The following is a 288,358-nucleotide window of genomic DNA, read 5'->3' on the forward strand; positions in this document are numbered from 1 at the left end:
TGCAGGCAAATATCTTCTGGGAAAACCTCCGACCCAACAGGCAGCTGGGGAACATGGTGGAAATGTTTAAAACAGCTTCACCCGTCCCCAGAGAAGCCCCCGGGGGGAGGACCTATGTGATAAACACGAAGAGAAACCGAGCCTGTTATGTGCAGAGGATCAGGGGATGAAATGTTTGGTCTGCCAGGAGTCCAAGGAGCATAAAACACACTCAGCAAGTGATGTAGAGAAGGCTGCAGAGGAGCACAAGGTATCTCTGTGGGCATTCAGGGATTGCAAAGTCAAATTATGAGAAACCAGCAGGGGAGGTCAGGGGGGGGGGGGGGGGAGGGGTAGGGGCTTGGGGGGGGGGGGGAGGGTGCGCGTTTTTTTTTCTATAAACACAAGTGAAGAGCACAAGGTGTGTCTGTAAGTATAACGGTCACTAGGACACTTGGTGAGCCACATCAAGGGGCAGCCGGAGAGCACCAGCTGTGTGTGCAGACACTCTGAGGTCACCCCGTGTGTCCCATTGAAGAGTCTGCAGCAGAGCACAGGGAATGTTTGTGCATTTCGATGGGTCACTCGGCACCCTTTGTGTTCATATAGCAGGCCTGCTGGCGGGCGTTATGTATGTGTGTCGATGTTTACTTCTCATAATTCACCCTGTGGTCCAGAAGAGAATCCTGTAAAAAGTATACTCCAAGGATTCAGTGTGGCAGTGCAGTGTGTAGTACATGAGCTCAAACGTTCGTCGGTGTCAGAGGACTTGATGCAACAATTCAGGGTGTGGCGCACGGGCTGCCGTGGTCATCGGACACATTTTAGGAGGTGCGGCAATCCAGGTGTGGCGCACACACAGTCATATGGTCTGGCAATCAGCTGAACGGATGCAGTATTTCAAAGTGTGAGACACAAGCTCACGTGGTCTATGGTGCACAGCAGAAGAGCGGCAGACGAAGAGGTGCAGACATTTGGGGTGTAGCACACAGGCTTTACATTGTCCTCAGACACCGCAGAAGATGTAGCACACTGGCTCATGTGGTCATCGAGCAATACCAATGAGGTGCAGCAACACAGGTGGCACACGCAGTCATGGCTTCGGTACACAGCAGAAGAGGTGCAGTATATAATGTGCACAAGTTCACTTGGTCCTTGGTGACCGCAGCAGATGTGTAGCTAGGCAGGGTGTAGCCCAGAAGCTCAGATGCATCAGAAGTGTTGCAGGCGAAGAGATGCGGCAATGCACTGTCTAGCACACAGGTTCAAATGGGCATCGGTGCATATGACCCATCAGCAATGCAGGGTTCATCAGACACAAAAGGAAGTGCAGGGTCCAGGCGCGGCAGACTTGGATCCTCTTAATTGGGCACAGAGGTAAGTTCTCCTGTAGTACTTTCTGCATGAAGTACTCTGACTTTGGGGACCTTCACCAAATGAATAAACGTCAGGCTGGGCACTGATTAGACTCCTCGCCTTGGAAAGCTCAGGGTCTGGCCTTCTTACCTCCAGTTGCTGTACACTCAACTTGGGCTCTGGGAGATCAGCAAAAGTCCTCCTCGCAAGCAGTGTATCTCCGGTGGCCTTCAGTGGCAGGATTGAGTTCATCCTTCAGTCCTTGGGGTTTAGCACTTACCCGTTAAGATACAGCGAAGATTCTTGTCTCTGGCCTTTGACTTTCTCTTCAACGGTGTGCAGAACTCCTTAGAGTTAAAAGAGAAGCACTATATATGTGCAGGAGACAATTCATATTTGGACCCAGATGTTTGGAGGGAAACAGTGGACTTTATAGTGAACCACAAATGATCTCTCCTTCCATCAGGATAGATATTCACACCAAAATGTTGTACTTTCTAAAACATTCTAAGGAGAGGGGGTAAATAGAGGAGCAGTGAATGAATGCCATGTGCAAAAAGAAGGAAGTCATTAGTCACTGACTACAAGTAAGAATCTGAAACACTCTACAAAACAAGGGTATCCTACTCTTCCTGTTCTCAGTCTGACTGCTGATTTCCTGCCCTAGACCCTGCTTGGGTTTAGTGCTTGCTCTCCTGATTTGGCTTTTTGTGGACTCTGCATGTTTCCATGCGTGGCGTATGGTTGACTGCTTCAGCATGCGTAACACAGGGCTGGGTACAGGGCTTATTCCACGGGTCAACCTTGTGCCCAAACCCTTGTTTCTGGTCCAGGGAGGACCTGGCTTGGCATTTCGGACTGGACTGTTCCCATGAGGCACAGGTCTACACTGGGGTGGCATAGTGAGCAAAAGAATGATGTATTTAACCCAGATCTCTTGACCGGGGGTGAATGTTTCGATTGGTTCCTCACTCCGTCCATCATTTGTGTGTCTTTTGCAAACCCTGCGTGTGACCAGTCCCCCTTCCCCACTGTGCACAGTGGTCTTCCATGTGCCTCATGAGGTTGGAGACAGGGCCTGGCCACTTCACACGGCCATCGACCAACCATTCATATTATGGGGCTGGCTGCAGGGACTGGCAGATTCCTTCCCCCCCCCCCTCCCATTACCTCTACTAGTAATTCAGCCATTAACTCCTTTATCCTTAATAGGCCTCAACCATTACCTCCTTTACCGCTACCTCCTCCATAACCTTAACAAATGCGTGAACTCCCTTTATTGCTGCCGCCTCTAAACTCTAAACACTGCCTACCTCTCTTTCTTTACCTTTCCCTAAACCTTAAATCCTAACCCCCCCCCCCCCCCCCCTTTACCGCTATTCACTCCTGACCATATGTGGGTTAGCTCCTGCTTTCTTGTGTTTTTCTGTTCTCTGTGGTAGACCCTATATAGATCTGGCTCCTGCTCTCTTGTGTATTTCTGTTCTCTGTGGCAGACCCTGTATAGATTTGCATCCTGCTCTCTTGTTGTCTGTTTTCTGTGGCAGACCCTGTATAGATCTGGCCCCCACTCTCACTGTCTGTTTTCTGTGTCAGACCCTGTATAGATCTGACTCCTGCTCTCATGTCTGTTTTCTGTGGCAGACCCTGTATAGATCTGGCTCCTGCTCTCTTGTCTGTTCTCAGTGGCAGACCCTGTATAGATTTGCCTCCTGCTCTCTTGTCTGTTCTCTGTGGCAGACACTGTATAGATCTGGACTACACTCTCTCACTGTCTGTTTTCTGTGGCAGACCCTGTATAGATCTGGCTCCTGCTCTCTTGCTGTCCGTTCTCTGTGGCAGACGCTGTATAGATCTGGCTCCTGCTCTCTCGCTGCCTGTTCTCTGTGGCAGACCCTGTATAGATCTGGCCCCAGCTCTCTCACTGTCTGTTCTCTGTGGCAGCCCCTGTATATATCTTGCTTTGGCTCTCTTGCTGTCTGTTCTCTGTGGCAGACTCTGAATAGATCTGGCTGCTGCTCTCTCGCTGTCTGTTCTCTGTGGCAGACCCTGTATAGATCTGGCTCCTGCTCTCTTGTCTTTTCTCTGTGAAGAGACCCTGTATAGTTCTGACTTTGGATCTCTTGTATGTTCTCTGTGGCAGACCCTGTATAGTTCTGGCACCAGCTCTCTAGTTGTCTGTTCTCTGTCACAAATGTTATATGGGGTCAGTGCTTGAGCTCTCACTTAGGCTGGCAGGTCTGTCACAGACCCATTTAGGAGGCTGGCTCCTGCTCTCTCGCCGTGTCTCTGTTCTCTTTCACAGACCATGTGTGAGTCTGCCTTCTGTTTTCTCGCTGCGTCTCTACTCTGTTACAGACCATGTAAAAGGTGGTCTACTGCTTTCTTGCCTTGACAGTCTGTTCCTCATCACTGGCCAGGTATAAGGCTATCTCCTCCTCTCACAGTGTATGTGTGTGCCATGTCTGTCTGTTCTCTGTCGCAGAATACGTATGAGGATGTTAACTGCTCTCCTGCCGTGTCTGTCTGTTCTCAGTCACAGACCATGTAAGAGGCTGGCTCCTGCTCTCTCTTTGTGCCTGTCTGCCTCTGTCACAGACCATGTATGCAACTGGCTTCTGCTCTCTCACCTTGTATGTTCTGTCACTGAACATGTACGAGGCTGGCTCCTGCTCTCTCACCGTGTCTGTCTGCTCTGTCTCAAACATGTATGCCCTCTTACAGTATCTGTACTTTCCCCGTGTCTGTCTGTTATGTCACAAACTGACTCCTGCTCTCTCACCATGTCTGTGTATTCTCCGTCACAAACCATGTGTAACGATTACTCTTGCTCTCTTCCTGTGTCTGTCTGTCCTCTGTCGCAGACCGTGTATGAGGCTGGCTACTACTCTTTTGTTTTCTGTTCTCTGCCACAGATCATGTATGAGGTTGGATCCTTGCCAGGGAGGTCTGAAAAATCATGGGGAAAAAGCAAGATGTGCTGAAGGAGTAATCCGGACGCTATTTTACTGTTGTAGGTACCCCCAAACTTGAGACCAGTATGGGGCAATTCTGGGGCGTTCTTGCCATGGAGGAGGAGGGCTTTGTCATCTACTTGGAGTGTGGTTGGCTCAGTGCTGCAGTCTGGCCTGAAGACAGTGTTTGTCCTGTGGAAGTTTACTCTAGCTTAAGTGCTTCTATAACTGTTCCCTTCAAAGATTTCCTCTACAAATGGAAGGTAATAATAGGGCGGAAGTTGGTGAGGTCTACTGGATCCCGGGAGGGTTTCTTTAGCAAGGGAAAGATTTGATCTGCCCTAAGAGTGTTTGCGAGCTTTCCTTGAGTGAGGAAATGAGTGTGGAGGAAGGGGGTAGGAGTTCTCCTTTGATTCTTTGAGCAGATGATGGATGATGGATGAAGGAAAGAAGGTTGATTAGAAATATTGGATAATATGCGGTAATCGATTGAAGCCATTCTATTTGGTGGGGAGAAAATGGATGATGGTTGGAAGTGAGGAGGCGTGGAAGTGATAACAATGATTTTGTCAGATGGTGTTGACTGATGCAGGGACTGTGGGTTCTGGGAGAGGATTGGTTGAATGTCTGACAGGCTTGAGGAGAGCTTTGCTTCTCTTGGTTCCCTCACTGATGGTGGCTTTGTAATAAATTATTTTGCTGCTATGAGGAAGCCTCTGCAGGTAGAGTTAATGTTTTCATTCAGATGAGGTCATCCAGTAGTTTAAACTTCTCCTTTCTTAGTTATCCCCCCCTTATTCTGTTGAGGGTCTGCCTGCCAGCCGTGAGTGAGTAAAGCGGGTGGTGGGTCGGGTACTGTTCTGGGTCATATAGCTCAGGGTAGGCTGAGTTTTCTGATGTCCTTCCAGGCCAGTTGTGCACTCTTGACTGAGTTCATTTCAGTACGCCCCCGTCGAGGTGCACTCCTAATCAGAACACTCAAGGGTATTGATGTGCTGTGTCTCGCTCAATTGCTAAGTGGTCCATATATGGCAGCGGTGCATCCAGTGGTGTGTTGTGCCCGTGCACAGTACAGCTCAAAGTCTGGTGCTGCTAATCCCCCTCGTCATACGGCAATTTGAGTGTTTGTCAGTTTATTCTGGGCTGACCTCACGCCCAGGCTAGGAATATAGATACTTTCACTAGGTGCTTAGAAAATGTCACTTGGACCAGATTTATTTTTAAAGTTGTGCCACAACTAAATGTTATGGGTTTTTGCATAAAATGCTAATGTCTTTATCAAGTAGAAGTATCTGCCAGTGATGAAGCTAGTTTACCTGGAGCAGGAATTCTGGCCTAGTCCTTTCAGATATGAAAAGGTCCAAATAAGTGACACCCTTCTGTGTCCTTGTTTGTGATACTTTGAACTGGTGCTTTGAATCGTGATATGTGTGACTGGTACTTACAATGTGGATATGTTTGGGTTCTCACATTAATATGACTGGTACATTCAGTCAGGGCACCGGTGTTGGGTACTGTAGTGCCTCTTTTCTGTAAGTAAGACTGCACTCTACAGATCTACACTTATTTCTTGCACTCATCTCTGCAGGTAAAGCTTCAAGAGTGGCTGCGTCTTCTGAAGAAAGAGGAGGAATATATTCTGGAGTCTAAAGGAAAAGGAACATTATAAAACCATGAGGGTGAGTGGCTGCAGTCAGTGCTGTGTCTCTGTTTTTCTGTATTTGTTTTTGCCATATACTAGTGTGTACCTGTTAGAAATGGGGGTCTCTAGTTGGCAAGGGCTTGCACCTTTGTTCAAATAGGGACCCTTCTTCCTAGTCAGGATAAGGGAGTTATACTCCTAAAATAAACTCTGCTCACCCCCTTGGTAGTTTGGCTCGAGCAGTCAGGCTTATCTTAGAGGCAGTGTGTAAAGCATTTGCACATAACCAACAGTAATACAGTGTAAGCACAACAAAAGGACACCACAACTGTTTAGAAAAATATCCAATTTTTTATATACTTAAGACAAGACCAAAAATGATAAAAATCACAATATAGTACTTAAAAATCTTCAGTTATCGAAATAACCTTGAAAAACAGTTCCTTGATGTCGATCACGGCATCGTGAGCAAATAAATTCAAGTAGTTCTGGCTGACCGCAGCGTCGCAGGCCAGCTACGGTGTCAGGAAGACCCGCAAACAGTACCTTTTAGAAATGCAGGGCGTCGGCGACCTCTGTTTGAGCTTCCGAAAGCATGGTGTCCGCAGGCGTCTGTGCGGTAGTCGTCCGGGCCCTCTAAGTCACATGCGTTGCAGGTCGAACTCCTCCTTGTTGAAGTCAGGAGTGCTGTTGTCTGGTGCTGCGTTGTGAAATGCGGTGTGCGGTGCCCTCAGGTCGCGGTGCGAGCAGGGACTCTGTGGCGGCATCAGATGGCGTCATCAGTGAGACCAGCGGTGCGAAGTGAATGCGGTGCTAGCAAGTGACGGTGCAAGCAGCGTCGTTGTTGTTGCTGAAGTACTGTCGTCGGCTAACGAACGAGTCGATGGCACAGGCGTTGGTCGGCCAAGGATGCAGTGCAGGATGTGGGTGGTGCATTGTGTAACTTTACGAGTGGTGGACTCAAACCACGGAGCAAGAAGTGGCGTTGATTCCGGCATGGACCCGGCGTTGTCTCTGATACCAAGGAGTTGTGGTGAAGCGAGGCAGTGCAGGGTGTGGTGCCCACAGGTCGCGGTGCGAGCCACGGCTCGGTGGCGGCGTCAGCAGGTGGCGTTGGTGAGACCAGGGACGCGTTGCCCTCTGCGGTGCCGTCAGGACACTGAGTTGGCAGCGGCGTTGTAGACGTCGTGTTGTTGCTTCGGTTCTGTTGCAGCACAAAACACACAGTCCCCAGTGCTGAGGGAAGAAGAACTTGAAGTCTTTGCTGCTCCTAAGACTTATTGAACGGGGGCAAGCTCTACCTCAAGCCCTTGGAGAAAGTCACAAATGTAGATTGCACAAAGTTCAGTCCGGTCCTTTCACTGCCCGAGACAGAAGCAGCCACTGCAGGCAAACACAACAAAGCACACAGCAAAGTGGTAGTTCTTCCTCACCGCTTCTCCAGCTCTTCTTCTTGGCAGTCTTCTTGATCCAAAAGAGTACTAATGTTCTGGGGTTTGGGCCCCAATAGTTATACCACCAAATCTTTTGTTCTCTGAAGGCAGAGATGTCTGTACCTAGTCTAAACCAGTTCTGGGTGCATTCTGCCAGTGCACAACTTCTTCCTTTGTCAGTGTTGACCAGGGTCATCAGACGCACCATAGGAGGTGGGCCAGCATTGTGGAAGGCAGACGCAGCCCTATTCAGGTCCAGGTGCTACTCCTCCCACCAATACCAATGAAGATAGGCCTATTCAGCCTAGTGCTGACTCGCTCTGCCTCCTGGAGCCATCCAAGCCCCTGTCACTCACAAACCAGACATGCAATACACAACTTAGCAGAGGCAGGCTGGATGGTTAGGCAAGAAAATGCCTACTTTCTAAAAGTGGTATTTTCAAACACAGAATTTAAAAACCACCTTCACTAAAAGATGTATTTTACCATTCTGAGTTCAGCCATACTAAACTCGAATTTCTACCTAGTTTCCTGGGTCAGTTAGGATTATAAGATGTTATAATCAAACTGCCCATTCTGGCCTAAGGGAACAGGTAGCCTTGCAATATTGAAAAACGAAATTGGCTGTAATTCACTATCGGGACATGCCACACACACCTGGGCATGTCCTACCTTTCACATACAATGCATCCTGCACACACAGGAACCTTAGGCCTACCTTAGGGGTGACTAACATATAGAAAATGGAAGGTTTAAGGACTGGCAAGTGGGCGCACTTGCCAAGTCGACATGGCAGTCCCAGACTGCACACAGGCTCTGCAATGGCCGGCCAGAGTTACACTTTTACGGGCTGTTTGTGTGGGTGGTACAATCCAGTACTGCAGCCCACCAACAGCATTTGATTTATCGGCCTTGCCACGCGCAGTGCACTTTACTAGGGACTGACACATAAATCAAATAGGCCAATCATGGTAACACCAATCCATAACACATTTTACTACAGGAGCACTTGCACTTTACCACTGATCAGCAGTGAGAAAAGTGCGCAGAAACACTATGCCAGCCAAAACAGAGTCAAAACCGGGAGGTCAGAAAGCCAAAACTCTGGGGAAACACACCAAAAGATGCCAAGTCTAACAGTACCTCTTAAAGTTTGAGACACCCTACAGACTGAGCTGTGGTGCACACTTGGTACCTAGAGTCACTGCTGTTGGACTTTGGGGCTGAAATCAGCCAAGGGCGTGTTATACAATAAAACTAAAAAGGACACTGTTCTCCGTAAGGTAATACTTACATAGTATGTATTAGTGTATGTATTCACATGTGTGGCATTATCTGGCAGTTAGTGCATACCTGTGTGTGTGCATGTGTCATTGTGGGTTTGTGTGTGTGGGCATGTTCACACTTATTTGTAACAGTATGTGCTCATGTATGGATGATTCTGGAGTTATCAATGGGTGTGCGTGCATGCCTGCATCTCTACGGTAGTGTATTTTCGTAGGCATGCTTTTGTGTGTGTCTTTGTATGTATGTATTTTGAGCCACATAATCTGCCAATAAATGTGCATGTTAGTGTGCATGTGTGTTTGAGGGATGTGCATGCTTTAGTCTGAATTTATTGGCTTTGAGTTTGTGCTTCCGCATGTAAATGTCTCTGTGTTGGCATATCACAAGGTCTTATGGTATTTGTGAGTGTGCAAATGCATGTGTGCATCTAAATAAGTGTGACTTTGTAAGCATGCATGGGTCTGGATATATATATATATATGTGAGATTATATAATTATACTTCTGTGTGCGCGTATGCATGGGTGCCGCTCACATTCAGCTCTTGCAGTGCACTGGAGGATTGCACTTAGCACTTGTCGCCCCTAGCCACTCAAATAATGTCCCTCACTTTATCCCACTCACTAAGGGCTTGTAATGGGCGGTCTAAAGGTGATATCCCACCCCAGCATACCTTTAACAGACCAGGGCACGAATCACGGATTGACTACCTCCTGGTCCGGACTAAGGACTGGAATAAAGTAAGGGATTTCACTATACTTAGAAGGACTGACCGTGACCACAACGCACTGTCACTGAGGTTCGCTGTACAGGGTATGCCAACGTCAAACACAGACAAAAACCCGGTGCTCCCGGAGGGTCTTGTTGCATCTAGCAGCAGACGCAGGATTAGATGGGCTACACTAGTGCAGAATCCAATAAACACTCAGAGGCTATACGAGGTAGTGGTCCCTGCCCTAGAAAAAGTAAGGGATTTTTTCCTTCAGTCACCAACTCCCGATAATTTTAGAGTGCTGGGGGATATCCATTCTGAGCTTTGCACTAATCTGGCAGAAGTAATGAACCCGGTGGTCGGGAGGAAAAATGGAAAGAAAGAGAGCCACATGGTTCAATGCTTCTTGTAGAAGTGCAAAGGCTGCCCTCCTAGAGTCCCTAAAAAATCGGGATACCCCTAGTAAGATCAGGTGCAAGAGGATGGCCTACAAGCTTACCACCCGTAATGCCAAAATAGAATGGGACCAGCACAATTTGTCGGAAATGACGGCTGCCTTGGCATTTCATGATGCCCGCGAATTCTGGCAGATCGTCAAGCATGGTTCAGCTGAACCTATAGCCGCAGTAGATGCTATTGGATCGTCTATTGAAATGGATGTCGGATCACGATATTCTGAGTCCATTCCAGGCGGGATTTAGAAAGATCTCCACCATAGACCAGGTCTTTCGGCTTGCCCTCATATACTGGAAAACGGTACAGCTGGAGGGTGGCAGCCTCTACACTGTATTCGTGGACCTGAGGGCGGCCTTCGACTTGGTCCCCCGCAGAAAACTCTGGGAGGTGCTGACCAAACTGGGGGTCACCGGGGGTTTGCTGGAGATGATTATTCGTCTCCATACCGCCAACTTTGCCCAGGTGAGGTGTGGCAAGGAGGGGGCGTTGTCAAACCGATTCCCCGTTGACAGGGGGGTTAGGCAGGGTTGTGTGCTTGCGCCAACCCTGTTTTGCCTCTATGTCAACGGGGTAATCGCCCACCTCGGTGGGGTTGGTAACTCGGACGCCCCAAAGTTGGCAGGCAGCAGGGTACCGGCGATAATGTTCGCCGACGACACCCTGCTGCTCTCAAAATCCCCAATGGGGATACAGCGCGTCCTAAATGGCTTTGTGGAATTTTGTGGGGAACATGGCCTAGAAGTTAACACCTTAAAGACCAAATTTATGGTCTTTAATGCCCCACAAAGGCTACGAACCGCCCCCACCATCGGCCAGACCAGACTAGAAAGGGTGCGTACTTTTGAGTATCTTGGGCTCCTGTTAAATGAGAATATGACCTGGTGCACACACCAACAGAAAGCACTACTTAAACTGGCCCAGTACTCGGGAGGGGTTTTGAGGCTCATGGGAAACAATAGGTCATCTATCAAACCTGTCGGCCCACCACTCCAGATTTACAAGGCACAGGCAAGGGGGGCCGCCATGTATGGTTGTGAGCTTTGGGGGCATGTATCTTCTCCAGAATTGATGAAAGAGGAGAATAAGTTCATAAGGCAGGTGGTACGACTTCCGCCTAGCACGCCTCTTGTACCACTGAGGTTAGATCTAGGGCTGCGACCTCTAAGCGAAGAACTGGCACTGCGTCCCCTCGTTTACTGGCGTAGGTTGTGGGCAGTTCCAGAACTGAGCAGTTATAGGCAGGGTCTGCAGGAAGTTCTAGCCATGCCCAATGCTGGGAAAATTAAGTGGCGTAAATTCATTAGAATTGAGTTGGAGGGACTGGGCCTATCGACACTCTGATCTGATCCTCTATCTGCATGCCCACTAATTTCCAAAAAGAGACTGGCAAAGGCATACCATGACAGTAAATTAGCGGCACTCTGTCGACAGGAAACTCTGGGCACACATACGGAGTCTTTTTTTACTTATTAAGGACAGCTACAGATTTGAACCAGCCTTGGACAAAATATATCCTCCACTTCTCAGGAAGTTATATTTACAATGGAGGCACAGGACTCTTCCTATCAGAGCTCTAACTAGCAAGTGGAGTAAATCACCAACTAGCCTATGCCTGGCTTGCGGAGTGGACAATGAAACAGAACTCCACATAGTCTTCTTTTGTCCAGCTTACCACGCCTCCCGTAAGAAATGGATCATCCCCATATGTAGGAGCCTGGGGTTCGCGGAGTGCCTGGCCGCGTTTAGAGTTCTTAAATCAGATCTCACTGATCACATTGTCTTTGCTGTCGCTAAATACTTAGGAGCAATGTGGTACTTGAGAAGCCAATACCTTAAGGCTGCTTTTTCAAATACAGTGGTTCTGTTTTTGGCCTGATGAGGCCCGGGAGGACAAGAGTGGGTAGCGAGTATTCAATAAACGCTAAGGAGCAAAAGCTGTAGGTATAGGTAGAAACAGTTATTTATTTGATCTTTTCTTTTTTTGAATATACATAAATACTTGTACTTATACTGTATTTTCAGGTGCTCAGGTGAATAGTATGGTGCAGGACGTGACAAAAGTGAACGAAGTGAACGGACTGTCACACAACAACAAACAAGGTTAAAAAACAATTATATACAATAGAGAGAGTAAAAATCCTTGGGTATGTCGACGGCGTTTCGATCTATGCAACTTTAGATCATCATCAGGACTGATGAGCTTCCTGAAACTGTAAAAGTTGGTATTTAAGTTACACATTTTTATACCTACATATTTATTTATTTATTTATTTGGGCTTGCAGTCATTGTGCTCCCCGAGAGTGGTGATATAACATGCACATGTTTGTGTTCCATCACATGTGCATTGAATTCAATTATCAAGGTGAAGGTACATAATTTCCTCACCTTAGAGTGCAACATATATGTGTAGCCAAGAAAATTGGCAAGTCTATGTTTAGGAGCTTATTTGCCTATTTGCATGCATGCAAAAAATCATTATAATCATTTAATGAATGGATTTTTTATTATTATTACCTTGCCAAGGCATTTTCAGACAAGGATGATATTTGTATACTTTAGTTGAAGGTTGCTTACTGGAGAGAATCTAGTAATGGTATAAACTGTAATTAGTTTCACAGAAAATTGGCTGTTCGTTACTGAAAATGCAAGTTTAAAATCTAGGTTATACTTGGAGGTGAATAAGTAAATGGGCAGCGTCAGTTATTAATGCTTCTTGTTAGAAGCGAATTGGTAATTTTTTTAAAAAAAGGGGGTTCATTATTGCAGAATGAAGGAACTTACACAGTAGTTAAAGAAAATCTTCTCTCAATTAGGTAATCCAAGTAGCGCTCTGTCACTTTAATTTAGACGAGGGTCCTACATGGACTGTTTTCCAAAAAACAAGATAGTTAATGGTTAAAGCCTGCATTTCTCTGCTGGTGCACAATTAACCTTAACATTGGGTAGCGTGATGGGGCAGGGGTGAACTTACTTAAATGTTGTAGCAGGGCGAGGGAAATTGTTTGTTCCTTATCCTCGCTATGGAAAGTTCAATTCCCAGCGCCTAAAAAACTATAAGGGCAAGTAATCGGTAAAATCGAAAGAGTTGTACTATTAAACAATGTTAATTAATGGGGAGCTCTAAGGCAACATCGTTACAGAGCGTACACTTACGTTCGATTTCGGCGTTATTTGAAGCAGGTAGGGGGTCTGCTAAAGCGCGTTCGTCGCTATGCATTTAATGAGTTTTGGCGCCTGAAACTATAAAATAACATATTTACTACTTCGTTAAGGAATATATTACAATCTGCGATTAGGAGACCCTCGTTCAGTCAGGGGTACTTACATTAGTTCTGGCGCGGTTGCGGGGCAGGTTGGGGGTCCGAGTCTCTCACCAGCCGTTACTCACAGTGTAGTAAGAGCTGGAACCGCCATTAGTAGTGTGTTTTTGCCTGCGCGCGCATCCACGGTGACGTGGCTGGTACGGCGCATGCGCAGGAGGTTCAGGCTAGTTTCTCGCTTCCGAGGATTAGTATTTGGAACTGGCACATGCGCTTGAGGTTTCTGGCAGTGCAACCAGCAAGTTATTGCGCAATTGGGGTATTATTAGCGATTTCTGATGGAATTAATCTATGTGTTGAGTTGGATTAGGCTATGGAATTGGCGGGGCTCTGAGCGGTTAGGTTGGTACCCGTTTTTGGCAAATTAGTTGGAAAAATAAATAATAAAACGGAGAAGCATATGACAATTCTGCCAAGATAAATCAAGAATTAGAAGGAGAATTAAGTGACATTTTTGGAATATTATAAACATATATACACATCACATTATAATTAGTGTAACATTTTTTCAGAAAAACATACTGTTATCTTCCTATAATCCTATTGTGGAAAAAATATTAGAAGAGCAATAACGTGCTGCTTAAGTCAGGACACATTATTTAGTATGGATTCATTCAAAAAAAGGAAAACACTTTTGGATGTGGTTCAGATGCACATATTCCATTCGTCAAGTGAGTTGAGTCCATTCTCGATGGTTTTGCAATAGAAAATCCATTTACACTCCAGTCGATTTAGAATTGTCTGGTGATTGCCACCTCTGGTGCTGGGCACTACTTTGTCTATGATTTGCCATTTCAGGTCATTTTCAGTGTGACCAAGTTCGATGAAGTGTTCAACCAAGGGTGCCGTTGTCACTTTACATCGGATCCTGCTTCTGTGTTGGGATATCCTTGTTTTTATCTGTTGAGTCGTCTGTCCAATGTAGAGCAATTCGCATGGGCACTCAATACAATAGATTAAATTTTTTCACAAACTGTAATTCAAAAAATGTTAAGTGTGTTTACAACTCCCATACTCTAATATTTTCGTGTTGGTGGTGAATTCGCATGCCATGCACTTATTACATTTGAAATGCCCTAACACACGTGGCATATTCAGTCGTGTTTCAATTGTATTCTGGCTGGTTGGGAGGCTAGCAGCTCTCACAAGATGGTCCTTTAAGTTACGGCCTCTCTTGAAAGAAAATAAGGGGAGCCCAGTGTTTAGTTCAAGAGGGTCTAGGACATTCCAATGTTTTTTTATCATTTTGGTTAGTTTATTACTAGCTGTATTAAAAGTGGTAACACAGGTGATCTTGGATAGAGTTTTTTTGGGGCGGGGTTCCAACAAGTATTCTCTATGTGTGTACCAGGCCCTTTTCATGGCCCTTCTCACCAGTTTTCTTGGATACCCTCTAGCAGTTAGTTTTTTGCATAGAACTTCTGCTTCGGTGAAGAAATCATTTTTGTACTTGCAATTTCTTCTAATTCTCAGAAATTGACCGTAGGGTAATCCATCCCTCAGGGCCCTGGGGTGTGCACTTTGGTATTGTAGGAGAGTGTTACGTTCCGTTGGTTTTCGGAACAGTGTGGTGTATAGTTTGTTCTCTTCGCATTTGATGGTCACGTCTAGGTAGTCAATTTGGTGTCTATTGTATGAGTAGGTAAATCTCAAGTCTGTTTGATTGGAGTTCAACCAAGTACAGAAATTGTTAAGTGATTCCTCATCCCCACTCCAGATCATCAGGACATCATCGATGTACCTGTGCCATGTTTTTATTTGGTTGCGGAAGGGATTTGTTGTGTTGAGGATGACGTTCGTCTCCATGTCGTCCACAAAAAGAATCGCGAAGTTGGGGGCAAAAATAGCCCCCATGGAAGTTCCCTTACATTGTCTATAGTAAGTATCTTTGAATAAGAAATAGTTCTTGGTTAGGGCTATTTCCAGAAGGTTTATTATGAATTCTGTGGGGACTTGATGTGGTGCCGGGCGGTTGTTTAGATGTTTCTTTATTACATTAATTCCTTTGTCCTGCGGGATGTTGGTGTAGAGTGATTCGATGTCTAATGTCACCAGGATTTCACTGACTGGATTAAACGGGTGTGACTCGATTAGATTGATGAGGTGTGTGGTATCTTTTACATAGGTGGCAGTGTCTTGAACCAATTCACGGATGAAGAAATCTATGTATTTTCCTAGAGGTTCTACAACCGATCCGCAGCCTGAGAGTATAGGTCTTCCAGGAGGTCGTTCGATGTCCTTGTGGATTTTTGGCAATGTGTAAAGAACTGGAGTACGTGCGTTTTTTTTTTTCAGAAATAGGAATTCATTCTTACTTAAAAAACCTAATTAAAGTGCTTCTTGTGTAACTGAGAGAATTGTTTCGCTTATATTCTTTATGGGATTGCCTCTCAGTTGCTCATAATGGTCTTTGTTATTGATCTGGCGTAAGATTTCATTTTCATAAGAAATGCGGTCTTGGATAGCTATCCCGCCACCCTTGTCGCATGGTTTTATGACAATGTTTGCATTTTGTTTTAGTGCTAGAAGGCTGTTTTTCTCATCTTTACTGATGTTGTAGGGTGTGAATCTATACTCCTCTCTTAATTTGCCCAGATCACGTAGCACTAGGTGTTCAAAAGTGAGCACCTCTGGTGGCATAGTTCCACTGGAAGGATTGAATGTGGAAGGGGGACGTAGGCCTGTGGTATCAGTCTTATTTGGTCCCTCACGGTTTTTGAAGAAAGTCTGTAGGCGCACTTTCCTAAAAAATTGCATCATCTCAGCTTGGATGTTAAACCAGTTTGGTTTCTCAGCAATGACAAATGATAGACCTCTACTAAGAAGTGCTATATCTGTTGAATTTAGTTGGTGTTGGGAAAGATTGAATATTGGTATTGTCTCCTGGTCATTGTTAGTTGTAGGTTCAGGGTCTATTATTGGTAGCCCCATTGGTAGTATCTGTTCCTGGTCTGTCGTTCTCCTGGGGGGAAGTTGTATCTGGGCCTGGACCGTGTCTTCCCTCTCCCTCTCCCCCGTGGAGGGTCTGTGTTCCTCGGTTGACCTCTCCCTAAAAAATGGGGATTGTTCCCAGTGGAAGTGCTAGGGCCTTCTGATCCCTCTGAGCCCTCTGATTCTGCTGAGGATTCTGAAAAAGTAACGGGTGCTCTGTTTCTGAACCGACCCCACAATCCCGTTGGGGCTCTCTGTTGGTCAGGGGGACCTGCAGTGAAATAGTCCTCTCTAAGGTATGGGTAAGTTTTTTCTTTATTGTATTGGTTAATGTCTTTTGAGACTTTTGTAGTTTTTTTGTGGTGTTCAAAACTCTCGAAGTCCTTTATGGTGCGGTCTATTTTCTCTAGTGCTGACTTTGCATCAGCTAGGCTGTCTAAGTCTCGGATTGCTTGTTCTAGAGCTGCGATCTCTTCTAGTTCTTTTTTGCTGTGCTCGAGTGCGGTGTCTATGCCCAACACCATCCAGTGGCGTGAGCACGTTGTACCAATGTGAGAGAAGCCTAGTTTGAATTTGGGGTCTTGGATAAAGATCGCTGGTACGTTGCGCACCTGGAGGCCTATTGGGATGACCTCTGCTCTCAGATAATCTGTTAGCATGCGTGCATGAAGTTCCGTTCGTATATGTTTTTTCTTAAGATGTTCTAGTTGGGCAAGTTTATCACTCGCTGTGTCTGTGGTGGCCCCAGGATTGGTTACAGGACCTTTAAACAGAGATGGACCAGCAAGTTAGTCGCAATGTATTCCTCGGTGTAGGTAATGGCTGTATTTGTAGACATTATTTGGAGGAATGCACCGAGTTTCTAGGTGTTTATGAAAGAAAAAAACCACTCAATGAGTGATACCCTTGCAGTGTAGCCACTGCGCATGGAATGTTTTTTATAAACAAGGGAACCCCACTTATTAGAACCTGGGGTGGAATGATGCTTTTTCAAATACAGTGGTTCTGTTTTTGGCCTGATGAGGTCCGGGAGGACAAGAGTGGGTAGCGAGTATTCAATAAACGCTAAGGAGCAAAAGCTGTAGGTATAGGTAGAAACAGTTATTTATTTGATCTTTTCTTTTTTTGAATATACATAAATACTTGTACTTATACTGTATTTTCAGGTGCTCAGGTGAATAGTATGGTGCAGGACGTGACAAAAGTGAACGAAGTGAACGGACTTTCACAACAACAAACAAGGTTAAAAAACAATTATATACAATAGAGAGAGTAAAAATCCTTGGGAATGTCGACGGCGTTTCGATCTATGCAACTTTAGATCATCATCAGGACTGATGAGCTTCCTGAAACTGTAAAAGTTGGTATTTTAGTTACACATTTTTATATTTATTTATTTATTTATTTAGGCTTGCAGTCAATTTTCTTGGCTACACATATATGTTGCACTCTAAGGTGAAGAAATTATGTACCTTCACCTTGATAATTGAATTCAATGCACATGTGATGGAACACAAACATGTGCATGTTATATCACCACTCTCGGGGAGCACAATGACTGCAAGCCCAAATAAATAAATAAATAAATATGTAGGTATAAAAATGTGTAACTAAAATACCAACTTTTACAGTTTCAGGAAGCTCATCAGTCCTGATGATGATCTAAAGTTGCATAGATCGAAACGCCGTCGACATACCCAAGGATTTTTACTCTCTCTATTGTATATAATTGTTTTTTAACCTTGTTTGTTGTTGTGTGACAGTCCGTTCACTTCGTTCACTTTTGTCACGTCCTGCACCATACTATTCACCTGAGCACCTGAAAATACAGTATAAGTACAAGTATTTATGTATATTCAAAAAAAGAAAAGATCAAATAAATAACTGTTTCTACCTATACCTACAGCTTTTGCTCCTTAGCGTTTATTGAATACTCGCTACCCACTCTTGTCCTCCCGGACCTCATCAGGCCAAAAACAGAACCACTGTATTTGAAAAAGCATCATTCCACCCCAGGTTCTAATAAGTGGGGTTCCCTTGTTTATAAAAAAACAATACCTTAAGGCTGGTCACTGATTATTGATAGACTGTAGAACAAAACCAGAAACTTTGTACACAGGAAATTTTATGTACCCCGATGGATTGTGATGTTTTATTATTCTACTGTTTTAATATTTTTTTTAAAGGAATAATGTATATCTTTTATGGTGATATAATTACCGAAATAAAGATTGATGATGATGATGCATGGGTTTCTGGAGAGTGTGCGTTTATGGGTTTGTGTATTCATTGTCTGGAGATTATTCTGTGAGTTTGTAGACACATCTATACATGTGTGTGACTGGACAATCATGTGTGCATCTGTATGAGTGGGTGCCTCCTAGTTTGTGTATGCATAGAGTGAAGAGATCTATCTGTGAGTGTGTGCATCTCTGTGCACATGCATGTGCGCATCTGTATGAATGTGTACCTCAGTGGGGTTCATATGTATGGTTCAATATTTATCTATCCATTCATTGGTCTGAGCACACCTGGTGTAAGGCCCTTCCTAAACCAAAGGGTTAACATTTTAATCATTTTAAGAAGGTGCACAGAGCACTCAACAAAATGCACACAGCTATAGACCTCTAGGGTTTTTTCCAAAAGGCAAATAAAAAAAAATGTTTAATACAATGAGACATACATTTATTCATATGATTTTATCTTGATATGCGATTTTCTTTCCAGGATCTTCTGATAAGAAAGAACAAACAACATTGACACAATTCTTCAAGCTCAAAAGAGCCTGAACATACATACACAATGTTACATAACATTGCTTCGTACAATGCCAACATTTCAGCTGCACTTGTAAATGGATTCCCAATGCATTTCGGGTTGTTAACTCTTCATCAGGGGAACTGAAAAAAATAACATATATATGTTTACACAATCTAACCATTGACAGACCAGGAACCGTGTGTTCATTGCACATGCTTATAAATGCCAATTCCAAACATATTTATTAAACGAGGATGTAATTAGTGTGTTCTCCACCGACATTAAAACATGGATGATATCCCCATGTTCATAGAGAGGTATTGAAGAATTAGCCAGATGCAACTATGTGAGATAATGTGTTCACCTATTGTCACGAGTGTCTCATATGCAACCCAATAACAAACAAGCATTTACAATGCAATGGTCTCGGCATCATTAAAGGTAGAGCTATTGGCATTGCTCATGACATTTCTTTTTTTTTCTTTAAAATCATAAATAAATGGCGTTGTCATTTACATTGCCAATACACAGCACTCTGCACTCAACAGCACACAGCACTCTGCACTCAAAAGCACACAGCACTCTGCACTCAAAAGCACACAGCACTCTGCACTCAAAAGCACACAGCACTCTGCACTCACTACTCGGCACTCACTACTCGGCACTGCACTCACTACTCGGCACTGCACTCACTACTCGGCACTGCACTCACTACTCGGCACTGCACTCACTACTCGGCACTGCACTCACTACTCGGCACTGCACTCACTACTCTGCACTGCACTCGCTACTCGGCACTCACTACTCGGCACACTACTCTGCACTGCACTCAGTACTCTGCACACTGCACTCACTACTCTGCACTCACTACTCTGCACTCTGCACTCACTACTCTGTACTCTGCACTCTGCACTCACTACTCTGCACTCTGCACTCACTACTCTGCACTGCACTCACTACTCTGCACTCTGCACTCACTACTCTGCACTCTGCACTCACTACTCTGCACTCTGCACTCACTACTCTGCACTCTGCACTCACTACTCTGCACTCACTACTCTGCACTCACTACTCTGCACACTGCACTCACTACTCTGCACACTGCACTCACTACTCTGCACACTGCACTCACTACTCTGCACACTGCACTCACTACTCACACACAGATCCACAGTCAAATGAGCCACCCAAGTTTTTAGCAGAATTTAACACTGTGAGCACGAGCAACACTACTATAACATCTGGCAAGCGAATAACATACCAGCCTAAACGTTTTATTTTTCATGATCAAGCACAAAAGACGTGATCGCATCTGCAGTAAGTTTTTTTAGGTTTAAAGCCAAAAAAATCCTTACTCGTGAACCTTGAACTGTTTACTCACAATTAAAGTAATGGTTCTGTGCAAATACTCTTTAAAATAGTACATATGTAATTGTGCCATTGACAATCATTCTTGTACTGTGACATTTTTTAGACACTGTTCACAGGATGTTCCAGAGAAATGGGAACACGCTAAAAGATAAAACAAAAAAACAGAACTGAAATATGCTGGACCAATTTGTCAGATGTACATTTACATTTATCACCATGTTTTAAATGAAAGTAGGACAGGGGTAATGGGATACAAAAGGAATTTTCAGCCAATGTGAGCAGCAAGTAACGAATAGCACAACGAAGGTAAACGCAGCAGACAGAATAATTGTACTGGGCAACGATCCAGAGAGACCTCTGTGGGTTGAACATGCCTTGACCCCACTGAGTTCCCCATTATATATTTGCCATGTTTGACGACAGAGAGGAAGGGAGGTTTTCCACTCAGAACCACAGAAATGTAGACTTCCCCTTTTAAACCATCGTAATGTCAGGGACAGTAATAGAACCACTGGAGTTCATTTCACAGTGAAAGTTAATCACCTAAGCAGAGACAGGATATCAAGGCTTAATATGGATACTATAAGCACAGTTTACAGCAGTTTAATGCTTATTCGTTCTGGAAATTGTAAGTTAATAACATAGGAGATCATTGAAGCTAAACCAATAGGACACACCCCTGGGGTTCCATGATGTCTACTCAGTCGGCAGGCAACTATTTAAGAATTTTAATATCAGATCAATTAAGGACTTGTACATAAAGGAAAACTGAAAGTTATAAAACGCTCTGTAAATGTAGAGGAATTGGAAATGGTGATAGCAAGTATTGTTTTGTCTTTTACAAATAAAAAAATACTTTGAAAAAGCTCCGTCCTTTTCGTTAACGATTTGTATATTTTTTGTTGGTGAATTAAATATAATATTTCAGAATGTGTACATTTGTTTAATGTACTTTTGTTCTCTATTTTTTGGTATTGTTTTGCAATTTGCATCATAGAATTTGCTTGGGGAGGATCCCTGGATTCCAGTAGTGATTTACTGGGGGTCCACAGAAGGCCAAGAAGCGCTGGGATAGGCTGTTTTCTTTTTGTGAAAAATCATTCTTACAATTGAATATTGCTATAATTTGTCTTTAGAATTGGATATGCAGTATTTACTTGGATATTTCCTAAACAGAGTTGTGGGACTGTGAGGTTAATCCAAAGTTCTATTAAACAGTTCTATTGCACTCAGGAGACCTTGCAGAATGTGTGTGTTGGGTGTGTTATCAAGAGCCAGGGACACAGACGTGCTGAAGTTCTTTGCACTCGCAGTGTCAGTAGTGTTCAAAATTGCAGGTTTTATGAGTGTAAAACACCCAAACGCATTGTAACAAAGAGATCATGTTAGTAGCAATTTAGTATAACTCATAATGTCTTCATTGCAAGTGGAAAGAGGGGGAATAGGTGACTGCTGAGACCCATTAACTTTAGTCAAATGTAAATATATAAAACAGTAGCAGGCCATGTAGCAATGAGTAAATATCTAAATCTGAAATCGCAGAATTCTCACTGAAGAGAGATACTGCAGTAACAGTACCAGCTAATAGCAGCACAATGGAACAGTACCATATTGACAGATCTCCAAGATACAGGACTATGAAGAGGGAGATCATTGTCAGTTATCTGGAAACGTACACATTTGCAAGAGTATCAACAGTAAAAAAAAATGAAAGAAACTAAAAGAAAAAAATTATAGGAAAAACCATGACAAGTCAAAAATAATCAAAAGAAGGAACATTCTGAAACAATGCAGAAACAAATAAAGTAGAGAAGCAGAAGAAACAACAAAGAAAATTAGAGAAGCGTAGTAAACCTCAGCAAAAGAAGAAAGACACTAAGCAGTATGTTAAGTTGAGAAGGCAATGAGAAGCAGACAGGCGTGCCAATCTCTGACACTTGAACAGTAACCCCAAACCTTAACGATCACATGCACCACCATACACTCTAAAGAAACATACAAACCCTGCCCTCATGACGTTTTAACTAATAGACTGGACCCCATCACCTCAATCTACAAAAGAGCCGCGGGTCGGAACCACTCCGTGCACAGCGGTGCACATCGCTGCAGGAAGACGCCACGGGCCATGTTGGACCTACAAAAAAGATAAGAAACATAATATTAGGCAAAATAAACAAAATGGCTTACTTTTACACGGAAACAACAGCAACATACATACCCGTCTGAACAGCTTCGTCCACAGTGGTGCACATCGCTGCAGGGAAACGCCACGGGCCTTGTTGGACCTACAAAAAAGATAAGAAACATAAGATTATTAAAATTGAAAAGATAGCTCACCTCAATCTGCAAAAGAGCCGCGGGTCGGAACCACTCCGTGCACAGCGGTGCACATCGCTGCAGGAAGACGCCACGGGCCATGTTGGACCTACAAAAAAGATAAGAAACATAAGATTATTAAAATTGAAAAGATAGCTCACCTCAATCTGCAAAAGAGCCGCGGGTCGGAACCACTCCGTGCACAGCGGTGCACATCGCTGCAGGAAGACGCCACGGGCCATGTTGGACCTACAAAAAAGATAAGAAACATAAGATTATTAAAATTGAAAAGATAGCTCACCTCAATCTGCAAAACAGCCGCGGGTCGGAACCACTCCGTGCACAGCGGTGCACATCGCTGCAGGAAGACGCCACGGGCCATGTTGGACCTACAAAAAAGATAAGAAACATAAGATTATTAAAATTGAAAAGATAGCTCACTTCAATCTGCAAAACAGCCGCGGGTCGGAACCACTCCGTGCACAGCGGTGCACATCGCTGCAGGAAGACACCACGGGCCATGTTGGACCTACAAAAAAGATAAGAAACATAAGATTAGCCTAAAAAAACAAAATGGCTTACTTTTACACGGAAAAAAAAGCAACATACATACCCGTCTGAAGCGCTCCGTGCACAGCGGTGCACATCGCTGCAGGAAGACGCCACGGGCCATGTTGGACCTACAAAAAAGATAAGAAACATAAGATTATTAACATTGAAAAGATAGCTCACCTCAATCTGCAAAAGAGCCGCGGGTCGGAACCACTCCGTGCACAGCGGTGCACATCGCTGCAGGAAGACACCACGGGCCATGTTGGACCTACAAAAAAGATAAGAAACATAAGATTAGCCTAAAGAAACAAAATGGCTTACTTTTACACGGAAAAAAAAGCAACATACATACCCGTCTGAAGCGCTCCGTGCACAGCGGTGCACATCGCTGCAGGAAGACGCCACGGGCCATGTTGGACCTACAAAAAAGATAAGAAACATAACATTATTAAAATTGAAAAGATAGCTCACCTCAATCTGCAAAAGAGCCGCGGGTCGGAACCACTCCGTGCACAGCGGTGCACATCGCTGCAGGAAGACGCCACGGGCCATGTTGGACCTACAAAAAAGATAAGAAACATAAGATTAGCCTAAAGAAACAAAATGGCTTACTTTTACACGGAAAAACAGCAACATACATACCCGTCTGAAGCGCTCCGTGCACAGCGGTGCACATCGCTGCAGGAAGACACCACGGGCCATGTTGGACCTACAAAAAAGATAAGAAACATAAGATTAGCCTAAAAAAACAAAATGGCTTACTTTTACACGGAAAAAAAAGCAACATACATACCCGTCTGAAGCGCTCCGTGCACAGCGGTGCACATCGCTGCAGGAAGACGCCACGGGCCATGTTGGACCTACAAAAAAGATAAGAAACATAACATTATTAAAATTGAAAAGATAGCTCACCTCAATCTGCAAAAGAGCCGCGGGTCGGAAGCACTCCGTACACAGCGGTGCACATAGCTGCAGGAAGACGCCACGGGCCATGTTGGACCTACAAAAAAGATAAGAAACATAAGATTAGCCTAAAAAAACAAAATGGCTTACTTTTACACGGAAAAAACAGCAACATACATACCCGTCTGAAGCGCTCCGTGCACAGCGGTGCACATCGCTGCAGGAAGACGCCACGGGCCATGTTGGACCTACAAAAAACATAAGAAACAGAAGATTAGCCTAAAAAAACAAAATGGCTTACTTTTACACGGAAAAAAAAGCAACATACATAGCCGTCTGAAGCGCTCCGTGCACAGCGGTGCACATCGCTGCAGGAAGACGCCACGGACCATGTTGGACCTACAAAAAACATAAGAAACATAAGATTAGCCTAAAAAAACAAAATGGCTTACTTTTACACGGAAAAAAAAGCAACATACATACCCGTCTGAAGCGCTCCGTGCACAGCGGTGCACATCGCTGCAGGAAGACGCCACGGGCCATGTTGGACCTACAAAAAAGATAAGAAACATAACATTATTAAAATTGAAAAGATAGCTCACCTCAATCTGCAAAAGAGCCGCGGGTCGGAACCACTCCGTGCACAGCGGTGCACATCGCTGCAGGAAGACGCCACGGGCCATGTTGGACCTACAAAAAAGATAAGAAACATAAGATTAGCCTAAAGAAACAAAATGGCTTACTTTTACACGGAAAAAAAAGCAACATACATACCCGTCTGAAGCGCTCCGTGCACAGCGGTGCACATCGCTGCAGGAAGACGCCACGGGCCATGTTGGACCTACAAATGAGATAAAAAACATAAGATTAGCCTAAAAAAACAAAATGGCTTACTTTTACACGGAAAAACAGCAACATACATACCCGTCTGAAGCGCTCCGTGCACAGCGGTGCACATCGCTGCAGGAAGACACCACGGGCCATGTTGGACCTACAAAAAAGATAAGAAACATAAGATTAGCCTAAAAAAACAAAATGGCTTACTTTTACACGGAAAAAAAAGCAACATACATACCCGTCTGAAGCGCTCCGTGCACAGCGGTGCACATCGCTGCAGGAAGACGCCACGGGCCATGTTGGACCTACAAAAAAGATAAGAAACATAACATTATTAAAATTGAAAAGATAGCTCACCTCAATCTGCAAAAGAGCCGCGGGTCGGAAGCACTCCGTACACAGCGGTGCACATAGCTGCAGGAAGACGCCACGGGCCATGTTGGACCTACAAAAAAGATAAGAAACATAAGATTAGCCTAAAAAAACAAAATGGCTTACTTTTACACGGAAAAAACAGCAACATACATACCCGTCTGAAGCGCTCCGTGCACAGCGGTGCACATCGCTGCAGGAAGACGCCACGGGCCATGTTGGACCTACAAAAAAGATAAAAAACATAAGATTAGCCTAAAAAAACAAAATGGCTTACTTTTACACGGAAAAAACAGCAACATACATACCCGTCTGAAGCGCTCCGTACACAGCGGTGCACATCGCTGCAGGAAGACGCCACGGGCCATGTTGGACCTACAAAAGAGATAAGAAACATAAGATTAGCCTAAAAAAACAAAATGGCTTACTTTTACACGGAAACAACAGCAACATACATACCCGTCTGAAGCGCTCCGTCCACAGCGGTGCACATCGCTGCAGGAAGACGCCACGGGCCATGTTGGACCTACAAAAGAGATAAGAAACATAAGATTAGCCTAAAAAAACAAAATGGCTTACTTTTACACGGAAACAACAGCAACATACATACCCGTCTGAAGCGCTCCGTCCACAGCGGTGCACATCGCTGCAGGAAGACGCCACGGGCCATGTTGGACCTACAAATGAAATAAAAAACATAAGATTAGCCTAAAAAAACAAAATGGGATAAAAAACAAAAGACTCACCCGTTCAAAGAGATTTGTAACAGCGACTTCTCGCATAGACGATCAAGGGAAAATGGCATTTAGGATCCTTCGGCAAATTTCGGACTTGGGGGCGTGTTTTGATGTTCTGAGTGACAGGCAACGTCACTGTCTAAAGAACATCAAAAATTACGCCCCCAAATCCGAAAAGGACGGAGCTTGTTTGGAGTGACGCATCTCTCCTCCAATGGCTGGCCTCCGTTTAGGAAGCCAGCCAATGAAGGAGAGAGGGGGCACGGAGGCGGGACATTCACCGCTACTCAGACTCATTAAATCTCCGGCCTAAGACTGCGCAAGCGCAGCCTTTTAGGCCTTCGACCTAAAAAAGTGACAAAAGGAACAAGCATTTGCAATGCAATAGGTCTCGCATTTGTCAGAGTTTGGGCTAATGGCGTTGTAAATTATGTTTTTTACCTGTGTGTTTTGTTTTGGAGTTTAGTGGATGCATGTGGTATGTACTAGAGCAGAATTATGCAGGTTGTTTTCAAATTGTTAGTTGTATATTTGTGTGTTGTCTAGTGTATTTGTATAGTGGAATTTTATGCCATGGTGAATAGATAGTGGTGAGAGATGCAGAGAATAGAGAGAAAGGAAGAATGAGAGGGATAGGTAGATTGTGTAGGGAGCAGTTATTGAACTTGAGACAGAGGACCAGAAATATGTATGAGAAAGATAGAAAGAAGGTGAGAGCAGGCCTAGAGCCTAGGTTGGAGGGACAGAAAGTATGAAAAGTTGTGGTATAGAAACTTTGCTTGAAAACCTGAGTCAACCACTTGAGAGAGGCAGAAGTAGTGTGTGAGAGAGCAAGAGGGTTGTGTGAGAGAGTACAAGAGATAGAGGGACAAGTGGAGGGGGCACCGGGGGTGAGGCAAGAGGTGGCCTAGCACACAGCGTGAGGAGGTATGGGGAGGTAGCATGTGTTAGTTGGCAGTATAGAGAGGAGACCGTTTGTGTGAGAGGGATGAGAGAGGGCAGTGGTATTGCGAGATGAGAGTGGGGAGTGGGAGTGTGAGAGAAAGATGAGGGGAAGTGGGTATGTGGGGAAGAGATGACAGTCCATATTGGACTAACCGATGCAAAGCAGTAACAAAAACTGCGTATTGATCAGGAGCAATACACATTTTACACTGACGGAGTACGAACACCCTGATCCCTCTACAAGTGAAACACTTCGAGGGAAGGGGTGCCGCTTACTCAGGAAAAGCACCCCCTTTAAAAACTCAGAGGCACTAATTTAGACTTTTGAAGGCCTGGTGTGGTGGGGCTGCTCGTGTTTCCTGCACTAGAACAGGCTATGGATGCAAAACTCGGCCGCCGCTGTGGGCATGAAGAAGCCAAAAGCACACCCAAAAACTCCTCTGCCGGGACAATTAAAGACAGGACAATTGTTGTATTTCTATCTAGGACCCTAATTCGATATTCCCGATTCATGCCCTTGTGCGGTTATAATCAGTAATATCCTTACAAAGGCATAAGAATCATATCCATATTCAGTAATAGCCCATGCAGTCCAAAGCACAGCACGGCTACTCCCATCGACTCCTAGAAAGCACAACGCGTTCTTTAAACAAACCAAGCCTCCAGCAGCCCGGGAAATTCCCCCCCCCCCCCTGCTTTTGTTTTGATTTGAACAAGAACTCCTGGAGTCCAGCAAGAACTGTTAGTTCTTAGTGACGTCTTATGTCCAACCTTCCGTCAAACTCTGCACCTCTCGGGTATAAAATACCAACAGTTGCCTTAAGCAAACACGCGGTTTGTAGCAGAGCGGCTATCTACTTGCCCGAGAGCCCAGCTGATGCGAGAGCCCACGGAAGCCGCCCCTCCCCTTTGACGCGCTGGAGAAGCTACTTTTTCTCACGCCGAGAAAATCCAGCTCCGGTGTTCCCGAGTCACCCTTGCGGGTTGCTGAAGAAAGAGATACCAGACCTCCCACATTCTATTACTAAGGTACGGAGCTGACTAAACCCTTAAAGAGAATTCTTGATTCAGATCCTTGGCAAAAACAATCTTAACCAACTTAACTTAAACTGCTACTTACTCACTCCTTCCCCAAGTATTAGGCTTAGGTCAGGTACATCGGGGTAGGTGTAGTTAGAAGCACCAGTTGAGTACGAAAGTCAATGGTTTTATGTATGTATATATATTTTATCAATTTTAAAGTATCATATGGCTAAGAAACCATATCTATGCTTTTACAGTATTTCATAATACTACTTTTACTGTATGCACTTTACTTCATAATAAGTATTGCAATTGTTGCAATTCATTTCTCTTGCATGAGAAAGAAGACTGCTCAATAAAATAACACCTTTAATTGAAAACGCCAGTCTCTCTATTTATCTGCACTCTGGTGAAACTAAGTATGCACGATTGACTGAGTGAAATAGCTGCCTATTGTTTTCACATGACTCTAGAGATACGCTCTATTCTGAGGGAGCAAAGTTGTCATTTTTATACGGTTGTCAGAAGCTAATCCTTCTTGTCTAATCCGGAGAGTTAACTCTTTCCTGAACATTCGAGAAAGTTTCTAGTGACCTCTGAGCTAGCTGGCAAAACTAATTAAGTTTAATATAGTCAGTAGAGACCTAGTCTACCTCAGTCCTACGTCTACACTCAGTGGCGGTCCGTCCATTATGGGCGTTGGGGCGTTGCCCCCCCCCCTCAGCCCGTCTTTGAAGTGAATCAGTCACTTCAAAAACGCCGAGGGCTCGGAGAAGAATAACTCAACTGTCTGATCATCTGCATGACGCCAGACCGCCCTGAAGGGGGTGGGCGATCTGCCGTCATTTGTCTGACGTCACCAGGCCAGGGGGCATGCAGCACCAAGTGCGCATGAGTGGGGACGGAGGGCGAATTTTCGCACCGTGTCCTCTCATGCGCCCTTGTGTTTTTGCTTGGTTGCGCATGCCCATTAGGAGCCCTTCGGCCTCCTAATGGGCGTGCTGCGGGCAAGAAGGCCTGTGCCCACCTGGCGCCAGGATTGGCCAAGAGGGGCTGTGAGCCTGGGACGTGACGTGAGGGGAGCAGAGCAGAGCCCAGAGGTGGCGCGGACCGGAACCGGCAGCAAGGTAAGGTAAGAATGTGTGTGTGTTTTTCTTTTATTTTCAAGTGTTTTGTGCGAGCGTGCGTGCGTGTATGCATGAATGTTTGGTGGAGAGTGTTGTCTTGAATGGATATGTTTGTGTGTATTCGTGTGTGAAATTGATTACATTTCTTATTCTTTGAGTTTTGTCTGCTGTGTATGTGTGAGTGTGTGTGATTATGCGTCCCACTGCCAGCACCCACGGAAGAGGGCGCGAGGTCGGGTAAACTGTGTAAAAAAAACAAGCCTGTAGCTTCACACCTCGCACACTAAGGTGTCCGTAGGTTGAGAGGGGAGGCGGGAGGTGGGAGAGAGGGGGATTAGTTTAAAAAACGAAACTAAACTGTCTCTCTTCTGCTGTGATTTCCCTTGGCCAATGCATCCCGATTTTGGCCAGATTTGGACGGTTGATTTATGACTATGTGTATTTCAATGTTGGGGGTGGGGTATCTTTGGATTAAAAGTCGTACCCCTTACAGTAGATCGGTTGAGTTGTGACTTGGGGAGGGTGTTTGGAATCTCTGGAACTAGTGTCCCACCAAGTTTGAAGATGATTGAAGTACTGGAAATACCTAAAATAGCATTTTTCGAGAAGGTCCGGTTTGCAATGTTATCATATGGAGGTGTTGGGGTGTTTCGGAAAGTTAATAGTTTGGATTTTTGCCCATAAACATGTAGTTTTGGGTGATGGAGCTAATACGTGGGGTTGTGTAGTATATTTGTGAGACATTTTGGTGTGATTGGAAACTTGAAGTGTTAAAAATGGAAACGTTAGTGGAGGTGGGGGGGTCCCTTATGTTATCCAATGGAAGATGGGTTGTGTTTAGGGTTGCGTAGCTCATATTTTTGCCTATAAAACATGTAGTTTCTGCTATTGTGATTGTTAGCTGGGGCGATTGTGTGTGTGTGAGAAATTTGACAGTAATTGGTGTTGGGGAAGGGGTCGCCGAGGAGGGTGTGGGTTTCCCTTTTTAGGTCTCGCCTGTCGATGCGCATGCGCATCGAGCAAGGCGAGAGTATTGGCACTTATCCGCTCTTTATCCACACTGCAAGGAATCGTGGCGATTCCTTGCAGTGCACGAGAAATTTAAGCTCAATGCGCATGCGCATTGAGCTTAAATGCGCGTGCACATGCCCCCAGCCGCCTGCCTTGCCTACTCTCTCTCACAGCCTCCCCCAGCTCCGCCCCCTCACTACTTGATTGCACGGCCGCTAGGCCGTGCCTCCCCTACTCTCCTCCCCCCTCCTCCTCTCCTCCCCTGCCTGCCTGCCGCTAGGCCGTGCCTCCCCTACTCTCCTCCCCCCTCCTCCTCCTACTCTCCTCCCCTGCCTGCCTGCCGTGTCGCACCTCTCCCCTCTCCGCCCCCTCCCCTGCCCGCCCCCTCCCCTGCCCGCCGTGTTACGGTGAAAGGCTTGTTTTTTGTTTGTATAATTTAACCCGCTCCGCCCCCTCCCCTTCCCTCCGTGTCGCATTTCTCCTCCCCCCTCCCCTCTCTTCCGTCCGTCCGTCTTGTTTTCTTTCTCTCCTGCCTCTTGTTATCATTTTTCAACCATGCGGCTTAGTGGGCATCACACTGGGGCGCAGTTGTGGCACGACTTGCGGTGCACGCCAGTGCATCAGTTTATTTCGTTACCGCCTCCCGGTTTTTTAGGTTTACATGAATTACTTTGTTTCTAGAGGCGTTTCCATATCATCAATACGTCATCTAACAGGCGTGTTTACTAGGCGTTTTCATTTACTATTTGGTCCTCACTATCGCCTGTTAAAGGGATATCCCCCCTAGGGGCGGCGTTCTAGCTACCTCAGCATTGCTTTAACCATAACGATTGGCCCTTATAGAAAGAGACAGATGGCGGCACATTGGGTCATTTCGTATTGCCAACGGCTGCGGGACGCCATCACTCATCCTTTATGCGGCTCCCGGAGGTTGTCATACATAGAACGGAATATCTTTTTCTCCGGTAAGGAAGCGTTTCTCGCCCGTTAGTAAACCCCATTCTGTTTTAATTAATTATATACCGAATAACAATCTACAACCTATTTGGGTTTGTTTTATTCACCTTTATTTTTAGAAACGCAAACCTGGCGTGGTGATACATCCTCCCACTCCTCCATTACGACGGCAAGCTCCTATGACTCTTTATTGATCTAGACGATAACAGTAACAGTTTTCATATTTGTTTTCGGTAACATTAGATTATCAGCTTTAACGCAACGTGTCGCTTAATTCGGTTCTAGCCGAGTCGTCGGGGGTAGTAAACGCAATACCAATGAAACCATACACAGCAAAACAAGAACGTTTTTGTCTTGTGCTTATCTGTCCTGCGTCTAAAGTATTTTGTTTCCTTAAAGGCAATAGGGATGGAACGTTCGGCGCCTGGAATGCTTGGATTGGCGCTATTTTGGCTCGTCAGTTCCCATGAGAAAATGGCTGAGCCAGAGCTAGACATCGGGCCCGAGCCAGCCGCGAGACCTGCTTTTCTTGCCCACCTTTACTTCCAAGCACGACAAGCCCTGCTAGATAAGTTGCTCTGAAAGTGAACCTGGTGTCGATGGGTACAGAGAGGTGAAGTGCATTCTTATGCAACGATTTCCATTGCATGACCTGTTTTGTAATAGCCGTTCGTCAGAGTGCATGAGTCATTCAAATATTCGTTCTTAGGAATATAGGCCTAATGGCTATCTATTTCCAGTGCCAGGTGTTGTCATGATCATAAAGCCACGGTTTTTTATTTAATACACATGTTTACATGGCCATTCGTGCTACTCCATGACAGCATTGCCACCGCATAATTAACAATACGAAGGACCCTCATTAACGTGGCAGGAGGTAGCTTGGGTACTAATATGATGCTATTTGGCTGCTGGATGGGGGTTGCTTAGTGGGAGTTGAGGGGCATTGTTTTATCCATTTGCAAAACTCGTGCTTTAGGCCATATTTGTGTGCTGCACCCGAGTAACCCTTTCTGAGTTAATGTGCTGAGCATGATGTATAGCTAAGCTGTGCTGTTCTATTTTACGTAGGCCACTACCTTACATTATTGCTCCAATAAAAATATTTTTTTTTAACGTGGCAAGAGGTTTATATTTAGTTAAAGATACAAAGGAAAACATTATAAAATTCCTTCTTTACCGATTTTTCTCTAGAAGCAAAGAAGAAAAGAAGTAACAAATAATCCAATATGGATGTCAAAGGGCAAAATCATACATTAATAGTTTAGAGAACAGCAGATTTAGAGTATTTGGAATACATTATCTTCACTCTGTGTATTTTATAGACTGTAAACATTCCTCAAAGTTAGTGTGAGAAGCTGGCTTGGTATATTGTATTGTATTGTATTGTAATTCTTCACTCACCCTCAACCCCTCACCCTCACTCACCCTCAACGCCTCACCCTCAATCACCCTCAACCCCTCACCCACCTTCACTCACCCTCACCCTCACTCACCCTCACCCTCACTCACCCTCACCCACCCTCAACCCCTCATCCTCACTCACCCTCAACCCCTCACCCTCACTCACCCTCAACCCCTCACCCTCACTCACCCCCACTCACCCTCAACCCCTCACCCTCAACCCCCACTCACCCTCACTCACCCTCAACCCCTCACCCACCCTCAACCCCTCACCCTCAATCCCTCACCCTCACTCACCCACACTCACCCTCACTCACACTCACCCACCCTCACTCACCCTCACCCACCTTCACCCTCAACCCCTCACCCTCACTCACCCCCCCTCACCCTCAACCCCTCACCCTCAACCCCTCACCCTCCCTCACCCTCACTCACCCTCAACCCCTCACCCTCACTCACCCTCAACCCCTCACCCTCACTCACCCTCAACCCCTCACCCTCAACCCCTCACCCTCAACCCCTCACCCTCAATCCCTCACCCACACTCACCCACACTCACCCCCACTCACCCTCACTCACACTCACCCACCCTCACTCACCCTCACTCACCCTCACTCACCCTCACTCACCCACCCTCACTCACCCTCACCCTCACCCTCACTCACCCTCACCCTCAACCCCTCACCCTCACTCACCCTCACTCACCCTCACCCTCACTCACCCTCAACCCCTCACCCTCACTCACCCTCAACCCCTCACCCACCCTCAACCCCTCACCCTCACTCACCCTCAACCCCTCACCCTCAACCCCTCACTCACCCTCACTCACCCTCAACCCCTCACTCACCCTCACCCTCAACCCCTCAGCCTCACCCTCACTCACCCTCACTCACCCTCAACCCCTCACCCTCACTCACCCTCAACCTCATGCTAAAGATTTAAAAAAAAAACCATAAACAATTCTAAAAGCACTAACTCTAATGCTGCGAGACCTATTGCATTTCTAATGCTTGTTATCTAAAGGAACCATTTTGGGGTGTGTTCGGGGTGTCCTAGTTTGTGCTTTTGCCTATAAACAGGTAGTTTTGGTTGATGCAGCTAACAGTGCGGTTTGATTGCAATTAGTAACGATACCAACATGTTCAGTTGTGTTAGTCACAAGGTGGAGTTTTTCTGATTACTTTAAGAGACACCCATCTGTAGAAGATGGAGCATTTCAGGCAGGCCTTTGTCACTGAACACTTGAAATGTTGTTCTTATGGGGGCTGTAAAACCACGGAAGGCATGATGCATGTTCTAACGGCGTCATTGTGCAGGTTAGACGCAGCACTTTGTTTAGCCACTCATTGGTGTTAACATTGTCGAGGTGAAAGTGGACATTTGAAAATTAGTCGAGAGGGGTTTCTGTGACCTCAAATTTGCTTGAAAATGCTCCAATTGTCCACTCTTTTTTCAAAATTTTCCCCCGGTAGGTTGTTTGGGGTCGCTTGCCACAGTGCAGTACGAAAATTATTTTACGCCCTACCACTTTCAAATGTCACCAGCCGCCACTGTCTACACTGCTGTTTATATTATTCCAATGCTCAGAGCCTATTGGGAATATAGGAACTACACTACATGGCGCCCAACGTTTGGTAAGGCGATAATCTAACACAAGACACTAGAGTAACTCAGGCGTGCTTTTTCACACACAACCCTTTTTCCGTAAAAACTCCAAAAGACGTCTGGAGTGAGTGAAAGTTTAATATCTGCCAGAACTCAGTAGGAAGAGATTCCTATGTATTAGTTTTTGGTTTAGTCAACGTTGAAGGATACAGTGTTAAAAAATATTGTGCACCTAATCTTTGTTTCTTTGAAACTTGATCTGCAACAAAGAGCTTTCTCTCAGTAAAAATGTCAAAGTGACGAAGAAAGGGAGCAAGCTAGAATAGCAGCTTTACTCATAGAGGATGACACAACCATCCAAGAAAATGACCAGAGTGTTCTACTCATTCCGGTCAACGTAAGGAGAACTATAACTCCTAAACTTATAAAAAATGGACTGACCTCACGTGGTGGTACAGTCATAATTGTGGTAGAAGCCCATGAATATCGGCAGACAGAGGTATTCTATTCATGGATACACTTTCCAGCAGCAAACGCTATAACAAAAGAATTCCACTATTACAAAATAGAGGAACCTCCGGATATATACACTCCTTTGGAGGACGTTGAAATCCCACTAAATTACCAAGAGCACCTGCTCTGGTTTAATGGCGCCCTAAAACATAATAATCACATCACCAGGCACGGTTCACTAGGTAGACCGGGAGCAACGGGGCCGGTTCTAGCCAGTTACGCATCACACCCAGACATCGAAACAATGTCAAGGGAAGAACTCCTAGTTAAACTAAAAGAATTAACAAAAGCATATAGAGAATTAGTTCAATTAGCAGCATCTGTGGCGATCCGCCAGAAATTGAAGGAGACCGATATAGCAGAACAACCATCTGAACTTGCCATAATCATAGAAAAATCCTATGAAGAACTAGGAAGAGATAGTTTGGGTGGAAAACCGGTAAAACCCCAAGTAACTGAAAATCCTGTAAACAAAATAATCTGAATACTCCAAAAAGGAGCTGGGAGGGTAATAAACAGTCCACTCCCAGGGAAAAACGATTCCAGTCCAGAGGAAGGTCTTCAACGGAGAGAAAAATCTCCAGACTGAGGAAACCAGTCTCCCCAAAGGGAGCCCTCTGAAAAAAGATACAACCTTAGAGAAAGGGATAAATTGAGAACCTGATATATATCAAGATATTGACAGACGTCCCTCTCGATCCCTCTCACTCAATCTTTCTCGATCTTCCTCACAGAAATCGGAAAGGAGAGGACGATCAGAACACAGAGAAGAGCACGTCAAGTCCAAAGACAAGGAACCTGCTCATCAAAGTAATAAATCACAATATCCCAGAAAGAAGGTAGCAAGTATTAAGATTAAACATGCCGAGAATTCTGAGGACACAGCTGAAAAATGGAGAGTGGGCCCAGACAATGCTAGACCGCGCAGCAGAAGTGACCATAGCTCGCAAGATCCTGATGAATCATCTGGAGACAGTGGACATAAATGAATACATTCAGGTGGAAACTGCAGATACCAGGGTTAGCAAACCCCATAAAATATACGAAATAACATTACGTATAGAGGGGGACAAGGCGAGGAAACTAAGGGGTCTCTTTTGGGATAACCTTTCGAAAGGATATGACATCCTGTTAGCTGAAAGACTGGCTACCAGAGTTTGTCAGGGAGTGCCCTCATGGCGAAGAAATAATTATGCCTGCCTTCTCTAATCATATACCAATTCATAAAAAATATACACTTGCAAGAAAATGGGCAGTAGCCCAAGCTCCTGCTTTTTATAAAAACCATGTAGGATGGGATGAGGATTCACATCACCACAAAATCCAGTTAAAAAATCAACCCACTGCACAAAGGCAGTACCCAGTTAAACAAGAAGCTAAAAAGCAGGTCAAGGAGATTTTAGATCAACTTGAATATCAAGGGGTGATTGAAACATGCACCTCACAAATGAACAATCCTTTGTTTCCTGTCTCCAAGCCATATGATTCATATTGTCTAGTTCTGGACTACAGACACCTTAACTCCTGTTGTTAAACATTTGCAGTACAAAACTCACACAGTGCAGCACTAATGAATAACATTGTGCGCAAAAAATTTAAAACAACATTAGATATCTCTAATGGATTCTTTTGTCAAAACATTGCACCTGAAAGCAGGTATTTGACAGCTTTCTCAATAATGGGGTCACAAAACACCTCTGTCGACTCCCACAGGGATTCAAGGATAGCCCAGGATTATTCTCAGCAAGGGTAACAGAGTTACTACAAATATACGACGATGAGGCATTATCCTATGTCGATGACATCTATCTCACTGATGATGACCTGGAGAATCACTTAAAAAGAGTGAACACCATAATACTTGGGTTCGCTTCAGAGGGTTACAAATTCAACTTTAAAAAGTTACGAATTGCCCATCTAACTGTCCTATTCTTAGGATATGAATTATCAAGTGAAGGCGCAAGAGCCTAGCAGACAATTTCTTAGAGAAATGTGCTGTACTCCAAACACCAAAAACGCTGAAGAATTTACAATCAATACTAGGCTTCCTGAATTTCGGAAGAACACACATACTAAATTATGCAGAGAGAGTTAGACCTCTCTATGAATTAATAAGACCTGATTTCAAACCAATAAATTGGACTCAACAACACAGAAATTTTAAGATCACTACAAACAGACATGTTAGCTAAAACAAAATTACAAACACGTGAAAACACACGTAATCTTGTAATCCGAGTAATCCCAGGAAGATGCGGATTCACATACCTAACCTCTAATGAGGAAGAAACAGTACCTATAGCCTACAAATCACATTTGTACACTAAAGCTGAAATGAAATCCAGTTCTACAGAAAAAATTCTGATAGCGGTTCAAACTGCTGTAGCAAAAAAAAGAGCCCAAGCCCAAGGCAGAAGGATAACTGTTTTTACAGCAGAATCAGCCCTTGAGGCATTAACAAGCACACGCAATTCAAATTCTGTGGCATTCGATCCGGAATGGATACAATGGGAAAATTCTCTTGCTGCAGAAGACGTGAAATACTATTTCGACCCGAAACTGAAGAAACTGGATCTAGAATATGAACAAGAATGTCCTCTGCCAATCGAAATTCTGCCTCTCGAACAGTACACATGTGTAACCTACATGGACAGATTTGCACAACACTACGATGTAGTGGAGAAATCCTAAAATGCAGCGTGCGCGATTGTTAAAGGTCGCTGGCGCTCTGGTAAATTCAAACCGATTACCAAAACTGAATCACTCAAACTGTTCAGCTCAGCGAGCTGAAATAAGATCTTTAAAGATGGCGCTTGAAAATGCAGATTGTGAATTCCTGACACTGATAGTGTGCGATTCGCATTTCTGCGTCAAGTCTTACAACAGTGACATGCAGACATGGAGTAAAAACGGTTACAAAAATGACACAGGTGCCACAATAAAGCATAAAACGCTTTGGGAACAAGTAGTTCTTTTAAAGAAAGAACTACAGAAGACTCGCGTGATACATGCACTGAGTCATCAACGTGATGGCGTTCACGTTGCAGGGAATTCATTGGCTAACACAGCCTCAGCGGAAGCGGTTCAACCGGCTTCCGTAGCCACTGAAAAGCGTTCAGAAAAACACATAGATGGGAAACCATGCTGGTAGTAAAAGCCTCATTAAAAGGCAATTATGCAGCATTACCTCTCAACTATCCACTCAGTAATACATAATTGATGCAAACTCTGTTCCGTTTGCTCAAATCCCTGGAGTGGGGGATAGAGTAATCCCAAACACGAACCGGAGGGCTTTCTTGATGGAAAGCGCACACATGGGACTGGGTCCGAGGCACCAACAGATCTTGAAATCTTTAATAGAATTACAATCAGAGTACTGGTGGCCGGGAATGAACGCGCAAATTTACAAATTTGCAATGGATTGTCCAGACTGCAACAGAGATCGCAGCTGTGAACCGGACCAGACTATTGCCCGGACATCTTTGTTAGAAAGCTTCAGGCTACCTCTAATACAGAAATCCAACCAGAGAAACGCGTCCCAATAATTAAGACAAATTAACTTAAAAATGTAGACCAGCAGCACCCTGCTGACGCCAGAACTGTTATAAAAAGATTTGCGAGTCTTTATCGGCATATGCGCAATTGGCATGCTACATTCTGATCAGGGTCCTGGGTTTAGCTCTCGAGCTTGCAAAGAGGCCATGAACAGCATGGGCATTGCATTGCGGTACTCTTCTCCCTTCCATCCTAAGGGAAATGCGGTAGTGGAAAGAAAAAACCGGGACATAAAGCAATCTATAACGGCGAGGGTATTAGGTTCGGGTGATGGGTGGGTCAAACATTTAACAAGTGTCCAACGTAGTCTTAATAATCTGCCAAGAAATTCTCTAAAAGGTCTCACTCAATACGAACTGTTGTTCGGTACTAGAATGCTAATTCAGGATCTTGACTGTCACACTTCAGTGGTAGAAGAGAAATACTTTGATATCAAAGACCGTTTGGCTGTTTTACAGGATTTAAATGAAAACAGAAAAAGCCTGAGTAACATAAAATTGAAACAACAGCCGACCACCACTGAAGAAAAACCACCTGTCCCAGCAAGACCTGTCTGGATTCCAAAGATTGGGGATCTGGTCAGAGAGAAGATCACGGTGAAGAAGGAATTTGGGCCTTCTTACAGAAAAGCTGTACCTGTCTTAGCCATCAGCGGAACGAGATCAGTTGTACTACCGCCCCTTGCTGGTAAAAAGGAGAACCGAGTTGTATCCATCGACCGCATTGTATCATCATCTGCTATTGTTATAATAGAGCAGGACTTACTAATGTTACAACATGGTCAGTCTCAATTACATTCTATTGTACAGCTTGGTTGGACGTTGCAAAATCTGCGTTCAGGCTACGTACCATGGCGTTTAATCAACACAACGTCATTATTCGGTATCTTTAACCTTACTGATAAACAAATTAGTTTGGCACAAAAAGGAGCAGATTATACGATTCTGAACATTGAAAAACTTGAGAGATTACCATTGACAATGTCAGAGAGACCTGTCATTGAATGGATAATACACGGAACAATTTCAATTCCGATACAACTTTCCAGTTTAAATTCTGCCAAGAGTGTATACCTGCAGGCCAGTATGAAAAGTTGGTTAAAAAATACATCAAATCAACATGGGATTTACCCTATACACACAGATGTTATAGTGAAGGGAAAAATGATGTATTCCTTAGTGGTAACAAATGTAAAAAAATCACTAAGCGGTACACTTCTGTGTCAAGGTATTAATTTGCATGGAGCCTGCGAAGGGTCTTAAAATAACCTTTCATGTCACCTGCATGGCACGCCTGCAAAACAGAGCCATTTTTCAAACAACTTAGTAACAGGAGTTACATTTGAATAAGTGACAATGAAAAGGTTTTAAAGGAGAAACCCTTATATGAAAAGGGAAGGGTTAAGTACTGTAAAACAAATATAAGGAATCCCTTTTCATGTATTTAAGATAAAGAGACTGCAGTCTCTTGGGGATCCGTATCAGAGAAAAAGTGGTGACACACTCAGTTGTATCTAGATCGACAAATTTACAATTTCAACAGGATAGATCAGTATCTAGCATTTTGAAACATGATTTCAGCTTCGCGCAATAGAATGTTCGGACAACGGGATTTATCAAAAATTTTTCTCAAATTTAGTGTGTATTTCTATACAAATCATTTAAAAATGCACATTTATTCTTAAACATTTCATAATTAAAAACAATGTTACAATTATACAAGCCAATCCACAGACAAGACTCTAGCAACGATGGAAGAAACGATCCTAGCAATACGATACCGAGACCGTATCACTAAGGTCCTTAGATTGGTTCGGCTAAGATATCGAAGTACAACCTGGTTTCTTTCATTCAGACCAATCTGGCAGGATTGCGTCTTACCTGTGCTTCGATGTCTGCTACGCGGAGAAGAATGCGTGTTGGACGTCTGTCTTACACTACCATCAGCAGTACCAAAGGATTTCGATACTTGGCTAGGTCCGGTAACGACTCATGCATCGTGTTGTCCCCAGCGGCTACCTATTCTGATGACGGCATTCGTTGATACTTCACCACTACGAGTAGGTGGTGGTGAGGTACGAGAGGAATGCAGAACTAAACAGGTACAACCTTCTGTGAGCATTGCTGATCCAAACATTGATGATGGCAATCACGCTCCAAACTGCACAGTCGCAGCATTTTCGAACTTGGTCGAACTTTCACCTGATGTTGTAGACCATATTTTTGCGAGTCTGTCTGATATGATGTTCTCTCCAGTCAACGAGAATAATTCTTAAAAAACAATGATCACACAGTGTTCCCTGAACTCTGAATTCGGCCTTCAGTTTTGATAAACAAAGCTACTGAAAAAATGTTGAACTATTTTTTTTTTTTTTCCCCTGAAAGCAAAATTATTTTTTCCATTTCCAAAATATTAACTTTTTTTTTTGGCACATAGTTCTCTGCTTAAAGTAGAACTATTCTTAGAGAACAGAGCTTCTATTTTTAGGATACTAGAGACCATATTTTACCTCCGCCTCTAGCACATATATAGCATTTTGTATAAATATGTGATGGAATGGTCTCAACCTTCTTTTCTGTATTCAGAGCCATTTCATGTGTAATTTTCGCAAATCATTCAGCTAATATATATATGCATTTTAATGAATGATGACACTGCTTGAAAAGCGTACAGTACCAATACTCATTTTCGTGTTTTTACCATATTTTCAAATGCGAAATATGTATTTTGGGGTGCGTTGGAAAACACACATGCATTGTTACATGTTTATTATTGCTTAGTTTTTTAGTAATGATGGACATTAATCCGTGGAGTGGGTGTTGTATTTCTATCTAGGACCCTAATTCGATATTCCTGATTCATGCCCTTGGGCGGTTATAATCAATAATATCCTTACAAAGGCATAAGAATCATATCCATATTCAGTAATAGCCCATGCAGTCCACAGCACGGCTACTCCCATCGACTCCTAGAAAGCACAACGCGTTCTTTAAACAAACCAAGCCTCCAGCAGCCTGGGAAATTCCCCCCGCTTTTGTTTTGAACAAGAACTCCTGGAGTCCAGCAAGAACTGTTAATTCTTAGTGACGTCTTATGTCCAACCTTACGTCAAACCCGGCACCTCTCAAGATATAAAATACCAACAGTTGCCTTAAGCAAGCACACAGTGGTTTAGAGCAGAGCGGCTATCTACTTGCCTGAGAGCCCAGCTGATGCGAGAGCCCACGGAAGCCGCCCCTCCTCTTTGACGCGATGGAGAAGCTACTTTTTCTCACACAGATAAAATCGAGCTCCGGTGTTCCCGAGTCACCCTTGCGGGTTGCTGGGAGATAAGAGTCCTGAAGAAAGAGATACCATACCTCTCACATTCTATTACTAAGGTACGGAGCTGACTAAACCCTTAAAGAGAATTCTTGATTCAGATCCTTGGCAAAAACAATCTTAACCAACTTAACTTAAACTGCTACTTACTCCTTCCCAAGTATTAGGCTTAGGTCCGGTACATCGGGGTAGGCGTAGTTAGAAGCACCAGTTGAGTAGGTTAGTCAATGGTTTTATGTATGTATATATATTGTATCTATTTTAAAGTATCATCTGGCTAAGAAACAGTATCATTTGGCTAAGAAACCATATCTATGCTTTTACAGTATTATTTCATAATACTACTTTTACTGTACGCACTTTACTGCATAATAAGTATTGCAATAGTGGTAATTCATTTCTCTTGCATGAGAAAGAAGACTGCTCAATAAAATAACACCTTTTATTGAAAACGCCCGTCTCTCTATTTCTCTGCACTCTGGTGAAAATAAGTAGGCACGATTGACTGAGTGAAATAGCTGCCTATTGTTTTCACACGACTCTAGAGATACACTCTATTCTGAGGGAGCAAAGTTGTCATGTTTGTACGGTTGTCAGAAGCTAAGCCCTTATTGTCTAATCCGGAGAGTTAACTCTTTCCTGAACATTTGAGAGTTTCTAGTGACCTCTGAGCTAGCTGGCGAAACTAATTAAGTCTAATATAGTCAGTAGAGACCTAGTCGACCTCAGTCCTACGTCTACACTGCTGTTTATAATATTCCAATGCGCAGAGCCTATTGGTAATCTAGGAACTACACTACACAATCAGACCAAAAGTCATACAAAACCAGCAAGGCTGTGTGCGTATTTCACCCCCTATAAACCAACAGACAAGTAAACACAGCATGGAGTAGAAAAGTAACAAAATGCGAACCACAAAAAAGGTGCAAAACACAGACACTACAGGAACATGGAGGCTGCACGGATTTCACAGCACAAACAACATAGAAAAAAGCATTTACAATGCAATAGGTCTCGCAATGACATTGTTTTGAGCAATTGGCATTGTAAATGTTGTTGTTTTTTTTTTTTTTTTCCATTAGTGAAGCATTAACTAAATGGTGTAATGCAAAATGGCAGTAACTATAGTCATGTGCCATTGTCAGATCAGAGACATATAACGTAATGCCTTCTGGTGCAGGGTATGCCACTACAATGGTATGCTCTCATTTGTAATAATAGTTATTTGATATGCTTCCTGTTCGTCAGTTGGTAAAATAGCTCTGTGGGTTAACACGCTGACTGCAAAGATCTGCGAGTTCACGGGCAGGTCACCAATATTAATCCATCTGTGCTGTCTCTGCATTTTGTCTTACTGCTTAGTTTGAAAAGGTGAAGATTTGGGACAGCCACAGCAGCTTTCTTTTACAGCGCTAAGAATGACCAAACAACAGGATCAAGCGCTGCACAAGATGACAAATACCGGCATTTTAACTCAATAAAACACAAACCTTCATGACATTTGACCTTAGAGGCATTTATGAGTTTAGGCCCTAAGCGTAAAGCATTAACAGTGAACCAAGCTGCACACAATGAAAAGAATAGGGTTAAAAGGCTGAAAGTGTGACATCAAACCTGTTGTCATCCGCACCGTGTGCTCAGCTGTCACACTCGCTCCTAATGGTGGTAATGATGAAATTCGTGCCGCAGCGCTGTCATATGTAAAGTCCCACCTCTGGGTTGCAGTCAAGCTTCTCATTGAGGGGTGCATTGTTGTCCACGGCTGCTCCCTGGCTACCAAGCCTCAGAGCTCCGCGCCCCAGTGCTGCTCCCCAGGTATCCCCTGATGGACTTGGAGGCAAAGGAAGAGGCAGATGAGACCACATGGCAGGGGTGTCAGTCTAGAGATGGGGTGAACAGAAAGGAGAGATGGCTTCGGGGAGGGGGGAGGCAGAGAATGAAACAAGGAGAGAGTCAGAACGAGGAGCGAGGAGTGAAAAGGCGAGAGACACAAGGAGGGGAAAGATAGAACGAAAAGCAGGAGGGGGGTTAATGGATGGAAGAAATGGCAAGAAGGCAGTGATGAGACGGACGGAGAGAGGCCCTAGCAGGGGAGAGAGGCTGCAGAGTGAACCAGAGTAGAGAGGCACCCGGGATGGTGGGAGGGTGAAAGGATGCAGACATGGAAGGCAAGGCGAGAAAGACTGAGGGTGGGGCCCGAGGGAGGGTTCTAGAACAGTTAAAGAGAGGGGGCTGGGAGGGGTCCAGTCCATCAGTAACTAATGTTAGAATTGGGGGTCTCTGGTTGGCGCAGGTATGTACTTGCGACAAGCAGGGACCCTCTCTTCTAAGTCAGGGCGGAAGATTACCCTCTAAAAATAACCCCTGCTTACCCTCTAGGTAGTGTGGCGCAAGCAGTCAAGGCTAATCTCCAGAGTACATAGGGTTAAACATTTGCAGTATCATACACAATAACCATCAACCCACCACACAATGACACCAGACTGTATTCTTGTAAAAATATATCTTTTATATAGATTCAAAGCAGGCTTGTAAATCTGGTCTTTGTACAGTTCAAAATGGTTCCAGTTACTTGTTCAGGTTGTACATATACTCTTCAAGTAGTGCCTTGTAAATACAGTCTTTCAGATTGCAAGAAGCGGTTCCAGTTACTCTCTAAATATGTCACAGGTTTCAAAGCAATTGTAGTTCTTATTCAAATTTAAAAATAGTTATTAATTCTTGCACCAATGTCACTGGGTGTAAACTGACCTTCCAAAGCTTAACTTTAGACCCCCAATGGTCCAGGCACCGTGTGCTGCATGTGGACCCCTTTTGCTCCCTTTGGTACGCTTCACAGAGCTTTAGATCGTCTCGTACGGGAAATACAGCGCGGCCCCGCTAAACCTCACGCATCTCGCGGGAGAAGCGTACAGCGCTGAGGAAGGGGGGGCGAGGCGTACTGGGCGCTGGAGCTGTGCGAGTCGTACCAAAGCCGGGAGACAGGATGGGGACGTCTCGCAGGTACGGCCGCACAGCGGAGGGGCCTCAGGGGGCTCAAGGAAGTGCACGCCTCACGGACTTCGGGTCCTGAGCGCCGCACACTTTGCACACAGTTACAGTACCTTCTTGTGGGGGGATTCGAAGGCCACAGCAGCGGGGGTCAGTTCTGGTCACGTCGCGGTGCTCCTTGGGGCCAAGGCGGGCTACGGCTCGTCAGGCGTAGGTGCAAGCTCTTCAAGGACGTTGCGGTGTGGGGCAAACTGACGTACCCGCAGTGTACGCTTCGACCCTGGAGGGGGAGCGGCTGCAGGTGGGGATGATGGGGGTACGATTCACTTCACAAGACGTACCAGCCAGGCGCGGCCCCACAGCGAGGGGCTGGTCTTCACTATGTAGCTGGCGCACGATCAGGCCACAGTCACGGTGCCCAGGGGACACAGAGGCACAAATTGGTAGAGAGCACGGCGAGGAAGCACGACGCTCTCAGCTCTCCTTCACTCTGCGCAGCAGGGACAGACAGCCCACGCCAGCAGCAGCTTCCTTCAGGGGGGGGGTAGCGCCCACTGTTCCTGGGGCGCAGTTCAGGGGGCAAGTTCCACAGCAAGCCCTTGGAGATCTTTGTAGAAGTTTGGCACAAGTTGAAAATGAAGCAAAGTCTTTCAGTCTTTCTCTCCTGCTCTCCTTCAGCAGCAAGGCACCCACCGCAGGCCAGTCTCTTGGGGTCAGTCAGTACTTCTCCATGCAGCTTCCAGAGTCCTCCTCTTCAGGCAGAGCTTCTTCTTTGCGCAAACAGGATCTAATTTACAAGGAGCAGGGCTCCTACTTTTATACAGAGTTTTCTTTGTTCTCCCAGGCCAGGGGGTCTTTGCATAACTCCTTTCAGTCTCTGAGCACTATGTTGGTGTGTTTTGGCTTCTTCTTTCAGTGTGAGGGGCAGGCACACCAGCATTGTGTGGACAGGGGCAGCCAGGAGTACCTTGATGAGTGCTTCGCCCTTCCTGGGCCAGGTGCCGGCTGAGTCATCAGTCGCTCCCCAGGGGGCGGAGCCAGCATTGTGGTGGCAGAGTACCGCCCTATTAAGAGTCCAGGGGCACTCCTACCTCCCACTAAGGTGTAATCCTTGCATTCACCACCTGTCATCCCCCAGCCCTGTCACTCACACATCCCAGACAGTCAGATACACATCCAAGCAGAGGCGGGCTGAAATGGTTAGGTAAGCAAATGCTAACTTTCTAAAAGTAGCATTGGCAAACACAGGATATTAAAATAAACTTTACTGAAAGAAGTATTTTATTATTCTGAGTTCAGGCATACTAAACATTATTTTCTACCATGTTCCCTGAGCCTGCTGGGATTATAGAGTGTAATAATTCCAGCAGCCCATCTGGCCTAAAGGGAACAGGTAGCCTTACAATAGTGAAAAACGAATTTGGCAGTAATTCACTATTAGGACATGCCACACTCATCAGAGCACTTCCTACCTTACACTTACAATGCACCCTGCCCCTAGGCCTACCATAGGGTTGACTAATATGAAGTTAAAGGAAGGTTTAGGGGCTGGCAAGTGTGTGCACTTGCCCAGCCAACATGACAGTACCAGACTGCACGCAGGTTCTGCAATGGCAGACCCTAGACACATTTTAAAAGGCTGCTTCTGTGGGTGGCGCAACCAGCGCTGGAGACCCACTAGCAGTATTGGCATTTACAAGCCCTGGCACTCCTGGTGCACTTTACTGGGGACTGACAGTAAATCCAATGACCCAATCAGGAATATCAATCATAGTTACACTTTACATAGGGAGCACTTGCACTGCTGCACGGATTGGCCGTGGCGCAGTGCCCTGAGCAGCGGACACCAGCAAAAACATCTGAGGCACATCAGCAAAAAGTGGAAGGGAAACTCACGCCAAGGTGCCAGGTCTAACACGTGTCCCCTCCGGCTGAAATGTGGGGAGAACTACCCTTCCCCAGGGAGTTCCTCATCACTAAGGCGGAAAAACCTGGACAGACCGTCAGCATTGGCGTGATCTAACGCAGGGCGATGTTCCACCGTGAAGTCCATACCCTGTAGGGAGATGGACCACCTCAACAGCTTTGGGTTCTCACCCCTCATTTGCATCAACCATCTGAGGGGCTTGTGGTCTGTCTGAACCCGGAAGTGAGACCCAAACAAGTAGGGTCTTAGCTTCTTCAGCGCCCAGAGCACAGCAAAAGCTTCTCGCTCTATTGCACTCCACCTTCTTTCCCGGGGAAGTAACCTCCTATTGATGAAGGCTACAGGGTGGTCCCAGCCCTCCTCAGTCATCTGTGAGAGAAAAGCCCCTACACCATGCTCTGAAGCGTCTGTTTGCACTAGAAATTCCTTGGAAAAATCAGGAGCCAAGAGCACGGGCGCCGTGCACATGGCAGTTTTCAGGGTGTCAAAAGCCTTCTGACGGGTGTCAGTCCAAATCACATTCCTGGGCTGCTTCTTAGAAGTCAGCTCTGTCAAGGGGGTCACAATAGTGCCATAACCCTTGACAAACTTCCTGTAATATCCAGTGAGCCCCAGGAAGGCTCACTGCAGTCTGGGTCTTGGGGGGGGTTCCCAAGCCAGGATGGCCTCAATTTTGGGTTGCAAGGGTGCCACCTTGCAACTCCCCACTTGGTGTCCCAAGTACACCACTGATCCCTGCCCAATCTGGCACTTGCTTGCCTTGATTGTGAGGCGTGCCTTGCGCAGGGCCGTCAACACTTCCCAGAGGTGTCGCAGGTGTTCTGGTCAGGTGCCACTGAACACTGCGATGTCATCCAGGTAGGCGGCACTGAACTCATCCAGCCCAGCCAACACCTGGTTGACCAACCTCTGAAAGGTGGCAGGGGCATTCTTCATTCCAAATGGCATAACCCGGAACTGGAAATGCCCATCTGGTGTAGAGAATGCTGACCTCTCCTTTGCCCCATCAGTCAAGGCGATCTGCCAGTACCCGGACGTTAAATCAAAAGTGCTGAGGAACCGGGCAGCCCCTAGCCGATCAATGAGCTCATCAGCTCTGGGGATAGGGTGCGCGTCAGTCTTGGTGACTGAATTGAGTCCTCCGTAGTCCACACATAACCGGAGTTCAGGTGTGGCTCCCGGCGCAGCAGCCTTTGGGACCAAGACCACGGGGCTGGACCAAGGACTTCTGGAGGGCTCAACCACCCTAAGAGCAAGCATCTTGGAGACCTCCTCCTTGATGCAGGCCCTGACCCTGTCAGTTACCCTGTAGGCCTTATGCCTCACAGGTAAGCTGTCTCCTGTGTCCACATCATGGACGCACCAATCTGTGACACCAGGAACCAGGGAGAACAGATCTGGAAACGGCCCCAGCAATTGGCGGCAGTCTTCCTGTTGCTCAGGCGTCAGGGTGGGTGAGAGGTTAACTCCATCCACTGACCCATCTTTCTCAGAGGCTACCAAGAGGTCAGGAAGAGGCTCAGACTCCTCCTCCATTCCATCATCAGTTGCCAACAACATGCCCACTACGGACCTCTTCAAGTGGGGCTTAAGGCGGTTAACATGTAGGACCCTCAAAGGGTTCCTGGGAGACTGCATGTCTACCAAGTAGGTGACCGGACTTTTGCACTCCACAACCTCAAATGGACCTGTCCACTTAACCTGAAGTGCACAAGGCTCCACTGGGGCCAAGACCCACACCTTTTGTCCAGGCTGAAGCTCTACCAGAGTGGCATTCTGGTCGTACCACTGCTTCATCTCTTCCTGGCTGGATTCTAGGCTTGCCTCAGCAAGTTTCCTGAATCACCTGGTCTGGTTTCTGTAGGCCAGCATGTAACTGTATACATTCTGGGGAGGTTTCCTGGGAGATTGCTCCCAGCCTTCCTTTACCAAACTCAGAGGTCCTCTCACTGGGTGACCGTACAGCAGTTCAAAGGGGCTGAACCCTAGGGACTTCTGTGGCACCTCACGGTATGCAAAGAGAAGGCATGGCAGGAGGACGTCCCACTTACGCCTCATTGGACCTTCCAGGCCCATGATCATGCCTTTCAGGGTTCGGTTGAATCTCTCAACCAACCCATTTTCTTGGGGGTGGTAAGGGGTGGTGAACTTGTATGTTACACCACACTCTTGCCAAAGGGATTTCATATACTTGGATATGAAATTGGTGCCCCTGTCGCTCACCACCTCTAGAGGGAATCCCACTCGTGAGAAAATTCCCATCAGGGCCTGTCCCACCACGGGGGCCGTCACTGTCCTCAGAGGGATGGCTTCAGGGTACCGGGTGGCATGGTCCACCAAGACCAGGATGAACCTGTTGCCCATGGCTGTCTTGGGGTCCAGAGGCCCAACAATGTCAATACCCACTCACTGGAATGGCGTACTGACCACGGGGAAAGGTTGCAGAGGAGCCTTGTGCTTCCCTCCGCTCTTACCACTTGCCTGGCAAGTCTGACAAGATCTACAGTGAGCATCTGAGCTCCTGTGCATTTGGGGCCAATAAAAGTGGGTGACAAGCCTGTCATAGGTCTTGTCCATCCCCAAATGTCCTGCTAATGGCACATCATGAGCCAGCCCCAGTAGGAAGGCTCTGAACTTCTGGGGTACCACCAGCACACGGGCTGACCCAGGTTCAGCAGCCTTAGGCTCTGAATACAGGAGGTCATTCTCCCAGTACACATAATGTGTCTTGGCCTGAACACCATTGGCCTGGTCTGCAGCCTGCTGCCGCATACCCACGAGAGAAGGGCATTCTTTCTGCTCCCTGCAGAATTCCTCCCTGGAGGGGACCTTCTTGCTGCCAATGGGTCAGCTCAGGCAGGTCCCCCAGTTCAGCAATCTGTTCCCCTGTAGGCTCCAGGGCATCCCCCTCAAGGGCTGCTTCCTCCTGGACCGTGGGAACTTCAGGGGCCGGTTTCCGGCGCCCCCGTCGCCTTCTCCCTAAGGCCGGTTCCTGGGCCTCTCCTTCAGGCCCCAGGATGTCTTGAGCACCCCTACTGGCTGCCATTGAACGGGTGGTCACGCACGCCCAGTCAGGCAGACCCACCATCCTCAGGTGAGTCGTCTTCTCCACCTTTCCCCAAGGGGTGTATGCTGTCCAAAGACGGGTGCGTGAGAGAACCCACGAGTAAATTGAGACTCACCTGAGACCAGAGCCGACTCCCGTGCCTGCCCGCTTCCCCCTGCCGGGTCCTCCCTGTCGTGACGCTAACTACACCAGCGACGCAGGTAGAAGGAACTCGCCTTCCCAGGGGGCACTGCAACCGCTCATAGGAGCGCGTCACCAGCCAGCGCCAGGCGGCGCTACAAAGCGGGGGTCTGACCGCAACGCGGGACGCGAGCGGGACGCCCGGGGCGAAGCCCGGGCAAAAGGCGGGCCCTCTTAGGCCTGAAGAGACTGGGCTGGGCCCGAAGTCCTGGTCTAATTGTTGAGTAAGTAGTGATTCACCTACTATCATAGCCCCTCCACTGTTATCACTGCATGATGGCCACTGCTGCTGCTAGCCCTGCTATTGTTGGTTTGGACAAAAATGGGGCCATGTTAAATCGAACTCTGGATGACTATTTCCCTAAAGTAGCTTCTGAGGGTAGTAAAGAACTATTACTAGCAGAGCGGCGGGCAGATCGTCGCCGTTCAATTGAACGTATCAAAAACAGGACGCTGTCTGAGCCCATTATTTCTGTCACCTTGGACAATGATCTGAATACCATATTGTCAGATAATATATCACCGACCGCTAGTGTGCCCCTACTACTTAAGGAATGTTTAGCTCCTGCCATTTCCCCTACGCAAACCCAGCCAGAAACACAAATCGTGATACACAATCTCCCCAGCACACCTAATCCTCTCAAAACTATGATTTCGCCTACAATTAGGCCGGGGAAGGTAGTAAGAGGCAAAAACCTGAGGCCATTGCCACACAAAATACATGGGCCCCCACCTTCCAAAAGGAGACGGAAAAAAATGGACTTAAACAAGCCTAGATTAAGCCACACTGAATTTGGGAAGAAGTCTAACTCTGCTACTAACACGACTATGGGAGAACTTGTTAGCAAACAAACATTAGGAACTGACCTAATCCCCCCCAACACCTGTGATACCATCCTCCCCAACAGCTATAGAGTCTGATATTATTCACATTCACATGGAAGAAGGACCGCAACCAGCTTCCCCTAAGACTCTTTTGGACAATATAGAACTGATTGTGCGAAGTTACACGCTGGCCATAGCTGAAAGACTCAAGGGAGTGGAACTAAGGCTGGGGAAAATAGAGGTGGATCTGACAGCTTTTGGGAATTCTGTCAGGTCATTAGGGCCTCTGAAAGCATTACAACCTCACAAAGCTCTAATTCCGATACATACCCCCTCAACAGATGTAGTGGCAGTAACATCCTCCACTTCCACTACTGACAACAATCAGAAAGCAGTTATCCCAGTTGCTTCTAATCACTTGCCAACAGATGCATCATCTGTTAGTAAACCTCCCAATAAACCTAAACCAAAACAGTCAAAAACATCTATGGGTAGATCAATTACAACATCTAACTGTAACATTGATATTCCAGTTAACACCCAAGCAAGGGAATTAAGTATCCCCCTGAACCGACCCCTAAGACCGGAAGAGAATGAGAGGGGGGCAGGGTAGGAGACCACCTACGGAACTCCCGCCGGAAGCTCTACCATATGTGGTGATACCCACTGGGGTTCCTGAACTGTCAAGTGGTAAACGGGAAGGCTACTTTCAACTAAAAAACAAGATAATGCACTGGTTGTCACTGTATAGACCCAAAGCTAGTCATGTAAATGGAGAAATAGTCCATGTCCGTTGCTTGTCATGGTTGGGAAGAAGAACAAAGGATATAGGGGGTGATATTGTTGTTGTAAACTTTAGGGACAAAAAAGCTGTTCACTACATCCTGAATTGGCCTTATGGCAATGAAAACAATTGTATTGTACCGCGCCCTTTGACCTATTTTTACCCAAGATCTACAGTATTTCCCCCCCCAATATTTAACCAACTATATCCCCTTCACCAATCATTTTTCTAATATGGAGACTGCCAGGAATCCCGCCTACATGCATCAATTAGCTCCAACTCCTGCGATGCATGGGTGGAATATTATACCGACTAGTCATAACTCAGGAGAAAATGGAAACATGGCCCACTTGATACCATTTACTCCCTTAGAGTTATCAAACAGGTTTGAGGTATTCAGTGGCATGGAGGAGTGTGATTGAAGTTTAAAGAGTAGAGAGGATGTTAGGGGAGTTGAAAATGTCTCATGCACTGTGGGGTATAACGAAGAAAAAGGGACTAGTTGTCTAAAGTTAGGCTTACGTACTTCAAAAAGATTTTATTGTTCAACAGTGTTCTTTCTAGGAAAACGGTACCGAGAGTAATCGGTTGCCGTTTCGTCAAAATGGGTACTCTCGGTACCGTTTTCCTACTAACACAAAACATCCCGAATAGGACCGGGACGGAATTATCACCGGTCTCCCGATAACGCGCCTTGATCATTCAGATCAGCCCTGAAGATTCACAGCCACATGCTGTGATGAAACACGTGTAGGCTAGAGTGATAAGCACAGTGATTCTGAAGAAAGAACACTGTTGAACAATAAAATCTTTTTGAAATACTTATGCGTGTTTGATCTATCCCTTCGCTTCAACTATTTGATCGTTTGAAGATTGAAATTTAATTTGATACACTAAGTGTGCTCTGGATTCTTGTCCAATTACATTAGAGAGAGGTCCCGGTACCTCTTCTCTTACAGAGGTTAAGGTTTTCCTCTGCCAAGAAGCACCTAATTCTATACCACGACATTCTAATACTAACCGTGACAAGCTGAGCGCCATTTTTCTGAACACTGAAAAACCTGTTCTCTGACTCCATAAAAAGGCTTACGTACTGTTGTAATATGTGATGAAGCAAATAGCAGTTTGCATGTTGTATCACCTGCAGTGTCTCTTGGGACAAATGAGGGATCTCCTTTGCTCTCACTCGCTTTAAGTCGAAAAAGTAGAGCTGATGTTAGGGGGGATGAAAATGTCTCATGTACTGTGGGGTATAATGAAGAAAAAGGAACTAGTTGTCCAAAGATGGGCTTACGTACTGTTGTAATAGTTGATGAAGTTAATAGTAGTTTGTCCGTTGTCTCACCGGTAGTGTCTCTTGGGTCAAATGAGGGAACCCCCTCGTTTTCACTTGTTTCATGGAATATTGCAGGGGTGCGTGCGAAACCATGTTATCCTGACTGGAACAAATATATGAACACTTTTGATATCTGTGTGTTACAGGAAACATGGGCCACAGTACAGTTGCACAGGGTTGGCTACAAATCCTATCATATGGAGGCTGTGCCTTCATTAAGAGGTCGTGCATCTGGAGGTCTACTAATATGGATCAGTGTTTCCATTAAAATAGGTATAAAAATGCTTAACACTGATTCTCCAGACATTCTTGGTCTGGAAATAACCACAGCAGACAACAGGGTGATCTACCTCTTTAATGTGTATAACAGTCCCCACTCTTCCCACAAGGAATCACCATGTATAGGGAAGTTAGAGTCATTCATGGATACATTAAAAACAGATGCAAGTGTTATCCTATGTGGGGATCTGAATTGTAATTTTGAACCGATTACAGACATAGCCCAATTGTTTGAAGATGAGGACACTGCCAATGGAATTCCTGCCCTGAATGAAAATAGAATGGTCGTTGGCACTGCACTGGCTCTTCAGATCACAAGGTTATCTTCTCATGGCCTGAGAGCATGTAACGGGCGTATGCCATCTGACAGCCCGAAAGCCCCCACTTTTAAGAGGCGTGACTACGAAAGTAAACTAGATTTTGTCATTGTCTCTTTTCACCTGTGGCCTTTTACAGTAGACTTAAAGGTCAAAGAAAGATATGAAAGTGACCATTGCCCTTTAGAAACTAGTTTCCTCCAAAGTATGTTAAAGGGGCTGGGAGCTACGGAGGGAGGCCATAGCCTAGCATCCTTATCTACAATAGACAATATTATCCTTAGTAACAATCGCAGGGCGGTTAAATGGGCCTACATATTGGAAAGAGAGGATCTACTGGCCAACATTTACTGCACCTTTGCAGATACCTTTGACTCATATTGTCCTTACAGCTGCGACTCTAAAGAATTTATTAAATTGCATAAGTCCCTTTTCAGTAAACTATTAGAACTTCTTACAAAAAAACCTAAAAAAGGGGCAGGTACGACTAATGCCAAATCTATAGGTAAACCTTGGTATAACAAGGAATGTCGTCTTGCCAAAACTGCACTGATTGAGGCTGTCAAAGGGAAAGGTCCAACAGAAATTAGAGATACAAGGAAGGCTTACAATAAAATAATATTAAGAGCGAAATCCTCTTGGGATGAGGAAATATGGCTCGGCATGTTAATAGCCGCCAAAAACAAGGACCAGAAACAATTTTGGGAACTTGCAGCTAAGGAGAATAAACGTGAGAGAGGCTCCAGGGAGGTCTATCTAGACGAGGATACCTGGGTCAAGCACTTTACATCGCTGTACGCAGCCAAAACTTCAATTGATGTTGCAACAGACGCATCCATTGTCACAATACCAGCTAACACCCACCCGGTAGTCTTTGACATACAAGAAACAGACAGCAATTGCCATGATAAAGAAAGGGAAGGCGCCTGGGCTTGATAAAATTCCGGGCGATCTTTATCTGTATAACGTTGATGTCTGGGCACCCTATTTGAACCATTTATTTAACATAGTGGCGGCTAGCGGCCATATTCCGGACACATGGAATGGCGCAGAAATCATTACTATTTTTAAAAAAGGGGACCGTGGCGATCCAGCCAATTATCGCCCCATTAGCCTTTTAGACATAACACAGAAGATATATGCCAGGCATATTTTAAATCGAATAAATTCATGGTTGGAGGATGAGTCAGTTTTATCTAAATATCAGGCGGGATTTAGGAATAAAACGGGAACCATTGACCAGGTATTTAGGCTATGCTGCTTGTATTGGAAACACGTTATTATCCGTAAAGGTCACTTGTATGTGACCTTCGTAGACCTACGAGCAGCATTCGACCTAATTCCTCGTGATTTACTCTGGAAAACTCTGAATAGGCAAGGACTGCCAGGCGAATTGCTAAAACTTGTGATGGGCTTGCATCAGGAGAATTACGCTAAGGTTAGGTGGGGCCCAAACAGGGAACTTACAGACCCAATCCCCATAAAAAGGGGAGTACGCCAGGGATGCGTACTGGCCCCCACACTTTTCTCCCTTTACGTAAATGATATAGCAGCCTATATGGAAAATTGCGACAATGATTCGCCCCGATTGGGGGGGGGGGGGGGCGTGTTGCGTCCCTCCTCTTCGCGGATGACACAATTTTAATTTCGCAAACGCCACGTAGCCTACAGACCCTACTAGATAGGTTCCAACAGTATTGCATTTTAAAAGGATTAGAAATCAATATAAAAAAAACTAAATACATGGCACTAAACCCGCATAAAACTTTTAAAAGGAATTTAATGTTAAACGGTCAAAAACTAGATTACGAGCACAGTTTTACATACCTGGGGGTCCTGCTCGACTCGTTAATAGGATGGGGCCCACAACTAGAGAAATCAAAATTGCTGTTTAAACAAAACTGTTTTCCAATATTACAGAGATACAATAAAAGTGTGAATAAGGCAGTCACCCCAGCATTAGAGCTCTTTAGATACAAGGTTCAATCTGCCGCACTGTATGGGGCGGAAATCTGGGGGCCAGTATGCAAGAAAACCTTTGAAATACTGGAGAATAAATTTATCAGGGGGCTTTTAAAAGTTCCCATTAATACCCCTTTGATACCCTTATTCCTTGATTTAAACATCAAACATACAGATCATCATGCAATACTGAGACCAGTACTGTTGTGGGTCAGGTTATGGACAACCTTTGAACTATCCGACTATAAAAATGGCTTGAAAGAAGTCCTTGAGCTTGATAGTGACAGTAAAATTTTCTGGTTCAATCATGTAAAAATTTGGTTAATTAGGCTCGGATTAACACACTTTTGGAATGTGCCAGAATCTCTAAATTCAGCCTCCAAGAAAATAGTCAAACTGTCTTTTTGGTCATATGTGAGCCACGATTCTGTGTATATAAGAACACACGGTCCTCTTACAGAAAAATTCCTTATGGTAAAAAATGAGGCATCCTTTGAACAATTTTTGATGAAATCCAGCCACCATTGGCCAAATCTTTGTATATAAAATTCAGATATGGAACGCTGAGGACAAAGGTAACTGAGAAAAGATGGGGGAAGACAGATAAAGACTATTGCACCTTGTGCACCAACAACCAAAGGGAGGATATTTTTCATATATTATTTTTCTGCCCTAGCTAAGGTAAGGCAAGGAAAAGATGGATAGTCCCCTTGTGCCGTAATATTGGCTCTACCTCCCATAGGGAAGCTGGCAGGATCCTAAGTACGGACACCAGCCAAGTAATTGTGTTCGGAATCAGCAAATTTTTATTTGCCGTATATTTTATTAGACAGAAATTAATTATTTCATTTTAATTAGGAAAAAACTGCTTATCCTGGATTTGTTCAAATCATGAATCATGTTAGCTAGTTGTACCATTTTAAGTTCCTGGCTGTTATAAACTAATTTAATGTTTTTTAACTTATTTTTTTAAACATTTTAAATATTTATTCAACTTCTGTGAAATTCAAATTATAATGTTGTGTGTCCAAATATGATGAAATGTAGATTTTATAATAGGGTGCCCAATTATAATGAATTGTAAGTTCGATTATTGTAGTGAATTTTATCATGTTATGTTATATTTTATTGTTATCTTTTATGTTGCAATGCAACGAAATAAAGATTGAACTTGAGTCTTCCAAGTCATTCCCTAGCAAACAGTCTCAGGCATGGCTTTCCTCACACAGACCTGCAGAGTACCATAGACCCCCCCCCCCCCCCCCCCACTCGAAGGGAACTTGAGCCATCGGACACTGACTCTCTGAATTATCAGCATTGATAACCCTACAGTAGGCATGGGGTACAACCTGCTCTTGAGACACCAGGTGCTGCCTCACTGCAGTCACGCTGGATCCTGTATCTCTAAGAGCCTCAGCTTTCTTTCCATTGATGGTCACCACCTGCCCATATTTCTTAGTGTTAGAGGGCAGGTAGTTCTCAGGGACCATCTCACTGTCTCCTAGCGAGACTAGGGTCAACTGAACAGGATCTCCACCCCCAGGGACTACTACTTCTTCCCCCAAATTAACACTAGTTACTTGCCGGGGTGGAGCACCAGTAAGCCCATACCTGTCATTAAGGCCTCTTTCATGCGGGGATAGGACTTCTGTTCTTCAGTGGGCAAATCTAGCAGGGTGACCCGCCCTTCGCTAAGGAACCTCCCCCAGAACCCGGCTCCCCAATCCTTGTCAGGGACCCGGTGGTAGGACATGGCTACTTCATAAGCTCTAAACCACTGTCCTATGTCCTCCCCCCCCTAAAGAACTCCTTAACCACATCTTTGGGTATGTACACCCTGGACTCTACCTGCACCGGCGTTGTGCTGCCACCAGAGGGAGGATGCTCCAAACTTTTTTCCTTCAGACTCATCTACCTCAGTCTTATCTCATGATCCACTTGGATTTTTCGCTCTTCCAGAGCCATTCTTTTGCTCTCAAGCTCCAGTTGGCCCTTCAATTTTAACTCTGCCAGCTTCATTTCATGATCCCTGGTTGCCTGTCTGTCTGCCAGCTCCTCTGGTGACAGGCCTCTGCCAAAGCTATGGATGCTGTCTGCTCTGTCAGGTACCACAATATCCTCAGGGGTATTCTGATTCCCAGGTGAATTACTTGATTCCATCCAGGCTTTCAGTGCCTTGTAGAACTCTGGTTTGTTCCTGCATCCCGCATGTGGAACCTTGAATTTCCTGCAAAAGAACTTCAGTTCTTTTTTCAAGTAGTCATCCAACTTTGACTCATCCCATTCTATTTCCAACACTTCAGAGGTTTCAGATTCCGCCCTCTCCACGCTGTTTGAGCCAGGCATGATTTCAACACTAGGGATCTTCTTCTTTAGCAAAGCAAAAAGAAACTCTGTGGTTTAGTTACTGGACTGTAATCACTGTGCAATGGTCAACAATCACTGCATGGACACTGCAAATGTAAATTTGTGATCCTCACCGCTGCGTCCAATGTTAGAATTGGGGGTCTCTGGTTGGCCAGGTATGTACTTGCGACAAGCAGGGACCCTCTCCTCTAAGTCAGGGCGAAGGATTACCCTCTAAAAATAACCCCTGCTTACCCTCTAGGTAGTGTGGCGCAAGCAGTCAAGGCTAATCTCCAGAGTACATAGGGTTAAACATTTGCAGTATCACACACAATAACCATCAACCCACCACACAATGACACCAGACTGTATTCTTGTAAAAATATATCTCTTTTATATAGATTCAAAGCAGGCTTGTAAATATGGTCTTTGTACAGTTCAAAATGGTTCCAGTTACTTGTTCAGGTTGTACATATACTCTTCAAGTAGTGCCTTGTAAATACAGTATTTCAAATTGCAAGAAGCGGTTCCAGTTACTCTCTAAATATGTTGCAGGTTTCAAAGCAATTGTAGTTCTTATTCAAATTTAAAAAGTTCTTAATTCTTGGACCAATGTCACTGGGTGTAAACTGACCTTCCCCAGCTTAACTTTAGACCCCCAATGGTCCAGGCACCGTGTGCTGCGTGTGGACCCCTTTTCCTCCCTTTGGTACGCTTCACAGAGCTTTAGATCGTCTCGTAAGGGAAATCCAGCGCTGCCCCGCTAAACCTCACGCATCTCGCGTGAGAAGCGTACGGCGCTGAGGAAGGGGGGGGGGGCGAGGCGTACTGGGCGCTGGAGCTGTGCGAGTCATACCGAAGCCGGGAGACAGGATGGGGACGTCTCGCAGGTACGGCCGCACAACGGAGGGGCCTCAGGGGGCTCAAGGAAGTGCGCGCCTCACGGACCTTCTTGTGGGGGGGATTCAAAGGCCACAGCAGCGGGGGTCAGTTCTGGTCACGTCGCGGTGCTCCTTGGGGCCAAGGCGGGCTACGGCTCGTCAGGCGTAGGTGCAGGCTCTTCAAGGACTGTGCGGTGTGGGGCGAACTGACGTACCCGCAGCGTACGCTTCGACCCTGGAGGGGGAGCGGCTGCAGGTGGGGATGATGGGGGTATGATTCACTTCACAAGACGTACCAGCCAGACGCGGCCCCGCAGCGAAGGGCTGGTCTTCACTTTGTAGCTGGCGCACGATCAGGCCACAGTCACTGTGCCCAGGGGACACAGAGGCACAAATTGGTAGAGAGCACGGTGAGGAAGCACAACGCTCTCAGCTCTCCTTCACTCGGCGCTGCAGGGACAGACAGCCCACGCCAGCAGCAGCTTCCTTCAGGGGGGGTAGCGCCCACTGTTCCTGGGGCGCAGTTCAGGGGGCAAGTTCCACAGCAAGCCCTTGGAGATCTTTGTAGAAGTTTGGCACAAGTTGAAAATGAAGCAAAGTCTTTCAGTCTTTCTCTCCTGCTCTCCTTCAGCAGCAAGGCACCCACTGCAGGCCAGTCTCTTGGGGTCAGAGTCAGTACTTCTCCATGCAGCTTCCAGGGTCCTCCTCTTGAGGCAGAGCTTCTTCTTTGCGCAAACAGGATCTAATTTACAAGGAGCAGGGCTCCTACTTTTATACAGAGTTTTCTTTGTTCTCCCAGGCCAGGGGGGCCTTTGCATAACTCCTTTCAGTCTCTGAGCACTATGTTGGTGTGTTCTGGCTTCTTCTTTCAGTGTGAGGGGCAGGCACACCAGCATTGTGTGGACAGGGGCAGCCAGGAGTACCTTGATGACAGTGCTTCCCCCTTCCTGGGCCAGGTGCCGGCTGAGTCATCAGTCGCTCCCCAGGGGGCTGAGCCAGCATTGTGGTGGCAGAGCACCGCCCTATTAAGAGTCCAGGGGCACTCCTACCTCCCACTAAGGTGTAATCCTTGCATTCACCACCTGTCATCCCCCAGCCCTGTCACTCACACATCCCAGACAGTCAGATACACATCCAAGCAGAGGCGGGCTGAAATGGTTAGGCAAGCAAATGCTAACTTTCTAAAAGTAGCATTTGCAAACACAGGATATTAAAATAAACTTTACTAAAAGAAGTATTTTATTATTCTGAGTTCAGGCATACTAAACATTATTTTCTACCATGTTCCCTGAGCCTGCTGGGATTATAGAGTGTAATAATTCCAGCAGCCCATCTGGCCTAAAGGGAACAGGTAGCCTTACAATAGTGAAAAACGAAATTGGTAGTAATTCACTATTAGGACATGCCACACTCATCAGAGCATGTCCTACCTTACACTTACAATGCACCCTGCCCTTGGGCCTACCATAGGGGTGACTAATATGAAGTTAAGGGAAGGTTTAGGGGCTGGCAAGTGTGTGCACTTGCCCAGCCAACATGACAGTACCAGACTGCACGCAGGTTCTGCAATGGCAGACCCTAGACACATTTTAAGAGGCTGCTTCTGTGGGTGGCGCAACCAGCGCTGGAGGCCCACTAGCAGTATTGGCATTTACAAGCCCTGGCACTCCTGGTGCACTTTACTGGGGACTGACCGTAAATCCAATGACCCAATCAGGAATATCAATCATAGTTACACTTTACATAGGGAGCACTTGCACTGCGGCACGGATTGGCCGTGGCGCAGTGCCCTGAGCAGCGGACACCAGCAAAAACATCTGAGGCACATCAGCAAAAAGTGGAAGGGAAACTCACGCCAAGGTGCCAGGTCTAACACACAAGGAGGGGAAAGATAGAACGAAAAGCAGGAGGGGGGGTTAATGGAGGGAAGAAATGGCAAGAAGAAGGCAGTGATGAGACGGATGGAGAGAGGCCCTAACAGGGGAGAGAGGCTGCCGAGTGAACCAGAGTAGAGAGGCACCCGGGATGGTGGGAGGGTGAAATGATGCAGACATGGAAGGCAAGGCGAGAAAGACTGAAGGTGGGGCCCGAGGGAGGGTTTTAGAACAGTTAAAGAGAGGGGGCTGGGAGGGGTCCAGTCCATCAGTAACTTTAAAAGTTGGTAGGTAGTCGTAGTTTCAAAGATGTTTTGTCAAATCTGTAGTCCCCATTCCCCTCTTTTCACCGGCGCTAACCCTAACTATATGTGGTAAAAGTGGCCAGTACACCCACTAAACGTGTCTCTGCGAAATCCCTCTCACCTTTTAATCCACTGCTTGTCAGTCAGTCATAGCTTTTATTATCAGTTAAAAACCATTAAAAGACGAAATACAAGTTCATGAATTTAGTTTAAAAAAAAAAGTTAAGAACTGTTTAAAAACTTTACATCGATAATAATCATAAAATGTACCATTGAAAAAGAGGGAGGCAATATGGAGACACACCCATATCATAAAAACAAGCATAAAAAGGGTGACTAAGGCCCCAAATAGAGCTCCAAAAGGAAAGTGTCACCACCATGATCAGTAGGTGGGCCCTTAACTAGTGATGGGTGTTTTTAATCTTCCTTTTAAGGTTGTACACCTAATGTACCACATAGATAGGAGGAACCTTGATGTTGCAAACGCAGCCAGGGCCGAGGTTTCAGCTCTTAAAATCCTCAGCACTTCCCTGTAGTCTCTAAGACCCATGGACCTACAGTACTGGACTAGCCACTTGGCCCTCGCCCCTTGGTACGAGGGGCAAAAGAGCAAAACGTGCTGATCTGTCTCCTCTGCGCCCCTGTACCCGGGGCAGGTGCTCACTGAATGTAAGTTCCCGGTCCACTTGTGCGTTAGGGCCCTAAGGGGCAATGAGCCATGCCGGAATTGAATGTACAGTTTCTTAGCCAATGGAAGCTGCATAACATCCAAAAATTCCTCAAATCTGGGGAGTGTTTTGAAATCAAGGAAGTGCACCGTCAACCTACCCATGGAAGAATTGGTGAGAACATTAGCAAGGCGATATTGGTTAAGGGCCATACTCGGGGATTTTTTGGAGATCTGGGGGCAGGCTACTTCAGGGGACGTCCACAGACCCCCCCCCCCCATTCCAAGTGCTATAGTAAGATGTTTAATGTGGCTCAACCATGGGATCTTTCCCGCACCACTGCTTGCCAGGAGATCCCGCAGAAAAATTAAACAGGGGGTGGTGATGGACAGAGTTTCTGAATTAAGCAGATTACTCTCACCCAGTCAAGAGATCAGGGTTTGATCCAACACCGTGTTTTAGCTCACTGCACCATCCCAGCTCAGAACCTGGCTATATGCAAATTAGTCTGTCCCTGGCCCAGTGCATCATGGGAACAGGGCAGACCAAACTACCAAGCCAATTCTTATACTGGGAAGGAAACAAGCTTCCGGGGACCGGTTTCTGGCATTTCAGCCGTCTTCGGCCCGGCTTGCTTGAATCCTGATGGTGCAATGAGCAAGGGACTCACGTCTGAGTATACGCTTCCACGCTTATGGTGGACAAAATAATTAAACAGGGGGTGGTGATGGACAGAGTTTCTGAATTAAGCAGAATACTCTCACCCAGTCAAGAGATCAGGGCTTGATCCAACACCGTTTTTTAGCTCACTGCACCATCCCAGCTCAGAACCTGGCTATATGCAAATTAGTCTGTCCCTGGCCCAGTGCATCATGGGAACAGGGCAGACCAAACTACCAAGCCAATTCTTTCACTGGGAAGGAAACAAGCTTCCGGGGACCGGTTTCTGGCATTTCAGCCGTCTTTGGCCCGGCTTGCTTGAATCCTGATGGTGCAATGAGCAAGGGACTCACGTCTGAGAGATCCCGCAGGTCCTCTCTGAAGCTCTCTTGCTCCACAGTGGCCCAAAGGTGTCTCCAGTAGAGAAGTGGGCGATTCGAGACAATTTCCTGTATGGGAACCAGGCCTAGATCAAACCTTAAGGGAGTTAGGGGGGGTGCTCCTAGGGAGTCGCAAAATGCGTCTAATGAAGCTGTTCTCCGTGAGGGAAAGCGAAGAAGTGCTAGCATGCCCCCAGAGATCAGCTCCATAGATCGTGCCCCCTCGCGCCTGCACTCTATATATTTCGACCGGCGGGCCCACCAATTTCTGGCACGTTCCATTGAAAACTTTTAGAATGCCACCCTAGGATTGAGTCGGTTTCAAAATGGCCCTAGCAACGTGTGAGGTCCAGTCCATTTTATCATTAAGGGTTCCCCCCAAATAGTCAAATGTGGACACTCGGTCCAAGGGCAGTCCATCCATGTGGAGGAGAGGACAGTTTTTTTCTTTTTGGCGTTATGCACCATGAATTTGGTTTTGGAGACGTTAATCTCCAGATCCCTCAACCTGCAAACGTCACAGAATGCCTCCAATGTTCACTGGACACCCCCGAATGATTTAGACAATACGAGGGTGTCATCTGCGAACATTAGGGCTGGTATTTTCCGCCCAGCTAGGGTGGCTTGGGTGGGGGAGTCCAAATCCCTAGCCCCAGCTAGATGTACGATCAACCCGTTAAGATACAGGGAAAAAAGCGTGGGGGCTAGAACGCACCCCTGTCTTAAACCCTTGTCAACAGGGAACGGGGCCGACAACTCCCCCTCCTTTTCCATACCCTGGCAAAATTGCCCTCGTGCATGCGCCTTAAAAGGTCGCACAAATATATCGGGGCACCCATATCCAGAAGAAGGGCCACAAAGATCAGGTACAAGCTTCCCGCCCCTAACACAACAGTCCTCCAGTATAGAAGTTGGAGCCTGAACAGTTGATCGATCGTAGATACCCCTGCCCGAAATCCAGCCTGGAGGGAGGTTAGGATGTGGTGGTCATCCATCCAATTCTGCAACCTGGACAGTAGGACTCGAGCGAAGAGCTTTTGTAATACGTCGATCAAACTGATGGGCCGGTAATTTGCAGGATCCAGGGGGGAGGCCTTCTTATAAATGGGAATAATTTCCGCACTCAACCATGTGGGGGGAATATCCAGGCCCTACATAATGGCATTAAACAGGACACAGATGTAAGGCGCCCATACCCTTTGTTCAGACCGGTAAAGGTCACCAGGGATTCTGTCCAGGCCTGGAGCCTTCCCTGCGGCCAAGCTTTTAAGTGCTTCATAAACTTCCAGCAATGTACAAGGTTGAGTAACGTGGGCCGTACCCCTTGAGGGCACAATGACCGATGGACTAGGAGGTTCCTCTACTGGGACCGCATGATCTATTGCGTATAGGGGCTTAAAATGGGCAAGCCATGTGTCCTCACAAAGATTGGGAAGAATGGCTGGCATCTCTGCCGCCAATTTCCACCCCCCGGACCAAATTCCAAAAGGACCTATAGTCCCGGGCAGCAAGTGCCCTTCTAAACTTATCCCATCTGTCCGCCTCCCATTCACACTTTGTCTCTGTAACTAAATTTTTATATTTTTGTCTTGCCTTCCTAATCCGTCTGGGTGACCCAGTTTTTACCTCTTTTACCAGGGTAGTTTTCGCTGCCCTGCAGTTTTTATTAAACCAATGGTGATCGTGCTTCTAGTCCCCTACACTGCCCGGCTTGGTAGTATAGAAGTAGACTGCCAGTGCAGTGAAAAGCTCATTGTGAGTGCACTGGAGGGCCTGAAGGTTTGGTGGATCTAGGATGGACCCAGCCATGTCGCTGGCCAGTGATAGGGCCCCGGCTACATGATTGTAGGTTTCCGCTAGCGTGTCCGGGTCCAATGCCACCTTTGCCCAACGAATTTGTCTGCCTCCGGCTGTTTGTAGGTAGTTCTCATTTAGTAGGGGTTCCGTTACGGCCTGTGTATTGTGTGCCCCTAGGTGGGTGACCAATTCTAACTTTAACAGGTTGTGGTCACTCTCGACCCGTGGTATTACCTTAAATGGTTTTACTTTTGCCCAGAATTCCACATTAACCAAAATATAGTATATTGTGATGCATCTATCTGGTCTATTAAAAGTGTGGGCACCCAGTATGTCTGGTGACAGACTGCCATTGCACGCCCTCAGGGAATTAGATACAACCAGATTATTGATTGCAAGAACCAGTGGCGATAACCGCTTGACTGGATACATATGGCATTCAGAGATTGACCATGTCTCGTCCTCCTCTGCGGTAACCGAGGGGATCCCACAGAGTGGCTCAAAGTGACAATTCAGGTCAGCACCTATCACCATATTGTAGGAGGGAGGGAAGGATGACAGCAATACCTCCAGGGCCTCTAAGGTATCTAATCCTAGCTTGAGTGGAATCGGGCGTAGGTAAATATTGATCATGGCCAGAACCGAGGCATCCTTAAAAGTAAGAAGAATACAGAGGATGTCTGGGCTCTTTGTGTCAACTACCTTGAATGAGCACCCTAGATGTACCTCCACCCAAATGCACAGTCCCCCAGATGGTCTTCCCCTGGGTTCCTGCACTGCCGGTGTATGGTTGGTCGCAAATCCCACCCTAAAAGGGGCAGCTTGGAGCCAGGTTTCCTGGAATAGGCATAGGTCATAGTCCTCTATCAAGTCGCCCCACTCCGGGATCGACAGTTTTTCCCCCAGCCCTGCAACATTCCATGACCCAATCAAAGAGTAACTATAGGATCCCTGCACAGCGGGGGATTCTTCGTGTATATATTGGGGTGGAAAAGGGCCACCTTGACATGCAACCTGCTCCCGACTCCCCCCGAACACAGTTTGTGTTGAGGGAGATAGAGGGGATAGGGTACCTGGAACCGTGGTGCTCTGGTTTAGATCCTCTGGCACTGTCTCACCACTAGAACCTCCCATGGTCGACCTCTCTTCAGGATAACTGACCTTAGTGTTAACGTCCCATGCGGTGTTAGTCAGTCGATATAGCTCAGGGCCCTATATCTATTACCCACTGGAAGATTATACTCCAGGTCATGCCCACCAAAGGGAGGAAGGGGCTGCACCCTATCCTGTGGATAAAAGTACCCCAAGTGGTGTGTGAGAATTTTACTCGTGTTTTCCACCCCGCCATTACCTAGAATATGTTTAACCACCTCTGTGTCCCTGAAGTTGATTATCACACAGTCAAATCAAATCAAAAACAACTTTATTTCATAATTGTTGAAATACCATAAAAGTTCATAAAATACATTTTATAAATTTTTCTCAGTTAAAAAGTCAGTTAAAAAAATGTTTCTTTAAAAAAAAATATAGTTAATACTATACAGTAAAAAAAAAGACTATTCGTACAAAAATCACAGTTCATAGAGTTATGACCATAAGATAGTTTTTACAATAACATCATCTGACCACTGTTATACAAACAGGAAGACATATCTTTGTCATAGATTTAAACGATGACGAATACAGAATTTAAGGAAGCGCGCCATCGCCTTTGCTATTGTTTTGTCTTCAAGATACTGAAGCGCCAGATAAGCTGGACGGCATTGGCGGAAGCCCCAGTTTTTCAGTATAGGCAGTAACCAGCGCTTCCGTGGTACTGTATAGAATTTACAGGAAAGAATTGTATGTATGGTCGACTGCATTGAGATAGTATCACAAGGGCATGGAATTGATTTTGATGACCATTCATTTTGAGACGGAAAGGAGATCATTAAGTGAAACATATTAAGTCTAAAACGTGTCGGCAACAATTTTTCCAATTGAGTTTGTCTGTACATTAGGTAAGGTTCAATGGAAAACACTGTCTGAGCTAATAGGCCCTGTTGAACTGAGGGTTTTTCTATCTCTCTTAGTAGTCGTACTTGGCCCAGATGTAACATACAAGCTTTTATTAAGTCCGCCTTAGAGATCTCGGTTATTGTTGATGGGTCTGTAAAAAAATGTTCGTACCCTAGATCTATTAAAAAAGCTTTGACATATGCTAACCATTTTATCCTTTTCATGGTGATCAAGTGTCTGAATGTCTTGAATAATTGATCTTGTTAGATGGCATTGTTCAGTTACCCAAATTCGACGCCACAGCATTACTGGTTGGGTTTTTATGGTGTCCGATATATAGTCTATGCCCAATTCCAGATGACAGGCATATGTGGAAGAGCTCTTCGGTACTCAGAGTAAATATTTTACGACAATTTTTCTATTTTTTGCAGTTCATCCACGTTCACAGGACCCCATATACCAGCCCCGTACGTGGCAGCGCTAACTCATTTTGTATTATATATTTTTAATAGTTCTGATGGTGGTCTCTGACCCAGTCTTTGAGCAAACGATTTTAATGATGTGGTTGCTCTAAGTAAGGCCAGTTTCCTTGCATTAATCGCTGCCTTCCACTTAAGTTTGTCATCAATTACAATCCCCAAATATGGGTATGTTACAGTTCTGTCCAGTACCTCTCCTTTAACAAACAGGCTTCTAGTCTTTGTGTTTTTTTTCCCCGCATGCATAGTAAAGGTTTTTTTTACATTCAGGGTCAGGTTTAGACTTGACATGAAGGCACAGTATCTATCTAATGCTCGCTGCAGCTCAACATGGGTTCTAGCAAGGATGACCGCGTCGTCTGCATATAACCAGGCAGGTATCTGCCGACGACCAATTGAAGGGAGATCTTTACTTCCTTCTAGCATAGCGGCCTCTAGACCATTTGAATACAGGGGGAATAAAAAGGGGGCCAGCATGCACCGCTGTCTGACCCCCCCCCCCCCTTTCCACCCTGAAACTTTCTGTAAGTTGTCCTTTGGTCCCGAATCTTACTCTTCCTGTTGTGCCAGTGTATAATTCCCGGAGGAAATCGACAACTGGGGGGTCGACACCCATTGTTATAATGATTTTCCACAGCTTCGAGTGTACTACACAATCGAACGCTGCGGATAAATCGACGTACACCATATGCAGCGTAGTCCCCTTGGCCTCCACATATTTACCTGCCAATAATGACCGGTTTAGTACTTGATCTACTGTACCTAGCCCCTCTTGGAACCCGTATTGTATTGCTGAGATGATGTTCTGTCTTGTTGTCCACTCCTGGAGTCGGTCGAGAAGAATCCTGCCTGTCATCTTCCCGAGCGAATCCGGGAGCGAAATAGGTCTATAACAAGATGGGCTATTTCGGTCCCCTTTTTTGAATATAGGGACCAGTATCGAGGTTTAACCAGGATTCAATTAGACCCTCTTCTATGCTGGCGTTTAAAACATTTGTCAGTAACGGGGACCAAAGATCTGCTTCATGTTTAAAAATGTCCACTGGAACCCCGTCTGGGCCTGGGGCTTTCCCTGTTTGAGGATTTTAGTGCTTTCTGTACCTCGCCATGTGAGAAATGGAGTGTTATTGGGTAGGTAACGTGGGTCAGGGGATCTTCATGGTCCATAACCCGTACATTACTATCACTGAAAACTTTAGAAAAGTGGTTCACCCATTCATGGTCGCTAATCGCGACATCAATGGATGGTAGGTCCTCACTGTCTGTTAAAAAGGGAGATCTAACTATTTGCCAGAAAGTTGCGCTTTCTTTTAGTTCTGAGCTTCTACTAAGACGTCAACTTTTAGCTCTTGTTTTCTAGTTTTTAAAGCTGAAGCGTATTCTTTTCTCAATCTGATAACCTCCCCTCTATCTCTCTTTCCCCTACTTAGGGCTTCCTTTAATTTCGAGTATGCTTTTGTGCAAGCCAAACTAAACCAGCCTTTTTTCGGCTGACTGTTTTGTTTGTGTGATCTAGTGATTGCTTTCTTTATATTTTGAGAGGTGGTATGAAAGCTAGCCAGAACTTCTCTAGATTTTATCCTGGAGTCGAGGCAGTTTATTATGTCTGTCCGACTTTGCCTGACTATTTTTGTAGTTACAGCTTCTTTATCAATATTTCCCCATTTTAATGTATATCCGTTCAAGGATCCTAGTTCAAGCTCTTGTTGGTCTAAGATACTCATTATGTCAGGTTTTTTCAGAGATTTTGGATCACGTAAGGCGATAGTTATTGGGAAATGATCGCTCAATGGATTTTTAGTTACTTCGAAGAATTCGATATTTGGGCCTTTGCATGATGAGATCAAGACATAATTTATCAAACTCATTAGACCCCTGCCATTAAATGTTGAGCAAAAGGCTACTGGGGAAGTCTTCAACTCATTGGCGAAACCCAATTCTAGTTCTGTCAAAATCTCGTTCATTTTTTCACCCTCAATTGAATGTAAAAAGTGTGTTATACTATTACCGTCATCCTCTTTAATTCCACATTGTCAGTATTGTTGTTTCTGCATAGATGGAGGTTGAAGTCACCACCCCATACTATTGTACAGGACTTCTTAAAGTACTGTGCTTGGAGATCTTGGAGGACTAGGGAAATCTCTGAGAGGAGGTTGGTCAAGTCGTCCATATTCAAATTGTTGTAGAAATTTACTATTACATATATCTTTTGTTTAGTCCTCTTTACGACTATTAACTGATAATTCTCTTTCAATTTTAGGGGGAGAATATCCTCACTATGTAAAGTATTTGCAATATAGGTGACTAAACCACCACTACTCCTTCCAGAAGATGATTTTTTAACTGCCGAAAAAAAGGTTTTATACCCTTTTATATGTATTGGATCAATAGCCCAGGTTTCCTTGAGGCAAATGATGTTACTTGAATTAACCTGGTTCAGGAAATTAGGGTCTGTCTGTTTAACAAACAACCCGGCTATGTTCCAAAACGTAAAATGTACTTGGGAAGTAGGTAAGTTAATACTGAGAGGGATTGCTATACTTGTTAAGTTATCCACTGACCTAAGATTAGGAGGGGCTTTTGGTAAATTAGTCAGATCACCCGGCGGACTTTGCTAGAAAGTAGTAAGAGTGTGTTTATCAAAGGTAGGTGGCGTATTTTCCTCTTCTGTGCCTGGGGTTTTACATGTTGGGGAGTCCCCCAAAGTCAATGTGTGCACATTTACCCATTCGGACCGATCAAAATTCAGTCAGTCATTAAAGTCCAAGCCGGACAGTGCACTAAATCTATTAAAGGTCGGGATACTGTAAGAATTGCGTGGTGCTGCGGCAACTTGTTGCCATCGAGCATCTCTGTGCTCATAATGTGACCTTGTGTACAGGTAAGGGTGAGTTGTCGGATATGAGTGAATTTGGCCTTGATGCCATTGTGCCGGGCCTTTCGGATAAGTGAATTTGGAGGTCTGGTGCAAAAAAGGGGAGTCGCTTTCGAATATTGGATATTGATCGAAAAAAGGAGTAGTCGGATTGAAATGGGTATGTGTTATATCCTGTTCATCTCTTTCCCTGCTGCTCAGCCTGTGTGTGTGTGATGTCATTGGAATGTTCCTGTGTGCATGGTTTGAATGTGTGGTCAGTTTGATTGAGTGGGCTGAGCAGCTGGATGCTGCTCCCGGTGGGGCCTTCTCCCTTACTCCTTCTTACCTTCCTTTTACCTATTTTAACCAATAAATACCAACTTAAGAATACCTACGACTACTGGATCTTCTTACCCTACAAATTACAATTTCAACTTTGCAACAATGGCGACGAGGATGGGATGAACTACGTGTGCAGAAATTAAATTTGAAACATGGAACTACAGTCAGGAAAAGTAAAGATTTTGAAAGAAGACAAGCAACGCTTGTGATGCCCCACCGGTGTCATGTCACATCTGACAGCCTACAGGAAACATCTATAAAGAGGTATGTTTCAAGCGTTGGACTTTGTGTAGCTTATTTGAATTTTATAATTACAGACTTATTTACAAGAGCGTCAAAATTTCAAGTTAGGACTGCTGTCAGAGTAAAACAGTGGAAAAATGATATATCTTTCGTGCTGCGATGTTCAGAGCCCAAGTTAAAATGACTATTTATATTTCAAGGGCAAAGATCAAAAAAAACAATATTAAATTAAAACTTGGGAACCTTTCAGCAATTTTTGTGAGGCGGCAAAGATTGCATATCGGGGGTTAACATCGAGCCCCGGTGTACTGATTACTTGCTTAGTGAAAATTTTGACCCTGACTGTATTTTGCTCACCTTGTTTCCAACGGTCGTTTTCATCGGCTGGGGAGCTGTTTCTTTGCCGTCTGGATGCTAAATGATGACGCAACAGAATGCTACCACAGTATTGGTGATTCTGTGGAACGCGCCGTCATCTATGAACGTGCATCGGCGTCATGAAGGGTCAAGTTCACGCAGGGTTTGTGTGCACGTGCGTGCATCATTGGAAAGGCTGTCATGGCAAGTTCGAAGAGCATCGAGGTTGCGAGGGACTGACTGCCTGAGTTCTTTTGTTGTGCTCCGGTCTCCACAATAACATCTGGCGCATTTTCGGGCTGTTCTTCATGAGAAAGGTACTGTTGTTGAACACTTTGACTGAGATTGATTTCGGAACTGTTTCTAACCGGAGTTGCTTTCTTCCTACATTGCGTACTGCATACATCGATTCTGTTCAAAATGCGCCATCTAGTGTCTATTTTTCATTATGGCACGAATACAGGAAAATATTATCCACTCGAGTTAGACACTTTGGATTCGATTTTGTGAATGTCATTTACCTGCCTTACTAAAGAAGTGGAGCTGTTCAACATGACAACGGTGACTACTTTTATTATTTTAGTTTCTTATTTTCCATCAGTCGCTATTTATATATAAATTGATGTACATGTTTTGTTCTAAGTGATTTATAGAACTGTTATGTACTGAAGTTGAGGTATTGGTTTATATCTGTTCTGAGTGATTTACTTATTTACTTATACCACATGGAATTGTTATGTGCTGAAATTGATGAATTATTTTATTTATACTGTTTTCTTTAAAGGTTGATTTTAAGGGTCAGGTTTACTATGCTGAGTTCTGACAAAGTTTGAATTTATTGATGTTAATGAACCACATTTGTGCTCAATTAATTTGAGGTGTTCATTAAGTGTTGAGATTTATTATTCTGATTTTTGATGAACCACTTATTTAACAGTGCTCTATTTTAGATAGAGGAGTTCACGTTGTACTGCAAAGAGTCTACATTTATTGCTTGAACTTTGAGGAGTTCACATTTTACTGCGAAGAGTCTACAGTCTACATTTTTTCTTGAACTTTGAGGAGTTCAATGCCAGTGTGTATTTTTTTTGATTTGTAGTTTACATATTCTGCGGAGCCACATACGTGCTCATGGTTTGAGGCGCTCCATTTGTTTATCAAATTATATGAGGATGAGTCCTCAGTTCTGTTTATTCTTGTTTTATTTTTTCTGAACCACGCAAGTGCTCTATTTAGTTAGAGGTGTTCAGTTTTACAGAGAGTCGTTAGGTAGCCATGTACCCCATGCATTAGGTGTTATGCGCTTTGTTCTTTATACTTTATTTAAGTGGTTTTGGACAGCGTGGTAACTCCTACGTCCTAAATTTGTTATTCTATTAGGACGCTATTTTGTTTAGTTTGATTCCCTAGTATTGCTTTTCGTGACAGTCTGGCCAACTGGCATGATTGGTAATATTTTGGTTTTTTCTTTGAGATGGGGGATGGTTGTATGTGATTTCTCTCTCCGTTTGGTGCGAGAAGATATTATTCCTGGTTTTGTGCGAAAAGATATTTTTCCTCTCTATGTATCTGTCATGATGATATATTGTTATTTCATGATATTATTTACAGTTATTCATTTTATATGTTGACTGCTTATTTCATGATAATTATCTACAGTTATTTATTTTCTATGTTGACTGTTTTTTTGAAATCCTGATTTTGTCATCATCAGGACATACTGTGTTTAATTTCACCCTCTCTCTTTTCTTTTCTTTGTTTTAAAAGAGGGAGATGTGTTATATCCTGTTCATCTCTTTCCCTGCTGCTCAGCCTGTGTGTGTGTGATGTCATTGGAATGTTCCTGTGTGCATGGTTTGAATGTGTGGTCAGTTTGATTGAGTGGGCTGAGCAGCTGGATGCTGCTCCCGGTGGGGCCTTCTCCCTTACTCCTTCTTACCTTCCTTTTACCTATTTTAACCAATAAATACCAACTTAAGAATACCTACGACTACTGGATCTTCTTACCCTACAAATTACAATTTCAACTTTGCAACAGTATTGATCAAGTGTCTGTAAAAATAGCCCAAAGAGAGAAGGGTGGTATTGAATTCCCAGGTAGAGGGGGGGGGGGGCCCTAGCCAGAGTCTTTTCGGCCCATTGTGGGTTTTTGAAGTTGACAGTTATACAATCCCCCTCGAACCTTTTCTTCAGAGGACCTATCCATCCTACTCTCTGGGTATGATTAATTTCTCCTGAACATTCCATTGGGAAATTGCAGTTCGCTATTAACCAATGTATGGTCTTATTTCTCAATGAGGAGGAGGTTTCATCTTGGACATACCCAAGTTTCGGGACATTAACCAAGACCAACACGTATGCCCCACACTCAGGTGGCAGATTAATGCGTGGAGGTATCTGCCTTGAGTTGTAAGGTGGATCGTGAGGCATCCGGGGCCTTTGGAAGGTTGGCATCATGTCACTGGTTTGGTTAGGTGTAATTTTTCCACTTTGGGGTATTGTGTGCGTCTTCCCTGTCTGCGTATTTGTGATGTGGGTGTTTGTGTCAGTTTTAGGAATGGAACTGCTATTTGGTAGAGGTTTGTTTGTGGGAATATCTTTGGTTAGAGAGATAGCAGGTTTTAATTTTGTCACAGTATCTGATACAGAGATAGCCTTCGGTTTAGAGGATATGGGTTTACTGATATTTGTCTTCAAACCGGTGTTAGTTTTTGGAGCGACAGTAGAAGCTTTTTTGTAATGGGCTATTAGTTCTTCTAGCTGTTTTTCAATGCAGGCAAGCCTGGATTCGATTGGCGACCTAAAGATGCTTAAAAGGTCGCCGAATCTTTCAACTAGTTGGTCGTTTGTTGTGCTTGCATCAGGCTTGTGCACATGCGCTCGGGAAATCCCCTGGGTGTTTACGCTTACTGGCTCTATTGATGGACCTATAGAGTTAGCATTCAAGTGTTTGTTTGTGTCTTTTTTTTGTTGTACTTTTGTGACATTACGTTTTCTAACAGGGGGGATAGATTGAACAGTTTGTTTTGTTTGCTTTCGATTTGCACCCTGTTGCCTGTCCCTTGGATGTATCAGGGTCTTCCACTACTAATTCTGGTGTGGAGTCTATATTTAAATCTGGAGTCCTTTCTAGTTCACTGCTTAAATCACGATCAGAGTCAATTAGAGGGTTTGTTGCCGAAAGATTAACCTCATTAGGTAGGGTATGAAGGTCAGCTCGAATTTGGCGGTCAAAGCCTGTGTGTACGTTTTTGGAGCTAATTGGGGTTCTTGCTGATATAATGCTCCCAAGGGACGAACGTTTGGCAATTTCTAGATCTTGCAAGACCCTGCGCTCAAGGAGCGAAATGCTAAGTTCAATAGCGTCATTGGTCCTAGTTATAAAATTGTCTATTGGTCCAATCACAGCTGCCCCGCCAGCGGCTGTCTTGCTTCGACTACCTCTGGTAGACATAATGGGAATAATGATATTGTCTTAGTTAAATCAAATGTGACAAAGACCCAGTGGCCACCGGCCGGTCTAATGCCCAGCCAATAACCTTGTAATGCAAAGAACAATAGGCTGGTAACTTAGATAATAATCACATACCCTGTTTGGAATAGGGAGACTCGACCTCAGAGGGCCCGCCCTCTGCCCGGGCTTCGCCCGCGCTCTCCCACGCACGATTTGCGGGGCGAGAGGCGTTTCTCAAGCACCTCCGGGCGCTACAATAGCGTCACTCGTGCGCCGTGGCGGCCAGGGCACGGACCACAATCCCCAGGTGCCCCGGCCTCCGCAATTTTAGTGGATGCTCCCACTGAGCGCCCGGCGCTCCTCGTTTTTCAAGCGCCTCCGGGCGCTGCAATAGCGTCACTCGTGCGCCGTGGCCACCGGGGCACCTGGGGATTGTGGTCCCTGCCCTGGCCGCGGCGCTTCCAACAGGAGAGAGCCGTTCCCCTCACGGCGATACCAGGAAAGCACAGGACTCGTGTGCAACAACAGCCGTTCCCCTCACGGCAAGAAGAAAGTAGTTTGTGGCGTCCTCTGCCCGCAATTTTAGTGGATGCTCCCCACACAGTCACCTTCTATATCCTTGCGTCTAGTGCCCAACCAGCTAACTCTGTGTGCAAAGAGGATCTCCCCCTGCCCTGATCCCGCTAAGGGTCTATGCCTATTTTAACCAAAATATGATTTTATTTTTTAGCTCTGGGTAGGATTCGGTGGCACATGTTTCCAGGGGTGGGACTCCCGTAAGCACCACCACGTAGGGCATGGCCTCAGGTGGTAGGTGGGGTCGGGGAGCACGTTTGATTGAACTCTCTGCCTGTCGTGTCTGGGTGGCAGTGGGCCTGGGTTTACCATCAGCACGTTGCCGGTTCACGGGTGCTACCAGGGGTAAAGTCGGGGCACTGGTTGATGGAGCAGTTGCTTTAAATGCCTCAGGGGAATGTGGGGCACTTACCGGTTTAGTCAATACAGTAATGGGTTGCTGCACAACTACCTGGGCCATGACATGTGGTGGATTGGTTGTTTGTAAGCCACGCTCCAAACCCGTGCCCGAAGAAGCACCCAAAGTGGAAACTGGGCCTTCTCCCCTAACATGGTTCCCCTGCGTGCTAACTGGCTGGGGCTTCCCTGAGCATTTGTTAGTGATAAGGGAGAGAATTCTATCTAGTCTTGATGCTAACGCTTTTAGCTTGGAGCTAATGACTTGTTCTATATGGGCCTGAAGATCAGTCATCAGGTGTGTGACCCAAAGAGGTGGTGCAGAAGAAGGGCGGGAAGGAGCTGACTCAGGCTGCACACCAATAGGAGAATATATTTTATTTTTTGCACATTTTCTCATAGGTTTTTATTTTTTCCTTTTGGGACTAGGCTTGGGGTCATTTATTTCTATTGGATTTAGGGCCAGTGGAGAGGGTGGGGTGGAGACCATTGCCTCAGGTGCAATCTGAGCGCAAGGTAACTCAAAGAAAGAGGGCATTTGAAATGCTGTTGACTCAAACGGATTTGCAATTGTCAAGGAGGCATCACCTTCTAACTGAGGGAGGGTTATTGCAGGGGTTGAGGACAAATGCCTTTCCGTGTCTTCAATGGCCATTGCTACTGCTCCTATCGTTTTTTGAAGCATTAAATCAATTGCTGTGAGGGTCGGGAGTGGTTGGGTCTTAGCAGCTTGTAACCTAGTTCTAGGCGGAATGAGGGAGGGCTTATTGGTTTTCCCCATGCTCATAGTGCCCAGGGGCCGGATGTCTCAGTCACCTCTAGGCCCTAAGATAAGAAAGTGTACGGCACCATTACCTTAATAAGACCCCCTTTCTTCACAGAGCCTTCACAAGGGTTTAAAACTAAAGCTTGACTACTTGAAACAAAGCCCAGTGTATACACAAAACCAGTAATAAAACTAGACTTTAAGCTTAGAACTTTACATATGCAGATACCAACAATTAACGAAATAACCATCTGGTCATAGTCTCAAGTCATACAGTTTTAGGATGACCAGTCAGGGAGGTGGCCCAGCCCAGCCTCGTCCAGCCAGACGGCCCACCCTTTGCCCGGGCTTCGACCGCGCGCGTCCCGCACTGCGGGGGGAGGGCAGCGCTATGTAGTGCGGTGGACATGCCTCCCCCTCACTCGCAGCAGCTGGTGGTACGCCGTGGCTCCTGGAACACGTAGTCTCTGACCCACTGCTGTTGCAGACTTGTTGGCGTTCTGGTCAAAGAGGCGCTTGCAGGAGGCTTGATGACAGCTGAGGTGGTCCAAGCAAAGAAGAAACCCCCGGAACTCCGGTCCCTCCAGGGAGGAAGCAGCAGGCACGGAGAAACCGCAGGTAGGCGTGACACGCGCTGTGGGGGGAGAGGCAGCGCTATGTAGCGCGGTGGACACGCCTCCCCCTCACTCGCAGCAGCTGGTGGTGCGCTGGGGCTCCTGGAACACGTAGTCTCTGGCCCACTGCTCTTGCAGGCTCGTTGGCGCTCTGGTCAAAGAGGCGCTTGCAGGAGGCTTGATGACAGCTGAGGTGGTCCAAGCAAAGAAGAAACCCCCAGAACTCCGGTCCCTCCAGGCAGCGGTAGAAGTGGGCGGGGACGGAAGGGCACGGCGTGCCCCTACTTCTGAAAATAATTTCAGTCCGTTCCCCTACTTCTTTCTTTAAATAAAGCATCCCGGGACGGCAAGAATAGTCCTACTTAAAACGAGAACTTTTTTTTCAGCTTCCAGGGGCTGCTTGCACTTCTCTGTTGACCTCCAGAGGCTGCAGCAGCCCCTCCCTGAGCTCGCACACACTGAGGGCAGGCCCATTGTCATTCCGATTGAGGCTGATTATCCCCTTTGGAATGACAATGCGCCCGCCCGCTGCCTGCCGTTAGTATATGCCAGTGAGATCTGCATGGGGTGTCTCTGTATCTGGGTGCAGGCCATGGCTCGGTTTGCAACAAATATACCGCCAGATAAGAGCTCTGTTAATTGAGGTCAGAGTTCCCAATCTGTCAAACTCCAAGGCTCTTATTCTCTTTAAATAATTAATGATTATAAGCACATTATTTTTTCTGGCAAGACCATGTGGGCTGTTGCATATTTTCTCTAGTTTTTCATTTAAACTATTAGAAATTTTAACGTAAGATTAATTGCATCCCAGGAACCAAGTGGCAACCTTGGGTCACACATATTTTTCATGTTATCCGAAACAAATAAAAGCACCCCTTCTTTCTTCAATGTATTAACCATATTTAAAAAAACAATGGGTCTCCAGGTGCACTCTATTCCATTTGTATTTTTAACTAGACCTAAAAACAGTAGTGTCTCGTAAAACCTCCTTAGTCATTAACAGAGGATCAATGGATGTTTAATAGTCGATTTTCAGTGATTTCACACGTTAACTCTTTATAGCGATAAAATATTAGAGTTGTTAAAATGTAAAACAATATAAAAACACTGATGTTAGCAGGATTTACGCCATTTCCCATGGATGTGCCCATAAAATGATTACTACAAAAACTTCACATGACTAAGACATAAGAATACGGGAAGTATAAGGATTAATCAAGAAATTAAAGTCCTGGCAAGAAACAATGAGTTGTATTTTACTGAGTGATTTATGCCATCTGTTTGCATTTTTCTAACTGCTTTAATGTATAGGGGCATGCTTATCACCTAATTTCATGACTTCGGCAGAATCACTACAAATTGATGCTGTACAAAGATCCAGTACCTCTGTCTTAATCCGCTGTCAGAAACACAAGTTTTGTTTCTGGGTGATTCATGAATATGTTGCATTTCCCTGCACTCACTGCTTCTTAAACTACTGTTGGTCCTCCCATATGTGACAGAACACACATTGACACTAAGCATAAAGAAGATCTCTTGGATATTGTAAAAGAAGTATGAACTACTTCATGCATCCTCATGTCCTGCGATGTTATGCAATCTTTTCTTTTCCTTTGTCTATGTAAAGCGCTCTGATACCCACGGGTCTAGCTAGCGATATATAAAACTTTATAAATAAATAAATGAATAAATAAAATGTACACTCAACTGTGATTGGAACCAAAACAAGGGCTGTTTTCCAGTGCCTCTGTAAGCAGGCAGAGATTGCGAGCGAAAAGGGGAATAAATCAACTCATAGCCAAGAACAAATATTGGGAATTTCTGCTGTGTGTATATGTGCTGTGGTGTGTATGCTGCTGCTGTGTGTGCTTGGTGTGTCTGTGTGTGTGTGCTGTGTGCCTTTGTATTTGTGTGTGTGTTTTTATTTTGTGTAACGTGATTGCGTGTGTTGTGTTTATATGTGTGCACATTCTTGTTTTTATTGCGGGTGTATTTGCGTTGTTTATGTTGTGCTTTGTGTGTGAGTGTGGATTGTGTGCATTTGTGTGTGTGAGTGGCACATTATACAGCGGTACAAAATGATGTGGGGCTCCTTCTGCCCCCACCTTCCTCTTCACCAGCATCAAGCTATGAGTAATGAACATCAACCAACTTTTGCTCCTTCTGCTCCCAGGGCTCCACTGCTGCCTTCCCTTTTGTGTGGTACAAAAGGGGGTGGTGATGGACGGAGCATCTGAACCAATCAAACACTCACACCCAGTCAACAGATCTGGGTTTAATCCATCACCGTTCTTTAGCCCACTCTGCCACCCCAGTTCAGACATGGCCATATGCAAATCAGTCTGACCTTGTGCCTCATGGGAACAGTCCAGCCCGAACTGCCAAGCCATGCCTTCCCTGGACCGGATTCAAGCTTCATAGGACCGGTTTCTGGCATTCCAGCCGTCTTCACCCAGGCTTGCTTGAATCCAGTGGCAAAGTGAGCATGGGACTCACGTCTGAGCATACCCTGCCAACTTATGGCGAACAAAGGGCAGGAGAGGTGACCGGGCAGGAGAGGTGACCGGGCAGGAGAGGTGACCGGGCAGGAGAGGTGACCGGGCAGGAGAGGTGACCGGGCAGGAGAGGTGACCGGGCAGGAGAGGTGACCGGGCAGGAGAGGTGACCGGGCAGGAGAGGTGACCGGGCAGGAGAGGTGACCGGGCAGGAGAGGTGACCGGGCAGGAGAGGTGACCGGGCAGGAGAGGTGACCGGGCAGGAGAGGTGACTGGGCAGGAGAGGTGACTGGGCAGGAGCGGTGACTGGGCAGGAGCGGTGACTGGGCAGGAGCGGTGACTGGGCAGGAGCGGTGACTGGGCAGGAGCGGTGACTGGGCAGGAGCGGTGACTGGGCAGGAGCGGTGACTGGGCAGGAGCGGTGACTGGGCAGGAGCGGTGACTGGGCAGGAGCGGTGACTGGGCAGGAGCGGTGAACGGGCAGGAGCGGTGACTGGGCAGGAGCGGTGAACGGGCAGGAGCGGTGAACGGGCAGGAGCGGTGAACGGGCAGGAGCGGTGAACGGGCAGGAGCGGTGAACGGGCAGGAGCGGTGAACGGGCAGGAGCAGTGAACGGGCAGGAGCAGTGAACGGGCAGGAGCAGTGAACGGGCAGGAGCAGTGAACGGGCAGGAGCAGTGAACGGGCAGGAGCAGTGAACGGGCAGGAGCAGTGAACGGGCAGGAGCAGTGAACGGGCAGGAGCAGTGAACGGGCAGGAGCAGTGAACGGGCAGGAGCAGTGACGGGGCAGGAACGGGCAGGAGCAGTGAACGGGCAGGAGCAGTGAACGGGCAGGAGCAGTGAACGGGCAGGAGCAGTGAACGGGCAGGAGCAGTGAACGGGCAGGAGCAGTGAACGGGCAGGAGCAGTGAACGGGCAGGAGCAGTGACGGGGCAGGAGCAGTGACGGGGCAGGAGCAGTGACGGGGCAGGAGCAGTGACGGGGCAGGAGCAGTGACGGGGCAGGAGCAGTGACGGGGCAGGAGCAGTGACGGGGCAGGAGCAGTGACGGGGCAGGAGCAGTGACGGGGCAGGAGCAGTGACGGGGCAGGAGCAGTGACGGGGCAGGAGCAGTGACGGGGCAGGAGCAGTGACGGGGCAGGAGCAGTGACGGGGCAGGAGCAGTGACGGGGCAGGAGCAGTGACGGGGCAGGAGCAGTGACGGGGCAGGAGCAGTGACGGGGCAGGAGCAGTGACGGGGCAGGAGCAGTGACGGGGCAGGAGCAGTGACGGGGCAGGAGCAGTGACGGGGCAGGAGCAGTGACGGGGCAGGAGCAGTGACGGGGCAGGAGCAGTGACGGGGCAGGAGCAGTGACGGGGCAGGAGCAGTGACGGGGCAGGAGCAGTGACGGGGCAGGAGCAGTGACGGGGCAGGAGCAGTGACGGGGCAGGAGCGGTGATAGGGTAGGAGAAGTGACTTGTACTTATGTACCTTGCCTATTTATTTATATACTATTGCATGACATCTACTGATGTGTCTGCAAAGCATACCAGTTGCCCCAAATTTTTGTCCTGAATTTTGACCCCTTGTCCTGAACTCTTACACTCACCATCCTGAATTTGCACCCATGCCAGTTGGCCACCCTAGTCTGGAGTGCCCACAACCTCCTCCCCCTTCCCTTCTATCTACAGGCACACAAACTAGTTTATTTTAACAAACTGACTACACTGAACTGAGTACCTGTGTGCCCTAAACTGGAAACACATTGAATAACACAAGAGACTTGGGATTAGACAGTGCCGCCAAATCTGGGACTATTAGAAAGGTCATGAAGAGGCAGAACGCTCGGCTCCTATTCTAAATAGCTGGGTGATCCTCTGCCTTGACAAGGCACCGTCTGGGTCACGCTGCTTCCAATCCACTTATGTCAAGCGTGTCTCTGAACCAACAAGAGGAGAGCTTAGCCTCCGGCACAACACAGGAACCTCTGCCTCAGCAAGGGTTCGGCTGGGAGTTTCCCCGGCCTGGACCCAAACCCATCTCTGCACAATACAACTTCTCTTCAACTCAAAGTCATAGGACTGCAGATGCCATGAATGCATTCTGCCTTTACTTCTGTTCTGTTTGGCATGGCCCTAAAAAAAATTCAAAATTGGCTAGAAGTTAAAAAAACATTATATTGCTTGTTAGAAAGATTATGTTAAAGGTGCAAACTTTAAACATCTGCAAAAAGATTATGCATAGTTAAGCACAGGCAGGAATTGTACAGGAAGTTCAAAAGGGTAAGTGGTCCTGTGTGAGGGTCCTTATGAATAACATTAATGTGCTTACCTCAGAGGTCTACCCAGATACCTTCTTTTGTGTACCAAACATGCTCATGTGTGTCATTCAGGCAGGAACCCAATTCAAAGGATATTCAGGAAGAATCTGTATCTTACACTAACAGTGATCCATCACGTTTATATCTAATAAGTATACATATCTGCAGTATTGCATTGAAAAAGGTAACTATGCCGGACTGGCCGTTCCAGGCATCAGGCGTTTCCCAGGGCTACTGGAAGGGTAGGGGCCAGTTTAGTTTGGGGGGGCCGGTTTTGTACAAGTGCAGGAGTTTTAAAAACACAGCAAAGTTCTTTGTATATTCAGCAGGTTTTGGTCAACAATACAAGTGCCAAGATAACTTAGGTGATCAATGTACCTGCTGGAGAGAGATGGGAGCGTGTTTTGTCTAGTGGCTGTTTTACTCATCTAAGGTAGAGCAGAGGGGTAATATGCCTGCTGCAAAGAATGTGTACCATGCATATCAAAGAGCAATATGTTATGTGCATAGTTCAGTGGGTACTGCTTTGTGTTCACTTCTCGAATGAAAGGACACTTGAATACCTATGACCTGGCAGTTTGGGCTGGACTGGTCCCATTGGGTGCAGGATCAAGACTGATTTGCATATGGCTGGGTCCAAACTGGAATGGCATGGTGAGAAAAAAACAATGGATTTAGGTCCAGATCTCTGTACTGGGGTGAATGTAGGACATTGTTCTACATTCTCTCCATCTTGTTGTTTTTGCTTTTGTCACCCCGAGTGGGACGGGTATGTCCAGACGTGGGTCCTGTGCTCTCCATGCTGGAATCAAGCTATGCTGGCTGATGAGGCCTGAAAGCCCGAAACCAGTCCTAGGATGCTTGATTCCAGTCCAGGGAGGACCTGGCCTGGCAGTTCGGGCTGGACTGTTCCCATTGGGCGTTGGATCAAGACTGATTTGCATATGGCTGGGTCCAAACTGGAATGGCATGGTGAGCAAAGAAACAATGGATTTAGGCCCAGATCTCTGTACTGGGGTGAATGTATGCCATTGTTCTGCATTCTGTCCATCAGTTGTTCTTTTTGCTTTTGTCACCCCGAGTGGGACGGGTATGCCCAGATGTGGGTCTCGTGCTCCCCATGCCAATGGAATCAAGGTATCCAGGCTAATGAGGGCTGAAAGCCCGAAACCGGTCCTAAGATGGTTGTTTCCAGTACAGGGAGGACCTGGCCTGGCATTTTGGGCTGGACTGTTCCCATTGGGCGCAGGATCAAGACTGATTTGCATATGTTGCACGCTTTACATAAACCTGCATTCTCTATGAGTGTTTGCTTTTTCCTGAATTAAACCTAAAATAAACATGTTTATCCATTGTTTGAATTAAATAACGTTATAAGCTGTAACTGGTCAGTGAAATGCTAAACGTACAAAAAATTGGAATGTTTTGCTATTTCTAGCCACACCCCTGACTCCGCCCACTGATCCAATCTTCGGTTATTCCCGCCCCCTGATTCTCCACCCACAGTTCCCCTACATTTTTTTCCCCACTTCGACCACTGCCTCCAGGGAGGAAGCAGCAGGCACGAAGAAACCGCAGGTAGGAGTGACACGTGCTGCGGGGGGAGAGGCAGCGCTATGTAGCGCGGTGGACACGCCTCCCCCTCACTCGCAGCAGCTGGTGGTGCGCCGGGGCTCCTGGAACACGTAGTCTCTGGCCCACTGCTCTTGCAGGCTCGTTGGCGGTCTGGTCAAAGAGGCGCTTGCAGGAGGCTTGATGACAGCTGAGGTGGTCCAAGGAAAAAAGAAACCCCCCCGGAACTCTGTTTTTCGATTACAAAATGCGCTCTCACTGCTACGCAGTGCAACGCAGGGCGCGAGCCGTAAAAACCGTCACCTTCAACACTGTGTGCTGCACAAATAAACCTAGTTACTAAATCTTGCACGCACTGGAAGAATTGATAAAGACGATCGTACAGAGTACTGGATTCAGGATATGTGCTAGCACATTAGAAAAGTACGAACTTACTATTAAAACCAAGAATACCACAACTACAATATTCAACTCTCCAAACCCAATGGGTTACTGACAGAAGCGTTAAAGTGTTTAAACAACTACCACAATGACACACAGTTGAATATCATAAGTCAATGTGCTTTATGCACAGGGCTATGTGGAAAGAAGCGCCAGCAATGATCTGCTCGCTGGCTACTCCATATCTTCCCCATAGGTCACTGCGCTCCAGCACAGCCTTTCTGGCCACTGAGAACAAAGTCAAACGTGCCAGATGGGGAGGACGTTCCTTTTCCTGGAATGCGGCTAAGGCATGGAACTCTCTGCCTGTGTCCCTGCGCGGTGAGCCTAATCTCCTAAAATTCCGGAAGGAATTAAAAACCCTTCTTTTCATGTAAATCTCACTACCTTCACTTGCCCCCCCAGTTACACTCAGCGCTACGAGGCCTCCGGGTTGTCTGCGCTTAATAAAATCCATTTAATAATAATTTAATAATAAGAAACTGATTCTCTCCAAAATTACATATCATGTTAACATAACATTTCATTCCTTTCATTGAGTCCCTTTTGTAGTACTGTCTGTAATTGTTTGATCCTAAAGTTTTCCCTCTGAGCTAACAATTTGTGTATGTCTGTTTTGGTGTGGTGTGAGTCTTTCTAAGATGGTAAAACTAAGTTGTGGTATGGTGTGTTTCATGTCTACCCAGTGCGCTGCTAAACATGGGTTTCTGTTCATCGTGCTTATCGTGCTTTTATGTTCAGTTATCCTGATTTCGGATTTTTCCTGATGTTCTCCCCACGTATATTAAGCCACACGGGCATTTGATGCATAACTGTCTCGGAATTGCAATCCGAAGAATATTTTAGCTTCATCTTTTTACCGGTGTGTGAATGGGTCTATGTATTCCCTTCAATGACATTGCTGCATTGACTGCAATTTTCTCATGCCTGAATAGGTATTATCAGTTGATGCCAATGTTTTCTTTAAACCTACGCATTTTAATTAGTTTCAAATTAGATGCTCTTTAATCTTGAAATTTTTCGAAACATGATCCTTCCCTTCTTCCGGAGATATGCATTTGTAATTCTGGAAACGTAGCACAACACCGCTTTAGCCTCTGTTCTCAGACAGTATCTGCTCCGCTCAACCCCCATTGCAAGGTTTTTCTGCAACAGTCTCCTAAATCGGCCACAGTTCGATGTCTCATATACTATGCCTGCATTAAACTGATGTTACAAAGATGGGGCACATCTGAATACAACCCCAGGAGAACTAGGACCCATGGCCCTGACTCGGACTGGAAGGAAGGGCTGTCCTGTAACCCATCAGCAACAGTGCACTTTTATCACTGCTCAGACACCATGGTTGTGATATATTTAATTGTTCTTCTTTATTTATTCAATTTATGTATTCAGTGTTTTCTATAGCGCGAACAAGACCCAAAAATTGGGTGTCAGCCCTTGACCTAACCACTCCTTTCATAATAAGCAGATATTCAATTCTTTAACAAGTGTATAAACTTATTCAATAATATTGGCAAATGCTAACCCTTACCCAACATATTGAAGAATAAAAGAAATCACTAGGATTAAGTAAAACATAGAATAATTATCGAAATACGACCACTCCTGATATCCTTGCTGTCTACAATGGTTATATTATTGCTACTCTAAACAAATATACATCGATCGAGGTACTTGTCTATAAACAACTTCCCTGTAGACGGTCAAGGGACTAATTGTCTTCAGCCTAGCTGAGTATAGCTATTATAGCTCCATCAAAGAGGGGTAAGTTGGTTTATGCAATGACCAGTTTCTTTAATCTGCCATTAACATGACGTAATCCAATTTACAGTAGTCTACTTGAACAGCTGACTGTAGTGGATCGATGGGTTGTCTGCCGAACTCAGAATAGTCTTAGTGTAGCCTGATGGTTGTTATGGGAGAGATGTACCCATCAGAAAGGACTTCGCCTCCTTTTTGAATCATGGACCATACGTGATTCTTCTAATATTCGGTGGGAGCGAATCCCAAATCCTTGGTGCAGCTCCCGTGAACGCTCTATCGTATTTCCTTCTGTATTTATCCATATTTATTTTTGGGCCATCTTGTTGGTATTTATCCATATATATATTTTGTGTTTCAAGAATAAATATAGCTGTAAAATGGTATATTTCTGTGTTTATATAACTCTTTGATGTGCACTCAAACATAGATGCCTGTCAGCTACATATTAGCATCATTCTACAAATATATGTTAACATATGCTTGTATTTAAGGAAATCGAATCCTTTATTTTAACCCTCCATGCCGTCTGCCTACTTAGCTGTTGCTTAGAATTCATGAAAGACAGCATGGAGAGTTTCTCACAAGACACACCATTTTCAGTATTTTTCCGCTTTTAAAAATAAATGCAGACAGGAAACCCATTGTTTTCTGTCTGTTTTTTCTGTAAAAACGGAAAGCTGGAAGCCTTTCGTATGATCTCTTCTTGCGGAAGAATGCTGTTTTCAGTCAAAAATCTTTAGATCCCCTGGCAGTTCTACTGCCTCCCAGCAACGTGATTTTCTGGGTCAGGTAATGCGGAGTTTTGTGGTGTATTGCCTTGGGGGTCGTACAATGAATCTTAAATTCTATTCTTGCCTCATACGGTATGCAATTTTATCAAATTTTTTTGATCCAGTTATAAGTCTGGCTGCTGTATTGAGATTTGCTTTTAGGGGAGCTGTAGAGATCTTATGGAGCCCTGAAAGGGTCGCACATCTGTACTCCATTCTTGATATGACCAGTGCCTGGACTGCCAATTTGAGATAATCTGATTCCATGAACGGATGCAATATTTTGAGGTAACTAGATGGAAACCAGCGTTTTTTGCCATTGTGTTGATCTGTGTTTGCATTTTTAGTTCTTTATCCAGAGTGATTCCAAGAGTTTTGGTTGAGTTTACTTGAATCGGGGCAGCCGTTTAGTGCAGTGATCCTCTTGGTCCATTCATTAATCCTGGCTGCACTTTTAGGAGGGGAGAGTAAGCAGAGCATCATCTACTATATGTAGGATTGCTGTTTCCGTGCTGTGATCTGATCTGAACCCTGATTGGTAGTCATTTAGTAGCTTAAATTCAGTAATATGTTGATTTTAGTTGTTGTTGAGCACATTTTTCTATTGCTTTGGCTAGTAAGGGGATGGTTGTTACTGGCCTAAAGTTGTTTGGATCCAAAGGGTTCTCTGTAGGTTTTTTAAGAGAGGGATGATCTGTCCAGTTTTTAGACTATTGGGAATGATCCTTGGGCTAGTGATTCATTAATTATCTTAGTCCAATAGGGGACGACCATGTGGTTGAATGAGGGCCAGCATTTAGCAGGAAGAGGGTCATTGTAGTGGTTATTGGGTTTCAAGTTTAGTAATGTTTTTTTAATGTCATGTTGGTCATCCTGTGTGTCAGTGATAACGTTTAAAGGTGTCATTTCCATAAACGTCATAGTATTTGAAAAACTCTCTTGCAATTTTCGTGAAGTGATTTTACTAATGCACACTTCATTATTTAGTGGTTGTTACCTCACTTGTCGCTATACCTCCTGATAGTATTGACAGCTGAGTGCCCGTTCATTGATATAAAACACTGTGCACCAGATCAGAGCTCTGCACTCCAATCTTGTAAGGTGAGGTTGTTTGCCTCTGATATCCAGGGGTCTGTCCTACTGTGGCTCTGCAAAGTGGGCCAACGACATCCCTTTCTACGCTTGACTCTCAGGATAGCGAGATTGAGTAGTCAAATGCTTTTCATGAAGACAGAGGGCGGGGCATTCCCTCAGAACTCAGCAGCCAACCAACACAATAATGTTGTGTCTAGCTCATTACTTAATTTTAGTTAAGAGGAAAGATCTTTGAGTTCACAGAAAATTAAAATATCAAAAACTAAGTCACAATGACATGGTTACATTGTACAATCTCCAGAAAGACAACACTTTCTCTGGTGCCCTCTTCCCTCTCTTGGAGTTTTAATGTCTACGGTCCACGTGATGTCATACGGGAGTAAGCCTTATTCGAGGACAAAGGTGCACTTTCTCTAGATCAACATACCGGCTCATGTGCAGAACATTTCAATCTTTTGCCTCCGAGTTATCACAGACAAATTGCTCGGATTGCAGATTTCTCTCTGCCTCTTTGGTGGAGTTATGGCTTTGATGGCATTGGCGGGCATGCTCGGCGGACCCGTTCCTTTAGCAGCGGCTTCAGTTAAGTGAAGCTGTGGTGGCAGCCTCACTCGGGTCCAGGATTGCTGGCAATAATCAGTTCAGCAGTCCTGCACCGCTACACTAGTCTGTGACAGTTGTGGCCCCCAGGCCAGTTGCAGACGAGTGCTTGTTCATAGCAGTTACCACCTCAGGGCAGGGTCTTCAGTCAATGGCTGTCGCTTACAGTTGCAGCCTGCCAGGCTAGATCAATGCTTTCACATCAAATGTTGATGACTGTCCTTTTTGGGTCAGTTCTGACGTCAGGCAGCAGCAAGCACATATAAGGGCGCCAGACAACACAATGTTGATTTTCCTTTAAATGGTTTGGCACAGGTCCCAATGCAAACTGCAGCGGGAGACTGGAAGACCCCACACAACCCAGATGCCTCCTGGCTGTTCTCCAAATGGCAGTCTGCTTTCTCTGGGTGTTTCTCATGCTGGAAATATGCTGCATGGGAATCACCCTGGAGAGGTTGTACTGCTGCAGTGCCTGGCTCTCTTTCCCTCTCTCACCGGGCTGGCCTCTAGGTGCGAGGCGCTTCAGCTGTATTCTCAAGAAGAGCAGACTTCAGGTGATGTCCCCTCACATCTGATGCAGACTCCATCCATGGGCACACAGCAGTCCTATGAGTACTATTTATAGCATCCCTTGGTCAAGACGAACTTGGAGTTTAAATAAAAGTGTGTGGGGGGTTGAGTCCTACTTTCATTATACTCATTTTACAGGGAGGGGATGCAGATCCGCTCTCCAAGGCTTAGGAACTGGTTTGGTTTAATTATCTTGACATTTTCTGGATGTCTCTCAGACGCAGCCTTTGCACAAGGTGATGACACTCGCAGGAGGCCGCAATGGTGCTGCCTTTAGCAGGAGTGTCCCAAAGAGGGGCACAAGGAAGTGGGAGATCCCTGTACCTGGCTGTCATCAGCAGTCCTGAAGCAGTGATGAGGGACAGACAAAAGGACAGAACATGCCCAGAATCCTCCTCTACTCCAAACAGAAACTGCTGTCATCTGTCAATTCTACCACCTACTAAAGGGCAGTGCTTAGAAAGGACTCATTAGCAGCCCTCTGCTAAGGACTGAACAGAATTTCTAAGGGTACCTGTATATTAGTGACACAGCATAGGAATATAACCTGTCCCCTGTATAGTAGTGACATATTACAGGAGCACAACCCTCCTCCTGTATACTAGTGACACAGCACAGGAGCACCCCTCTACCTGTATACTAAAGACACAGCACAGGAGCATAACCCTCACCCTGTATACTAGTGACACGGCGCAAGAGTGCACCCCTCTACCTGTATTTTTGTAACGCGGCACAGGATCACAACCCTCTACCTGTATACTTGTGACATACCACAGGAGCAAATCCCTCCAGCTTTATACTAGTGATGTATATAGGTTATAGGTGCACAACGATGTACCTGTTTGCTAGTGACACAGTACAGAAGCACAACCTTCTACCTGTATACTAGTGATGCAGCACAGGAGCACAACTCTTTACCTGTATACTAGTGACACTGCACAGGAGCACAACCCTTTACCTGTATACTAGTGAAACAGCACAGGGGCACAACCCTCTACCAGGAGTGGAGACGTAACAAACTCCACAGTATTTCTGAGTCCAGTTCTTCATGGTGACAACAGAGAGACATACCTCTCTCAACCGCTGAAACCCTCCTATTCCTGCTGCAGTGAAATGTATTTCACCTGAAAACTCACACCCTCCTGTCCTAGGATAGGATGAGATGTCTGACCAACCTCCTCGCCCATCATCTATAGGAATTTGTGATCGACCTGCAGACACTGATGCAGTAACTGATATATATGATAATTCTCAATTGCACAGCAGAACAATTGATGTCCGGTCTATATTTTAAATGTGGAATTACCCACCTAATCATTCTGAATGAGGGATATAATAGGTTAATGTCACAATGTATTCTGCACACCCAGTGTTGGCAACATGGGGTTATTCCCCAGCCCCTCAAATCTCCGGTCTTCCATCCCTGAAACTTCCTGGCTCCACCTTTTACATGCTCATGTTAGTCACACTCGCTCACACTTGACTTCAGCCAGTCTCTCCCCTCAGTCTGTCTCTGGGTCTTTGACTGTCTCTGCCTGCGGTGAGTTCTCTCTCTTGTGTGTTCTCCATGGAGGGAACTTTCTTGCTGCTTTACAAATTCTGACCTCTCTATGGTTTGTGAGGGGTCTGTGGGGAGAGGGCAGGAGTGTGAGGACGGACGGCAGATGGTAGAAGGAAGATACTTAGTCTGCCGTTCGCAAATGAGGAAAAGCACTTTAGTGTTTGAAAGAACCTCAGCCCCACCCCCACGATTCTCACCCAAAGGATGGCAGCGCTAGTAGGAAGCTCCATAATATCTAACCAGCATTTCTTTGCTCCTGACAGGACAAGCTAAGAACTGAGAAGTGGCAAATTAAATCTGAGTTTGAAATACTGCGGCAACTCCTGAAAGAAAAAGAGCAAACCCTGCACAGGAGACTGCAGGAGATGGAGAAGAAAATCACCATGGTAGAGAATGCAAATATCACCAAACTGTCCAATGAAATCACCTCTCTCAATGACCTAATGACAGAGATAGAAAAGAAGTGTGAAGAGCCACCGTGGGAACTTGTGAAGGTGAGACAGTTTGATATATACAAGGATAAGAAGAAATATTCATAATTTGCATGCAGCATTAAATATGTGCGGGTCAATGCACAGTGACCCCATGCACTCTGACTGGTTGTTTACACTGCCCCCTTTTGTGCTGTGATCCCAAAGCAATATATAAACACTGCAAAATAGTGACTTTGTACAGTGTCACATAAATGTCTATAACCTATTTTTACATTCGCCTTCCATGTTTTATGGGTTACATCACACTTATACACAGCGGCAAATTCCCCCCACCCCCTTCCCCCCGTCCCCCTTTCCATTTAAACTAATATTACAGTTTCATTTTAGCAGGTGTATGCCTTCAGGTTTTTAATGCCTCATTTTCTTTCTGTAATACATGGAATTCATAACCAATGTTTGTTTCATTTCTGTTATTGGTTTTAAAGTCATTTGGATAAGCAGGCTTTATTTCAGCTTTTCCATCATCAGAAACTTTCAGTTACCTCCCTCACTTTTGTATTGTATATTTCTTATTTAAGCCTGCGTGTTTGCATACAATTGCTGTGATGTCTGTCTACAGGTGTACGTTTTAGGTCGAGCCTCGCAGTGCGCATTCGCTGCACTGCGAGGCATGGTGTAGTCAGTACATGGGCTTCAAGCTGGCCCATCGCTTGTCATTGGTTCTGGTTGCCTTTTCAAATTCCTTACTTTTGCATGGTAAATCGTGCCCATCTCTGTCTCTTTTTGGTATGTCGTTCCCTTCCAGAGTGACTGGCCCTGTTACAGGGCTCATTTCGTTTCGGTCCATTTCAGTTTGTCACGCACTGTTTTTCCCCAATTGCCTGCCTCGTGTTCTAGAAATGTTGCAAACACAAGAAGCTGACCAGTGTTGCTGCTTTCTCCTCCCACCCACCTTTTCTCTGTGTGTTCTCCCCTTCGCACCTTAACTTTCTCTTATGATCTACAGATTCTGGGTCACTGAAGATTGAGTGGAGCACTCACAAAGTTAGAATGTTAGAAATTGGACTTTACTTGCTAGCTCCCTTTCACCTATTCTTTCGTTTTTAGCATTGTATTTCGCTTGTTCAGGGCTCTGTTGCTCCGTTTTTGGAAAAGGGGCTGTAAATCTTGTTCTTTATCTGGTCACAAATGTGGCAGCTGTGTCACTGTTCCAAGTGTTAATTCCCCTTCCTTTCTTAGTCCTCTATGCAGTGCTGCAGCTGTGTCTCTGTTCCCGGTGGTAATTCCTCATTCTTAGTCCTCTTGGCAGTGCTGCAGCCGCTTTTCTGGTTACAGTGGTAATTCCTCATTCTGCCTCCTTTATTCAGTGCTGCAGCTGCTTGTCTAGTCCTAGTGGTAGTTCCTCATTCTCAGTCCTCTAACCAGTGCTGCAGCTGCGTCTCCTTTTCCCTGTGAGAATTCCACTAGGTAATGTTGCAGCTACCTCTGTTCCCAGTGGTAATTCCTCATTCTTAGTCCTCTGGACTGTGCTGCAGCTGCTTCTCTGGTCCTGGCGGTAAGTCCTAATTCTAAGTCCTCTAGGCAGTGCTGAAGATCCTTCTTTGGTCCTGAGAGTAGTTCCTCCATTCTAAGTCATCTAGACAGCGCTGCAGCTGGGTCTCTGTTCCCTGTGGTAGTTCCCCAATAAATGTAAATGTGGGATACTTGTAAAGCGCACTGTTATTCTACCCGAGTGTCCTGGCGCTATAGACCACTGGGGAACCCGTCCTGGATTTCCCTGTGAGACGGTCCCTTACTGGGTATCTTCAGGGTGAAACCAGGCATCCCCGGCGTCTGTGGGGGGCCATTGTGGAGATGAGGTAAGCTTAATGCCCAGAGTTGCAGAATGTGTTCCCTGGTTAGAGTAGGCACTGAGGCGAGAATTATCGAGTCCGTTGACCCTGGTCCAAGACCCTGCCGCGTCGGGAATTGAACCCTGGTCCCGGGCCGTTCTCTGCTTACAGGTCTGCCGCCTCTAACCAGTGAGCCACACCACTCCACACCAGTGAGCCACACCACTCCACTAGGCAGATCTGCAGCTGCAGCTGCGTCTCTGTTCCTAGTGGTAATTCCTCATTCTTAGTCCTCTAGCCAGTGCTGCTTCTCTGGTCCCAGAGGTAGTTCCTCTTTCTTATTACTCTCACGTACAGTGGTGGGAGCGCTTTAGGAAAGCGCCAGTTACATTACACAAGGTCAGGTTAACATTTTTGTTTTTAGGTGCGCAGACATTACGTGATGTCGACGCCATCCTTGTTTAATCATTGTTTCCTCTCTACCCAAAAAATAGGAGCATTTTGTTGTTGGTGCTACATCTAGTGCTTGAATACTCAGGTAGCTGGGACAGATGGCTTGCTGGAAAATGGATGATGCGAGAAATGTTTCCAATGGGAAACTCTGGAGAAGGGTGCTTGGTGAATAAAGACCTGGGGAAGGAGAGATGTGACGTCTCTGCCATTGGAAAGTAGTTCACTGCTTTTTTAGGTCTCGCCTATGCAGCACGCATGCGCTACATAGGAGACCTTTAGCCGTCGTACATCTTTTTCGAAGCACATACTTTTGCTTGTGGCGGCATTCAGCCTGCGGGAGTGCGCAGCAGTGCCCCACAAGCACGAGTATGTGCTTTGAAAAAGAGCAGACTGTGCGCACACGCACCACTCCCGGGGCCAGCAAACGCATGCGCGCGCCTCTCTCCTCGCCCAATCACTCGCTCCGCCCTCTCTGTCTCCTTTTGCCTTTATGTGTGGTTTTTTTCTTATTAAATGTTCCTATGCCGCTCCCTCTTGTCCTTAATGGCTGTTATCATCAGAATATACCTTGCCGTCCGTCAAGAAGTAGGTGTTCGCTGTTAACCGGGAGCTCCATGGTTGCTTCTGAGAGATTTGTACCAAGGGCCTGCTTTGGACTGATAACTTAAGTGGTACACTTCGTAAAATGAGCAGAAAAGCAAACTTAGTATTCTCTGAGCTTTACTTGTGTATTTCTGAAAGTCCGTTGTCTTATTCCTGTCTTCTGCATTGTAGTCTTCTGTTCGCCATCGAAAACTGGAAATTGATATGTAAGAACGACTGTGTACGTTTCCAGATCGTTGGTGTCTGCCCAGCGCCATGTGTGGACAGGTAGTTTCCGGCTCTTCTTGTCACAAGGTGCTTCTCGGATCAACTGATTCATCTTTACATTTTTCTGCTGCACTGTGTCGGTGTGGTGCATGTGGTTCAGGCGCAGGCACTATACATCAAGTTCACTTTACTGTCAAGCTAACTAAAACCATCCAATTCTAAACAAAGTGAAAAACTCTTTACTAATCTCACACAGCCAAACATCAGCATTACAACCTCCACTATCAAACAAGCATTGGCATAGCCAATTGGTCTCGCCTTTGGCTAAACACTTGTAAGGTCGCAAAGGCGAGACCTATTGGCTATGCCAATGCTTGTTTCATATGCTGTTCAAAACTCTAGTGATGCTGTCGCACACAGAATGTTATAGTGCTGTTGACTTGCATCAAGGCACTTGTCTTTTTATTTGTGTGTTAAGAAGCCTTCGAATCTGACCATAAATATTTCTTGAGGCAAACCTGTATTCCTGAATCAGACTGTATGTCCCAGTGTGTAGTAATTGTATATCTCTTCAATCCCTGCCAGCACAGCACCCATGATAAAGTGCTGCATGGCTAAACATTTATAAGGTCCCAAAGGCGAGACCTATTGGCCTTGCCAATGTTTGTTTATATATGTGTATTCTTTTGTTGGGGAGGTTGCAACACACCAAGCAATTCTAGTGACCTTGATACAAGGAGGCCAAGGAGCAAAATGTGATAAAACAAGATAAAAAAAAAAATATATATATATATATATTTTTTTTTTTCCAAAACCTTTATTGCACTTTGCATAGTACACAGCGGAGTGCCTACAACCCTGCGGGCCGGCCGCCATTGTAAGATCGTTATTCACAGTGTAGTCCAGCGAAACGGTCAGCAAAGCAATAGTTACATTAATTGTCCAATAAAACATGCTGAAAAATAAAAGTGCAGTTTGAGCAAATATTATAAGCAGAAGATGTGGTTTTGATGGTATTTTTTTTTTTTCTTGAAAAACAACAAACTCTTAACGGCAAACTGTTCGGAATGACATTACGGTCTGGTACGAAGCAATGCAGTTCAAGTTGCAAGTGTCTCTTGGAAGAAATTTAGTCCAACCTCATTTCCTAGTACGTGAATGTACCTACCCGCATTGCACGTCCCCACACCCCCTGACCCACAGTGCTAAACTCTAAGGGAAGGCCTCGTGTGGATGCTGTGGCCTCCATCCCACCCATCCACCCCGCCTAGCTTCAACCCTCTTCGCCCTCATCGTCGGAGTCTTCCTGATCGTCTTCTGACAAGGGTTCACAAATATCCCCTCTATATTCATTCCATTTTAACCAAATCTTGTTCCATTTCCCTGGGCAGGCTCGGTGGGAATACACTGCTCTCTCGGTCAACATTACTCTATCCATGTTCAGGCACCATTGGGACTTGGTCGGTAGGTCTGCCGCCCCCCAGCGCTGTGCTATGTCACGTTTCGCCACCATTAACCCCGCCGTGACCCAGAGTTGTTCATACCTGGACAAGTCAGTAGGTTCCCATATATTTAGTAAGCACCTCCTCGGGTCAGGCAGTAGGGATTGGTCTAATGCTTGTGAGAGTGTGCGGAGTATTTGCCTCCAGTACTCCTGGATTTTGGGGCAGTCCCATACGGTGTGGAAAAATGTGCCTTCCTCTCCGCACCCACGCAGACAGTAAGGATGGGGTGCCCTATGTATGCGGTGTAGCATGGTCCTCGTATAATAAACCCTGTGTAGGATCTTAAATTGCACTAGCCGCATGCGCGCCGAGATGCCCACTTCCTTAGGGGACCCAATTGCCTCATTCCATTCATGTTCATCCATGTCGCTAACGTCCCCCTCCCATTTCTCTTTCAGGTGGAGTGTAGGATCTGGGGTATTGTTGAGCAATTTACGGTAAGTGAGGGACGTCGCCCTTTCTAACATGTAATCAGTGAGGAGGCGATCTTCCAGAGGTGAAGACTCGGGCAGTGGTGTGTCGGGTGGCAGGGCTGTAAGCAATGCGTGTCGGATTTGAATGTACCTGTAAAGTTCCGTCACCGAGATCATATAGTTCTTTTAGCCGGGCAAAAGGGATCACCGCATTCCTCTCCCACAGATCACCCACCGTGGTAATTCCTATCGTATCCCAGTGTGCGAACCCCTTAGTGCCCCTTAGATTGCCCAACGCTCGAGAGTCCCACAGCGGAGTCATCTTGGTGACCTTCCCTTTCCAGCCCAGAGCTGCCGTTGCCGAGTGCCATGACTTAACTGTTAGTTTAGTGGGGCCCACTAGTGCCCGCACTTTGCGGTGATCGTACAACGGACCCAACAGACTATTTGTGCCCAATTGCGCCCTGTCCGACTGGAATGCCGGCTCGGTATGCGGTGCGTGGATCCACTGATTAATTGGCTTAAGGTGTGCAGCCCAGTAGTACAATTTCAGGTTTGGTAGCGCAATACCCCCGCTATACCAGTCTCTGTGCAGCTTGGATTGCGCCACGCGTGCCGGGAGGTTGCCCCATAGAAGGTTGGAAACCAGAGCCGCTACTTTCTGGAAAAACTTAGGGGGCACAGGATAGGGTGAGTTTTCGAGGACTTACAAAAAGCGTGGTAACGCCATCATCTTGTAGAGTGCCGCCCTGCCTAGGAGCGTCAACGGCAGGCCTGACCAGAATCCAACATCACGTTTGAGCCTGTCTAAGTGTGGTTTCAGATTCTTATCTATGAATTCTGCCGGGTTCTTAGTGATATGTATGCCTAGGTATTTAATGTTCTGTCGAGGTTCGGGGCCGGACCCTGCAAAATATACAACTCCGATTTGGTCCAGTTCAGCGTATAGCCGGAGATACTGCCGTACGTGTCGCAAATGTGCAACAAAGCCGGTATACCTCCTTCGGGGTCAGTTAGATAAAGCAACATATCATCTGCGTATAAGGACAGACGATCTTCCCAACCCCCGGTCCATGTTATACCCTTGAGGAGGGGTGAGGTTCGTATGAGGGTCGCAAGAGGTTCCAGAGAGATGGCAAACAGTAGGGGTGACAGAAGGCATCCCTGCCGCGTGCCCCTTCCCAACGGGAATGTGTGCGAAATATGGCCATTAGCCACCACGTGAGCCACTGGGTCCGTATACAACAGTTTGACCCATGCAATAAAGCGAGGACCGAACCCCATATGTATCAGCGTTTCGAAAAGGTACTCCCACTCCACCAGGTCAAATGCCATTTTGGCGTCAAGTGCTAAAATTACCGCTGGTGATTTAATGGTGTCCGTTCTAGCCAGCACACCGTGCAGTCGCCGCAGGTTCAACGCTGTGTTCCTGTGCGGCATAAATCCGGATTGATCCGGATGTATAATCGATGACAGATGGGGCAGGATCCTTTGCGCTAGGAGTATAGCCAGAATTTTCACTTCAGCGTTTAGTAAGGAAATAGGCCGATAAGAGGAACATTCCTCCGGCGGTTTACCTGGCTTGGGGATAGTTACGATAGTTGCCACTCGCTGGTCCAGCGGAAGGGAACCCCTCTCTAAACAGTCCCTGAACATCCCCAACAAATGTACGCTGAGGGTCTCCGGCATCGCCTGGTACCATTCTATGGGTATTCCATTCGGCCCCATTGCCTTGCCTGGGTTCAGAGCCTTAATGGCCAGTTGGATTTCATCAGCAGTGATGTCTGCCTTTAACTCACTTGACGCCTCTGGCGATAATGTTCGGACCTCAATCGGAGCTAAGAGTGCCCTGGCACTTTCAGGTGTGATCGTCCGTTCCGGGGTATACACTTGTTCAAAATGGGCCGCAAGTAGCTCTGTGATACGCCTAGGATCAGAATGTGGCACCCCACGTTCATCTTTCAGACGTTGGATCCCCCTGGAGTTGCCCTCTCGTCTATCAAGCCACGTTAGCATTTTCCCTGCTTTGTCCCCCACTTCATAAATTCTATTTTGAGTGTTGGCTATGTGTCCTTTAACTACCAAGCACAGGTGATCGTTATACAGCTGCTGTTGGAGAGTGAGTGCGTGTAGGGTGGAGGGAGAGGGGTGCAGCTCGTGAGCCATGGTTCGTTCCCGCAATGCCACCTCCAGATCGGCCAGCTCCTGGGACTGCTGCCTCTTATGCCCGGTTATGGTGTTAATGGCTTGCCCCCGCAGGACCGTTTTATAGGCTTCCCAAAGTGTTGCTGGGGAGCGTACTGAGTGTACATTTTCAAGAAAGTATTGTTTCGTGGCATGTTTGAGAGCTTTGCGAACCTGTGGAACTTTAAAGTAGGATGCATGAATGGGGTAAATGCGTTTGCGTGCTCTCGTCTGTAGGGAAAGTGTCAGTGTGAGTGGTGAGTGGTCTGAAATACCTCGAGGGTGAATCACCAGGGTATCTACGTGACGGAGGCCATCCCCCAGTGACAAGAAGTAATCAATGCGGGATAGGCTGCCATGCACCGCGGAGAGAAAGGTGTATTGTTTTACGCCCGGGTGCAAGTGCCTCCAGACGTCAGTCAGGCCCATGGCTACTGCAAATCGCCGTAAGTACGTGTTTCCCCCCGTCGGGGCCGGTGTGGGGTGTTTATCTAGTTGCGTGTCCATGACTGCATTGAAATCCCCCCCTAGAATGATCTCACCCTCCGGGAGAGTTAGAAGAAATTCCCCTAGTCTTGGGAGGTGGACCAAATGTAATGCCGGCGGAATATATACTGACACTAAGTTAAAGAGTTTCCCCTCCCACTGTCCTTGCACGGCCGCAAAGCAGCCCTGGTCATCAGTTTTAGACGATAGGGGCATGAATCGTGAGTTTTTCTGTACTAGAATGCCGGACCCCCTGGAGCCGGACGTGAATTCAGAGTGGGCCCACATTTTGTAACCTCCTCTAGCCAAGGCTTTTGTAGCCCCCCTACCAGGTGTGTTTCTTGCAGCAGGGCCACAGTAGGTCGCAGTCGCTTAATAGCAGCCAGTATCAACCCCCGCTTAACCTTGTCCCCCAAACCTCTTACATTCCATGACATCAAGTTCAGAGGTGGGCATTGTGCGTCGGGGGGTGTTTCCCCCCCCCCATCGGTACTGAATTGTTAGCCATTGGGGATTATGAGGCACATGTTGTATTGCCCAAGAGATGCAACCGGTCCAGCGGCTGCGTCTTCGCGCAGCGAGGAGCCCAGAGACTTCATGGGGGCATATTATCGCTGTCCGTCCCCACCAGTGTGCATTGATTCCCATCAGAATTGAAACCTCGTTCTCGACCATTTGCGTACATTTCAAAACAAACCCCCCTCCCTGCCCCCCTGCCTAACGGACTTCCAACTGCCCGCCTCCCCAACTGAGCAGAGTGCTTTACCCATCCCTCAACCAGAGTAATTGCGTGTAGGGGGGAGAGCGTCTCCCTGGGTTGGCGGCTTCCCTGTAGGCTTTCGGGGCTGCCATGCCAGAGTCTACGTGTAGCAGTTAAAACAACAAGTCAGTTCGGCGATCGGCAATTGTGTGTGAGTCCATAGCCGGAATTATTCATCCTCGCCTCCTCCTTCCAACCCATGGGAGGGCGAGCGTTCAAGATAAAAATATTTAACATAATAAGAGGCAAAATCCTTGTCACTTGTCTCGTAAGTTTGAAAACATTTCTGTTCGACAGCGCTTACTTTTCTCCTAGTGAAGGTGGCTACATATTGTTGCCTGCACCAATCCCTTGTTAGGGTGAACAGTGAGCTTAGTATTTGGAATAGGTAACTGTAAACTCACTGGTATTTTTTGTGGGCGACCGAGACAAGAAGAACGGTAACGCAGGCCCTCGTAAGCAGCAGGCTGGACTACGGCAACGCACTCTAAGCCGCAATCCCAGCCAAACACCTGCGTCGTCTCCAGCGCATTCAAAACTCCTCCGCCCGACTGATCGTCAACGTACCCCGCTGCTGCCACATCACCCCCCATCTGCGAGACCTCCACTGGCTCCCCGTCGAAAAGAGGATCACCTTCAAACTCCTCACCCACGCACACAAAGCACTCCACAACGCCGGACCAGCCTACCTGAACAGCAGACTCCGCTTCCACACACCCTCCGGCCAGCTCCGCTCCGCCAGCCCCGCTCCGCCAGCCTCACCCTCGCCACCGTCTCCCGCATCCAGCGTGCTACCTCCGGCAGCAGATCCTTCTCCCACCTCGCCACCAAAACCTGGAACACCCTACCTACGTCAGACAAGACCTACTTGCCGTCAGAAAACGCCTAAAGACCTGGCTTTTTGAGCAGTAACGCGCCCCCCCCCCCCCCCCCCAGCGCCTTGAGACCCTCACGGTTAAGTAGCGCGCTATACAACTCCTCTGATTGATTGATGATTGACCCCAGATTAAGGTAGAGATTGTTGCATAAAAAACAAAGATTGGTAAATGCATAGGTTTCACCTATGTGATTATTAATTTTTTGTTGTTGTAAGGTTTAGCTTGGTGAACAGGTGTGAAACTGATATGGTAAACTAATACTTGAATGGGGTCACCTTAATGCCAGGCACTATGTTACGAGGTGAGTGAAAGGGATAAATGAAGATAAAATCAATAAAGGAAAGCATGAGTGAAGGAAGAACTGAGGAAGCAAGCAAGAACATAAGTTGGGATTTAATAAAAAAAGAAAGAGGGTCAGTGAGCAAGTGAAAAACAAAAGCGAAAAGAAATGAGTGAAATCTGGGTACTGAAAAACAAAGAGCGGAAATGTGGAGTTTGAAGAAGAGTACCTCACTAGTGCAGCTACAAACATGTTGCAGCAAAACTGGGCCATGAGAGATAAAAAAATAAATAAAAAAAAAGAGAAAAGCTGGGGTAGGGGAGAAGGCAGCAACAAGGAACATGTGAGGTGAGGTCAGACATCGAATGGGAAAGCAGCACATGAGGTAGAGAGTAAGTCGATGGTGATGGAGTAACACGAAGTCTGTACCAGACACTGTCCAGCTGAGCCCACAGCAGCTCTAGAACTGTGTGTCATGGAAGCTGCCCCAGCCTGGGATGAGACACAAGGAAGGTGGGTGTGTGGGGTGGGAGGGGGTAGGCAAGCCCTATGGACAATGCGCGCCTGGTGAGGATTGTATCAGTGCCATCTTTATCAGAAAACAATACCAGCCTCCTAGGTAAATACCAAGCCCCCTGGAAACTAAATATAAATTTGGTTAAAATCCTAAGCATTTAATTATAAGTATCCTTCTTTTTACTTTAATAACTATTTAGAATTCATTTGAACAGCTCACATGTGCTTCATTTCTATATGTACCTGGTACTTAAAGTTTATAAGCCAAAGGGTAAAATACCAGATGTGACAGATTGTTGTCCATGTTAGCTTTACTAGATATGACGTAAAAATATAGAACAAGATGGTAAAATACTGGCCAGACGGCAAGTCTACTCTCTGTGCCTCTCCCTATATGCAGCTAACCTGGCACTACCTGTTCGAAGCTCCTGTTCCTGATCTGCTGATGAGACCCATGTTATCAGTCGCGAATGATGACTCCCGAACTTTTGATGTGACGTCTTGAAGAATGTACAGAAACACTGTATTCAGCACCCCGGAGAGTCCCTTTCTCTGCTTTCCAGGAAGGCCACCTGGACATTCCAAAGAGACCTCACAGCCTCCGTTATATCTTTCATTTTGAATCAGAATTTAAGATACAAGACCGCGTCTGGGTCCAGGACCAGAATTTTTATTTTTTCAAAAACCTTTATTGGCTTATTCTGCATTACCAGAATACAATTTTGCTTCAAATCAGAGCATCGTACACATTAGGCCATTTGCGGAGTACTTCAAAAATAGGGAAAACCAATCGGACAGAAGCATTATCTTGTACAACACAGCAATAGCACTGTTGAATAATACATAGCTGTATAATGTGGTGGCAGCACTGCAGAGGAAAGAGCAGGTTCGGCTGAGTAGAGATGCGGACAGGGAAGGAAGGGGCTACTGACCAGCGCCGGCGGCCGCTGCGAGTGGAGTGCCGGCGGGGAATGCAGGAGAGGCAGCCTGGCTCAGATGTGATCGGGTGTGAAGGTACGTTACTATGGGGCCCCATATGTCTGGTGGGCGAGATCTAGCAGGCATGATGTCCCTGAATTCAGATAGTAGGTTCTGACATCTGGAAGCATCTTCGAGCCAGTGGGCGAACTTAGGTGCCAGCCTATGCCCCCAGCACATGGACACCCTGTGCCACGCAAGGACGAGCAGCATTGCGACCAGACAGCGAGAGGCATCCGGGCAAAACTTAACAAAGCCCAGCAGGTGTAACGGTGGGTCAGGCTGGACTGGTGCGAAGGTGATCTCAGAGAGGGCGGCACAGACCTCCCGCCAGAAATCCGACCCCTTTGGACATAACCAAGCAAGATGAGAAAAATCCACTTCAGGGACAGAGCAATGCAAACACCTATTGTTAGGGTTAAGTCCCAATTTATGAAGCTGAACGGATACGATAGTTGGGAGATCGTTTCTTTGTTTGATTGCAGCAATACAGCCAGTCGGCTTGGGAAATGTCCATACCAAGATCATCCGGGCGCGATCAGTGGAGATGGAGGAGGTTGACAGCGTGAGGGTGTATAATTTGGTCACCAGCTTCCTGGGGGTGGGGGAGGAATATATGAAGTCAAGAGTGGGAATCGAAGGTGGAGGTTGGGGGGACCTCTGATGGAACTCTCTACAGATAGGCCGCAGCTGATAAACGAGTAATTTGTCCTTTGGACCAGAGGTAGCAGGAAGAGAATGGAAGGTGTTTCTGGGGTAGAGATCCGTCAGTGTCTCCAGCCGGGCGGCGTGTTTGGACATGCCAGATGGTTGGAGGGAAGGGAAGGCATGGGTGACGTACAATCGGCATAGTATTAGCCGATAACATCGGAGTGTTAGAAAGACGACGCAGGACCAGCATAAGGACTAGAGTGTCCACTTCAGCTTGTAGGCGTCTAGCCGGGTGAACAGGGCGGTGTTCAGCGGCCAAGGGGTAGCAAGGTCAGGTGAATGGCTTGGTGGCATCAGTAAGAGGGAACAGCATGGACTTACTCCAGTTCACCTGTATGCCGGAGAATACACCAAACCGTATTATCTCGCTCACAAGGGGACTGAGGTTTTCCTGGGGGTGGCCGACATACAAGGTAATATCATCCGCATACATGGAGACCAAGAGGACACGGGCCGAGAAGCTGATGCCCTTCTGAGTGTGGTGTTGCCGGAGTCTGGCAGCAAGAGGCTCCATCGTAAATGCGAAGAGCATAGTGGAGAGCGGGCACCCATGCACGGTACTGCATTTGATCAGAATGGGGTCAGAAATGTGTCTGTTGATCCGAAGGCGGGTGGAAGGGGTAGTGTACAGGAATATAATCTTACAAATAAAGATGTTGGTGAAGCCGAGGCGCGGTAGGAGATAGAATAAAAAGGGCCACTCCAGGGTGTCGAATGCCCTGGTGGTATTGAGAAGAGCAGCCACTGCAGGGAGGCTAGGATTAATCTGATGGAGGACAAAGAATATGGTCCGGAGGTTATGGGATGTGGCGTGGCCTGGAATGAAACCGGACTGGTCAGGAAGGGCGATGAGGGGCATGAGGAGGAGGAGGAGAAGAAGGGAGGCTATCCTCTTTGAGAAAATGTTGTTGTCCGTATTATTAGAGAAAGGGGGCGGTAGGAATCACGGTAGGAATCGTGGCAATCGGAAGGTTTGTCCGGCTTAAGAAGAAGCGTTATCATTGCCTCAAGAAGCGATGGCGGGAGGAGGCCATTTTCAAAGGAGTCCTTGTACATGGCGGCCAGATGCGGCACCAGGAGCGGAGCAAAAGTCTTATAGAACAAAGCAGGGAGGCTGTCTAAGCCAGGGGCCTTATCACTAGGCAAACTATTAATCACAGCGAATATTTCTTCTTTAGAGAAGGGCTCATCTAGAAATTTACGATGATGGTCTTCGATCCAAACAACTGCCAGGTTGCAAAATATTGGTTGAAGTCCTCACGCAAAGGGGTGGAGCCCGCGGTGTAGAGTTGTGTGTAATAATCCATAAAGTGCGTCTTGATTTCCTCAGGGGAGGTGGTTCTAGTAGGGCCGCCATACAGAAGCGCGGCGACATACAATGCAGCATGGGGGGGACAAAGGAGGTTGGCTAGGCAGATCGCCCTCACCAAAGCAGCGAGCCTGGGCCTCTCTGCCAAAGAAGGGGAGTTCCTGGTCGCCTCCTCGGCTAATTCTGAGTGTTTTTCATGCAGGCGAGCAAGAGTCTCCGAGCTGGGGTGGATGGCATGAGCAGAGTCCAGAGCCTTTATCTCCAATTTTAGTTTATCTAAAGTGGTGCGGATGGAGAGAAGACCTCCAGACTGTTTAGAAATACACTTGCCGCGAATCACAGCCTAGAAACCCTCCCACAAAGTGGATGGCGAGTCTACAGAGCCGATTTTTCAGTCAAAATAGTTAGATATTGCGGTTTGAGTTGCGGAGAGCATTCTGGGGGAGCTGCCAGGTAAAGGCCTGCTGTGGAAAGTGATGAAGGCTAAGACTAATCTGGACTGGTGCGTGTTTGGAAAGAGTGTGCACAATAATATTAATGGAAGTTAGCCAGGTGAGGGCGTCGGGAGAGGTGATCCAAAGATCAATACGGGACCAGCAGCCACGAGCACCGGTGTTACAAGTTCCCTCGCGGGCCTCTGGCCACATGTGATGCCACGCATCATATAGCAAGTTGTCGGCAAGGATGGACTGAAGGAGGGCCTTGGAGCGTGAATGGGTAGAGTAGGGGCCAGAGCGATCCAGGACTGCAGGAAAAGTAATGAGGTGCATTGTTCAAGAGCAGTGCAGTAAGCAAGCATAGCAGTGATCTGATGCATACTGAAGAAAGACAAAAATTAAGACCTAAAAACAATAACGCCTCTGAAAGGAACAAGGCAACCCAGAACCCACCCCCCACCCCAACCCAAACAAACCCACCACACAAAATGAAGTGTGTAAACCTAAATCTTGCAGAGTGAGAACAGAAAAATTGCAATCGACCACAAAAGTGCCTCAAAAGGAGGATGGATCAAACCATAGCCCACCCACCCCTCCCTCCACCCACACCAACCAACTAAACCGGTCAAGCAACCACCCACATCCACCCCAGGGAGCCACAACTAGGAAGGGAAAAGTCAATAACAGAGGTGGGAATCATCCCGCGGGGGAATGGCAGCGCCCGGAAAACACCCCTGCCAGAAGAGGCAGTGTGGCCAAGCTAAAACTATTGGCAGACTAAAGGAAAGCATCGCAATTTATCAAAAGAATAGCCAGTAAGGCCGATTCGTAAATGCAGCGGAAACAGTCAGTCGAACAAGGAGCAGCAATAAGAACAAGCCCAACATTGTGCTATACAGCCATGTAAATAAAGACACAAAGCCAAGAGCAATTAACAAATACTTTTCAGTCATTGTCGCTCAGGTTAACTGCAACTGGGTCCTGTGAATGGATTAGCTGGGGTGGTGCGATGGGTACGATCCAGCTGCTTAGCAAAGGCGAGGGCTCCCTTTGGGTCCGGGAAAACCAGAGTTTTGGATCCTTACTTGACCCACAGCTTGGGCATATAGGCCAAAGAGTAGGACATTTCATGTTTTTGAAAGATGCGCTTTGCGGGCAGAAATTCGGACCGACCACCTGCACAACCAGGGTGTAGTCAGGGTAGAAAGACAGTGTTACCCTGATGCCTCTCTCCCTGGCAGCCCGAGGGATTGCGTCACGGTCCCGGAAGTTTAGTATTTTTGCAATTATCTGACGAGCAGGTAGTCCAGGGGCAGGCCGAGGGAGCGGTGTGCTCTCTCCATGATGAAGACCTGAGAAAGCGTGTCCCCAAACAGTTCTCGCAATAGCAGCTCTACATAGTCTTCCATCATCGATATGTTGGTGGACTCTGGCACCCCGGTAATGCAGAGGTTACTCGTACGAGAGCGGGCCTCCAAATCTTCCTTCTTGGAGCAGATTAGTTCAAGGATTTTGTCCCTTTGGAGTAATCTTTTGCCATCTTGGTTAGGACACTCTAGACTAGACGTGAAGCAGGCGATTATCATGTGAATCTACCCTGGTCTTGACCACGTCCAGCCGGGAGGTTAACTGTTGAAGCTGGGCGGGGATCCCAGACACCGCAGACTTGACCTCCAACATGATGGCTTTGAGGTAATTGTCACGTGCGGCGGCCATTTCAACGGGGGCAGGCTGGTCGCCCCTGTCGACAGTAGCGCCCTCCTGCTGTGTCGGTCTCCGTTGTTCGAAAGTGAGCCAGGGCTGTTTAGGGTCAGCCTTACCCATGGCGACTGCCAGATATAAGGAACATCATGGAGGTATCCAGCGGGTGGAGAGTAGACAGCGTCCAGCACAGTAGCAGAGTGGTCAGGGAATCGTTGCTACCGGAGAAAGGGTTGGGAGGAGAGATCAGCAGCAGAGTCCCACACTCCTATCGGGTGGTCAAGGTGTAAAGTGCGGCCAGAGAGGACAGGAGAAGCCTGGATGCTAGGGGGGCGAACGACACCCCCCTCCACCCCCCACGTGGCCAATGCCCTACAGGCGCAACGCCTGGGCCGTGTGTGCAACGGGGAAGGCCACAGCTCTGAGCCTTGCAGGTGGTGCACTAGCCCCCAGCCTCACCGCAGTGACCCTCCCAGGTAGGGCGAACGATACAGGCTCCGGGCACAGTATAGGAGGCAGGTGGGGGCATGGCAGAAGTACCTCGGTGCCAATGGCTGTGCTGGCGCAAAGCTCAGGTCACGAGAGGCAGCAGGCTGAAGTTGTGGTCAGATGCAGGAACCGCGGCAGTCCAAGGCCCACAGAAAGACAATGGGCCGAAGCAAAGAAAAGCTCTCTGTGGAAATGAAAGGTCGGGGTGTTGCACTGAGGCAGCAGAAGCAGAGCAACCGCACTGGTGGTGCAGGGAGGGACTGCGGCAGAGGAGGCATCCCGCAGTGGTGCAGCACAGAAAGCAGCAGCAGCAGAAGGGTCGGGGGGCTCGGCTGGAGACACAGGCCACCGCCAGACTGCACAGGAAGCAAGTCGGAGCTGAGGAGTGGTAGGCCGGGAAAGGCAAGATGGCGTAGCCTCCGATCGTGAGCCTCCGTAGCAGGTCTCAATGGGCAGCTGGTGGACGCCCAGGCGGGAGGAATAGAGGCAGGGCAGCCGAAGGCACAGTGGCAGCAGATGAGCACATCCGGGAGTGAGGAGGTCGCTAACTGGGGGAAGCAGCCAGCAGCGGGTAGACGTGGAAAACGCGCCGCCCGCTTCACCCAGCCCAATAGAGCAGAGGCCAAAAATCACGCCGGGCGCCCTTTCAAGGATTTGCCGGGCCAGGTGAGGGGCAAGCGTGGTCCCAAGCCCACCGCAGTTCACCCCCGCAGCCGCGAGACTCACTGGCTGAGATGTCGAAGTTGTGGCCGCAGCGTGATAAGTTGAACGTCCAGCCTCCAGGCGGTGCGGAGCAGGCAGCGCAGGCCAGGCTCAGATGAGCGGGCAGGAACCAGGCCCGGGACCCCGGAGGTGCTGCAACCAAGTGCAGCCCCGTCGTAGGGCCTCGCTAGAATGCTCTAAAGATGCCCCAGATAAAGGTGAGCAGCAATGGTAAGGATCCAGGCAGCGGTTAGCAGGAGGTCTGCAGGATGACGGATCAGAGTCTTGGCCGGCAGAGCCCACTCAAGGTGCGGCAATCTTGCAGCCGTCTAAGCCATTCCTCCCCCCCTCCCCCCGCCCCCCTCCCAGAAGATTAACACACATAAACAGCAAAGATTTCAGTTGCAGAATCATAGACTTTAATATCCGCTTAGTTTTAATGGCTATATTAATAATGAAGAAATAGAACTCCTTGTCAATATTGATATTGCAAGATTTATCTCCAAGTTCAGTTAGGTGGGCCCTTGTAGGTAAGCTCTGACTATTGGGCACATTTATGCTATTGACACTTTCACAATATCCTGGTATAGTCTGCTTACAATGTTGAGTGGACACCACCCATCTATTCCAATATGCAGGTTAGTTCTTCCTGCAGTGTTGCGTCCATGCCATTAATGCCTACCAGTATAAATGTCAGTTCAGCCTACGGTTTTGCATGCACACTAGTAACCCATCCTGGTGTGAAGGTCAGTTCAGTCTACGGTGATGCATATATGTCAGGAGCCCATCCTAATCTACAGGTAAGGTCTGCTAAGAGTATTTCTGCAAGGCACCAATGGATTCACAATATACCGACAAGTGCTGCTGAAAATGCCCTATGTGTGCTAGTGATGGATTCATAATATACAGACAGGTGTTGCAGACGAGAGTGCTCTGTTTTCTATTGATGGATTCATAATATACCTGCAACTGCTGCTGAGAATGCCCTATGTGTGCTAGTGATGTATTCATAATATACTGACTGGTGCTGCTGAGACTGTCCTATGTGTGCTAGTGATGGGTTCATAATATACCGACTAGTGCAGGCGAGAGTGCTCTAGGTCTGCTAGTGATGGATTCATGATATACCTGCGACTGCTGCTGAGAATGCCCTATGTGTGCTAGTGATGGTTCATAATATACTTACAAGTGCAGCTGAGACTGCTATATGTCTTCTAGTTATGGATTCATAATATAACTGCTGCTGAGACTGCTCTGTCTGCTAGTGATGGATTCATAATATACCTGCAACTGCTGCTGAGAATGCCCTATGTGTGCTAGTGATGGTTCATAATATACTTACAAGTGCAGCCAAGACTGCTGTGTGTCTGCTTGTGATGGAGTCTTAATATACCGACAAGTGCTGCTTAGAATGCTCTAGCTCTGCTAGTGATGGATGCATAATATACTTACAAGCATAGCCAAGACTTCTGTATGTCTGCTAGTAATGGATTCATATTATACGGACAAGCGCAGCAGAAACTGCTGTATGTCTGCTAGTGATGGATTCATAATATACCTACAAGTGCAGCCGAGAATGTTGTATGTCTGCTTGTGATGGATTCATAATATATCTACAAATGCTGCTGAGACAGCTGTATGTCTGCGTGTAATGGATTCATAATATACCTGCAACTGCTGCTGAGAGTGCCCTATGTGTCCTAGTGCTGGATTCATAAGATACTGACAGGTGCTGCTGAGACTGCCCTGTGTGTTAATGATGGATTCATAATATACTTACAAGCACAGCAGAGACTGCTGTATGTCTGCTAGTGATGGATTCATATTATACTTACAAGTGCAGCAGAAACCACTGTATGTCTGCTAGTGATGGATTCATAATAAACCTGCAACTGCTGCTGGGAATGCCCAATGTGTGCTAGAGATGGATTCATAATATACATACAAGCACAGCTGAGACAGCTCTATATCTGCTAGTGATGGATTCATAATATACTTACAAGCGCAGCCGAGACTGCTGAATGTCTGCTAATGATGGATTCATAATATATTTACAAGCGCAGCCGAGTCTGCTGTATGTCTGCTAGTGATGGATTCATATTATACTTACAAGTGCAGCAGAAACCACTGTATGTCTGCTAGTGATGGATTCATAATAAACCTGCAACTGCTGCTGGGAATGCCCAATGTGTGCTAGAGATGGATTCATAATATACATACAAGCACAGCTGAGACAGCTCTATATCTGCTAGTGATGGATTCATAATATACTTACAAGCGCAGCCGAGACTGCTGAATGTCTGCTAATGATGGATTCATAATATATTTACAAGCGCAGCCGAGTCTGCTGTATGTCTGCTAGTGATGGATTCATAATATATCGACAAATGCTGCTGAGACGGGTGTATGTCTGCTTGTGATGGATCCATAATATTCTTACAAGTGCAGCCGAGACTGCTGTATGTCTGCTAGTGATGGATTCATAATATACCTGCAGCTGCTGCTGAGAATGCCCTATGTGTGCTAGTGATGGATTCATTATATACTGACAGTTGCTATAGAGACTGCTCTGTCTGCTAGTGATGGATTCATAGTATTCTTACAAGTGCAGCCGAGACTGCTGTATGTCTGCTAGTGATGGATTCATATTATACTTACAAGCGCAGCAGAAACTACTGTATGTCTGCTAGTGAATTATTTATTGTATTTATTTATGAAGTTTTATATAGTGCGAACATGACCCACGAGGGTATCCGAGCGCTTTACAATAAAAGAACATAAGTGATTGAGGTGGTACACACACACACATTCAAATGGGTCAATTTGTACAATATAAATATTAAATATATGCATAGCAAACCTAGAGGACCATGATTCTACAGGACATTGTACAATAGACCGTTAGGTGATTGTGCTAGCATACATACATATTATAACTTCAAACTATTCAAAGTAGATATAAAATGTGTAGATGATCAGAAGGACCCACAGCCAACTAAGCTTTAGACTGCATACAATTATTGAGCAAAAAGGGCTGTGATATAAATCTTACATACAGTAGACTCAACCAATCCAACAGATATAGGCAGTGATAATAGGATCTTAAAGATGATTTGGTGACATCCTATAATTAAAACTTAGGGCAAGAATTTGTTTATTAGTAGTCTTTTTACTTCCTTTTTGAATGCAGTAAAGGAAGCGATTCCAAGTACTAGTGGAGGTAAGGAGTTCCAAATCTTCGGAGCAATCCCTGAGAAAGCTCTACAGCCAATACTCCTGTTATGGAAGGAAAGTGCTCGCACTTCGTAGTTGTCTGCAGCCTCCCGACCTATCCAGCTTTAGTGCCAAGTAACTGGGTGTGTGAAGTAATTAGATGGAGATGTTCTGAATGAAAAATAAGTTTATTGCAGGAAACCGCTTATACATCCACAGAGCACAGAAGCAACTCTCTCTGTCCAACTCCCATATATAGAATGTAGGCAGACAGAGGAAACATAACAAGACTAGAAAACATTCTAAATGAGATTACTACACACCTTCCCCCTTGAAACAAAAAATAAATAAGTGAAATCAATGAACAAAATCCCGTAATTTAACAGGAGAATGTCTGATGCGAGAACTTTTCCTTAAATTAACAACATTGCCAGAATCAACACAAGCATCATCCAAACCCCTGACATTGTCACAAGAATCAACATTTATGGAACCAGAATCTGAATTAGGAAAAGGTGAACCACCAGAACCAATGGAAACAGAAGTAGAAGCATCACAATCAAATGTGTCCAGCAAAGCCACACAGTTATCCTGATCGTCATAAGGTTTAGGAGAAACAGAGTGTGGAAACAACTTAGGATATCCAGTTTTATATAAAGAAATACGTCTAAAATTCCAAATCTTACCTCCTTCAACCCGTACAGCCTTACTAAAAACTTCCACCACTTTGCATGGATCAGACCATTTAGCCCACTTATTACCATAAACACCACCAAATTTAACTCTAACCAAATCACCCACCTTAATTTTGGAACAACTGGCAGAAGACCCACGGGAAATTCCTCTCATTTTACTCTGATACTCCACCACTTTATTTCTGACTTTTGAAGAGTCAAGCAAAGAATCATACGGGATTTTACTTTTAATCCACCAGGGTAACAATTTCGTACCTGGCTTCCTACCATGCAACATCTCAAATGGAGATAAGCCAGTAACAGAATTGGGAGAAGTGCGATACGACAACAAAGTTGCACGTAGGGACTTTTTCCAATCTAAACCACTTCTAATAGCAAGTTGAATAGACTCTTTAATGACTCTGTTGAAGCGTTCTATTTGACCATTGGCCTGAGGGTTATAATTAGATACCCTCTTATGTACTACTCCACACCTCTCGAGAAAAGCAACAAACTCTTTACTGATAAACTGAGGACCATTGTCAAACAATTTCTGCAGGAATAACCTCCCTACAAAAAACCTCATCCAAAAATTCATTAACTTGCGCTGGCCCAATTTTATCCACAAGCTTCAACTCGGGTCACTTAGAGAAATAATCAATCAACACTAAAGCAAAAATATCCCTGTTGGGAGATAAATTGAGTGGACCAACAATATCAACACAAGTTTTTTCCATGGAATAGAAACAAATTCAACAGGAGAAATACCCACAACTAAAGGCTTTGCCGACTTGTCACTATGGAAACAAGGAGGACATGACCTGACCCATTTGTCAACCATGCAATCAACTCCAGGCCACCAATAGAATTCCCTAATGCGCCTTTTGGTGCTAGACATACCCAAATGTCCCTCATGAGCCATAGAGACAATTTTCTCTCTCGGTTTAAATGGAGGAACTATTTTGTCACAACGAGTTAAAAACCCTTGATCAAACATCAATTCATCTCTTACTTTCCAAAAAGTAGACAAATCGCCAGATAACTTACGTTCTTCAGGCCAACCCAATTGCATAAACTTCACAATATCAGACAAGATACTGTCATCACACATGGCTGTTTTCCATTCAGTTTCAGAAATAACCAAAGAAGGAGATTTGGAAGCTTCACTATTAACATCTTCAATAGAAAACACTACATCCATGTTGGTACCAACGAAAGAAACATCAAAGGAATCCGACAAAGGCAAACGAGACATACAATCCGCATGCACATTAAGACGTCCGGGAACCTATTCAACTTCACACTGAAACTCTTGCAATTTTGCAGCCAAACGAGCAGTCAAAGTTCTCCCCTCACCAGCAGCCAACATATTGATTAAAGGTTTGATCTGTTCTCAAGCGAAATTTGGTACCCCACAAAAATTGCCGAAAGTGTTGAACGGCCCAAGTACACGCCAGCAATTCCTTTTCGATGGTGGAATAATTATATTCAGCACCCCGTAGGGTTCTTGATGCATAGAAAACAACATATTCATCTCCTGAATTCCTCTGCATCAACACAGACCCTAAACCAACATTGCTGGCGTCCACTGACACAATACAATCTTTGCCGACCTCAAAGGGTCTTAAAAACGGGGCATTGACAATCTCCTTCTTAAGCAAATCAAAAGCAAGTTGTTGCTCATTGTTCCACACAAACTTTACATTTTTCTTCAATAAAGATCTTAAAGGATGAACCTTGGTGGAGTAATCTTGCACAAATTTGCTATAAAATTCTGTGAGGCCTAAAAATGACACAAGTTGCTCCTTAGTAAGTGGAGCAGGAGCATTAGAAATACTTCTAATGTGGTTGAATTTAGGCTTAATACCTTGTGACGAAATTTCATGTCCCAAATATTCCACCTTATCACGTCTGAATTTACATTTAGAAAATTTCAGAGATAACCCTTTTTCTTGTACGCGTTGAAGAACCTTCTCTAAATTCTTATCATGATGCTCAAAGTCTTCCCCAACGATCAGGATATCATCTTGAAAAGCAATGGCACCATCACAACCCTCTAGAACTTCCTTCATAAGTCTCTGAAAAACAGATGCTGCACTAGCTAAACCGAATGGCATGCGGCGATACTGAAACATGCCCTCAGGTGTAATAAAGGTTGTAAGAAATTTGGAATCATCATGTAAAAGGACTTGGTGATAGGCACTGGCTAGATCTATTGTGGAGAACACACGAGCCCCAGAAAGTGTGGAAATTAGTTCGTGAATGTGAGGCAAGGGGTGCCTATCAATCCAAATTTCCTTATTTAAACTGCGAAGGTCGACACATAAACGAAGTTCGCCATTGCCTTTAAGCGACAAAACTATTGGCGAAACCCAAGGGGAAGACTCTACAGGTTCAATAATTTTCTTAGATACTAAATCAGATAAAATTAATTTCAGTTTTCCGCGATACGCTAAGGGTACATTCCTAACTGTGTCGTACAGGAACAGCACCCTCCTTAAGGACAATCTTGTGCTTAAAATTAACAAACTCACCCAATTTATCAGTGAAAATTAAAGGGAATTTAGTTCTTATTTTACAAACAAACTCATCATTTTCATGAGCAACAATGTAGACAGGAGGGGAAGCATTGGGGTAAAGTTTGATGCCCATTTCTTGCTGGTGAGGCCAACCCAGAATTGATGCTCCTCTAGTTGCAACATAGACCTTACCCCTAGTTGTTCTGTCTTTAAATTTAAGGTCAGCCCACATGAATCAAACAAGATTGATTTTGTAACCTGAGTAACCACCAAGTTGTATATCAGGAGGAAAAAGTTTTGTGGTATTCCAAAACTTATCAAAAATGTTTCTGCCAATAATGCTATACCAAGCACAAGAGTCAATCAACATAGAAATTTCCTTCCCATTAACCAGAATTTTATCGCTGGGAAAACCCTTGCACTTGGTGTCGCTGACACACAACAAACTATTTATTTGTGAAACTTGTGCCTGATCTGCTTCGCTATCCTCAAACGACACCAAATTTACCTTTTGGAAGGATCTGCACATTTTGTTAAAATGACCAAATTTTTTACATTTGATACAAATTTTATTCCAAGCAGGACATCCCTTGTAACTTCCAACGTGGTCATTCCCACCACACCTATAACAAACAATTTGGGTTTTCTTAACAAATGGCTTATTTTCTTTAGCAAATCCCCCCCCTTTTTAGAAAAAACAAAAGGAGGCTTTTTAGGATTAGAATAATCCTTAACGATGGCTACTTCAGGAATAATATCTTTGTTTTTAACAACCTGTCCCCTGATCTCACTAACGAAAATTTCAGATTGTTCAATTCCCTTAGCGATAATAAGTACCGCACTAAGAGAAGATTCTGTCCCCATCCACAAACGTTCCTGAATTTTTTTACTCTTGGTTCTCATCATAATTTGGTCTCTCAAAACTTGTTCGAAGTTAATTGTTTCAAACGCACAAGAGCTAGCTAAAGTGCGTAAAGCGGCCACATAATTCTCAATGGACTCATCCTCCTTCTGAGCTCTCGAATAAAACTTAAACCTTTCCATGACAGTGTTAATTTTTCTGCCGAACCTAATGCTCATTTGTTTAACAGTGACCTCAAAAACATTAATGTCACCAGAACCATCTATAGGAGGAAGATTTGCTAACTCCTTTAAACCTGCTCCCCCCCCCCCCCCCCCCCCAGACAATTTTTAAGCAGTTCCAACTTTCTTTTAGGGCAGGGGTCTCCAACCTTTTCTGTAGTGAGAGCTACTTCTGATCAGTAAAAATCATTGTGAGCTACTAAATGCCAAGCAACTCGCACATTTTTACGAGACACCCCCCATACCCAGCTTCATTGACTTTAAGCCTAATTTCTTTAGAGACCATTCTGTGATTTGAACATGCACTGCAGTGAACTGATTCCCCGTGGACCGCAAAATGAAAAATTCAGTTCAGCAATTGTTGATTGTCACTTGTTTTCTTTCTATTACATCTGACAAATTCTGTGTTGGTACACAAAATATTATTTTGGACCTTTTAAAAAACATACATAAAGGGTGGAAGAATATGGACTCTGGAGCTAACTTATGATGGCTGCATGAAAGCAGTGCTCAACCAATCAGTTTGTACACACTGTGAGGTGCACAGCAGATTCCTTGTGATCGAAACTTGCTGCTAGTGGTGCCTGGGGATGGTGATCTAGTGATTCTGAATTAGTTGAGGGTTCTGCTTGGTGACTTGGCGGTGCATGGTCTCAGAGGCCTGACAGCAACTGGGGCTGTTGGTGAGGCTGGGGTTATATATGTGTCTCTTTTGCCATGTCACCCAAACCTGCTGCTGGCGCCCCAAGAGCCTCTTAGCTCCACAGATGAAAGTGCCTACCTGACACAGCATATGGCTGTGTGTGTGAGATTCAAGTGCCCTCAGGGAGAAGAGCTGCTACACTGCCAGTCACGTGCTGGACCTGGATGCCATGGGTGATAAATATTTGCAAGGGCCTCATATTTGCATGCCAGATGAAGCTTTGCGGACAATTAATGGAGCATGATACCTGATGATATATTTTTTATCACATATCACTGGGGTGACATTGGGTCATGCACCTCCCACTGTTCTTCTCTGCCGTGATCCTCCTCAACAACTTCGGCCCACCAATAAGTTATCCAGAGTGTGTACTGCGCAGGAACCCTCTACTGTTGATATGCCCGCTGAAATTTAGTTTTGAGAGCAAACCATTACCTGGGCGACTAATGGTAGACTGATAAGGTATCATGACACCATTTTGTGCAATGTATTTATTCATTCCCCTTTCAAAAACAAATCCCTTTACACCCTCGCCATGCAACCAAGCACTGAAGCCATACTCATCAAAGTACTGCCAGCTGACCTGCTGAAAAGTACTTTTCTCTCTTCACACCAACATACATCTAAGAACCTTTCAAATTAAGTTACCTAAATATATGACTCTGGCAGGGGAAACATTACGTAAGCACTAACTGCCTGACTAGCAATGTGATATCGAAAACAACCAGTACAGGAAACACAATGGACAACTGACTAGCCATGGAACTCAAAGGGGCACACCCATCCATGCACACGACACACTACACATGTTTAAAATTATCGGACTCATTTTATTTTCACATTGACCAGCAGACACTGATACTAGGTCAGGCGCTTAACAAGCCTCTTGCCAAGAATACACAACCAAAGCACATCTGGTTGAGCGAAGTCCCAAATGCCATAACAAGGGTCCCTAGAATGTAAAAGTGCTTATTTGCCAAACTATTTGTAGAAGGGGCTAATTACGCATTTTCTGTCCCCTGCTGCCGGCAATACATGAAAAATGTTCTTCTCTAATATGTAAATACATATTTCTGTTGCTCGATTGCTGTCAATACCTGGTGCAAATTAATTTTAAGAGTTCATAAGATGAGCGTAAGAATCACAGGGCAAGGGGACACCAAGCAGGGGAAAATACCCTTTGAGGTCAAGCAGACTGCTTTTGTTATTTCCCCCCGCGCTGCCCCGCCAGCTGCCACTGTTCACAACTAAAAAGCATGCACAACTATTTCACGACGTGGCTTACTGATTGATCTGCTGCTTCCCACGTAGATCAGAGATTCTGTGCCAGGCTGGAAAAGGCAGGTGGCGCAAGGTTAGGTAGGTTAGCAGCTCAGTACTGCCTGCGCCACGCCACTGCCCATGCTATCAAGATTTCTGGCCTCTTTCTGCACCGACACATGTCATGCAGATTAAAAACACGGTGCTACGCTGCGAAAGGCAGGTGGCGTAGTGATAACTCAGATGACGAACAACGTCGTCATATTCAGCCCGCCTCCTACTCCCCAGCTAAGCTCAGTTAAGCCTATCAGAGCAGCCGATTTGGGTGAGGGCGGAAACAGCTATTAAAAATGTCCAAAAACGGCAAAAGGAAATAAAGGGTTACAAAATCAAAATGCCGGGGAGAGCTACTCACAGGGCCTCGGCGAGCTACCGGTAGCTCGCGATCGACCTGTTGGAGACCCCTGTTTTAGGGGTACAGCCATCCTCTTCTAAAACATTGACATACGTCAAAAACATTGTGTACCACAAAGCCCACTCCATTTTTGGCTAACCAGCGACAGGTAGAAAGTGTGGGGGAGCATAATATTCGACATATTAAACTTTAAAACAAAATTGACATTAAGGAATTGGAATAATAAACATTGGTTATACACATTGAGTGAGATGGAACAAAATAATAAGCTAAAATAAAAGATGTAGTCACCGATGTCACAATAGTAATGCTGGAAATTCACACTAGTTAAAAATAATAATCTAAAGAAAAAAAACGTAGTCACCGATGGTCAAAATGGTTCCAAAAGATGTTTGAAAGTCATAAAGTGGGCTGGAAACAGAACGATAGTCAGAGATTCTGGAAAACGTCTTGCAGATCGACTTGCAGAAGAGAAGAAGTGGTTGCCGTAGAGACCAACTCAACAAAATGGTTGCAAGAAGATTACTTCCTGCGTCCTACGTTGCACTGCGTCTTAACGCGATGTAATCATCAAAGCAGCTTGAGACGTCACTGTGCCAGAACGAGTCAGAATAGACACAGCACGATGACACACAGAATCTCTTTGACGCCGCGTTGCCAGGAGTCTTCACGCTCGAGGTAAGACTGTTATTCTTTAATAAGTTAACAGTTTAGTAGCAGCGCTCGAGCACACAGTTTAATTTAGATGAAGCTGGAAAAAGAAAATGAACAAAGAATTCCGAGGCTTCACTTCTCAGAGAATTAAACTGTCAAACCAAAACTATTAATCATTTTGTTCTCTTCACACTTAGAGGCTCGAAATTGCACAGCTTAGGTTTCCGCTATTTTAAGTGCACAGCCATGAAAATGATAACCGGATAGTTCCGTTCTCAGAAAAGAAATCACACAAATCACCGCTTTAGAGATAATGCAGTCACACAGAAATGTACTCACGATGGAAAATCCAAGGGCTCCAGGTCATTCCAAGGGCACCAGATCAAACATCCAAAAACATTAAAAATAAATGTTCACAGAGAAATGCAATTGTGGCACAAAGTCCTTTGCAAGAGTCATTAATACACAAAATCTTGAAATGGTTTGGAGAGAAGTGAACGCTGTTCCATTTAAAATAAAAAATCTCCTTTTGTAAATTCTTTTTGAAACTCCAAATTGTAGGTCCTTTATGAAACTCCCAAACGTCGCCAAAATTGTGAAGTAATTAGATGGAGATGTTCTGAATGAAAAATAAGTTTATTGCAGGAAACGGCTTATACATCCACAGAGCACAGAAGCAACTCTCTCTCTCTGTCCAACTCCCACATATAGAATGTAGGCAGACAGAGGAAACATAACAAGACTTGAAAACATTCTAAATGAGATTACTACAGTGTGTTGTTGTAAAAAAAAAAAATTGTAAATTGATACTTGTATAGCGCACTACTCACCGCAAGGGTCTCAAGGCGCTTGTACGAATACCGCTGTGGAACCCATCCTGGCTTTCCCTGTGAGGCGTCCACTCCTGGGCACCCCCAAGGTGGAGGCCAGGCATCCTTAGCGTTGTGGGGGCCGTTGTGGAGATTAAGCAGGCTATTGCCCAGAGTTGCAGAGTGGGACTCCATGATTGGAATAGGCACGAGGCAAGAATTATCAGGTCCGTGGAATTTTTGAGCCCAAGACCCGCCGAGGTGCGGAATTGAACCCTGGTCCCGGGTTAGACCTCTGCATCAGGGTCTGCCACTCTAATCATTGAGCCACACTTCTCCACTTGTGAATTGCTTTGAGCGTCATGCACGCCACTTTAAGGTGTATTCTTGCCTCGTAAGGAAGCCAATTCAGTGCTTTCAAGGTTGGTGAGATGCGACTGTTTCTTTTGGTTCCGGATACCAGGATTCATAATATACTTACAAGCGCAGCCGAGACTGCTGTATGTCTGCTAGTGATGGATTCATAATATATTGACAAATGCTGCTGAGAATGCCCAATGTGTGCTAGTGATGGATTCATAATATACTTGCAACTGCTGCTGAGAATGCCCTATGTTTGCTAGTGGTGGATTCATAATATACTGACAGGTGCTGCTGAGACTGCTCTATGTGTGCTAGTGATGGATTCATAATATACTTACAAGTGCAGCTGAGACTGCCCTATGTGTGCTAGTGATGGTTCATAATATACCTACAAGCGCAGCCGAGACTGCCCTATGTGTGCTAGTGATGGATTCATAATATACCTGCAACTGCTTCATAGACTGTCCTATGTGTGCTAGTGATGGTTCATTATATACTTTCAAGCGCAGCCGAGAACGCTGTATGTCCTCTAGTGATGGATTCATAATATGCTTACAAGTGCAGTTGAGACTGCTGTTTGTCTGCTAGTGATGGATTCATAATATACCTGCAACTGCTGCTGAGACTGCCCTATGTGTGCTAGTGATGGAATCATAATATACTTACAAGTGCAGTTGAAACTGCTGTATGTCTGCTAGTGTTTGGAGTCCTAATATACGGACAAGTGCTGCTGAGAATGCTCTGTCTGCTAGTGATAGATTAATAATATACTTACAAGCACAGTCGAGACTGCTCAATGTCTGCTAGTGCTGGATACATATTATACTTACAAGTGCAGCCAAGAATGCTCCTAGTGCAGAAGAGAGTACTCTAGGTCTTCTATTGATGGATTCACAATATACCTGCAACTGCTGCTGAAACTGCCCTATGTGTGCTAGTGATGGATTCATAATATACTTACAAGTGCAGCTGAGACTGCTATATGTCTTCTAGTTATGGATTCATAATATAACTGCTGCTGAGACTGCTCTGTCTGCTAGTGATGGATTCATAATATACCTGCAACTGCTGCTGAGAATGCCCTATGTGTGCTAGTGATGGATTCATAATGTACCAACAAGTGCTGCTGAGACTGTCCTATGTGTGCTAGTGATGGATTCATAATATACCGACTAGTGCACACGAGAGTGCTCTGTTTTCTATTGATGGATTCATAATATACCTGCAACTGCTGCTGAGAATGTCCTATGGGTGCTAGTGATGGATTCGTAATATACTGACGGGTGCTGCTGAGAATGCTCTGTCTGCTAGTGATGGATTCATAATATACCTGCAACTGCTTCATAGACTGTCCTATGTGTGCTAGTGATGGTTCATAATATACTTTCAAGCGCAGCCGAGACCGCTGTATGTCCTCTAGTGATGGATTCATAATATACTTACAAGTGCAGTTGAGACTGCTGTATGTCTGCTAGTGATGGATTCATAATATACCTGCAACTGCTGCTGAGACTGCCCTATGTGTGCTAGTGATGGATTCATAATATACCGACTAGCGCTGCAGATACTGCTATGTCTGCTAGTGTTTGGAGTCATAATATATGGACAAGTGCTGCTGAGAATGCTCTGTCTGCTAGTGATGGATTAATAATATACTTACAAGTGCAGCCGAGACTGCTGTATGTCTGCTAGTGATGGATTCATAATATACCTGCAACTGCTGCTGAGACTGCCCTATGTGTGCTAGTGATGGATTCATAATATACCTGCAACTTCTGCTGAGACTGTCCTATGTGTGCTAGTGCTGGATTCATAATATTCCGACTAGTGCACACAAGAGTGCTCTGTTTTCTATTGATGGACTCATAATATACCTGCAACTGCTGCTGAGAATGTCCTATGTGTGCTAGTGATGGATTCATAATATACCAACATGTGCTGCTGAGACTGCTCTGTCTGCTAGTGATGGATTCATAATATACTTCCAAGCGCAGCCGAGACTGCTGTATGTCTGCTAGTGATGGATTCAGAATATACTTTCAAGCGCAGCCGAGACTGCTGTATGTCTGCTAGTTATGGATTCATAATATACTTACATGTGCAGCCGAGAGTGCTGTATGTCTGCTAGTGATGGAGTCCTAATATACTGACCAGTGCTGCTTAGAATGCCTACGTGTGCTAGTGATGGATTCATAATATATCTGCAACTGCTGCTGAGACTGCCTTATGTGTGCTAGTGATGGTTCATAATATAGCTGCAACTGCTGCTGAGACTGCCCTATGTGTGCTAGTGATTGTTCATAATATACTTACAAGTGCAGCCGAAACTGCTGTATGTCTGCTAGTAATGGATTCATACTATACCGACTAGTGCTGCAGATACTGCTGTATGTCTGCTAGTGATGGATTCATAACATACTTACAAGCGCAGCTGAGACTGCTGTATGTCTGCTAGTGATGGATTCATAATATACTTGCAAGCACAGCCAAAACTGCTGTATGTCTGCTAGTGATGGATTCATAATATACCTGCAACTGCTGCTGAGACTGCCCTATGTGTGCTAGTGATGGATTCATAATATACTTACAAGTGCAGCTGAGACTGCTGAATGTCTGCTAGTGCACAGGAATGTGCAGAAGAGGCAGAGTTAGGAAAACAAGAGACATCATGAGTGGTCAGAGCCTGATTTAGCCTCCAACTGACGTCCTAAACCACTGGTGTCCCAGGGTGCGCAAACTATTGATACCCCAAGCGCACCCCCTCTCGAGCTTCACTCTGAAGGCAGCGGCGGGCTAGCAAGGCTCCCTCCAAGAGGTGATGCAAGCCCGAAGCTCTCAGCTCAGTAATGTACAAAATAACAGATATAGAGGACATGGAAAGTTAGATATGTACAGAATAGACACAACTGTATACCAAATAGCAGACATGTTCATGGTGGGAATACCAATATACACCCCCTCCTCACTGAATAACCCGGGTGCACATCAGTTACCCTGAATATTTTTCATATGGAGGTACAAGCCTATCAATCAAGTCTCAAGGTGCCTACTGGCAATCTGCATGATCTCAGGCCCTGGGATATAAAACTATCAGTACTCCCATACAGGCCAACCTCGCCACATATGGTTTTTCACAATGAACACTGTGAGGCCTACAAATGGCGGCAGCTGCACGGCTGTGCCGCTGGCACGCCTAAGGCACGCCTAAGGCACGCCTAAGGCATGCCTAAGGCATGCCCGTCTGCGCCCGTCCACGCCTGGACCGCACCTAGCGCCAGAACCCCTGGACCCCGCAAACGCCACGACACCAGACTCCACTCCGACGCCAGCAGCCTCCACGCACTCAATGCGGGCCGAAACCACACCTGCTTGCAGGCCACCCCAAAACGGACCCAGGGACCTTTCTCCTGCAGCACCTGCAGCTTCACCTGCGACAGAACCGCCAAACCTCCAAGGACTGGACCCAACCACCTCCGCTGCATATTCCTCAACACCCGCTCCGCGTGCAAACACGCCGTCTAGCTCTGGGATCTGATCTACACCTCCGCCCGAGACGTGGCCTACCTGACCGAGATCTGGTGGAACGACTCCTCGGCACCCGACATCGCCATAGCCATCCTGGACCCCTACAAGATCACCCGCAGGGATCGCGCCAACAAAACCGGAGGAGGAATAGCCATCGTCCACAAGTCCAACCTCCAGGTCTCCACCCACGCAGACGACCCCCTCTACACCACCGAACACCTGCAATTCCGGATCCACACCGACCCCCAACACCACCCTCAGTGGAACACTCCTCTATAGACACCCCCTGGACTCCAGGCTCAGTTCAGCGACTCCATCGCCGACCTCGCCAGCACCCATGCACTCGCCTCCACGGACTACATCCTCCTCGGGGACCTGAACTTCAACCTCCAGCAACAACGACGCCAACTCCGCCACCCTGATCACCAACCTCTGCCTCAAACAACTCACCACCGCACCCACCCACGCCGCTGGCCACACGCTGGACCCAGTCTTCTCCTCGGGCACCCACATCACCTTAGACCACACCACCGAACTCCACTGGACCGACCACCGCTGCATTCATTTCACCTTCAAGAAACCAACCACGCACCACCACAACCAACAGCTGCCTCACTGCTGCTGGAACAAAGTCACCGAAGACCGGCTGATCACCACCCTCTACCAGAACCCACCCACCGACCCCCACCAACCCAGACGCTGCAGCCCGCAACCTCAGATAGTGGATCGACGACTGTGCCAACACCCTCGCCCCGCTCAAGAAACCCCCTAACAGCCACACCAGCAAGAGAGCCACCTGGTTCACCAATGAGCTCCAGACCTCCAAACGTGCATGCCGGTAACTGGAGAAAATATGGCTCCACGAACTCACACCAGACAACCTTGCAGCCCACAAGGACGCCACCCGCAGACATCACCACCTCATCAGATTAGCCAAGAGATCCTCCTTCAAAGACCGCTTGTATAACAACGCACACGACAGCAAAGAGCTCTTCAGCATCGTAAAGGAACTCTGCAACCCAATGCCAACGACCTCCCACCCTCACAACAACTGTGTGACTCGCTGGCCATCTTCTTCCACCGCAAGATCGCTGACATCCACGACCGGTTCAACACCACAACCACCCCGACTAAGCCAGACTCCACCTCCCCTGTGAACACCACCAGTGCCATCCGCCTGACCTCCTGGTCCAACGTCAACGACTATGAGACACGCAAGGTCATGAACTCCATCCACTCAGGATCTCCGTCAGACCCGTGCCCACACCACGTATTCAACAAAGCAGATGCAGCCATCGCACCCAAACTACGGAAGGTCATCAAAATCTCCTTTGAAACAGCGATATTACCGGAAAGCTGGAAGCACGCCGAAATCAGCGCCCTTCTCAAGAAGCCCAAGGACCTCAAGAACTTCTGGCCCATCTCTCTGCTCCCGTTCCCGGCAAAGGTCATCGAGAAAATTGGCCCGCCACCTCGAAGACGACAACATCTTGGACCCGTCCCAGTCCGGATTCAGACAAAACCACAGCACCGAGACAGCCCTCATCGCCGCCACAGACCACATCAGGTGCCAACTAGACAACGGCGAAACATCAGCCCTCATCCTCCTGGACCTGTCGGCCGCCTTCGACATGGTCTGCCATCGCACTCTAAAGACACACCTCCTAGAAGCCGGAATCCAAGAGAAGGCCCTTGACTGGACCACGTTCTTCCTCTCCGGCAGAACCCAGAGCGTCCGCCTCCCACCCTTCTGATCCGAAGCCACCGACCTAATCTGCGGCGTCCTCCAGGGCTCATCCCTCAGCCTGACTCTGTTCAACATCTACATGACCCCCCTCACACAAGTGGCCCGTCAGCATGACCTCAACATAATCTCCTACGCCGATGACACCCAGCTCATCCTCTCCCTCACCAAGGACCCACACTGCCAAAACCAAACTCCACAAGGGAATGAAGGCCGTCGCCAACTGGATGAGGAGCAACCATGTGAAACTGAACTCTGACAAGACGGAGGTACTCCTCCTCGGACCCACCCCCTCAGCCTGGGACATCTCTGGTGGCCAACCATACTGGGAACAGCACTGACACCCACCGACCATCCACGAAACCTAGGATTCATCCTAGACTCCTCCCTCTCCATGGCTACGCAGGTCAACACCATCTCCTCCTCATGCTACAACACCCTCCGCATGCTCTGCAGGATTTACAAGTGGATCCCGACCGAAACAAGAATGGTGACACATGCCCTCGTCAGCAGCAGACTGGACTACAGCAACGCACTCTACACAGGAATCCCAGCCAAATACCTACAACACCTACGACTACAGCGCATCCAAAACTCCTCCGCCCGACTAATCGTCAATGTCCACCGCCGCAGCCACATCACCTCCCACCTGAGACCTACACTGGCTCCCCGTCGACAAGAGGATCACCTTCAAGCTCCTCACCCACTCACACAAAACACTCCACAACGCCGGACCAGCCTACCTTAACAGACTCTGCTTCTACACCCCCACGCACCAGCTCTGCTCCGCCAGCCTCGCCCTCGCCACTGTCCCCCTGCATCCAACGAACAACCTCCGGCGACAGATCCTTCTCCTACCTCACCGCCAAGACCTGGAACACCCTCCCTACCCACCTACGACAGTACCAAGACCTATTCACCTTCAGAAGACTCCTCAAGACCTGGCTCTTCGAGCAGTAGCAGCACCCCCTCCCCTCAGCGCCTTGACACCCTCACGGGTAAGTAGCGCGCTCTACAAGTACTCTGATTTGATTGATTGATAAAGGCCTACTGCCTTTCCCAAGAACATTCCAGACATTTAACTAAAGCCTACAGGCATTGTAATTGACATTAGGGTGTCTTGTAAGAAGACCGTGCAGATTTTCAAGCAGGCGTAAAACCGCGATAAAACATGAGTGAAAAGGTTTTCCCAGAGAACCAACAAACTTGTTAATTAGACTTAATGTATCTTGTTACTGAAGCCAAGATCCCTGGGTGACTCTTTGTTTACCAGTCGGCCTGGTGACCCTCCTGAGCATCAGGCCAGCTCCCCCGGGGCCTTAAAGGTTAGTCCCACAACAATGGTTGTATGCAGGTACCACCCAGGCACCTGCCTTTTCTCCTCTGGGATGTGTGTGCTAGGGATGTGTCAGTGCTGTGGGTGGTCTGGAGCACTGCATTTTAGAAACCCTGGTGGTTGTTCGCTCAAAGCAGGAGGTTCAATCAAAGTATCTGAAAGGTTTTCTGACAGAGCTGTGCAGTTCTGATAAAGGTTTGCATGCGGCAAGGGAAGGTATGGAAACCAAGGTATCTTATCCCGGGGAGGCTTTGTTTAAAGGCCTACCACATCAGAAGGTGGAGGGGCTTTACCAAACTCGAGGGGCTCAGTTTATATATCAAAGCAGCCAATGTTAGTCAGGAAAAGCCAGCACATCGACCCCCTTCCCAAGTTCTCCTTGAGCTATTATCTTTCCCAGCGGTATAGAGGAATAAAAAGAATGCAGACCACAAGAACTAGGGGTCGGCAGAGGAGAGAGAGAGGTTGAGGTAAGGAAAGAGTGCCCGCAACAAAAGGGTGACTTGGCCCAAACTGGCTGCAGGGCAGACTCTCCGCCTGGCGGTACAACAGGAACCTCAGATCTTTCTTCTCAGGAAGAATCAAAAACACACGGTCAGCTGGGAGCCCTCAGCCAACAAAAGCTTGTGCTTCTTCGCGTAAAGCCACCCCAGTGCCTGCCGGGGAGAAGGAACCTATCCTACCAGGAGCCAGAATGAAGAGTATAGTGACTGCTGTCACTGTACTAAGCTTGAGCCGAGGCCCCATGTCCGGTTGTGCATGTCATTCGTCTTGGAAAATATGCTAGACAATGACACCCCCTGAATCGCTCTAAAGTCCTTAACATCTTTTAGCAAATTCCTTTTTCTTTCTGGGATATCCTCTGATCGAGCCTCTGTGGGGTCCCAGGGCTGGAGCAAGGGAGGGAACTATCAAGAGTGCTTTTCTCCTCTCCTTGCATCTCTCTTTTTGTAGCAAAAGCAGACGGTGAACTCGCCAACGCTGGCTCAGAGGTCAGATGTTCGATAGGTGAGAAGCCCAAGACTATCGACTGGTTCAAACTGCTCCACTTTTGAAAATCTGCATGGCGGGCTGGCTCAGATTCTAGCTTCTCCCTGGGAAAGGGTGGGGCCAGCTGGCATGAAAGTAATGCAAGATGGACAGGCCCCAAGAATTTGAGGGTGCTATTTCCAAATGACATATCAATAGACCAGGAGGTGGTCCCAGAATGGGAGCAGGAAATAGATTTGCCCCTGAAGCAGCTCCCCATACATGGGCGTGGGAGGTCTGGCCAAGTGGGCCATAGAGGGAGGAATCCTCTCCGGATCTGAGAATCCTGGGTTGGAACATTCACAGGTCTGAGCGTCTTAGAGCGGTGACCTGGAAAAAAGAATCTAACCCTATCCTGTGCTGTTCCTTCAGACGTTCTGTTTGAGAGCGGATAAAACGTTGGAAGTCTTTGTAGTTATGTACAGTAAAGGCTCTAAACGAGGGAGGGTGGAGCCTCCGCGAGGGTATTAACCCTAATGCCTACCAAGATGATAATAAAACATTGAAGGTTATTAATTTGTTTAGTGGTATGCAGCTCCCTGTGGTTGAACTTGGCTTGAACAATAATGCTTGTCGCTGTTTTATACTGATAAATGTATATATTCATAGAGCACTATACCGCAGAGAGAATGACTGGCTGGAGCCCTTTGATCAATGTTTGCAGGAATTACTGGGGTCATTTCTGGAGCAGTAATAAGGCTGGCTTGGGATTGTAATGCTCCTTTGTATCCTGGCCTGGCGGACATTCAGATGAAAGACTTACTGGACTGTTATCATATTCCTTCAGCATCCTATCCGTCTGGTTCATTCAAAGTGAGAGGCTTAGGCTTTGAGCCATTGGCTGCTGGTAATGTCGTGGTCTCTGATTGGTCATTTTAAAAATGACAGCCCGGCAGCTGCAACGTTTCGGCAGGGTCATTTGGAGGGGCCAATTGACTATATGCTCTTCCCTGCAGTGGGATTTCTATGTAGACTTTAAAGTAGCAAAATAGGGGGGGGGGGCGATCATTGGGCCACTTAAGCAGTTTATATTTTCAGGAGTTAGTGGCGGTGGAGAAGGTGCTCCATCTGGGGGTATCTTTTCCACAGAGACTTCAAACTTGCCTTTACCCAAACTATACAACTTTTAGCAGCAAATCAATTAGCAGAAAGCATTGAGGCTTTCTTGGTGAGCCAAGAAAAAAAATCTTTTGGTTTTATCTAGATCTTGGTTAACATGTTGGCCTGCAAACATGTAAATCTTAAAAGGGGAAGGGGTGGGGGGCGCGGGGCGGTGTAACACGTAACCTGCCATACTAATGGGAAGGGCTCTTTCGATTTTGCCTGTCAGCGAATGAAAAGCCCGGTGACAATGACAGCTAAACAAGTTAGGTTATGTGTAGATGGTAATTTCAACCTGGAGCTTCAAAGGCTAAAGAGTCAATACAAGCAATTGATTAAAGGGAGAAATGCCCCCTTCTAAAATAGCAAATGGGATAATATATTGAAGGTAAACAAATCTTGCAGCTTACCTGGGGGACCCTCACGTGTTTGATTGCTGAGAATGTCTGGGCAGCATATTTGGGTGATTTGTATGGCAGCCCTCCTCTTACAGTCAGTCCTAAATATAAGAATCTGCCCGTCTCCTGGTTTTCTGTGAAGGAAGTAAGGGTGGTAATTGATCGTTTCAAGCTATCAAGAGCTGCAGGTCCTGATAGTATCCCGGCAGTGTTCATTGAGTCTAATAGTGACTGATGGGCAAGGGTGTACTCCCTTTTTATTATGTTGGATAGCTTCAACTTGCCACCACGTTTTCCCCATTATGGAGGGGTTCAATAGGGAAACCAGTTTTTAAAAAGGGGAATGGTTCTGACCCCTTACATTGGAGACTCATCCGCCATTTGGATCCTTCGGTGAAGGTCTACTCAAAAATCCTACTTACATGGTTTGATGACTGGGCATATGAACATAAGATCGGACCGCTCAAGCAAGGTAGATTTCGGGAGGGCCACTCGACCATAGACCATTGTTGTGCTCACTGGGCCATCATTCGGAAGGCCCTTGAAGTGAAGCAAAGGCTACGTTGCTGGTTTATTGACTTCCGGACAGCTTTTGACAGAGTAGACTGGAGACTCCTGGGGAAAACTAGACTCCTGGAAGCTCCCGACAGACCTTTTTAGTGCACTGCAAACTCTACAAGGGCACAAGCTGAGCTTGATCAATCGAAGGTTATCACAATACAGACTGGCCTCCGGCAAGGGTGTGTCTGACCCCACTGACTTTTTAGTTTATCTCTTGCAGATCTGTTGGCAGCTATAAGTCTAACAAATTAATTTCCCCCCCAAAGTTGGGAAACCGCATATCCCGTTTCCACTGCATGGAGAGACTTGGATCTGCTGGATTATACCCTGACCGGTCTGCAGAGAACTGGATTCTCTGGCAGCCTCTAGCAGGTAGAACTCATTGAAAATTAATTTGGAGAAAACCTAGGTCCTGGTCTTTGGGGAAAAAGTGATTAACTTTAAACGGTACCTGAATGCCCAAAATGTGGAAGTAGGGAATTCTTATAAATATCTACGTATGTCCTTTAAAAGGAGCTTAAAACTGGACACATATGGGGTGCGTCAAGCAAAAGTCCATGCTACAAGCTGGTTGTCTTGTCAGATTTAACTAGAAATGTGGAGGTTTGGCCCTCACTCCCCTAATGAAGGATTACCAAGGAACAATCCCCCGCTGTGGCTGCATGGAGCAGAATTACTTGCCCTTGACCCCTCTTGTGAATGGAACTTCTTTGGAGGGGTACTCAGGAGGCTCTTGTTGCTGCCTTCAGAAACCATGCTTCAGGGGATAAAAAGAGAATTTAATCTGGGTTCATGGAATCTGTTGGTGAACTCCCACATCAAGAGATTTTTCCACAGGCAAGGCTAGCTTTGAGAGAGTCTGTGGGAAGGTCGCTGTTTCTTTAGACCTGGACTATCTAAGAGAAAAGTCTTCAATCAGCCTCTCATTAAAAACCCTTGGCCAGGACATGGTCTTCCCCTATTTGGCCCAAATTCCGAAACAACATTTTAAAAGTGAGAGTGGGGCGTAACCCCTTTTTTTTTTTAATCCCGTACCTGGAGCAATGTGATTAGGAATGGTAATGGATTTTGTACATGTCCTCTGAATGTAAGATGCTCCTTGTCTCGTGTTCTTAAGGACTGTGGGCCAGATGTAGCTCACCAAATACCGGTCGGTAACGGCCGATTTTGGCCATTACTGACCGGTATTTGGTTTGTGACATGTAGGGGGCCTGAAATGTACCGATTCGGTTAATTTACCGACTCAGTAAATCTACATGTAGGTGGCACTGAAAACAGTGTCACAGGCCATTTAGAATTCGTTATTTACCATCTGATACTATTTGATGGTAAATAACGAATTCCTGTGTACATGCACATCTGTGCCATGTGACACACATACATGCCCTTAGGTATGTATGTGTATGTGTATGTGTGTCACGTGGCACACAAGCCTGAATCAGGGGTGCAACAGGGTGTCCCCCAGTCCCCCTTGTCAATTCGGTAATTTTACTGCATCAGTAAATACCGAATATTGCCGAATCGTTAAATTATTCTGTAAATATACCTACATAGCATTTACCGATTTTTGTAAATACCGAATCGGTAAAATTCGGTATTTACCAATCGGTAAATACTAATTACCTACATCGGGCCCTGTGTTTTTTAATTTCTGCTCCTATTAAGTTTTTAATACCCTTGTAACACATCAAAGGCTGGAGACAATGGCTCTGTTGTCCAAAATGCTTTATCTCGATGTGCCAGTGGGAATTGCAAGTTTTATACAGACCGTCAAAAAGAGTTGTAAGGATGGGAAGAAGTTAAAGCTATCCTCATGGCTAAATACACTTGAACTACCACGTTTGATCTTTTAAGATTCTGCGTCGATCTGTACTCGTGCTTGATCCATTTGCACATATGTTTTTACCTGTATTATTGACCTTACCCGATTGTTCATACTCCCTCATATCTGTATTACTTGCATTGATGACCTACCTTCCTAATTATGCTCCCTCGTGTACCCACCCCCCTTGTCTATGTAAAGCGCTCTGTTATCTGCAAAGATCTTGTTCGCGCTATATAAAACTTAAAAATAAATAAAATGGGTGGACAGTTTCAGGGTGGCCAGTGTGTGTCCTAAAGCAATTTTAGAACGTACGGTTGTTTTATTGTTTTAGAATGTTTTATGAATAATTGTCCTAATAAACTTCGTATTACCTCTTCGTAAACCCTCTGCTTTCACCTCCTCCTGCAGGGCACTCTTCTAGAACACCTTATGCTGATACCTTCTCTTGCACGGCCTTTTCTAGTACCCCTTCTGCTCAAACCTTCTACTGCAGGGCATTTGTCTAGTACCCCTTCTGCTCGTACCATCTCCCATGGCACTCGTTTAGTACCCTCTCTGCGCTTACCTTCTGCCTTCGGCAGTCTTTTAGTACTCCTTCTGCTCATGCCTCCATTCTTAGGGCACTTGTCTAATGCTCCTTCTGTTCGTACCTGCTCCTGCAGGGCATTCGTCTAGTACCCCTTCTGCTCGTACCTTCTCCCTTATGGCACTCGTTTAGTACCCTCTCTGCGCTTCCCTTCTGCCTTCGGCAGTCTTTTAGTACTCCTTCTGCTCATGCCTCCATTCTTAGGGCACTTTTCTAATGCTCCTTCTGTTCGTACCTGCTCCTGCAGGTCACTCGTCTAGCGCCCATTCTGCTCAGTGAGCTGGACTCCTGTGTCGAGGTAGATGCAGTATCTCTACCAGATTATGAACCACTTTCCTTGCACTGCTTCTCTGTCACCAGGCATCTCTGCTGAGGACCCCACAAGGCAGACTTCACCCTGGAAGGGGGGATGTACTTCTCAGTGGTTGGGCTATCACCTAGAAGATCAACATCTTTTATGGGTGGGAATCCTTCATATCTTGTAATATGACATTCACCATGTATGGGGGTTATGCGACACTGATTAGAATATAACAGACATGCTGGTCATGTAACCCTATTTACAATATCACAGAGTGGCATGTGACCTCATTCTGAAAACCGTAGACTGTGCTGTTTTATGTGATCTTTTTCAGAATATTGTGTGAAAACATGGTCTTTCACTTTTATTAGCGTATCACTGTGCCATGTAGTGAACACAGACCAGAACAATTGTGATATCGTTTTCACCGAACTCTGTATCGTTCCCTTAGACAGAAAGTATGCTCCATCTTTGACCAATCGTTCAATGTGACCGTAAAATTAACAAATGCTAAAGTGTGAGAGGAGCACCTCCAAACATTACATCTTTTTATGTCCAATAGGATAATTTTACACAAAAGGAGAAATAAGGGTTATAACAGTATCACAGCACATAAAACAGACATCACAAACTGAGTCCTTTCCGAATATTCATCTTTTATTCTCTTTTCTTGAACATTAAAATAAAGGACACTGACACATCTAAGGACACAGCCGACGCGTTTCGTCCCTGAACATAGGGGCCTTTTCAGGGCTGTTGTAAAACATATATATAACATAAACACTTTAGAATAATCTAACAAAAAAATACACGGATTACAATAAGAGCAACAGAAAATAACCAGGCAGACAACAAAAGACAACATGAATTCTAAAACATTTAGAAGGTTTTTCTGTATACAAACATAAATCTCGTATTATCTCAAATGGTAAAATGCAAATATGATATGACAACCTTCCTGTGGTATTCAATCATGTCTTCATAATGATTTCAAAACATCATAACCTGTTTATACACAACAATATTTATTGACTGCAAGAGATTGAATGTCTGTGCTTCATTGTGTTTATGCAGACACACTGTCTTTGCCAATACCCTCTGTCTATGCAAACATTCTGTCATTTATCCCTTATTTGACCTAAACACCAATTGGTCCAGTTTCCACTGAGTCAGCACATCACCAGCAAAGGCTTCATCCATATATATGTTAAAGAGTTCGGAACGTCTACTTAGACAATGTGAAACAAAATGGATTTCACGGTTATGTACATTGGACCAGGGACTAAATGAATTTCACCACTTTATCTAAATACCTTTTTAGTGCGTAAACTTCCTAAATGTTTATATGCTTGTAGCCATATACTCTTGTCAGATGGCATTTAGACTGTTCTGTTTCATTCAACAGTATGTAATTATCGTACGATCAATAGTCTTTCAATTCTTGTTGGTAGATACCCAATACGTTTAGGCAGTTTAAGAAGCTTTCTGTTAATTCTACTCTAGAGACATTGTCACCGCCTTACATCACCATATGCTGACTTTTCTTCTTTGTCACCTTCTGGTAATAATTATGCGTGGATGACTAGAAAATTCATGCCATCTGACTCATTATGTTACATTTAGTATTTCGGACATAATATGGGCTTAATCTTTGTATATAGAAAAATCTTCTAAATGTTTTGGAATTCGTTTTGGCTTTTGTTGTCTATGATTTTCTGTTGCTGTTATTGAAATCTCAGAATGCTATTTGTTAGATTAGTCTAAAGTGTTTATTTACATGTTTTACCACAGCCCTGAAGAAGTCCCTATGTTCAGGGATGAAATGTGTTGGCTGTGTCCTTATGTGTCCCTGTCCTTGAGTTTAAAGTTCAAGAAAAGAGAATAAAGGCTGTATTTTCAGAAAGAACTGTTTCATGATGTCTGTTTCATGAGCTGTGATACTGTTATAACCCTTATTTCTCCTTTTGTGAAACATTATCCTATTGGATATAAAAGACTGTGTGTAATGTGAAGTCATTCGTATCACCCACTGCTGTGTCATGTGACCATGTTGAAAACCTCATACAATGCGTGACATGACCTCATTCATATTATCAGACTGTTATGGTTTGTGATTCCCATTAAGGATATCAGTTTCTGCCATGTAATGCGACCATATTCAGAATGTCACAATCTGTGCTTAGTTATGTTATCCCAAACTCTATGCTGTGTCATGTGTTCCCATTCACAATATCTGTGCTGTGCTATACTACTCCAGTCACATGATTACAGGCAGAAAAGGAATAGCTCCTTAATGTCTTAACTTTTGATGAGTGTTCCCTCCTAAAAATACTGCCACGTTTTAACTCTTCTGTGGAAGCTGATTGCTCTGTTTGTTTCTCTGTTTTGCAGGATGTCAGAAGCACCCTAAGCAGGTAAGGCTGGTTTATTATCCTCCTCTCAGTGTGTAAGGAGCAGGCCTCGCTGCTGCTGTGTGAATGCCACTACTGAGTTAACAGAAAGTGTTAGAGTCGGATCTCCATAAAATCACTTTGTCTGAGAAATTCTTTCGATTCCCTTAAACTTCCTTAATTTTCCAAAATCCTTCTGAGTCCTCAGGAAACTTCACTGAGCCCTGAAATAATTGCTACAATAATAAACTTCTGTCCTCCCAAATCGCGTAAACCTACCTGAAGTCCTCAGAAAAGTGCCCTGATCGCACGGAAACCTCCAGTACATTCTGGGAGGCCCCTCAGGTTTTCCTCAATTCAGAGTTGCTCAAATAGATGTCCCAGCTACAATTAAAACATCCCTTCAGTGCTCCCAATCGTAATTGGAAATTCATTAAATCCATATTCAGGCTCCTTCTTTGGTAAATTCCCTCTAATCCGTAGAGGTGCCCGGCTCACAGTTGGGAGTGTAGTCTAGTGGCAGTTCTTCTGTCTCACCACGGTGTTGAAATCAAAGACCACCACTTACTACCTGGCTCCCATGATAAGAACCTCTTGTGCAGGCTTTTAGATGGGATTAATTGTACCAATGACATCACCCGGATTGAACCAATGGGAGCAAATCCAAGGGTGACCACTGGCGTCTGAAATGGCCTGAACCATGGTGCTGCACATGCACAGTTGCATCATCAACATTACATCCCTCCAAAACTTTACCACCAAACATCTTTAGTCCGGCGTTGCCGGACTGTTGCTCGTAGTCTGTGTAGCGAAGAGAGGTGGGAGGATTGTCCCATAAATGCATCTGAGCGGCACCTACCTTTCTGTTCAGGCCTGCGTCACTCACCTCTGCTCGCTCCAGCTGTCTCTGGTGCCCGAACACGGGCTGTCGGGGGATGTCGGCCCCAGCACAAGATTCCCGTGTCGCCAGCTCGTGACCTGTTTGACCGGTCGCCCACATCGGGATCCTCATCGTCTTCCCAGAGCTTGGAAACCTTGGGGAGATAAAAGAGCTGTGAAAGCTGCGGATGAAAGATCCAATTCTTGCCACCTCCTCTAGTCCTCGTTTTGCTGTCACCGTAGTCCCTTCAGCTCCGGTGATCCGCCTCAGAGTCCATTCATCAGGGAGCCAAAACTTGCACCTCACACAGATCAGAGTGTCTGGCCCTAAACTCAGGACTCCAGAAATGACGAGGCACACAGTTATATATTATTAAGGATAGGGCCTGAGAGATTGCAAAGTTCAGGACTCCCACACTCTGTTTATACCACGCCTGGCATGGCAGAGACTTACAGAGTCTACATCCTGTAAGCCTGCACCATTTGAGTCGGGCATCGTATTGCAGGAGTCTACACTCTGTAAGCCGGTACAGTGTCAGGGCCCAGTTCTAGTACTACAAGAGTAAGGCTGTGTCAGGATTCACTAGCCTTCGACAGTTCATCAAAAATAATGTGTATCAGTGGCGCTAGGGTCTTGAGCCTTCTGGTCAACAGCTCCAGTGGGCAAAGGCACTCAGGTCAGGACTGTAAGCGCTGCTAACCAATCTGCCAGGCCTTCAGCCACCTGGTCTGTGTCTGGTGAGCCAGATGGCTGACCATAGTCGTGGAAACGTGACTTCTGACCTTAGTGTGCATAGTCACTCTGCTTGGCTCCTGTGTGCCCTGCCTCTCTGGTTGGTGGCTCCTGTGTGTCCCGGCAGTCTGGGGGCTCCTGTGTGCCCTGGCAGTCTGGGGGCTCCTGTGTGCCCTGGCACTCTGGGGGCTCCTGTGTGCCCTGGCACTCTGGTTGGTAGCTCCTGTGTGGCTGGTCCGGGCCATCTGATCGGAAGCTGACTCTAGTTAATTGGTCTGTGTATTGGGGACCAGATGGCTGGCAGTTCAGCTGCAGCAGCTATTGCTATCTTGTTTCTACTCTTCGGTTCTATCAGCCCTTTCATTTGTAGAGTTTAGTAGTTAAAGGGAACTGGTTCCGTGGATTGGCCTAGGGGGTCTTGAACCACTTCAGCTAATCATAGATGGCTTCTAGGGAGGCAGATAACACCATTGAGTTTCCAGGACAAAAAACTGGATTCAAGTCCAGGCAGGGACAGTGTCAATCCACACTCATTGTTGATGTGTGGACGAACTTTTTGTATAAAAATACACGTTTCATACAAGCCAGGCCGACTGAATGTCAACATGAAGTGTGTGTTTGTGTTTATATTGTGTGTGTGAAAGTGATAGCCTTAAGGCTTACAAGATTAAATACTGTTTAATGCTACTGCTAACTAATTTGTTCTTGATCGCTAATTTTTATTCTAAAACTCCATTTTGATAATTTTTCACGTAAATAAGGCAGATAAGGTAATTGTCCATTTCTCGGGTCTGGGTGCTGTGACCAGGCCAACTCGCCTTGTGCAGATCACAGCTGAAAGGAAGTAAAAGATGTGCTTGCCTTCCAAACAGTTCGTCAAAGCGGCATTGTTAGTGTACAGAAGTAGCCATATATGAGCTGAGCTGGTTTGTCCTCTCCACTCTCCAGGGAATCATTGGGAACTTATGGCTTGATTTAGGGTTTAATGGGCGGAGTAGTGTCCATCGGAAGGATGGACATCGCCTCCGCATCCCAGCAGTGCTCAGTCTGCCAAATTTTGAGATGACCGCCTTTTTTTGCTCTCACTGTAACTCTTATTTTCCTTTCTCATTCTCTGCCTTGCTCTCAATCCCCTATCGCTTTCTCGTCCAAAATGTTCCAAAATGGCCGACCATTTGAATCAGTATATGGAGGAAGTATAGATATAGATAGGTATATGTGTGTGTGTGTATATGTATGTATGTGTGTATATATATATATATATATATATATATATATATATATATATATATATTCACATTCACTGAAAAAAACCATAGGTTATAGACCATATATAGTTAGGAATTAGCATTTACAAAACCTAGAAAATTCACTGAAAAAACCATAGGTTATAGACCATATATAGTTAGGAATTAGCATTTACAAAACCTTAATTTACTCGCACAAAACCATAGAAATTCAAATATATAGTTAGTTGCAATAACTATATATCGCGCACCCGCAATCCACTGCTGATGTCACATATTACATCATTCATGACATGGTCAGTGACATCACTGATGACATCACTGATGTCATCTCACATGACATCACTGATGACATCATCCAGTGACTGTGTGTTTAAATATGTTTTACATATTGAAGAATGAGTGGATGTATAAGTGTCTGGATGAAAAATTTAGTCGGTGCATGACTGACTGTATGAGAGAGTGATTAAATGTGTCTCACTGAGTGCATGGGTTAGTGACTAAACTGTCTTAATTTGTGCATCATTATGTCTATTGTTCTGTAAACTGCTGAATGTGTTAATCAGTAGCTATATGAGTAACTATATGGGATATTCATTGGTTGCCCAAGTATTTGTATTGGAGACTGAGTATGTGTATGAGTGGCTGGGAGGTGTATGTCTCTGTGCAAAGATGTGTGAGCAGTTGATTCACTAGATGTATGGGTTCAAAAGTGCATGTGGAAACAGCTGCATGGGCGGTTGACTGTGTGCATGAGTGTATTGGTGAGTGAATGTATATCTCAGTGCTACATGTCAAAGTAAGTACATATGTAAAACACAGTCCATGTGAGAGTAGACATATATAAATAAATGAACATAAGAGCCAGTGAATGTGAGAGTGGCTTTATGAATCATTGTAAACTTGTATGAGAGATTGTATAAGAGAGTAAATATGTGTTAGAATATGTTTGAATTAGTAAGGTGTGTTTAACTGTATAGTTGAGGAAATGGAGGTGTGATTGATACTTTGCATGACTGACTAGGTGTGTGAGTAACTCCATGGATGAGTGACAGTCTGTGAGTGTCTGTTTACACTGAGTGGATCTACGGTTATATTAGAGTCTGAAGAGCTTCATCGTATTATCACATGAATGATGTCATCAGTGATGTCATTTGAGATGTCATCAGTGATGTCATTTGAGATGTCATCAGTGATGTCATGTGAGATGACATCAGTGATGTCATCAGTGATGTCACTGACCATGTCATGAATGATGTAATATGTGACATCATCAGCAGTGGATTGCGGGTGCGCGATATATAGTTATTGCAACTAACTATATATTTGAATTTCTATGGTTTTGTGCGAGTAAATTAAGGTTTTGTAAATGCTAATTCCTAACTATATATGGTCTATAACCTATTGTTTTTTCAGTGAATTTTCTAGGTTTTGTAAATGCTAATTCCTAACTATATATGGTCTATAACCTATGGTTTTTTCAGTGAATTTCAATGGTTTTTTAATAGCAAATATCAAAAGCTGTCAAATGTCAAGTACGTGATAGGTAAACACATTTTTGTGTTTATGCACGCTGATGTGCTTTGAACGCTGCCCCCCCCCTCCCCCCCCCGCTTTTCTCTTAGGAGTACTCTCTCTTTGCAGATAGTGAAGGGTAGTTAACGCAGGCCTTTGCCCCCGTTGTAATCCGTCGTGCCTGCTTCTCTCTCCATTTGATTGATTGTTATCCAAGTATTTACTGTTTTAGAATTGGTTTTCTTTGGTTCATTCTCTATTTACAAACAAGCACAGAGTCGCAATACTCTGTTTAGTCTATGCAGATAGTGAAAAATTGTTTAAAAAAACAAAAGGAATCGAGCAAAATCAGTAGGCCACTAATGGGATCTCTTTTTGGCCTCGCTAAAATAGAAACATTAAGAACAACCCCTCATGAGAAATACAAAACTAGTGAGATGAACTGAGCTCCACACGATGATGGCTGCAAGACAGCTCAGCTCTGCCACCCACCCCACCCAAAATAACGACAAACACTATGCAAATATTATAAATATATACAACACACCAGCAAAGTAATAGGGTAAAACATTTTATTAAATAACTATTTACATAACTATTTTTTACTTTTTGTTGCCCGATCCGGCTAGCTCAATCGATCGAGCATGAGACTCATGCACTCTGATCTCCTTGGCCTCAGTCAAGCATCAATAGTAAGATTTTATACATGAGTGTACGTCCATGGTTTTGGTCCCTGAGTTGCTTCGATGTCACTGCCTTGCACAAATAACATAAGTCCTGGATGTTGGGTGCCATAGTTCAGAGTTCTGCGCAGCGCTTGTAACACTGTCTAAAGCTTATTTGCACCTGCTGCAGCTTCACTATTCTCAAAGTAAGTGGGGGCCGTTTGTGGACCTGACTGCATTTGAAAACAATGTGATACGGTACCTCCCTAAACCGCTTGACGGAGGCCCCCGAGGGGCGGTGTGATGGCGCGGACTGGGAGAAGACGCTTGGCATCGACCCCCTCCCCAAGTCTTGTTGCCCTGGTGTGGCCTGAGAACGCCCCCGACATAGGTGGCCGGCTCCCGGGGTCCGGCGGAACTTTTTGCCTTTTGATGACTCTTCCATTCTGGGCCTTGTCCCACAATCCGCTTGACCTGAAGACACGCTGTAGTGGGGCGCCCCTTTACCGTTTCAGTTGCCATTCCGCCCGCTTTTGCTACACTGTGCCTCTTCCGCCATTCAGCTGTTTACCGCCCGCTCTTGCGACTACAGCGTCTCGCTCACCATGTAGTTCAATTGCTCCCGCTCTTGCGATGCAGCGATAGGCGGCTGCCACAGGACTCTCAAAATTGCGGCCGGCTCTTCAGATTTGGGCGTGGTCCACTACATGGCCCTGGGACACCTTGGAACTCGGACGCTTGTCTGCTAGGGCTTGGGCCCCATTCTCGAAAGCGTCCCCTCAGCCTTGAAGATTCGACAAAAGTCTTGGGGGCCCCCGACTCCCGCAGGCTTCTGGTGGGGAGCGGCTGCCATGATTGCTCGTGGAATGTCCACGACTGAGCTACGAGATGGTGCTGCTCTCATGCTGACACCAACTTCAGTCTGAAACATCCTGAAACACTGTAGACTACTAATTCGATCAGTTCCGGTAGCGCCCCAACGTGACCCGGTAGAGAAGAACTTGCCCTCCCCTCTTTGACTGATGGTTCTTGTTGCCTGTCCCTTCTGTTGTCATTTAACAGAACTTTTTAGACTGCTGAAAGGGGTTGTGTTCCGACCGCTGGTTGGTGGAGACATTTTGACTATATTCTGGACCTACGTTGTCGCGTAATGCGTTATATGACACGCCGCGTTAGCGCACCCGGAAGTGCTCCGGTGCGCGAAGCGCAGCTTCCCGGAAGCGATCCGGGGCGCGGCGCGCAGCGCGTAACGTAAGCATAACCGGTCATGTGACTTGTTAATAAAACTTCATTTGTTTATTTTACTTTTGTTATTCTAATGATGAAAGGCTTGGTCATATGACCTAAAAATTACGCTTTTTATTGCTTTCGAACATTATTTTTTCTTAAACATATATGTTATAATGTTCCAGGCTAATGTACTTTCCTGGAAAATTTACAACTGTCCTGCAAGTAAAATATATTCCTTTTTCGAGAAAAAGGGCGTTTCTTCGTCCCATGACGGAGCCGTTGAGCAAAAGAGGCTCGGACTGCTGTCTTAGTCGCCGATACGCCTGAATATCAGATTCTTATCGATCACTTTATGTTGCAGGAGTAGAAAACACAACAGCCCTTGACCATTTATCTTTACTGCGTTCCTGCGTATTATACCTTTTATCCGTCATGTAATTGGACTGCTTTATTTCACATGCCTTTTACTGATTCGAAAACAGTGACTAAAATTAAAAACTTTACCAATGTAAATACTACTACCATGTTTTGTTTTAAAAACCTTTATTGTGAAAATGTCAGTATACAAATACGGGCCTATAACCACGTGGGCCGGCCACGGCGCAAACTGGAATCGTATATGATGAGGAGACATTTACACTGTAGAGGAACGTAACGAGCGGGCCATTAGGTTGCAAGAACAAAGGTGTCTAACAGTTGCGGAATCGGTGGACGTACATTTTGTAATTAAAATACGACAGGGCCACTTACAATAAAATTATCTAGATATACATTTGCGGGCAAGTACCATGGGTGACGTTAATTCGAACTTTCAATATTACAGTAATCAATAACACATCAGAACTTAATATCAATAGGGATGTCGAAATATTCAATCAATTCTCGTCCCCGCCCGCCATGTGCTTCAAAACTGCATACGTATCTCGTGATATCAAGGTTGTGCAACCAGTACACAACAAGGAGTTACGAGTCCCATTTATACCGGCGCCATTTTGGGCGAGGCCGGGCAGGTCCAGGATATAGTCAAAATGTCTCCACCAACCATCGACTATGATAATGTTCATAAGCTCTATTTATTAGAGTAACACTCATCTGTCCACATGAAATTAATTTGCCACAATCTAAACATGTCATTTTAATCTTTCCAAAGTTCTTCTGAATATTTGGGACCGTTTCCCTTGCCTCTAATGCTGTCAGTGCCACTTCATTGGTGAATGTACTGGCAGGTCGGGGGTTGTCCACCAAATCTCTCATTTGTGCAGCACTATAATTAATCGGTGCCACCTCTCCATATGACGATGCATGGTATAATTACCATAACTATATTTCGGCTCGTTTGCGCCCCCTCCCCCCCCCCCCCCCCCCCTTCGGGCACCCCACGCCGACTTTCGGCGCAGCATTGTAGGATGGCCACACCAGAGCGGCAACTTGCTGGACACCACCTCGGTGCCAACCGGATCTCAGCGCCTTGTGGTGTCTTCCATTCAGAAAATATTGAAGGCAGCATTTTGAAATGAAAGATAAACAGCCGTTCTCCTAGTGAGTCTCACATTGTTACATTTAGGAAGAATGTTGAAGAGTAGTATGTTGAAAATCTGAAACCATTGTTCTACAAACTCTCAACCAGCCTTGGATGGAAAAATGCAGAAGAATGTACAAACTGAAAACCAGTTTTTGTCTGTATAGCATCAGCAGCAACGCTTGAGTCAGCTTTGTGTGAAGCCGCCATTTTGATTCAATCAATAGCGTCCCCCTGCACACATTCAGGGACCTGGTCGTGTCTTCAGGTCAAACGGATTGTGGGACAAGATGCAGAAAGGAAAAGGAAAAAAGTTCCGCCGGACCCCGGGAGCCGGCCGCCTATGTCATGGGCGATCTTTGGCCACACCAGGGCAATAGTGAAACTGCAGCAGGTGCAAATAAGCTTCAGACAGTGTTACAAGCACTGCTCAGAACTCTCAACTATGACACCACCTCGGTGCCATCCGGATCTTGGCGCCTTGTGCTGGTTCCGGCCTATTCACACATCGGTCCGCTACTGACACCACCTCACAGGCCAACAGGGCAACACACGCCGACTTTCGGCGCAGCTTTGTAGGATGGCCACACCAGTGCGGCAACTTGCTGGACACCACCTCGGTGCCATCCAGATCTCGGCGCGTTGTGCTGCCTTCGGCCTACTGTAGCCGCTGGATAGCGAGTGAAACACCAAGGGGCGCCCCACTGCAGCCGAGGAGCCTCCATCTTGGGGGCGACGCACAGCATCACATTGCTTTCCAATGCAGTCAGATCCTCAAACAGGCCAACGGGGCGCCCCACGCCGACTTTCGGCGCAGCATTGTAGGATGGCCACACCAGTGCGGCAACTTGCTGGACACTACCTCGGTGCCATCCGGATCTTGGCGCGTTGTGCTGCCTTCGGCCTATTCGCACATCGGTCCGCTACTGACGCCGCCTCACGTGCCAACGGATTTTCTACGCTTTTTATAGCCCTATGCCGCATAACAGGTCATGTGACTTGTTTATAAAACTTTTCATTGGTTCATTTTACTTTTGGTTTCCTAATGATGGAAGGCTTGATCATATGACCTAAAAATAACACTTTTCATTGGATTAAAACTTTTTTTTTCCCAAACGATGAAAGCCCCACCTTGTTTCTAGATGTTTCAGACTGAAGCTGGCGTCAGCATGAAAGCACCACCATCTCGTGGCTCCGTCGTGGTCATTCCGCGAGCAATCATGGCAGCCGCTCCCCACCGGAAGCCTGCAGGAGTCGGGGGGGGGCCCCCAAGACTTTTGTCGAATCTTCAAGGCTCAGGGGACGCTTTCGAGAATGGGGTCCAAGACCTAGCAGACAAGCGTCCGAGTTCCAAGGTGTCCCAGGGCCATTTTAGTGGACCAGGCCCAAAAAGGAAAGAGCCTGCCGCCATTTTTAGAGTCCTGTAGCAGCCGCCTATCGCTGAACCGCAAGAGTGGGCGCAACTCAGCTGAATGGCGGATTTTGGCACAGTGTACCAAAAGCGGGCGGAATGGCAACTGAAACGGTAAAGGGGCGCCCCACTACAGCAGACGAGGCTCCACCTGGGGAGGCCCGTTCACGCCGCCTCCCTCCCCCCCCCCCTCCCCGGGGCGCCCCACGCCGTTTATCGGAGCAGCATTGTAGGATACCAAAACCAGTGCGGCAACTTACTGGACATCACCTGGGTGCCATCCACATCTCAGCGCGTTCTGCTGCCTTGGGACTATTCGCACAACAGACCGCTACTGACGAGGCCTCCCCCCGCACCCCACGGAACGCCCCACGCCGTTTTTCGGAGCTGCATTGTAGGATACCAAAAACCAGTGCGGCACCCAGGTAACATCACCTGGGTGCCGTCCAGAACTCAGCACGTTGTGCTGCCTTGGGACTATTCGCACAAAACACAGCTACTGACCATTGTTTCTTCTGTTTTAAAAAAAAATGTTTAAATGTATTTACTGTTTTTGTTGCGTTGTATATATTTATAAATTATTAAAGTTTTATAATCCTACTACTTTGTTGGATTGCTATATATTTTTAATGTGACACATAATTGTAAAAACTTTGATGTACAAAGAGGCATCCCTGGAATCTTCCGCTTCAGGCTCGGACCCACACACCCTCACAGTGACAATCCCCTCCCCAAGCACAATACAGGATGGTTATCAGATAGTAGGAACGCGTGCGGTGTGACGGATCTCATCGGGTGGGGGCCTTGATCTACTGTAACTCCTTTAAAGAGGGGTGAGTCTTTACAGCTGGGGCCATAAACTACATCTGCAGGGCTAGGTGATAGCCTGGGACCGGCCTGGACAATCGAACACAGAGGAAGAAGAGTGTCAGAGGGTGCGGTAGTGAATAGGGTGAAAGGGAGGTGTCGGGCGGGCACAGGGTGTGATTCTCAGAGAAGAACAGCGCAGATGGGAGAAGATTTCTGGCCCATGCATGAGAGAGGGAGCGGGGGTGACCAGTGCGTGGGGGAGATGCTTGCGAGGGTGGGGAGCCATGCTGAGGATCGGCGGCATGCAGAGAGTGGGTCTGGTCAAGGCATCTAAAATGGCTGCCGTGCTCAACAAAAGTGTGGCATTGCAAAAAAGGCAAGATGGCGCAGACAATGTTTATCAATAAGGATTAATTTATAACAATTATTTTTAACAAAATATTTACTCGCAGTGACAAAATGGCGGTCAACAGTTCCTGATTTCCATCGAATCGAACGTTAACCGACGTCACGCAGCAAAAAAAAACGCTCACGCACAGCTGCTGGAAGACATGTATCAACATATATGAGCCTCCTCAGCCACCCTCAGAAAACATAAGGGGTCAGGATACGTCTCCCGTACCCCCTTTTACCCTGTAATTTAATTAAACCGAAACACAAAATGGCGAATTCCCGTTTCGCTACCAGTTTGCGTCCCGGTTCGCGAACCGGTAAGCGCTTCTACCGTGAAAAATCAATTTTTTTTTATTTTCCCCACGGGACCCTTTAATAACCCCAACATCATTCCTAGGGGGTCAAGAGGGGTCTACCTTGCCCCCCTTCATTAAATTCCCCCTTCGTTTTTCTCCTCCTCTTGTCTCTCGATCCTACCGAGAGACAAGATGGCGGCCGCTCCGGACTGTTTAGAATGTTGACAGACACCGGAGAGCCAATCAGCTTCGCTTCGCAAAGCTCCGTTACGCGAAAAGTACGCGATCTAGTGCGCTATCCAGGACGCTGTCACAGATATATCTGTTTTTTTAAACGTTAATTTCTCAAAATCCACTGGAGCACATATATTGAGACCCAGCAAAGGCACATCGGGCTAACAGTCCCTACAATTTTGCCAAGTTTCGTGTAAATACATTCAGCCGTTCGAGCTAAAAGTGAGGCCAAACGCCCTATGGAAATTAACATGGGAAAAATGCGTTTTGGGACCCCCCTTTTTTCTCGGCCCCCCCTTGACGAAACCCCCCCCCCCCCCCCCCCCCCCCCCCCAAATTTTCAGGGGCTGATCAGAAACAAAATGTGCCATTTTCCTGAATTTCAGCCGATTCCGTCCACAAATGACAAAGTTATTAGACATAGTATTTTCAAAAGTTCCATAGAGAAAAAATCCTAACTATATATACCTACTGGCAACCGCCAGTAGATATATATATATATATATATATATATATATATGTATATATATGTATATATATATATTATGCATTTATGGAAACGAGAAGAAGTAACACAACACAGAAGTATATCCATCTTACCCAAATGTCAAAAGTGGATGGAGAATAATCAATGGCGTTGGTTCCTTTCAATGTACAGAGATGACCACTGGGCCGCGGATACATTTTTTGAGGGGTCTGTGTTTCAAAGTTCTAGAGCAGTGATGATGGAGTTTGCAGTAACCGAGGTTGTGTAGTAATCCATGCACGGTTCTAGAGGAATGATAACAAGATTTACAGTGGTTCCCCAGGATTCCGGTGCTGACCAACTCTTATAAGAGGGCTGGGCGGATGGTCTCTATACAGGGTCTAGCTTGTTGTACCCATCAGAGGAGCTCTTGAGTTCTGGCTCTAGAGTATTCCTCCTCTGCCTTTTAACACTTCTGCCCCTCTATCTATTTCTGATCGCAGTGTTATTTTGCACTGTGCAATCACTGTGTGTTGCTCTTTCAGTACCTGTGTCAGACTCCACGCTGCAGGATCCGATTGATGCACATACAACTCCACCTCCCGATCTCACCAACACGCTCGTACTAACAACACAGCGTGTTTGAGTGATAAGGCGAGGGAAAAAAGGAAACAAAACAAGGAGGGGACGGAAAGGGACTGCAGGGAAGGGATAGCTGAAAGACAAAAGAACAAGCATACAGGTTATAAGTGTTCACAGGGAAATCCTACTCTCATTTCCTTCTCACTATGTATGAATAGAGATTCACCTTTACAGAAGAAGTGCGCTCCACCTCCTCCCTGTATCTTGAATATTGATAACTGCCACACTAGTCCCTAAGGAACACAAACACCGGTTACTATCAGATATCTCACAGAACCAAGATTCAATACTCTCTAGTGGTTTTGTACATACCCTGCCTTGTGTTAGAACTGTGCTCAAAAAATAAACGTGTGCATATCCCACAACCTTTGTGAATCCAAAACAAAGTCCGTCTCCTGAGAAACTAGTTCTCCTTTTAAGAATGTACCAATTCAATCCTTTATGGACACGGTAAGACGTAGCATCCTACTACCGTCTTCTGCTCTCAATTCCACAACACAGTGTTCTTTAATATTTCCACTCCAAATACGGCAAGGTGTAGGTTCCCCCCCCCACTACCTTCCGCTTTGGCACTTAATTCGGAAGACACTAGTGACTCGCTTCGTAACGGTAGTAAGCAGTAGGGTTAAACCCGCTATACTCCGTTCTCACAGAATTCCAAGAAAAAACAATCAATCCAAATGCGAAACTCTTTTGCGCATTAAATACCCTTTGCCGGTTAACAGAATGCCGCCTGTGAAGAACGCTTCAGTACTGGTGAAACAACGCGTTAAAAGACACGCGCTGCTCGAAACTCACTGTACTTGAGCAGCGAAGTCCCAGTCCGTTCTTTCTCCGCTCGAATCTTCCTCCAGCCACCTACACGATGAAGACAACAGGAACTCCAGGAAAATACAACCAGACAGAGCGCATTCCACGCGCTACAGGAGAGATCCCAAAACACTTTAGTCCAAAGCGCGTTTCCTAATCCTTTCGCGCTGATAACGAATAGGAAACAGGAACTAAACCCTCTCTGATACTTCCAGAGAGGAGACCAACACAGCACACCTCTCAAGTCACCAACAAACACTGCTGTTGAACAAAATCACGAACAAAGTGTAGAGGGTCTGCCCTGCCTATATAGTGCCACGCCCCCTCTCAGGAATTCTGGGAGATGTAGTTCAATGGTTAGGTAGGCGCGTTTGGTAGATCCTGACAACCTGGTTGTCACTGCCTTTAGCGTTAGTGTTCTGTATGAATGACCACTCCTTGTTAGGTTCTGGCATCTTACCTCCTATCTCTGTCGTTTTAGCAATTTTCTGATCTACGACAAATGAACTTTTGCATAAGGCGTTTACCTTCTACACTGGTTAGAGTTGCTCTTTGACTCCACATACGCCAGACAGTGATTGTCACTTCGACTGAGGCACATGTGGCACGCACGACCAGTTTGAAGAACCTTGGCAAACTCTCTGGGAGAGCACTCTCGACTCTTCGGGTTGCGGGGTTGACGTATCTGCTATCTCGTCACCAGTAATAATCTCCTCCCCAGCCCAGTAACATGTAAAAGAATTAAACCACACACAGAGCCTGGTATTACACGTCTTTATTCCTCAGAGTCTAACCTCTAACTGAAACATACTGCATCATTAATTTTATCAACCACACCCAATCACTTACATCACTAGACTATGGAGTCCGTCAGTGACCATAGTGGACCTACGCGCAATAATACACAAGACACTACAGGAACTATTATGAAGAAGAGATGGCTGACGAGTTAGCCAAGAAATTGGCTAAAAAGCAGCTTTTTTTAGGTTGTCTGAAGCACAAATGTGAAGGGACAGAGCTAAGATGTAATGAAAGAAATTCCAAAGCTTTGGGGCAAAACATGAAAAGCACAACCTCCTTTACAACTTTTTCTAAATGTGGGAATAATTCATAATTTTTAGGTAAATGGAGGAGAGTAGGTTTTTATGCATTGACAGATATGAATGAGCAAACCAATATTTCCATAAAGCGGAACCGCGACCACAAGGGTATTAGGGGTGGTACCTTGTTATGTTTGATGGAATATGCAGAGCACCGTGAAGGTGATGCTGGTTTGCAAGGGAAATCTAGGACGAGACCTCAAAGAGGGGTAACTTGACAATGATTGGGTGATATGTGGGATCCTTGGTTTTGAATTGCTTGGGATGTCTGCAGCAGAGTTGATTTGATTGCAATAGTCCAGTCTGAAGCCAGTCAGTGCAGATCTTGCTGTGCAGTGACTGCAGACTCCACTGAAGGTCAGATGGAGGTAAAAGCAGATTCTTGAGTATCCATCTGTATTAAGGCACTCATATAGAATCCCAAGCATTTTACCGAGTTTCATGGGGTGGGACAAAGAACCAAATTGGAAGATCACGGAGAGAAGTGCAACAGAGAGGAGCATTTGCCAGTGATCAGAAAGTCTGATTTGCCGGTGTCTGGTGGCCCATGCATTATCGAAAGTAATAGGTTCTTGCCACACCGACCACTAAATCTAATCAACATTTGTGTACCGTCAGTTCACATGTAATTTATAATTCTGTGAGATTGGTAGATTCCGGGCTACCATCATACAGACACACAGATGATTTAAAGATGGTCAGAAAAGGACCTAGAGATTCTTCCTTGGATTCCACCAGAAAGAACAGAGATGGACCACTTGACCACAGTCCCACCTATACTGGCTTCATGAAGTTTCTGAATCAGTAGATAATGGTTGGCAGTGTTGAATGCCGCTGATGTAATAAAGTTACGTCATTGGCACTGTCGACATCCGCAGCCATCTAAGGTGATCAGCACTGCAAGAATAACACTCCTGGTGCTTCTGTTTGAATGAAATGTGTAATCTCGGGTGTTATTAGATTCTGGGAAAATGCAGAATTGCTTTGTTGCGGCGGATTCAATCATTTTGCCAGCTGCCGGTTAAAAAGACTGAATACAATTTACAAGTATTTAGAAGGATTTAGCCGAGGTTTAGTTGACAATAGAGGGAGAAAGTATCCTAATTTGAAAGCTGCTTGGGCTGTGACTTGTATAAGTGATTGATTGAAAATGTTGAGTAGTGGGTGTTCAGTTGTAGTTTTTCGAGGAGAATAAATCTACTAAGTCATTGCACAGTTTTTGAGAAATTTTGAGTGAAATGATTCTGCGCACATTTTGAGATAATGTTAAATAATTATTCTTTTGTATTTTAGTCGTCAAAATTCAAGTGTTTTAATTGCTATTTAATGAAAATGGCAAAGGTTTACAATGGCGTGGATTGAGTGTGGCAGTGTTGTGGTTGGGTGGTAGTCGGAATACACATTACCCCAAGCAATAAGTAATTTATCAAGTCTGTAGAACAACCCCCACCTGGAGCAGATGTAACCTGTTAGCCCTGTTCTCACTGAGCTACAGGGGCGTAGCTAGAGCTTGTGGCGCCCGGGGCTATCCCTCAGATTGCCGCCCCTTGGGGGGGGGGGGGGTGCTGGGGAAAAAGGACGGTGAGCACTTGAAAGATGTCCGAGAGACACGTAGTATTGCTGCTAATAGTTACCTCGATCATGCAAGTTACATGCACATACATGTATGGGAAACATAGCGAACAAAGTTGGATCTACAAGCATTTCATGAATTCTCTGGACTCTCATCAGCAGGCTCTGTTTTTGAGTTTGAAAAAATATTGGCAGCCAAAGCTGGAATCTGGTCAGTTTTGCTTTTACCGAAAATCTCACACTACTCTGTTGCACCCCAATTTTAACATGTGTCTTTTCAGTTATTGTCAGTGTGTTGCAACTATTACGCTTCTGATTACTTTAATTAAACTTGTCTAAGGGGCAGATTTATGTTGGGAATGCGCCACGTTTGCGTCACGCAACTGCGGAGTAAACGTGGCGCATCCCTACGACCCATTTACAACGTGACGCATCTAGGCAGATGCGTCACAGTGTAAAGCCCTGCGCCACTTGTGGGCGTTCCGGCGCAGGGTGGGCGTTCCGGGGCAGGTGCGCCTCGCAAAAGTGGCTGAGTGAAATCTATAAGATTTCACTCAGTCACTTTCAGGCCAATGCTGCGTCAAAATCCTGCACCTACTTGAAGCAGGCGTAGGTCTTGACGCAGCATTGTAAAGATGGGGCACCCCCGAGCCTTGCTGGAGCTGCGTCGCGCTTGCGACGCAACTCCAGCAATGCAGCACCTTTACGGCACAGATGTGTCACGCATCTGCAGTGTTTTTGCCCCATGGTGCGCCGCATTGTAAATGCGGCGCACCATGGGTGGCGGAGCAGCGGCGCAAGATAACTGGCGCATCCCTGGGGATGCGCCAGTTATCATAAATCTGCCCCCCTGTGTTTAATCCCTATTGCACAGCGCAACTAAAATTCTTACATTGTTAATAGTATTTAATCGGCAACTCCCAATTTTAGTTTGTATAGATTGTTAATGTATTAAGAGGAAAGTATACAGGAAACGTCATATTTTGGAGTAAACTATTAAAAGCGACAAAACGATCTGCTTTTGCCTTTAATTTATAATATGTGGCAATCATCTGAAATCTAAATGATAATAAATCATGTCAGATTCTAGTTTGTCTATATCCTTGTTTTGAACAAGTTCAAGCACGTAATAGTTCTTCAGATGACCCAAATTACTTGATGGCGCTTGAACATATCCTTTAAGAAAGTGCACACTTTTGTCTTGCTGGATAAACTTGGCGTGTCATACAATGAAGGTTGATAATGTAAGTGCCGTTCAGTGCTGCTTACGTGTATTGTGACTCGGCAGGGTTCTTATTGCTGATCTTTTGTTCTGTTTAACCCCTTAACCTGCCGACCATCCAAATCCCTGTGGGGAACCCCCTTCTATTCCTCTGCTTACGTCATCGTCCTGAAAAGAATGAAATTACTGCATAAGCCTGTCGATCTTTCAGCCTATACTTGTTTACTTCAAACATATCTAAAGAAAGGTGTTCTTTTTCTCACTGTCTCGCTCGTGGGTTTGAAATCACCAAGACACCTGGAAGGGGGTTGGTGTCATGGTGTGCTGCAAAGTTTTTACACAAAAAAAAGGAAAGCCGTGTTTCTGTGCTTACCCGTGCCCTTGTTAACAACTCTCAAGGTTTGATGGGGCACAGTATCATAAAAATATATTGATTCTACTGTCATGATTAATACGGCCCAGATAATCTATTCGACTAACTTTTTACAGGAGCATGGTTAATTCGAGGCGGCGGATGCAGGCGTGGCCCACCTGCACTCATTTTTGGGGAGCAACACTTTCTTTTCCACAGCATGCCGTGATCCATAGCAAGAGACAGGAAAAAAACACAGAGGGGGAAAAAAGAAAGGAGGAAATGAAAGACGGAAATAAGTGCATAGGGAGGCAGTAGGGATGAAAATAGAGTCACTTAAAAAGGAAGGGCGTGTCTGTCAGTGGATTATAGAGGCGTGCGTTAGTATCAAGAAAACGCAGCGGTATGCAGCGCCTCTGCTGTCGATAGTACCGGCCACGGGCTTCTGAGCAAACCTTTGGGCCCCGCAACTAATTCTTTAACAAATTAAGCAGCCAGTGACATTTTTAGGATGAATCTACTGTGACTCGGCCTTGCACTGGACTCCAACATTAGCAAAAATTAATGGAGTTTTTAGAACTGAGATGCTTTGGTCCAAATCATGGTAAATCATTTGTATTAAAGTGAGTGAGAACACCGAGGGGCGCAAAAGAAGGGCCCTACCGTAGCAGCTCGGTGTGAGAGTGCCTCTTTGGAGCAGCTCCAGCTGATGCAGGGCCTAAAGCGCTTTTAAATTTTAACTGCAGCAGGCAGGCACAGTGCAAACGCAGGACTTTCAATTAAATTGCCAAAAGGTAAGTCCCGCGTTTGTGTGCACTGTGCAGTTACCCACCGAAACCGGTCACGTCAAGAAGTGCAGACTCGAGCGTGGCTTTGCATTGCACACAGTCTTTTACTGTCTGGGCGGCCATAGCTGCCAAGGTTTCAGATTGCCATGTGTGACATTTAAAAAATTTGAGTGAAATTATGAGTGACATTTCAACGACTATGAGTGACACTTTCTCGTGAGCAAAAATCATGCAATGAAGACGAGGGACACTTCTAAATATCAGGAATTACAGCCATTTGAGCAACAAACTCCAAGAACTTCTTGAAACTGCTGCAGAGCACCAGAAATGGAAGGACACTAACCCTATTGCTCCCTCCTGTAACCGGACTGTACAGTAAACAAATGCATAACCATGATATTACACAATTTATGAGACTCAGACAGAGCCCTGCGCCTGCTACTGTGATAAATCATGTGACTGCTGAGGTAAAACTAAACCACCAGGATTCAGGCTCACTGACTCCGGAAGGATGATCAGACAGAGCAGCCCTGCAGATCGATGCTTTTTATGTGAAATTATTTTTTTCAGATCATGACTCATGTAGTTAGTAATAGGTCATGGTGCTTCAGGCAAGTGGATGTGAGTACCTGACACAGTGCTTTGTAGGACTAAGGGGAAGGGTGGGCTGTAATAATGCAGAAGGGTTCCCTCCGCAGTTCTTACCTCTCTGCGTAGTTGCTGCATGTCTCACTTCCTGAATGGCCTAACCTTTATTATTTCTTTTTTCCTCAGAACCACTGTTCCTACATTCACAGCATTTCTGCCTTTGCATGTCAATGGGACAAGCGGCTACAAAAGTTAACCGCTCTTGCTGACTGACAACTGGCCAATCATATGACACAGACCGCCTTAGCCAGTCCTAGTTTTCAGGCAACAATACCGCATTGCTGGCAGCAGTTCAAAACCCATACCTTCGGAAATATCCAAATAGAATGCCGAGAATGGAAAGTGATGTTGCTTAGAAATCGTACTCTGTAATACAACAACGATCACTTGCTTCTCGGTTTCAAATTCTGTAGACAAAGTGCTGTTTTAGAGTGAGGTTTTATAATTTTGTACCATGATCTACACAGCCTTGCTCATTGCTAAATATAGATTTTTATACCGACCTCAGTGCTACCTCATTACCACAGGGTTACTTTCCACATACACTTAATGCCACTTTTTATCTTGCTACCAATATTTTTTTGCATGCATGATGTCAGTTGCACCACGTGCTAACCACCTGTTACTGTCACCGACTTACTTAGTCGACTAAATCACTCACTTACTTTTACAGTTCTTGGAGGACTCGCTCTGCTGCAGCCCAGTTCTTCCAGGCTGGCTGCGCCTGCTGGTGTGGGCCCCTCATCCCGGGCGGCCCCCGGGCGCCATGCTGGCCTGGCTGGCCACCCTGCTGACTGAGCTCGCCAGCTGCCTGCAGTATCTGTTTTGCGCCATGATAATCGCCGGATGATCGCATCGTGTCGGGAGGCTGTGCCATTGAGAGAGAGACTCACTTGAGTCTCGTGCAGCACACAGCCTCAGATTCACCCGCTGCCACTTGCCTACTTCCTCTCTCTCCCTCCGGACGTCACGTGACGTCAGACGCACTCTACCCCAGCACATCCGCGGCCGTGGCACTGGAGGCCCGTTGCGGCCGCGGCCGCCTTAATGATTTATGGGACACTGTGTTCCTTCCTTCCAGTGAATCGTTCCCAAGAATCCCAAATTCATTTTAAAGGCCGCAGCAGCGCAACGGGCCTCCAGTGCAGCGCGACGGCTGCCGCCTCAAAAATGGTGCCGCCTGGGGCGGACCGCCCCCCTCGCCCCCACCTAGCTACGCGGGCGCTGAGCTAACCATTGTGCTTAAGACACACACCTTGGCCCTCCGCGGCCTCCCTTGATGCACCCTGATCCCCCTGAGCCATCTGCCTTAGAGCCCCCATATCCTGTCATAAGATGTTAAAGGTACTTTTGGATATCGTTAGAGCTTTGACTGTTGTGTATAAACAGTAACTCCCACTCTTAATACTGAATCTTACTTCAAACACAGGTCTTATGTGATGTTCATCCTTTGTTCCTGTAGCTGTCATTGCTTTTTTAATATTAAAATGATTTGTGTGTTACAGGTGCAACAAATTGAGGATTCAGTGCCCAGAGGTGGTGAAGAGCTATAAAGGTAAAAATCATTGTGTTGATTATTTGTGTTTGTTGGGGTTCATGAATGATATGGTATGTGTTACTCGAATGTGAGTGTACCTTTAATAAAATGAAAGACCAGAGGCGTTTGGCACAACAAGCACAGTTGTTTAATTAAACGCAGCGGCCGAGAGATCAAGCAACAGAGTCGGGGTCTGAAAACTGTTTCAAAGCACATTGGTTTCGTCCGTCTTTTTATACTTTACATTAAGCATCATAAAATGATTTATGCATTTCTTTTGCAACCATAATTTAGGCCCTGTCATGGGGCCATGAAGCCGGGCGTTTGATAAGAAGCGCAGGTCGCCCTTGTCCTTGTGTGAACATACTGGAGCGCCAGTGGGTACGTGTCCAGATATTCGGCATGAAGAGCGCATGATCACTGCGTGTAATGTACGTGCTGTGCTCTGATAGGCTGTGTGTTTCTAACTTAGTGTGGGATCTGACTTCATGGTGTTCTTGAGAATGTCCGCCCCTCTGGCCAAACGTATTTTATTGGGGCCAATCTCCTGAAACGATTGTGGTGTTGCTGCCTACCTGTGGGATCAATCTGGGCTTTCCTATGCATGCATTCTGTCTATAGGTTATGTGCCCTCCCTCCACCTTAGATCTGTCAATCATTTGCCTCAGGGCTAGGAGGTAGGGCCTGCCTACAACTTATTTCTGACTCTGGTTTGAAGGGGGAGGGGGCTCACATTGGTTACATTAAACCATGGAATGCAAGTTTGTTTTTATAGGTACATATATCATGGTGTACATCGACATCGTAATATCCAATATTAACATAGGGTTTTATGCTTGCCACTATAACAAAACATCAGTGTATGATCACAGACAAGACAAACTGTTAATCAGTTAAACAGAGTCACAAGAAAAAAGGTTAAAAATGAAGAAAAGGGTGCAGGGTAGAAACACCCTTACCCCTTAGACCTGCTCAGGGTGTCCCACAGGGACTCCAGGGCCCAAAAAAGCATTTTTCCCCCCAAAATCGTGGGGATTCTGCTGAGTTTGTGAATCCCGCCAAAAAACCCAAAAAACGAATTGTGGGCTCCAGCACTTCGTTTTCTAGAAGCCCTCGGTGGGCCATGTCCAGGGGGCAATGCACAATTATTGTGCGGGGGCATGCGGGGACCACCACAGCCCCAGGGACCGCCACCTCCCCGGGGTAGGATTAATATTGTGGGGGGGCATGTGGCCCCCCTCAGAGCCCCGGCGACCGCCACCTCCCGGGGCGATCCTTTATTAGGGGGGGGGGTGGCGGCCTCACCGCCCCCCCCCCCCTCAGTCTCTGGGACTTTTATTATGGACGTGGGAGCCTGGCAGGCCCCCCAAGCCCCGGGGACCGCCACCTCCCTGAAGCGATCCTTTATTATGGGTGGGGGGGCCTCACGGGGACCACCACCTCTCCGGGGCTTTAAACACTAAGGGAGGGGGGGTCGGTCGGCCCCAATCCTTGGGCCCTCCTTGGCCCTGGGGACTGCCACCCCCCCAGGGCCGACTCCAGCAACGTCCTGCAGTGCCCACTCCCGGGACATTGCAGTTTAGAATGGCATGGCAGGAGCACTGCTCCCGCCCTATCATTGCAAACTTCTGCTCTCGCTTCCTGGAAGCGAAGCAGAATTGCTTTTGGACAAGGGGAGCTGCATGTTTGCAGCTCCCCTTGTCCAAAATCCGTGCCGGCTCCAGCAGGATGCGAGGAGCCGCCAGGGTCCGCGGACCCCCTCTGTTTTGTTATTAGTTAAAAAAAAATAAAGCCGGGCCCCTGAGATGGGGAACCTTTCAGCCAAAAATTGGACTCAGGAGGGATATGGCCCCCTCCAAAAATTTTAAGAGAACAGCTAGCCAGGCCAGGGGGATGGGGTCCCTGGGGCCAAGAGAGGCCCAGGGAAGAGGGGCCACGCAGCCCCCTTCCAAAAATAAATTTTTGTCTGGGCCCGGGATGGGGTCCTTGTGCCGTAATCGGCCTCCGGATGGGGGACTCGCACTCCCTCCTTTAAAAAAAAAAAAAAAAAAAAAAAAAAAAACGAAATGGCTCAGGTCCTGGGGGATGGGCCCAAAAGGCACAAGAGAAGGGGGGCTCCCAGCCCCCCTATTAAAGTAAAAATAAATTTAAAAAATGGTAACGCGCCGGAGGCCCCGCCCCCTCCCTTCTTGACTCTGCAAAGTCACCTCCTGGCATTGTCTGCGTTGGGGGATTAAGTTCCCGTTGCTACTGAGGGTCCCTGGGGACTAACTAGGCCACCAGGGACCTCCAGTAAGACTCACACAGTGGCATTGCTGAGAGGTGGTATGAAGCCACGCCCATTTTTACACCACTCTGCAAAAGCGCCTCTTGGCGCACTTCTGGAGGGTTGATGAGGTACCCTTGTGTCCTGAGGACCTCAGGACTAAAGTGGACTATAACCCCCAAGCAGCTCTGCGCCAGGAGGTGTTTGCAGAGTGGTATAAAAAATGGAGCGTGGCCTCTCACCACTCAGCAATCCAGTGGTGTGGGGCTTACTATAGGTAACGAGTGCTAGTTGGCCCTCAGGGACCCTCAGGAGGCATGGGAACTTCATCCCCCAACCAAGAGTACGCCAGGAGGCGCTTTTGCAGAGTGGTGGAGAAAAGGGGCATGGTCCTTGTCAAACTCACAGCAATCCCACTCTGTGGGGCGTACTGGAGGTAACTGGTAGGTTAGTTGGCCCCTAAGGACCCCCACAAGTGAAGGGGACTTTAATCCTCATCCAAGAGTGCGCCAGGGAGCGCGTTTGCAGAGTGGTGTAAAAAGGGGGCATGGCCTGCTATGAGAACTTCCAAATCCTGCTGTGTGGGACTTACTGGAGATAATGGCAGGGGTTCTTGGCCCCCAAGGATGTTCTTGGGGCCAACTACCTCCCCTGATACCTCCAGTAAGTCCCACACAGTGCGATTGCTAAGACTTATTTGGAGGCCGCACGCCCCTTTCGCCACCACTCTACAAACACGCCTCTTGGCAAACTACGGGTTGGGGGGTGGAAGTCCACTTTACTCCTGAGGGACTTTGGGGGCCAAGAGGCCCTCCTCGTACCTCTTGTAAGTCCAATGCAGCGGAATTCCTGAGCGCTGATCGGAGGCCCAGCCCCCTTTAACCACCACTCTGCAAACACTACTAGTAGTTAAAGAAGCATTTGCAAAGTTATAGGTCTCACATTTGGTACACTTAGAACTATTGGTGTTGCAAATGTAAGTTTTTTACTAATGACTTTTGGAGTGGAGTGGATGTACTTTGTGTGTATTGGAATTATGTGATGTGCTGTGCAGTGAAATTATGTCGCTAGAAAGTATGTGGTATTTATTGTATGGGTATTATGTAGAGTGTGATCATGTGTTATGGAGAGTAATTATGTGGTATGGTGGTCGGTGTTGTGTTGTGGAGGGGTAACCCCAGGTTTAGTCTTCCTCATGTCCATAGAAGCTAAAGTATAAACTCAATTAGACAAAAAAAAAGGTACCACTGAGGAGCACTTCTGGACCTAGTCAGTGGTATGAGCAGGGCCACTGAAATTATGCGACTGTTTGGCTGCACTGACTTTCGCACAATTCTACATTTTTTGCATTTACCACATAATCCATCATCTGCTGCAAAATCTACAGATTTGAACAAAAAAATACTTGTTTGTTGCTCATACTGCTCAAACGTTACCAAAAATGCAGTGGCAAGAGTTATAGATTGGTGAAAGGTCCTTTGCAAACATAAAATAGTCACCCGTTACTTATTGCTAAATGTGGGTGTAAATTGGTACTAATGGTGTGCAAACCACTCTTGTTTGTTTCTGCGTCTCTCTTGCCTTTTTCTGCATTTTTCTTCTTTCGGCACCTTTCTTCTTTTTTTGTGCACTTCTCCTGCCTCTTTCTGCACATCTTTTCCCCTTTCTGCACCTCCCTTATTTCTGCACCTCTTGTTTTTCTGTACCTCTTTTGCTTCTTCCTGTACTTATCTTCCCTCTTTCTGTACCCTCTTCCCGCTTTCTGCACCTCTTGCCTCTTCCTGCACCTCTCTTGCCTCTGTGTACTTCTCTTGCCTCTCTGCACCCTTATTGCCTCTTGCTGCACCCCTGTTGCTTCTTTCTGCACTTCTCTTGCCTCTTTCTGCACCTCTTTTGCTTCTTTCTGCACTTCTCTTGCCTCTTTCTGCACCTCTAGTGCTTATTTCTGCACTTCTCTTGCCTCTTTCTGTACCACTCTTGACTTTCTGCAACTGTTAGTTCTTTCTGCACTGCTCTTGCTTCTGTCTGCTTATTTCTTGCACATTTCTGCACCCCTCTTGCCTCTTTCTGCACCTCCGTTGGTTCTTTCTGCACTTCTCTAGCCTCTGTCTGCACCACTGTTCCCCTTTTCTGCACCTCTTTTGCCTGTTTCTGCACTTTTCTTGCCTCTTTCTGCACCTCTTTTGCTTATTTCTGCACTTCTCTTGCCTCTTTCTGCACTTCTCTTGCCTCTTTCTGCACCTCTGTTGGTTCTTTCTGCACTGCTTATTTCCTATACATTTCTGCACCCCTCTTGCCTCTTTCTGCACCTCTGTTGGTTTTCTGCACTGCTCTTGCTTCTGTCTGCTTATTTCTTATACATTTCTGTACCCCTCTTGCCTCTTTCTGCACCTCTGTTGGTTCTTTCTGCACTGCTCTTGCTTCTGTCTGCTTATTTCTTATACATTTCTGTACCCCTCGTGCCTCTTTCTGCACCTATGTTTCTTTTTGCACTGTGCTTGCTTCTTTCTGTACCGCAAATGTCAACACCCTCTTGCCTCTTTCTGCACCGCTCTTGCCTCCTTCTGCACCTCTGTTGGCTCTTTCTGTACTGCACTTTCCTTTTTCTGCACCTCATTTGCCTTTTTCTGCATCTCTTTTGCCTCTTTCTGCACTTCTTGCCTCCTTCTGCACATCTGTTGCTTCTTTCTACACTTCTCTTGCCTCTTTCTGCACCCCTCTTGCCCCTTTCTGCACCACTGTTGGTTCTTTCTGCACTGCTGTTGCTTCTGTCTGCTCATTTCTTACACATTTCTGTACCCCTCTTGCCTCTTTCTGCACCTCTGTTGATTCTTTATGCACCTCTCTTGACTCTATCTGCACCCCTATTCCCTTTATCTGCACCTCGTTTGCTTGTTTCTGCAATTTTCTTGTCTCTTTCTGTACCTCTTTTTCCTACTTCTGCACTTCTTTTGCTTCCATCCTCCACTTCTCTTGCTTCTTTCTACACCTCTCTTGCTGCTTTCTGCTCCTCTCTTGCTCATTTCTGCACCCCTCGTGCCTCTTTTTGCACCCCTCGTGCCTCTTTCTGCACCTTTATTAATTGGTTCTGTACTTCTTTTGCCTTTTTCTATACCCCTCTTGCCTCCTTCTGCACCTATGTTTCTTTTTGCACTGCTCTTGCTGCTTTCTACACCCCTCTTGCCTCTTTCTGCACCCCTCTTCCCTCCTTCTGCACCCCTGTTGGTTCTTTCTGTACTGCACTTGCTTCTTTCTGCAACTCTGTTGCTTCTTTCTACACTTCTCTTGCCTCTTTCTGCACCCCTCTTGCCTCTTTCTGCACCACTGTTGGTTCTTTCTGCACTGCTGTTGCTTCTGTCTGCTCATGTCTTACACATTTCGGAACCCCTCTTGCCTCTTTCTGCACCTCTGTTACTTCTTTCTACACTTCTCTTGCCTCTTTCTGAACCCTTCTTCCCTCTACTTGTACCTCAATTGCCTCTTTCTGCACCCCTGTTCCCCTTTTCTGCACCGCCCTTGTCTGTTTCTGCAACTCTTTCCTCTTTCTGTAGTTCTCTTGCCTCCCAGTGCACCTTTGTTGCTTCTTTCTGTACTACTCTTGCCTCTTTCTCCACCCCTCTTGTCTGTTTCTGCACCTCTGTTTTTTTTAGCACTGCTCTTGCTTTTTTCTGGACTTCTCTTGTACATTTCAGAACCCCTCTTGTCTATTTTGGCACACCTCTTGTCTCTTTTGGCACACCTCTTGTCTCCTTCTGCACCTATGTAGGTTCTTTCTGCACTGCTCTAGCTTCTTTCTGTACTTCTCTTGCCTCTTTTTGCACTGCTATTGCTTTTTTCTGCCCCTCTCTTGCAAATTTTCACACCCCTTTTCCCTCTTTCTGCACGTCTCTTGCCTCTGTTTGCACCCTCTTGCCTCTTTCTTTACCTCTGTTGCTTCTTTCTGCACGTCTCTTGCCTCTTTCTGCGCCTCTTTTGGTTCTTTCTCTACTGGTCTTCCCTCTTTCTGCACCCCTGTTCCCTCTTTCTGCACCTCTCTTGCTTCTTTCTGCACCCCTGTTCCCTCTTTCTGCCCCTCTCTTGCTTCTTTCTGAACTTCTCTTGCCCTTTCTGTACTCAAATTGGGAAGTGTAAGCTGTTGAGTTTAAAGGTCTGCGTGCTCTCGTGACCGAGGTATATGTCTACTTGTACATGTATTTTTACATGTGGTATGCATCTGACGATGGTAGGTTAAAACGCGGGTAACCTCTCCAAAGGTGGTCAATCAATCAAATAAGCTTTATTCGATTGAACATATAAATCATGAAAGCACAATGTTGTCACACATGATTCTAAAAATCAAATCATACTGATATTACATAGTTCTAAAGAATGTGGAATCCGCAATTAAAAAACAGGTTCGTAACTCACTATTTTCTGAATTTGATCACATTTACAAATACCTTACTAGAAACTGCTAGAAATTTCATAATATAAGAATTGCAATAAAATAAATCATGCGTTGAAAGCCTGGTTCATATTCCATAGTGGTTTTCTAAATGTAATCCCACATTTCAAATACATTGCTAGTGAGCTAGTAAACACTTCAGAATTTAAAAGTTGCAATGTAACGAAAGCTGGGTGACGTTATCTAAGGCCCAAAGTCTTCAATATGGGAACAATCCATATTTTTCTGGGAACTACATAAAATTTACAAAATAAGAGTGTGCAATGTGGACTGCTGGGACAAGTTGTCGCATGAGCATTGTCCAAGAGTATTCGACCAGTCATTCATGACAGGGAAACTAGTAAGTCTGTGGAAAATTCCCAGTTGAAAACGAGTCAGCAGCATCCGGTCATAACTCCCGCTTACATACACAAGATATGGTTGTGTGCCATAGCATGACATTAACAGATGGTTTAACATGACAGAGGACTTAACAATTTCATTTGAGAGTCTAATTGACTACAGATGCGTTAAGCACTCAGCCTTTAGTGTTTTTCTCGGGATTATTGGGATGCTACCCGGGTCAGTGAAATATACAGGGTAACCAATGTCTGCCATAAGCCTAATTTAATTTAACCAAGCAATACATGGGCCCCTATTGAGCTTTAAGCAGTCATTAATGATATCCCGGTTAAGACTTGTGTATGTTGTAGCCCAGATTTTATGCCATAATAAAATTGGCTCAATTTTGATTAGGTCGGAGATATACGATAACCCAAGCTCTGCGTGGAAGATATAGGTAGCCGTACTGTTGGGGACTGCCAACAAATATCTGACAAAGGCATTCTCGTCCAGCTGCAGGGGCTGGGAGTCAACATATATCTCCAGATGTCCGCGCTGTACATGGCAGTTGTAAGACATTTGGCCTTGTAAATTTGTATTAGTTCCACGACTGACCTTCTGCCTTGTTTGCTAGCAAAGTTGGTGAGGGCAGCGGTAGCTTTGGAAAATCACATTTTCCTAGCTTGAACTGCATGTGACCATGTCCCTTTATAATCAAAAAGAATGCCAAGGTATGGAAATCTATTGGTACACTCAACCTTGGTATTATTAATACAAATATCATGGCATTTAGTACTATTTGATCCACATTTCATTATGAACTTCACTTGCAACCCCAAATTTTGCATATATGGGGCAAAGCTGGTCACTAATCTTTGGAACCCAATTTGCGTACTCCCCATTAAGCCTGTGCTATCTGCGTACAGTAACGCCGGAATTGGCCGTTTATCAGTAAGTGGAAGATCCACGCATTAACTGATTAAAAATTGGCATAGGCTGTTAATATACAAAGTAAAAAGGTGGTCAAATCTTCTCAGTTCTGCTCTGTCATTTGGTTGCACAGGCAAACTTGTTTTATGTATATATGTGTTATAGATCCCCCTCAAATATACTATTGAATACACATGGTCCTTGTATTGTCAGCAGAAAGAAATGCATACACCTTTTTCTACACAAAATTACAGAGTATGCTGTTTGAAACACAGGTATTCAAGTAGTTGTATTTTTATTTTCATTTAACATGTCACTAGGTAAAAGCATAGACACGCATGCATACCTTCACAAACTTGGTCAGACTTATAACAGTGATGCTTAGGATTGCTGTTTTATATTTGGTAGGCCTAACGTTCTGAGCAGTTGATTAATAGTGAACCTTCAAGAGAAAAAAGAGGGTTAGACATCTGGGGAGAAGCATTTGTGATTAGGCTACTTTGTATGAGTCTATTGTAAGGTACAGTCAAACTACGCCTGTTTCTGCACCTCTGTTGCCTCTTTCTGCATTTCTCTTGCTTCTTTCTGCACCTTTCTTCCTCTTTCTGCACCTCTCATGCCTCTTTCTGCACTTTTCTTGCTCATTTCTGCTCATTTCTTCCTCTTTCTGCACATGTCCTACCTATGTAGGCATAGTTAGAAATTCGCATTTAAAAAAATCCTTATAAATTCTCTGAAAAAAACATAGGTTTCAGGGATATTATAGTTGGGAAATAGCATTTAAAAACCCTTAGATATTCACTGAAAAAAACACCGATTTCAGGGACGTTATAATTAGTTGGACATTTCCAACATTGCATAGTTAGTCGGCCATTAGAGTTAGCTGACCTAATTATAACTCGTGCCCCCGCAATGCACTGCTGATGACGTCACATATTACATCACTCACGACATGGTCCGTAACATCACTGATGACATCACTGATGACATCACTGACATCACTGATGACATCACTGATGCCATCAGACATCACTGATGACATCTCAAATGACATCACTGATGACATCTCAAATGACATCACTGATGACATCTCAAATGACATCACTGATGACATCTCAAATGACATCACTGATGACATCTCAAATGACATCACTGATGACATCTCAAATGACATCACTGATGACATCTCAAATGACATCACTGATGACATCTCAAATGACATCACTGATAACATCATCCACCTCGTATCGGATGCACCTCCTCACACCCTAATATAACCTTTGATACACTCACTCTAAAATACAGACTACCATTCTTGAAACCTTAGACACACCAACACCAGTTAGTACATACCCGCTCACTGATTGATACACTCAGTCACTCATCAATACAGGCACAGGTATATGCATACACCCATACAGACACTCGCACACCACCACTGACCCATAGAGTTACTCACACATCGAGTCAGTCATGCAAAGAATCAATCACACTCCCATTTACTCACCTATACAGTTATACACACACTACCTCACTTCATACAGTCACTTATACACTACAACGCTCACATATACTGCCTTTCACACATGTAGTTACTCACACATGTACCACTGAGAAATCCATTAACTCACCAACACAGCCATACACACACTTGCCCACCCATACAGCCCCTCGTAGACGCATTCATAAATCCATACACCTTGTGAATCACCCACTCACACATCCATGCAGGGAGTCACACCCCCCACCCACACAGACACTCCGGCACCCATACAGGTACTCGGACAACCAATCATTAACCCGTATAGACACTCGTGCATCCACTTACCCACCAACTGACAGACTGAAACAGACATTCACACAGATTTAGTGAATGCATGGGTGAATTACTAGACATGTTTAATCACTCACTTGTACAGTCAGTTGCGTACCAACTAAATTCCCATTCAGACACTCCTACACCCAGTCATTCTTCAATACACTTTGGCATATAAATATATATTACATACTGTGATGGGCTGGGGACAGGAGACTCCTCGTCACTGAATAGGTCCACTCCAATATGACTTAAATGGGGTTTTATTTTTCTGTACACATGTCTTTTTACAGACGCCAGGGTAAACTGATAATGCCATCAATGGAGTCAAAAAGAAACAAAAGTACTGCTATCCGAGGAACAAGTCTTATAGATGCTCTTCCTGGGTTCAGTCTTTGAATAGGTCGGGGTCTCCCTCTTGTCCTCCTGGCTTAGAGGTACTCTACAGGTTTCCCGTCTTCCCACTCTCCGGATTTATGGGCGTTGTGTAGGGTGAAGAGCCAAAGTAAAGAAAACCACACGAAAGAGAAAAAAAAACTCGAGTCAGGCTTCTGCAGCTTCAGGCGTGTTTGAAATCAGGGAAAGGGTGTGCAGACTCAGTGGTGCGGTATTCGACGTGCACACAGGGGGGGCTTGTGCTCGTGAGGTGGAGGGGTTCTAACTAGGAGGGTGTGCACCAGTGGAAGATCCCTGGGGCGCTCGGCACTCGCACGTCCTCTCTCCCTCTCTGCCTGACCACCGGCCACCTGACTGCGTACCTGTGAAAGCCACACTCCTCCGGTAGTGTGGCTGGGCGAGAAGCGATATCGTTGGCCTCCAGGCAATTCTTCCAGCTCCGAGTCTGGTTCCACCTCGGGCGCTCCCCAGCTTTTCGGCGTCCTTGTCTCTCCCTCGTCCTCGCGGTCCGTTCTCCTTCCTCCTGTCTCGTCACTAACGTGGGCGTGCCTTCTTCCCCTTCCTTCCGGCTTTTCCCGTTTTTCCTCCGTTCCGATTGATGGCGCCCATGTCGCGTCATCAAGGGGGGGGGCCTAGCTTTCTTCCGGCCTCATCTCCTTAAAGTAGTATGTCCTGGTATCCGGGGACTCTTCGTACCAGATTGCTTCAGTATCTGTATTCCACTTCTCGGGCTGAAACAAAAGGAGGGCAGAATCTTCAGTAGGTGAAGACCACCACTCTCTATTTTCCTCGGTCTCTGAGTTAGTTTCCAATGGGGCGGGAAGTCTGCCCAGTTACACATACCTAAACTTTTTAGAAACAGTCACTAGATGATGTCATCAGTGATGTCACTGACCATGCCCTAGCTTTTCATGCACTGTAAAGCTCCTCCAGGAGGCCCTCACTGCTCCCGGTACCAATCTTCCAGAACTGTACAGAAAGCTAGTGCTGCTACAGACCTGAGGCATGTTTCTGCCCTCCTGCTGCTGAGCCAAGCTCAAGCAGGGGAAGGTAGGACAATTGATATCCTGTGACAGAGAGGTGTGACCACCTCCCAGAGAGGGTTTAGTGCATTGGGGCAGTGTGGGAGCGCTTGCCAGCGCCAGTCAGTCAGTCAGACTTCGTCTTCGAACTGAGACCGCAACCGGGAAGACTCTCCTCTTGATCTCTTTATTCCGCAAGCCTGCTTCCCTGTCAGTGTCCGTGCTCCATACAGGCACCTTCCAGGTCCTGTAGACAGCAAAAGACACCCAAAGGAATCTCCCTTGAAGTGAAGGAGTCGCTCCCCTGCATCTGCATGCACTGCGACACAGCTTACTGATTGCTGATCCTGGTCTTCCACTAGTTTGGGGTGACGGTCCTAAAGCTTCCTTTAGGCTTGCACTGTCTTTAGCCCGAGTCTGCAGCCAGTATCCTTCATCGACATGACTGGAACAGCCTCCGTGTGCACCGCATCCGCTGGTTGGAGACCAGATTCACCCAGCTTTAGCAACAGAGTTCTTTGGGGCATGTCGAATGGTCTTCAACTTCAGTGGGCTCCCCTGCTTGCTCGGGCCTACCCCAATTCCCTTGAACTTAGTGAGTCTCCTGGACCTTGCTGGTCCCAACACTGTGCCTTGTCTTGTTCTGCTATGCTTTGCCATGACCTGTTGGTGCTCCTGCTGGACACTGGACCCATGGATATCGACATCCGATGTTGGACAGCTTGTTCATCGTTCCTCGTCGTCCTCTGTGTCGCCTGGTCCAAGCAGCTGCAGAAACAAGGGCACCGTCCACCATTAACTTAGGCTCTTTCAGATTGTACTTGACAAAGGTTTGCCTAGGGCTCTCGTCTTAGCCCTACTTTATTTAATATCTATGTGCACCCGGGGCAAAGATACTAAAATCACATGGGTTGGACCTGTATCCTTATATGGATGACATGTGGCTACGGCTTTCCTTTGACTGCGAGTCAAGCACATTGAAAGAACGCTTTGGAACTGGCTTGAGAGCTGTCGCTGCCTGGACGACGAAGAACTGTCTCAATCTTAATGCTAGCAAAACAGAGCTTATGCTGTTTCGGGGATCTCTGTATATAGGCTCCATACTGGTGGCCATCTGATCTTGGTGAAGCCCCAACACAAAAATGAGTGTAAAAACCTAGGGATGTACTTTGATCATGAAAGAACAGGTTTGCCATACCACAGGGTTGTGCTTTAAGTTGCTACGCTCGCTAATGCGCGCTTTTCCTCCTTTAACACTTTCTACAAGGAAAAACCTTAGTCCAGGCCTTAGTTGTAAGTGTTCCCGGGAAAGGGGCCTTGTTATCTATCTTCGAAGCTTATCTTAACTTATTATTTTTTTTTTTTTAAAGAGCTCAACATTTATCCCAGGGGATATCACGGTGCTAAGATTACGGTGATAAGTGGGGTCCATGGAGTTTGGTGAATCAGGTATCATTCTTTGGGGAAAAAGGTGTGTTTAGAGTTTTCTCCTTAAGATGTTATAGTCTGTGGTCAGCCTGAGTTTGACTGGGAGCTCGTTCCAGTGTTGTGCAGCCAGATAGGAGAAAGTACGGCCTCCCATTCTGGCTTTTTTTTTTTGTTTCGGCAAGGGCGAGGTGTTGCGATCTTAGTGGTCTGGCGGGGGTATAGGACTGTATTTTGTTCTGAAGGATCATGTGGCCTGTGTCATGGAGTGTCCTGTGGGCGTGTCCGAGGAGTTTGAAACAGGCTCTTTGATGCATGGGCAGCCAGTGGAGTTGTTTTAGGCACTCTTTTGCTGAGCTATATCTGCCTTTGTTGCATACTAGTTTAGCTGCAGCTTTCTGCACCACCTGCAGTTGTTTGGATAGGTAGTCTGGCATGCCCACAAAGAGGGCATTGCCATAGTCCAGCCTGCTAACTAGCAGGGCCTGTGTGACTGATTTCCTGCTTTCCAGGGGGGTCCATGGGATCCATGGGAAGAGCCTTTTTAGAAGTTTTAGGGTGGCAAAACCTTTACCACATAGAGTTCGTATGTGGGCCTGCATAGATAGTGTGTTGTCAATCGTAACACCCAGGTTTTTGGCACAGTGCTTTGGTGCAGGGGCATCTCCCAAAGTGGAGAGGCACAAGGAAGTGTCCCAGATGTGTTTGGCTTCTCCGAAGAGCATAATCTCGGTTTTGTCTGCATCTAGTTTTAGGCAGTGGTCTGCCATCCAATTAGCCATTTCGGTAAGGCAGCTGTTGACTTTAGTTTTGGTGTCATCATGCCCCTTCCCTATAGTGATTGTGAGTTGTCATCTGCGTAGGAGCATACACCAAAACCCCATTTAGTTCCAATTTGTGCCAAAGGTGAAACATAGCAAAAACCACAGTTGATGGACAGAATGTAGAACAATGTCTTACATTCACCCCAGTACAAACATCTGGGCCTAAATCCATTGTTTTTTTGCACTCCACACCACCCTAGGTCAGACAATGGCTATATGCAAATCAGCCTTGACCCTGTGCCTCTTGGGAACAGTCCAGCCCGAAATACCAAGCCATGTCTTTCCTAGACCGGAATCAAGCATCCAAGGACCGGTTTCTGGCTATCAGCCTTCTTCAGCCTGGATAGCTTGACTCCAGTGATGTGGAGAGCCTGGGACTCACGTCTGAGCATACCCAGCCCATTCTGGGTGAAAATAGCAAAAACCACAGTTGATGGACAGAATGTAGAACAATGTCTTACATTCACCCCAGTACAAAGATCTGGGCCTAAATCCATCGTTTTTTTGCACTCCACACCACCCTAGGTCAGACAATGGCTATATGCAAATCAGCCTTGACCCTGTGCCTCATGGGAACAGTCCAGCCCGAACTACCAAGCCATGTCTTTCCTAGACCGGAATCAAGCATCCAAGGACCGGTTTCTGGCTATCAGCCTTCTTCAGCCTGGATAGCTTGACTCCAGTGATGTGGAGAGCCTGGGACTCACGTTTGAGCATACCCAGCCCACTCGGGGTGAAAATAGCAAAAACCACAGTTGATGGACAGAATGCAGAACAATGTCATACATTCACCCCAGTACAGTGGATTCAAGCAAGCCGGGCTGAAGACGGCTGGAATGCCAGAAACCGGTCCTCGGAAGCTTGTTTCCGGTCCAGGGAAGGCATGGCTTGGCGGTTCGGGCTGGACTGTTCCCATGAGGCACAGGGTCAGACTAATTTGCATATGGCCATGTCTGAACTGGGGTGGTGTGGAGTGCAAAAAAACGATGGATTTAGGCCCAGATCTCTGTACTGGGGTGAATGTATGACATTGTTCTGCATTCTGTCCATCAACTGTGGTTTTTGCAAAGGTGAAACATAGGCATTGAACAGCGTGGGGCTGAGGGATGCTCCCTGCGGGACACTGCATTTTAGTTGTTTATGTTTGGATGAGAAAGCTCCTAGCTGTACCATTTCCGTTCTGTTACGCAGAAAAGAGCTGAGCCATTCAAGGGCTTTTCTGTTTATCCCTTTTTCTAGTAGGTTTTCTAGTAGGAGATGATGAGAGACCGTGGCGAACGCTGCCGACAGGTTTCCACAGGATCAGGGCCACAGCTTTGCCCTGGTCCAAATCATTTTTGATATTGTCCGTGATGGCCAACAGTGTAGCCTCTGTGCTGTTGGTGGCCCTGAATCCTGTTTGGGAGGGTTCCAACAGGTTGTTATCCTCTAGGTATTTCGACAGCTGTCTGTTAATCAACTTCTCCAGCACTTTAGAGAGATACAGAAGTTGAGAGATGGGTCTATAGTTGACCGGGTTTGTTACATTTGTGCCTGCTTTTTTTAGTAGTGGGGTTACCATGGCCTGTTTCCATGTCTCCGGGAAGACTGCTGCTTCTAGGGAGTTGTTAAAAAGCTTTGTGATAGCTGGGGTGAGGATGGGTATGAGCTTTTTTTTTTTTTTTTTTTAAATATATTTTTATTGCAGGAATTGGTAAATCGTTACATATTCGACCAGCATTATAGATCAAACAAAATCAGTGAAATGCAACCCTCCGTCCCCCAGCAATATGTACCCTTACACAGCCATTCAGCCCACAACCCAATGGTCGGGCGGCGAAATCTAATGGGGGCTCAGCAGGAAGGCGAAGCTGGTCCGGATGATCCACTGTCCGTCATCTGCTTTTCTAAACAAGCCTACAAAACCCAAAAGAAAACCCCTCCCTCAAAACACTATGAACCAAATTAATCCCTACCCAACCCCGCCATCAGTGCACGGCAACAACCGCAGTAGGATCTGTGAGAGGACCCATGAGGAAAGTAACAGAGCTGTAAAGTGCAATTGTCTATCGGGACTCGGGGCGAGCTGCATCCTCACTTTCGGAGTCGCTGGGGGCGCAATAATCCCTGAGGGCCTGCACTAATGTCTCCCATTCTAGCGCTGCCTCCTGTGCCTTCTCATTATGCTGTCTCCTAGCTAGCTGGTATCTCAGCGTGCTTTCCCCCGCTGCCCACTTCAAGAGTTCGCTGTGCCACCGGCCCCCCGTCGGACCAGCCCGTGCCTTCCAGTTCCTGGTCACCTCTCGTTTAGCAAGGAGAAGCCCCAAATCGATGAATTTACTGGTAATTTTGTTTTTGGGGGTATGTGGAAACCAGTGTAGGAGTCCCACTGCCGCATCAACCGATAAGGATCTCCCTGTCACCTCCGCCAGGGTCTTCCCCACTTCCATCCAATAGGAGGACAATCCCGGGCAGGACCACAACATGTGGAGAAGGTCTGCCTCCGGCTCCGGGCATCTGGGGCAGACCGCCGAGCCCGTAGCAAAATACTGTTGGATTTTCGCCGGGGTCAGATATGCCCTATGGAGTACGTAGTAGTGGACCAATTGAAAGCGGGCGTGGCGTGTGCCCTTCCAGGCTCGCCGCACGAGTTGGGACCAGGTCGTCTCCGGGATCTCCTTACCTATGTCCTCCTCCCAACGGGTTCTCAAAGTAGTGAGGGGGGCCAGCCCCTCATTGATCAATCTATCGTAGAGGCAAGTGACCGCCTTCACCGTACCCGCAGACATCATGACGTATTGGCACACCGGAGATATAGGGGGTTCCTCTTGCCCGCACTTCCAGTGCGCCTGGATCGCTCGGACCAGGGCCGAGTGCAATAGAAAGTCGCCGCGAGGAACCTCGAAGCGATCAATGAGCCCCTGAAAGGGCAAGAGCGCCCCGTCCTCGTAGAGGTCACCTACCAATTGTAAGCCTGCGTCCTCCCAGTTTGCCAACCGTGACCAATCCCCGCCATGGGGTAAGGCCGTCAACATCCCCAAAGGTATTTCGGGCGCATACGGTATACGCAGTTGGCCCCGGGCGTGGGCCCGGTTCCAACACAGGCGAATGGTCTTCTCCTCCAGCGACAAGTCCTGTAAGGCCAAACGTTGTCGCAGCGCCATGAAGGAGAGAACATGCCTGGCCATCCCCGTACCTCTCCTGTTCTCTGGGCCCCGGAATTCCCTGGCGATCTCCTGGGTGAGGGTCTGGAGCTGCGCCGCTAAGTAGTACTTTTCGAAGTCCGGCACCGCAAGCCCGCCTTCGGCTTTCGGCCTCATCAGGGTCCTGAGGGCCACCCTTCGGCGGCCCGAGCCCCAGAGGAATCCGACTATCATCGACCGTAATAGTCGAAACGTGGCCGGTGGGATCCAGATCGGTAGCGCCCGGAAATAATACAGCAACCGGGGAAGCGCCACCATTTTGAGCAAAGCGATCCGCCCTGCCACCGAGAGCGGTAGTGTAGCCCAAAAGTCCATACTGCCCCGTAGCGCTCGAGTGCTGCGGGCAATGTTCCCATCCAGGAGGTCAGATGGCTCATGATAGACGTACACCCCCAGGTACTTAAAGCAGTCAGGTTCCCATCTAATCTCTCTACTGAGAACAGGGCTAGGGGTGCCTTTGCGAACCGGGAAAAGACAGGTATTGGCCCAGTTCACCCGAAGGCCCGAGACCTCCCCAAACGTCGTGAGCGCCGTCGCAGCTCCATGCAGGGCAGCAACCGGGTCCTCAAGGAAGAGCAACAGGTCATCGGCATACAGCGAAACGTAGTGTGGGCCCGAAGGTGTCCACAAGCCATTATAATGGGCTCCCGATCGGAGGTGCAGCGCGAGTGGCTCCACCGCCAGCGCAAAGAGAAGCGGGGATAACGAACAACCCTGTCTCGTACCTCTCTCCACCGGGTATTGTGAGGAAATCAGCGGGCCCGCCCGAACCCTGGCCGATGCAGAGGCATACAGGACCGTGGTCCATCTGATGAAACCCTCGCCAAGGCCGAACCTCCGTAACACAGTGCTCAGGTAGTCCCATTCTAGGCTGTCAAAAAGCCTTCTCTAAGTCTACCGATAGGACCACCGGGCACGGGGCATCCATGAGCGGTTCTCCCAGCAAGCGGAACAACCTGCGGATGTTCATGGTCGTGTTCCGCCTGGGGATGAATCCAGCCTGGTCTTCATGTACCAGGGAGCTCATGTGACCCAGCAGCCTCGAAGCCAAGATGCTGCTCAGTATTTTATAGTCAACCGTCAGCATTGATAAAGGACGGTAAGACCCCGGATCGGACGAGTCCCTTCCCGGCTTGAGGAGGGGAACCACTAAGGCCTCGCACATCGAGCCTGGGAGCCGACCAAGCCTCTTCGCCTCCCTATACACTATCAATAACCTCGGGGCTAGGAGATCAGCATAAGCTGCATAAAATTCCACAGGAAGGCCGTCCAGGCCCGGGGTCTTATTCCTCGCCATCTTTTTAATGGCGCTGCGGATTTCTCCCAGTTCTATGTCGGATCCCAGGGCTTTCGCTACGTCCGGCTCCACTGTGTGGAGCTCCAGGGGTCGTAGATAATTATCGAGCAGGTCAGGGTCTCTGTCAGAACGACTGCGGTACAAACGTTCGTAGTAGTGCAGGTAGCAGCTCAGAATCTCAGGCTGAGTGTGTACCATGGTCCCGTCCGCCATGCGCATGGACGTCGTCAGTGAGGCCTGGCGCGTAGGGTTGGCCAGCCATGCCAGCAACACGCTCGACCTATCCCCCTCTGCAAGGGACCTAACCGTATAGGCCTTGTAGTCGAAACAGCGCAGCCGTTCGACCTCCGCCGCCACCGCCTCCTTCGCCTCTGCCGTGCGTTCCTGCAATTCAGGTCGCCCGGGACGGCGGAGTTCCAACTCGCGGAGTTTCCGATCAGCCGTATCTAAGTCGGCAATGATCATTCGCCTCATGCCGACCTTCTTGGAAATACACTATCCCCTCACCACCACCTTAAAAGCGTCCCATTCCAGCGCTCTCGAGCTCGCGGTGCCCCCGTTGGACGCGAAGTATTCCGAGATCTTATCTCCTAAGTCCGCTTTGAAAACGCTGTCCTCAAGGGTCTCGGGACGTAACTTCCAAGTGGGCACCGCAGGCACCCCAGGAAACCAACGAAGGTCCAGCAGGAGGGGGTTATGATCTGATATGGTCCTGGTCAAATATTCAGACAGGACCGCCGCTGAAACCAGTTCAGTCGAGCCAAGAAATCCGTCCAGTCTAACGTGTAACTCATTTAGGCCCGAGAAGTAGGAATAGTCTCTAGTGTCGGGGTGTTGCGCCCTCCAAATATCCGTCAGACCCCAGTGCGTCTGCCAGTCCTTACGACCTTTAGCCACACGGCGAACCGGAGAGTCAGGGAGGGGCGGATGCGAGCGGTCAGTTTCCACATCCACTACTGAATTGAAATCCCCACCGAGCAGGAGGGGCCCGGAGAAGAAGTGGGCCAACGAGCCCGATAACCTGGAAAGGAAGGCAATCTGGTCTATATTGGGTGCGTACACACAGCAAACGTTCAGGTCCCTCCCTCCCAGAGTGCCCGAAATGGCCATATAGCGCCCCTCTGGATCTACCACCGTTTTCGTGACCTGGAAGGGAACCCCAGCTCTAATCCAAATTAGCGCCCCCCTGGCATACGCGGAGTACGATGTGCAAAAGACCTGCCCCCTCCACCTACGCTGTAGGGCCGCCCCTTCCGCCTTGTTCAGATGTCTCTTGCAGCAGCGCCATTTGTACCCCTCTACGCACTAAATAAGCGTGGACTTTGTGACGCCTAGACATGGTGTGGAGCCCCCGCACGTTCCAAGTAATGCATTTCACATTAGCAACATCAGCCATTGTCCCATATTGTTCGTGCAAAGTCTCCCCATCTGGGTCTCAACAAAGAAAAAGCAACAATCAACCCAGCACTGATGGCGGCCATTTCCCCCAACCAAAACTCAACAACCCCAATTCGACCCAAACCCCCGCCCACCTTCCCCAGAACAGGACCCAAATAGCACCATCTAGTTCCCATCCAAACCATACCCTCAAAAAAACCCCTGTCCCCGACTAATCCTGCGGTCGCCACCGTAGGAAGGCCTTAAGGGCCAGGTGCGGGCTGGGCGTTGGCAGTGGGCCCTCGATGCCCTGGCTACCAGGACTAAAGCAAGCCCAAAACAGTACTAGAAACCCTCAGGGCAAGAGCAAGGCACCCCACCCTCCCTCCCCCGGGAGTCATCATCAATCGTCGGCTCCCGCCACCCCCGTTGCGGGCCCCCACCCAAATGGATGCAGCTCACCCCGTTAACCCTGTCCATCCAGAAGGTCCTCAACCGATTTCGGTGTGATCACCGGCGTGTGGACGCTATCAGTCACCGATTCCTCGGAGTCCGTCGGTACCCCCTCGTCACCAGGGTCCGCTTCCTCTTCAATGGTACCGTCTCGTGAGCCAGACAGCGCAGATAACACCTCCAACACCCCCTTCCGCTCAGTCGATGTCTCCGCAGTTGAGGGTCCGCCTGATCGGCCACGGCGACTCCGAATCCTCTTGGACTGCCGGCGCTGCTCCGGCTCCGCCGCTAGCTGAGATGAGGAGCTAAAGCCATCTTTTCCGGCTCTATAGAGTTCAAGCCAGTTACAGACATCCTCCGGGGTATCAAAGAATTGAGTCTTGCCATCGACAATTATGCGGAGCCGTGCAGGAAATAGGAGCGAGTATTGGATGCCCTCGCTCCGGAGCTCGCGCTTGACCGCCAAGAAGGAAAACCGCCTGCGTTGGGTTTCATAGGTGTAATCCGGGAAGATGTTCACCTGGCTGTTCGCCACTTTGAATGGGCCATTATGTCTGGCGGCATTGAGGATGAGGTCTCTGTCCCGAAAGTGCAATAACCGTGCCACCACCGGTCGCGGGGCACGTCCCTGTTGTGATGGCCTCGCTGGGACTCTATGAGCTCGCTCCAGGGTGTAGAAAGAGGATAGACCCTCCGGGGCCACCGTGTCTCGGAGCCAGGCTTCCAAGTACGCCACCATGTCGCCATCCTCAATCTTCTCCGGCAGGCCCACCACACGAATGTTGTTTAGCCTGTTACGGCCTTCCGCATCTTCCGCTCGCTGCTCCAGGGCAGTAATCCGGGACAGGGCATCCTTCATAGTCGCGGCCAAGGTCCGCTGCGCCGGCTCCAAGGTTTTCACCGAGCCCTCCACTTCCTTGACCCTATCCGAGAGCTTGCCGTGATCCGCTCTAAGGAGGCCCAAGCTCGTCGCCACCTGGGCAATGTCCTGCTGGAGGGCCGAGCGTGTGGTCGCAATCGCCTCCAAGACGCGGTCAAATTGTTGCTGCATTGGTGCGCCACCAGAACTCTCTGGGTCTCCACGTTCCTCTTTGTCCGGGGTCTCCGAGTCTGAGGCGGCTGGGGTAGTCCCCTTGGCTCCCCTCGGTTTCCCCATGTCGCCGGAGGCACACAGTGTGGATCCAGGGATAGGCGCCACCGAGTGCGGGCGTCGGCTATGTCTCTCCCGGTTGTCGGTCTTCGAGTCGAGGGCTGGCGATCCCCGTCTACAGGGCCTGTTAGATCTTCTCAGCCTCGGCCCGCGCCACCACCACGTCGTCTGAGGGCACCGAGGAGGAGGCGGAGACAATCGGCGCCAGGGCGGGCAGGCCCGTTTGGCTGATGAGGACCCGGAGTGAGGGTCACCAACACCACCGGAGACTTTGTGTCGCCAGGGGGCTGTGCCTCCCATGGGAGTGGGTCGGTCGGGGAGATGCAGCCAAGTGCGGTTTAGGGAGTGGGCGCCACGGTCCGGGCCTCCAGGCGTCCGTGTGCCGAGATCCACTATAGCGAGGGCATCCGATCATCTAGGCGCGATCCCCGTTGCCAGAGTCCAATCAGATCGACACCCAGATCCACATATCACAGGAAGACGAAAAGGTGGAGGGTGCGCCGCAGCCAGTGGTGTTCCTCCAGTCTAATGGTTCCGTCCAAGGGGACAATGAAGTCCGGGCGCCATGTTGGGTCGCACTCCGCGGATCCACAAACTTCGATTTTCCGTCAGGTCACCACACGTTCGGGCTGCGCCAGGTGCCCCGGGAAGGTCCCCGTCGGGCCGATCAACAGTTTGCGGGGGTTAGGGTGCCCCACGGCCTCCGATTTACAGGATAATCCCGGGCTCAGTCCCGGAGCCGAGCTCTCAGGCGACCATCGCCATCGGCGCCCAAGCCACGCCCCCCTGGGTATGAGCTTTCTAAAGATAAAATGTGGGCAGGGGTCGAGAGGGGATCCAGATTTGATTTCCTTCATGGTTCTGGCAACTTCTGATTCTGATATCTGGGCGAAGTTGTTCAAATTAATATGATTTTTAGGAGAAGAATCTGATTATCTCCTACTGGTGGGGATCATTGAAGTGTTTGTTAAATGTAGATTAGATTTTCTCTACTTTATCTATGAAAGTTGCTGATCATTTCACAATTCTTTATTGAGGGGTGCAATGTTTGGGACATGGAAGTAGGTTTGCATAGTTCTTTTATGATTTTGTATAGTTCTTTGGCTGAGTGGCTGTTTTCATTTATTCTTTGTGCATAGTGTTTTTTTTCTAAATTTTTAATTTCATGGTTTTAGGTTCTAAGCACAGCTTTGTAAGCTTGCTTGTCGGCGTTTAATTGGGACATTCTCCAAGTGTGTTCCCTGGTTTTGCAAATCTTTTTAGTGCTTTGATTTCTGGAGTATACCATTTTTCAGAGATGGTCCTTTTTGTGGATTTAGATTTAATTTTGGGAGTGCATAGGTTCAGAGTGTGAATGATTTCTGTTTATAGATTCAGGGCACCTTTGTTGTTGAGGGGAGTAACTAGGTTGATGTATGTTGCCGATGGAATTCAAATGCTTCCGGAGTAACAAGTTTCCAAGGTCTGTGAAATTCTGTCCAGGAAAAGTCCTAAGTTTGCATGATAAAATGTTGTTAACAGTTCCTCAGATCAAAAAGTCTTGATCTGGAGGCAGATCTTTCTCCTACCTGGCCCCCACCTGTTGGAATACTCTTCCTGTTCATATTCGTCAGTGCTCTGATCATTTTATATTCAGGAACAGGAACCTACATAAAACAGAATTGTTTTTGTGGATTATTTGTGACTGCTGCCTAATTGTTGTTGTTGGCCCCTCCCCAAGATACCCCTCTCTGGAGGAGTCATGCACAATATAAATAACAGTAACAACATTACATCATACCTTCCAGGAGAATATTGATCTACCATCAAGTGAATGATTACTTATTTAATTATAGATTCTCAGCGAAGCACTGCTATATTGCAGTAAGTGTATTGTTCTAATCACACTCAGGAGTGGGTGAAGGTACAGAAACATATCAGAAACATTCCTGGGCGGTAAACTTTTCTCGTTTGTGGAGTTTGCACAGTTTTCCGCAGCTCACGGAGTGCAAAAAACTCCGTTTCGCGATGTGCAGCGAAGTTTTTTCCCCACTTGCGATCACGAACGGTAAGTTCGCGATCGCTAACTGCTGTTCGGGTCGAATTTCTACCCGAGCTGCAGAAATACCAAGACAAACTGCAGTTCGCACTCGCAACTCGCACCGCACTCCGCCACTCGCGGAACTGCACTGTGTTTTTTTTGTAACTTCGCGGAGTTCCGCGTAGCAAAACTCTGCGAACTACGCCCAGGCCTAATCGGCAATATGTCATGTTGCACAGAAATTTTACTCTGAAACCTCTTCCTAGCCCTAAAGGATCTTCGCCACGACATTGTTGAGCCCCTGCTTAAGAAGCCACCTGCCGACTCGACAAACCTCAAGAACTTTAAACCCATCTCCCTCCTCCCCTTCCCAGTCAACGTCCTTTAGAAGGCCATCCATGCCCAACTCAGAGTTCATCAAAGAGAACCACGTCCTGGCCATATCTCAATCTGGCTTCCGAAGTAACTACAGCACCAAGACTACACCCTTCGCCACCACCAACGACATCCGCTCCCTCCTCCACCAAAGCGAACCGCAGCCCTTATCCTACTGGACCTCTCTGTTGCCTTCGATACAGTTTCCCACCGCACCCTTATCATGAGACTCCACAACGCCGGCATCCTCGACAAGGTCCTGGACTGAATTTCCACTTTCCTTACCGGCCAAACGCAGTGAGTCAGTCTACTTCCATTCCTCTCGGAGCCTATAGAGATGAGCTGAGGAGTGTAACAGGGCTCCTCCCTGAGCCCCACACTCTTCAACATCTACATGACCGACTTGCGGCCATCGTCCGAAACCACTGTTGCAACATAGTCCCCTATGCCGAAAACACCCAGCTGATCACCAACGAACCCACAACTGCCAGAATCAACTTTCACAGCGGGATGCCGTTGTCACCTGGATGAAATATAGGTGCCTCAAGACCGAAATCCTCATCCTGGGCCGACTCCTAGTGGACCGCAGCAGTGAGAACCCTTACCAGCCCTACGGAACACGCACATAACCTCAGCATAATACTAGACTTCTCGCTCATAATGAACCACCAAATCAAAGCTGTATCCTCATCCTGCTTCCACACGCTCCGCCTGCTTCTAAAGAAATTCAGATGGATTCCCACAGAATCCAGAGACTGTCACTCAAGGCACTCATCACCGGTACACTCCACTATTGCATTGCACTCTACATTGGCGACACCCAGAAACAGTTCAGGAGACTACAGAACATTCAGAACGCCGCAGCCAGGCTGGTCCTCTGCATCCCTAACTGCAGCAACATAATACAACACCTCCGACAACTTCACTGGCTCCCAGCAAACAAGAGAATCCTCTTCAAGCTCCACACACATGCCTACAAAGCTCTCCATGATGCAGGGTCAGCATATCTGAACCACCGTCTCTAATTCCACATACCCGACAGACAACTTTGCTTCGCCCAACTTGCCCTTGACACCGTCCCACTGATTCACAAGACAAGAACCGGAGGAAGATCCTTCTCCTACCTCGCCAAGACCTGGAACACCCTGCTCCTCCACATCAGACAATCCATATCGCTGTCCTAATTCAGCAAAGATCTTAAGACCCGGATCTTTGACTAAACCTCGACACCCAAACAGACCAAAGGCCCCCACACCCTCCCACTCCTCAGCGCCTTGAGACGCTCATGGGTGAGTAGCTGCGCTATACAAACTCCTGATTGATTGATTGATAGTTCTTCTGCTCTTCAAAGAATCCCCTCTGTCTCATGCAGGTGTCATATTTTGTCATCAGCTGTATAATCCACAAGCAGGGACCAATCATAAGCAGTAACAAATCACAAGCAGTAATATTAAAGATGCAAAATATGAGTATGGGTTCCAAGTTGAATTTATTATAGCACGGCTACAGCATCCATTCGTGGTGATGTCCAGATGCAACTGGCATTCACACTGATCAGCAAGACGTGGCTACATTCCATAGCAATTTGTCAAGTCATATTCGGCGTTGCCAACAAACCATTTGGTCTAAAGGAATATTATTCCCCCATTGTTGTCAAACGAGGGCCCGAAATGATATAACGAAGACAGATACTAGTGTCTTTTTTGATAATTTTCTCCACATCCACATTAGGTGGTTTTATTTGTGTTTTGTATCTGTGTATCTCATGTTTTTAATTGATTATTCATTGATAGCTATGTATTTTTAGTCACAATAAATTGTATACCTTTTTAATAGATTGTTTGTGTTCCTTTCTGGTAAGTGTTCTCCCATTCAATAAGTTGCAAGTCAAAATGAATGTTGTGGATTGTGTTTGTTAGTTTGAGTCCTGATTTAGGAGCAGGAAATAATATCTCCCATAGGGAAAAACTTCTTGTTTTACTTTTCAGTATATTGGTGCTCCATTTCCCTACGGGTTATTACGAGCCCCTCTCTTCCGTTTATACCTACATTCCATAGGAACATAGAACTTAGTACAAACATAAACAGGGCGCATGTTGGAGGGCAAATGGAATATAATAGTAATGGAAATAGAAGAAAGGAAATGTGGAATGTAACAAGTAAAACATTACAAGTGCCAATTGTGAGAGAGTGCCCTCTTTCAGCATGGTTGCCCCCACTTTTTTCAGAATTGCTGATGTGCTTTGACTGAGTGTGCCCTGGGCTCCTGCCAATCCGATACCCAGGGCCTATGTTCTCTCCCTAAAACTTCATTGAAACCCAATTGGCATCCCTGGCCACATGTCCGCCCCTGGTAAATGGTACCTCAGGTACCCAGGGCACTGTGACCAGAAAATGCCTTGAAGGGCTGCAGCACTTAGGGGCCCTGAACCTTTTCACTCACACACTGCCTTTTCAGGCTGTGTGTCTTGGTGCAGAACAAAGTGAAGAATTGGCATGGCACACATTCTTGTGTGCCATGCCTACAATCTACTAACCTGGCATAGTTCAGTCACCCCTCTAGCTGGGTGCACTATACCAGTGGTGAGGGTCCAGGTGCATGAGCCCTTTACCCCTACAGGGTCTAAGTCCATTCTTAGACATAAGTGCAGTGCTGCCATTAAGAGTATATGGTGCTGGAAGTTTATCATTACGAACTCCGCAGCACCATAATGGCTACACTACAACTGGGAAGTTTGGTATCCAACTTATCAGCACATTAAACCCACACTGATGCATCTTAGAGATGCCCTCTGAAAAACAACCAACCACTTGTGTCCCAACTGAGTGGCTGCTTTCAGCTGGCACCACCAGACATGTTTCTGGACCACTTGGTTGAGAGCCTGCTGCTCTCGGGGGCCTGAAAGAATGCACATCCTGGGTCCAGGTACCAAGCCGCCTCCCCCCCCCCGGATGGGCAGGGTCCATGAAGGGGAAGTTTTCAAAGACCCGCCGCCTTTGTGAGCTTCCCCAGGCCACTTGCTGCTCCCAGCAAACTGGTCCCCACTGTTTCTGACCCCCACCTTGGGTGGTATAACCAGCGGGAAAATCAAGTGAGGAAGGGAGGTGTGCCCACCTCTGCCAACTCCACCCCTCAGGTGGGGAAGGCGAGGTGAAGTTTAAATCTCAGTCCCCGCCATCTTGCAGGTGGGTGGGACCCAGCCAACCAGAGTGAGGCATATATGCCCCCTCTCACTGGAGGTTGGCATAATAGGGGGTGTATGTACTCACCTCAAGGAAGGGACTCATTGGTCTCTACCTTTACCCTAAACACTAATGCCCCTAAATCTACTATTTAGGGGGCACCCAAACCTTGCTTCCTGAGATCCAGACAAGACCAGAAGAAAAGGACCAAACAACTGTGCCAAAGCTAACAAGAGGAGGACGCCTACTGAATTGGCCCCAGCCCTACCGGCCTGTCTCCACGTCTGACCCGCTCCGACGGAACCTCGGTGTGTACTGCAGCCAGCAACCTCGAAAGCCCCAGAGGACCTGCCGGCCTTCAACCGCAAAGACTGTGCCTCCTTTGAACACCGGATTTGTTCAACTGCAACCTCCCACCCCCGGCCGGAAACCACGGATACAACCCACTCTGCACCGGTCGTCCACGTCCCGAGCTCAAGTGGATAATCACCACAAGAAGGTCTACCCAGCGATCCTGACCCGATAACCGTCAGTCTCTGACTAGCCTCAAGCCTCCTGACGACGCCTTCCAGCCTCAAACCAGAGGGTCCCCCCAACCGCGACCAGGAGCTGGTAAGTTCTGACCCTAAAAGGCACCCATGCACCCGACACCCCATGGCCTTGGGTGGCCCAACCTACGGTGCCTAACCCATCCCCAGCATCCCAACTTACTTCTTGAAGTGGTGGTCGCACCCAGAAGTCACTCGTTCCCGAGCCTGCAGTGCTTTTGCAAACCGGAGGTTCCCCATTGCAAACAGGGCACCCGACATCGAAACAGCACTCTGCACCCTGCTGCCCCAGTGCTGCAGAGGGTGCACCTTTTGTGCTACTTTGTTTCCCAATTTGCTCTGAGCTAAAGTCCAGGAGCTTTGCTTCCACAGCCAAGTGGCCTGCTCATCAGCAGGCACAAACCGGAGGCCCCCTATCCCCCATTGGATAACATTGGGCCTCAGCACTCTGCACCCGGCCACCCTAGTGCCACTGAGGGTGTAACAAGAGTGCATCACTGACCCTGGGGAACCCCTGAGTCTACCTGAACTCCCACTACCAAATACTTACCTCAAAACCGATAACCATATTTTCCTCCATAGGATAACATTGACTATTTTTCTTGTAAAAGTTTCTAAGTGTGGAGTTTGAGAATTCTTTAAAATTGCACGATTTAACCAAAATGTTTTTACTTGCATGTTTACAGGAAATGTCCCCGGTGTAGTATCCAGGTATACTACACTGTGTAATAAAAGTAATCCAAAAGTAACTTACCTTGTATTTTGCTGAAAATGTATTCAAGTCTATGGGCCAGATGTAGGTAATCCCAATTTACCTATTCCTAAATACCGAATTTTACCGATTCGGTATTTAAGAATAGGTAAATGGGATGCAGATAAATTTTCGGTAAAAATTACCGATTCGGTATTTACCGATGCCATTAATCCCTATGGGCCCGGAGGATTGAATGGCAATTATCGAATCGGTAAATACCTATTCGGTAAAATGGGGGAAACATTCAAGGGTGCCAGGGTGTCACTTTGACACCTTGTTGCACCCCTGAATCGTGCTTATGTGCATATGTGACACACGTACATGCCCTAAGGGCATGTATGTCTGCCACATAGCACAGTTGTAAATGCACAGATTTGCATTTTCAAAGGTATTCCTTATTTACCACCGACTTATAGTGTGGTGGTAAATAACGAATCCTAAAATGGGAAAAGCACTCATTTGAGTGCTCCCTACATTGCAAATTCGGTAATTTACTGATTCCTTAAAATACCGAATCGGTAAATTACCAAATTTGCATTTTAGGCCACCTACACCCCAAATGCCCAATAGCGGTTGTTAACGGCCGAAATTCAGTAATTTCGGCCGTTACCGAACGGTATTGGGCCACCTACATCTGGCCCTTAGTACTGTATTTACAAGTCATTGCATTTCTCTGAAACAATACTGTAAGTCAAACCAAAGTACAAATACAATTGTAATTCAGACTGTTACAATCTGTATTTTTACTGCAAAGTACTTATTGCTTACTTGTGCCAGGCTTGCTTGGTTCTAGGAAATAAAATCACTAAAAGAATATTTTTATACAAAAACAATTCGTCTGAAGTTCAGTCTTTGAGTGTGTGAATTCATTTGCTGACTGAGTGTGTACAACAAATGCTTAACGCTGTCTTCTAATACTGCCTTACTGCTCGACCACACTACCACAAATAGAGTGTGGTACTGTCTAACTTTACCTCTGCCTACCTTTGGGGTTCTACTGGACTCTGTGAACATTATATTTCACTTTGGTATAGTATATACAGAGCCAGCTTCCTACACCAATAAAACACAAAAGGTGATTAATCATATGTAGCTGAGGGAGACCCCAGAGAAAGAAATTTGTAAACAAGAAGCTTGTATGACATATTCAAGGGGTGCACCTTTTATTTGTAAAGTGTTTAGATTTCAAATGTGAAATTGGATTCCGAAATTGAGTTGTGAGCAATGACTACATATGCTGATCAGAGTAAAAGTGTCTTTAAACTTTTATTCATCTTTTCAATACACAATTTTACCTGTTTATTAATGGAATTCTATCCCCTTCGCTGCTTTGCCTTCCCCCGATGCTAAGACTTTTTTTGGCTAGAAGGGGTAGGTTGCACTTAGGCCCCTGTAATTTTTTGTCCACATAAGGTATTTCACGCCAAATTTGCGTCCTTTTCTTCCAACATCTTGAGGATTCTAAAGGTACCCAGTGTTTGTGGATTCCTCTGGAGGGGACCTAGAAATTAGCCCAAACACAGCTACATTTTCTTTCAGTGGTGAAAAAATGCTGCAGAAGAAAGAATCTGTTTTTATGCCTGCAAATGGTATCCACAAAGGGTTTGTGCTGCTGAAATCATCATCTTCCCAGCTTTCAGGGACAGGCAGACTTTTTTCAGAATACCAACATTTTCTACACAGTTTTGGCATTTTACTGGGACGTAGCCTATTTTTGCAATTTTTTGTGCTTTCAACCTCCTTCCAGTTAGTGGTAGCAATGGGTGTGAAAGCAATAATGGATTCCGGAAAGCTGTGCATTTCTGAAAAGTAGACACAATTGTGAATTTAGCAAGGGGTCATTTGTATAGATCCTTCAAGATTTTTATATAGAAACTAACAGTTGAAATAAAACAATATTGAAATTAAGTTGGAAAAAAAAGCCATTTGTGCCATTTTCACCTGTAACTTATTCTAAGTATGACAGATTTTTTAAAGCAATATCCTGTTACAGCCGCTGAACCCTTCTGGTTACGGGGATATATAGGACTTATAGGTTCACCAAGAACCCGAGGAACTAAGAGCCAATAACTGAGCTGTGTCTTGCAATGGTTTTTCATTGTGTTACGGGTATATCGCAATTCATTTGGTAAAATATAAATAGTAAAAAATAGGTACCAAGGAAACCTATATATTTCCATAATGAGAACAAAATATAGGGGTCCATTACGATGTCGGGCGGATCGCCACCGCCATGGTGGCAGTGGCGATCTGCCCGACATTAATGCCCGCCCGCCACGCATTTCCCCTCCGCCATATTACTATGGCGGGGGGAACCGCGGCTTATGTAAACACCGTCCGCCGCTTTTCCACCCCAGTCACCTTTTGGCCGGGGCGGAAAATGTTTAATATAGTGGCGGTGTCTAATAGACACCGCCAGCCATATTGGGTTGGGCTTGCAGACATGCCTTTCCGTGGCGGCAATGCCACCACGGAAAGGCATGCAGAGACTCCCTGAGGGTGCCTGTTGTGTGCCCCCTGGGACTCCGGGGGTGGGGGCTGCACATGGGGGGGTACCTATGGTACCCCCCGCATTTCAAAGTGCAACATGGCAGGCACCGCGCGGTGCCTGTCTTGTGCTTTGAAATGCACAACAGGCATTTTTACCATTGCGGCGGGTGGCGCTTTCAGCACCGCCCGCCACAATGGTAAAAATACAGGATGCGCCCGCCAGTGTGGCGAGCGCATCCTAATTGTGAAGGCGAGACCGCCGCTCCTATGGCGGGTGGTCCCATTTTGCACTGGGATGGCGCGCCATCCTAATGGGGGCCATAGTGTTTTGAAGCAGTGGTTATTTGCATATTTCCAAAATTGTATATACCCATAAAAGCATGTGAATTAGTGGTCCTTTTTCAAATTGACTTCTTTTTTACAAATTGTCTTACAATTGGAAGGTAAAAATGCAAAGAAAGGTCATTGGTAATAACACTTGTTCTACTATTCTGTGTTCCCGCTAAGACTCCTGATAAAATTGGTACCTCACTTGTGTGGGTGGGCCTAGTCCCTTGTCAGGAAACGGCCCAAAACACAACGTGAATACATCACATTTTTCCATTTAAAACTGACCCTTTTTTGCAATGTGCCTACTTGTGGATTTTGAGCCTTAGCTCTTCCGGCTCCTAAGGAAACCTAGGGAACCTATACATGTTTGAAAACTAGACATCCAGAGAACTCCAGAATGGGGTGACTTGTGTGGCTCTCATTAGGTTCTCTTACCCAGACTCCCTTGCAAACCTCAAACGTACAAAACAAATTAATTTTCCTCACATTTCTGTGAAGTAAAGTTCTGGAATCTGCAGGAGGCCACACATTTCTACCCAGCCAGTACGCCCCAAAGTCTCCCGATAAAAATGGTGCCTCACTTGTGTGGGTAGGCCTAGTACCTGCAACAGGAAACGGCCCAAAATATATAACTGATCCTTTTTTTGCAATGTGCCTAGTTGTGGATTTTGGACCATAGCTCTGCCGGCTCCTAAGGAAACCTATACATGTTTGAAAACTAGACATCCAGAGAACTCCAGAATGGGGTGACTTGTGTGGCTCTCATTAGGTTCTCTTACCCAGACTCACTTGCAAACCTCAAACGTTGTACAAAACAAATTTATTTTTCCTCACATTTCTGTGATGTAAAGTTCTGGAATCTGCAGGAGGCCACACATTTCTACCCAGCCAGTGCGCCCCAAAGTCTCCCAAAAAAAATGGTGCCACACTTGTGTGGGTAGGCCTAGTACCTGCAACAGGAAACGGCCCAAAACGCAACGTGGACACATCACATTTTTCCATTTAAAACCGACCCTTTTTTCGCAGTGTGCCTAGTTGTGGATTTTGGACCCTAGCTCTGCCGACACCCAAGGAAACCTAAAAACACCTATACATTTCTGAAAACTAGACATCAAGAGGAATCCAGGATGGGGTGACTTGTGTGACTCTCACCAGGTTCGGGTTCCCCGAATCCCTTGCAAACTTCAAACTTTGTAAAAAAAAAAAAAAAAGAATTCTGTGATGGAAAGTTCTTTATTCTGCGTGGATCCTCAAACTTCCACCCACCCAGCATTCCCAAAGTTTCCTAGAAAAAATGGTACCTCACTTGTATGGGTCGGCCTAGTGCCTGCGACAGGAAATGGCCTAAAACATACTGTGGAGACTTCAAAATTATTGATTACAAAAAGACCTTGTTTTGCGAGGAAGTCACCTCTGTTTTTGATCCGGGGCGCAGCAGCCATCAATGAAACCTACCAATCCAAGACACTTCTGAAAAGTAGATACCCAGGGGAGTTCAGGGAGGTGTGATCCTCCAAAGTTTTCCTACCCAGAATCCCTGCAAACCTCAAATTTAGCTGAATAAAATCCCATTTTCCTTACATTTGTGTGGGATCACCCTGCTGGCACAAATGTCCTACCACATAGCGTCTCCTGATAAAAATGGTACCTCACTTGTGTGGGCTCAAATGAAGAATCGCCTAAAAATGTATTTTCTTTAAAAATGTAGCGCCTAGAGCTCACTTTGCTATCCCCTCAATCACGATGTTTTTGGCTCTTCTCCGTTGCAGGCCTTTGGCAGAAAGTCTTTAGCTATTTTTTGGAGGGGGTGGGGACATTGACATGCCCATTTTGGTCAGCCCCCACCCCTTACTTTGAAAACAAATGCGTGGGGCCTAGTGGCCTTTCTGCCCCCCCCCCCGCCGCCAGATAAGGGTCTATTGCCCCATCTGCCTACCGGGGTGGGGGCAGAAAGATTGTGGCAATTCCTTATGGGGTAGGGCATTGGCAGGCCCATACTGGCCAGACCCCACCCCTACGTAAAAAAAAAAACAAATCCCTGGGGCCTTGTGCGCTTTGTGCTCCCCCCCCCCATTTTTTGGAGAGGGGAGTGTGAGGCATTGGCATGCCCATTCGAGGCAGCCCCACCCCTGACCTAAAAAAATTATCCCTGGTGTCCAGGGTGCTTTCTGCCCCACCTCCCATTGGTCCAGATAGGGGGCTACTGCCTCAGTCTGCGCCCTAGGTGGGGCAGAAAGACTGGGTATGCCAATTTGTTATGGTGGGGGACAACGGCCCTTGCCCAAGGGGCCACTCCCCCTTACTCCTTTCAATGTAATGACGTCAGTGCGCCATGCGCACAATCGTCATTATATTGAAAGAAAAAAAAACATGGGGAGGTTGGGGAAGCTCTTTCCCACCTCCCGAGGCACAAATAAAAAAAAAAAGCAGAGGGATTTTGTGTGCCTGTGCACATGACGAAATGGTTCCGTCATGAGCACAGGGGCACGGGTGCTCATGACTGACCCATTCCGTCATGAGCACTGAAGAGGCTATACTGTTGAAATTACATAATATGAACAGGTGAAATCAGTAATACTGTGCAGTGTGCTGTCCCGTGTGGTGCTGTTTAGGGCAGTGTAGTTGAGAGGCCAGTATTAATATATGGTGTGGTTGTGCGACATCACCATGTGATAATGGCACAGACTCTTATCAGGTTCATTCAGGTTAGTTTGTAAAATCTTAGCTAAGCCCTGAGGGACTTTGGCATGGAGCAGTTTGGCTTTATCAAAGGAACAGGTCTAAAGCATTAAGAAGTCCCAAAACACTAAATACAACACAATAAAAATCTGACAAGTTTTAAAATTAGGTTATGTTTTTATATTTAAATACTAAATCTCAAATAGGGAATGGATCACTTGACCCGAGTAACCAGGGTTTGCAACACATTGATTAATTGGCACAGCAACCAGAGTAAACCGCTTAAAGTTCACTCTTCATTAGAATGGTCTTGTAGTACCTTAAAGCCCGTGGTTATGGGCTTCTACAGGGTTTACCGGCAGGCACAATGTACTATGTATTCTAAACACAATCAAGTTACATTTAACTTTACGCTTACGTGCACAGCTCAATGGGTGAAATTGACGGGGGCTCTAAAGGTCGATCCTTAGCACAAAAATGACCTCATAGTTTTGATGAGTTGATAATTCGGGTGATATGTGATCATGTGCCTAAATGACTAAAATGACAAGTGTAGTCCAGGATAAATGGATTCTAAAGCCAGCATCCCCGCTTGATCAACAGTGTGATCCTCTGAATTTTTTTTGCCGTCCTGTGCTTCACTTTCGCTGTATAAAAACAGTATAATATTGCGGAGCCAGGGTGCGCCTAGAGCTCAGACCTTTCGAAAAGTGCGTTGGCTCATCATGTGCTCTGGTTTTTTGTGCCTTTACAACCTGCTCCCTCTCAAAACTGCACATGTTTACAATTCTGTAACGTGGCTTCTTTCAAAGAAAATAAGGCACACCCAGAGACACTAGAGCCCTGCTCGATTCAGAGCACATCTCTCTCGCATGCTTTATTTTCCCGTCAGCTACCCATCACAGCGCTTAGAAACTAGCGATCTCGCGGTCGGCACTATACTAGTACACCTGACACACGCAGTTGTGTTTTGCAGGGCTGGACAGTGAGCTGGGTTGAGAAGCACGTGTTCTACGATCTGTTTCTGCTGCTCTGATGTCATTTATTTCTTGCAATGTAAAACGTGGCTCGTAATATTACCCCGCCTGTGGGACCAGCTCACAGAAAGAGTGGTGCACACCGGGTTATTCAAAGTCACTATACAATCCGTGTACCTCTTCTGTAGTAATCTATACAACCCCTGTGCCTATAGTGATCCGAGAACCAAGGCATCCCTTACCTCAACACCTTACTTCTGTGTTAACGTAGAAAAAGCACTTCTTCGAAGATATGCATGTATTGTAATACAACACTTACTAAAGTTTAGCACCTGGATCTGTTACGCCCCTCTCCTCTGTGACCACACACCACAAAGTGTTTTGTATATCTCAGACTTGTGCTCTTTACCTGCACAGAAGGAGCCCTCCCCTCCCACTGCTGGTCGCGCCTCGGCACAGAGGCACTTGTCACTTAAGTTGCACTCCTTCGCTCTATCCCAGACTTGCCTTGCGTGCGTCTGTGTGTGTGTGGGGGGGGGGGTGTGTGTGTGTGGGGGGGTCTGTGTGTGTGGGGGGCCAAGGGAGACAATGACCCTGTCCACCTGACAATCTCACAGGTCCACAAAAAGTTGCTTGTGCTTGCTGTCCTGCCTCCCCCTCGTTGCTTGTGCTTGCTGTCCTGCCCCCCGTTGCTTGTACTTGCTGTCCTGCCCCCCCTTGCTGTCCCCCTCCTCGTTGCTTGTGCTTGCTCCCCTGCCCCCGTTGCTTGTGCTTGCTGTCCTGACGTTTCTTGTGCTTGCTCCCTGCCCCCCGTTGCTCGTGCTTGCTGTCCTCCCCCCTCAGTACTTGTTTCCCTGTCCCCCGTTGCTTGTGCTCGCTGTCCTGCCCCCCTTGCTGTCCTGCCGTTGCTTGTGCTTGCGCCCCCCCCTCCTCATTGCTTGTGCTTGCTGTCCTGCCCCCTCGTTGCTTGTGCTTGCTCTCCTGCCCTGCTATTGGCATTGTAAATGACAATGCCATTTATTTATGTTTTTTAAAAAAAACACATAAATAAAAATGTCATGAGCAAAGCCAATAGCTCTAACTTTTGCAAAGACGAAACCATTGCATTGTAAATGCTTGTTAAAGAAGCGTCTGCCCGGTTCTTGAAATGTAAAAATTAAACTGTAGTTACTTACTATCCTTGAGTGCCTGTCTGCTCTCCCATTATAAATAATGCAATCCTCTGAGAAGTATCCATGATCTTCGTTTCACATTACAGAAGTGCTGGCGCTATCCTTTGACTTTATAGAAGTGCTACTGCTCTTCTTTTCACATTATAGAAACGCTGGTGATCTTCCTTTCGCATGAAACAAGTGCTGGTGCTCTTCCTTCCATACTAAAAAATGCCTGGTGCTCTTCCTTTCACAGGAAACCAGTGCTGGTGCTCTTCCTTTCACAGGAAACAAGTGCTGGTGCTCTTCCTTCCATACTAAAAAATGCCTGGTGCTCTTCCTTTCACAGGAAACAAGTGCTGGTGCTCTTCCTTCCATACTAAAAAATGCCTGGCGCTCTTCCTTTCATAGGAAACTCCTCCCTCTCCATGACCAGGCAAGTCAACAACGTCTCCTCGGCGTGCTTCAACATCCTACGCATGCTACGGAAGATCTTCTGGTGGATCCCCACCGAGACCAGGAAGACCGTCACCCAGGCCCTCGTCACCAGCCGACTGGACTACGGCAACGCCCTCTACGCCGGTACCACCGCCAAGCTCCAGAAGAGACTCCAACGGATCCAGAACGCCTCAGCCAGACTCCTCCTCGACATCCCACGAACCAGTCACATCTCCGGACATCTGAGAGACTTTCACTGGCTCCCCGTCAGCAAAAGAATCACCTTCCGCCTCCTCACCCACGCACACAAAGCCCTACACGACCAAGGCCCGAGCTACCTCAACAGCCGAGTCAACTTCTACGCTCCCAAACGCCACCTCCGATCAGCCAACCACGCCCTCGCCGCCGTCCCCCGCATCCGAAGAGCGACTACAGGAGGAAGGTCCTTCTCCTACCTGGCTGCCAAGACCTGGAACTCCCTCCCTCCCGACCTGCGCCTGACCCAAGACCACCTCTCCTTCAGGAAGAAGCTGAAGACCTGGCTGTTCGAGCAGTAGCGCCCCCCCCCCCCCCCCCCCCCCCCCCAGCGCCTTGAGACCCTACGGGTATGTAGCGCGCTTTACAAATTTCATTGATTGATTGATTGAGGAAACAAGTGCTGGTGCTCTTCCTTTCACATTAAAGTAGTGCTGGTGCTCTTCCTTTCACATTAAAGTAGTGCTGGTGCTCTTCCTTTCACATTAAAGTAGTGCCGGTGCTCTTCCTTTCACATTAAAGTAGTGCTGGTGCTCTTCCTTTCACATTAAAGTAGTGCTGGTGCTCTTCCTTTCACATTAAAGTAGTGCCGGTGCTCTTCCTTTCACATTAAAGTAGTGCTGGTGCTCTTCCTTTCACATTAAAGTAGTGCTGGTGCTCTTCCTTTCACATTACAGAAGTGCAGGTACACATTGCATGACAGTAACGGCCCATTTAAACCTCTGGTGCATTTAAATAGTGTGTGTGTTCTATTACAGTGTGTCCACTATTGTAGTGCGCAATCTAGTGCTGTTTAGTATTTAGTACAGTGTTCTTTCAAGTGTAGTGTATACAGTACTATCTAATGCATTGTGCTATCTAGCTCCGTTTGGCCTAATACGGTAGGTGGTTTGTGCAGTGCACTGTCTCGTACAATGTGCAGTATGTTACTATGTTGTGTCTGGTGCAATATGCTGTGTAGGGTGTGTTGTAGTAAAGTGGACTTTGTATTGCAGTGTGCTTTACAGTTTAGGATCCTCTTTAGTGTATTGTGCTGTTAAAGTAATGTGCTGCCTACGGTTGTGTGCTCTATAGTGCAGTGTGCTGTCTAGTAGGCTGTGTAGGCTAGTATAGAGCTGTTTCTAGTACAGTGTACATCCCAGGACAGTGAACTGTCTAATCCACTGTGAAAGTTAGGGCAGTGCACTGCTTAGTACGGTCTACCATTCCTCTGGTTAGTACAGTCTGTTGTCTAATAGAATGGACCATATAGTGCAATGTAGTAGTGTTTTGTATACTGCTGTGTGCTGCCCAAATATGTGGAATAATGTCTAATACGTCATATGTGGTGTAGTATGCTTCATGTTGGTAGTGTGGTATAGTGTCCTACGTCATGTCTGTTACTGTGATTTAGGGCATCATGCGTCCTGTCTGGTAGTGTGTTATAGTGTAGTGTGCGGTTATGTGGAGTAATGTAGCATGCTTCATATGTGGTATTGTGGTGTAGTAGTATATGTTGTATGTGGTAGTGTGTTGTAATGTAGTATGTCCCATTCATGATAGTGGTGTAGTGTACTTTGATTCATGTATTATGTAATGCAGTAAAGTATGCGTTGTGTGGTAGTGTGGAGTAGTGTAGTATGCTTCATGTATGGCACTCGGCTATAGTGTATCATGTGTTGTAACATGGTATAGTGTGGCATGTGTCATGTGCGGTAGTTTGGTGAAGTGTTGCATGCTTTGTGTGGTAGTGTAGTGTGGTGAGAGTAGTGTGTGTCAGGTATGCTAGTGCTGTGTAGTATTCATCTTCTGTGATACTGTGGTGTAGCATGCTTCATATGTGATAGTGTGGTATAATGCAGTATACCACATGGTACATGGTAGTGTGCAGTAGAATGTCCTGTCTATGTAGTGCAGTGTGCTCTTTGGTTTAGTGTGTGCTCTAAATGAATGCACACTTTAGTGTAGGGAGCAGTCTTGTGATGTGCACTCTCTAGCACAGTGTGCTCCTTCCAGGTGTGGTTTAGATTAACACTATAAAAACAATCTAGTAATTACAGCCTGTATTTGTGTCATTAATTCTCTAATTATGAATTTCTTCTCTGCAGTGATGGTAACTCTGGATCCTGACACAGCTCATCCTCGGCTCCTGCTGTCTGAGGGAGGGAGACGTGTGAGAGGCAAAGGCACAACACAGACCCTGGTGGACACCCCCAAGAGATTCATGTGCTGGCCCTGTGTGCTGGGGAGTGAGGGGTTCACCTCCGGCAGACATTACTGGGAGGTGCAGCTGCTGCAGGAGGAGGGCGCATGGATTTTGGGGGTTGCAGTAGAGTCTGTGAACAGGAACGGATTCGTCACATGGTCACCTGAGGGGGGAGTCTGGGCTGTACAGTGGTGGAAGGGTCACTACAAGGCTCTCACCTCCCCTCCGACCTCTCTCTCCCCTCGTGAGAAGCCCCAGAAGCTGGGGGTGTATCTGGACTATGAGGGGGGATGGATGTCCCTGTACAATGCTGACTCCATGGAGCTTCTCTACACCTTCTCGCAGGCCCGCTTCACAGAGCGGCTCTTCCCATGCTTCTACCTATGGGGAAGGGCCGAGGTGATGCTGGTGTGAGATGTAGGGTTCAAGATGCCCTCCCATCAACCCCCAACCCCCAACACCCAGGAGCAGAGCAGAGGCAGAAGGAGGGGCTGCAGCCCCCGCCATTCTTCATACCCCACCCACAGTCTTCAGACGTGAGGCTGTTTCTGGCCATAAGCGTGGGTGAGGTTGGTGTAGGTGGTACAGTTGCCAATCTACGGCTCGCACGAAAATGAGCCAATTCTCCAAAGGCCCTTTTGAGAAGCTTAAAATATGTACATATCGCTGATGTCTTTCGCTGTAAAAGGCTGCAACCCTACTCAGCGTTGCTGACCCTCTACCTTCACCCCCTCCTTTAATGAGTCCAAGTAAACAATAAACTTACTGTGAGATGGTGGGAGCTTCCCAGGCACAGACAAGAGCTCCAAGTCGGATTATAAGATCTAGACAGGAGACAACAAGCAGATGGGATGTTGGACACAGGTCAGAGCTGCAAGCCATAAATCACTGTCACTTTTTATTCCAGGTTTCTGATAAGTAAATGATGGTTTAGCCTGAGGCATCCTCGTGAAATGCCCAGGTGTATTTGATGTGGACAGAAGGGCTTTTTACAAAACCTATTCAGAAACAGATGTGCGTTGAGGGATGTGACCTTGTGCAATCTTTGCCCTCTCTTCCCGACACACAGGAAGGCTCTGGACAGAACTCATTCAGATATAGATGTGCATGGAGAGGTATGATCTTGTATGCCCTCTTTCCTGCAACAGGCCTCCAGCTTCACTACAGTGGATGGAGACTGGTAGACTTCTTTCTATTAGCACCACAATTATAGCACTCTACCTTCTCTCTGCGTACACTCCCAGTCCACTCCATGTTACTGGTATCCCATTAGCCATATTACAAATTGATGGGATCTGTGCACCATCATCACAGGAGTCAGTGATCGAATGTCGTAGTGTGGAGTGAGGCTTGTGTAAATGCGTGCACCATCATCACAAGAGCCAACGATTGAATGTCAAACTGCAGTGCAGCGTGAGGCTTGTGAAGAGGGGCTCACCCTCCTCCTCATAACCAGAATACTGTGATTAATGTGATGCTGCCATGCACAGGGAAGCTGAAGAGAAGTTTACATTCCCTTGTTACTCCTGATCTTCTCCTTTCTTTACTGCCATCGTTTCCCCATCACATCCCTTCTCTCTCTTTCTCCCATTTCTTTCTCCTACCACTTTCTTCTCTACTCCTGTTCTTACCATAGACCGCTCTGTCCTGTGACTGCCCTTCTCTATCATGTGATGACTATTCTTTCTCTTCCCCTCTTTGCTCCGTGTTCACACATTTCCCGTCCTTTCTTCCTCATCCATCACTGGTGCGGTACCTCTGGTCTTCGCTCATTCTCTCTATCTAGCCTTGTGTCTCATTCTCTTCCTCTCGCTGCCATTATCTTTCCTCCACTCTATCGCTCCTCTCCTCTATTCCAGCAGGGGGCTCTGGGTACCAGACTGAGGGCCTTATCCTCCCACCTCCCTGTTTTCTGCCTTTGCCTCAGAGCCAGTTAAGTCTTTGCCTCAGACACTGGCGAAGGTTCACTATTGTGGACATAGTCACCTGCTCCGCTTTCCTTTTCCCTTCCCTCTTTCTTCACGGGATACTGGATAGTTGGTCTGAGCACCAAGGTGATGTTTACACTTCTATCTACAGGGTCTTTCTTGCACACCCTTCTCTAAGGAAGTAGAGCATGTAACTGAAAGATGTGTTCATTTGAGATTCTAATGGCAAATGTATATTTTTTTCATTTTATTTCTGTCACTTTTTTGATTGTCTTCTAATCTGGTCATGTTCACAGTTTTGATATTTCATGTGTATTTATTGATCATTGTATCTGACTAAGTAGGTACTCTTAGAGGCCCTGATGATGCAACTTTGTCATGAAAAATGTTTTCAGACATTTTACTTTGTTGATTAAGAATAAAGAATTCTTCTAAAAAAAGAACCCTTATGGAATATCCTGAGTTATTTGGTAGCCCTATTGATGGTTCCTCTCGCATACACCCACCACAACCCCTACTTTCTCCCCGTGGTCAGTCTGAATTGATTTTATGTTCCCTAGAGCCCTGGATGGTTATGGAGCAAGGTTGAGGGTAGGACTTGTCGTCTTGCTTCATGACCAGCCTTTCTCTGCCCTGGCCCGGCCTCCACCAGGCACATTGGTGGGTGAAGTGCAGGATGTGAGGACTGCTGGGGTGCTGGAATTCTTGAGTGTCTTGCCTCTTGCCCTCTCTGAGTTGATTCAATGTTTGTGGGTTTTCCGGACCTCTCTGGTCTCCAGCTTTGAACTGGTCAGCTACTTATGCAACAACACCCTTCCAACTACACACTTTATATTGTGTAGCTTGCGGCCTATATAGGCAAATGCATCAGCGCCCCACATAGAGTGAGTGAGCACTGTCTAAATGCTGCAGTACAACACAAGTGATACACCAGGTGTCTGCCGGGTCTTCATCCATGGCTCAGCTCTGGTGGGGGAAGTGTGGGCCTGGGTCTCAGGCTCTCTTCTTCCTATTAGCTTTCTGTCACTTTTACCCCGATGTCTCAGTAGCGTCCCCTGGACTTTAGCTCCCATCAGGCCTGGCACTGATCACTGGCCTCTCAGACTGAGGGTTGCAAATTATAGCACTCTACCTTCTCTCTGCGTACACTCCCAGCCCACTCCATGTTACTGGTATCCCATTAGCCATATTACAAGTGCCATATGGTATAGGCGACTGAGTAATTCTGCTTGCTTGACTAGCTTCCGTGGTTCTACAAATGATCCTTCAAGCTCTGGAATGTATCCATCCTGCACTATTCTTGCAACAATAATATTGCGACGAGCCAGCTCAGGAATGATAATAGCACTATCCAAATACCAGTCCATGATGGCCTCACGTATACTCCCATGTGGTGTTTGAATTTTGCCCATTTATATCGCTGTGCAATTTCTGGCATAGTCGATGCTGATTAATCGTCTAATTTATCAGTTGATATTTCATTCGCTGGAACCCACTCCCATTCTGATCATTCTGAATCTTTTGCGTTACCATTCACAATAGACTTTCATTTTCTATATGTTCTGATTTTAAATGTGGTGCCGATAGCATTGTTAATTCATCATCAGTCACCTCATTGGTTATCGCTTGTTGATCTCTGCTTGGACCTGGTCACTGGTCTTCTTTTGAGGTTTTCGACAGGGACACATTCTGCAACCCCGTCAACAGTAGCAGTGGCTGCTGTACAGGATGGCCACATGATACAGCTTCAGGATATGAATGGACTCCAGTCTTGTTCTCTCTATCCCCCAAGGCGGAGGTAAAATCACTGCTCTTGTTCCTTTTGTCACCAGAACCAGCACAAGGTCTCAACTTTTGACACAATCACTTGATACCAGTATATATTTATCTTTCGAATGAAATGGAATAACATGGGTCTGATATTCAATTCAGAAAGGATGCGCTGCTTTTTGTAACAGAGTTTGCAGCGGTCTTGCAGTTGTGAAGTACTTTAATTCTTGGCAAATCTTTCATTGTTCCTTCCGTTTTATGTCTTTAGACATTAATGTGTCACCAATGATTCTCCTGCAGAATATGTAGCGAACTCTCCAGTACCCGCAGGTGCTATCCATTTGTGAGTGTTTTAAAGTCCAATTAATGAGGCTCATCAGCTGTTGTCATCCCCAGTCAGGGAAATGCTAACCATAGGAAGCCCATCTTGTACCCGGAAGTAATTCTGATGCTCTGCGAGGCCAGGAGGCGGGCCTTTTAATGTGTGATGATTAGACTGCGGAATAAATGTCTGGGTCCATTTTAGTTTGGGACCAGGTCCGAGCTGCTGCCTGCATCTGTGGGTAGATCTCCCAGACTGATCAGCGACTGAAATGCCTTTGAAGTGAATTCCCTCACTCTGGTCTGCCAGTGCTTCTTGAACTCTCACCAATGGAGGATGTCTGTTAAACCAAGCCCAAAGCTATTTATCTTTCATGTTGTTCCTTCATGCGCCTCCTTAACCAGTGGTCACTCTTGTAGCAGGCCTGCAGGTGCACTCTCTGTATTGTGGAAGACCTGTGGCATGTTGGCTACATGAGGAAGGGCCCTTGGCGGGAGCTTGTCGGGCAGGTTGCTTGGTACCTGGAGGCTGCTGGGTCCTTGAGGTGAGTGGATCTTCTGGAACGAGGTGTGTGCGGATGCAGCTGGTAGTGTGTGCATGGAAAAGGGCCAGGAAATAGGCTTTTCAGTGGAGCATTAGTGCTGCATGAGTGCTAATGACCATTCATGACTGAGGAGGTTGACACTTTACCCCTCTTCTGTTTGACGCTCTGGTGGATCTTGAAGTGAGTGAGTTAAAGCTCTATTTGGCTGAGACCTAGGAAGAGAAAATCTTCACATAGTCTAGCATCTTGCTTTGCAAAAAAGGGAAGCTTGTAGTGTTTAAAAAAAAACATGCCACTCTGAGGAATATATAGTCAAAAGAAAAAAATGTTGGGGCGTGGCCAAGATGGCGACGGAGTAAGACGTGCTGTTTAGTCCCTTTGGCGCCACCGCCAGCTTAGCCTTGTTATAGCCCCCGGAGCGGCACATATTTGGCGCCCTTCCCTCCGGTTCTGGACTCACAGCGGCAGGAGAGCGATCCGGCGGCGGAGCCTGCCTCCTGAGAGGAACGGAGCCCCCGTGATCAACCACGTGCACCGAGGCAGGGGAAGGCCTGTGATCCCCGGCCTAGAGTTGGAAGATCGCCGGAGTCGGCGGATAGCCGTGCCCCGGGATGCCCCTGGCCCCCGGCTCGAGCGCTTCGCTCCCCCGGCGGATGCTGCGGGGTCCAGTGGACAGCAGAGGCGCTGCGGGAAAATCACCGATCGAGGGGGTCCAGGAGCGGCACCCTGCTAGAGTGGGGTACTTCGACACGGCGGCGTTGCCCCTCCCCCACCGCCATCCAGAACACCGCCGCGGGAGGCCCGACCGGCAGCAGGAGAGCTCGACAGCACTGCTACGTTCCCGGAGACCAGCTAGGGCCCCCAGATGGTAGCGGAGGTGAGCGGCCTCCATAGCACGGTCGGCGACCACCGGGGACCTGCGCCTCGTGGCTGCGTGGACGCTGGCCTCCTGGAGAAGTGAGGCCCGGAGGGCCGATAGACGGCGCAGCCCCTGCTGAGCGGCCGGGTGAGTGAGGCCAGGCTGCGGGAGGCTCGCAGCAGACACTGCCCCCGGGCCTTTGGGTGACTGGAATCGAGGGACAGGCCCCACTTGCCCATCGTGCCCCGTGCACGGAGCTCCTGGGTCTCCCCGGGCCTCCCGGACATAGCCCGACTCCGGGCCGGTGGCCTACCTCAATCCGGAGGGTTGTGGAGTAGCTTAAGACCTGCACTGCGGCGAGGGTGCACCTTTGGCGGAGTTCTGGCCGTGCTCGTTGGCCCAGCACAGCAGCCGGAGTGGTGTGGGATCTAGACGGAGCGACGCCATGTCTAACAAGATGCGCAAAGAGAAGCCGGAGAAGCCGGGTAAGGACGTGCCCCTAAGGGGATCCCAGCACGTGGCGTCTCCCAGCCCCAGCATATCCCCGAAGCCGAACGACGGGGAGGCCCCCACCACTAAGGCTTTTATGATGGAACTTTTTGCCTCCATTAAGGAGGACATCACAGAGCTGCGTTCTCAGCTGGCCTCGGACTTGAGGGAAATACGGAGGGATGTGGACGGAATCGGCGAAAGGGTGGCTACACTGGAAGATCACGACTTGAGTGTGGCCAACGATGTGCATCAACTACAGCAAGATGTGATCCGGCTCACCGAGCAGAATTTAGACCTCCAGACCCACGCAGAAGACCTAGAGAACAGGTCACGTCGGAACAACATCCGTATTCGAGCAGTGCCCTGGGACGGGGAGGCAGGTGACCTGAAGGATTATGTTGAGGCACTCTTCTTGCAGGTCCTGGGCGAAGATGACGTTACCGAGATCGAGATGGACAGGTTCCACAGAGTCGGCCTGCCAAGGTGCGGGGGGGGGTCCCCCCACCCGATATCCTGGTCTGTGTTCATGATTTCCAGCTTCAGGAACGCATCCTTCGGAAAGCCCGGGATATCTTGTCCCTACAGTTCCGGGGCCACCACCCCCAGCTCTTCCAGGATTTGGCAGCGTCGACACTTCAGAAAAGACGTGAGTTCCGCCCTGTGACCACCTACCTGCGAGAATGGAGTGTGTCCTACTCCTGGGGGCATCCCTTCCGCCTTATCTTTAGATGGCAAAACAGGCTGGTTCAGGTTCGCTCTTTGCAGGCCGCCAAGGACCTTCTGGGCCTGGATGACACTGTCCCATCTCCCTAGGGCGGGAGCTCCCCATCCCGGCGACGACTACGCTCCCCTTCTTGGCACAGAGTGGGCCGGGACACAGAACCAAGAAGGCCTGATCGTACCACTAGCTTGCAGGAGAGGGGCGCGGCAGTCGCCACTGTTGCCTCTGCAACAGTGCCATCACAAGAGAGCTCCGGGGCGGCCTGAGCCTTGCAGCCGAGCTTGGACGGCGCCGGAGGGGCGCTTCTCTATCAGGTACCGTGGGTAATTTTGTACTTTTAAGAAGACACCCCGGTCCGGCCCATGGAGGGCACACCACAAGGTGCCCCCTCCCCCGTCCCACTGGGGCGAAAACTGACGTACTATTGTGCCTGATGTTCCTCTTTGTTTTTGGGGGGGGGGGGGGGGGGAGAGGGAACCGGGGGGTTTTGTTGCGGGAGGGGGGTAGTTGGGGACAGTGCTGGGACTGAACTCGGGGGTGGTAACGACCGATGTGTGCTGTCTGTGAGAACCGTTGTTTTTGGAAGTGTGATACATGTGCTCCTTGATAGCCTGGACCTGGGCTATGGTGCTCACTGGGTCTTTGATACTGATAGAGACGCCCTAGTGCTGCTGTTGGGATGGCTTTCGGTGGGGCCTGAGGATTGGTTCTGGTGGATGATTGGGTGGGAGGCAAGGCTTGCTGGCGGGATGTGGGGTGGGGATGGGGAGCAGAGGGGAGTCTGGCTGCCTGTGGTGGGGAGGGGGCTGGGGCCTATTGACGAGGTGGAAGCAATGCGGTTGGAACTAAAGTTTTGTTATGCCACTTAGTATTGGCACGTGGAATGTGAAGGGCCTGAACTCCCCACAAAAGCGCCAGAAACTTTGGAAATACCTGACTGACCATCAATTAGATGTGGTGGGTCTTTAGGAGACCCACTTAGCGCGCAAAGATGAGCTCCGGCTGTGGCACCATCACTTCCCCCTCATTTACAGGTCATCTGCCTCCACAAAACACAGGGGGGTGGCTCTTCTGTTTCGGGCGTCCCTTCACTTTCAGCCTATGGGAGTGTGTTGTGATAAGGAGGGTCGCTGGTTGATGGTCAAAGGATTGCTGTATGGCAGGCTATGCACTTTTGTGGTGGTGTACGTCCCCAATGCCGGGCAGAATAGCTTTCTCCAGGGGCTGCTGGATAAGGTTGGGAACTTTGTGGAAGGGCACCTGTTTCTAATGGGGGATTTCAATTTGGTTTGGGACAAGGATCTGGATAGCTCCCACACTCAGAGAGCAGATGCAGGCGTTTTTTCCAATGAAACGCAGCGCCTTATGGGTGACTTGGGTTTGATTGACGGCTGGCGTTCTTTGCACCCCCAATCCCGAGACTACACCTTCTCCCATGTCCACCATTCCTATTCCCGCCTAGACCACATCTTTCTGAGCCAAGCCCTCAGGGGAGATGTCCGCGACTCCAGCATTTTGCCACTCTCCGTGTCTGATCATAGCCTGTTGGTCCTTGGGTTGCACTGGTCGGTGAGAGGGGACGGACTGCGAAAATGGTACTTACCGGCTGCGCTTGTCCGGGACACGTCCTGAAAGGAGCTACGGAAGGCCATCAGGGACTTTCTGGCCCTCAACCCGGTCTCGGACACGTCCGTGTTCAATACCAGGGACGCATGCAAAGCTTCGCTGCGGGGCACCTGCCTAGCTCTCAACGCGAACCTTAACAAATTGAGGAGGAAGGAATGGGAAGAACTAGAGGTGGAACTTGCCATTCTGGAACAGGCACACAAATCGAACCCGTCCAGGCTGACCCTTCGGCCATTGACGGCTGTGAGGGGGAAACTAAAGGCCCACTACAATAATCGAGCTGAATTCACTCTCCTGAGGCTACGGCGCCTCTCATATTCGCAGGGGAACAAGGTGGGAAAGCGCTTGGCCCGCCAACTTCGGGACAAGAGGGAGAGGGAATACATCGGGGGGGATCCAAGACTCGACGGGGACCCTGCAACACCGAGATGAGGATATGGCGGACCTTTTTTTTTTTTTTGATCAAGTATATTTTATTGACAGTTGCATTCAAGTAAAACAGTTCAGCAAACAGATAGACATAGCCCTAGTGCAATGCCGCCCCGAAACCCACTACAATTATCAGAAAGCCGTTTTCCAGAGCCAAGTACCTTGATTCCGCACAAGAGGGCTGGAGTCCCGCACGGTGTTCAAACTGTCTTTCAAAAACCCCCCCCTCACCCCGCCTCCCAAGAGACGTCCCTAACCCCAACTACCCTGACCTGAGAACTGACCCCTACCCTCCCTCCCCCTTCTGTCCGGTGTGTATAGCTATGTGTGTGTGTGGCGTACAAGTGTGTCCTCCACTGAATCTTCACGTCTCATCTCCTGGCGACTTATGGAATTCATCGACTAGTCTAAGGACTTTAAGATATTTTGGGCAGGTGAGCTCTCGGAATTCTCGGGACAATAGGGAGATCAAGGGTGCCCATGTTTCTTTAAAGATGTCTGAGGTCTGTGTGAGGGACGCCTGTATCCGCTCCGGACCCAGTGTATACCACAGTCGATGGAGCCACCCCGTGTGAGTAGGTGTCCTAGGGGAACCCCAAAGAGAAAGAATATGTTGCGATGCTGCTCCTATTGCCAGTCCCATCTGGCGACCTCAAATAGATTTAAGTGGGAAAGTGAGCTTGTTGGGCAAGCCTAAGATCGCATATGCAGGGAAGCGGGGGATCTCCGTTTCGAAGCATTCATCCACATCCCGAAGGACCTCCACCCAGTATTCCAGCACCATCGGGCAGTCCCATAGCAGGTGGAGCATGGTCCCTATGTGTCCACAGCCCCTCCAACACAAGGGGTCCCGACGAGGGTTGCTTTTGTGTAGGCGCTCCGGCGTCAAGTGCCAGTAATAGGCCACCTTAACTGCCGCCTCCCGGCTGGCTGCATTACGGGCCGTATGATGCGCCCGGTAATATACGTCCTGCCATTCCTTGTGTGAGAGCTCCCGACCCAGTTCCCTCTCCCATCGCTGCTGTCCCGCGGATTTAGTTGGTGGTTGGGGAGGGGTTAATATCTTGTACAGTTCTGTGATTGCCCTGTTATCCGAGGTTTTGGCAAGAAGCCATTTCTCGTAAGGTTTGAGGGCGCGGCCTACGTGTGGCATGATGTCCTTACCAGTGAGCCAGTTCCTCAGCTGGAAATATTGATATTTTTGTGGTTTATTGATTGAGTACCCATCTTGTATTTCCCTTAGTGACATAAAGCCTTGTGTGTCGAATAGGTGACCTGCGGAGTTGCATTCGGTCAGTTTCCACTGCGGGAAGGAGCCAAGGACCATTCCCGGAGGAAATGCCGGGTTTTCGAATAGTGGCGTCATCGGAGAGGGGAAGGACGTGAGGTCTTTTGTCACTGCTACCGCATCCCAGACTTGTAGAAGTGTTTTGGTGATGGGTGATTTTTTAATGTATGCTGGTCTGTCCGTTCGAGCCAGAAATGGAATCTTCCAAAGCGGCATCCCAGCCATGGCCCTGTCTTGGAATAGCCAGCGCTTCTCTGACATTGGCCTGGACCACTCCAGAAAGTAACGCATCTGTGTAGCCTGAAAGTACCTCCGCAGGTCGGGGACCCCCAACCCTCCCTCTGTGGGAATGCGTGTGAGCAGATCCCGCCGCATCCTAGGGTGTTTGCTTGCCCATACATATTGCTGTATGGTGTCCTGCAGTTTCTTGATCATGCCTATTGGTGGGGTGATTGGTATGGTTTGAAACAGATATAATACCTTTGGCAGCAGGGACATCTTGACCACAGCTACCCGACCTAGCCACGAGAGCGGTTGTTGTTTCCAACGCCGGATATCCTCTTGGATGTTTGTAAGCAATTTAGTATAGATTAGCTCCACTGTTTGAGCCGTATTGGGCGTTAGTTCGATCCCCAAGTATGGGAGTGCGGTCCGCATGGCTGGCCCACTCGAGTTGAGCAAGCCCCTGTTGGCCTGGTGGGCGTTGCACCCCAGGGGGAGAACGACCGATTTGCTAATATTCATTTTAAAGCCCGACACCTCACCGAATCGTTCCATCTCTTCCAGGAACGCCGGTATCGAGACCTTGGGGTCGTCAACGGCTACTAAGACGTCGTCCGCGTATAAGCTGATCTTGTGTTCCTCGCCCCCAAAAGTAATACCCGTGATGGCCCGATTATCCCTCACGCGTTGGGCGAAAGGTTCTATATAGAGGGCGAACAGTAGGGGTGAGAGCGGGCAGCCCTGCCTCGTGCCGCGGCCTATGGCGAATGGTTTGGAGCTAGTACGTTTACTTTAACCATTGCTTGAGGGGCGGTGTAGCAACTTTCCACCCATGCCCTGAACCTCTCACCCATTCCAAATCTCTCCAGCGTTCGGTCGAGGTGGATCCAATCAACCCGGTCGAACGCTTTTTCAGCGTCGATCGATAGCAGGGCTGCGTCCAAGGCGTTAAAACACGCTTTATCAATCAGGTGCAACAGGCGTTTGGTGTTATCCGAGCTTTGGTGGGTGGGGACGAAGCCCGCCTGGTCCGGCTCTATTATGCCGGTAAGACACGGGCCCAGTCTTGCTGCTAGGATCCCAGTGAAAAGTTTCAGGTCTATGTTTAGGAGGGAAATCGGCCGGTAAGCCGCGCAATTGGTCTTGTCCTTGCCTGGTTTGGGTAAAACGATAACGGCTGCCTCCAGCATCTCTGGAGGGATCGATCCCGGCCCCCGGAAGGAGTTGAACAGCTTTGTTAGTACCGGGGCCAAGAGGGGGCAGAAGGACTTATAGAAGCCCGCCGAGAATCCATCTGGGCCGGGCGCCTTTAGCGGTTTGAGGCGTGCGATAGCGGAGATCACCTCGTCTAAGCGGATAGGAGCGTCTAACGCTAGGGCGTTCGCCTCGTTGAGGGCTGTCACATTAGCTCCTTCCAGGTATGCAGCTCCCGCGTCCACAGCCGCGGTGGGGTCAGCCGCGTAGAGTGTAGCATAGAATGTCTTAAATGCCTCGGCTATCAGGTCGTCCTCCCGGAGCTCTCGGCCCCCGTCCTCTCATATGAGTGGGATTTTGGCCCGGACGGTTTTCGCCTTGAGCTTATTGGCGAGTAAACGACCCGTCCTATCTCCCCCTACATAATACATATGTTTAAGGCGCAGTGCGGCGTATTCCGCCCGGTCAAGATCCAGGCTCGCCAGCTGAGCCCTGGCCGCTTTTAGCTTTCGCCATATTCTAGGGGCCCCAGTGCGACTATGCCCTTGTTCCAACTCAAGCACCTGTGCCGATAACTCTTGTCGGCGTTCCTTCTGTTCCTTGTTTTCTACTGCCGAGATTGCAATCAACTCCCCCGAGATTGCAATCAACTCCCCCCTAATAACCGCTTTGAGCGCTCCCCAGACCGCTGTTTGTGCCACCTCCCCCGTGTCATTCTGGGTTAAGTAGTCCTTGATGCTTTGGCTAATTTGCTCGGTGACTCCCTTGCGGGAGAGTAAGGTTTCGCGGAGGCGCCAATTGCCCCTGTGCGCCCGTTGACGTGGTACCTGCAGGCGCAGCACCACTGCATCGTGGTCCAATAGGGCGGCCGGGCAACCTCTATATCCCGCGCCATGGGGGCCAAGTCAGTGGAGCTGAGGAAATGGTCGAGCCTAGCATATGTGTGGTGTACATGAGAGTAGAAGGTATACCCCGGTGCCGTCTGGTGAGCCTCCCTCCAGGTGTCGAGGAACCCCCGGTCGGTGAGCCAACGCTTCCCCTCCGTGGATAGCGCCCCTGAATCGCCAAACCTCCGACCTGACCTGTCCCTGTCGTTATCCATGACCAAATTGATGTCCCCGCCAATCAATATGTGCCGTGAGCCAGTGCTTAGAACGTCTGAGAGTGCCCCAGTAAGAAACGCCTCCTGTTTTGTGTTAGGCGCATAGATGGTCCCTACTGTGAGTGATAAGCTCCCAATGTGAATCGTGTGAGCTAGCAGCCTGCCCCTGACCTCCGCTACCTTGTCCCCCACCCTGCCTTTGAAGTGTTTAGCAAATAGTAGGGCCACTCCTGCTTTTTTCTCCGTGGTGGAGGAGTAGATCTGAGCCGGAAACGCTCTGGACCTCATGCGATGCCAATCATTAGCCAATAAATGTGTCTCCTGTAGGAGGCACACCGCCGGCCCAGAGTGTTCTAAATATGAGAGCACCGCTCTCCTCTTGATGGGGTTGTTTAGCCCTTTAACATTGAGGGTGAGAATCTGGAGATCCTCCTCAGCAATGAGAGTGTGGGTAATCATCTGCGCTCTGCCAGCGTTCCAGTGGATGGACACCCCCCTCACCTGATCTCTTTGTCTGCGCTAACGGAGCACTCCCGGACAGAACCCCAGAACATTCCCCCCATCCCACCTCCTCCCTCCCTTCCCTTACCCCCCCTGGTCCAAACCCGAAACCCCAACTGTTGAACATTGTCCCAGGCCTTTAAAATGTCTGTCCAGGCCTGTGGTGAACGAGTATACGTGTGGGTGTGTGGCAGTGGCGGCCCAAGACCCCCCCCCCCCCGTCCCGCCCCCGACCGTGTCGCCACAACTTAGCTGAGTGTGACCATCGCTGCAGTATCAGGAGTCGGCGCCAGTGTCCTTGGAGACCTCCTGAATCGCGGCAGCTTGTTCTTGCGCCATTGTCTCTGGATTCGGCTTGAGGCTTTTCTTAGAGGGCCGGCCCCGTCTCATCTTTTGCCAGCCATCGCCAGTTGCCCGTGGGGATCTGGAGGAAGCCCCGGAGGGCCGCCCCTCGCCGTCGTCCTCCGGTCGATCCTCCTCGTGTTGAATGCCCAGCAAGGCGCAGGTGTCACGTAAGGATCGCAGCTGGTGCAGGGCCCCGTTCCATCTGAAGATCAGTCGAAACGGATGCCCCCAAGAGTAGGGGACCCCCTCGTTGCGAAGAAAGGCAGTGGCTACCTTGAAAGACCTCCGCTTTTGTAGGGTGATAGCCGATAGGTCTTGGAACAGTTCCACTGCATGGCCTTGGAAGCGAAGAGGTTGCTTGAGGCGTGCCGCCTTTAGTATGCGTTCCGCAAGAGGGTAGTCCGGCAGGAAAACCAAGATGTCTGGCGGGGGACCCTGAGCTCGACGAGCCGGGCCCACCCGGTGGGCTCTATCAATACAGATCTCAAACTCTTCTTCTGCGTCAAGCACTGTCCTGAACAGGGTTTGTAGGTATCCTGCCATGTCGTCCCCCTCTGCCTTCGGTGGCACATTTCTGACCCGGATGTTGTTTCGCCTTGAGCGGTTTTCCAGGTCCTCTGTGTGGGATTGAAGGTCCGTTTGTTGCTCGTTGAGCCGAATGATTTCCTGCCGCAAGAGCTCTATCTCTTCGCCTCTGGCTTGTCCCGTGAGCTCATTCGCGGCCACTCTCTCCCCGAGGTCGTCGACATCTCGTCGGAGTTCTTTGTATTCCCCTGCCATTTCTTGCCTGAAGGTTTGGATGTCCTCTTTAAGGAAGGTGAAGAGGGCCTCCATGAACGCTTTGGTCGCCGGGGCCTCCCCTTCTGCGTGGTCTTTACCTTTAGGAGGGGGCGCTTGAGCTGGTTTGTCCGGGCTTTTATCAACCTTAGGAGTCCCTTTGGACAGCATCTCAGATATGGTGTGGTTCCCTTTGCGGCTGGAAGAAGCCATCCCTCTCCCCTCTGCAGATCTGGATTCCCAGTCGAGTCGCTTTCCTTGAAGGGACCTCTGTCAGTCCGCGATAGACGCGTATGGGGGGGGATGGGGGTGTTGTGCGTCTGGAGGGCGTTGTGACTCTGCGAGGGCTGTAGGCCGCTAGGCCCAGGATCTAGGAATGTGTTGTCTCGAGGTCGGCCCCAGGGCGCGTCGAACAATCGTGGGCACCCCCCGGGGTCCCAGGCACTGCCCCCCCGATCTCTCTCTTGTGTGCTGCGGTGCCAACGGCCCTTGTCTTCCTCTTCACCTTTGCACGTGGACCTGGTGATCAATGGGGGCGCATGTACTGTCGGGCCGCCTGCTCCGTCTCCGTCAGCGGCCCAGGATTCCCGCCAGGCACGTTGAGCACCCCCTGACCTCTCCCATCCGTCCCGAAGTTGACTCCCTCTCACTTCCGTATCTATGGGTCCACTGCTTTCGATTGCGGCCTTGTGCTGCCAGGCCTTGTGGGCCTTTGCGCGAGCTGAGGCAACACCACTTTGGGCCTTGTAGTGTCTCTTTGTGTTGTTGGGCTCTGGGGACTTGTGCGTCTGCTCCCCAGAGCCACCAACTCCGGTCCGCTGTGCCGCCTTCACACTTGGCCGAGCAGCTTCTGTCAGCCACACCTCCGACGGTTAGGCCCAAGCCGGGGCCTTGCTTGAATTCGGGGCTGGCCCTGTGGGTGCCCTACGTTGCGGGCTGCTCCCTCGGGCCCCTTGTCGACGTCGCCTTCCCAGGACCGCTGCTCCCTTTGTGGGAACCTCCGTTGCAGAAGCGCAGACTTCGTAGGGCCCAGCGCGGGGCTCCCACGCTCCTAGTCCCGTCAGGGCCCTGGCCGCCCAGCCAGCTTCTGCCGCACCTCCGGCGTCTAGGCCCAAGCCGGGACCTCACGTGATCCGGGGCGCGGGCCCCGGGGGCACCTTGTGTCGTCCGCCGCTCCCTCTGGGCCCGCTGTCCGCTTCGGGCAGGCACCGCCCCCGGACCGCTGTGCCTGCCGAGGGAACCTCCGGTATAGCAGCGCTGACCCCTGGGCGCAGCGAGAGGCTCGTATGCTCCTTTCCTCGCTGGAGCCGGGATCGCGGTTTTTCGCGCCTTTGGACCGCTGTGGCTGGCGCCCGCACTCCGCGGCTCCCCCCTCCGGGTTTCGCTGAGGACCCTGGATGCCCAGTTATTGTCCCGCTTGCTGGCTGCTTTCAATGGCGGGGCTCGGTATGGAATAGGTCCGCTTAGAATCCCGGTCATGAGACAACATGAGGCGGGTGATTCACCTGATAGAAAAGGCCACTAGGTTTCGCATTCCGGCGGTGCTGGTGGGTCTTGACGCGGAAAAAGCTTTCGACCGCGTGGACTGGGGATTCATGTTCCACACCCTTTGGCTTCTCGGCTCAGTTCATATCAATGATACGTGCAAACTACAGCAATCCCCGCTCTAGAGTGATGATTAATGGACATCAATCCGCCTATTTCACACACTCCCGTGGTACCAGACAGGGCTGTCCCCTCTCCCCCCTCCTCTTCTCTCTGAGCATTGAGCCACTGGCGCTAGCGGTGCGGGAGCATGAGCAGATCAAGAGTCTCCCCTTTACTGGTGAGCAGCATAAAATTTCCCTATTTGCGGATGATGTATTATTATTGGTGGGGGAAACCGGCTCACTCACTACCGCATATCCAAGCAGTGCTATCTGACTTTGAAGGGGTGGCCGGTTTCAAGGTCAACTTTGATAAATCGTATATCCTCAATCTCACTCTTCCTCCAGCGGAAGTGAAGCGGGTGCGGCTGCTCACGCCTCTGTCGTGGGCGTCCGCCTCTCTCTTATACCTGGGGGTCAGACTGACACCCTCCATAGGGTCACTGTTCTCCGCAAACTCCCCCCCCCCCCCCCCCCCCCCCCCCCCCCCCCATTGCTGGCGGCGGTGCGAGCAGACTTGGACCGATGGAAGCCAAAGTATATCTCGTGGCTGGGCAGGATCCATGCTCTTAAGATGGTCCTCCTCCCCAAGTATTTATATCTCTTCCAGGCCCTTCCCATTCCAATAGACGTGGACTTCTTCCGGCGCCTTAAGACCTTGATGCTGCGCTTCATCTGGGAGGGCGGGCGCGGTTGTCCTTCGCCACTCTGTGACGACCGCGGAAGGAGGGGGGAGTGGGCTTTCCCGATATGCACTTGTACTATAAGGCCGCGCAGCTACGGGTCCTGGTGGAATGGTCCCAACAACTCTCAGAAAAACACTGGCTGCACATGGACAGGAGTGTAGCTGGGAGATCGATCTGGGACCTGGCTTGGAAGCCCAAGGTGGATAGGCCCAAGAACGCCTACATCAGTACACCCACTAGCACCGTCCTGAAAGTTTGGGACACGGTCTCTGGTGACGACCGCTGGACTACGTTCCCATCCCCCTTTACACCCATACACTTCAACCCGGCCTTTCCGCCGGCGATGCAGGAAGGCCCCTTTCAACTATGGAGGGAGGGAGGATGCAGGGCTCTTACACACTTGTTCCATGGGTCTGCACCACTCACTTTTACCAACTGCATGAGAGATTATGGGGTCCCAGCCTCTGAACGATTCCGCCACATCAAACTCCTTCACTGGGCCACCTCACTGGGAGTGGGAGATGCAGCTACAAGACCGCCATCCCCGTTTGAGGCCTTTATCCTACGTACTTCCACCATGAAAGGCACGATCTCCTTCCTGTACAATTTGCTGCTTACCACTGCCGTGTCTCCCTGTCCCCGCTACATGGGGCAATGGGAGGAACTTCTCGGCCGGGATATTACAAATGAGGAATGGAAGGGTCTCTGGCGGGACATCGCTACGCACAATCATTCGGTGGATCTGAGAGAGGCCCACCTAAAGACCCTTATGGATTGGTACTTGTACCCATCCAAGCTGCATCGAATATTTCCGGCCTCCTTGGACAGATGTTGGAGGGGCTGTGGTCTGCTGGGGGACTTCTGCCACATTTGGTGGGACTGCCCGATCATCCGCCCATACTGGGAAGAGATTCTGTCCCATATCAAAGACATCCTTGGCTATTCGATACCTGATTCCATAGCTCATGTCCTACTGGGTCTCCAAGATCCGGTTCTCGAACATCGAACAAGAGCGGACAAACAAATCTTGTGGCTCTGCCTCGGAGCCGCCAAACTCACCTTGGCTGCAGCCTGGAAGAAACCGGACGCTGCGGCGATATCCCTGTGGCACGCGAGACTATGGAGATTACTAAGCATGGAGCGAGTGGCGGACATCTTCCTGGGCAACTTCAAGAATTTCCTGTTTCGCTGGGGCCCCCTAGTCTGCTTCCTTTCACGAGGCCTACCTTCTGCGGTCTGCCCATCCGCAGTGCGTGCTCTCCACCTCTTTCAGATCTAATCAAGGATGTATGAATGTGGGAATGATTGTAAATTGATGTCGCCACCACCAGGGGGGTGGGTAGGGAGGAGGGTGGTGGGGGGGGGGGAGAAGTTAGTTACGTTACTTGTTGCGACGCCCTCAAGGCATATGGAGGCTGCCAGAATTTTCCTTTCTTTTTACTGCACTGAATCCCTCGCCTTGGTTCCACCACCCTTCTTCGCAGGGCTGCCACCCTTCTGAGATTCTGGTGGGGGATTGATTTCGATTTCCTATATAATTGCCATCGGACACCGATTCCTCGAACTGCACTGTGATAGCCTTCTATATTGCCTCCTTTTTGTTTGCCTCTTCAATTGCCCCCTGCGTGGGGAACATTGCGGGATTGTCGCTTGTCGTCTTTTTTTTTTTCCTGTTATTTTCTGCAAAATAAAAATAAAAATTTCACACAAAAAAAAAAAAAAGTCATTGCATTGACAAAAACACAACAAAGGCACATCTATCTCCAGGGTTAGCCTTGAGAAACAAAGATAAAAGTGACTATTTTGCTTCTAAAATGTGTAGTATATTTGCTGTGTTAAAAAGTATAATTAGAAAAATAGGACATTTTTAGGCAGGTTGATCTTAAACAATATTATTGTATATATTGGGTAGTTAACTGATATTTCTTACTGTTGGTATGGGGCAGAAGTTAAAAGTGGTGAAATGTGCATTAAGGCTCATTGATAATGTCTTTGATTGTCATGAGTTATTATGGAGGCACTAATGAGATGAGCGTAGCTGGGTCAAATTCTGAGCACGATGGTAGAGCAAATTAACATTCCAATAATTCTTTTGATGCTCATAACGATACATAGAAACGGTCACCCCACATTTCAAAATGTATGACTAACAAGCCCCAAGTATCATAAATAACATAGTCTTTATGCTGAGCCTATCCAATAAAGTTCAAGAGTCCGTAAATATATAGTTGTTGAAACTACTTTTTCTTTTAATTCCAAGTGTCCAATCCCTTGTTTCGGTAGAGTTGCATCCAATAATACATCATTACACTTCAATGGGTACAGTCACAGCCAGATGAACAATCTAACCAACATGTGTTTCATCTAGGGGTCATCACGCACCGATGGAGAGTACTCCAGGAAAAAGTATCAGTGTTACTTTTTCCTGGTACACTCCCCATCTAACAAAAGGTTCTCAGCTATAATAACTATCGGGGAGGACCTAACTGGAGATATAGGTATTGGAGGGCCAAGCATAGACCCTACTGCTTATGAGAATACTGACATTCTCCTAATTTGTTTTTACCCTGAGGAAGTCTGTGCGTGATGACCCCTAGATGAAACACGTGTTGGTTACATTGTTCATCTGGCTGTGACTGTACCCATTGAAGTGTAATGATGTATTATTGGATGTAACTCTACTGAAACAAGGGATTGGACACTTGGAATTAAAAGAAAAAGTTTCAACAACTATATATGTACAGACTCTTGAACTTTATTGGATAGGCTCAGGACAGAGACTTTATCTAATATGGAGGCATCAGAAAGGAGTTGATGGGTGAGTCCATATGTCCAGGTAAGCACGCCACAGGGACAGATTTGGTGACCCGTTGGGATTCATCCAGTCCCTGCAGTCGCTTCACTCTGCTGCTTGACAGTGTAAAGCCTTCTTCAAACAAAGTCTTAGCAAGAGTGGTTTCTGAATGTTCTGATATTGGGCAATAGAACCTTCCCAGGAAACGTTGTGCTGTTCTCAATCGATTTATTAGGAACAGCTTATCACCCGAGTGGGACACGGACATGATCTAAGACAGGATTTGTCTCAGCAGCTTCCAAACCTGCCATGTGCTCCTACCTGGCATTCATGGCAGACAAAAGTCACTTACAAACTGATGAAGTGATCTGATGCTCAACTCGCCTCAGATGAGGTCTTCTTTGATTACTATCCTTTTATGTCAGTCAGATGGTTTGTGCTTCCCAGCATGCATCTGGGCCACAGATCGTCATAGATTGGTGGGGATTCAGAATCCTTGCACCGCCTCGTTTTCTGGCATTTACATATATACGTAGATCAGCATTGATAGGACACCTTTATTCACAGTGTGGAGCATGATACACGTCCCTGGGGAAACCTGCAGACACAACATTCTCCTCAGTTGATTAGTGATGTTTGTTAATGTGCAGCTGCAGTCTACTTGTCAATACCTGAGATCATTTTATCCTACATCAAGGTATAATGTGAAACGGACATGATCATCACAACATTTTATACATATGCATGAAAAAAAAAAACAAGCGTCCAGCATGTAATGCAACCTAACTTTACAGCATACAAATAGCAGTTCCTTGCCTGTGCCACTGGTGTTTGATTTATAAATTTCTCCTTTGGGCGATAGACAGATCAATTTATTGATGAGATGTCACACAACAGACACCTCAACATATATATGTGGAGAAAGCCACTTTAATGGCACATGTGCGCATCAAACTTTACACCCTGGCTGAGGCCCCACAGTCTATAGGTAAACCTCGTTCTACAGTAACCAAATATAGCCAAATGCCTCCTCCCTTAAACCATAAAAACCCTTTTCCAGTCCCCAAAGAGCTTTCTTTTCACCCGTCTGATCTAACACAAGCACAACGCTCACCCCCTTATCTTGCCATAAACACCTCAGAACCCTCCCAAGCCCCCACTTACCTCTCCCAACATACTTCATTTTGGGCAAGTCACTTAGAGCCTAATTTAGATCTCACGGATGGGTTACTCTGAAATATAAATTCCGTTATATCCTATGGGGTTTATATTTCGAAGGACGGGATATCTGTCCCTATTGTGACGGAGCAATTCATCTGCCGAGATCTAAATCTGGCCTTAACATCCCTGTGTCTACAAAAATGAATGGGTCCTTGTGTAGAGGAACTGGTTCTCATGTAGAGCCCTCCAATATCTTCGGGTGGTGTTGGCGATATATAAAAATGCACAGAAAAAGAAAATGATTGTTGGACTTGGCCCTTTTGGCAGGTTCAACCCTAAACTTTTTGATTTTAAATGTGACCTGGTGTTAGTTGTTTTTGGCTTCTGCGCACTTTAGAACTGTGTCCCAGTGTCAAGTGTGTGCGTGTGGTGAGATTGGCCTGCCCTCCCATAGGAAAGCATGGGGGATCTGAGTTTCCATGGTAGTTCCTGATGTGAGAGGAGTGCAGGGGCGAGGTTAGTATGTGTGAACTCGTGAGAATGAATGCTGCGCAATGGCGTGCGCAGACTTATTGGGACAAGTGGAGAAGTGCCACTTTTAGAAGTTGGCATTTCTGTGTGCTGTGAGATGTGAATTGCCTGTCTGGCTTGTGATTGACAGGGGCTGGCTGGTGTGCCTGGCTCCAGGAATCAGGATGGGTCTGCCCGGTGGTGAATAGGGAGATCTGCATGTAGATGGGAGGGAGGAGTTGCGCCTGGGACCTGAATAGGGCTGTGCCTTCCCTCCACAATGCTGGCTCCACCTCCTGTGGTGTGTCTGATGTCCCTGGCCTGTGAATAGGGAAAGTGGCTGAGCAAAACAAAGGGCTCCAGAACCAGTTGTAACTGGTTCTCCCCTTGCCCTACAGTTTTAGGCAAAGGAAATCTGTGTATAAGAAGGGGCTGTGACCCAATGAAAAAGGTTCTCTTGTTCCTGACTTGAGGGGGGCAGGGCATGCTGCTGGGTGCCAGGAGGAACCGCCACTGGGGACTTCCTCCCTGCTGGAGGGCCCTGTGAGCTGGCCCCTGGGCCCAGCTTTTGCCCCCCCCCCCCCCCTCATTCTGAAAGACTTTCCCTGGACTTTGGGGACTTGGTGCTAAAGCGCCTGGGAAGCGCTAAATCTTCATTTCTAAGGGGAGCTTTACTGGGGTGCCAAGAGGAGCATCGCTTCTGGTTTTCGTCTGCAGCACGAAGCTGCGATCCTTTTTGAGGGGGAATCCCTGGCGCGGAGATTCCCCGCAACTCTGCTTATTTACGGTGCGGAAGCCTACCCCGCATTGCCAGCAGCATTTGTGAGAAAACGGGATTCCACCGCATATCTGCCGTTTTTTATCCCTAGCGGTGCCCACCCCGCCAGGGACTTTGTGCTGATTTTGAAACCCCTAGCGGGTGCCCACCCCACCAGGGACTTTGCCGTGCTTTTGAAACCCCTAGCGGGTGCCCACCCGGCCAGGGACCTTGTTGCCGGTTTTATACCCCTAGCGAATGCCACCGCGCCAGGGACTTTGCACTTCTGAATGGGAGCCTACCCAGTATTGCCTCCAACCTCGAGGAAATCACCGCCGAGACCCGGATGTGGAGCCCGAGACCGGAAGTCAGGTAGCCCTCATCGAGACTGAGGCGGGGCCTGACCAGGAAGCTGACGGGAGCCTACCCCGTGCTCCTGTGCATGCCACAGCTACTGTAGCGGTCTGCCTGCAGAAGTGGAGGGGGCCCGAGGCACATTACCATGCCTGCCCCCACCACAGAGGAAGACCTAGTACTACCGGAGCCTCCCCGAGAGAGGAGAAGCTCCACAGTACCGCCGCAAGACAGGAGTGTTGCAGTGGCTGGCAGGGTTCCTGTGTGGAAAGGAGAGCCCCGCGTGCAGCTACAGAGGACACCCGGGAGGTACTGGAGCAGAGTGCCGGTATCCCAGCTCCGGTGAGTAGGGCCAAGGCCGTCCTCTTTTTCTGAGTTGTCGCTTGTGCCAGTCCGGGCACAGAATCACGGTCTCTGTACTGAGCGGCCTCTGCCTCCTAGTGGGCTGCTCCAACGGGGGCAAAGTTTGAATTATCCTTTTGAGTCCCAGAGCGGGACTCCAACATTGGGGACAAGTGTTTCTAGGAGTCCCCCGAGTGGGGCTCCCACAGTGGTGCCTGCGCTGATTTGCTTGGGGGCATTTGCTTGACAGAGTACCAGAGGGGGGCTCGCCAGGCACAAGGAGTGCCAGTATTCATTGGGCCAGTTCCATTTTTCACTAGCTGCCCCACCTAGCAGAGGGCAGTGGCTACATTGCGCAAACTAGTGACTAAGTCCTAGAGAGGGGCTGAGGAGGCACGCTGGTGCCAGGTCTCATTTTTCAGCTCCCCAGCAATTAGTGGGCAGCTGCCACATTTAGGCCCAAACTCTTGTGCACCTTTGCTGTCGCTGCCTAGACCGCGCGCCCTGGCTATTGTAGGACAAAGGGCATTTGAGCCCCATGAAAGGCCAGTTGGCCTGGGGTCAGTACCTAATGTGATTCTTGCGCAAGGTGATTGGTGATTTGTGTTTATGATGGTAATTACATGATGCCTAATGCGATGTATGCGTAATTGTTATATTTATTTCCTATGTAGAGGCTCGTGGCACCTTGCTCTCGTACTTGCGAGCTGAGCGTTCTGCACACAGGCGTTGGCAGGAGAGAGAGCCTAGCACTGCTGTTGGGTTTTCCCTACCCTCTTACTTGATTCAATAAATACACATACTTCAATCAAACCTGCCTCCTGTGTCTAATATACTACATTTTCTGGCGACTTGGTCCACACGGCGCAATATCAGAAGTGACACTTGAAGGGGAGCAGTTCAAGGAAGTACAGGAGCGGAAAGAAGGAATAGAGGAATCCAGGAAAACCCGACAGCGTGCAACTCGCAAGGTACTGGTTGACCCTTGTGAGGAGAATGTACGTCGTTGCGACTTTTAAAATGAAATATATGGCTTTACCCAAGTGTTGACAGTAGCGGTGACTGTAGACTAGAAGTACAGGTGCTGACAGCGTTATCAAGGGAAATATCGTGTCTCTACTAACACTAAGCAACTGGAGACTATTCTTAAAGCGGCGATAATCTTTCAAAGAAATTAAAAGGGAAATATCTTGAAAAGCGGCGATATTGAAAGTTGCGGGCCACACCAATGCAAGTTTAAAGCAGCAAAAGTTGCATAGTGGACCCCACCAAGCGTAAAGTAGCAGCAATACCAGTTAAAGCGGAGACATTGAGAATTGAAATGGTGAAAATTGCATAGTGGGCCCCACCAAGTGTGATTTAACAAGAGTGACAGTTTAAAGTGGTGAAAATCAACGCTAAAGCGGCGTAAATTACATAGTGGGCTCAACCAAGTGCAGTTCATCAGTGCCAGTGAGAGAGAAAGAGGGAAAATTGCATAGCAGCAAGTTTTGTACATTTTATTGCACGTAAAGGGGAAAGACTGTTCAAACTGTTCAGTGCAAACTACTGTGCATAAATGCAGTGAGACTGTTTTGTTCATCGCGAAAAGGAACTGTGCATTCACAGTAGAACTGTGCAATTAGTGACATTACTTTGGAACAGTCAGCATCTGTGATACACACACAGTAAAAAATGTGTATCGCCTGCATTCAGATTGTCTTGCTTCTGTGATACACACACACACACATTCATCAAATTGATTTCTTCTCTGATATACTTGTTTATTGCAAGTGATTTTACACCTGTTTTACCTTTACTTAAGATGAATGTTAATAATACAATTCAGCCACCTGTACAATTTTTGGTTGTTCCTGGCGAGCCAACAATGGAGTGGGATGATTGGTGTGAAGCATTTGAAAATTATACTGTGGCGCTAGATGGTACAACATTTTCAGCTGTCAGGAAAAAGGCATTGTTGTTAAGAGCTTTAGGTAAGGAGGGCCAGAGAATTTTTAAATACTTACCTACTCCACCATTTGAGATAGATGATGTTTATATAGACTCATTGTTTAGATTGTATACTAGGTTTGTGAAACAGGAGAACATTGTCATGAGACAACATAAATGTTATACTCGGCCACAGAAACGAAACCAATCTATTGATGAATTTGTCTCAAGGTTAAGGGAGTTATCTGTTAAATGTCAGTTTGGTAGCATGCAAGATGAAATGATCAGGGATCAATTAATCATACAATGTTACAGTAAGAAAACACAGGAAAAATTATGGGCTGCAAAGAATCCTTCCCTCACAGAGGCCATTACCATAGCAAAAGTAGCAGAGAAAAGCAATAGGTGCATGAAAGAGTTAAAAAGCATTCAACAAACAAACCTTTCGGAGGTCGCAGCAGTACAAGTTGAAGGTAGTCTGACCATAAACCCTATAAAGACAAAACATGCTCAAGCTTCACAAACTAGAGTAGGTTACAGAGATACTACTCCATTCACTAGATCTGCACTACCGAACAGACCAAGACAGAACACACGCTCATGCAATAGATGTGGGAGTCCATTTCATCTAGCAGATTCAAAAAATTGTAGTGCTTTGATGAAAGACTGTTTAAAATGTGGCAAGAAGAGGCATTTTGCACGGATGTGCAGGTCAGTCAACAATAAGAATGTCGCAATGATAGAGGGTGACACAACTGATGACGAGGCAGAAGTGATGATGATTTGTGTCCAATGATGATCCAGTGGACACTAATTATATTGTTCTATCTCGTCCCAGAGCAGATGTTGATGTTAATGGAAAGTGTTTGAATCTCATGGTAGATACGGGTTCATTATACACGATCATCCCCAAGAAATTTGACACTTCGTGTGCTATAGAGAAATTGATCATATCAGACGTCATCTTAAAAGGGTAGCAAGGGGTGAGCATTGGAGTGTAAGGATATTTTGAAGCATGTATCACATACAGTGGAAGACTTACTCATGGTAAGATTTATGTTTCCCCTCATGGCCCTGCTATTCTAGGATGGTTACACCAGTATGAATTAAATATTAGAGAAGATCCTAGAGCTGGTCCACCAGTTGTGTGTTGATGATGGTGACATTAATGTACAAGCCATTTTGAGCAAATGTGAGACTGTTTTCAATACAGTGTTGGGGGAGGCATTGGGTTACCAACATGTTATTAAAAGTAAGAAGAATACTGTGCCAGTCAAGCATGTTGCACGTAAGATTTCCTTGTCTGCCAGGGACGAAGTAAGAAATATTATTAAGCAGATGCTTGATGAGGTTATTATCGAGCCAGTGGAGGCAACACAATGGTTGTCTCCAGTTGTTATCACACAGAAACAAGATCGCTCCTTGCAAATTAGACTCCAAGATTCGAAAGAGTACACTTCGTTCATCACCCCGGAGGGCACCTACCAATTCAAGAGATTACCTTTTGGACTGTGTTCAGCTGCTAGTGCATTTTAAAGGATTATTACAGATATTCTCAAAGGTATTGAACGAGTTGTTTTTTTCCAAGATGACATATTAATATATGGATTAGACACGAATGACCATAATTGCATTTTGGGAAAAGTGTTGTCCTGTTTAACGAAAGCTGGACTAACATTACGTAAAGAGAAGTGTGTTTTTGCGGTCAGGGAAGTGGATTACCTAGGATACCATGTTACTGGAAATGGAATCCAGCCAAAAAAGACCTGGTTAGTGCAATACTCAATGTGGCAGAGCCAGATGACAAAGATAAACTAAGATCGTTTATGGGCATGGTCGAATATTATGCCAAATTCGTGAAGAATTTTGCAGAGAAGGTTGAACCCCCAAGGGATATTTTGAGAAAAGGGAAAGTGTTTGAATGGGGACCTACACAAAAAGACGCTTTTGAATTAATTAAGAATAATATTGTGAATGCCAATATACTATCGAGCTTCGTACAATCTTTACCTATGTTTCTTACTGTGGACGCAAGCTCTGTGGGCATTGGGTCGGTTCTGACCCAGAAATGTGGTAGTCAGTCGAATACAGTTGCTTTTGCGTCTCGTTCATTGACCATAAGTGAGAGGAACTATTCGGTCATCGAGCGAGAGGCGTTAGCAGCTGCATGGGCAGCGAGGTATTTTAGAGTTTATTTGTGGGGAGTTCAATTTACACTCAGGACTGACCACAAACCTCTGTTGAAAGTTTTGACTCCTGGGGGCACAAAAAGTTGTTTGGGCAGACTGGCTAGATTGGCAGTCAGTGTCCAAGATTTCACATGTAATATAGAGTATGTACCTGGATGGAGCAATAGTGTAGCGGATTGTTTATCCAGGTTGCCAGACACCAAGGTTAGGCCAGAAGAGTTTGAGACTGAGAATGTTGTTGCCTATTTGGAGGATCTTGAAGAAGATCTTTTTAAGTCAGTTTCTAAAGATGAATGGATACAGGCCATGAAGGAAGACCAGCTTATAGGAAGTTTGATTAAGATGTGTAGGGAAGGAGTTCCTAGGCAGAGCACATTATCACCTGACCTTAGACCCTATGTACAACTGCAGGATGAAATATTGATGCATGGTGATTTCATTCTAGTTAGAGGGGAAAGGTATATTCCTCCGGTTTCCTTGAGATCCCGTATCATTGGTCTAGCACATGAAGGTCACTTAGGCCAGACTCTCACGGCCAGGCGCCTCAAAGAAATTTTTTGGTGGCCAGCTATGGATTCACAGGTTAAAGCTTGGGTGGAACGCTGTGAACCATGTAGGGAGTCTGAAAAAAGACTTCAGGTAGGAGCAAAGGCTCGATTTGGTGGACAAGTAGTGTCTGAGGATGGCGTTTGGAAGCAAGTTTGTATTGACTTCATAGGTCCATTCCATGAGCTTCAGGAGAGTGAGAAATTTACAATGGTACTCGTTGATTCTGCTTCAAGGTGGGTTGAGTTAGCATTTTTGAAGAATATTAATGCACAATCCACTATTAAAGTGCTTAATGACATTTTTCGAAGGGAACGGATTCCAGCTATTGTTTTGTCAGATAATGGCACTCAGTTCACATCAAAAGAGATGGAAGAGTATTTTGCACACGTGGGTTTGAAACGCTTGCGCACATCACTTTATAATCCCCAAAGTAATGGTCTGTGCAAGAGGGTGAATAGGTTGGTCAAGGGCACTATGCAGCTTGCTCTGGTTTCTAATCACTCTGTACAGAGCGAAATCAAGGAAATGCTTTGGGCATATCGCACAACCGTACACCAGAACATGGAGAAAACACCCTTTGAACTCATGAGGGGGAGATTAGCTGGTACAAAATTACTTCCCACATGGATGCAAAAATCACATTTAACAATGGACCAACACTCTGTCACGTCAGGTAGAACGAGTATTTCTGAAGGGGATTTGGTCACGGTCAAGCCGGGCGGGAATCTCAAAATGTTCAACAAGTTCAGGGGACCTTTTCAAGTGAAATCCGTGTCTGGTAACTATGTCGAATTACAGAATGGTCAGACATGGAATCTCCGGAGGGTGGCTTTGTATCAGAAGGGTGACAAGGTGTCAGGGGTCTCAACTTCTCTCATCATCCTCTCGCCGTCTAGTTACTGACGTAAAAGCGGATAGACCTATTCGTGAGAAAAGACCACCGACCTATTTGAAGGATTTTATTTGATGTTTTGGGTAATATGGCAATTGTTAGCATATTTTATGTTTTTATTTCAGTAACTACATAATATTCACTTTTGGAGTCTCATACTTGTCCAATTGATATTTAACCAATTCATCCTTATTTTGTTCTTTGTTTTTCTATGTCAAAGGAAAGGAGATGTGTAATATTTATTTCCTATGTAGAGGCTCGTGTCTCGTGCTGGGCTCGTGGCACCTTGCTCTCGTACTTGCGAGCTGAGCGTTCTGCACACAGCCGTTGGCAGGAGAGAGAGCCTAGCACTGCTGTTATGTTTTCCCTAGGCTCTTACTTGATTCAATAAATACACGTACTTCAATCAAACCTGCCTCCTGTGTTGAATATACTACAGTAATGTATTTATGCACCCTGTTTTATACCCCTATAGGTGTTTAATGATTAGGAGGTTGTTTTGCCTAGTATGGTTTATGCTAGTAAGTTTGTTTCACTCTGTGACAGATGCCTAAGGTGATTAGTATTGCGTCGTGTGTTGCTAACTTTTACCAGTGGATTCTGGTTATGCTCTACAATTATTATTTTATGCTTCAGTTATTCTATGTGCTACATCTACTATTTCTACTAAGTGCTGATTCTGACACTGACCTAATTTGCCCTGTCGGGTGTATATAATCCCCTGTAGATACTGCCCAGTGCCAGTTGGCACAGTGTATATGTGTGATTATTATCTAATGTGTTTATGGTAATACAAAGGCTATTTTTATATAAACTTGTGTGGAGTTCCTTTTTATGGTGTGCCTAGTGTGTTGCTGCTGTGTGTGTATGTTGCGCAAACGCTTTACACATTGCCTCCGGGATATGCCTGACTGCTCGTGCCAAGCTACCAAGGGGGTGAGCAGGGGTTATCTTGGCGTGTAACTCCCTTGCCCTGACTGGAGTGGTGGTCTCTGCCTGGCTTCGGCGCAAACCTTAGCCAACCAGAGATCCCATTTCTAACACTGATGTTAATGAAAAGTGCTCCACTACCTTCAGGTGGTGCTGGCACAATTAGGAAGTGCACAAAAAAACAGACAGAATCGCAGTGTTCGGCTGGTTTAGAGTAGTGAACATGAGGAAATACATTGCATCAGGAATCATATTATAAGGTCTACTTCTGCCATGGACACTCGGGGGCAGGCAGACCTTGATGACATTAAGACTCCGCCAGACTCCTGTGAAGAGAATTTGCGTTAAGCAACAATGGTGCATAGATACACTTCACAGGTGAATGCATAAAAAGTAAGAAAGTGTCTTGATGGGAGAAATTTAAAGAAATCTAGCCCACCTTATGAAATGAGAAGCAACAAGGTGAGATACATGCAGTTCAATCATTGCGCACAGGAGAATCATGGCTATGCAATTACAGTAGAATACAGGTACTTTAGACGCTCTAACATGCTCTGTAGTAATGCATACCTGATTCAGTTGGTTTGATTTTCCAGCTATAAACACCAATGCCGAATAACCACACATGGTGCAATTGCCCACGCACCTATTACCCAAACGTGTTGAAAATAAACAGAGTCCACGTGTGCCAATCAATAGCGTATATCTGAAGTGCTGATTGGAACATTTGTGCACAGCTGCTAACAGCACATTAAAAGGCGGAGCACCACCGCTCACTAGAACGAAACAGACTACAATGGGGGTTTAAAGCAGTGACGTGGCCGGAGATGATTTGTGGATCGGGCCAGCACAGGTAGCTGCGATGGATCAGGCAGCGAAGGACGGGAGGTGGTGGTGGAAATGAGAAGCCGCAACAAAGGGAAAAGCAGTGACAGGGGGGGGGGGGGTGATCTGTGGATGGGGCAGGCAGGTGGGCAAGAATAGACGGAGCTGGTAAAAGCATGAGTACTGTGTAGACGGCTGAATGAAAGAGAAGAGAGATGGTTTTTTTTGTGACGTACAGACATTTTAAAATGGAGGGGATCCATCTACTCAGGAACGTGCTGTTAGAAGGAGACAGGTTAATGAAAATGTATCTGAAAAATGCTTATGTCACTGTTCCAGTGGCAGTGTATAGCCAAATGTTTACAATTCAGATGAAAAGGGCAATTCATTCTTGTTTTGTGCCTGCCGTTGGTTTAGCCTCTGTCCTGTGGTGTTTTACGAAATTAATGAGGGCAGTTGTAAGTTACTTAAGATAAAGAGGAGTTTGTCTAATAATTTATCTAGATGATATTTTGATGATGAGTTAATATTTAGAGGTATTAATGTCCCAGTTGAACGTGGTAAAAAAGCTTTTAATTTCTTTTGTTTTGTAATAAATCAGGACAAGTCGACGTTTGAACAAAAAATAAGAAAACCTACAACAGGACATGGAAAGAGAGTCCAATAATTTTTACTATAAGTTCAGTTGTTGTGCTGCTGATTCACGTCGTACACATCACTACTTGCTTCTTCTCTTTTAAAGTAACAGAGGAGCTATAATGCGATACCCAAACTTAATTCTCTTTATTCTTTAAAAAACAATCTCAAACTTCACCCCAGCCAACGTGTTTGGGCCTAAGCAAGGACTTCATCAGGGCTGTGAACAGATATTTGCAAACATTTAATACATATTATGGAAACATGCAGGCATCCTCACAACATTCTGTATACATGTTCACATTAAATACATACAGTGGCACCTAACATATAAAATACACAATTTAAAACAATGACACACATAATACATCAATACCTAAACATTACTTGCTATCCCACCAAAACTTCACAAATATTTGTTATCCAAAACATTTTATTACTGGTAAAACATCTGTTTTAGATAACATCATACCTGTTTTTGAACATCAAAAATACAAAGTAATAATTCAACAAGAATGACCTATGTCCCCTTGTTGTGATGTTATTTCACATCTTTCTTCTTTCTTTACTCCTTTCCTGCTGTTCAGCCTAGTTGTGTATGGAATGTTAGGACTTCTTAGAATGTTGGGTGCATGATCTTGGTTAGTTGGTGTCAGCAGGCTGAGCAGTAAGGATACTGCTCCTGGTGGGGCGTACTTTGTGCCTAGTTATCATCTTGGCTCTATTTAAAGCTTCCTGTAACTGGAATTTAAATAAAGTTACAACTTGGAACTTACAACCTGGCTTCCTGTAAATACTCATTCGTCAACACCCCTCTGGTACATAATCGTCATGAATGTGCTGATCTAAGTGTGATCAATACCTATTGAGCCATAGTGCCAAATTGATAAATATCATTCCTTGCTCACTTTTAATATTTCTTTGAGGATCCTTCACCGGGCAATACTTAGTATACAGGTAGAAAACAGTGCAGGGGAAGAGATCACCCCAAGTTCCCTACTGCGGGAAAAAATATCTATAACCATTTATATTTAATCACTTCCATTAAATACGTACTATGTATCATCCTATCATTTTGTATCTCCACCTGATTACCCCAAAACGAAAGGATTATGTTTGCTTTTATTTGTCATGTACAAAATGCACTTATTACTCACATTGAAGAATCCTTTATTCTTTTAATGCTTTGAACATGTAACAGGCCATACAAGTGGGAAGGCTTAATGGCCACACCCACATGGGTTCTGCAACTGAAATAAAATTGCAAAAACAAAATCTGTATAAGAATAAAATGTCCAGTAGTAATAAAAATCTATTTTAACTTATTTTTTTAAAGTCAATCGAATATCATTCCCCTACATAACACAATAAGAGCGGAGGACTTTAAGTAGCCCCTGCTACTCAGCCCCTGTACTCTTCAAACACAAATCCATAGTCATACAAGTTGGGTCAAACCTAATATTGCACTCCTCCCATATATACAATATATTTATCTGGTCATCCCATAATTCCAGGTATAAATAATGAGCCATATAGAATCATACAACAATACGTCGTATTCTAATATCCAGGCAGAGTTATCCACCACCACCCAAAAAAAGACTGAGGTCAATTAAGTATGAACTAAAATATTAAACCAGGAAAAACCAAACCTCCCACTCTTTAAAAATCCAAAAGTAGCTAATTTATTAATCCTCACTTGTGTCCCCAAAACAAACCCCACAAAGTAGCACAATGAACAGCGAAGTCTTCTTCTGCTCCAGCTGATCGGGGAGGGGGGGCTGGGAGGCTTTATAGTATAAATCAACCAATCAATACTTGTACAAATTTAAAATGACCAATCCATCAATACCTTTCTGAAAATAGCCCTACATTGCTTTACTTGAGCCTAAGCAGAAATGCCAGCGGGCAGGCCGGCGCTCCAATGCTGTGTCCATGTACTAATACACAACACTGTGGGAGAGGTGTGGCACAGGGGCCAGAGTGGTTGACTCCTGATCGCGGGCTCGTGGTGCGATCCCGCAGCTCAGCTCAGCACCATGCGACTCTGGGCAATAGCTCACTTCATCTTCCTAATGGCCTCCAGCGCCTTGAAACCTTAAGGGGTGGTATGTTTGCGCTTTACAAACATATGGCTCATTAACCACCATATAGTTCATGATGTCATCCTCCCACCACATTGGTATAATAACAAGTACCAATCAGTAGGAAAGTAATGGCCAATGTTATAGTCCTGGACATAGGATGTCATCTTTCAAGCTACGGGTCACTGAAGGAGTCGGGAACCGACTATTAGACACCGCATTATGACTGTCTATATCTCGTTACATGTGTTTGTGCATCCCTGCGGACCAGAAAGGAGCAGTGCTGTCGCATTTACCATTCGAGCAAAAATCACCCAATCACAGTAACTGGCTTATTCGTCCTCAAGTACTCATGAAATGTTTAGAGCGCGTATTTACCCAGAGGTGTCAGAGCGCTTTTCAATTAGAACCAAGTACATTACATAAGGAATTCAGAGTAACATGGTAGTTATTGACAATACCTATATCTACTACAATTACTCGTGGTGAGAGTCACAGATAAACAATGCTCTCAAGATTACATTTGAAGAAAAGTTGGAGTAATTGGGGTTTAACCAATGCATATTTCATATTTACAGAGCGTGGTCGTCTCGCCCTTCTCACGGTGCTCGTTCGGCCAGGCATAGTGGACGGACCACTAGGGGGCCCATTTCTAGCACTGCCATTGGATGAAAGGAAGGGCCAGCTATACAAGTCTGAATCAGCATATTCTGCATTAAAGCTGTCTGTGTCGTTCTACAGGGTCCACACATCCCTGCGGACCAGAAAGGAACAAGTCCTGCGGCGTTTACAATTGGAGTAAAAATCACCTAATCATAGGAAGTGGCTTATTCCACCATCGTCCTGTTTCCCCAAGCACTCTTGTAAAGCTTAATGTATCTTAAACGGGTCAGAAAAGGGGGGGGGGGCGTATTTACAGCTTTGATATTGGATAAAAAATACAACACATACAACACTTCAATCAAACTACATTTTTTCCAATCTCGTCGGATACACTTTGTAAAAGACAAATGTTTTCACCCTTTCTATTGGATCATAAAATCCTCCAACCACAAACACGGGTTGCTTCTTGCACCAGCATCCGGTTTGACCGTGTATTCCGGAAAGACTTGCTCCACAGTGAGCTGACTCAAATCAGGTCCAAATTTTAAAGTATTTAAAAGTAAAGCGCCGAATAGCAGCGCTCCTGTCAGTGTAAAATCACTCCCAGGCATCCGCCAAAGTGTTGCAATCACATACAGAACACATTTAAATGCTTGTATTGTTTTTACTGGGTAGCCCAATCACAACACGGGTTGCTTGTACTACAAACATCCGATTTGCTCTAGTACTCCGGAAATGCTGCTTACATCTTTGGCGGACCAGAATGGGGCCTTTATTTCAATTAGTACAATTAGCCAATGAGGTATCCAATCATAGCACTGTTTATAATTTAAAATTATTTGGAGGCGCCTGCTGAAGTGTTTACACTCACGTTTAGTACAAACCGCTGTGCCCGAAATGTTATTCATATAATAAAAAATATTCATTATGCTGAAGCACGGTCGACACTACTTTCACTGCATAACGCACAGCAACATACACAAGGGAGTGACGTAGCCAGGGAAAAAGCATACGCCCTCCTTTAAAGCACATCCCGATTGTGTGGAACGAGCGAGTAAGCAAGACTGAACTTCCTGTTGAAGATTCGGGGTTGAGTGAGGGGGTCTCTCCCCATTTAATTTTTTTATTTACATTTGGATTAGTTTGCTTATATACAGTATACATTTCAAACAATATGTCCAAAATGCTTCACTTGGGAGGGATCTCAGAAAATAACCTGAAAAATAAATACTGAGATCGGCCTATCCTGTGGGATTGTTACCCTCAAGAAAAACATGGGGCCAAATAATATTTTAACGGTGTAATTTCTCTGACAGTCTGGCTAAAATAACACTGGTGTGCACTTTGATAGGGGCTGCAGCAGTGTTTCTCATTCTTATAGTATCCTCTTTTACTTCTGATGTGCACATCAAGTTGTTCCAACTGGAGGAGTCAGAACTGAGACAACACCGCAGAAAACTTGGACAGTATATTTTTCCCTCCATCCAAGACCAACAAGGCTTTGTACACATGTTTTGGGAAAGGCTTTTATAAAGCAAAACTGTGGGGCATATTCTCAAGGACTTATCGCCGAGTTAGCAGCACTTTATCGCAGCCAAAGCGGCGATAAATTTATCGCCCTATTCACAAGCTGGTGCTAACAGCCGATATCACCAGTTTTTCCTGAGATAGCAGCCGCAAAAAACATTGCCACAGATGACACCGGCAACTAACGCTAATGATATGCAAAGTAGGCGTTCCCGTGCAAAAAGCCGAAACAACACTACTTCGCTATATTCTCAACGACCAGCCAGATCGGCATTAAGATCCTAAAACATGCGATAAGGCTCGTTAGCAGCAGGAATTTAACACCTGCTCTTTCCTGGTGTTAAATCGGACGACAACCTGCACCTTAAAAGGGAGCCCAGCCTAGAGCCACACCTGAAGAACAGATGCCATGGAGCTACTGATCATGCAGCTCGGACACACAAGAGAGCCACAACACCTACCACCACCACTCTAGGACCCCCCCCCCCCCCCCCCCCTTACCACACCTTCCCCTCCCCAGGCACCCTCCCTCCCCCCAAACAAAGATATTTTACATCAACTTTACAAAATCATGAACAAAACAAATCACCTGATGTCGCAAAATTACAACAATTAACATTCATGTGTGCCAGAAAAAAGGAGAATCATTCATTCATCTTTGAATTTCCAAACAGAATATTTAATTCAAATGTAACTTAAAACAACTATTTGGAAGAGTAATGGCGGGTCTTTTCTGGACAATCTGTAAGTCACAGCTCCCAAGACAAAATTCAAGATAAGAAGGTGTGTCATGCACTAATCAAAGGACAGAGAGAGAGAGAAAGAGAGAGAAAGGGAAAGAGCGAGAGGGAGGGAGAGAAAGAAAGAAAGAGAGAGAAAGAAAGAGGGAGAAGAAAGAGGGAAAGAAAAATAGAGAGAAAGAGAGAGAGATTGTACAATGAGTGCAAGGCCGCTCAGGCTCTTGCCTCCTTCATGCCAACTGTTGTGTGTGTATCGCTATTGGTGCACAATAAGCTCAAGACCTAGACTCAATTGCAGCGCAAAGGCCACATCACATTTCCAGAATGCAAGCAGTAGTCAGATCAACATTAGGGATGAAAGCTCCTTTGTCTCAATACATAAGGCGGAAGGACATCTGCACCTCCGACCTTAGTCTTGCATGCGGCTTGCACCCCCTGAGAGTGATACCATAGTAGGTGATGGCGACTCCCACACTACGCACATCGCTAATGAAAGACCAACATATCCACACCCACACACAGAATCCGTGCTTGAGGTACTCTTGCATGGAATGCCCTTTGAGACTTACGTAAAAAACAACCCATACCTCCAAACGTTGCATACACACACGACTCATTGCTCAGAGCTGTGGCATATCATCCACATAACTGCCACAGGTCAGAAGAGTGCCAGTTCTACGAGAGCAACCAACGCAATGGCAGAACATGCCAGGAACATGCACAACCCCTGTCATGTGGAACTGTACCGTGCACATATGCTGAATTTTTTAGGGGCACTGCCACTGGCTGTTTTGCCCATCAGTTACAGTCTGAGTTTCCGACTTGCGTACGTCACCTGGATCCAGCCCTGTATCCATTGTCGATCATGCATATTTGAGTGGCCCATGGATATCTAACACAACTGTAGCTGAACTGGATTATTCTGTGTGTGCACCCCCTGTTGGCCCACGACCAGGAATGCAACCATGATACCCCTTCATGGGATGCCCTGATATTTGGTGTATGTGCTGGCAGTTGGGCATGGAAGATTGCACAAGTCCTCGTGTGCAGTGACCACATCGAAGAGCTCTCCTATTGGGATGTGTTGCGGATTGGTGAAACGGCGTGGACGGAGCACATCTGTCCGGACCAGTTAATGGATTGGCTCACCCTCATGTTCTTTGAAGTCCACAACGAAGTACTATTGGAACTGATTGCCCACAAAGCTGCACTCACATTCATGGACGGGTAACTACGCTCCTGCAAACAAAACTGATTGTAAGGCAAAGCCAAAGGGGATGATGGACGGAGTGTTGAACATTGCAAGCACTCACCCCCAGTCAACTGATCTGGGTTTCATCATCATTCTTTAGCTCACTCCGCCAACCCAGTTCAGACATGGTATATGCAAATCAGTCTGACCCTGTGCCTCATGGGAACAGTCCAGCCCGAACTGCCAAGCCATGTCTTCCATGGACTGGAAACAAGCATTCTGGGACCAGTTTCTGGCTAATCAGCCATCATCAGCCAGGCTAGCTTGAATCCAGTGGCAAAGTGAGCAAGGGACCCACGTCTGGGCATACCCTGCCAACTTAGGGCGAAAAAAGCAAAACCAATGGGGATGATGGACGGAGTGTTGAACATTGCAAGCATTCACCTCCAGTCAACTGATCTAAGTTAATCCATCATCATTCTTTAGCTCACTCCGCCACCCCAGTTCACACAGGGCCATATGCAAATAAGTCTGACCCTGTGCCTCATGGGAACAGACAAGCCTGAACTGCCAAGCCATGTCTTCCATGGACCGGAAACAAGCACCCTGGGACCAGTTTCTGGCTAATCAGCCATCATCAGTCAGGCTAGCTTGAATCCAGTGGCAAAGTGAGCAAGGCACCCACGTCTGGGCATACCATGCCAACTTAGGGAGAACAAAGCGATGCCAAAAGGGATCATGGCTGAAGCACTTGATCAAATCAAACACTCTCCCCCCAGTCACAGATCTGGGTTTAATCCATTGTTACTTTGCTTACCACGCAACCCCCGTTCAGACATGGCCATATGTAAATCAGCCTCATGGAAACAGTCCAGCCCGAACTGCCAAGCCATGTCTTCCCTGGACCGGAATCAAGCATCCTAGGAACAGTTTCGGGGATTCACCCCTCTTCAGCCAGGATAGATTGACTCCAGTGGCGTAGTGAGCACGGGACCCACTTCTGGGCATACCCTTCCCACATAGGGCGAACAGCAAAACACACAAGATGATGGACGAAATGTTGCACATTGGCAAAACATTCACCCCGTGTCACAGATCTGGGTTTAATCCATCATTATTTTGCTCACCACGCCACCCCAGTTCAGACATGGCCATATGCAAATCAGTCTTGACCCTGTGCCTCATGGGAACAGTCCAGCCCGAACTGCCAAGCCAGTGGTGCCCGCGCTGATTTGCTTGGGGGCCATTTGCTTGACAGACTCCCAGAGGGGGGCTCACCAGGCACGAGGAGTGCCAGTATTCTTTGGGCCAGTTCCATTTTTCACTAGCTGCCCCACCTGGCAGAGGGCAGCGGCTACATTGAGCAAACTAGTGACTAAGTGCTAGAGAGGGGCTGAGGCGGCACGCTGGTGCCAGGCCTCATTCTTCAGCTGTCAGCAATTAGTGGGCAGCTGCCACATTTAGGCCCAAACTCTTGCGCACAGTCCAGCCCGAACTGCCAAGCCATGTCTTCCCTGGACCAGAATCAAGCACCCTAGTGTAGGAAGGTGGAATCTGATTATATGGTTTTCCCCACTTTTTTCCTGGTGTTTTGCTGATTTTTCGACTTAGTTGGGCTGGGACCCTGCTAATCAGGGCCCTAGCCTATCTTCTTTCTCTGTTAAATGAACTCCATGTACTCTAGGTACATACCAGATTGGGCATGGGTCACCTTGTGAGTCCCTGTTTAGAGTACCATAGGTACCCAGGGCATAGGTGTATCCAAGGCCTACCAGGGGCTGCAGCATGTATTATGCCACCCCTGGCGGGCCCTCCAAACTGACACCACAGGTCTGTTCACACAGCCTAGGTAAGGTGGTGTAATCACCCCTTACTTAGATATAGTATCCCTATATCTACCTATATATATATATATATAAACACACATTCACCTATAAGCCACTCCTATGGTAGGCCTCGACAATCCTGGAGGCCAGAGTGCTTGGTTTTGTGTGAGAGGGTGCCCTAGCATGAGCTGAGCACCTCTGCAGCTTTCGGAACCAAATCCTTATAGCTATTCTATGATATAGCCATACCATATACTCGTAAGTGCATTATAATCCTCGCGGTTAATGCTAAGTTTGGTTTGGCTTTATCAAAACATGTCGTGTAAGGTGTCAAACACTTGGAATACTACCCCCCGCCAGTTCTGGCGGCGGGGGTAGCATTCCACCCTTCTAGAGGGAGAAGACAGGTTGTCACTGTGAAACCTGGTTAAAGTTAACCAGAACCCCAGCATCACAAAATGGATGCTGCTGCCACAGACACGAGTCTGACCTCCTGCTGCTGGACGAAACACCGGCAGGGGAGACTTGGACAATAGGTTTCCTGTCCAGGGAGGTGCCAGCACCTCCCCAGACAGGCTTTAGTGTATTTGGGCAGGGAGGGCTGCATTGAGAAATGCTTTTCCAGAAACTGCCTGGGGCACACCAAGTGCTCCATGCATAGCCCGGTTCAAACCAGTTGCTGGGGCACTCCAGCCCTGCTCTGGCATGAAACTGGACAAAGGGAAAGGGGTGTAACCACCCCTTTCTCAGGTCCACCCATAGGTGGACCTAGCCAGGTAGTCCAGCCCCCAATCTTGGTATAAGTATAGGAGCTGTGTCCCTAGGACTTTAGATTACCCTGGACGAATCTTTTGAAGACATATACCAGATCTTCGACGTTCCATTCTAACTAGAAGATGGAAGACATCTCCCTTGTGGTCAAGGAGTGACCACCTTGTGCAAACAGGCACCATCAGCAACTTTGCCGGTCAGCATTTTGAAGGCTCCCACCAGATCCTGAAGAATCTGCGACACAGGACATGAACTCCCAAACATCACGGACCTCGACCCACATCCACAGCAAAGCTGAGACACGTGATGGGCACAAGAGACATGGGACCGGAACTCCTGGACATCCTACATTTTGCTAACTGCTCGACTCCTGAGGTACCCTCGCAGTTTTGCATTGGGGTTAAAGAAGCCCCAGCCCGAGCACCCTTTGCACCGAAGCACAGCCCCTCCACTCCACGAGTGTCCCGTGGGCCCCGCTTTTGCATTTGAGCTTGACGTGTCTTCCCGGTTCCTTGCCCGTCGGCTAGTGAGCACCCTGAAGACTTTCTTTTGAACTTTACTTTCTGGCCTGGTTGCTCCAGGCTTGCTTCGGCTTCCCTGCGAAGGAGAAGCACTGCAGACCTTGCTGGTCTGCAACAGAGTCCATCTTGACATCCTGCGTGGGTTGTGGTTGCCAAGGTTGTTGGGTTCAATCCGTATACCGACGCTGCAGTCAACTAGATCCATCATGGCACAGCTCGAATCCAGCGCCTGGTCATCGTCGATGCCTACTGGACCTCGTGTCTGAAGAGACAAACTCACCTTCTTCACCTTCAAGCACCTGACATCGCCTGGTTCCTTCCAGGTACCTTCCTGGTCACTGGCTAGTGACCCAGACTCTGTCCCTTCTGCTTTCAGGTTCTTCAGATCTCCGATCCACCCTTTGATCCACCCGGATACTTTTCCTCTGGTCACCTGCAGCACTTCTTTGCAGCTCTCCATTGAAAACGACGACGTACTCCGACATTGAAAGGCACCTATGCACCCGGCTTCCCTGGGTGAGGTAACACGAGTACTCTGGTGCTCCCGTGGGTCTTGACTCACGAAGTGTTCTAATCTAAAGGGGTTTTGTCGTAGTCCACCCGAAAGTGTCCCTAAACTGTAACTTTGTAACTTCTTCATTCCCATAGAAAGTCAAAGGTAACCCGCGGCTGTGTTTAGACACTGCACGCGTCCCCCGTGGGCCTCCTACTTCCTAACCTTTGGTTTGTCAGAATAGCCCCAGCGATTCCACAGGCCCCAGGCCTGCTTTCTAACCCTCACATGGTTCTTATACCACTATTTTAGTATATGGTTCATGAGGCCCCTAGGCCATTACTGTATATTGTGCAACCTATTGTACGCTAATTAAGAATCTTGTAATGTACTTTTACCTCTGACCTCATAAAGAGTGCAGAGGGGTTGTGTTTAAAATAATTACATATATATTTGATATATACCTTATGTGGTGTCCTTTCATTTGGTATTCAAGGGATTATACATGGTAAAACAACTTGCTTCACATGCTCTCTGAAATCTTAGCCTATTGATTGCTGGTCCATGCTACCACTAGGATAACTTTCTATTAGGTTGACTTTTACAACCACCATCAATAAGGGCCGATTAGACTGGTGCAAGGTGCCCACTAGAACTAGTGGACATCATATGCAAGGCAAACTTCTCACACCTAGGACCGGTTTCAGGGTTTCACCCATTTTTAGCCAGGATAGCTTGACTCCAGTGGCGTAGTGAGCACGGGACCCATGTCTGGGCATACCCTTCCTTCATAGGGGGAACAGCAAAACACACAAGGTAATGGACGGAATGTTGTACATTGGCAAAACATTCAACCCCGTCAAAGATCTGGGTTTAATCCATCATTATTTTGCTCACCATGCCACCCCAGTTCAGACATGGCCATATGCAAATCAGTCTTGACCCTGTGACTCATGGGAACAGTCCAGCCCGAACTGCCAAGCCAGTGGTGGCCGTGCTGATTTGCTTGGGGGCCAGTTCAATTTTTCACTAGCTGCCCCACCTGGCAGAGGGCAGCGGCTACATTGAGCAAACTAGTGACTAAGTCTTAGAGAGGGGCTGAGGAGGCACGCTGGTGCCAGGCCTCATTTTTCAGCTGCCAGCAATTAGTGGGCAGCTGCCACATTTAGGCCCAAACTCTTGCGCACCTTTGTTTTCGCTGCCTAGACAGTGCGCCCTGACTATTGTTGGACAAAGGGCATTTGAGCCCCATGGAAGGCCAGTTGGCCTGGGGTCAGTACCTAATGTGAATCTTGTACAAGGTGATTGGTGATTTGTGATTATGATGGCAATTACATGATGCCTAATGTGATTTATGCACCCTGTTGTATACCCCTATAGGTGTTTTATGATTGGGAGGTTGTTTTACCTACTAGGGTTTATGCTAGTAAGTTTATGTTTCACTGTGTGACCTATGCCTAAGGTGATTAGTATTGCGTCGTGTGTTCCTAACTTTTACCAGTGGTTACTGGTTGTGCTCTAAAATTTATGTTTTATGCTTCAGTTATTCTATGTGCTACATCTACTATTTCTACTAAGTGCGGATTCTGACAGTGGCCCAATTGGCCCTGTCAGGTGTATATAATCCCCTGTAGATACTGTTCAGTGCCAGCTGGTACAGTGTCTATGTGTGATTACGATCTACTCTTCAGCCCAGCCAACGTGTTTGGTCCGAAGCAAGGACTTCATCAGGGCTCTGAACAGATATTTGCAAACATTTAATACATATTAACCCCTTGCATGCTTGTGACGGAACCATTCCGTCACAAGCCTCGGGTGAGCTGTGCTTGTGACGGAACGGTTCCGTCACGGCCCGCTCGCCGCGCCTGCGTGGCACGAATTCTGCGCCTGCGCTGACAATTTAATGGGCGGGCGGGTTCGTGACGGAACCGTTTCGTCACAAGCACAGCTCACACGCGAGCCGTGACGGAGCGGTTCCGTCACAAGCACGGAACCGCCACGCGGCCGCCCCACCCCACCCCCTTAGCGCTGCAACGGAATAGCCGCCACAGCGAAGGGGTTAAGAAAACATGCAGGCATCCTCACAACATTCTGTATACATGTTCATATTAAATACATACAGTGCCTCCTAACATATTAAATACACAATTTAAAACAATGACACACCCGATACAGCAATACCTAAACATGACTTGCTATCCCACCCAAAATTCACAAATATATGTTATCCAAAAACATTTTATTACTGGTAAAACATCTGTTTTAGATAACATCATATCTGTTTTTGAACATCAAAAATACAAAGCAATAATTCAACAAGAAGACCTGTGTCCCCTTGTTGTGATGTTATTTCACATATTTCTTCTTTCTTTACTCCTTTCCTGCTGTTCAGCCTAGTTGTGTATGGAATGTTATGACTTCATAGAGTGTTGGGTGCATGATCTTGGTTAGTTGGTGTCAGCAGGCTGAGCAGTAAGGATACTGGTCATGGTGGGGCGTACTTTGTGCCTAGTTATCATCTTGGCTCTATTTAAAGCTTCCTGTAACTGGAATTTAAATAAAGTTACACCTTGGAACTTACAACCTGGCTTCCTGTAAATACTCATTCTTCAACACCCCTCTTGTACATAATCGTCATGAATGTGCTGATCTAAGTGTGATCAATACCTATTGAGCCATAGTGCCAAATTGATAAATATCATGCCTTGCTCACTTATAATATTTGTTTGAGGATCCTTCACAGGGCAATACTTAGTATACAGGTACAAAACAGTGCAGGGGAAGAGATCGCCCAAGTTCCCTACTGCGGGAAAAGATATCTATAACCATTTATATTTAATCACTTCCATTAAACACATACTATATATCATCCTATCATTTTGTATCTCCACCTGATTACCCCAAAACGAAAGGATTATGTTTGCTTTTATTTGTCATGTACGAAATGCACTTATTACTCACATTGAAGAATCCCTTATTCCTTTAATGCTTTGAACATGTAACAGGCCATACAAGTGGGAAGGCTTAATGGCCACACCCACATGGGTTCTGCAACTGAAATAAAATTGCAAAAACAAAATCTGTATAAGAATAAAATGTCCAGTAGTAATAAAAATCTATTTTAACTTGTTTTTTTTTAAGTCAATCTAATATCATTCCCATACATAACACAATAAGAGCGGAGGACTTTAAGTAGCCACTCCTATTCAGACCCTGTACTCTTCAAACACAAATCCATAGTCGTACAAGTTGGGTCAAACCTAATATTGCACTCCTCCCATATATACAATATATTTATCTGGTCATTCCATAATTTCAGGTTTAAATAATGAGCTATATAGAATCATACAACAATACGTCGTATTCTAATATCCAGGCAGAGTTATCCACCACCACCCAAAAAAAGACTGTGGTAAATTAAATATAAACTAAAATATTAAACCAGGAAAAACCAAACCTCCCACTCTTTAAAAATCCTAAAGTAGCTAATTTATTAATCCTCACTTGTGTCCCCAAAATAAACCCCACAAAGTAGCACAATGAACAGCAAAGTCTTCTTCTGCTCCAGCTGATGGGGGAGGGGGGGCTGGGAGGCTTTATAGTATAAATCAACCAATTAATACTTGTACAAATTTAAAATGACCAATCCATCAATACCTTTCTAAAATAGCCCTACATTGGTTAACTTGAGCCTAAGCAGAAATGCCAGCGGGCAGGCCGGCGCTCCAATGCTGTGTCCATGTACTAATAATACACAACACCGTGTGAGAGGTGTGGCACAGGGGCCAGAGTGGTTGACTCCTGATCGCGGGCTCGTGGTGCGATCCCGCAGCTCAGCTCAGCACCATGCGACTCTGGGCAATCGCTCACTTAATCTTCCTAATGGCCTCCAGTGCCTTGAAACCTTAAGGGGTGGTATGTTTGTGCTTTACAAACATATGGCTCATTAACCACCATATAGTTCATGATGTCATCCTCCTACTACATTGGTATAATAACAAGTACCAATCAGTAGGAAAGTAATGGCCAATGTTATAGTCCTGGACATAGGATGTCATCTTTCAAGCTACGGGTCACTGAAGGAGTCGGGAACCGACTATTAGAAACCGCATTATGACTGTCTATATCTCGTTACATGTGTCTGTGCATCCCTGCGGACCAGCTGTTGCATTTACCATTCGATCAAAAATCACCCAATCACAGTAACTGGCTTATTCTTCCTTCATTGCCCTGTGTCCTCAAGTAACTGACAAACGCGACTAGGCTGTTCCTAGAAGAAGAAAGAAGGGAAAGATGGGGTCACAGGAAGGGCAGGGGTAGTGCTCAATGGAGGGCTACCCTGGGTATCCAATTTGTTGGATTTAATGGCCTCACACACCCTTGTGAGTGTCATGCTTCATCATAGGCAATGCTCCTCGTTGGGCAGGCGGTGCAATGCCCAACGGGCTCACCTCAAAGAGGGGCTCTTTGGCGGAGATCTTTTATCCAACTGCCTATGGGTGAAGTGGGGGTGAGGGGCCAGAAGGGAAGGGATAGTGTAGGTAAGTGAGTTTAAAATGTGGCACAAGGTACCGGAGATCAATTTATTCTGGTGGTCCCCTGTCACAAGTAAAAACAGTGAGTAGCCTGTGATCGAAGGAAATTAGGATTCCACGTCACGATCCAGGACTACATTGCATATCGTGAGGCCAACATGTATCTCGCCTTAGCACACTGGCTGCGATTCTTCAGGACCTAATTAGTTACTACTATCTCTAAAAAACATGACCTAGTAAAGTGTCAGTTAATATTTACAGTTGTATTACCTGTATGGTACTGCTCTCGCCTAGGGGAGACAAAAGAAATCGTTACCATAGTTCAGTGACAACAAGTGCCCTTTTGTGACCGTGAACACGCAGTGTTGGTGTGGATAAGGTGACATACTAGTAGTGACATATTATTGGTGATTAGTGACCAGTATGTATTGACTATTATCACACATTAAAAAACACAGCATACATAAATATAAAAACAGCAGCAGTTTCTTCAGAGTCCCTGGTCAAAATCCTGTGGCTAGGGTAGCATGGTACTCACTCACCTAATGGTCAAGGCGTATAGGTGTCAACAGTACCCAGTAGGTTTGACATCAAGGGGGGAACCATAGGGGTTTAAGGCTATGAAGGGAAACAAGCAAAGGTGCAGGTTTGAATGGTTTATTTTGAATATATAGAAATGCCTGCTGATGTGTTAAAGAGCAGGGAGGAAGCATCCGGTGCTAAGTTGGAAAGGATGTCATGGCTGTATGGGGGGATAAACTGTCTCGTGAGCCTAGATACCAATGTGTGATGGTCGCTGTGAGATTACTGGTCCCAGAATTCCAGTATTTCCCATGGTATAAAGTAACCAGCGCGCGGTTCAGTAAATGAGGAAGCACTGAAAGTGAGCAGTGCCGATCATGGAGTTGCATGTTAGTCAACCCTGGTAGTTGCCGCCAGATAGACAGGTGAGAGGGAGAAAGGACTGTGATCGCTCCCCGTCCGTTGTTAACTTTAAGAATTTAAAGCGGCGTATCTACGGTCACAAGCAATAGGCGCACCCTCGCAGTGCCAGTATCGCGTTAGGGGGTTAGCGCTTTGTGACTCAGACTAGTGGAGGAAAGAGGTCGAAGGACGGACCTCGCCAGTGCAAGGCACACCCTCGCAGTGCCAGTATCGCGTTAGGGGGTTAGCGTTGTGACTCAGACTAGTGGAGAAAAGTGGTCGAAGGACGAACCTCGCCAGTGCAAGGAACAGCGACGTACATGTAGCATGCCCTCGTATTGTTCACTGGGTGTGCGTATAAGTATAACCCCGGGGTGAACCACTTACTTCTCACTGCCTCGGTCAGCGCCCGTTGTGCCTACCCATCACTACCGAGTCCGGATAGTGCTGTATCCTAGCGTGGTGGTCTCAATTACTCATGAAATGTTTAGAGCGCGTATTTACCCAGAGGTGTCAGAGCGCTTTCCAATTAGAACCAAGTACATTACATAAGGAATTCAGAGTAATGTGATAGTCATTGACATTCCGTAAATTTACTAAAATTATTCGTTGTGGGAGTTACAGATAAACAATTCTCTCAAGATTACATTTTAAGAAAAGTTGGAGTAATTAGGGTTTAACCAATGCATATTTCATATTTACAGAGCGTGGTCTTCTCGCCCTTCTCACGGTGCTCGTTCGGCCTGGCATATCGGGCTGACCACAAGGGGTCCCGCATTTATTGGATGAAAGAAAGGGCCAGCTATCCAAGTCTGAATCAGCATATTAATAAAACGGTCTCTGTCGCGCTACAGGGTCCACACATCCCTGCGGACCAGAAAGGAACAAGAGGTGCGGCGTTTACAATTGGAGTAAAAATCAGCTAATCATAGGAAGTGGCTTATTCCACCATCGTCCTGTTTCCCCAAGCACTCTTGTAAAGCTTAATGTATCTTAAACGGGTCAGAATAGGGTAGGGGGATGGCCCGGGCGTATTTCCAGCTTTGCTATTTTTCCATTCCCATCTGATACACTTTGTAAAAGACAAATGCTTTCACCCTTTCTATTGGATGATAACATCCTCCAATCACAAACAAGGGTTGCTTCTTGCACCAGCATCCGGTTTGCCCGTGTATTCCGGAAAGACTTGCTCCACAGTGAGCTGATTCAAATCAGGTCCATATTTCAAAGTATTTAAAAAGTAAAGAGCCGAATAGCAGCGCTCCTCTAAAATCACTCCAGAACACATTCTTGAGGACAAATGCTTGTATTGTTTTTACTGGCTAGCCCAATCACAGCATGGGTTGCTTGTATACCAAAAATCCGGTTTACTCGAACACTCCGGAGATGCTGCCTATCTCTTTGGCGGACCAGAATGGGGCTTCCATTTCGATCAGTACCATTGGCCGATTAGGTATCAAATAATAGCACTGTTTATAATCTAAACATTATTTAGACGCTTCTGCCAAAGTGTTTATACTCACGTACAAACCGCTGTGCCCGAAAAGTTACTCATATAATACAAACCATTCATGATGCTGAAGCACGGTCGACACGATTCCTTTCACTGCATAAGGACATTACCTCTACGTCCCTCGTCCTCGACCCAGTCATAACACATGAGGTATTCCACCCGACAGGAAACAAAACAGGAAACGCTTTTTAGACTCCACCCACCCTCCTGTCAGGTGCTATATTACACCTCACCACCAGAAGCAAATCCTGTTTTGTTTCCTGTCGGTCGGAATGCTGATGGGTTACGCTGGGGTGAGTGCCGAGCACTTACCTGCATCTGGAGTCCTGTGGTTTCTTCCTTGGCGGGGCCTTGGGGGTGCTCATGGACCGACGTGGGACCTGTCAAAAGCCGGGCTGCTGGGCTTCCTGTGCTTTACTCCAGACGGGGACCCTGGGTTGCGGGGCTTCTCGGGTCCCCGTGGATTTCCGTTTCTGCATCGTCTTTCCCGGAGGGGCGGACCGCTGCTGGGAGGGGCAGGCGGCTGTCCGCGCGTCCCGCACTTGCCGGTGTTTGTGGGCGGGTCGCGCTCTCTTCAGTTTCCTCCTTGTCGCTCTCGCTCCGGATTCGGCTGCCCCTGATTGGCGGGCGCCGGGTCGGCGGGGTTTCCTGCGGCCTGAGGGTCGGGAGTCCGCGGACATGAGAGAAGTCCAGTTGTGGGAGCGGGACGCTTCCGGATGTCGCCTCCTTTGTGTTTGTCTGCTGCTGGCATGGTCGGGCGCCCGGGTGGGCTCCGGGTTCCCTGTCGCTCTCCTGAGTGCCGGGATGGCGCTTCCTGATGACGTCATCGGCTCGTTTCGGCGGGTGTGTCGTTTCTGCATTTCCTCATTGGCCACTGATAGGAGGCTGCTTTCTGCCCCTCCTTTTTGGATTCGAAGTGGCTACAGCTGCGGGGGTGAGTGTTTTCATGCCTATATAATTTCCGGGAGTTCAGTTCGTACTGTGACGCTTTGGTGTTGCTGTGTTTTTGCGTGTGGCTGTTTTCCTGAGTTTGCAGACGTTGCTTGTGATGGGGAAACACCACAGGAAGAGGAAACATGTCTCTCCTGTTCGGTCCTCTTCCTCCTCCTCTTCCTCCTCCGACAGTCTGGATTCTACACCTGCTGGTCGGTGTGCTGGTCCGAGGGGCTCTAGACGCCTGAAGCGCCTGCTGTTGGAGACTCTGTCCAGTCTCAAGGCTTCCAAGAAGGGTGCAGGGGGTCGCTCTGGGGAGGCTGCTCCCCTGTATTCGGATATTTCTTCCTCCGCGTCCTCTGATGAGAATACTTTGGGTGCGATGGATCTGCAGGGCAAGTACATTTCGAGGGAGTTGATGCCTGATCTGCTTTGCCATGTGCTGGAGAATATGGGGTTCCCTGTGGAGCCTGTGCCCAGTACATCCCAGGATACTGTTTTGCCGCAGTTTCGGAAGCCTGCGTCATCTTCTATGCCCGTACACCCGTTTGTCATGGATGTCCTCCTTAAAGAATGGAAGGACCCGGACCATATTTCTGTGCCCAGATTCATGTCTAAACTGTATCCTTTGCAGGATTTGGAGGTTGCCCTGCCTGATTCGGTGCAGGTGGATTCCGTGGTTGCTTCCCTGGTTGGTCGTCCCTCCATGGCTGATGATAATATCCTGCAGGATGGCGTTGATAAGAAGATTGACTCTGCTCTTAAGAGGTCCTATGCTGGCTCTCACCTGGCTCTGCGGTCAGGGGTCTATGGGGCTTATGTGGCGCAGTCTTTGCTGGCTGACTTCAAGACTTTGTTCTCTGCTATGCAGGAGGGGATCAGTTGTCCTGAATTGCTGGAGTCGATGGAACGTCAATCTGAGTTCCTTTCGGACATCGCTTTTGACTCTGTCAGGGCTTCTGCGTTGTCTTGTGGTTCCTCGGTGGCTGCCCGTCAGAACTTGCTGCTGAGAGGCTGGAAGACGGATGCTGCGCAGCGTTCTATGGCTTTGAGGTTGCCATTCTCTGGTACTCATCTTTTTGGGGATGCCCTGGAGACCAAGCTGCATAAAGTCTTCAAGGAGAGGAAGCATTCGTTGTCGTTCCGTCATACTACTTCTCAGAAGGGGTCGTCCTTCTCGAATGCCAGGTCCTTTCGCCAGCCTTCCAGGTTCCAGCAGTCACCGTTTAGGGGCCAGGGGGGGCTCGCAGGTCCTTTCCTCTGAGGTTCAAGAAGAAGCCCCAGCCGGATGGTGGGTCGGGGGCTGCTCGCTCCTGACTATTCCGTTCCAGTGCCCGTTCTCGCTGGGGGTCAGCCCGCGGTTGGTGGGAGACTGCGGCTGTTCCTCCAGGCTTGGCTGGTGACGACATCGGACCAGTGGGTGCTGGATGTTCTTTCACGGGGCTACCGGATGGAGTTCCTGTCCCCTCCTCCTCCCTCGGGGATGGTGGTGACCCCTTTACCTGCAGACCCTGCTCGCCGTCGGGCGTTGCTGGAGGGGGTTGGGTCACTGTTCGACAAGCGGGCGATTGTCCCGGTTCCCTACCTGGAACGGGGACTGGGGAATTATTCGATTGTCTTTGTGGTTCCGAAGATCACGGGAGGGTTCCGTGTTGTCATCAATCTTAGGGCCTTGAACTTGTTTGTTCAGAAGATACCTTTCAAAATGGAGACGCTGCAGAAGGTGATTCCCCTGATCCAGGAGGGTTGGGTGTTCACGTCGCTGGATCTCCAGGATGCCTACCTGCATGTCCCGATGGCGTTGGAGGATCAGAAGTTCCTGCGCTTCTGCCTGGATAGTCGTCATTGGCAGTTCTGCATCCTTCCTTTCGGTCTCCGGTCCGCCCCCAGGGTGTTCACCAAGGTGGCTGCTCCTTTGGTGGCCCATCTCCATCTCCTGGGGGTGTCCGTGTTTCCTTACTTGGACGATTGGCTGCTCCAGGCTCTGTCTTCGGAGGTCATGTTCGTCCACCTTTCCTTGACCATGCGTACGCTCGAGGACCATGGCTTCCTAGTCAATCTGCCGAAAAGTCACCTGGACCCGTCTACTCGGAGGACCTTCATTGGGGCTGTGTTCGACTCTGTGCTGGGCAAGGTTTTTCTCCCAGAGTCCCGGCTTCTGCGTCTACAGTCTTTGCTGAGGACGTTGCTTTCCAGGAAGTCGGCTCCTCTCCTGCAGTGGTTGGTAGTCCAGGGTCACATGTCTGCCACTGTGTTCACGGTGCCCTGGGCCAGGGTTCATCTTCGGCCTCTGCCGTGGCATGTTCAGCGTTGGGTGCCCTTTCCTGTCCTGGACTTCTCGGTTCCTGTTCCGGTGTCCCCAGGGTTGGTGTCTGCTCTTCTATGGTGGCTGGATTCTTCCAATCTGTCGAGGGGCATGTGGTTCCATCCTCCGCCCCCTTTGGTATTGACGACGGATGCCAGCGCCTCCGGTTGGGGGGCGACTCTGGGTCCTTGGGCGATCCAGGCACGTTGGCTTCCTTCAGAGTCGCACCGGTCTTCGAATTGGAGGGAACTGTCGGCGGTGGAGAGGGCTCTTCGCCTTTTCAAGGATCGTCTTCTGGGGTGCAACGTGTTGGTAAGGTCGGACAACACTGTGACTGTGGCCTACATCAACCACCAGGGCAGTACCCGCTGCCTTTCCCTGAACTTGGTGGCCTGTGCCATTGCGAGTTGGGCCGAGTGTCATCTGGTGGCCCTGTCTGCTCAACACATCAAGGGTGTGGACAACGTGGTTGCGGACTCCTTGAGTCGGAGGTTCCCGTCCTCTATCACCCTGTGCCTGTCACCTCGGATTTTCCGGTCGCTGTGCCTGAGGTTCGGGACTCCGGTGCTGGATCTCTTTGCCTCGCTGAAGGACGCCCTGCTTCCCCTATTCTGCTCCAGGACTCCGGAGGAGGGGGCTTGGGGAGTGGATGCCTTGACTGTCCTCTGGCCTCCTTGGTTACTCTATGCGTTCCCCCCCTTTCCTCTGATACCTGCCTTCTTGCTGAAGGTTCAGCGGGTGGGGGCTCAGGTAGTGGCTGTTCTGCCTTATTGGCCTCGCCGCTCTTGGTTCCCGCTTCTACTGCGACTGGCGGTGGGCCCTCCCTGGATCCTGCCCCGCTACCCGTCTCCTCTGAGTTGCCAGTCGTCCTCGCTGTTGGTACCTCTCACCTTGGCGGTCTGGAGGTTGAACGGCTGTCTCTTGGGGTCCGGGGTTTGCCCGATCACCTCATCACTGTGATGCAGGCTTCCCGTCGTAAGTCCACGCTTTCCTCCTATTCTAAGCACTGGGTTTCCTTTTCTTCTTGGTGTGCTTCCGTGGGCCTGTCCCCTGCCTCTTGTGCAGTTTCTTCTATTCTTCAGTTTTTTCTGGATGGGTTTCGCAAACACTTTGCTTTGTCCACTTTGAAAGGTCAGTGGGCTGCTATCCGGGCCTTTCGGGATCCTGCTTCTCTTCTGCCTTCGGATGGGTGGTTGGTTTCCCGTTTGTTTCGAAGTTTTTCTCTTTCTGCACCTACGGTCCGATCCCCGGTTCCCCCCTGGGATCTTTCTTTGGTTTTGGGTACCTTACAGTCGCCTCCATTTGAGCCTCTGGAGTCTGTGGACTTTAAGTTCCTGTCCTTCAAGGTGGCCTTTTTGGTCGCGGTTACATCTGCTCGGAGGTTGGGCGAGCTTACGGCGTTGCGCTGTTCTCCCCCCTTCTTGAGGTTTCTGGACGACGCGGTGGTCCTTGCTTTGGACCCCAGGTTTGTACCTAAGATTCGTTCCAGGTTTCATTCCTCCCAGGAATTGATTCTTCCTTCTCTCTGTCCTTCTCCTTCCTCGCCCTCTGACGTCTTGCTCCATTCTTTGGATGTGAGACGGGCTTTGTCTATTTATGTTGATCGTTCTGCTGTGTTTCGGTCCTCTGACTCCCTCTTTGTTACCTTTGGTCTGGCAGGTAGGGGTAAAGCTGCCTCTAGACTTACTTTGGGTCGTTGGATCAAGGCAGTGATTTCCTTGGCTTACCAGGGCTCTGGTTTGCCTTGCCCTTCTGGTGTTCAGGCGAGATCTACCAGGGGTGTTCCTGCTTCTTGGGCGGCTTTCCATAGGATTCCCCTTGATGAAATTTGTAGGGCGGGGAGCTGGGCGTCCGAGTCCACTTTTGTGCGACATTATCGCATGAATTGTGCCCTTTCGGGCCGCCAAAATTTTGGCTCTGGGGTGCTGCGTGCGGTGGGGGTTCCCCCACATGTTTGATTTAGTTTCTTAATGAACTCTGTCTTGCTGCACGCCTTTGTGTCTGTTCTGTTTTCTGGTTGTGGTGTGCCAAAGGCCTTTTGGGGTTGCTTTGGTATGCCTCATGTGTTATGACTGGGTCGAGGATGAGGGACGTAGAGGTAATGCCTTGATTACTTGAGGTAATCCCCATTACTCTTAGTCCTACTCGTCCTCGACCCAGTCATACAACCCGCTCGCCCTCCCTTGCCGGGCCTTTGGTGCTTGGTACATCAGGATTTGCTTCTGGGGTTGAGGTGTAATATAGCACCTGACAGGAGGGTGGGTGGAGTCTAAAAAGCGTTTCCTGTTTTGTTTCCTGTCGGGTGGAATACCTCATGTGTTATGACTGGGTCGAGGACGAGTAGGACTAAGAGTAATGGGGATTACCTCAAGTAATCAAGGCAGCACCATACACAAGGGAGTGACGTAGCCAGGGAAATAGCATACGCCCTACAAGCACATCCCGATTGTGTGGAACGAGCGAGTTAGCAAGAGTGAACTTCCTGTTGAAGAGTCGGAGTTGAGTGAGGGAGGTCTCTCCCCAATTAATTTGTTTTTATTTAAATTTGGATTAGTTGGTTTATATATAGTATACTTTTCAAACAATATGTCCAAAATGCTTCATTTGGGAGGGATCTCAGAAAATAACCTGAAAAATAAATACTGAGATCGGCCTATCCTGTGGGATTGTTACCCTCAAGAAAAACATGGGGCCAAATAATATTTTCACTGTGAAATTTCTCTGACAGTCTGGCTAAAATAACACTGGTGTGCACTCGCGCAAGAAATCACTGTCCACACTTCTTCAAGGAGCAAGTATGGCCACTTTATTTTAAGACAGGTGCATAATACATTTCTTGACCACATTCATTATTTATTTATTTCATAAAATTCCAATCTAAACAGTATGCCTAAACATCCCTACCTAACAGAACCCGAAACTAACCCTTGACTAATACCCCTAGGATTACCCAACGAGCTACCCTTCAGGATGGCCAACCCGCTCCAGGCTGCCCACCCCACTAGCAAAAACCGCCTCCTAAAAGAACAAAGACACCTGTCCTAACAGTGGCAAGGCCCGAAGACCAGAGCAGCGCCTAGAGCACCGCAAAATAAAAAACCGAACTAAAAGAATAAAGGGAGGGTGGGTGGGGCAAAAAGAACCTCCCTTCCCTTGCCTGCCGCTACGCAGTTCCCAACCGCCAGCCTGACTTCCCCTTATCAACTCCCCTAATTAACCCCACCTGCTCCCAGATTGCTCGCGCGAACGTACCCAGGGAAAGACCAGCTCGCGCCTGGCTCTCCCTGGGTCCCCCCTCGCGCAAGAAATCACTGTCCACACTTCTTCAAGGAGCAAGAAAGGCCACTTTATTTTAAGACAGGTGCATAATACATTTCTTGACCACATTCATTATTTATTTATTTCATAAAATTCCAATCTAAACAGTATGCCTAAACATCCCTACCTAACAGAACCCAAAACTAACTCTTGACTAATACCCCTAGGATTACCCAACGAGCTACCCTTCAGGATGGCCAACCCGCTCCAGGCTGCCCACCCCACTAGCAAAAACCGCCACCCAGGAAAACCTTTAGCGTTTTCCTGCCCCACCCAAAGAAGGAAGGGAAGGAGCACACCACAACTGCACCTGAAGAACTTTGGCAATCAAATCTCTGAGCTCCAGAAGGTAAAAAGAAATGCCTAATGTAGACAGATGGCCACCGTCCTAACAGAATAAATGCGTCTCTGAAACTTTCACATGATGATGAGCCAAACTGTATATACATAAATGGTTACAAAAAAGTCGCATTGTTCTATTCACTTTGCGTCTTGCCTTCTCCATGGCAGAATAGCTCCTTGCCCCATTCCATTGCAATCGAGGCACGAACTCAGTCCATATCACCATGGTGCTCACCCATGTGGTTTTGATGACTTCGAGATCTTGTTTCATTAACTTTAGCAAAGTCAAACCTGATAGAGAAACTAAGTCGTTTTCCCCAAGATGCAGCACCAGTAGATCCGGAGGGCCCCCCAACCCTTTGAAACCTGAGAAGCCAAGGCGGGAAAAAAGCGCATGCCCCCTGTGCCATGCCAGGAGACTTCATGTGTCAGACTGCTTAAACCAAGAGATCTCCCACAAAGCTGACGTGCAGCGGCTACAGCAGCCCGTTTAACAAAAGAGTGCCCCAGGATCCACACCCTCCTTTTGTATCCAGCGACTGAGGACCAAGGACCTAGGAGAAAAAGAAATGTTAGGCAAAGCAAAGGCGGACTACTTTCTCACATACTTCTCACAACATCTAGAGCGCCAATGCCCAATACGACGAATTTGAGACCAATCCCACCCCAACCTGGCGGGCTCTGTCACCGCACCAATCCTGAAAGAATGGGCGCCGAACTGAGAAGGATCCCTCCCCAGGCCCAACAAAACCTTGCGGAGGACAGCTAACAACTGGGAAACAAGGATGGGGCTGCCATCAGCATGACAAAAAATTGCCCCCGGAGTAAAATGAGGAGAAGACACAAAAACCTCCCATTCCCCCACAGGGCAGCATGCAGACACACCGCTCCTACCCAGAAACACCCACTTACCCCTCCCCATCTGAGCAGTTTTGGACATCCTCAGCCACAGACGCACCCTTTCATGCTCCACCACCACCTCGCTGCTGGTCATTCCCACTCTACCCCTCAAACCCAGCAGTTCAGAGGCCCGAAATGCCCCAAAAAATAACCACACAAAGCACAAACGAAATTTGTGGCACTCAAAAGCATCATAGCAGCACACCTCCAATTGCGATAAAAGCAACTGAAGCAAATCAAAGGTCACTGGCTGCCGTAGCTTCTGACCACCAGCCTGAAGCCTACCCAACCCTTTTAGAACTTTATGAACCAACACCCCCCCAACAGGATCCCTCCCCCACCAAAGCTGGCCATAAAAAGACACCCCGGCCAACTTGCCCAAAATGGTCGTGTGAGAGAGGCCTTTGTCCGCTAAATGCAAAACAAACTGCAATAAGAATTGTTCATCAGATAACCCAGCCCTGACCGGAACCGCCATCGCCTCACCAAACTGCAAAAACTCATGCCAGGCCTTCAAATAACTCCGCCGTGTAGAGGCAGCCACTGAATTTTTGACCAAATGGTGGACCCTCAATCCCCCAAGTCCCATACGTACTGTGGGATCGCCGTTGGTTCCAGGTCTGCCCCGGGAGCCAATTTGCGGAATTCGGACCACTGAAAGTGAGATAAAGAATCAGCGATACAATTAGTGGCTCCAGGAACATGCCTAGCTTTAAAGACAATATTCAGTTGTAGACACCGCAACATGAAGGCGAGCAGGAGCCTCAATACACGCAAATCGCGGGCCCTCTGTTTATTAACAAGGTCAACCACTGCCATATTGTCCACGTGGAACAATACGGAGCGGTTCTGAAATTCCTCCCCCCAGATACACAGAGCCACCAACAACGGGAAGAGTTCCAAAAACGCAATGCTGCGACCCTGTTTCTTCCAATGCATTGGCCAGCCGGCCGCGCACCAACGACCTTCCCAAAAAATGCCGAAGCCCTGAGCTCCCGATGCATCCGTGAAGAGCTGCACCTGCCACACAATGTCCTCATCCGCAAAAAACAAGGGCACGCCATTGAAATCTTGCAGGAAACGCAACCAGATAGTCAAATCAGCACGGACAGCAGTTGTAATGCGCACCCGATGATGAGGAAGGCTGGCGCCGGACATCGAGAGGCCCAGACGTCGACAAAACGTCCTACCCGCCCGAACAACCCGACAAGCAAAATTGAGGTACCCCAAAAGCTTCTGGACTTTCCGCAGGTCTACTTTGCGTTCTCCCAACACCAAGCGGGTGAAATCAGACATCTCCCGCACTTTAGCAGCAGGCAAGCGCGCCATCATAGTCGTGGTATCAATTTCAATCCCTAAGAAAGTCAGGGATGTACAAGGACCTTCGGTCTTATCCGGCGCCAGAGGAACGCTAAAATCCCTGGTCATAGCCTGAAAGATTGCCAAAGCCGCCTGACACTGCCCGGACTGACCCTCACCAATGAAAAGAAAGTCATCAAGGTAATGGCAGACCAGGACGTGGCCGCTGACAAAAGTGAAGCGCCACTGCAGAAATGTACTGAAGGTCTCAAAGAGGGAACATGACACCGAGCAGCCCATGGGTAATACTTTATCTACATAGAAACAGCCACCAAAATGCATGCCCAAGAGACCAAAAACCCAAGGATGGATGGGTAGGAGCCGGAAAGCCGACTGAATGTCACTCTTTGCCAGCAACGCCCCAACACCTGCCGTGCGAACGAGCCGCAAGGCGTCATCCACTGAAGCATATGTCACGGTTGAGTCAGCTGGGCCAATGAAATCGTTGATGGATGCACCCTCAGGCCAGGACAGATGATGGATGAGGCGAAACTCCCCCACCGCCTTTTTTGGGACCACCCCCAGCGGAGAGACGATCAATTCAGGGAGAGGACAACTCAGAAAAGGACCAGCAATCCGACCCGCTGCAAGCTCAGCATCCAACTTCTTCTGCACAACCTGAGGACACTCCTTCGCAGACTTCAGATTGTCAGACCATCGACCCACCTGGGGACCCTGATATCCAATCCGGAACCCAACTCTGAAACCCCAGGACAAAGTCTTAGCAGCCTCAAAGTCAGTATAGTCCACCAACCACAAATCCAGAACGTCCTGCTTAATAGGAGTAGGAGCCCTTATGTACAAAGTGCTGAGGTTGTCCCCTGCCCCCTGAACCCCTCCCCTGGTCTCCAACACGCTGTCCGGGAAAACACTGTGTGAGGGCATGCCGCCCCCCGCACTGCGCACACTCATGTTTATATCTGCATGCTGGCCGGTTACACGAACCCATGTTAAAATGCCAGCACGCGCCAGAGGAGGAGGACTGCCCTCTGCCCCAACCCCCCGCCCCAGGGAGAGCGGGGCGAAACTGAAAGGGCCGATAATGCACCGGCTGCCCGCTAGCCGTGTGGGTCGTAGCAGACGGTTGAGCAGACGCCATCCACTGGAGCCACAACTCCGCATCAACCTCACCCCATGAACGCTCTGGGAAAACACTCATAAGGGCCCGGAACTCCTCGTCGTACGACAACCATGCAAAACCCCCAAAATAACTATGGGCCTTCCGTATGACGTCAGCATATTTGAACATGTCCTCTGCCTTACTCGGATGACGCTGGCTATACACGCTGGCATAAATCAAAAAGGCCGAAGTCCAGTTCTCTATAGACCTCGGAACTCGAGGCCTCCGAGCCAACTCCAACTCCTCCTCTTTCGACCCTTCCTTAGCTTGTATATCTCTATGGAGAAGCTGAAAAACATCCACAAATTCACCACTCCAGATGCGAGTTTTGGTCTTTTCAGACAGATGAGACCCCAAAGGCATCCCCACCCCGGAATAAGGCAACTTCTTCGGCAGGATACTATCCTCCGGAACTGGTTTGGGAGCAGCCACCCCATCCCCAACCGTAGAAGCTTCCCCTGTAGTTTGCACAGTAGAAACATTCAGACTCACCGGCCGCTCAAGCCTCGGTGCCAGAGCGACTCGCTCACTAATAACCCCATCACCCGTACCGATTGATCTGGTACGCTTAGCCGGGAGACTCTACCCTGGTTGCCACACAGCCCACCATCCATCCTTACCTCCTGGCAACTGTGCCGAAGTCTGCTGAAAATCAACATGAGCCCCTTGAGAAGGTCTACTCCTTGCTGTCTCACGTACCGCTGCGTGGCCCGCACATGACTCCTGCAAAATACGAGAAACAGGGAGTTGCCCCATCCCACCCCTTTGGGCCCGTGCTGCCAAAAGCCCAACCTCCTTGTCACGTAATTCCCCTTCTTCCAAATCATCATCTTGTACATTCATATGCAAAACATCCCCAGAAAATGAAACTTCTGCACTGCCACTAGGCAGCGCCCCATCACCAATTCCCCCATCATAAAACTGCCAGTCAATGTCATGAAAGCTCCGCCCGCGCAACGCTGCAGAAGAGAAATCCGCTCCAGATGACTCTCCCGTGATCCCACTACTGGAAACAGCCGTAGGAACAGTTCCCAAGCCCGCAGAACCAGCCAACAGTCGCCCAGCTGGAGACGCAACCTGAAAACTGCGGCCGCTCAAGCCAGATTGTGAAGAACCTGCAAGAATGCCACTCCCCAGAGAGCCAAGGGAAACAGCCACTGAGGAACCAGCCACCGATGCAAACCCAGGGGCACCACCTAACCTGGATACCAAACTACCTTGTGGAACACCAGGCATCTCGCGAGAAGCCGGATACAAAACCTGGCTGGGGGCAGGGGGCGCCCCCCAAATGTCCGAGCCCAGCCCACCAGCAGCTTGCGACTGCTGTGGGGCAGAAAGGGGGCCAACATGACCAGGAGTCTTGGACCCAGGGGCCGGGGGGGTTGGGGGGGAAAGCACATCACTGAACTGGACAGCACCAGAGGCCAAAGGGGCCACCAAGGGGGGGGGCAATGCCAGACAATGCAGCAGAGGGAGCCCCAACATCCGAGCAGCCTTGGAGCACAATACCAGGTAAAGGGGGTTGAGCCTGCCCCAGCCCTGCAGGCGCAGGGGACAGCAAATAACATTGCCCATTAACCCATAAGCAGGGTGAGGCCCCATCAAGTAACCCAGAACCCGGGATGAGGGGACCCCCGGACACAGTGGCAGGAACATGGGCCCGTGGGAGGCTCCTAGGATCGAGACTCCTCCCCCTTCGTGTACCAGGCCCCACCGAAGGCTTCTTAGCCTTCGCAAGAAGGGGCCCGCCCAAGCGCTGTGTCTGCCGGCCCACGGAGCGCCCCCGCCTCCCCCCGGGTGCCCCACGCAAGCCAGCACTCTGCAACGGTAAAAGACATACCTGCTGGTGGGCGCCCGGGTCAACCGGCGGGGGCTCTAATGCTGCGGGAACCAGGGCCGGCAAAGGCAAAGCCGCCGGCATGGCAGCGTCACCGTCTTCTTCCTCCTCCGGGCCGGGTGACAGACAAGCAGTCACCGCCCGCAACACGCCCTCAGAAGCCTTGCAAGGGGGGCGGGCCAACCCTACCCACGCCTCCGCCGGCACTCCAGGCCGCAGAAGGTCCTCGCGCCCGGCCGCACACAGCGTCTGGACAGCCCTCCTAACCTCCGCCGCCTCCTCCATGGACCCACTTGATAAGGTAAACACGAACGCGGAGCCAGCAAAAAGAACCTCCCTTCCCTTGCCTCCCGCTACGCAGTTCCCAACCGCCAGCCTGACTTCCCCTTATCAACTCCCCTAATTAACCCCACCTGCTCCCAGATTGCTCGCGCGAACGCACCCAGGGAAAGACCAGCTCGCGCCTGGCTCTCCCTGGGTCCCCCCTTTGATAGGGGCTGCAGCAGTGTTTCTCATTCTTATAGTATCCTCTTTTACTTCTGCTGTGCACATCAAGTTGTTCAAACTGGAGGAGTCAAAACGGAGACAACACCGCAGAAAACTTGGACAGTATATTTTTCCCTCCATCCAAGACCAACAAGGCTTTGTACACGTTTTGGGAAAGGCTTTTATAAAGCAAAACTGTGGGGCATATCCTCAAGGACTTATCGCCGAGTTAGCGGCACTTTATTGCAGCCAAAGTGGCGATAAATTTATCACCCTATTCACAAGCTGGTGCTAACAGCCGATATCCCCAGTTTTCCTGTGATAGCAGCCGAAAAAACATTGCCACAGATGACATCGGTAACTAACGCTAATGATATGCAAAGTTGTCGTTCCCGTGCAAAAAGCCGAAACAACACTACTTCGCAACATTCTCATCGACCAGCCAGATCAGCAATAAGATCCAAAATATGCGATAAGGCTAATTAGCAACAGGAATTTAACACCTGTTCTTACCTGGTGCTAAATCGGACGACAACCTGTACCATAAAAGGGAGCCCAGCCCAGAGCCACACTTGAAGAACAACAGATGCCATGGAGCTACTGATCATGCAGCTCGGACACCCAAGAGGGCCACAAAACCTACCACGACCACTCCAGGACCCCCCACCACAACTTCCCCTCCCTGGGCTCTACCCCGGGCACCCTCCCTCCCCCCGAACAAAGATATTTTACATCAACTTTACAAAATCATGCACAAAACAATTCACCTGATGTCGCAAAATTACAACAATTAACATTCATGTGTGTCAGAAAAAAGTAGAATCTTTCATTCATCTTTGAATTTCCAAACAGAATATTGAATTCAAATGTAACTTAAAACAACTATTTGGAAGAGTAATGGCGGGTCTTTTCTGGACAATCTTTAAGTCACAGCCAGCAAGACAAAATTCAAGATAAGAAGGTGTGTCATGCGCTCATCAGAGGACAGAGAGAGTGAAAGAGAGAGAAAGAGCGAGAGGGAGGGAGAGAATGAGAAAAAGAGAGAGAGAGGGAGAGGGAGAGAAAGAGAAAGAGAGAGAAAGAGGGAGAGAGTGAGCAAGAGAGAGAGAAAGAGATCGTACAAGGAGTGCAAAGCCTCTCAGGCTCTTGGCTCATTCATGCCAACTGTTGTGTGTGTGTCACTATTGGTGCACCATAAGCCCAAGGCCTATCCTCAATTGTAGCGCGAAGGCCACATACCATTTTCAGAATGCAAGCAGTAGTCAGACTAACATTAGGGATAAAAGCTCCTTTGTCTTTGTCAATACATAAGGCGGAAAGACATCTGCACCTCCGACCTTAGTCTTGCATGGGGCTTGCACTCCCTGAGAGAGATACCATAGTAGGTGATGGCGACTCCCACACTACGCACATCGCTAATGAAAGACCAACATATCCACACCCACACACAGAAGTCCGTGCTTGAGGTACTCTTGCATGGAATGCCCTTGACACTTACGTACAAAACAACCCATACGTCTAAATGTTGCACACACATACGACTCATTGCTCGGAGCTGTGGCATATCATCCACATAACTGCCACAGGTCAGAAAAGTGCCAGTTCTACGAGAGCCACCAACACAATGGCAGAACATTCCAGGCACATGCACTACCCTGTCACATGGAACTGTACCGTGCACGTTTGCTGCATTTGTTGGGGGCACTGCCACTGGCTGTTTTGCCCATCAGTTACCGTCTGAGCTTCCGTCTTGCGGCGTACGTCACCTGGATCCAACCCTGGTTCCATTGTCGATCATGCATATTTGAGTGGCCCATGGATGTCTGCCTATCTAACACAACAGTAGCTGAACTGGATTATGATGTGTGTGCACCCACAACCGGGAATGTAACCGTGATACCCGTTCATGGGATGCCTTGATATTTGGCGTATGTGCTGGCAGTTGGGCATGGGAGATTGCACAAGTCCTCGTGTACAGTGACCATATCGAAGCGCTCCTCTATTGGGATGTGTTTCGGATTAGTGAAACGGCGTGGACGGAGCACATCTGTCCGGACCAGTTAATGGATTGTCTCACTCTCGTGTTCTTTGAAGTCAACAACGAAGTACTCTTGGAACTGATTGCCCACGAAGCTGTGCTCACATTCATGGACGAGTAACTACGTTTCTGCAGACACAACTGATTGTAAGGCAAAACCAAAGAGCATGATGGACAGAGTGTTGAACATTGCAAACACTCACCCCCAGTCAACTGATCTGGGTTTAATCCATCATCATTCTTTAGCTCACTCCGCCACCACCACCGCAAAACTCCAGAAAAAACTCCAACGCATCCAGAACGCCTCAGCCAGACTCATACTAGACATCCCGCGTAAAGACCACATCTCCGGACACCTGAAAAACCTCCACTGGCTCCCCGTTAAAAAGAGGATTACTTTCCGCCTCCTAACCCACGCACACAAAGCACTCTACGAACTTGGAGCCGAATGCCTCAACTCACGACTTTCCTTCTACACCCCCTCCCGCCACCTACGATCCTCCAACCAAGCCCTTGCAACTGTACCTCGCATCAACAAAACCACCATGGGAGGAAGATCCTTCTCCTACCTGGTAGCTAAAACCTGGAACTCACTTCCCACTCACCTTCGCCTCACTCAGAACCACCTTACATTCAGAAAGCAACTTAAAACCTGGATATTCGAGAAGTAATTCCCCACCCTTCCTCAAGCGCCTTGAGACCCTCTGGGTATGTAGCGCGCTATATAAATGACTTGACTTGACTTGACCCCAGTTCAGACATGGCCATATGCAAATCAGTCTGACCCGGTGCCTCATTGGAACAGTCCATCCCGAACTGCCAAGCCATGTCTTCCCTGGAACGGAATTTTGTAAAGTATCAAGGACCCCCTGATGAGGATAAAGTACCTGGGTCAGGGAAAAAGTTTCAAATGCAAAGGTATCTACCCAGGCTAACTTTAACAGAAGAGACACACCGGCTATATTTAACAAAAACATAGAACTATAACACAATCATTTGTACTGATAAAAAAGATTTTTAATTGTTTTGATAAAAAGAGATTTAAACACTTATGCCTTGTATATACGATAATTTATACAGTTAAAAGTTTTTACTGATGAACAAAAGTAAAACATGTGTTCTTAAAATAGTAAAACATGTGTTCTTAAAATAGTCAAGGGACAGCATTGTTATCCTGTATATTGTTGGTTTGGCTGTAGTCAACGCGTTTCGACACGCTATAGTGTCTTCATCAGGACCATATATTTTTCAGCCAATTATTTCTAAAAACAACAAAACATTTTTTAGTATTTGTCTATATTCATAAAAAATGTGTTATAGTACATGTTTATACTCATGAAAGAAACACTTTTGTTTCGTTTTTAAATCATCTTTTTCTTAAGAGACAACATTTCTTATAAGTTGTAGCCAGGTGTTTCATTTGTACATTCAATACTCCACTGTCAATGTTAAAAGACAAACAAGATCATATCAGATTCTTGGAACATATTTCTCGATGAATTTGTCACATAGTAAAAGGATATATTAGGTCTTCATCTGAATATTTTATCACATTTGATAAGGGTTATTGCACATATGTATACCTAAATCATATATGATTACATTTTCATTGTATATCACATCTTGGACTGGATAATTATGTTTTCAAAATTTCTCATTTTGCTTAATTAGAAAAAGATGAATACAGAAGAGGAAAAAGAAATGCTTAAAAAAGTTCAAGGTGCAAAACCTTAGTTGTTCTCCCTAGTGTCTAGTGTAACTCGTAAAGACTAAATATCTTTCTAAAATTGTCTTTTTCTTAGTATTTTGTGTCCATTCTGTATGGTTCTACTTTGAAGAGTTAAAGTAATATATACAGCCTGTTTTATTTCCTATAGCGATTCTTTATTTTTCAACAGGAACCAGGATTGAAGGGGACTTACCAAACAAGGATGAACCCTTGCTTTTCCCGAAATCCTGTAGCTTCTAAACTTGTAGGTGAAACCATTCAGTATGAATTTTATCAAGCCTAGGAAGATTGTAGAGAAAAAAACCATGCAGTTGAATGATTAGTGTTTATTTTACATCATTCTTACTATCTTTATTTCGACTTGTTAGATTCCTAATTTGACATTTTTCTAGTTTGATCAAAATCCTATTTTACCTGGAGCGGCTTTATTCCAGGACTATAGACTTTCATAAAAAATTCGAAGAGTGAGGCACCTTTCGGTTTGTGAAATCTAAGGGAACAAGAACAGAGTATTTCTAAATGTTCTGTTGCTAAATTCCTTCCATGACTGAAGCAAAATCCTAATTTGCATAATCACGATGCAATATTTGCATATTATTGCGTTACCTTATTTTATGGATTTCACTGCTCCCATCCCACTCTTCATTTCCTCGTATCCTCGAACTTTATATTCTTATTAAAAAGGCAAACCCTATTTTAGAGGATATAATAGGACATGAGATTACGATCAAAAAAGGGGGTATTTTTGGATTATGTCATGTCAATAATTCCCTTAGATACTTACCGCCTTAAAACTCTTTGTACTGCAAGGCGGTGCTGAAAACTGCGCCGTTTTGTAATTGACGGAGAAAATGAAGAAGCTATTCAGAGCGCAATAATTACTACGGAGACTTTCTCTTTCTTCCTAGGCGGAAAGAGAGTTAATTTAGACTTTCTTTCACTTAAAGGTATTCTATCCAACCCAAATTTTTGCGGGGAAACAGAACATAATCATACCTTTTAGTGTTCTGCTGTAGCAGGTGATTTTGAAAGAGAAGCTTCACTTATATTCGATTGTAGTGTTATTGCTGAGTCTTTCTTCTCGCATGTCGCTGGGTACGTAAACGGTTGAAGTGACGTACTTACAGCAAGGATGGGAGAATTCTGCAGAGATTCAAAAAGCTGCAGATAGATATTAAATTTTAATATTAAAAGAAAACTTTTTTATATAAAAAGAGAAAGAAAATGTTTATTCTATTAATCTCTCTTGATCTAGCAAAAAAGGGGTAGCGTTCTTTTTCTCTATATGTGCTCACCTGAAAAGCTTCTTCTGTGTTCGAATTTCTTCCGCGTGTCTGCTGGTTTGAAAAGTTGGAGGAATTTGTAAGCTGTATATCTATTGGTATTTATAGCTGGAAGAGTGTGATGTCATCCATTCAAAGCTCCGCCTTTATTTAAGGGCACAGGGACTATATAGTTGGTTCATTTCTCTTCAGTTCGAGTTATATACCAGGGTATATTCAAAGTTTGCAAAACAAAACAACAGACAAATCGATTCATTGTATTCGTCTAGTGTTATGAAAAGGAAATTATTTAAAAAAAAAAAAAGGATTAGTATGTTTTGATCTGTTACTTCATTTTGATGGGAAAAGTCGAATTCTGTCTATAAAGCGAACCAGAAAAACCTAGCCAGGGAATCAGTTTTATAATATTGCATTCTCCCAGGGCAGATCCTGGTTTAAACCATGTTCGAATGTGTCCAAAGTAAAGATCCAGTACACTTCTCTTTTTTTCCTTATTCTGTCACCTCCTTTATTGTTTGGTGTGTGAATCTTTTCTAAAATCCGCCACTTCAGTTCTTCGGGAGAGTGTCTGTATTCTAAAAAATGGCTTACAAGTGGAGCTGTCATCTTTCTTGTTTTTATTGCAGATCTATGCTCTGTTAACCGCGTTTTTATGGCCCTTGCTGTCTCACCTACATATCCCAGATTACAGGGACATGTAATCAGATAGACAATATTTTGTGTATTACATGTCCATAGTTCTTTCGCCTGAATCTTTTTATCATTGAAGGTCATAGTTTCTCCAGTGAGGATACCACTGCATGACTGACAGGAGCCACAACGAGAGGTGCCTTTTACTGCATTGGTATTTTCAAAGGACCTTTGTAAGAAAGGCGGACTTAATGATCTCTTTTGGAAGCGAGAACGAACAATTTGGTCTTTCGGGTTCTTGTTCCGCTTATGTGCATACATTGGTTTCTCTATCTTTTGTTGATTCTTATTTAGGTTCAACAGATGCCAATTAGAATTAATTATTTGCCTGACAGTAGAGTCCAGAGTAGAGTGTTTAGTAATACAGACTAATTTAGGGTCTGATTTTTGTTTCTGCGATTGAAGAAGTGCATCTTGGTCATAAAATCTGGCTCTTTTATATGCCTCTCTAATAAGCGATGAGGATATCCTCTTTGGAGGAATTTTCGCTTCATAGTTTCGGATTGTATATCGAAATCTTTCAAGTTGGTGCAGTTGCGCCTGACTCTTAAAAATTGGGAGAAGGGAATACTGTCTTTCTGGCATTTAGGGTGGTAACTTTTATAATGCAACAATGTATTTCTGGCGGTAGGTTTGGTGTATAGGTCTACTTCTAGGAGGCCCTCATTGTTCTTGATATAGATGTCAAGAAACTCTACTCTTGTTCTGCTGGTATGCGCAGTGAAACGAAGATTTTCATCTGCTGCGTTTAGCCATAGAAGAAATTCCTCTAGAGTCTGTTCCCCATTGGCCCATACAAAAAAGATGTCATCTATGTATCGATACCAATGGGAAACAGACTCGAAGAAAGGGGCCATTTCATTAACCCCTTCCACGCTGATGAAGAGCTGGGCTCGTCATGGCGTAGCCTCCTCGCACGCTGATGACGAGCCCAGCTCGTCACGTAACATGTGCTTTTGAAAATCTCAGCGTAGGAGCGGAATTCCGCTAGCGCGCATGTGGTTAAAGATGTGATTGTGTTCAAAAGCAGTCATGTATATATTCGCTATTGAGGGAGCCATAGAGGCTCCCATACTGACTCCCTTTATTTGCAGGAACAAATGTTCTCCAAATTCAAAGAAATTTTCTTTCAGTACCAATGTGAGGCACTCCTTAATAAAATTATTAGAGCAGGGAATCTGATATTTATCAATAAACCACATTGTTGTTTCAATGGCTCCTGTTTGTGGAATATTGCTGTATAGCGACTCAATATCCAGGGTCACTAAGATATCCTGGTGTTCATTAAAATTGAGATTTTCTATTTTCTTTATGATGTCACCTGTATCCTTAATGTATGAGGGTGAAAGTGAAATGTAAGGGCAAAGTATATTATCCAGGTATTTGGAAATAGCTTCCAAAGGGGTTCCTATAGTTGATACAATTGGGCGATAGGGGGGTTTTCTTGATTTTTATGAATTTTCGGTAGTCCGTATATACACGATACCTTTTTCTCTGAGTTATTCAGAAATTCAAACTCTTTCTTATTTATAATCCCTGCGTCTCTGGCTTTAGTTGTTATTTTGTTGATGGTTTTCACTATTCTTTCTGTTGGGTTTAATCTGATTTTTTTATAGAACGTAGGGTCATTTAGCATTTCTAACATTTTCGATTCATACATGATACTATCAATAAGGACTATTCCTCCTCCTTTATCGCTACTTTTTACAGTAATGGTTTTGTCATTTTTCAGCTTATTCATTGATTCATGCTCTTCTTTAGTTAGATTATATATGGGCTTGGGAACAAATCTTAAAGTTTGATCTAATTTTCTTTGCACCACTTTCTCAAAGATCGCTGTTTCAGGACCTACCTGTTCTAGGATTGGGGTGAAAGTTGAAGGAAGGGATACTATGTTTGGAGAAATATTATCTAGTGCCATAGGATCAGTGTCATTAAAAAAAAATTTTAATCTGATTTTTCGAAAAAATGCATGGATATCCTGATATAATTCAAAAATGTTTGCTTGTGCATGTGGGACAAAAGACAAACCTTTAGTTAGTAAGGAAAGGTCTGAGGGAGCTAGGGTGTGTGAGGATAAATTGAATATAGGAATTACATTCCGTTCCTCCAATACTGTTTGCTCCTTGTTGCCAGATATTGTTGAGTTTCCTGCCCATATTGATGGTTCTGATAGTTGCCCCTTGTTGTATTCTGAAACCTCACTTTTCTTCGACCCCTTCTCCCCCCTCGGTGTCCTAAAAAAGGTTGACGACTACCTCTCTGATTGTTTCTAGGATCAAATGGTCTTTCATCATGAAAACGCATATTACTTTCTTCCTCTGATTCCGGATCTGAAGAATCAGAGAATGTATTAATTCTGCGCTGAGCATCATAATTAGGTGTTCCTTGTTGATAATCAGAACTAAAGTAGCCATCAACAATATATGGATAGGTACGTTCCAAAGTGTAGAATCACTTATCTTTGACAAATTTCTCTTCCTTTCTTTTCTTAAGATAGTCTGAGAAAGAAAGAATGTCTTTTTTTATTACTTCAAATTGTTTTTCTGCCTCCTCTAATGTTGTAGATTTTTTGATTTTATCTTCCAAATCTTCTATTTCTTTTCTTATTTCTGCAGCAAGCTCTTTAGATGTAGAGATTATTAGGATCATAAGATCTCTGGAGCAGCGAGTAGCGATCATGCTCCATTTCGTAAGGAAAGTTTTAATATCCACAAAGTGGCCTGGGATGTTCCTAACTCTAAGTCCCAGTGGGATTATTCCATTTTTAAGATAATTCAACTTAAATTCCCCATGGGCTTCTATTCTAATCAATTTCTTTTGTAAATTCAATAGTTTGTTTGTATCACTATTATTAAGGGGATTACCTGTCGAGCTATTTCCGAAAGCTGCACTGGTACCTACCAGTGTGGCAAAGTCCTCATCCGAGAACCCAAAGGTTTGGAATTGCGCCATTAGTGCTATTTATTCTTTTTGCGAGTTACACCAGTACCAGTACGCCAGTTCTACGAGAGCCACCAACACAATGGCAGAACATTCCAGGCACATGCACTACCCCGTCACATGGAACTGTACCGTGCACGTTTGCTGCATTTGTTGGGGGCACTGCCACTGGCTGTTCTGCCCATCAGTTACCGTCTGAGCTTCCGTCTTGCGTACGTCACCTGGATCCAGCCCTGGTTCCATTGTCGATCATGCATATTTGAGTGGCCCATGGATGTCTGCCTATCTAACACAACGGTAGCTGAACTGGATTATGATGTGTGTGCACCCACGACCGGGAATGTAACCGTGATACCCGTTCATGGGATGCCTTGATATTTGGCGTATGTGCTGGCAGTTGGGCATGGGAGATTGCACAAGTCCTCGTGTACAGTGACCACATCGAAGCGCTCCCCTATTGGGATGTGTTTCGGATTAGTGAAACGGCGTGGACGGAGCACATCTGTCCGGACCAGTTAATGGATTGTCTCACTCTCGTGTTCTTTGAAGTGAACAACGAAGTACTCTTGGAACTGATTGCCCACGAAGCTGCGCTCACATTCATGGACGAGTAACTACGTTTCTGCAGACACAACTGATTGTAAGGCAAAACCAAAGAGCATGATGGACGGAGTGTTGAACATTGCAAACACTCACCCCCAGTCAACTGATCTGGGTTTAATCCATCATCATTCTTTAGCTCACTCCTCCACCCCAGTTCAGACATGGCCATATGCAAATCAGTCTGACCCGGTGCCTCATTGGAACAGTCCAGCCCGAACTGCCAAGCCATGTCTTCCCTGGAACGGAAACAAGCATGCTGGGACCGGTTTCTGGCTAATCAGCCGTCATCAGCCAGGCTAGCTTGAATCCAGTGGCAAAGTGAGCAAGGGACCCACGTCTGGTCGTACCCTGCCAACTAAACCAAAGGGGATGATGGACGGAGTGTTGAACATTGCAAGCACCCACCCCCAGTCAACTGATATGGGTTTAATCCATCATCATTCTTTAGCTCACTCCGCCACGCCAGTTCAGACATGGCCATATGCAAATCAGTCCAGCCCGAACTGCCAAGCCATGTCTTCCCTGGACCGGAATCAAGCATCCTAGGACCGGTTATGGATCACAAAAGCTTTTTTTTTAACCATTACTTTATTCGACAATTCAACATTTAAATCATAAAATCATCACAACACATACATTTATCACAATATAAAATCCTTTTAAAAAAATACATTTGCATAAATATTTAAAATATTTAGAAAAGATTAAATTCCACAAGACTAATGTTGAATGTTCCTTACAATGAGGGAATGGAAAGATACATTTACATTAAGTATAAACATCAAGTTAGACTTTCAGCTCAGTTGATCATAAAAGTGCGCCCATTTCAAAAACTTTGCCATTGCTATGGCGATTGGGAAGCTGGGATCAGTACATAATATTCTTATTGCCTCATCATGTTTTTGGGAACCAATTAATCGACATATTGGTTTTATCCATTTATCCCGCGGGGCTGTATATAAGGGCCAAAAAAACAGAAAGTGACTAATGGATTTATTTTTGTCCCTACACCTAGAGTATTTATCATCATTTATCCCAGCCCAACTTGCGGTAATGGACCTTATGGGGAGGGTACCTGCCCTAAATTGAAAATAGAGCTTGCGATCTAGGGGTTTCTCGATAGCGTCCCAATATGGTTCCATTGCTGGGTACGCCTTGAACTCAAGAAATCTCTCTGTGAGATGGGATGAGATCCCCTTAGCACATTTCTCTGTGATAACCATCTCCCAGTATATCCTCTTCATATCTCTTTTAGATGTGAATATTGCATTTACTGGGTCATCCCACAGTTTGCTCAAACTCATTCTAACTGGCAAAGATCTAATTGATTTCAGCCAGCTAATTTTGTGAAAGCGATCCTTCTCAAAAATTTCCTTAAGTCCCCGAGCATAATGGTATAATTCCTCTGTTGTCCATATTCTGCGCCAATATAATACTGGTCGCAGGGTGGCTAGATCTTGCACTGTTCGTTTACCAAGATCCCAAAACAGGGGAATTAGAGGGGTACTTTGGGGGACATAAGTAGCTTTTCTCAAGAATTCATTTTCTACTGATGTTAAGTTCTTTAGATTTGCGAACCCCCATAGTTCGGAGCCATAGAGGACAGAACTTAAGACTTTCATCCCATAGATCTCAAGGAGTCGTCTTACAGGTTTAGTAAGAGATGTTTTAAATCTTTTAAGGAGGATACCTGCCTGTTGCTGGTGCCTTAATACAGTCATATCTAACTGGTTATCCCAGCACATATCACTCTGTAGATTGACCCCTAAATACGTAAAGGTGTCAACCTGCTCTAATGGGCAGTTATTCATATATATACTTCCCTTGAAAAGTTTAGCTGCCTTGGGGCGTTTAGGTTCAATAAGGAAGGACCATAAATTTTGTTTTTGCTGTGTTTATTTCGAGCCCACGTTGCCGGCAAAAATCTGTGAAGCGTTGGATGCCCGTTGGAGACCACTCAATGTTTTTGAAATTATCAGAATGTCGTCCGCGAACATAAGGATCGGGACGCACTCTCCAGCTATCACAGGGGCGTCAGTGGGGACCAGGGAGAGGTAGTCTGCAGCCCCGTTCACGAAGAAAGAGAACAGGGTAGGCATCTGTAACCTCGCCCTGCTTACCCCACCTGACCCTAGTATAGGAGTCCTCGTGTAAACGGACAACCAAAGTCAGCAGTTCCGGGGCCATTCCTAGTTCCTCTAAGACTTGCCAAAGCTTTCCTCGGGGGACAAGGTCGAACGCTGCCCTCAGGTCGACGAACACAGCATACAATGCCCCTTTTTCCAGGACAACTGTCCGCCAATATAAGATAATGAATCGAAAGACCTTGTCTATCGTGCTGGTCCTGGGGCAGAAGCCAGCCTGCAATGGGCTCAGGATATCCCCTTCGTCCATCCAATCCTGAATTTTTCCCAGAACCAGGCGACCCATTATTTTTTGTATGGAGTTAATCAGGCTAATAGGCCTGTAGTTGCCTTCTAGGGATTTGTCCCCTTTTTTGTAAATTGGCACAATTTCCGCTCCCTTCCATGAATGCGGAACAGCCATCCCCTGAGCAATAGCATTAGATAGATGGGCGATATATATTTGCCATTTCTCCTTATCATTTAAATATAGGTCGGCGGGTATACAGTCCATCCCTGGGGCCCACCCCTCGGTTACTAAGTTCAGGGCTCTATCCACATCCCCTAGACTAAAAACAACATCTTCATAATATTTAAAAACGGAAGCCGCCTCACTTTGGTTATCTTCTATGTTCTCCTACTGGGCCTTAAAATATTCAGTCCAGGAGTTTTTGGGGACGTTATTTTGCGGGCTATTCGCCTGCCCACCTCCATCCCATTTATAAGTATCCCAGAATATCTTTGAGTTTTTAGACAGACATGCACCTTTAAGGTCCTGCCACATTTGGTCTTCCCATACTCTTTTTGCCCCGCTAGTCACTTTTCTATAGTTACATCGGGCCGCTTTTATCATTATTGGATTTCTGTTTTTTAATGCTAGGCCCAACTCAGCCCGAGCTTCCCTACATAGTTTGTTGTCCCACCTCTCCGTTTTTTTCCTTGCTTTTACCTTGGCAGTACAGGGTTTACAAAAATGGGCTTTGAGATTGGAAAAAAGATCAGCCTGGTCTTCCCCAAATGGGTTATACCTCATCCTATCAATTACACCTAACCCTATTTTACAAAGCACCTTATCTACACTGTCTTTGATAGCATTTAATGTTTCAGGTTGGTTAATCGCTTTACACCACTTAAGATGACGCTCATCATTTGCTAGGATGGTTTCAGGGGCTAATAGGTCTTCCGACATATCTGCCATTCCCTCAAGGCCTAATTTAAATAATGCTGTCAAAGGATTATGATCACTCTCAATACGAGTCTTCACTTCCATATCAACAAGGGAGTGCCAAAGCTTCAAATGGACAAGCAGATAATCTATTTTACTTGACCTTATACCATTATCATATGTTTTTCTCCCCACCCTGTCAGACGGTGTTCGGCCATTTGCGGCCCTTAGCTGATTACCTAAGCAAAACCCATTCAAGTGCAATGCAGCCTCAGTCCATTTGGCTATAGGGTTAGTCTCCAATTGGGGTACCCCTCATCTAGAGTCTTCTTCTTCTGACATATTTAAATCTTCCAGTCCCAGGGGTTCAAAAGTTGTGTTAAAATCGCCCGCAATTAGTGGCATTATCCCTTCTGGCAAAGTTTCCATCAATGATTCTAATACAATTAACACCTCAGATTTTTTCCCACCGGGTATACCTCTGGCATAAACGTTAATAATGTACATTTTTATGCTACCCGGGAGGCTGAGCCTGACTGCAATTATATCACAATGCCTAACTGGGAGTAATTGGATGCTACAGCTTAAGTGTTGTTTAACCCAAATCACCATTCCTCCCATTGGACGTCCCTTTAGCCCTCTCACAGCAGGAACATAAACATTCAAGAAGCCTGGTCTAAATACTGGTTCAACAGACCAGGTCTCTTGAAAAAGACAAATATCAAATTCGTCAATAAAACTTAACCAACATGGTGACGCTAACTTTGGCCCCATACCCGCCAGGTTCCACGATATTAACGAAGTCAAGGAAGCTGTAGACCTAAGCCCTTCGTCTACATCATTCCCTGCTACAGTGGAGCTAGATTGCGGCAACGTGTTAGAATCAGTGGGGGGTGCCGGACTTTCCCTACATGCAGTTAACTGAAAAGGGGAATTGCCACCATTCTGTAGGGGAGCAATTCCATTATTTACCTTAGGTCTCTGCCCACCTACATCTGATCTAACATTTACATTCACCTGTCCCTTACTTCTAACTATATATTCATTGGGCGTTCTTATTACACTCTTACTGTAATGCCCTTCCTGTACTTGTTGTCAGTCGCAATCCTCCAGTCCTGATAAGACCGAAAATCTATTATATCATTTTAAGCTCCGTGCAATAGGATGACCTACTACCTCGTTCCATGAGAAGGTTTCTCTATATGGGTCCTGTACTGGTACATAAAAATAAATCAATGGAAGTGACTGAATCTGGGACTTAAGATCTACTTGAGGCCAATTACAAATGTGCTCCACACATCTCCTATCCCTAAAGTTAAAGTCTTTGTGCTTCTGCCCACCCAGTTAACCCTTCTGGCAAATAGTATCTCTGCACGTATATGGGTTGGCAAAGGCCGTTTAGCATTAAGCCAGAAAATGCATTTATTTTGTAATTCCATATACGTCTCCCTATTTCCCAGTCCTAGTGATGGAACCACGCTAGTACTACTACATAAGGGGCTGACCCAGGGGGGAGTTCTATAGTAGGCAAATTAGATACTACATGGTCTGGAGGGCCACTGGAAGGTGGGCGTAATTGCACAACTGGTATGTTAGTCTCCACTTTTCTATCCTTGGCTATCTGAGCAAATTGAGTAGCTCCTTCATTGTTGGTTAGAGAATTAGCAGTACAGGGGGCTTCAGGTATATTTGCTGTGGTACTAATACTACCTTTTGGCAAAATATTAGAAACTGCACCCACAGTGATTTGTCCGGCCGTTTTTGGCTGTGTACAGTGTAAGCCACTGTCCCTGTTCCCCAACCGTTTCTGGGCCGAAGCCAACGAAAGTTCCAAGCATACCAGTCTATTCTCAATGCAGTCCAGTCTCTCATGTATCGGGTGGATTGTTTTCTTGAGGATAAGTTCCAGATTTTTCCAGAACAAAACGCCTGGCTCGACGAATGAATCACCCTCCACACTTGGCAATGAATTAGTCTCTTTATTAGCTGGGGGTCAATGAACCTGAATCTTGACAGTCTACAATGCTAGATGTGGCATTCTCCTTGCCGTCCTTTTCTTTTCCTTTTTTCCCTTTTTTTGTAAAAGATTGTACTTGAGCTTGTACCCTTGGGCGTTTACTCATTGGTGCCGTACACTTTGATTGTAATGCTCGGTCCATTTTGGCCCCACTTGCTGACCTGGTATTGATACTCAATGAGGTCAGCCTTTTCGAGGGGATACCTTGGTTGGTCTCCGCTAGTAAATCGGTAGGCCGTTGTTCCGGGGATGTAGTATATCCATCTGGCAGAGAATTACAACTACTGACATCATCCTCCAAAGAGCATAGTGTGTCCTCAGGATCAGCCTCGTTGGGGACAGGCGACCTAGCCCTAGCCAACCTTCCCATTGACGACCCCTTATCAAAGAGAGGGTCTAAAGAGAATCTTTTTTCGGTCAGTTCAATGTCTTTTGCCGGAGCTGACAACACTCGTATAAGAAAATTATCTAAAGTACCCATTAATGCCCCACCAGTATTTTTCCCGCTGTGTTCTCTTACAGTAGAAGAGGTGGCCATGGTAAATCAAGCGGAGTTGACAAACTTTGCTTTTCTTTCCAATCGCTTTATCAGTTCCGGCCCTACAAAACAGTCTCTGACTAATCGGAAATTCACTGACCTGATTTCTGCGTGGGTGCTAGAGGGGAAGCCGGTCCCGTCCTTGCTCGTACTTGAACAGGCTTAAACGGGCCCGCCCTTGGCCCGGGTTTCACCCGGCGCACCTGCGCGCGTCCGCATAGCAGAGGTGATGATGCGCTATGTAGGCGCCAGAGAGCTTCTGATGAGTACCAGGTGTGGGCTTTCACAACATGCCCCATGGGAGTTGTAGTCTGGTCTCCTTCCTCCTTTCTGGACAACAAACAGCCCAAATCAGCGATGCGGCTCCCGTGACAGCGGGAGCGGCGAAGCGCTATGTAGGCGCCAGAGAGCTTCTGATGAGTACCAGGTGTGGGCTTTCACAGCATGCCCCCTGGGAGTTGTAGTCTGGTCTCCTTCCTCCTTTCTGGATAACAAAGAGCCCAAATCAGCGATGCGGCTCACAAAAGCATTAACATTTAAGTTAGAAAGGAGACACAAATAGAAACCCATTTAGTGGCTTATTTGTACAAAGTGAAACCAGAAAACCTGGATTAATCGTGACTTAACCAAATGTTATGATCCTAGGTGTGAGACCTGGGGTCACCAGCTCTCAAGGGGGTAGCATGGCACGAGCAGGAAGGCAGCCAGGGGCTTGTGTGTAAAGCAGTTACTTAACGCACTCATCCAATGAAACACACAGTGGCGCAATAATGGAGACCACACCAGTAGTTGTAGTTGAAAGAAATCAAGATCTTTTATATAGGCTTTCAAATAGAGGGTTGCATTATTAATTCATCAGCATTTCAGGTAAGCATTTCATTGAGACATTTCATGAATCACGTTCAGGTTACATTTCCTATGAATGGGTGAACATTTCCTTAAAATAATAACCCGCTTATCTAGCAGTGTAACACTAACTAACCCCGCCTGTCGTATCAAACTCTTTGACGGGCAAAGGGGTACTTGTATTAACCTGGAGGATCCTACAAGAAGCGACTATAGTAATGCGTTGAAGTAACAGCTCAAACCTTTCATGGACGCTTTTCCTAGAAGGTAATACAACATATCGGCAAGTACTTATCAGTCTAACAAGGAACTCCAAAGAACACAACCTTTAATCATTTGTGACAAGCCTTTCTTCTTGTGAGTTCCGGTCGGCTTGCGACCTAGATCAGATCATCAGAATACTAGGGAAGCCCACCTCTGCAAGAAAATTCAGTACAGTGTAGTGAAACTCCCTCTCATTTCAGGCTAGTAAATATGGTGCACTATGAACATTTCAGGCTTGTAAATATGGTACACCATGAACATTTCAGGCTTGTAAATATGGTACACTATGAACGTTTCAGGCTTGTAAATATGGTACGATGGGGAACAAGTTTAACCCTCCAACCTCCAAACTCTGGAGGCACATTCAGGAAGGGGCCAACAGGGCCCAGTCTCAGTCCACCCCGGGGGAGGGGCAACCTCGGGCCTCACTCTGCCTACCGCCCTCCTCCCCGGGGGTTACCTGGTACCTTCAGCCCTCCGGGGCCCTCGCATCGGCTGGAGTCGGCAGGAGAAGATTCCGCCAGTTGGGGGGACTTCTCGCAGCCCGGCGCGGTGCTCAGGGGCAGATGCAGGCACCGGCGCTGGGGCAAGGCGGATCGTGGTGTGGGGCAAACTGGAGGGGGGCTCTCGGGCTCCACGGCCCCCCTCCGCGACGATCCTGGGCTTCCCCGAGTGTAAGCAGAGGCACGGGGACGGCAGCCAATTGCTGCGCGGCTCAGGCGGGGGCGCGGCCGATAACGCGACTCGCGTCCCCCGTCACGTGATGAGGGGAGGCTGACCTAGCGCGGCCCGGTGAGCTCGGTGCAGCGGTGAGTTGGCATGACAATTAGCGCTACAGGACTCAGCGCGATGACGGCAGGCAGCGCTTCACAGGGTCAATTACTTCACCGCGCTTCACAGAGTCAGCTACTTCACAGCGCTTCGCAGAGTCGATTACTTCACAGCGCTTCACAGAGTCAATTACTTCATAGCGCTTCACAGGGGCAATTACTTCACAGCGCTTCACAGAGTCAATTACTTCACAGCGCTTCACAGGGGCAATTACTTCACAGCGCTTCACAGAGTCAATTACTTCACAGCGCTTCACAGAGTCAATTACTTCACAGCGCTTCACAGGGGCAATTACTTCACAGCGCTTCACAGAGGATGTAACAGGGAATGTCGGCAAGACCAGTTCAGAGCATTCCAGTCAGAGGGGGACAGGCAGGGACTCCCAGATGAGTGCAGTAAGCGGGCAGGGCAGCACAGTCCAGTACCTGTTTCCAGAAAGCAGTCTTCTTGGCGCTTGGATGGCTCTGCGCCCTTGGTTGCTTGTTTCTTGAAGTTACTGAGGGGGGGGGGGGGGGTGATGAGTTGAAGGCTTGAAGAATTTCTCCTCAGTCACTGCAGATGGACCCTGGGGTTCCCTACCACTGGGCCAGATCAGGGGGCTAGCTTAGGACACCTCACCCAGCTTAAGAGGCAGCACCTAAATCCTGTCACTCTCAGTAGCATAGGTTCCTCACTAGGCCCGCCCACCTAAAACTCCTGTGTGAGTTCCCCAGGTCAGTGATGCCCCAGCTGACTAGAAAGTTTCCCTCTCTTTCTTTATATGGTGTCAGTTGGCAGTTGGCAGTGGCAGTTGGTGCCTCCCCTATTCTGGAAGGTTCCAGGAGCTTCCCTCATTCTAGCTATGGGCAGGCTGGCAGGCTGGTATGGCAACATTGTTTAAGGGTTCCAGCCAGCTCCTGGCTACTAGAGTGCGCCTATAAAGAACACGCTGCAGTAGCAGGGGTCAGTGACAGCCATGTCGGGGGAAGAGAGCACCTGCACCCTGGCATTGATTAGCAATGGGAGGGTGCCCAGAGTCCTAAAGCCAACAAAAAGTAGGTGTGAAAAATGAGGCAAGGGCAAATAAATACAGGGAAAGACCACCCTAGGGCTGACAGGTCTAACACTAGGTAAATAGTGTACTTCACTGATCCTCCATTTTCTTCACTATTACATATGAAAGCACTTTCAATCTTGTGAGTTTAGAATACCAGCGCTATAAAAACCTATTGCGTTTGATTTAATAGACTATACTGTTGCTTTATCTATGAGAGTCTGGGCAGGGCCGGCTGTAGAGCCAGAGTCACCTCATGTGACAATCTATTCTGACGCCCCTACCCCCATGACCGCCTTCTGCAAAGATTCCCACTCCCACCTTCCAACAGTGTCCCTCTTCTCTACACAGTCCCTGTCTCACACGCATGTCTTGCTTTATAGCGCTACTCATACTAACCTTAGGGTGTTCAAGTGCTGTACATCGCACACACTTTATACAGAGGCAATTCGTCTCATGTTTGTTAATCAGTCTATAGGAAATGTTACACAAACCAGTGAGGATTACTGTTCTGTGATCTACATGTACACATTATTTACAGCTTTAGCCTAGTGCTACTTTATGATGAGTCAAAACTGCAACTGGCCAAAACGTCCATCTCTCTCCAGCAGAAACATTAATCACTTGTGTATTCGTGGCATTTTTTTTTTGCGTTAAAACGTGCTGGGCACACAAGGAAACAGCAGGTGCTTTTAAAACCAAAAGGTATTTCTGAACACTGCACCTGCCCAGGTCAGCGTAGGTGCGACTGCACCGGGCTTACTGTCCTAAAGCCATCCTGAATCTGTGTTGCATACAGGGTTCACATGACAACTGTCTTGCCTCTTAGTTCACTAATAATTGCACTGTCGCCGAGGCGGGGGCAGGAATGGTTGCTAAGGTCATGTTTAAAAACAATCAATTTTAATAAGTGCTGCTTTACTAGTCAGTACACTGTATTAGATGGTGCACAGTAGCAGTACTACTAAAAGCAACACTGTACCGCTTAATACACCACATTCGATGGTAAGATGTAACTGACAGCTACTCCAAGGCATACTGTAGTAGTCAGTTTACTATATTAGATGGTACAGAGGAACAGAGTAATTAGAAGATAGACTGCACTAGTCAGTACACTGTATTACAAGGTTTAGGGTAACAGAGCAACTAGAAGGTGTACTGTACTAGTTAGTAACTACATTAGAGTGTACATAGTGACAGATCTACTAGAAAGTATACTGTACTGGTCAGTACACTAAATAAGATGGTCCGTAGTGACTGAGCTTTTCCACGGTATACTGTACTACTCAGTACACTGTATTAGATGGTACTGAGCAAATGAGTAACTCCAAGTTATATTGTACAAGTCAGTACACTGTATTAGATATTACAGAGTGACAGAGTTACTTCAAAGCATACTGTACTAGTCAGTAAACTCCATTAAATATTACAGGGTGACCAAGATACTCTAAGGTATACTGTACCAGTCAGTAGACTGTGTTAGATGGTACAGAGTAACCAATAGCTATTCCAAGGTATACAGTACTAGTCCGTACACTGTATTACATGGTACATAGTGACAGAGCTACTGGGAGGCATACTGTACTAGTCAGTACACTACATTAGATGGTCCAGAGCGACATGATCTAGGCAAGCATAATAATGTCATTATCAGTAAAGATAACATTGTTGTACACTATGACAACTGTATGCACAATACTGAGGATGTCGGTAAAAATGATATCAATGACTGCCACCATATTTGTAGAAATTCTAATGAATTATATCATTGCTGTCAGATTCTCCCAAGTTGACCACCCTCAACCCCAAGTCAGAACGCAACCCATGCCTATCAATTAAAAGTTCACAGGTGGGGTCTCACTTAGCCCAAAGACTAACACACATCCAGAGAAAACCCAGATCGATCTGACAGGTCTGACAGTTACACCACAAACAGGTCTTAGGATATTGGCCCCAATAAAACACTTTTGGGCAGAGGCGACGTTCCCTGGAAATACCACAAAGCCAGATGCCACATGTAGTTAGGAACAATCAGCCAATCAGAACACACCACACATAGTGATCAAGCACTCACCACCCTGGACACCTGGACACATACACACTGGCCCACACTACCTCCTCCTGAGGTCAAAAGCCTCAACGCAGCTGGCAACTAAAGTATGATACCGCCACTAAGGCTACTTATAGAGCCGCCCTAAAAAAAATTCCCAAACTTAAGCGTGCCACTATGAGGGAATATTTTGTCGGCAAAATTAGTGCTGCTGAAAACTCCTAAACAATTCTGTTTAAAATTGTGAAGGAATTTGCTAAACCATGAGCCCTGGCCTGTCCGATCCCCCCTAGTCAAATCCTCTGTGACGGTCTCTCGGATTTCTTTCATGATAAAATTGCTGCTATCTCTGCTTCTTTCAATCAGGTCTCTATAGCTCCCCCATCAGACCCTAAGGTCCCTCAAGAGGAGGCATTTGTATCATTCAAGGCCTTATCTGTGGAAACTGCTCTGACAATGTTGCGGCGGCTACATCGGGGTCACCATTAGACCCTGCTCCTGCACAGGTGCTTAGCACTCTCGCCCCCCTCGTGGTGGGCCCTCTAATTTCTATATGGAATACGTTGTTACTCTCAGGACAGTTCCCCACCTTATGGAAGCAGGTTATGCTGATCCCCATTTTGAAGAAGGCTGACGCCGACCCCTCAGTGTTCAGCAATTATCGTCCTATCTCGCTCCTTCCTAAGCCAGCTAACATACTTGAGAAAGTTGTGCAAGAGCAATTAGCCAGCTATCTGGAGTCTAGACAACTACTCCGTGACTCACAGTCCGGTTTTAGATCCGGATTCAGTACGGAGACCGCACTACTGGAGGTATTGGAGACCATTCGTGAATGCGTGGATGCAAGCAAGGAGGCCATGTTGGTGCTCCTCGACCTGTCCGCGGCTTTTGATACCGTCTCTCATGCCATTCTGTTAGATAGACTGTCCAGTCTTGGGATACGGGATACCCCTTTGGCTTGTATTAGATCTTTTCTGATGGGTAGAACGCAGCAGGTCTTCCTCCGGCCTTTTGTTTCAGAGAAAAAAACCTCTCTTATGCAGTGTACCGCAGGGCTCTGCATTGAGCCCTCTCTTTTTTAATGTTTATCTCTCTCCTCTGGCTGAGGCTGTTGAATCCTGGGGGGTCAGAGTGATCTCTTATGCTGATGACACTCAGCTTGTGTTTTCATTTAGAGATCACTCTGACGGCAGCTTTGCCAACTTTAGACGCTGCCTTACCAACATCTCATCTTGGTTGACTCTCAACACCCTCAAGCTTAATACTGATAAAAATGAGGTGCTATTCTTCAATCAAAGTGCCCCACTTCCCTCTCCACTGTGGTGGCCATCGGAGCTCAACCCTCCCCGGTACCAGTTAAATCAGTTCGTAACCTTGGCTTTCAATATGACAATGAACTGTAATATAAGTCTCAAATTAATAAGGTCACCTCGGCTTGCTTTGGTAAACTCCGTATGATTAGGAAAATTCTTTCTTTTCTCCCCCTCGACTCGCACAGGACCGTCATTCATACTCTAATCACTTCTCAACTGGATTATTCTAATAGCATGTATGCTGGAGCCCCAGCATATTTGATTAAATGGCTACAGATTTTGCAGAATGCTGCAGCTAGGCTGATATGCAACATCCCTTATCGCCATTCAATCACCCCTTATCTGACGAAACTGCACTGGCTGCCAGTTACCTAATGCATCCAATATAAATCCCTGGTCCCGGCCTTCAGGGCTCTTAACGGCTTTGGCCAGGCCTATCTCAGATGCAGGTTAAAGAAGGGTGGGCGTAGTACGCGTAGTCACGCTACGCGAAGACGTTCTTGCACTACGCGAGCTTCGCGAGCTTGCGTAGTAGCTTGCTGGCCCCGTTCGCGAGCCGTTTTTCTTGCTCGGGAGCGCGTTGTGCGTGTTGGGGGCGCTGTCTGCGTGTTCGGGGGATTGTAGCGTGCGACCTTACCCATGTGGTGGGCTATGGGTGCGGCCATCTTGTTTTTTCAATTATCCCGCCCGCGTCCCCTATTTCCTCTTCCGGGTCGCGTATAACGTGTTCGCGCGGTGCACGTCTTGTTCGGGAACACAACTACTTGTTCACGCTGACAAAGTGCATGTTCGCGTGAAATCTCGCGCAAACTTACCCACGTCGTCGCGATGGGCGCGGCCATCTTGTTTTTCACACTCTATGCTATGGTTCTGGGCCTAGTTTTCTATCCACCTTATATCTGTGCAATCTTTACCTATTTTCACAGTTTTTCTTACTTTTTTTACTTCTCATCTATCTCTCTCTGTCCCTAAGTTTATATTTTGCATTTTATTTCTACTTTCCCACCTTTTTTTTTAGCTTTTCTACTGTTTTATTTTACTTCTTTATTTAAGCTCCTACTTCTTCCCCCTAACTTTTTTTCCTTTTGTTCTAACTTTTCTTTTCCACCTCCACCTCCACCCCAGAACCATGGCAAAGGAGAGCAGCAGAACTGGCTCGAAGGGCAAGGCGCCTGCGCCCAAGAGCCGGCTGCCTTGCGGCAGAATGCGACCTGCAGTGGTGCAGGCCCGGAATCTTTTCGGGGAGGCGGAGGTGGCCGGCCTGGTTTTTTTTCATCTAGCGCCACCTCCCCTTGACCTTGGCAGCAGGCGGCAGGCCAGGGTCCGGTTACCTCCCAGAGGAGCGTCACCGCCGGTGGGCGAAGGTGCGCTGCGCAGTCTACCGTCGCTCGGAAATCCGGCGCACCCACCAGCAGCTGGCCCACCGGTGGGCAGACATTCTGGACAGGGAGCAGGACCTGTTGGACCTGCTAGGTGTCGAAGTCGTGGGGCTTGGTGAGTAGCTAGTAATATTAATAATTTAATATATATTATAGTAGTATAAGTATTGTGTATAATTCTTGGACGAATAAGTAACACGGTTACTGGTGCGGTTAGTTACATTGCAGATCAATTCCGTCTCAAAATCTTCTGTTATTGTATGACACTGGTGCTGCTCGCCACTTCTCTTACTGGTTTGTAACTTAGCGCTAGCTTGGGCTGCTGATTATTGACGTTAGAGTTTTTAGAGAACTGAAGTTAGTTAATGCTATTGCTAGAGTCTAGTCCTTACATTGTCCTTTAGTGAAATAGTGGTGGATGGATAGTATTAGTTCATATTTTTTTAACAGTCTGCATGACGCCTCCTCTGTCACTGAATGCTTAGTTAGTTCTTATTCACCCCACCCCTCCATAGAACCGGTTTGAGTTTGTTTACTGAGTGGTAGGCTTAGCACAGCAATAGCATGGTCAGGTGAGTCAGTAGCAGTTCTGACGCAAGCAACCAACAATTCCGTGTATGCACAAATTTATGCATGTGTCCTCCATCTCATCATCTATGCATGTTTGCGGGCAAAAATAAAATTGAAATGCCGACTTACTGAACAATTGGCCCGTCTGTATTCTTGAAAAGGTGGTGTAGGTCAGGTGTTACTGGCTTCGTTAGTATATTCTGCAATCAGAATGTTTATGGCACATTTGATTAGTGTTCTATAAGTAGACGGTCTGTGGATCTTGCAAGCCAGTAGTCATTTATACTTCGAAGTCAATTTTATTGGAATTGTTGTTCCCTAAAATGTTTGAGAGGATTTTTGAATGAGGTCTTTGTTTCACAGCACTTAATGTTTCTCTTTCTTTATTATTTCTTACATGATCAGCACCACCTAAGGGCAAGAAGACGGGGTCCGAGTTGGCGGGACAACCACAAGAGGAGCGCTCCTCTACCGAGCATCCTCCTGCTGGCCCCAGTAAGTCCTACAGTGCTTATATTATTAACAATTATATTTCCCTAACTTTTTAACGCACCTTATTTTTTCCAACCTATTAATCCTCCTTCCTAATTCAATGTTAGCAAAATCTTCTTTGGTCTTAAATTTGTTTTCCAAATTTTGGGTAACTATCCAATGCCATCCCTGACTTTCAGTTCTACAAACTGCCTCTGCCCCAAGACTCTCTGTGCTACTACTATTAGACTGTGTGTAGCTAAGCTTGCCCTGTTGGCCACTCTTTAGTTGAGGTATTCTTTTGAATAAAGCTGTGATAGAATAGCTGTAGCCACTGGGTCCACTCCTGTCTTTTGCGTTGTCCTCTGTAATCTCCAGTCTTTGTCAATTCCCACCAACAAAAATGCACAACCAGATGTTTGCCTACTAATTTTTGTTCAGTTAGTATACTTCTACTACTGTTGTGGTTATTATTCTCTGCACATACACATACAGAACTATACACAAGAAAATAGGATGTTGATGTTGGTGATAGGGAGGTTGGACCTTACACCCTAGTCACAGAACTCAGTCAGAAGAACCCATAATCCAATGACCGTCTAGTCTACCTACCTAAGTGTCTCGGTCATAGTCATTTGTCCCACTCCCGACCCGCACACGAAGATAGTTAGATATATATATATACCCAATGATTTTATTACACAACCAAGGCCAGAACAGAAGAAGACCCTTTCGCTCACTCACTCGTTTCAGTCCACAACACCCCAGACACTGAAAATATACCACAGAGTCTATGTGCAAGTTCAAAAACTTTATTTTTTTAATAATAAGCTTTGTATTGTTGTAACTTGTAAGTATTTCCATGAAAAACATCCTGCTCCACCATGCACAATGAAGAAGATTAAATACTGTACATTTTGTACATCTAGTGCACGATAGAGAAATGTGTGAATTGTGGGAGACCTCTCACCATTGAACGTATACTGTTAGTGGTTACACATGCATCTTTCGAAAGCTCTGCAAATCCCTTGTTTCTTAGAAGGCAATCTTCTCTTCTCATCTGCCTATGAGAAAAATGTTGCACGTTAGACAGTGAATACAACTATGCCAGTTTTTAGCAGTCATGGCAAAAAGTGCAACATTATGGATAAGCAAAAGGGACTAACAATACTGGTTTGTCAATTGTATGCAACACTCATGTGGCCTCAATGGTGTCTTTCTTACTGTGCAACAAGCTGCGAGGTAACATGGGCAAAGCAGTAGACCCGGATCTAAAAATGGTTATATGGCTCAGGCTAACTTTCCAAAGACTAGAGTAGGAGTAGAGATTAGATGACTCTAGGGACCATCTAATAAATTAAAACTAAACTCTGTCTAATGTGACTGCTGGACATTAGGACGCAATATGGACTAGTTACACTGTCACAACAATTCATGTTGTACGTAACTGTTTTTTCAATCTTCCTTCCTGGTGAAAAAAGTACAACTAGTAAAATAGGGGGAGGTGTGCAGGCATCTAAAAAGGTGGACTTGCTTTTATAGGTGCACAATCACTACCAACCACCAGTGCCGACGGGGCTAGCGGCGATGCGATTGCCATCCAGGAGGGGACAGAGGCTGCGGCACCTGCAGGAGCATCAGTGGGGGAGGAAACTTCAGCGGTGGGCGGTGGTAAGTTATATTCATTACTTATTTGCAATACTAGGTGGAAGGGGGACATTTTTTTCCTCACTGTGCTATGAGACTTATTAAGAAAGTATGAATTTGAAGTTGTACTGGACAATATACAATGGTTGAAGAAGACATCCTTTGTAGCATTACCAGTTTGAGTTGAGTAAACAAGGCCTCTTCCATCAGACTCCAACTCAGCTGTGAAACTTATGGAGAAGACTAAAAGTCAGATCAGATGACCTTGAGGGATGTGTTGAACAAAAAGGGAAAGAAGTGAACTAGGGTGGAAGGAGGAAGGACTAAAGAGATGTAATATTAAGACTAACTACCATAGAAGGATACTTTGGAAGGTTCATTCACATGGCTGATATGAATCTGATGCATGGGTTGTTGAAGGATAGGTAGAACTGGAAGGTCAAAGAAAATGTAGGCCTGGTTGGGCAAAAGAATATGGGTGCATGGATACAGTGGATAGCAAGAATCATGAGCGGAGTTTGTGTCAATGAAACCCAAGGCAAGGAAGGAGTGGACGCATCGGTGGTTGCTGGTGAAAGTGAAACCAGCTAAGCCGATAATAAAGAATGATAAACATTTACTTTTAATGGGTGGATGCCCCCTAAATGTATTTGTATTCATCATAGGTGAAGACTGTCACTGGAAGCAGAGTCTTACTTTGAAAAAATAAAAGGAGATACAAAAAAGACTTTTGTTCTTATGTGTACTCAAGGCCACCCAGTACTAGGGCAAGTATAATGCCGGACAAAACTTCAACAAACGCTTCAGGCAGGGAAGCAGGAGGACAGATTAGATAGATACTAAAAGTTGACACCAATTGTATGTACTGCGCTTGGTAGTGCTACTATGCCACAATGTACTGTCGAATTAATTATGAAGAGTTTCAGTTACAATTCTGTTTCTTTTTTTATAGATACTCATACTCCTTCCCCAAAACCATCGCGGAAGGAGTTGGCAGCCAGGGCCAGGCAAAGGAAACTGCAGGCCATTGTGGAGGAGTACCGCAAGCTGAGGCTGAGGAGGAGGAGGAAGAGGCGGCGGCAGCAGCTGCTGCCTCTTCCAATGCGTCTGGCCCCAGCAAGGCCCCACCTGCAGGAGTACGGCGCCGCGGCCAGGCAGCCGCTCACCGCCGGCAATTAACATCTGCCACCCCCACACAGCATGGATGCAAAAAATGCAAATGTAGGTGCTGTGCATTTCGGCAACAACTTCTCCTCCGGGTGGCCAAGCTGGAGGACCAATTAGAGGAGCCCTTAAAGATCATTGTGGACAAACACCTCAAGCCCGCCAATTGTAATGGACCCTGTTGATTTGCCCCTTTTTTAATACTTTTGTTGGTGGGTGGCAATTGGGTGTTGGGGTTATTTTTTTGTTACATTCTTTGGACTTGTACATTGGTTGGGGTTAGGGTGGGGATGGGGGTGGGATGGGAGGACTAGGAGGATATTTCCTTTTTATACATGAATAAATGTTATTTATTTTCAACTTACACATATGATATGATGTTGTTTTGTGGTGGGGTTACTGTTGTACGTCACAAGGTTTACTCTAGATGCAGGGCAGCGGCCAGTGTTTGATTGAAATACTTTATTAATTGACCACATGTGTAACATGCAAACAGATAGATGCTGTACCCCTCACTCAGTTATATTTGTCCTATTAGTACTACCAGCCTCTCCTCCATTATACCTCCCAGCAAACTTCTCTTCTTACCTGTGATTGATGATGATTACGTTTGGCACCGCAAGGGCTGCATGGTTTCCCAAGACAACGGAGAATATGCAGGGGTTGTGTGATAGTAGTAGTAGACTAGACTCCTAGACACTGGCACTAGCATTGGCAAACAAAAACAAAGAGACAGTCATTTGCCTGAGAAAGAATGTGAGAGAAGTAGAAAATTACAGTACATAATACGGACAAAAAATACAAACAATATTGCAACTGCTAAACGAACTCAAAGAAATCAATGGTGTCGGGGACTGTGCCAAGTAGAAGAAGATAACTGTAGTTGCGTTGGAGTCATTAAAACACAATACAAATCGTAAACTTAAATGCTCTAAAATTAAATTCAAACAATGCCAGCAATGATTTACATTTATTCGTTGGGTCACTTTGGGAAATTAATTGCCTTGTACACTATTACATAAAGTGAGCTTGGGTGGGCAAACAGAAGAAGATCCTCGCCCTGCCTCGTTGACATTTGATTTCATTAGTGTTGGTTTCACCACATCTGCCCCAGCAAGCGTGTGATCAATTGTTGGTGTAGATTTAATGTAGTAACATCACACTTCAATATAAAACCACACAGCCCGGGGGAAGAGGGTTAGGGTTTGATGAATGGATGGGAACGGGGGTTTGGGGAAAGGTTTGACAAAGAAAAACAGTACGCATGGAGACAGCAAAAGCAAAACAATGAAGACGATGATTGCTGGTCCACAATTCCCCAATAAATGTAAAGTCAATTAAGAACAACGAAATGGATGCATGATGAAGGTTTAATATTAACTTGATGGTTTATTTATTTATTTATTTATTATAAAGTTTTATATAGCGCGAACAAGACCCGTGGGTATCAGAGCGCTTTACATAGAAGACGTAGGAGATAGACAAATATATCAAACGGTTATACGAATAACATAAATGAGGTAGATGATATATATTCAAAACACAAGAGTAGTTAGCGTTAATAGTCTGTTGGACTAAACTTCTATCCCAAGTAATATAAGGAGACAAGTATGAGGTAGGTCGTTATAAGTTCATGAAAGTTCTACTCTAAGTAGAGTATTTCTTCATCAGAAAGCTCTTCACTTCTCGTTTGAATGTTGCCACATTCTGGGTCTTCCTAATGTTAGGAGGGAGTGAGTTCCAGATTCTGGGGGCAGCTCCTGAGAACGCTCTGTCATACGTTTTCTTCTTACGGAAAAAGGCTGGCCGTAACAGCAACTCCTCAGCACTCCTAGCTGGTCTATTACCCCCCGACAGCTGTATTTTCTTCGCTGGGTAACTTGGGGTGTTGTGGTGTAGCGCTTTATGGGTGATACATGCTATCTTCATTTGGATTCTGGCTTCATAAGGTAGCCAGTTTAAAGCTTTCAAGTGTGGGGATATGTGATCATATTTCCTAGATCCGGTGATAATTCTTGCCGCAGCGTTAAGGCAGGCTTTCAGTGGCGCTGTGGACGTTTTTGGTAATCCAGCTAAGGTGGTGCAGCCATATTCAATCCTCGAGATGACTAAAGATTGGATTGCCAATTTGAGATCCGCCTCTGAGATGAAAGGTTTCAGTTTTCTTAAGTAATTCAGGTGGAATCGTGCATTTTTTGCCATTGAGTTAATGTGGGCTTTCATGTCCATATTCTCGTCCAGTGTGATTCCTAGCGATTTCGCTGACTTGATTAGTGTTGGAGTGCAGTTTAGCGCAGTCACGACTTTCGTCCATTCCTTTATTTCCGTATGGCTCCTAGCTGGTGCGATTAGTAGGAACTCTGTTTTGTGAGCATTTAGCTTCAGCTGATTGGTAGTTAACCATTGTAGAGCCGTTTTTAATGACTTGTTCATTAGTTCAATGTCTTTTAGTGATGCGATCTTTAAGTATATTTGCGTGTCGTCTGCGTACATGTGATAGGATATCTGTGACTTTTGGAGAATTTCTGTAAGCGGTTCGACGTATAGGTTAAAGAGATCTGGGGATAACGTCGATCCTTGAGGGACTCCTATTGAAATAGGGGATGGAAGTGAGATTGACTGGTTGACCAGGAATCGCTGCGTCCTGTTCTGTAGAAAAGAGTCGAACCATTTCAGCACAGTTCCTGACAATCCCATCCTGTCCCGCAGCCTAGTCAGTAATGCTTAGTGATTTACCGTGTCAAAAGCCGAAGACAGATCAAGGAGAATCAGTAAGCATGCTTGGTTTTGGTCAAGGGCCTGTAGTGCATCATTAACTATATGGAGGATCGCTGTTTCGGTGCTATGCCCTGCTCTGAATCCTGATTGGCATTCATCAAGCAATGAGAACCCGGTGATGTGTTGGCTCAGTTGGTTCTGTACGCATTTCTCAATTAGCTTGGCCAGTACCGGGATGTTGGTCACTGGGCGAAAGTTGTTTGGGTCTGATGTATCTGCTGAGGGTTTTTTGATTATGGGAGCAACTTGACCTGTTTTTAGGCAGTCAGGGAGGGTTCCTTGTGAAAGTGAGGCATTTATAATTTCGGTCCATATTGGAACCAAAACGTGATTGATTTCTTTTAAACATTTTGCGGGAAGGGGATCTTGGTGTCGTAATTTGACAATGGCCGCGTTAGCGCTTAGCTGTGCTACACGTTTTCCTGCTTAACTTGGCTATACCTGGAAACGCCATTTTGTATGTTACGGCGGCCATCTTAGATCATAAGCGGCCTCGTGGCTAGCGTGCACTTTAGTCCGTTGTCCGTACCACTGACCACTCGAGTTTGCCCAGCAACAGGCTATTTTTAGTACTGGTCAAGCCTGTACATGCGCAGTCCCCTCTGACCAGTCACCCCTCAGGAATGTGCCGCCAAACTGACCAGCGGAGTTGTAACCCCTCCAATGAGCTGGCTGTATTCCAAAAATGACCATATATGTACATAACGCTCTGTAACTTTGTGCCGCCTATCTTTTATTACCTGCAAATTGTATAAAAGAACGGGTCACACCAATGTTCGGGGTGATACTTCTTGCATTACCGAAGGGTGCTGTAGGAATGTACCACCACCCCATGGGGTCTTAATAAACTTGTTCTTTGAATTTTACAGTTTCCGTGCCAACAGTTCTTGAATGTAAGTGGGTTATCTTCGGAGCATGTAGGCCTTGGGAACCCGATACTACAAATTGGCGACCACGAAGGGACTCATCGGCGACTCGGATGCCCGAAGGAGAGGTCGTGACGAAGGTTTGGAAACTCGCCATGGACGCGTACGCTGCCACCGAGTGACCCGAGTCTTGGCACCCGCGGTGTTTCTTCCTTTCCTTCTGATCTGACCTTCCAGGTGGCGCCGGTCTCCGACTGAGTTCTCGATCGTCTGCGTTGCTGGAAAAGTGCCGTTTGGCTGATTCGATTAAAAGACCTTGGCAGTTGGAATCTGGACTTTTGAAACTCTGGGTAAGATTTGTGATCGGTAAGGTAGTCTGCGGACGCTTACTGAAGTTCTATGATTTGTGATCGGTGAGGTAGTCCTCGGACGCTTGCCGAAGCTCTATGACCTATGATTTTGATTTGAGTTAGCTAACATTTGTGAATTTGTGATCTTTGAATCTATATGTGTAGTGCACTTCACATAGGCAGGCATGTAGAGATGTTTCTCTAATTTTGTTTTTTTCCCTTGAGCGGCACGTTTGTGTGAAGTACTGTAAGTGCCATTTTATACGGTATCACGCTTTCGTGATACTTTTCGAACATGCCTGTTTTAAGCACACTCCGAGGGATGTGCTGTCTTGGAAATGGTACCACAATTAGGTTAGCGGAAGCACAGCCGGCTCCCCCAGAAGGAACACCAAATCGGGAAATGTATATCAAATTTGGCCTTCCCCCTATAATGTACAGCAAATTATGGAATAAGTATACTAAATCGGATCCTGAATTGCAATGGCCTCTACATGGGTCGTTCGATTTACGCAAAGTACAGTTTGTGGAGCAATGTTTGTTTCAACGAAGGTCTAGACAAAATATGTTTGATTGTGTACGAATGTGGGAGAAAGCGGTGCGTGAGCGAATGAAACGTGAAGTTGCCTTGGCGGACAAAGAGCAGCGCAAGGCTGCTCGTGATAAGGCTTTACAGCTTGAGGAAAAGGAGGCTCAGGAGAAGAAAGAGAGGGAAGAACGGGAACGTAAATTGCAAACGACTGGTCAATTCCCTATTCGCCGACCGCTTTATCCTGTCCTTAATAATGAAATTGATGATTTTTCATTGCTAGATCGATCACCGCCTCCGTACGTTTCGCCTACGGCTCCAACTGCAGAATCGGATGATGACGGACAGGATAAGCCAGGGAAGAAGGGTACATCTGGTGTCAGGTTTTCTGCGGAGAGATCCGCACATTTACGTAGTTGGGCTCGTAAAGTGAATACGAATTTTGTTTCTCAGTCTGAAGTTGTTACTGAAAGGGGTACATGGACAGACCAAGAATTACTGTATTTTTTGGCTACTTTGGCAGATGAAGTTGTTATCGCATATCGCCAACTTTCAGATACGTTAGAACCTAAGGATGTGTCAGTTCACCGTGAGAATTTGGATAAAGGTATATTTGATCTTGCAGTTGTCGATGCCCTTTACAAGCAACTGATCCAGCTGCGAGATGAGACTACCAGATTGCGGGACGAGCGGAAAAAGAATAAGAAGTCCGGGCCGGAGTCTAATGGGCAGTCTAAGGAGTGTTCTCTCCGGGGTTCAGATAAGAGTTCTGCACTGCATGTTATGCCTATGCGTGAAGCTGCACCTTTGTATGTTCCACCAAAAGGGGAAGGTACAGATGATGATAAACTGTCAAAGGATGCGAAGGGATATTTTATATATAACTGGGTGTATACGCCTTGGAATAGAGCGGATGTTATGGCGTTGAAAAATTCTTTACCTGACCTTCGTAAAAATCCGGCAGCATTCTATGAAGGGGTGGAAGGGGCTATTTTGTCTTGTGTGATGACTCTTGTCGACATAGATCTGTTTTTTGGGTTAATTCTTCCGCCTGATATGTGGAGACAAATTCGTAAAAATAATGATGAAACAATACTTGGGGGGACATGGAAAGAAATAAATGCTGCTGACAAAAGCCAGATGAAACGGTTTCAGATTTCTTTACACGCTTTGAAGAGGCGTTTCATGATTACAGTGGTCAATCTTTAACAGACGATACGGGTCGGCATTTGTTTGTAGATAAGTACGTGGCTAATCTCCTACCGGAGATTGCAAAACGATTGAAATCGAGTGAAAGTTCCTGGGCCACGGCGACCCCTGCGTCTTTGTTAACTATGGCTCAGTATTATGAGCGGCAGGAGTTGGAGGCTAAAGAAAGTGTTGATAAAAAAGCGAAAGAATTGAAAACGAAGGTGATGTTGGCGCAGGTTCGGGGAACACAGGGCAGAGGGAATGATAGGGGTAGACGAGGTGGAGGCAATACGTCGTACGGTCGTACGGATATCGCGGAGGATCAATGTGCTTATTGTAAAGAGTTTGGGCATTGGGCTGAAGATTGTCCGGTACTTCGTGAACAGCGTAGCCAGCGTGGTCGAGGAGGCGGTAGGTCGAGGGGCAGTTATACGGGGGCGAGAGGTGGTGGAGGTGATCGTGGAAGGGCTGAGGAAAGGGGCCGTGGCCAGGACGAACGAAATACTTTTGATAGACGAAACCAATATCAGATATCGGAGGGTGAGAATGTGGAGCACCAGGATTATGTGCATGCATAGGACTGCGTAGGATGGGGTACGGAATCAATTGAAGTGCCGGTAGATCAGAAGGGTCCATATGTAACAGCGGGCATTTTGGGTTCTACTGATCAATTCCTAGTCGACACAGGAGCTACTCGTAGCGCTTTGTCAAAAAACTTGGTTCCGAGGGCTCCCCTGTCTGGCGAAATGATAACATGTGTAGGGTTCGATGGCACACCCTCCCCTAGCCCATTGTCAAAACCCCTTGCACTTTGTCTTGACAAATTTTTTAGTTTTGGTCAATTTTCCTATCGCCCCATACACCAGATAATATCCTGGGCATTGACTTGCTTAAATATTTTCGAGCAACGATACGGTGCGCTCCTGAGGGAGTGCGGGTTATCCTGAACGACAATTATCCTGACTCAGATAGGTTTTGCACTATACTAGACATTCCAGCTTTGGCCTCTCTCCCGCACACGTTATGGGCGACCTCAGACACGGATGTGGGAGAGATGCGTATTCCACCTATTCACATTACTGTTAAGGAGGGGGCCTCTCTGCCACGGGTGCCACAGTATAAGATTTCGAGGGAAGGTGAAATTGCCCTGACACACATTGTCCAAGATTTGATAACTGCGGGAGTGGTGGAGGAGGTTCCTTATAATGTTTGTAACAGCCCTATTCTCCCGATTCTTAAGAGAGATACTGACGACAAAGTCTATCGGTTTATTATTGACTTGAGAGAGATTAACAAAATTGTCATTCCCCAATACCCGGTGGTGTCCGACATTACGACCTTGCTTACATTGGTGCCACCAACGGCCACGACCTTTAGTGTAATTGACTTGAAAAATGCGTTCTTTTCCATCCCTGTCCATCCTGATAGCAGATATTTGTTTGGCTTCACGTTAAATAATAAATCGTATAGATTTTGTCGTGTTCCTCAAGGTTACACTGAGAGCCCTAGTATCTACAGCCAGGCTCTGAAAAGACAGCTTGATTCCTTTGAGTTACAGTCGGGGGTTGTCCTTATCCAATATGTGGATGACCTTCTGCTTGCTGCAGACTCTTATGCACAATGTGAGGAGAGTACGATTGCTTTGCTTTCTTTCCTGGCACAGAATAATCACAAGGTTTCTAAGAAAAAACTTCAATACTGTAGACCCAAGGTGACCTACCTCGGTCATCTTTTGTCTAAGGAGGGGCGTGCATTAACATCAGATCGAATTCAGGCGATTTTAGACACACCAGTCCCCCGCACACAGAGAGATGTACGTGCCTTCATAGGGTTAACGTCCTTTTGTAGGCAGTGGATCATGGGGTTTTCGCACATTATAAAACCTTTGCTAGCGTTACTGTCCAAAGCTACACCAATGCCCCTTGAATGGACAGATGAATGTCAGAATGCTTTTGAACAATTGAGACAGGCCCTTTGCTCCACCCCTGTATTAGGCACACCAGATTACACGAAGATTTTCACATTGTACGTGCAAGAGAAAGATGGGTGCGCGTTGTCAGTGTTAGTGCAAGCACACGGGGATAAGCAGAGGCCATGTGCGTATTTCTCTGCCATTCTCGATCCTGTAGCACAAGGGTTACCTGGGTGTTTTCGAGCAGTGGCAGCAACAGCAGTAGCTATAAGGCAGAGTGAGGGAATAGTGTTATCGCACAAATTGTTGGTGCTAGTTCCCCACGCAGTAGATGCCCTGTTAAATCAAACAAAGACTCAATATCTTACGAGTGCACGGTTAACAGGATATGAGCTTACACTGTTGGCGCCACATATCACACTGAAAAGATGTGCTACCCTGAACCCTGCCACTTTATTGCCCTATCCGGTCGAGGAGGGTCAGGAAGACAAACAACACGACTGTGTTTTTCTGACCGAGGAACAGACAAAGGGTCGTGTCGACTTACAGGATATGCCACTTCCAGATGTGGATGGGGAACTGTGGGTTGATGGATCGTGTTTGAGGCTGCCAGATGGCACGACTTCCGCAGCCTATGCGATCACGACACTTAAGACAGTGGTGGAAACAGCTAGAATACCACAGAAATCGGCTCAAGCAGCGGAGCTGATAGCTTTGACAAGAGCCTGCGAATTGAGTGCTGGCCTATGTGTGAACATATACACAGACAGCCGGTACGCCTTCGGAGTAGCACATGACTTCGGGCTACTCTGGAGAGAACGTGGGTTTTTGACTTCTCACGGAGTACACATTATGCACGGAGAACTAGTGCGTGATCTCCTAAACGCGTTGCTTTGTCCAAAGAAAGTAGCGATAATAAAATGTAGTGCCCATAAAAAGATCACTGATAAAGTGGGTCAGGGAAATGCCTTTGCGGACAGCATAGCGAGACAAACGGCTATGTCCCGAACTGACTCCCCCATGTACGTGACACAATCACAGGCTGAGCGATGGAATGATGCTAGAGCAGAGATATTAGATATTCAGAAATCAGCTACTGAATCAGAACTTGCGGCATGGGCAGCAGATGGGGTGCTAGATGATGAAGGTTGTTGGAGAAGCAAGGACATGGAGAAATGGAAATTGCCTGCAGCTTACTTGCAAGCGATGGTCCAGATGACACATGGGTTGGCGCATGTGGGAGCTCTTGCAATCACTCGACTGTTAACACGAGTTTGGGAACATCCCGAGATTGCTAATACCGCCAAGAGAGTAGTGCAGACCTGCCTGGTATGTTTGCAGCACAATCCTGCAAAGGGGACCCATACTCCGAAAGGAGGGTTCGTTCCACCTTCTGCACCATTCGAGGTACTCCAAATGGATTATATCCAGCTTGAGCGTTGCAACAACCTGAAGTATGTCTTAGTGGTGGTATGTGCTTTTAGCAAATGGGTAGAGGCTTTCCCCACGAAAGACAATACAGCTCTGACAACAGCTAAGGTGTTGCTTAAGGAGTTTTTCCCTCGATTTGGAGTTTGCAAATTTTTGTGGAGCGATAATGGGCCTCATTTTGTCGGGAAAATTGTGGAGTATGTGCTGAAGGGGCTAGGGATTCAGCAGAAGTTTCATGCTGTGTTCCACCATCAGTCGGCAGGTCTTGTTGAGCGGTACAATGCCACGTTGAAACTCAAACTGGCTAAGATTGTGGCATCCACGTCGTTGAAGTGGCCGGATGCTTTGCCGCTAGCATTACTCTCTCTTAGATCAGTGCCCCACTCGCGAACTGGCCTCACACCGTATGAGGTGGTGTTTGGAAGGCCTATGAATATTTGGGGGGTGCCCAAGCCGCGATTAATACATGATGTGCCTTGTATAATGATGAACGATTATTTGGCACGATTAACAAATGATTTGCTTTCTATTCATCAACAGGTTCGAGAAGCGCTCCCTGACAACTCTACTGGAGAGGGGTATGATCTTCGCCCTGGTGATCACGTTATGATCAGATCGTTTCAGAGGGCGAGCAGCTTGGAACCGAGGTGGCGGGGCCCTGAGCAGGTCCTTCTGGCGACCCGGACAGCTGTACGAGTGACCAATAGGAAGTGGTGGGTGCATTCAACACACTGCCGTCGTGTCTCTCCTGATCTGGTGAATCCTGCTGTGTTGACCGACTACAAAGAGATTCTGGAGAAAGAAAAGAGCCCAGCTGTGACGTCGGCCGAAGTTGAGGGAGCCTTCCCGGACCACACTGTTGCTGGACGAGAGCGTTATAATCTGCGGCCACGATAAGAAGATTTTTTTGGTTTTCGAGACTGGTTGGTTACCGCTCTGGGGTTTGTGAAACGGAAACCGGGAATCTCAAGGGGGGGGATCAGTTCTGCCAAGAGTAGCGACACCCGTCTTGACCCCGGAGAAGAAAACAACGGCTACCTCGGAGCTCAGCACCGTATTTTTCTTTTTTAGGTATATACACATGTATATCTGAGACTTTGTGAACAATTTGAACTATCTGAGAACTTTTTGAACTATGGCGTCTTCTGCATCACGAGACAAAAGAATACTGGGTGCCATTCTTTTTGTCTTGACCGTTGTGGTAATAGCTGTGATAGCCTGGGTAGTTGAACTTGTGGTACCTGCACGTGAACATTTGCTGCCGACTACCCCGGCTCCATCTAAACATTTTCACTTCACCTTGCCCTATCATGAAGAACGGCACTGACAGACTTATTTGAATAATAGTTTTATCCAGATTCTGCATCATACGCATAACATGACAAATACGTCCAATTGCTGGGTGTGTGGGATGTTGCCTGGGCACCAGAAGAAAGGGGGCACTCCACTCATTCCTCTCCCGTTTTCACATAATGGATCCTGTAATGCCTGGTACACTCTCCTCTTCACTCTGAGATGGCCAACAAAAGGGGGGGTGCTTTTCCATTTGAATAAAATTTGTTATCACGACAGGGATGGGTTTCCACGGGCTGAGGGTACTCGATTTGAATGGGAGGAGTACCGCCCCGATAACGTGTCTGCCCCGCGTGTGTACAGCAATCAACGGAATATCAATGTATCCAGCTCACATGTTATTAATGTCATTGCTACTAAAGCTGATCTGTGTATACGCAATAAAGGTTCAATTCCGGTGGGGAAAAGTGAATGCAACACCACACTTACCTTTGATAGCCCGAATGGCATATCATTTGTAGCATCTCGCAATACGTATTTAATTTGTGGAACGAAGGGTTATCATCAGCTTCCGTTGGGATGGTTAGGCACTTGTTATGTATCTTTTGTACTACCCCCTGTATTCATTGCCCCACCAATGTACCATAATGATTATATTTTGTACCACGACTTTGTTTTGAATCGTGTCAAGCGGACTGTTGTTCTGGACGATATCGACCAGACCGATA

The 288,358-nt window shown here is 46.9% G+C and overlaps 1 protein-coding gene across 1 annotated transcript; it reads left to right on the forward strand.

Annotated features, from left to right (window-relative positions):
- Positions 1 to 130: 130 nt before the first annotated feature.
- LOC147668691 (zinc finger protein RFP-like) lies at positions 131 to 191,348 on the forward strand. Its single transcript, XM_086948510.1, has 6 exons — positions 131 to 250; positions 5,878 to 5,968; positions 89,474 to 89,704; positions 132,579 to 132,601; positions 152,615 to 152,664; positions 190,837 to 191,348. The coding sequence occupies exons 2-6, from the start codon at positions 5,963 to 5,965 to the stop codon at positions 191,346 to 191,348; spliced, it is 822 nt and encodes a 273-aa protein (XP_086804636.1). The 5' UTR covers positions 131 to 250; positions 5,878 to 5,962.
- Positions 191,349 to 288,358: the final 97,010 nt, after the last annotated feature.

Source organism: Lissotriton vulgaris, unplaced genomic scaffold, assembly GCF_964263255.1.
Source record: "Lissotriton vulgaris unplaced genomic scaffold, aLisVul1.2 SCAFFOLD_2097, whole genome shotgun sequence".
Lineage (NCBI taxonomy): Eukaryota > Metazoa > Chordata > Amphibia > Caudata > Salamandridae > Lissotriton > Lissotriton vulgaris.

Bases quoted from the DNA above. Each gene is read 5' to 3' on its own strand.
- LOC147668691 (XM_086948510.1), top strand. The intron at 89,705-132,578 runs GTGAGACAGTTT...TCTGTTTTGCAG, and splicing joins CACCGTGGGAACTTGTGAAG to GATGTCAGAAGCACCCTAAG. The intron at 152,665-190,836 runs GTAAAAATCATT...TCTTCTCTGCAG, and splicing joins GGTGGTGAAGAGCTATAAAG to TGATGGTAACTCTGGATCCT.